This window comes from Danio rerio, chromosome 8 (assembly GCF_049306965.1).
Source record: "Danio rerio strain Tuebingen ecotype United States chromosome 8, GRCz12tu, whole genome shotgun sequence".
Classification (NCBI taxonomy): Eukaryota; Metazoa; Chordata; class Actinopteri; order Cypriniformes; family Danionidae; genus Danio; species Danio rerio.
This window is the reverse complement of record NC_133183.1, coordinates 26803401-27091758: the sequence shown is the minus strand read 5'-3', so window position 1 is coordinate 27091758 and position 288358 is coordinate 26803401. Positions and strand designations below refer to the sequence as shown.

The following is a 288358-nucleotide window of genomic DNA, read 5'->3' as shown; positions in this document are numbered from 1 at the left end:
AGACCTAAATGACCCAAATAATACAAACATTTACCTTTTAGCTTCTATTCTACCTTCTATTTTGATAAAAAACCAATTCTAAAAGAATATCAAATGAATGCATTGTTTTATTTATTGGTATGAAACTTTACAAATGTGATATAGCAGTATAACAATTTTAATATATAATACCATATGACAAAAACACTTTTTAGTACAATTATTTTGATTTACTTATATCAGTGTCAAAAATATAATAAAATATATAAGCATTCAGAGTCATGTTCATTTAACAATTTTTGTATAATCTGAAAAGGAAAATGCAATAATAATATAGTAAAATTGATATTCATATTCATAAATTTGTTATTTCTTTACATTCTTCACACGTTTTGTTAATATGATGTTCCTTATTAGATACTATATTGTCTTTGTGTAACATAAAATTATAAATGCTTCATTAAATACATTTATTTGGATTCAAATGGGCTCTCGACGCAGTAACAGTGTAGATTTTATTTTATTAAAGACACTGCATGTCATCGTCACCAACAGAAGAAGCTTATTCAAAACAGAAAAAAAAACATACTGTACATTGATGATAGAGTTGGGCGATGTTGACCAATTTGTGCCTGTGTGTGTGTATCTGTATGTATGTGTGTGGTCACGTGATGTGCGTTTTCAGCGGTAGTGTGTAAGGAGGGCTGCTCAGAAATGCTAGATGAAATATCTGAGTGGATGGGAATGTTTTCATTCTAAAATGCCATTTAAAAACTATGACCTATTAGTGTAAACAGGGCCTGAGTGTGTATTTTTCGCGAGCGGATTAGCAATGGGAGCGGGGCGGAGGATCGCGATGCCGGCTCAGCATCTGGTGTCCAACCCTAATTGATGATGTGGAATATTGGGAGTTGTCGTCTTTACATTCTACAAACTCTTGCAGAAATCATGTTCACCGATGAGCTAAAGTATTCAATACTTATTAGCATGGTAGTATGAAGAAGAGTAAGGCTGATGGATGTGGCGCAAAAGCAGCGGAACATTTATTATGCCACAGTCGACCCCTTCCGGTTCTTTAGGTTATGATCATTTGAAAAAATTACAGTTTTATCACATTAAATACAATAATAATAATTTGTACAACATATTACATGGTATTTGGTGTTTTTCTGTATCCTACTAAAAAAGTCCTGAGCATTTTTTTCAAAAAATGTTTTATTAATTCTAATAAAAAAAGAAATTTATAATTTCTATATTTCTTAAATCATCTTTTTTTATTGAAAATGTATTTGTCATTGAATCGATGGCAGAATAATTAAGAAGCTACTGTCCGACCATATGGTGATGACGCGCCTCATTAGCCTCTTACATGCGAGTGAAGTAACATAATAACAATAGCAGTACCATTTTCTTTTAGATTAGTTCAAATTAGCTGTCAGTCACTCAGTCACTGCTTTTTGCTGTCAGATGACAGGGTGCTATGATTGTGGAAAATGCAAAGGGCTAAAGAAGGGAAAATGAAAAGAAATAAAGGTTAAAGCCACATAGGTTACCAATAATGGCGCCGTCGCCGATAGTAACGATGATCTGTTTGCCAAGAGAGCATCCAGAAATCAGAAATAGTGCTCAGAAGACACATATTGGATCCTTTAAAAAAAACTCGATACATTAAAACTTACCATACGTTATTCGGAAATTACAGCTAAATGTAAAATTCAATATTGCATAAACCATTGCCAAATAAACTCACATTTACAAAGTTAAAAGTCAGATTGCAGCTCATGAAAACTATATTGTGCAAGTCCGTGGTGGCCTATATGAATATTAATTGTCCATTTAATTACTGATGACTTTGCAGCTTATAATTTTTTAGAATCATTACATTATATTTGGTTTGTTGTGTAGCAAAAACTTTGTTTATTAAATTGACAAGAATATAAAAACAATAGTGCTAAAAGTGCGTTTTATACTGCAATGCTTAATTTTAGTGCTGTCAAATGATTAATCACGATTAATCAAATCTGAAATAAAAGTATATATTTGTGTGTACTCTGTGTATATTCATATATGTATGACTATATTGTATAAAATATTTGTAAACATATATATTTATAAATATTAATATATCATATAAATTATATATAAATATATTTATTTTCTATATTTTTGCATATTATTTGATGTACAGTTTGTGTGTGTATTTATACATATCCACAAAAATAATACAGTACTCACATATATATCATGTAAACAGAATTTTATCTTGGATGCGATTAATCAATTAATTTTTGACAGCATTACTTGGCATGGTTGGAAAACTATTTTGAAGGTATAATACAGTGGTTTCGAAAAGTCAAGGCGCTAAAACCACCAACATTTTCTGTCATACCAATCCTAAAGTATATAAGAATATACTTTTTGGTTATTTTAGGACAACAGTACAGTATCTCCATCAAAACAAAATCTCCAAAGATACTATTTTAAATTGTAAAGAAATCTGTGTTTTTAAAACTAATGAAGACAGCAGAAGTCAATTACTTATTTTAACTATTTAGCCTGACATGTTTACTGCTCCAAAATATTTTAAATGTTTCCCAAATTAAAATATATCATGTTCAAGGGGGAAACAGTTTTAGTTTTTTTACCCAGACATTTAAAAATAATATATTTTAGAGCAGTAATTACAACACCATGAAACTGTGTTAATTTTATCCAAAGATATCATAGTCATAATCTTATACCGGTCCATGTCTAGCACTACTTAATTTTAGTTTCAATTAAAATCATCATTTATTTTTCCTAATGGAACAGTTCAACTCTTTGTAGCAGAATGTTTTTTATTAATATGTGCCAGCACACTCAGAGCAGCAAGATGGAGAGGAACTTTATTTATTATTATTAGTACTATTATTTATTGGAGATTTAATTTGCAATTATTGCATCAATAACAACAAGTAATTGCAGAATTAGTTAAAATGTTGTTTCTGGATTTTTGTTAGTCCTCATTAGTGTTGTTTTCAAACACACTTAATCCATTAATACATGATTTGTAGTAGTGGTACTCATTCATTTTTGGTGGGTTATTAAAAAAGCTCATTTGGAGCCCTGTTTACATTTGGCATGTCCTGAGAATACAACGTTCATCAACCAGATGCTTGTCAAGTTAGTAATAAAGAGAATGTTATTCAGTCATGTTATCATACTTTTTCAAATGACTAATTACACACAGACCAAAAAATAATTGTGAATTGGTTAAAATTTAGAAGAAAAAAAGAGAGATTTTAATTTATTGTCATATTGCCCAGCCTTACTAATCCAAACCGGAAATCGAGGGTATGACATCATAAGCGTGGTGACAGTACACACACTGTTTTACTGATTAAAATGACTTTGGATTTTTAACATTATTTTTGGATATTTGAATGAACATAATCTTACATATTGTGCCTTTAAATGGAACAAAAATACCCTAGATTTCTATTGTTTTGTCTGTTGTTTGCACTGTCTACACAGCAAGTCAGCCAAGCAGTCATTACCTGTTTATGCCTCTAAAATCAGTATCAATAAAGGATTCAAAAACAGACAGACAAAACAGCAGTAATGACCCGAAACAGCCATTATCTTCTGCATTCCATCACGCTTTGATAGCTGGAATCCTGCCACAATCACCCCATTACTCTCCTCTATTTTCCTCATTCACGCTGCTGTGAATCCCGGCTGTGTGTGAGTGCGAGCGTGTGGGTTTGCTCTTCATGTCACACAGAGCAAAGCAAATGCTGTAGGTTAAATATGGTAATAAAATGTGATGCTCGCTGGATGTTATGGGACACTGGGGGAGGATTAGCGCGGGGAAACATGTTTTGACAGCACACTGAGCCAAGACTAGTGCAAACACAACACATTCCCAATCCGCTGCCATTAGTCTGACAGGTCTGAGGTAATATTCAACAAGTTGGAGAGCTTTGTTTTCCCTCAGTAAGACATCTCAACCCATTACGGCAGGAAGTTTAATTGCTGCCTTAAAATTTCACTTCACTTTCTGCATTAATGAAGACAAGTGAGTTGAATACGCATCCAAGGAGCATTATGACTGAAATAAAGATCTCCGTTCACAACATTGCATGCATTATGGAGAATTAAATGAAGAAAGTCTATGCCTCATACCGAGCAGCAGGAGTTTGACCTCTCTGGATGCTTTCTCTCCGTCCTCTCGCAGGGTCCGGTCAATCATCTTACTCTTCTCCATCGCGGCTTTATCTTCAGTGCTTAACGTGCAACCCATTTTTCCAAATGTTTATGAATCGAGTGATGAAAACCTTTGAAACTGAACGTTGTATTTTTCTCGCTTAAAGAATAACACAGAGAGAAAAGGCGTTGGCAGGTTCGCACGCGGTGATGCTGCCAGTGTCTAATAACGGACACTTTAAAACATTAAAACGGCGGTTCCGACAACATCAACGTAACTACGGAAAGAGCGCAATGGGTCCAATGCTAGAACCCCGATAATAACGTTTCCTTGACTGAAAAGTTTCCACCGTTGAGGGTTTGCGGAATGAATGCCAGTTTAAGTTTTTCTCTCAAAAACGATATCCAAGACTTTACGTAAAACATGTAGATAAAGGTCTCGAAGTGGACTTGCGCTGTTAACGATTCGGTGTTTTTGAACAAATCTTTTAGATGAACGAGTCGTTCTCGTTCACTTCCATGCGCGCACTCACATGTTTGGTTCGATGAAGTCTCTCCCCTTTGAAGCGCGTGACCGCTTTTCTGCCTTCAAAGACTGAAGCGCAAACCAACAGGGGTTGACTACGGCTTGTTGGGGAGCAATATTATTGGTTGGACCTACTGAGGGAACGCGCCCACGTTACTAAACGAGTCAGTTTTAAATCTGAACGAGAATCGGAGCTGCAATAATAGTGGATGATTTTGTTTGTGAACAAATGGCATCTAAAATACCCCAGCCCGTTGAAATAATACAACAACAACAAAAATGCAGCGTCTAAACAAAAAAAGTATATATATATATATATATATATATATATATATATATATATATATATATATATATATATATATATATATATATATATATATATATATATATATATATATATATATATAACCAGGCCACTGTCATTGTTTGGATATAGAGCCCAATTCTGCACTGCAGTGATTATAAACATCAAGTTCCACACAACATCCTGCTAATTCAACAGTTTTTTAGCATCAAAATGAAATAAAATGGCTATATCAGGAAAACAGACACATGATTATCATTTTTTTTTTTTTACATTCACACAGGTGAGTGGGCTTAACACCTGTAGAAAAAAACAGTAACCCCTTACTCTGACATTTAATTGAGCACTAACAGTTACTATATAATTAACACTTCTTGTGTGTACTGCCTCTTATTGAATTGCTGAAAGTTTCCTCAATTGTAAGTCACTTTGCACAAAAGCGTGTGCTAAATAACTACATGTAAATGTACAGCCACTAGGGGGGCATTCAAAACATTAAGGCACATTTGGGATATATGCAGATGTGAACTTTTTCTTACACTTCATTAAGTTACAATTTCTAAATTGGTAATTCCGACATGGCATTCTTTTGCACAGGAATCTCCTTGTTTTCGAATGTTTACATGCCCTTGCTCCTTCCTACATCTCTGATCTGTTACCCAATCATCCAATAAGAGCTCTTATGTTTGCCAACCATAGTCTGTTGATTCAAAATTGAGTCAAAATTAAAATGAAGCTGATCTTGCTTTTGCCACAGCTGTAGGGGTGTAGCAACCAGGGGGATGGGGGGACATGTCCCCCTAACTTTTAGAAAGAGGTGATTCTGTTTCCCAACTCCCCCACACCTTTTTTTTTTTACCAAACTCTAATATTTCCACCCGTGTTCTCCAACATTTATCATTTTCATGCCACCTCATAAATATTTTTCAAGATTTGCCCCTGTCGGGTTCTGCTGTATTTTGTTGCCCAAGTATACTTCATCAAATTTTATTCTTTTAATTTATTACTGTTGTGTCCTAACAGGTAGAATTTGTATAAAAAAGGAAACTGACTGTTTTAAGGCAATGTTTTGGAACTGATTGCCAATATTTAAAGGAACTATACATTGATATCTTCAAAAGCAAAATGGTTATGCGTAACATTCGGGTCACATACAGCTGTCTCCCCACTTTTAAAATGACTATTACGCCCCTGGCTGTAACTTTGGTTAGTAAAAAACATTTCTTTTCACTATTTCATATGTATTGGGAAGTCATTTGTTGATTTTATGGTGTACACTGAAAAAAATTCAAAGATGATTCCTTGGATTTACAAAATTTTTATAAAGTTATTATGATAATGCTATAATGCTATAATATAATATAGTTATTAAAGTTAAGTGGTTGTAAACAGTTTACTTGGGCTGAATTTAAACAAACAAATTAAGTTGAACATTAATAACTTTCATTTGTTTGTTTAAACTCAACAAAAATATTGCTTGCAACAATTTTGCAGACAATTTTTTTAGATTTTTTATATTTATATATTTTATAAGTTAGTATTTTATATCATTTATTATATTTACATTTTTAAAATATTTTTTTTATATTTTTAACTGTTTTAGAACATTTTACAGCACATTTGTCAACTTTATATGACAAAAATGCACCTTAAAATAGGGTTAAAATTCTATAAAATGTGCAGACTGTTTAGGATAGAATTAAGCAAAACTGGCATTTAGTTATCCTTGTTTGTTTACTCTCTTTCAAATGTGCTGTGCGTTATAAGTTGAGTCAAGAAGTTATCAAGAATGTGTATTCAGCAGCTGCCGGAATTTAAAATATTTTCTAGCTTTAGACTCCAATCGATTTAAAATGCAGCTTTGCAGGGAAAAAAGATTTATTCAGCGAATATTCCACATAATTGTGCTTTATTTAGGCAAAATAATTCAATTTATTGGAAATTGTGTAGTACAATTTGTTTTGTTATTGCTTTTAAAACTAGACTGAACTCACCAGACCAGTTTTAGTATGAGTTTTCTTTTTAAATTTCCCCTACTTTTAAATACAGCTCAGTGCATGTTTACAGACAAACAAAATAAAAATAAAAAATTGCTGTGTAAAGTGATGCAGCAGGTTATGACGAAAAGGGTCTTTTGCTCATAAACGTACTCCCTTAGCCAGAGAAATGTCACTGAGGATAAGTTGTCATGGAAACACCAAGTCCCACAGTGGTGCAGAATAAAGCCTGTGTTCCGCCACTGAATCACAGTTGAGCTGAGTCGGGATTTGTTTAGTCTCACTGTGGATCTCGGACTTAAGAGCAGGAATGTCCGTGTACCTGCCGGCAAAGCCAGTGTACTGATACTTCCAAAATGTTTACCTACAGAAACACTTGTTTAAGAACTGGGAACTCTGTTATATATTAAACCATTATACCGCTTTCTAAAATCACATGAAATCAGACTACTGATGATTTATTCATCTGTTCATTTAATATGTGATGCCACCTGCGGGATTTATCCCTAATTTACCAGGTATTAATAATGTATACAGCTTTCAACATGACTCATATTATTAACTAATTAGAAGGATAGTTCACTTTAAAAAAATTTTGCTGTCAATATACTCCAGCTCAGGACATCCAAGTATATGAAAGTGATTCGTTTTTTCTTCAGTCGAACATTAAAGAAGATTTTTTTGCTGAAAATGTGATCCTTGCTAATTAATATGATTTATATAAGAATTAAAATGATCGTTTTTCTGGGTTGAGCTTGTAATTTATGGTTGAAATGAGTATCCAGTACTTTTTTGTGATTTACCATTATTTCTATACTAAGAGTTCAGAGTGCCAAGTGCTATCTGAAATTCTTTTCCTCAATCTCTTATGTTTGTATTCAGTAAAGTTTTATAACCTTTTAAAAGCCATAAAAGTGAAATAACTGAACCTACACACAGGAGCCAGAGAAAAATGCTAATTTTAAAAGATTATTTCAGGAATTTACAGGATTTTGCACTTGAACTCTTCCTACATAGATTCAAATTTCAAAGTTATTATCAGTGGTTTGTGTTTTGTAAAAAAAAAATTGTTTCAAATTTGTCAAACTAATGATAATGTCTTCAAATTTTCAGTTAGGAATTTAAAAAATAATAATAATAAGTATGTGTATGCATGTATTTGCAAGAAATAAGTGTTTATATATATTTTTAAAAGTGTTAAATAATAACAATATGTTTTCAGACCTTTTACACTCACCGGCCACTTTATTAGGTACACCTGTCCAACTGCTCGTTAATGCAAATTTCTAATTAGCCAATCACATGGCAAGCAACTCAATGCATTTAGGCAAGTATACATGGTCAAGATGATCTGCTGCAGTTCTAACCAAGCATCAGAATGGGGAAGGAAGGTGATTTAAGTGACTTTGAACGTGGCATGGCTGTTGGTGCCAGACGGGCTGGTCTAAGTATTTCAGAAACTGCTGGGATTTTCTACTGGGATTTTCATGCACAACCATCTCTAGGGTTTACAGAGAATGGTCAGAAAAAGAGAAAGTATCCATAGAACTGCAGTTCTGTGGGCGCAAATGCCTTGTTGATGGCAGAGGTCAGAGGAGAATGGCCAGACTGGTTCCAGCTGATAGAAAAGCAGCAGTAACTCAAATAACCACTTGTTACAACCGAGGTATGCAGAAGAGCATCTCTGAACACACAGCACGTCCAACCTTGAGGCGGATAGGCTACAGCAGCAGAAGACCACACTGGGTGCCACTCATGGCAGCTAAGAGAAGGAAACTGAGACAACAATTCGCACAGGCTCACCAAAATTGGACAATAGAAGATTGGAAAACCGTTGCCTGGTCTGATGAGTCTCGATTTCTGCTGCGACATTCATCCGTTTATGACCACAGTGTACCCATCTTCTGATCTCAAAAGCAAATCATCTCAGACTGGTTTCTTGAAAATGACAATAAGTTCACTACACTCAAATGGCCTCCACAGTCACCAGTTTTCAATCCAAAAGAGCACCTTTAGGATGTGGTGGAACGGGAGATTCACATCATGGATTTGCTTCCGACAAATCTGCAGCAACTCATGATGCTATCATATCAATATGGACCCAAATCTCTGTTAAATATTTCCAGTATTTCCAGGTCGATTAATTCAGTTCTGAAGGCAAAATGGGGTCCAACCCGGTACTAGTAAGGCGTACCTTATAAAGTGGCTGGTGAGTGTATATTGGAGTAGATATGATATACATAGTTTATTTATGAATTAAAACACAAATGAAAAGTTTACTCAAAACATAGACCTAATAATAGCACGTCCAGGGATCTGCTCATTATATTCATAAAGTGGCCTCAATTATTGTGAGCATCAAAAGTAGTCATAGCGGAGAACACTTTCCCATAACTTTCCACATTAAATGTTCGTTTACTGTATGTATATTAATATGTATAGCCTATTAGTAAGTGTAGGAATATATTTGTATAAATTTGTAAAAGACTCTCAAATTTTTTGACTCATATTCGTTTCATATTAGTTTAAGCTAAAAATCATGTTTAATGCTGTATACAGTAACCTACATTGGGGATGGTAAAAGATATTTAAATCAACAGCAAATGTACATTTTTCACAAAACCATCCTTTTTCAGGTATACAGTTTGATATCACACCAGTTAAAGACCCTTTAGTAAATCACAGCACTGAATTTTCAACTCAGTACAATGCGACTGGAATAAAGTCGTCGTCTTTTCAAGCCTAAAATCCAATGCAGCCATAGCAGAGTGTCTGGGTGGTGCACTTTATGACAGAAAGCACAAACTGATCTCTAATCAGCCGCAAGGAGAAACCTCCCCCAGTGCTGCAAATGACTTCACAAAGCTCTCAAACACCTTCATCTCTCAGCTGAGCTAAAAGGTCAGCGGTTTGAACTGCACCACTAGGGGCCTCCCTCTTACTTAACAAACATCAAAGCACAACCATATGTGTTTGTGCCCGTGAGTGAGTGCGTGTGTCTGCTGCTGTTTGTGTGTAAATGTGAGTAAATACATGTAAATATATATATATATATATATATATATATATATATATATATATATATATATATATATATATATATATATATATATATATATATATATATATATATACACGTATATGTGTAGGGTAGAGAATGGAAATGATGGAACGTCAATTGATCGAACAATGTAATGTTAAAAGTGAATGTTGTCGTCTTGCAGCACTGTATATCATGATTCTGGCCTTTGGCTTTTTAAAAATAATGACGGTTTATTATCTTGAGTCATTTATACTGTCGAGAGTTATTTCCAGTCTCCTCCAAAGGCAGTTATTAATAGGGAAAAAGCATTAACATGTGATCTTGATTGTATCTTTCTCTTTTGTGCAAGGCAAAAGTATATAGACGGTCAAAAATGACACAATTACTAAAGTAAGTTAAGCAATTTAAATGAAGATGTATTTAAATAAAAAATAACATTTTCCAGTTTTAAAAAAAGCATTTTTGTTCAGTATTTTAAATTTTTTTTATTTGCAACTCTGGTGATGACTTGACATTTTTTAATGAAAAAAATATATTCATATATATATATATATATATATATTATAATGAACAAATTTTTATATTATTTAAAAAACTATAAATGTATTTACTATTTTTTCTCAACCATTTAATCTTTTGCAATATATAAACCAATTTTTTACACATTATTTAAAAGAAGTTATATTATTTTTTCATTAAAATAAGTACTATATTTTCATATATATATATATATATATATATATATATATATATAGATAGATAGATAGATAGATAGATAGATAGATAGATAGATAGATAGATAGATAGATAGATAGATAGATAGATAGATAGATATAGATAGATGATTATGAAGAAATAGTCACTGTGCAGTAAAAACAATCTAATTGAATCAAATTGAAAATGAATAGAAAACTATTTATAACATTATCATGTAACAGGAATTGTGAGACTCTGCAAAGACTAAAGCAATAAATCAAGACTAAATGTTCTTTTTAAATTTGAAATAGATCTTTTTAATTGTTAGTTTTCAGTTGGCTTTTTTAGTCCCTTGACTTTAGACTTTGATACAGTGCCTAATCAAAAAAAAAAAAAAAACATCCGCTGAAAATGTACACTTAAAAAGAACTATCTCAAATAAAATAAAAAATTTGTATTGATATATTGCTTGAATTTTTCTTATGTTTCAAGCTTCAGATTTTATTAAAGAGTAAAGTGTGCTTCAGAAACATTATTTTCTTAAAAAGAGACCAAACAAATCTGTACCCAACAGTTCATAAATGTACTGCTTAAATATCATTTATACAACATGAAACATTACATAAAGCTACATCACCTAATTATTTATTCAATTTCTTTTTTGGGTTAGTCTCTTTAATAATCTGGAATCTTCACAGCGAAATGAACCGCCAACTTATCCAGCATATGTTTTTACGCATCGGATGCCCTTCCAGCCGCAACGCAACACCGGGAAACACCCATACACACTCTTGTACACACATACACTACAACCAATTTAGTTCACCTGTACTGCATGTGTTTGGACTGTGGGAGAAACTTGAGCACCCGGAGGAAACCCACATGAACACATGGAGAACATGCGAACTCCACACAGAAATGCCAACTGACCCAGCCGGGACTCAAACCAGAAACCTTCTTGCTGTGAGGCGATCGTGCTACCCACTGCACCACATGAAGTCCCATTACCTAATTACCTAATTATTAAAATATGATCAATTCAAGTCATTTAAATAAAAAATGACATTTTTCAGACAAACCTAAACTATTTAATAAAAATATAGAATTTATATTACAATTGAAATTAGCTGTTTTGTATTTTAATAAACATAAAAATAAAAATTTTAATAATGAAATAACTGTATTTTCAGCTTCTTCACTCAATCTTCAGTGTTGCATATTCTTTCAGAAATCATGCTGATATGCTGCACATTAAAAATTTCTTATTATTAGTATTAAATTGAGTTGGAGTTTTTAATATCTGTATGGAAACCCTCAAACATTCTTTGATGAACAGAAAGTTTAAAAGAACAACATTAATCTGGAAGACACAACTCTTTGTATAACTAAAATGTAAATAATATTATCTACTATATACAAAATTAGTGGCACAGTGGCTCAGTGGTTAGAACTGTCACCTCACAGCAAGAAGGTCAATGGTTGGAGTCCCGATTGAGCCAGTTGGCATTTCTTTGTGGAGTTTGCATGTTCTCCCCATGTTTGCATGGATTTTCTCTGGGTGCTCCAGTTTCCCCCTACAGTTCAAAGAGATGCACTTTAAGTGAACTGAATAAACAAAATTGGCCATAGTGAATGAGCGCATGTGTAAATGTGAAAGTGTAGGGTGTTTCACAGTATTGGGTTGTGGCTGGAAGGGCATCCGCTGCGTAAAACATATGCCAGAATAGTTGGCGGTTCATTCCACGGTGGAGACCTCTGATAAATCAAAGACTAAAAGGAGGGAAAGGAAGGAAAACGATTGAATGTATATATAATTGAAATCGTGCTTGTTTTTCTCTCTTTTTAGTTTATTTTAATTTATTTTTTTGACTATTTAATCAAAACAACAACAGGCGCTGATGTCATTACAAGAAATAATTAGAAATCACACGTCTTTACTGTCTTTTGCTTCAGAATAGCTTAAAATAGCCATCGGCAAAGTTGGATATATGGACATTAAAATTACGATTTAATGCTGAGGCCATAATCAGCTCATTCTGCTTATGGCAAAACAGAGGAGCAGCAGCTCAAACACTGCTCTGACACAGGAGCAAATGCTGGTTTACACACAAACAAAAGCCCATTGACAGTGAGACATCACAAGAACAACTGAGAAACAGCACAGCTTCTGTTGATAATGCAGGAGATTGTTAAGAATTGCATTCTGCGGCAGAAATCAAATCTTAGACAAACTTCATGTTACAAAAAAGGCTTTCAAACTCGTAGCTTAAAAATATCATGTGTCCTGTTCAAGTTTTAATGACTATCAAACATTTTTACATATACAATATCTTTATTGTACTAAATCTTTTTATTTTGCACTAAAATATCTTCCAATGTAAGTTTGTTTACCAAAAAAATAAATAAAAAAATCTTGTCAGGCATGTTTAGGACAAGAGTCATCTGATGACGAATTAAAGACACATGGAATCAGGACTACTTTGGCAAACCTTTGCAAGTACCACAATAGTTATTTACTTCCACAAATGCCCGTTAAAACTGTACTGTGCAAAAAGGAAGCCCTATGTTAACAGTGTCCAGAAGCACCGTCAACTAGTCTGGGCTGTATCCTCGGGATACAGGTACTTGACTGGCCTGCCTTAAGTCTTGACCTGTCTCCAATAGAGCATTTATGACACGTACTGTTGCCTAACTTAAGACTTGTTTGCAGGAAGAATGGGCCAAAATTACACCTTAAATGTCTTTTAAGTGTTGTGAAAAGGAATGGCAACATTATAAAGTGGTAAATGATTTACTGTTCCAATTTTTTTTAAATGTGTTGCAAGAACCAAAATTGAAATATGTGTTTATTAAAAAAAATAAAAGTAAAAAATATTTAACACATTAAATGTTTATTGTATTGTCTGCAATAAAATACAAGTCAAATCAAATTATGAAATAACTACTTTCTTATTTTATTTGCGTTTTCCATACTGTCCTAACTTTCTGATTTGTGTGTATTTATTATTTACTTATTTTGCTGAAGATTAAAAAGATTTTATTTAGATAATGATTACAAAATCACCTTTAAATTACAATTACACTTTAATGTAGTAAAATAGTATGTAAAAAAAAATAGAAAACATTTACCTCTTATCAGACGTTTAAAAGTCACCTTCAAAAATGCATTGAAGAGCAGTTTATACACTAATGTGACTATTTTTTATTTTATTTGAATTTGTACTTTTTTACACTTTAATAAGTTTGTTTTTTTTTTTTGTTGGAAGATCAAGCAGTATGACTATAACGCTGACCAAGTCAAACATAAAGCAACCATGAAATTGTAGGTTAAACTGACTGGGGCTGCATGATATTGCAAAACTCTGACATTGTGATATTTTATTTTTCTGCTAAATATACTGCAATTTACTGTATCCACAATTTCACCAAAAGATTGAATAGCATCTGGAAATAATTTATAGTCACGCTTCATTTTAACATTCACTTATTGCTGATAGCAAACCATAAATTATGACTTTTGGATCAATATACTCAAATCCCAACTCCTAAACTCCTAGGTATTGGGTTAGGGATGTAGAATAAGATCATGCAGAATATTTAGTTTTTAAATACTAATATGCAGCCAATATCTCAACAACATGTTTGCTAATAAGAAATTATTAATTAGTGACCATTGGTCCCTAAAGTGTGTTCGAATGTATTATTTTAGATTGATTGGGATGATCCTGTAAGGAAGTGAATCATGCCTAAAATGTAATAACATAACTACAAATGTGGTTTTGGAAATATGAATGTAAAAATTACACTGCAAAGTATTTATTGTATAAATAATGCAATAAATGTATGTATGTGCCTGAATACTTCAATCTCTCTCAGGCCTTAAAAACATGCAACATGCGGATGTAAACATTGCAATAAAAAACAAAATAGTGTGCAGCCCTAAAACTGAACCACAGACATCATAACCAATAAAAAATTATACACATTTCACAAACCATCCAAATGTTGTTCTAAATGAGAATTTATCCCACAACACTGAAAACACTGAAAGGTTAAAGTATTTAGCATATGCGTTGCAGGTACTATCGCAGTATCGCAATACTATGGCTCCGAAATACTGGCGATGCCACTGTAGTTTGTAAACGGTAGTATTATCATTAATGGTTTATCTACAATAGATAATGTTGCATGTGAAAAAAGTCACTAAAATGCTCACACGTTTGTGCAACAATAAACCATTTTATTTGAATAGTCTGTGGAGCCTTTTATGGTTGCAAAACTGCGTAGAATTTGCACCTTTTATTGTAGCCCATTGCATGTTTTCTAGCGATTGAGTTCGACGCACATGTAAATTGGTTCATTTCTGTTCCTGTCAATATGATTTATTAGAGACCGCAACAATCTCTTTAAAAGAGCGACTCACAAAGTGAAAATTTGAGTTACTTTGGATTGTTACCTGATAAGACCGGAGGAAAAAAATAGATGAAAAACCCAAAATAGCACCAGGAAGCATTGAAACAATTTTTGAGCATTTCATAAAGCCTTATTTAGTTGGAAAAATGCTCTTTTGTAACCAATTTAATTCGGTATCTTTATTTTAAAGTATTTTTGTTGGTCAGCTATCTACAAAATAAACAAAAAGTATGAATACATTTTAGGTGAAGTGGGGTGCAAATAATACTTTTTAGTCCTAAGGGGATTATGAATTACATTCCAGTAGGCCTATTATAATATACAACATATTATTTCTGACCATTTTCTTTGTAATTTAAGTTATGACTTACAGTATATAATACTACTTGTTATCATGATACTTCAGCTGGTATAGTATCGTAAGATTAATTATGGATATCACAACAATAGCATTCTGTTTTTGATTCTCACAACTCTTGCAGTGTGGAGAGATAAAGGTTTCATTACCTTCTAGCAATTACTATCAAAGCTGAGCTGACGACTCAGAAGCCGGTAAATAAGTGAGATACCGCAGGTGTAGATCTATCCTCATCACTACTAAGAAAAACCATTAACAACAGCAGTATTGCCATCTTATCCGAGTGGATGGAGAAATAAAGTCTCAGAGGACATCGGTAGTGGCACATGTTTTTCAGCTGACCCGATTGTTAACCTTTTGTCAGAGACTATCTGATTGTCCTCCGCCATTTTGTGGATCAGGTGCTCGAGCAAAGCAGAGGCCTGGAGGTGGAAACCGCCATCTTCATGTCACAAGGTGTGGAAAATGTGACTGAATAAACCGAGGCAGTTTTTACTTTCTGTAAACACACTTCACTTTCTTTTTTGGGATGAGATTGTATCTCCATGGCTGATTAGAGAAGCTCGCCGTGTGAATGTACATCTTGATGAACTCTCAGATCATTTCTAATTTGGGAGTTTATCTTGTTCTTGTTGCAAATGACCAGAATACGCTTACGGGTTAGAACGGGTTTCTTATAAATGCTCTCTGTCATATTATTTTGTCTGAATATACTGTTTTGTTCAAAAACTTGGGGTTAGTGAGATATTTTAAAAAATAAATTGCTAGTGCATCACTAAATTGATCAAAACAGCTAAGACATTTATGTTACAAAAGGTTTCTATTTCAAATAAATGCTATATTGAAATTTCGGGTCAAAGCAACACATTACAATTTAAGAATAAATTAAATTGCCTGTAACACTTAACCAGCAATTTTTAAAGCTTACATTTCCCAAATTATCACATGGATAAAGCTTTTGTACACCACCACAGACTGTGTGTGTTTTCAATGGTTTTTTTATTCATTTGTAAGGAAAAAACATAATTTCTTTCAAAATATGACATTGTGGAAAGCCATAGTTTTACGCAAAGAGTAAGAATCTACCCACCACACAAACAATCTTTTTTTTTTTCAATATTAGTGCATGCTCCAGATTTGGTTGTTACAATAACACTGAGTATTAACCAATTGTATTCTCATTTATTTTCTGAATTAACATTAGGAGCCTTAAAATTTGTTTACATTGATCACATTTGGTTTAAAACGCTTTTTTGAATACAGATTTCACACCACAATGTTGCTTCCATGTTTGTTGCTTCCACAAATGTCGCTGAATCTATGTAAATAAGTTTCTATCTAGTGGTAATATGCTGGAATGAGGCCATCTTATCAACCCAACATTTCTCCTGAAAAAGAAAAAGAATGTGACAGAAAACTACCAACCAAAACCTTAAAACAAGCTACAGTATGTACAAATTTTTGAGCAGAGTATAAAAAGTTACAATGTTAAAACATAGCAACAATATATGATACATTAAATATAGATTTCACATTTGAAAATATCAACCTTGCAGTTCGACTTTAGTCTTGATACAATTGTCTGATACGTTAAGATCATTCATCTGTTGGTGCTCTATGAACTCCGAGGTCTCCTCCATGATTTGACCCGGAATGTGAAAGTCGACAGATGGCCTGTGGAGTTCGGTGGAGAGAGGATTTTCCTCCTCCTGCTGCGGGATGGAGATGCTTTGGGAATTCCTCGGCCGCATATTGCAGCCGGTGCCCTGAAGAAATTGGAGAAAGTTCTCCTCGATAGAAGCCTCTCGACTGGGCAGCTGATCCTCCTCACCGGGACGACCCCACTTGAACACGAAGGCCAAGTTTCTGGCCAGCTCCTCCCTGATCTGCCGATTCAGACAGCCGTAGAAAAAGGGGTTGGAGGTGAAGCAGAAGTAGCCAATCCAGGTGAACACGTCCTCCAGCTGCGCCATGTGTGCGAGAGATTCCAGAGAGGATCTCATGACGGCGCAGTACAGGTGGAAGGAGAAATAAGGCAGCCAGCAACCTAGGAATTGACCTCCAACGGCGACCAGCACCACTGCGGCTTTGCCGCCGCTGAAAGTCCTCTGTGGGGTGGTGCGAGCTCCACTGAGGCTGCCTGCCATGCTCGACCGGCTGCTCAGAGATTCAGAGCGAGGCCTAGGAGTCTCCATCCATGTGGGAACCGGGCCCTGCTGCATGGCAGCCACTCGGGCCACCTTAAACATGTTGCAGTACACCACTAAAATGATAAGGACCGGACAAAGGAAGTACATAAGGGTAAAAAGAACCATGAATACCAGCCGTTGGGGACCTCCATCCACCCAGTGGAGTGAGCAGCACTTTGGTTCAAGCGTGAATGCTTTCTCGTCTCCTTCAAGTGTCCAGCCGAGTAAAGGAAACGCGGACATGAGGATGGCTTTGATCCATATTCCAATCAAAACCGAAACCACCAGCCCCACCGTCATTTTGACCTCGTAGCGCATGGGATGAACAACATAGTAGTATCTCTCGACGTTGATGGCGGAGATGGTGAGGATAGCAGCACTGATCAGTCCTACGCTCAGACACAGGTAACCCTGACACAGAGCCTTGTTAAAAAAACCCTGACCTGACAGCATCCCCAAAGGCATTAACACCAAAGCCGCGATGAGATCCACCAGGCAGAGATGGAAGACAAACACGAATTTACGGAGCCGCGGCGTCCTGGCAATAACAGTCATGATGGCCAAGTTGCCCACAATGGCCAGTATGTCCATCAGGAGCATGGTGCACAGGGCCAGCGTCTGGAGGAGGTGTCCATCTCGGGGCTCGCTCAGTCCTGAGGCGTTAGGCTGGGTGGTGCTGGGACGCCAGGTGGTGGTGTGGGTGACGTTCCACGGTGGGTTGTAGGCGGTTGTATGCTCCATGAGAGGATGGAATGAGGATTGTGGGCGGAGGTGATTCTCATGGGACCATCACCCATCCTTCCCTGGTGAAGAGTGGGATCCAGCAATACTGTTGAATCTGTTGGCGTTACGGCATGCTGGTAGAGGTTGAACTCTGAAGTCGGGGGAGATTAAAGTTGGAGAGTCCAGTTTCATCTTCAAATATTCCCCTCTGTAGTCACCTTCACGACATCGCACTCAAAGTCCAAAGCAGACATGATGAGTCTGTGAGAAGAGAAAACAATGTAATGTTACATGGCTGGGTAAAATACAAAGACTTTTATCTATGTTTATGTGAACAAACATCCATAATTTAAGATTGTTACAACTAAATATATATATATTTTTGATAAGAGTTCAGAACTGAATAAAGGATAAAAAGGATGCATGGTTTCCGCTACATTCATTCTTCCATGTTAGAGCGCCACAAAAAAATTAATTCCTGCCACAGCTACATTACAGCTCCTCATTCAAAACCTTGTTGTTGTTTTTTTTAATAGCGGGTTATAATCGCACCAAAAAATATTAAAAGGTAAGTAAATTATAACAGAGCAAACTTTTCTGAAATCGTAGTAGTGCTGTGCGTTATTTATTTAACCCTTTAAGGCAGGGGTCACCAATCTCAGTCCTAGAGGGCAGGTGTCCCTGCAGGGTTTAGCTCCAACTTGCCTCAACACACCTGCCTGGATGTTTCAAGTATACCTAGCAAGATCTTGATTAGCTTGTTCAGGTGTGTTTGATTAGGGTTGGAGCTAAAATCTGCAGGACACCGGCCCTTCAGGAACAAGTTTGGTGACCCCTGTTTTAAGGTGTCATACTGACTGACTGACAGGGCTGCGTGATGCGCAAGGCCAGCAAACATGGCGTAGCTTTCAGTTATGACGGTCAAGGTTTCCATAATTATACGTTATCGATAAAGGTCTGTGGCTCTGCATACAATGGCTTTATCTTGCTGGAGTTTATAGTCGTTTCACTTTATTTCAGGATGCATCAATGCCATTCTGTAGTTCTATTGAAGACATTAATAAATACTCCTAAATCGCACTTCAGCAGCACTTATTTAAGCAAAGTGAATCGCATGCTCGTATTACATGGATGCAATCTTGACTTGTATAACTGTGTCACGACATTTGTCATTGAAATAATGCCATACTGTAGGTAGTTGGAAGATTTGTGTAAAGGGCCTGCCGCCACAGCTGGAAAAAATCCTAGAGGACACACTGTGAATGTGTCAGGGTTCTCATTTGATTACAGACATCATTTTCTAGGACTTTTCCAAGGCATTTCAAATTCCATTATCATTAAAACAAAATCCCAGTGCTGGAATAAAATATTCTCTAAAGTTTTTAAACAAATGTACTGTAACAAGAAAAGAAACGAAAGGCACTAAATTACAATTTACAAAAACCTGTCAACCAAGAACTGGGCTCTGCAAACATTTCTTTTTTCAGACTAAGTGTCTTCAATTCTTCTGTTCTGAACTGTTCTTCAATTAACAAAAACATTTTAAAATAATGATTATTTTCAATAAAATAAATGTTTACATTTTCTCTTGTCTTTTGTGTGATATTCAGAAATTTTTCTGTACATGAGGAAACCCTAAGAGAACTGAAAATAATCTGAAATAATAACACAACCCAATTCACAAACAAATGACTTAGCTTGAGTCTGTAAAACAAACATATACAGCACAATCAGCCAAGGCCAATTAACAATCGTTTCAATTATGAATTGTTCACAAATAATTACAAAACAGAATTACTGTTTTATAGTGCAACAACAGACAACCCCTTTCTGGTTCTTTTAATGAACTACATGTGAAAACACCAAAAGAGCTCACTGAATCCATCAGTGCAGTTACTGAATCAATAAGCTATCATTGTGTTAATATGCAATCATATGTAAACAAAGCAGTAATATTGTCTACATGAATCAGAATCAATTGAAATTCATTTATGATGAAGACATCTTATGAATCTCAGTGAAAGTCAATTAAATTTGTATCGACACCCAGCCCTAAATGTACTTCATGTCATGAAAACACATATACAGTGCTCAGCATATATATTTACACCCCTCACAAATCTCTCTTTTAAATTCATATAATTTTTTAATAGGAATCTAATATTATCTTTGTGCATATAAATTAGATTAGACAGTACTGAAGCCAAATCTGGAGCTTATTTAACAAAATAACTTATGATAACGGTTCAAAAACTAGTACAGCCAAATTTATATGTTATAGAAAAATATTAAATGAAAAAAATTTAAAAAGAGGAAAAATCAAGAGAAGCAAAAAAATTTGAAAAATGTTGTATTTTGCAATTTTTTTTTTTGCAATATTTAGCTTGAATTTAATTGTATTATTTTTTCAATTTCTAAATATGTTTGATAACTAAAACATTATTTTAACAAATATGTCTGTTTAAAAAATCTATTTTGTTTAAATGCACCAAAACACATCGCCTATATTCACTGAGAAATGGATAAAAAAAATTTCATATTAAAAATTGGGTGTACTCAATAATGCTGAGCACTATACATTAAGTGTGCGTTTCAATATCCACTAAACGGTTGCCAAGTATGTGGTCTGTGTTTATAATCGCAACCTCACCTTGCACACTACCTCACATGCATCATTTCTCAAACTTCACTTCAACAATACTTTACTATTCTTTTAAAAACACTGGACCAGCTTTGTTTCTCCTCGGCATCAATCCATGTAGTTTTTCTCTGAGGGCAGAAACTTTCCCTTGTGACACAATGTGGTCAGTATTGTCACAAGAGTTTAAAAGTATCTTTAATTCAGCTATAAACTGTTGTTTTAGGACATGTCTGCCAGCACAGAGACTGTTTTTTGCCCTAGGCTTGTGACCACATCGATCTCATGCTTAACTGATTGTGTTAAAGAAGGGAAGGGGCTGTTCTGTACCTGGAAGGTATCGCAACTGTGGTTTAACCAAACAAAAAGCAGTTAGAGCTAAAGTTGCATGATTATCCACATGACTATGAGGAGCTCGATTTTGGTGATAATAGTGATAACATTTTAGCCCTTGCTGCTTCTTCTTATACTTTTTTCAATAGAGCATTTAGAGTACAAGAGGTTCTATCAACATTAGGAACACTAAAGAATTCTTTAACTGTAATCTTCATTAATTTGCCTTCGGCTTAGTCCCTTGTTTTTCAGAGGTCACCACAGCGGAATGAACCGCAAACTATTCCAGCATATGTTTTACACAGCGAATGCTTTTCCAGCAGCAACCTAATACTGGGCAACACCCATACACTCACACACACTCATACACTATGGCCAATTTAGTTTATTCAATTAATCTATAGCGCATTGGACTGTGGAGGAAACCAGAGCACCCGAAGGAAAGGTGTTGTTTTAGGAAGAACAACACTAAATGTCATTCATTATCACAGGCTATTTTCTAAAGAATACTTCAGAAATACAAACTCGCCAAACAAAGTCTGAGAGGAAGAGATTTAATGACAGTTTTCCAGAACTGAACCTGTTACAATAGGCCAGAAACAGTACAAAACCACTTCGATGGAATTCTAGTTTTCTGAAGTTCTGTAGTCTAAACTATCCAGACGTTATTACCTTAAAGGCGAAGTGTGCATATTGTCTTAAAATACTTTCTTGTATCACAGTTAAATGTGTTGAAAAAAATGTAAGTAATTTCATTGAAAAGTGTAAACATTGTTACTCTGGCTTTTTCACGACAGACGAGGGTTATTTGATTAGATGCTTTTGTGGGACAGATAATCAAATGAAAACTTTGCGGTGGGGGTTGTCCTGATTTATTTTCAGTGATCCTTTTGACTGTGAAATGCATGTAAAAAGCATCTTAAATAACAGTAGCGTTTAAAAAAAACACCTACTTTAAAGGATTAATTAAAATTTTCTTTCCATGTTGAGCTGGAAAATTGAAATTACATTAATATATTAAATAATTTTATTATTTCCATAGTTAAAAAAAAAAAAAAATATATATATATATATATATATATATATATATATATATATTTAAAAAAAATGTATGTATAAAAATACCATAAGGGCGACATGGTGTCAAAGTAGGTAGTGCTGTCGCCTCACAGCAAGAAGGTCGCTGGTTCGAGGCTTGGCTGGGTCAGTTGGCATTTCTGTGTGGAGTTTGCATGTTTTCCTCGTGTTTTTGTGGGTTTCCTCTGGGTGCTCAGGTTTCTCCCACAGTCCAAAGACATGCGGTACAGGTAAATTGGGTAAGCTAAAATTGTCCGTGCAGTATGTGTGTGAGTGTATGGATGTTTCCCAAAGATGGGTTGCAGTTGGAAGGGCATCCTCTGTGTAAAACATATGCTGGATGAGTTGGCGGTTGGCGCTGTGGCGACACCTGAAGTGCTAGTTTTTTTTAAGCATATGAACATTTATATGTATTTATCAATGTACTATGCGAGGTGTTTCTAATGCAGTGTTTATGGGGCTGAGAGTAAATTTGACGTTATTCTCTTCTCTGGCTGCCGTCACAATTTTTTTCCCTTTTTCTGAAAGTCTCAATAACATCATTGTGGCATTTTTCTTTTATTATTTCAGCAAATAAGATTTTAAAAATAATTATTTGTTGTACTCTTCCATTCACTGCACTCTAAATTTACCCAACCATGACGCCGCTACTGAGAAACCCAGAAATGTAAAAAGGGGCTATAGAGTTCTAAAATTCTGACATGTTGATGACACAATGTTTCTCCTGTTGTGATTGGATGTCGCAGGCAGGCTGTTTAAAATGCATATTCTAAATGTACCTGTGTTGTGTTAAGCACAAAGTATAATTAATTTTTTACCTGTATGCTCATCATATGCATACAGCCAAGCAGAGAGAAAATAAGTATTCTCCAGGTTCATGTATATTCTACTTGACAATGTGTGCAAGCACAGGCAGTCTAGGCACATGCATTACAAAGTGTAATCTTCATCCAACGTCTGAGCTGTTTCTCACCAGAAGTTATGATAGTCCGGCCAGGCCAGTGTTGCCATCTTGTTTTAAGCCATAGTGTGTTTTATAACTCTGTGTTTTGGGCCTGCGAGCCTAAAATTTATTAATTCTGACATGTTTACATTGGGGCGACAAGGTGGTAAGCACTGTTGCCTCACAGCAAGAAAGTCGCTTGTTCAAGCCCCAGCCGGGTCAGTTGGCATTTCTGAGTGGAGTTTGCTCCGGGTGCTCTGGTTTCCCCCACAGTCCAAATACATGCAGTACAGGTGAACTGAAAAAACTAAATTGGCCTTGGTGTATGTGTGTAAATGATTGTGTATGGATGTTTCCCAGTACTGGGTTGCTGTGCTGTGGGCATTCGCTGTGCAGAAAAACACATGTTGAATAGGTTGGCGGTTCATTTTGCAGTAGCCACCCCTGATGAATAAAGGGACTAAGCTGAAGGAAACTGAATGAAGGAATGAATGAATGAATGAATGAATGTTTACATAGTGAGTTATAATTGAGCTACAGCGTGATTTCAAGCTCATCCTCATTTATCTGAAAGAATACAGTTCAGTACACAAAGACGTGATTACAACTTTTAAAGATTAGCACATATGAAGCATCACATCTGTCTTGTGAGAAAGCGTACAAAGCAAATGATAACTTTAGACATTAATGTATTTACTAGCAGAATTTTATCTAATCATTACAAATAAAAGGCGAGTGGCTCAGTGGTTAGCACTGTCACTTCATAGCAAGAAGGTCGCTGGTTCGAGTGCAGACTGGGCTAATTGGCTTTTCTGTTGCATGTTCTCCCCTTGTTACCATGGGTTTCCTCCAGGGGCTCAAGTTTCCCCCACAGTCCAAAGACATGAGCTATAAGTGAATTGAATAAACTAAAGGGCCATAGTGTAAGTGTATGAATGAGTGTGTATGGATGTTTCCCAGTACTAGGGACTAATCAGAAGGAAAACTAATGTTATGAATAGAAATGCTCACCAAGACGGAATTTGTTTAACAATTTGTTAACATTTCAAAGCGAAAAATACTTGTGCTACTTAATTGTTTTTACAGATTCTTTGACTAATGTAATATTGAAGACAAGCGTCTGACCAAAACAAAACTTTGAAACTAAATATAAACAAATTTCTCCGTCAAACCAGCTGGACAAACTCAGACTGACTTAACCAATCTCGTGTGTTTAGAGCAGGAGAATAGAAATGGGGAAAAGGATGAAAACAGCCATTCATTTGACACTCTTCATTTAGTACAGAATAGCAGTGCACACTTCACCTTTATAGAGCCATCTCTCCCTTAAAAATCTCACTTAAAATGAAATTTTGTTGGTATTAAATATAATAAGTAATAAGAAAACCAATTAATTTAAATGTCATCACCTTAAGAATAATTATAGACTATCTGACAAGTTTCGCTTTTAGTTTACAGTTATTACAGCTTCATAACAAGCATTACAGACAAAACTGTCAAGATCTGAGATCTAGAAACCTAAAATATCTATTACCATGTCATGGCGTACTGTAAATAATCAACATGAAAAACACATTTCTATGATGCCATCATCAGCCAGTAATGAGACAAATATTTATGTGCACAATGACAAACAAAGTTGTCATTTGATAGTTCGGTTGTTGGTGAATATGGGTCATAAAGCCCTGAAGCACCTGTGCTTCAAGAAAGAGTTCAGGTTAGCATTTATGCTCTTAAATGCATCTCCAGGGCTGAGATAAAGCCTTAGGACCCACAGATGTATTCTGAAAGTGGTCAGTTTTCTCCAAACCCTCCTGCACTTTAGTGAGACAAGAATCTGCCAGCAACTAACAATCTCAGGGGCTGCCAACTGAGAAACATATGACCCCGTAATATGCACATGACTCAGTATTTACTGCGATGAAAACCGGCTCTGTTGTCTAAAAAAACCTTGTGTTTTCCCTTCCTCCCTCCCTTCTTTTGCCTCTTCTTCTTCTTGTTCTTCTTTCCAACCCTCAGGGTAACCAAAGCTGACACTTAACAACTAACAGCCCACACTTACAAACATGATGTCCGCTGTCATCACCTAAATAATCCACTATCACGCCCAACATGTGCCAAGCTCATTGTCTGCAGCCAAATAGTTCCCATAATCCCCTGAGGTGAGCTGATTCAGTGCTACATTACACATATGTCATGTATGTCAACACTTTCATTCAAGGCCACCGCTGGTTCAGATTCCTGAGAAACGATACAAACACCGATTCGACTGGAGATGAAGCTCACAAAGCAAGAGCAGAGAAACGTCTAACTGCAAGGCTGAGGTCTTGAAAAACACTTGCAACTCAAGCGTCTACAAACACTAGAGCGTATGCATGTCATCCGGGATGCACAAGTTAAAGCAGGCATTGGTGTGTGTGTGTGTGTGTGTGTGTGTGTGTGAGTGGAGGTGCAGAGTTAAAGGAACCATGAGGTGTAGATGAGGAGAAGGTACCTGTAGTGGAGAAGTCCAGCGGTGAGGATCTCCTCTTCAGCTTCCAGGGTTAGTGTCGCGCGACAGTGAGAGAGGGATAAAAAGAGGGGGAGAGAGAGAGCGAGAAAGCTGGAGTGAGAGGTACCCAACACCCCTCCTCACCTGGCCCTTTCATCTCTCCGCCCCTCACCCTTTCACCCGCCCACACGCATGCACACACACACACACACATACACACACACGGAGAGAGAGAGAGAGAGAGATCTCGCCCCCTCCCCCGTCAGCGATGCTTCAGGCAGGCGGCTGGTCCAGGTGGTCAGGCTGATGTTCACGCTGCCGAGAAGATAACAAAAAGCGCCGTCTCTTTAGGCGGAGCCGTCCGAGAGCCTCTCTCGCCCGTTTTCTGACACACACACATCCACACAAACACACATAAACATGTGCTCTGCCTCACACGGGCACAGGGCAACTGCAGAGCAGAATGGAGAGGAGACAGGGATGCAGGCAGGCAGGCAACCCTTCTCGCGTCTCACCAGGTCCTAGTGCCCTCCTGTTCCCAGCGCGTCTGTCTGTCCGCAGGCTCACAGGCACATACGTTCGCACACATGGGCTGCAGTACGAGGTCATGTCAGGTTCTCTAGATCTATGGGGGTGTCGCAAGGAAAGTGCATGCTCCCCCCGCTCCACCATCCAATCTCTTGCAGTTAGGCCTGGGTTGATCTCTATGTCCAATCCGTTAAAAGCTCTCTCATGAGACCCTGATTATTGTTTGTTTGTGGTTGCAAAGGCTGCCAAGGCACAAAGGGACTACAAGGCAAGATCAGCGCTTGTGTCGTTTTGGTGATGCCAAGAACACACACTAAAATAATTATTAAACATAAATGTTAGAGGATATAAGGTGTTTGCACATGGCAAAAAATTAAGTAAATATGTAAAGATTTACTGGTTAAATTTAAAACTAAATATATTTAGTTTATTATGGATATCTTGATCTGTCAAATATGTGGGACCTTTCTTTCATTAAGCAACCAAAAATTTTAAAAGATAAATAATACTTTACTTAAAAAGTAATTAAATCTGTAATTTGGAAATGTTAAGTTAGCTTAATTTTTAAACTTTAATTTTTATTTTAAGCCAACTAATCACTTTAAAAGCAGTGGGTTTACTCCCATTTTATGTAGTCAAATGATCCTTTTTTACAGTATGAAATAATACTTATTTTCTTCTTCCCAGAAAAACAATCCTTAAAACAAAGCATGTAGAATAGAGTTTTACAGCCTGCAAGACATATTAGAATTTGGGTGGTTTTGAGGGTTTGAAAATTTACTTTCATAGTGTTTTTGAAAACCACACCATTACTGTATATGTTTTCAACATGTCTCTTGTCTACAGACATGTGTAAACACTTGACAGCCAAAACAACCACATCAGACTACAGCACAGTATGTGCACAGCTACATAGCCTTTCCAATCATACATAATACTGCATTTTTAGTCACTTGGCAGATTTGATTTCACAGATCGTGTTGACACATTGTCGTCTTTAGTTTGAAGTAGGGCTGCACGATTTTGGCTAAAATAAGAATCACAATTTTTTGTTTATTTTTTGCTTAAAATCAAGATCACGATTTTCTCACGATTCTGTAGATGCAAAATAAAGGTTAATAAGAGAAAGTTATAATTATTTTTATCATTAAATATTTGGTAAAACAACAATAATATTAGGCAAATGTGTAGGTCTGCTGTTGTACTTTGAATGATGGACTTGAACAGACTTTAAATTTGTCCTGGTTGTTAAAAAAACAGTAAAGTGATGACATCAGAATACAACTATAAATAATTCTAAGGTTAAATTATTGTGTTTGAGACATATGCTTGTCATTTGTCATTAACAACATCATTAGACCATTTTTTTCACTGATAAATATAGACATTTGTCATTATCAGATTCCCTCTTGCATTATATTCAACATTATATTGGCTAGAGTAGTTATACTAACACTGTTAAACAATATTTGTTATTAACACTTTGTGTTCGCTATTAAAGAAAAAAACATATCAAATGCTTGTTTTAATCATACCTCTAAAATGCGATATGATCATTAAAATAATGTTTTTGGTCACTTTGAAAAAAAAAAACATACATGCAAATCACTTTTCCCATGCAGCTCCCAAACCATCACTCTGTGCAACAAGCTAAACATCATTTACAACTTTACCTGTTATTCACAGCCTATGCAGGCTCAAGTACTAAAGTAGACATCAATGGCGTGCGCAACAACATCCTCTTGGTAGCAAACAAACAGTGCGTCAGCTCACATGTGATTTCATAGCCGCGATTACATTATTACATTTTTTGAAGTTCTCAAAAGAGCAACGAAAAAACTTTTCTTTTTTGCACATCATTGACATGTAAACACCCGTCTTTGTTGTCTTCAAGTCGTCTTCACTCCCTCACTATAAATTACTTTGTGGCTAACTTACAGTTAGTTTGCAGCAAATTTATGGCAAGCAAATTTGCCTAAATACTGTTTTTCTGCAAGTGATACAGTTTGAACTAAATCAATACTGCTCGGCTTTGCATCTTTTTAGGATGTAAGATACTGTATAAAAATGATGAATAGCACCTTTAAAGCCATGAGTGCAAAAGTGAGAGCAGGCACTCAACTGTCACCTCCACCTCAGAGAATCACATCGACACTGAGCCATCTCACAGAAAGAATGACTCATTTATTTATTTGAGTAAACCGGACAAACAGATGAGCCAAATAAACAAATTCGTGATGCATCACTTTCCTCTTAGTTATTAGCATCAGATCAACAATGCCTAATTGCTAGCATATGCTCAATGGATAAAAAAAAACACAATTATGCAATGAGATGGAACTCTCACTGAAGTTCTTGATAAGCTGATTTAGTGCACTATGATCTGCTTCTGATTTAAAGCATTTCTTGCGTTTTAAAAAAATGTAGGTGCATTAGTGACAATGTTTCATTTTAAGTGGCAAAAAGATCTATTGTCAATAATGTAGCCATGTGTCAGTCACTTTTAATACAAGCAGTTTTGCTGCTGGTTGATGCAGCAAATGTGTAGTAAATCCACTGTGAGAAATGATATATTACGTGGACTCCACTAACTGAATTACTTGATTTTTAACACAAATCAGGTTCAAATACTTGCGTTTGTCTCTTTCTTTATTTACCTACTGCACCGTGAATCAGTGGGCAGAGTTAAACAGTTGAGCCACTCAATTACAAGATACACAATACGCTGTTGTTTTAGAACAACAAGAAAGAAGAACAGAGTTCTATAACTTTCATTCACTCATTCATTCATTTTCCTTTGGTTTAGTCTTTATTTCAGAGGACGCCACAGCAGAATAAAACTGCTAACTAGGGCTGCACGATATTTGAAAACTCTGATATTGCGATTTTTATTTTTCTGCAATAAATATTGCAATGTAAATACAGTTACACAAGATAGTTGGATAGCACTATGGAATGTTTTCTGGGGAGCCTAACTGTATTCGAGTATAAAAAAATGAATAATCAAATGCAAAAAACAATATTAAATCGAAAATTTATGTCAATAACAGTGATAAGTTCTGGACTTTTTTACTCTATTATGATCTAAGAGCCAATCACATGGCAGAAAGGTGCAACAAAGGGAATCTAAAAATGTGTTGATATTAGAGATGTATCAAATTTTCAGCCTTTGCAAATTTATCAGACAATATGTTATGCCATTTAATGGACCCTCAAATTTTTGTGGCTTCAGTCATTGTTGAGGTACACTTTTAAATCTGGAAGCGTTAAAAACCTATAGTGAAATATATATCGTCATTGTTCAATGTGGAAAATAATTTTACAGATTGCATTTTTGGCATATCACCCAGCCCTACTTTCCTTTGTCCCATTTCTAGCCCAAATATCTTAACAAAATCTTCAATCAGGTGAAATAGGGGGAAATTTGGAGTTTATATAATAAGTGAAATAATCTTGTTTTTACTTTGAAATGTAGATATTTGGACTAGAAACAAAGACAAAAATTCTAAGTAAGAAAAACATTTGTTTTTATTGTTGCGTAATTCATACAAATACAGTGATTAAACATAATTCTGTAGCTCCTGTTGAACTATAATCCAGACTTAACATGTGACTACTGTAGGCAAAGGGACGATAACCATTTTTAAGATATGCCACGGTTTGGAAAAGTCAAGATTTTAAAACCATCAAAATGTCCTGCTATACTGTTCCTAAGTTAAGTATAAGATTGTTTATTTAAATTTTTCTTTTTTTAGGACAACAGTAACTCCAGCAGAAAAGTTATCCAAAGATGCCACTTTAAATTGAAAAAAAATAAAATAAAATCTGTGTTTTTGAAACTAATGAAGACAGAAGAAACGATTAACGATTTATTTGAATTGTTTATCCTGACATGTTTACTGCTCCAAAATATTGTAAATGGTTCTCAAAATAAAACAAATGGTATTTAAAGGGGAAAAAAATTCTTGTTTTTTAACCAGACATTTAAAAAGGATATATTTTAGAGCATTAATTACAATATCATCAAACCATGATATTTTTTCCAAGGTTATTATACTGTCAGAATCTTGTATCGGCCAATGTCTAGACTATTGCGGATGTGCACATTGCAATATCGATGCTGAAATTATATATTGTGCTACCGCCAACTATTCCAGCATATGGAAGCCCTTCCAGCTGCAACCCAGTAGGGAAACACCCATACACACTCATTCACACACATACACGACAGACAATTTAGTTAACTCAGTTCACCTAAAACACATGTCTTTGGACTGTTGGGAAAACCGAAGCACCTGGAGGAAACTGTAAACGTGAACATGGGGAGAACATGCAAACTTCAAACTGAAATGCCATATGGCCCAGCAGGAACTCGAACCAGCAACCAGTGAAGCCACCCGGCTATCATTTTGAAACTTACAGAATGTTATTAAAGTACAATGTACTTTAATGTGCCCATAGATCAGGGGAATTTTCATATCAATCTAAATGTTGTGCATCACAGAATGGACTTCTGTTTCAAGCCTGCAGTATGACTGTGGGTAAATTGCATTCTACAAAAAAAATGAACATTGAAAAAAACATGAAAGCCATCAAGAAAATCAAGAGACGCTCACCTTACCTTTACCCAAAAATAAAAAAATGTTAATCCAAAAAACCCATTGGAAATCCCCAAGGGAACCCACATCTAATTCTCTTATGGGGTTTAGGGTTGCAAACTGCACTGCTCTATGTATTACTGAACCCTCTTATCTGCGAGAGTAAAACTCACCCAGAGAAGAAATAATAATAAAACCCTTATGAATAATTAATAGAACAATGAACAGGACTGCAGGACTCGCAATAAGACAATTTTATTTGACTCCCAGTCCTTTCAGCGCAAGAAACCACACACGTTTAGCTATCACAACACAAATGCTGTGAATTCTTATAAACAAACAATAAAAAAGACGACTTTAATTGGAGTTTACAGCATGGATTGTGTTAGTGCAACTGCTGTTTTGCCTCTATGTAAGCACGGCACATTGGGAGACCAACTCTGAGACACTGGGGGGGTTGCAAGGCAACGTACTGAGACACTCGAGACCCCTTTCGTTTGAGATCTTGCAACTTTTCGCTCAAGAGAAAACACAGCCACAGGGGCATGGAGATGTTGTTGGCTGATCACGGCAAAACATGACTTGATCTCCTTCTTCGCTTCACTGCCATCCCTTTGTTTGCAGACAAGCAGTACAGCAGCTTACATGAGATCGCGGCATCAATTAATCAATAGATCAATAGCGAGCCGCACGGGAAAGATGCTTGGTGGGCTGGCTGTCGTTGGAGGGATTAATGGAATGGGGAAAGACAACAATAGAAGCGAAACAAGAACACTTGTGTGCGAGCGAGGAGGCAGAGAAAAACAGCAGGCTGAAGGTGTTGAAAAAAAGACAGAAATAGCATATACTTGCTCAACCCGGCAGCACCAATCACGGCAGAGGCAAAATACAATGGTCTCCATGACAACTCAGGAGACCATAGACTCTAGGCTGCCTCTGAGCAATAACAGTCCAAGCATCTCCCTGCGCGACAGCCAGTTATAACGCACTATATTTTTAGCACGCCGCTCCAAAAATAAACACACACACACACACACACGTACATACACGCCCTGTCACTGAGGTATGACTCATCCTCAATATCTTTATCACCAATTATTAGTGTCTGACGGCGATTTTGATGCAATTATAAAAATTCTTCAGATGAAAACACTCAATTATCGATGCATTTCTTTGCAAAAAGCCTGTCTGATAGCAGCAGATGCTTTTATTAAAGCTATTTTATGCATTGGGTTTGGGTAAAATGGCACCTATATTAATGCACCAAATTGATAAAGAATTATAAATATATAAAGAGTAAAGGAATAAAGAGGATATACATTTTAAAACACCAAATAATATTCTGTGAATAGTCTACACATGCTTATTTTTGCACAATAATCTTGTCTGCAGGGGGCACTCTTAGATTAGAGAAATTGGGAAACAGAAGTGAAGGATTGCTACTGGTTTAAAGATGAACATTTTAAAATTATTATTATTATTATTATTATTATTATTATTATTTCTACATGTACATTATAAATGAATATCAGTGAAAAATGCAAAGATTTTAAGTATCAAATCAATAAAAGTGAAGCATTCATTTTTTTGTTTATACTTTAGGTGTTTTGTTTAATTTTTTTCTGATGAAAAAAGACTTTCAGCCATGTATGTAGATACATATTTAGAACAAAAATCAATTTAGCAATATATTTATCATTTATCCAAGTGTGATACTTAAAAACAAATGAAGTAGGGAAATAACTAAATGCCATAAGACTTAAGAAATCTGCAGATTTTTAGCTCTATCATACACCCGACACAATAAGGCGCAAGATGTGTTTGCCACAATGTGTTGTTATTTTCAGACCAGCTCAACCCTTATTTTTCCATTTTCTGCCACATTATTTAAACAGCAAACTCATTTGCGCCTTAAGAGGTGTGTTAAGGCGCATTGTTGCTAATTTGAGGAACTAAAATAGACTGTGCAATAGACCAGCTAAATGCAGGTCAAAGTTGAGCGCAGAGTGCGTTAGTTCTGCACCTCGCTTACACATTGCTTAAAACATGCAGGATGTACAGCAATATGTAAATATATTAACAAATGAAAAAGAATAAAAGGATTAAAATATTACAAAAAATTTTATTTTCTAGCCTACATAAATATAAAAACCATACTTTCATGCCTTCTTCATCTCAGGGGGCTTTTTCAGTTTATTCACAACAACTTGCTTTTGTATAATGTTATTTTTAATAGTAGTATTATTTATAATATGCATATTTATATGTGATTAATTAAAAACTAGTTAGATTTTTCCACCTGTCAGGTTTTGGACCATATGGAGCACGTGTGTAAGAATGGCACGTGTGCTTGGATTTTTTTTGCCACACTTATTATTATTTATTGTTATTATTGTTAATTTATTTGTTTGCTGGAAACTAGAACTGAATTTAGAAATAGTTTTGAAACAAATCTTTGCGCTTAACACACAAAATTAATTGTGTAGGCCAACGGATGTCTTCAGTGGAGTGTACAACACCGTTATCCATGAAAAAGAGAAAGAGAAAGTAAATGCCAATTGGAGGACGCTCGTTCTTTATCCTCGTGCAGCAGATGATTTGTTTAACTGTTTGCTCATAGTAAAGCGTTTCGTTTTTCCACTTACAAAGTCTGCAATGTAAATAGCAAATGCCTCATGGCGTGACGCAACTGACTCTTAAAGGGAATGGGAGATGAGACTTATTGAACTTATTAAGATAATAAGCACAACCTTGTTAGTCCATGCGCTGCGCAAAAGTGGATTCGACAAGCCCTTAATGGGTTTGCGCCTTGCGCTTTAGAGTTTGCGCCTAGATCGTTAAAATAGAGCCCTATGTATTTACTTGTGTAAATGTGTTTGAATTTAAATTTATTCAGTTTTTAAAATAATATCACTAATATTATTGTGGTATAATTATAGTAATATTAAAATATTCATTTGATTTATGTACAAGACAGTTTGTAAAGTAATATTTTTGTCTTTCAGTAGATATATTACATGAGAGACTTGCTTTGTTTACCAAATAAGTGGATCTAATAAGATTTGCCTTGTAAACATTAAATAAAAGTTAAAAATGTATTATATTTTATTTCATATATTAACTTTTTTGTTATGATACTCCTAAAATCATTCCATATAAATCTGCAAATGTTTTACAAAATTCTCCACAGAAATAGTAAAAAATGTCCGCAGATTCAGTCTGGCCCTAATCATGCGTAATTACCAGCCTTTTTACAGTTTCTTGATTTTCCTTAAGATTTGCAATTTGCACATTCGGGAAGAAAATAACACGTATAACACTGTTAAACACTGTTATAACAATGTAAAACAATATTAAAAGTTGATAGTGTGTTCATCTGAGTATTTTAGAAATCATTAAATGGCAATGTTAAATTGGTAGTTCATCCAAAAATGAAAATTCTGACATCAGTTAGTCATTTACAAAAGCTAATCATTTGGAGAATGTTGGAAACCTGTAACCATTGACATCTATAGGAAAAACAACTACTATGAAAGTCAATGTTGATTATAGGTTTTAACATTCTTGGGTGAGGATGCTTCTGATTTGATTAGATGTCATTTGCATCCTGTTATGCCAGTGCACCACTGCAGTAAACACATCTTCCATTATTTAGGCTAACTATTCACTGATTGACTGATCAATCGATTGACTGATTGGTCATTTACAAGACAATCAATCATGGAATTTGTTCCATGAATCTAGTTCAGAGATACTAAACATGAATTCGAGCTAGAAGCTTCTTATTTTTCTTTGATTTATGAGAAATTTACCAACAGTAATATCCTGAGATCCAAACTGCTCTGAAGCTTGCGTAATTACGTTATTAATTAATTCATGAATTGTTTTTTGTGAGAAACTCGTGTACAAATATGAAATAATAATCAATCTAATTATTATAGTTAATGAGACGTGTTGTGCTGTTGTGTGTTTTCTTCATATTGCACATTCAGTCTTGTTGATGTTTTAAAATACAAACATTAGTTAAAAATACCTGCCAGCAAAAAATGCCCTTTTAATGATCTTTTTTTTATTTATTTATTTATTTCCCATTAAAATACTCTTCCCACTTTCCTATACCTTCAAATAAATAGTCAGTTTTCATCCTGGACTCTCACATGGAGGAATAGCAGTGGGGCAGTAATTAGACTCCAGGATGTGGTTAGTGATGGCTTTAAGACGACTCATAGCGGTGAAGAGAACAGCTCCTCTCTTGTTCTGACCTACTTACTGTTTCTTGAGAGCAGGAAAGTGCACCATATTTCAACATATACGAACACAGAGGAACACACACACACACACACAATCCCCTGCTGGTCAGATGGACTTTTACACATTCTCCCATCTTTCTAGCATGCACTCAGATACTGTGCGTCCTCTTCCCTCAAAGGGACATCATGCACTTTATTTTTTGAAAAGTCATCCTGACCCACTAGGTGTGATAAAACTACCTAGTTTGATCACTATACTTTTGTATAAACAAGTGTAAAATATAAATTGTACTCTTATTTAGGTTAAAAACTTTACTATATATATATATATATATATATATATATATATATATATATATATATATATATATATATATATATATATATATATATATATATATATATAATTAAAGAGCCCCCAATGCATTAAAAAGAGCCATATTTTGGTTTTGGATGTCTCCAATGACAGATTGATATGCATGCAAAATCAAAAAAACACTTTCATTGTCTTATAATATGAATTTATTTTTACCTAATTATCTTAACGACTCCTATATGATTTGATCAGCAATTCTTTGGTTCCCAAACCCCTCTGTAGCGCAATGTTAATCTGCGCTGGGATACAATGACCCAGTCTGTTGGGTCGACTGTGTTCAGCGCAGGACATCAACATTATTAAAGTAGTCTGAGTGCAGAGTATATATGTGAGCCCAATGCATATTCTTAACCATGACACACATTTAGTATTAATCCACACAGTGGATTTTGAAACTTGACTGCAGCACGTGTGTTTAAATCCACAAAAAAAGCATCACGCGTCTCATTTTCAACAGACGCGATATAAAAATACAAAAAAAGTCAACCAGATAAACTACAAGCCACGCTCAGAAGAAACTGATCCATGAACTGTTTACTGTAAAGTTCCTGTCAAGCTTCCCATACAAGGTCCCATACATCAACAGGGTATATGCAGGAATCCTAAAGATAATTTCAATACCTTTTAAAAGACCTTCTCAGAATATTTTAAAGCATCATCGCCACTTAAAGTTCTAATCAGTATCAAACCTTTAACCTTTAACCTTTAACCTAACCTTTAACCAATCGCATGGATCGAGTATGCCACTGTTAATATTAGGAGAAAAATAATTATATTTATGCTTGTTTGGAGTCAAGCACTTTGGACAACTCTTGAACAAATTTAAGACCTCACTGGACACTGCATGGAGGGCCATTTTCAAAAACCCATAATAGGGGCTCTTTAATTACAGTACTACACCAATGTATCAATCCACAATATTTATTTATTTATTTAAAATATCAGCAAAACAGCTATCGATTGCATAAAATATGTTTTTGAAACATCATCAACATTATAACAAATTCCAGTGACAATATATATGTGTATATATGCATGTAATGTTATATATAGTGACTATAAATACAGAAGAAGAATGATGCTTCTGTTTGCAAGTTGCATGGTTTAGCAGAGGGCAAATGTCATTCAACAAAACAGTTTTCAGCATTATATATAATGCCACTAATAAGTGTTAAAAGGGCACATTTTCAGTCTGCATGGGAGTCGGTGTAATTATTTTAATTGGTTTTTATAGAGCAGGCAGTGCTTCCATTGGCAACATTTAAAGCCCAGGGGAGGCTGTGTGAAGTCCGCAGGATTGCACTCACTGCATTAAAGCCTGAGCAACACAGAGAAACTGTAATTATACAAAACTGGGAAAAGACAAGGCCTGGGGTCTGCACTCCTGTCACAGAGATAATAACCATTATTAATAAATAAGATCAGCAGTCTGTAGCACTGGATTATTCAGCTTCGACATGCACACTAGAGAAAGACTCTAGGGAATATGTTGCATTTCAATTAATCAATCATCTGCTCCAGATTAAAAATGATATAGAGTTTCCTCAAATCTGTTCTAAGTTTTTGTTTTTAATTTAGGAATTGGTTTGGATGAAACAAAAAATATTTAGGGCTATAACTGAAACTTAAAATTGCTCAAGAATTTCAAAATACAGACAGCAGGTGGCGCTCAAGGCTAGATTTTAACACAAATGCTTACGATGAAAATTTGACAAAGTTGTGTAAGTTGGTCTTTCTGTCACAAGATCAACACAGGTCTGTCAATAATTTTAATAAAGCAATTAAAATAAATTGTTTTATAATTAATAAAACAATTAGAAATCAGAAATAAGTAATTACTAGAGGTGTGAACCTTACACTGGTCTCACGGTTCGATTCGCTCTTCACCGATGATGACACAGATAAATGGCAGGGGCAATCGAACCCAGAAAGAGAGAGAGAGAGAGAAAGAAATGGAGTTTACTTTCATTTTCTCAATCGCGGTGAAACAGCGCTTCTGCTGTACTTTAGTGTCAGTGAAAGACTGTCCATCAAACAATCACACAGTGAATTGTGCAGAGTTTCTGTGTTTTTAAGCAGTTACAGTGTTTTAATTACTCGAGTTCGCCTCCCTCACCATAGTAAGCTACTGTGACATAGCGCATATGAGATAAATGACATCAGTACGTAAAAACCAGTTGTGATCTATTACTGAACCAATACTAAATTGTCCGCCTCTGCATCGCAGTGCACAGAGGAAACAATTCATTTTGACACCGTTAGTAACAGACATGCTATATGTTATGCTAAATAAATTATTAAAAATTATAGTTCGACAAACTTTATTAAATAAAAAAACTAATTAACATACTTTCAACAACAGTCACACATTTCACTTAATGAAGAATTAAAATAAAATAAATGATTTCCCGTATATAGAATAAAATAAGTTGTAATAGACTAATGAAAACAAGATAACAAGCAATAGTGAAGCTTTTCTTGCTTATTGTTTTCTTTAAGATGAGCTATTATGACGTTCACTCATGGGTGATTCATATTCATTTACCATATTATGGGGGTTGCCAAGGTTGTTCATCAAAAAAAGGAACAAAACAAAGCAGCATTTAGTACCATTAATTGTTGATCAACACCCGAATAATGCACATCATATGTAAATATTTGAGAAATGTAGCAAAAGTATATTTGGCCTCTATGTGTTCCTTTTTGACTTGATTTGTTTACTTACTATGTCAAACTTATTCATTGCTAAATAACCAGTCACAGCAATCGGAAGACACCTCGAAACCGATTCGACTGGCTGAATCAGGCCAAAGCAATCCACTGTTAACCAGACGAGATGTGACTCACCATATATATATATATATATATATATATATATATATATATATATATATATATATATATATATATATATATATATATATGGTGAGTCACATCTCGTCTGGTTAACAGTGGATTGCTTTGGCCTGATTCAGTATATATATATATATATATATATACAGGGTTCGAAATTAACTTTTTTACTTGGTAGCACCGGTGCTCCCAACTTCAAATATTTAGGAGCACCAAAAAATTTTTAGGAGCGTCAGAGAAAATTTAGGAGCACCCACCAAAAATGAATGAGCACAGCTGCAAATTGTTTTTTAAGAGATTTATTGTATTTTAAAACAACATTAATAGGACTGACAAAAACCAGAAACAACTATCTAACTAATGCTGCGAAGACATTGATATTTGTGTGCAATTATTCCAAAATGAATTCCTATTAGGCTATAGAATATAAATGATGATAAAAAATGACAATAATAGTAACAATGAATTATATTTCTCATTATGATACTGCCTTGAATGTGCATGAATGTAGGTTATCTGCTATAAAAAGTCTGTTACTTTATGAAAAATAATTGTTTAGTTAGCATCAAACAAAAATGAAGCATTGCAGTAAGAAATATTTATTTTGTACTGCTGTTTTTATATGCATGTCAATTTAATAAATAATATTTCTGCTACAAAACAAACAAAAGATTATAATAAATCATTCAATTCAATGATGAAAGCTGCAAAGCAGTCATCAGTAAATAAATAAAAAATAATATACACCTCAAAAAAAGAATAGACAAAAGAAAGTAAGTAAAGTCTCACTTCTATTACTCTTTAAAAGTTTTGGTTTCAGTTTGTGTCAATTTAAAGGTTCAGTCTGAGCTGATCTTCATTTTTCTGTGTTTGTGGAAAAGCTGGAGAGTCAGCCGACCCAATTTATGAGCACGCAGAGCAGGATTCTTGCGCTAACCATTGGCGCAATACCGGTCTTTGCTATGAGCCGCAGTTTCAGTGTAAACTTAGTAAAGGCGAGCTTCTTTGGCGATGATATGTACAGTATTAGATTTGACTTTTAGCGGACATTTGCGCTGAACACCCAGTGAATGCAAAGCATGGAGATTCGGGCACCTTCTCCAAGAAGCGCGTACTCGATTGATCTGTGACGTGACGTGTCATGATCGCTTTCATCTGCGCCTCAACTTTAGGTGGGGTTTGCAAACCTGTGTGCTTTAAGTTTTTACTCTTCAGCCGTTTGCATTTCCCGTGGTCATAAAAGCTCCTTCCCTGTCATCTGACAGCGGAATACCTTGAGTGAATGACAGCTAATATGAACCAATATAGCTGCAGGGAAGAGCGATTCAGCACGTTTTTACAAAAAATCAAAACAGGTCGCACTACAACCATTATCTGCAGTCGCACTAATGCACCCAAATATATTATGAGGTCGCATAGATTAATTTTCGGGCGCATATGCGACCAAAATGGTCGCAATTTTGAGCCCTGATATATATATGTATATATATATATATATATATATATATATATATATATATATATATATATATATATATATATATATATATATGTATATATACATATATATATATATATATATATATATATATATATATGTATATATATATATATATATATATATATATATATATATATATATATATATATATATATATATATATGTATGTATATATATATATATGTATGTATATATATATATATATATATATATATATATATATATATATATATATATATATATATATATATATATATTCACCATCATCTACAAAATCCATAAACCAAATCCACACATTAGCAGAATTTCCATGTAGTCAATCTACAGTGACTGAATCTATCGGCGAGTGTTGTAGAGAAGTGACTCAATCGTTTGGAGTGGACAGGTGAACAGTAACAACTGTATCAACAAGTATGTCAAGCTTTTTTTAATGAGACAATGCTCTCAGAAAGAACTGAATTGAGAGGCCAGAGAATACCATATGACCAAAGAGTGGAAGATCAATCCACCTGAATAGCGGAGACACCTTAAGATGAATCTAAAGAGTTTCTCATTGAATTCCCTCTCAAAGAATCAGATCCTCAGAGCATTATAATTATCTGAGGCACTTCACTTCTCACATGAGTGACTCCATACATTGCGTGTAAACACTAAGGCAGTCATCAGGAGATTCTCAACAATCCTCATATTTATTTATGAGTCCATGTTAAGCTCTGCACAATTCTGCATCACATTACCTCCCCTAAAAACAGGATATTATGGAGTGCTAAAATTCAATATGTTAAATTGTTCTCTGATATCTATATAGTAGGTATGTGGCTTAGCTAAGTTCCAAATCTTTTAATTCCTGTGGTTATAAGCAGGGCTTTACATTAACACCCGTCAACCCGCCTGACTGACAAAAATAACTGTGTTCACGCGAACAAAACAGCAAAAAGGAAAGTAAATACCCAACGAGAGCATGATCACTCGCACGCACAGGTGATGTGATGCGTGCTACTGTTAAAAAGCGAGCGTGCACCCGTTTGCTAACGTGAAGCAACCGAGGAAGCGCAACTGGTGCAATTGGTTCCCTCTAAAATAGACTGGACAAAGAGCCATGATCATGCACCCACAATCCTGCTGCTTTCAAGAGCTCAAGATTTAAAAAAAATACACATATTATTTTGTAAGCAGCAGAAGTCACAGCTTTCATTTTAATTATTCCTCGAACAGATTATTAACAGGCCTATATTTACCGTGTGCACATGATCATCCTTTCATTATCAAACACGGTATGTTTCACCAGCTTTCTTTTGCTTACATTTATTTTTGTTAATATGGTTAAATTATATTTTTTTCACAATAACATTGCTTTAATGGGAGATTACTCCCCGTTTATGTGTAGTTCACTGGTGATCTGGGACTTTAAGCCAGGACCGTTTACTGTGCATATTTTAGATACATGACATTAATTCCTTTTTTAATGTAATGTTTTTTGATGAAATGTTTTGCTGAATTAAAAATTGCACCTGCAAAGCTATATTTTCCTTGTTTTGACACAAACAAATTGTGGCGAAGAAATACTTATTTCAGTATAAATAAGGTCAGAGATAAATTTGGTAAATCCTTGATTTTGAGCTCTGAAAAGTCATGCAAAATAAAAACTGATTGCATTGCGACAATCCGTTTGCTCATGCACACTGAGCAAGCTAATACACAATGCACACAAGGTTAAATTTCACAATATACATGATGAACTAACAAAAGATGCGGTTAATCAGATTGTATGCCTCTTCAGGGTGGTGCTAAATAAATGTGTAATCTGTAAATCCACCATTTTGCGTTCTATCAAGCTGTGGACTCTCTGTAGTCATGCATAAAACTGCCCCTTTTAAGTCTCCCTGCCTCTCCTCTTTAAAATAAAAGACCTACATACATAGTACATTTAATATAAGCTTAGATAAACTACAAGGAAAAAATAATCATTGTTGTAATCTCATTAAGAAACGTTGTGGTCAATCCAACACAGTCTGAAGCATGCATATTAATGATCCCTTGGTTTTCACCAATATTTTACACTCATGGGATCCACATGAGATTATAGAAACAATGATGTTTGAGGATCATGTTAATACAATGTACTTTCCATTAGGGCTGCACCATTAATTGAAAAAAGATCACAATCTTGATTCGACTTCCCACATGATCTTAATCCAGCATCTCTATGATTTAGCCAATTAAATTTTCAAGTTCGGCAGAAGCATAAATGAGGTTGCACAAGTCTTCACATTGTTTTAATTACATTGCTCAGCAACATGGACACTTCCAAAAGGCTTTGAAAGACTTACATATTATAATTCATGCAAATATGTCATTTCTGTCTAATTGTAATAAAGTATTCGCGGCCGCGAGATCACACATAAGCTGACGCACTGTTTGTTTACTACTGAGAGGATGCACATATGCCTGTGAATGATGTCTACTTTAGTGAACAGAACCTGCATAGGCTGTAAAAAACAGATAAAGTTGTAAATAATGTTCCATTTGTTGCAGAGTGATCATTTAAGAGCCAAGCGGGAAGTGTAATTTACATGTATGTTTTTTTTCTTCGCAAAGTGAAGACAGCCATGACATGAGCACACTCGCCAGTGAAAGTGAACCTGAAAGTGTACTTATCATTTTATTGATCATATCGCATTTGTATGACAAGCATTTGATATGTTTTATCTTTCATAGCAAACACAAAGTGCAGTGCATGAAAATTAATGTTTAACAGTGTCAGTATAACTAATCTGGCCTATATAATGTTGAATATAATGCAAGAGAGAATCCGATAATGACAAGTGTGAAAAATAAATTGTCTAATGATGTTGTCAATAACTACAAGCATTGCATGTGTAAATAAGTAAAGTCTATGTGTGGGAAGCACTGGATCTACTGCTGCAATGATTTCCAATTAAATATTTCATCAATACATAGACGCCCATACAAGTATTTTATATTTCTGTATAAAATTAATTTCTATATAAAAATGTTGTGATTATTTTGAAATAGCCAGCTGTGATCATGTTTTAAAACTGTGGCAAACCAAAATCAACAACAGTAATACTGTGAAATATTATTATAATTCTAAAATATCTTAACAATTTTAAAAATTTTATATTTTAAAAAATATGATTACTTTGGTCTTCGGCATCACACATTATCCTTCAGGAATCCTTTTCTAATTTACTAACCCTTGGTAGTGGTGGCATGAGATCACAGTCTTTTCTGTAGAGCTAAATTTGAGGCACCGAAATGAATACAGAAAATAAATAAATAGCCAAAAAACAAGATATTCCAGTGGCGTAAATTTGAGCACTGCAGAAAGAAAAGAGCTCATCTCACATTCTGACTGTAATGGAGAGAAAATGAGCACTAACATCATTAGCCATTGTGTTTATTGGGACTGCGTTTCAATGCTTTTAGCCTCTATCCAAAGGCCTGTAAGATGAGTACGATGGGAAATGTTTGCTGAGACTTTGGCCAGAGATGACAAACAGAGCTACAGTATATGCTCTGTTTAATACTGTGATGACTATTCCACCTGGCTTGTGTCCTCTTAAATCCCTACCTGAGGGTATGATCAGGTTACCAGAATGACTGAATTTAGTTTAGTGCTACACAGGGATGTGATCTAACAAACTGAATGTCTTGGATGACTGTGCACTTCTAAATCTGCCTGCACTACTTAACTGTTCTCCAGAGGGCGCCAATGTTTACATCATGCTAAAGATTGCAGATACTGCATTAAATCCTGAAAAACCCCCAGCAACTAAGAGCAACTGTGCTTCAAATGATTGAAGTAATGAGAAAATGCATACATGCCTGTAATTTTAACATTTTCTTAAAGGGATAGTTTACCTAAAATTTAAATTTGCTGTTCATTTATTCACACTGTGGATATGTAGGTGATTTATAACATATAATATAACTTATTATATTTTATTAATTTACATTATTTATAATTAAAACTGATATTAAGCAAAAGACACAAGGTATGTTTCATATTTTTTAATGAAATAAAAGGATGCAGTTATGTTGTAGGCTCTGTAGGCTCTGTATGTTAAATATACAGTAAAGATGACGGTCATGTAAATATGTAGATACACAACGCCTTAACATTTCTAGTGTCTGTAAAGTTGTTATTATCAAAATGAACAGAGACAATTCCTTAAATCATGCTTTCATTTTACTGTTAAGATAGTAAATCAACAAAGCCAGGGTGCATGACGTTATAAAGTACACCGTTTACTTTGAAGATTTAACCGACATGTCCTCAGGAGTTTGTTTTCCATATCAAACTTGCGAAGTTTGAACTTACAAGGAAGGATGCAAGACTGAACTTTGTATTCTTAATATTGAGAAAAAGCCACAATCAGATGTAAATGTCTGCAGCCACGCCTCCGTTTTTAGATGTCTCCATTTTAAATTGGAGCGGTTTGGACCAATTGGAGCGGTTTTGAGATCGGCCGCAACTTGACGTAGAAGTGCGGTCCCCCTACCACCAATATTGATTGACAGGTGCGCATTACCATATCCTCAATTTGTTGTTTCACGTCCGCCATTTTCAACATGTGAGTCAAAGCAATGTCACCAAAGGAACACCCTTGCTCTATTTTTAGATGTAAGGCTCATTGGGCTCAACACAAGATCAACATTCACCACATGATTGCTGTCATCGGCGCCATTGTTTGAAAGTTTAGGTGGGTTTGCAAACAGGTGTACTTTTCATTGCGTCTTCCTTAAACTTTAGCCGTTTGCATTTCCTGCAATCACACAAGCTCTGTCATCTTAACTAGGTGCAGTTGGAAAGTGCAAGCTCTTTGCCTTACGTGCGCGTCCTTCCATTGGAAATAATGAACTTGCCTTAAGCAGGTCGCACACCAGAAGCACCGCTCGGCAACATGCAGCACCATGCATTTTAGGATTCTATACATAGGTTTCTTTCAGGGTACACACAATGGCGCTGCAAATCGGCGTCTGTCCGCGGCGCCCAGCCACGACTCAGGACACTGTACATATTTCTGCCGCGCCACAGAGCGCCATCTGATTAGTTTCATTTTATATAACATGCGAATGTGCACTTCTGGTGATCTGTGTTGTGGCTCTGAGCGGCGCATCCGGTGTGTGATGACCTTTAGTTATAGCCTCAGTCAAAGTTAATTCGGTGTGTGTGGTAATTAGTCTTGGTGTACAAGCTCGGAACTTTAAACTAGCACACAGTTGGCTGCAAAACTATAAAGACACAAATGATTTTGTACTCTCTGCTTGGTCTGTGTCCGAGTTGTACATGCTGAATGCTGGTCCTCTCACTCATGTTGCTTCTCCCTGTCTGCCTGTCTGTTGCCATACACAAAGCGGGGGAGCTCTTGGCTCCACCCCCTTGTTAAGTTGGGCCGGAAGTCAAAACTAATTTTCATGTGAAGCAACACACCCCTAAAACAACGACCTGTATACACGCTACCAAAGAGACACTTTTTAACACGTTATAATAAAAAAATCTGAATTACTCGGAAGTCTTAAAAAAAAGAAGAAAATCTTTAAAAAAGGGGTAAACTAGGTGCTCTTTAAATCTGAAAAGGCCTCTTTAGCGTTTCCAAAACGCTCCAATTTTAAGGCTCGAAAACTTGAGGGTATTGTGGACGGAAGCTGTAACCGTATCTAAACTTATGCATTTTAAAACTAAAACTTTTTTGTCTAAACAGCCTTAGGTCTTAGCTCATCTGCATGTTTATCGTCCTCATCAGGGTCTCAACCTGACTGCAGTTCATCATCATACCTCACTTAAGTGGGCAAATGCTCACATTCACTGACGTCTGGCACTTAGAAGAGGTGTTTTCTTCACAGATGAATCCTGGTATTTACTGTGCAAGGCAGATGGCAGACAGTGTGTATGACGTTGTTTGGATGAGTGGTTTGCTGATGTCAAAGTTGTGGCCCATGGTGGCATTAGGGTTATGGTATTGACAGGCGTAAGTTATGAACAACAAACACAGCTGATTGTTATTGATGGCATTTTAAATGCACAGTGATACCGCAACAAGATCCTTAGTCACATTGTTGTGCCATTCATTCACAAAAACCGCCTCATGTTGCAGCATGGCGGCTCTACGTAGGATGAGAACACAATGCCTTGAAGCTTAAAATATCACAGGTTCTTTCATGGCCAGCAAACTCACCAGACATGTCACCCATTAAGTGACTTTGGGATGTGCTGAATTGCTCTGAATCTGAATTTATGACAGCATGTTCCAGTTTCTGCCAATATCCAGCAACTTCACACAGCCATTGACGAGGACCAACATAGTCCAGAGGCCACAATCAAAACCTGACTGACTCTATGTCAAGAAGATGTGTTGCACTGCATGAGGTAAATCACACCAGATACTGACTGGTTTCTGCCTTAAATTTACATTTATTAATTTACCAGAGGCTTTATTCAAAGGCAAATTACAAATGAGAAGAAAAGAAGCACTTGAAACAAACTATTGCAAAATCTTGAATGACTACAAATTAAGTAAATTAAGTTAATTAATTAAGTAAAACACTCTCAAAGCACAGTCATTTTTCTATAATTATGTAAGCAGGAGGTATTACTTTAGCAATAAGCAGCAGGAGCACTAAATGTGTCTTTTCAACCTGTACTTGTGTTTAATATGACTGCAGTGTCCTTGGTTGAGAGTTACAGCATCCCGAGTGATTTAACTGCGCACTGCAGCAGGGCACGACCCCATCCTAAATTCTGCATGGTGTTTCATCCTGTTCGTTTATTGGCTTCTTTTGACTAATGAGCTGTTAAAAAACAGGCCTATTCTCAAAATGCCATCAATGCCTGGAAGCATCAAGATCACCACAGGGCACTAAAGGGGATAAGTTTGACCTACATTTGGTGACAACCTTGCAAACTGCCAGATAGTTATTTATAAGCACTACAATAAGGAGGAGAAAACTTCCAAATATGCATTATTATTATAAATTAGCTGTGTGTGCGGCTTAATGTTTTTATGAAAACACTGATTATTTCTTCAATTAATAGAAAGAAAAGCATTAAATAAATACCAAATATTTTGTTGATAATCAATTTTAAATGTATTTAGTCACAATTGTACAATATACTGTCTTTGTTGAATGAAAGTATTAACCCAATTTGGTATTGTTCGATGTCTAATATGAAACATTGTGATGGAAGATGGCATCATTGTCGTAGGCGGCAATAAGTTAATAATTTATGATTAATTAATTAATTCAAAGTGAATTAATTATTTGTAGACTACTATTTCAACTACCTGACCTGCATGGCCTTTGTTTACCCATAAACAAATCATAAATAAATAAAGATCGGTTACACACAAATCACCACCAGACAGTCAATTACTTTTTCCGCAGAACTCAGGGATGAATAGAGGCAGAGTGATCTGTGTCTTTATAATGGCATCAACAAACATGGTTGGTAAAAAAGTTGAACAACCAACAGTATCTGAGGTTTTCACTTAAATTACTAAGTACTAGCGGGAATGCAAAAGATTGAAGCAGAGTACTGACGTGGTGACACGTTACCTGATAGATTCAAAAGATGGAAGAGTCGTTAGATAAAGACAAAATGATTTAAATATCACATTTAACAATTATAGTGAGACGCGATCTAGTGGTACATCCTTGATAAACTGTCCGACATACACTGCTCTCCGGGGTTTTATGCTCAAAGCACCTGTTAACTGCTGGAGCTCAGACATGCGCAAATGCTGCAGCGCATGGCAGAGTGTGTGTGTGTGTGGTAATATTTTCAGAAATGCTAGATGAAATGCCAGTGTAAACGTGGACTGTTTTAGTTTTAAAATGCTATTTTAAAACTAAGACGTATAAGTGTAAACAGGGCCTAAGTGTGTATTTTTCACGAGCGGGTTGCTGCTGCGATGGGGGGAGGGCAGAGGATTGCAAAGCCGACTCAGCGTCGTGATGTCTATCGGCTATCGTCGATGGACGATGGCAACGTCTATCAACCCAACCCTACAGTACATACCAGTAAAAACATACTTGACATTTGTTTTTGCTTCAAATGTAATGACTTTTCCTAATTTAATGTGGATAACTCTGTTGACAAAATTAACATGGACATTTTTTTCAATGTCCTGTCATTTTATAATCAGGGTGTTCGTAGCAGTCATTTAGTGAGATTTTATGGTGATTTGCCAATTTGTCAATGGGTAATATAGATAAGGGGCAGGGAGTGGGGGAGGCAGGATTGGGTTATTACTAGGGCTATTTAAGAAGTCAACTATGACATAAATTACTTTGCACAAGTCTTTTAATTAAAAATAAATAAAGATTTGGCCCCAAAGGTTTAAATGTGTTACAGAATTATGGGTTAATAGGAGAGTTAATTCCTTTCACAAAATAAAACATCTAAACATAACCTTGTAAAGACTGTAAAATAAACTAACTATATGGAAAAAAACTTGAATAAATAAATAGCATTATTTTCTAAAGATGGACAATATTGCTATTCAAAATTCTCAGAAAAGGCAAGAAATATTAAACATTTCTTTTTATAAATGCAACCAATTAAAACACAATGAAACAGTTTGTCATATCTATCATATTATGATGCAGCTATTTTCTTCCAGGGATCAAAAATTTTGTATTATGACAAAAAACAAAGTTTGATATTTAACACCATGTAAAAAAAAAAAAAAAAACATGTTTTTGATACTACAAAGGATGATTTTAGCTAGCAGGAGTTAAGTTATTCTGTTGCATTGAAGTCAGGGTTAAATCGACTGCAGGCTTGATGAACAGATCTTTCAGCACAAAGACCCAAGGTTATTGGCAGCCTGCTACATTTTATTACCTGAATCGTGAGGTTGTTGTGTAGTAGTAATGATTACAGTTCCACCTTGCAGGCATATTTTTTTATTATTATCTGCAGTAAACATGTTTAATCTTAATGCGGAATGTATGTTATTTTATGAATACCAACCATCAATACAACTACATACAGCAATGAAAGGGAAGGGGGAGAACACATCAATTACAAAACAATTAATAACAAGGCACATAATGCAATAGAAATCTGAAATCTATAGCATATTTGTTTATGTGTGTGTGTGTGTGTGTGTGTGTGTGTGTGTGTGTGTGTAAGAGAGAGGAGAGAGACAGCTAGTCTAGAGGAGTGTGGAAGTTCTCACTTTAGATAGATGTTGGCTGCTTATTATAAACACTATGCCAGCATGCAGGAGAACACCAGCTGTTTTCTCTCAAACCTACCAGTCACATCCAGTCATCTGGCCTAAGTGAGTTTGATAACCTAACTGTAGAATGGCCCTGGGGCAAATATCTTAAAACGAACAATGACAAAGACTTACAAATTTGGGCAAAACAGCAGCCTACGGATTGTAAAGTAAACTGAACAAATAGAAAATGCTGTCGTTTGACGTTACTCACCCTGACCTTGCTCCAAACGATGACATTACATGAATGGCGTTTCTCGCTGTTCAAACGCACTAAAAAGTAGTGCATGTGTTGTCCTGTAAGTTATCCAAAGCTTCCGAAGTTGTACAATAAAATATGTGGATAAAAGACCGAGATTTTAATTTGTAATATGTAACGTTATCTACAATTAAAAATCGCGTGTGTGATTGATTGTGGCGCGATTCAAACTGACAATTTTTTCAGGGTTGCCAGGTCCTGGAGAAATGTTCACCAAAAACGCTTTACCATTCTGTTTGGATGATTTCAGTTAACCATATTTTAAACATTTTGTGTATGCAGTATGCCCATGACATGGTATAATTATTATTTAATTTGTTTATTTTATATTCATTTAAAACAATCATTTGAATTATCATTTCGTTCTTTTTTACATTTGTCTTAGATAAGCATGTTCAAATATCGTTCTAGTAGGCTCATACGATACGTGAAAAAGATTTTCTCAAACACAAAAAATTTAGCAATGTTAATAAATGTGATTTTTTATTGATCCGGCCCGGCTGCATTTTAAGTGTAAAACGTACACTACAGTGCAGTACCACTTACTGCTTACCTCTGTATGGACTGCTTTATGTTTGGCGTGATTGCTCAGTAGCAGTTCCAGAAACCAGGTAAAACTAACCCCATAAAAGCAGTGTGAGATCACAATAAAAGCACTTCGGAAGGACTTTGGTTGTTTTCCTAAACTAATCAGAAATGGATTACTAAAAAATAAATACAAATCTGAACAAATATCTTAGCTTTAATAAGGGATTTAAGATTATTTCAAGAATGTTATTTCCAACAATTTAAATCCTCTTAAATGCTGTTTTTTAAGTAATAGAGGAATGAAAATTATATAAACATTTTAAAGATGATTTTATGGGAATACAAACTATTTTTCCAAATTATTCTTCTTTTTTCAAGTTAGACAATGTTTTGAACAAAAGTTAATTCATTAACGTCATTAATTGACTAATGCTGCATTCAAGTCAATGCAAAGACACGAATAGACATCCTGTAGAGTGATAAGGGCGAATGAGGCAGCGCGAATGATGAAATTCACACAAATAAAGCAGCACGGGTTGAGCTTTCATGCAAATTGGAAAATCTGAACTTCAGCGGACATTCTCTCCACGTTAATCAATCAGGAGCTTTATATTGTAGGGGCATGATTATGACGTTGTGCCGGTTGTTGGTGTCCCGAGTGAAAATTCTTTTGCCAGCACTGGACAACAGTTCATCAAACTTGGCTCGACTCAGTCTGAAGTACCGCTGAAAATCTCCATCATCCAGGTATGGTTTCTAAAGTAATTGATGAACTCACAGAGCTGGGTGCACCTCTGTGAGGATCTGTTTTTCAGCCTTCCTAAAGCACATAAACCCAGCTATTCTCTTAATAAAATCTCTGTTAGCCATTTAACAACAAAGCTAGAGTCACAGAGCAGACAGAAGCCCTACCCATGATGCGAATATGCATTGGGAGATGAATTTAATGTGTTTAAAGCGAATTTGATGTGGTCAGCATGATTTATCCGCACGTGCTGCGTCTGGTGTGAACAAAGCTTTAATGATTTGTGGATCCAGCCCTGTTATTTCAGTGATACTTGGGTTGCCAGTTGGTGTCAGAATACTGTTAATGTTATACTTATTAACAGTATGATAATATACAGATTCAAAATACCTAGTGCAAATTTATTTTAGCAATTGGCTAGCTGCGTGTATTTCATACGTTATTTAAAGATAAATTAACACTTTTGTTTTTTAGATTTTTTTTTACTCATTAAAAATCATATAAAAAACAACAGAACATTTTCAATATTTAGTTATTTTGGTTACAGTATTATGTACACCTATGGTCAAGATAAAACAAGAATATATAGGAAGCGCACATTCCTATAATGAATAAGGCTACAATCAATAAAGGCACTAGCATTCGCAAGTGTTATCTGTCTCTAAAAATCTGCTTCTGCTGTATTAGGTGGCTGTACAGCACAGAATGACAAAGATTAATGTGGGGGAAAGAATGTCTCTAAAGCCCTTAAATCTCACCACAAGGCTGTGTGACTGAGCACAAGATTACTACAGCTGAATAAGAGCTTTACTTAACACCATGAAACAAATCAGTGTAATATAACTGAGGCAGGCTGACAGGGAGAATCATGCTTTCTTTCTTTTCATTCTCCATGAAGATAAACAGAGAAATTCAAGCTTTGTTCATGCTAGAGGCAGCAGATTCGCCAGAGTGCAACAATCTTCCTGACTATTATCCATCCTCGTGTCAACATTTTAATATTGTTTTGCAAACAATATTCATACGCATACTTGAGAGCAAGAGAAAGAGAGAGGGATAGAGAGATAGAGAGAGAGAGAGAGATTTCAATTATAAGTGGAAATCAATAATGTTCAGCTTAAGCATATGCTGGCCAAATCTTCAACTCTAGCTGAACGATTAGGAGGTATTGCAACTGAATAAATACATTACAGCACAGTCTGTGTTCTGATTACATAAGCTCAGAACTGTCAGGGCCTTCAGGGACACATTGTGTCTATCACATCACACCGAGCTCTGGAAGGACTCTTAAGTTAAGATCTCTATGCGTTTTTATACCAAAATTATGCATTTGTCATTCAAGTGAGCTTTCTGTATTATTATATTATATTATATTATATTATATTATATTATATTATATTATATTATATTATATTATATTATATTATATTATATTATATTATATTATATTATATTATATTATATTATATGCAACGCAGTGGCTCAGTAGGTAGGAGAACATGCAAACTCCACACAGAAACGCCAACTGCAGCCAAGGCTCGAACCAGCGACCTTCTTGCTGTGAGGCGACAGCACTACCTACTGCGCCACTGTGTCACCAATGAATATTCTATTATATTATATTATACTTCCGGGGTGTTAAATGCCTGATTTCATTGAGTGATTACAGTTCATATTGCTTTCCCAAATGATAACTTCTAAGGTCCTTACAGTGTATAACAGCAAAAAAAAAGACAAAAAAAACTACAACATTGACAAATGAATAAATAAAACATGTCCGACTTGACACTGCCCTGCAAACTCTCCAACCAAATAGATGCATGAGCTTTCTCAAATGCATTTGGTAGTTTTTAAAGCAGGTGAACTTATAAGTTATCATAAGTTGAGATTTTGCTGCCAATTGCTGGGTCACTCCAAAAGCTAAATTAAGTATTCAGGCAAGTAGATTACCTACCAGGAATACAACTGCAAAGATATAGAAAAATTCCTCCATGGGATAAGAATGACGTATGATGTGCAACACATTTTCCACAACTTCGCTTAAGGTATAAAGCATCCTTCAAGATTGGCACCTTGCTATCGCACCTGTCAACCCTCCTGTTTTTCCCAGTATTCTCTCTGAATTTTTAAAATTTTATCCTGCTATCATCTGGTAAAGTTATTTTCCAGTATTTTTTCTGATATTTTTACTCTTTCTGTACAGGGTGGCAAAAAGCATCAAAGACTCGATCCTCCCTTTGCACAACCCATACCTCCAAACCACCATTGCCCTTAAATGTAATTCTGTTTCGTGCGATTTTTGGTGCTATTTTTATTTAGACATGAAAACACTTTGAAATAAATATAAAAACGTTGCCGTTGCAGTTGCCCCTCCAATGCAATTCTCAAAACGGTCTGTTCATGTAGCGGTGCATGCTTTTTACAGTCATTGTTGCTGTCAGACGCATTCCATATTGACAAATCGATGCTGTTTCCCAAATGGATTCTGCCATTTGAAGCGAAGTAAAAGTGGACACTCTGGGTTTTTTGAACAGACATGTACGCATAATAATAATAATAATAATAATAATAATAATAATAATAATAATAACAATAATAATAACCTAAACACGTCGATCTTGTTGCCTTTTTTTTTTTTTACAACAAATGTTGTCGTAAATAAGCATAAAAAGTTAGGAAAGCAATCAAATGTTTTTATTATAGATCTGGGGAGTATGCCTTATTTTCACATGCCAATGTTGACAGGCATGTATTATAGTCTGCTGTCAGTCACACAAGCCTCTATTATAGCTCTAAAATAAGCCTTCTATCTGACCCATAAAATACAGAATTCTCTTGTATTTAAAGTTTAAAAGACAAGCCCCATATTAAATTAGTATGGAAAGCAAAATGTCTTATATTTCAGGCTGATACACAGACATAAACACTGCTGATTGCCTGAGGAACACTTTTAGACACAATCATTTTCAACTAAATGCAAAACTGAAGTAGTTCCAGGCACACTGTTAAACCCAAAAGGTTATGGTAACTCAAACCATTTAAGTTCAAAAACTAATCCAAATGAGTACTGTGAACTTAATCCAATTGAGACGGAGCAATTTAAGCACAAATTTTAAAGCCCTAAGATGAACTCTAACCAACTGACTACTGTATAACTCGATATGTTAAGTCAACTCAAACCATTTGAGGGAGCCGATGGCAACAAACCATTTAAGTAAAAAAACTAATCTATATGAGTTCTGTGAACTTGCTCCGTGGTAATGAGGTATTTAATTAACTCATTACCTTCAACACTGAGTTCAAAACTCATTTCAAATGAGTAGAATTAACTTTCAGTCAATTTTGATTTAACTATTCTCATTTCATTTGATAAAGTTGACTGTTGGGTTTCACAGTGCAGTTCTTGAAACTGCATTACAGTTTACACCAAGCCAAGGTTTCAGATATTTCAGTTAACAGCCTAAAACAAAATGGATGCAAGGGCAATTTGTCATTGTAAGGGAGCTGATGAAGTTAGAGATAAAGAGGGTTGTGGGGGAGAGAGTTAGAGATGAAGGGGAGCCTGAGTAGAATTGCCCTAGCGATGCACATGGTATAAACATTGTAGCAACATTACCACTTTAAGTGTACATGGATTTTTCAATAATTCTATAGCCTGTAATCAATTATTGCTTAATTTTTTATCCTCTATTTCCACGTGAGGATACTCATCTCAAGACCTCTAGAGATTATGCAGCACCATTGATGTGATCCAAGACCTGTGAAGAAATGATGCCAAGGTATCTATAATCCTGGACGAGACCGTATCCTGAGCTGATTCTGTGGTGGTTATGGAGGAGTGGAGAGCATGAGACTGATTCCTAAAAAAGACCACAAAAACAGACGAGTCTTCACATTGATTCTGTGGGCCAGCCTGAACACCCCCGGTAACCTACAGAAACCTGCAGTGCTCCACGATGGATGTCCAGCGTTCTTAGTGTCCGACGTCTAGACTGTAGCTCTGCACAAAAAGTGTAGCCAGAGCTGAAATGGTCATGCCCAACAGGGTCTGATTTATCTTAAGGTATTTTTTCCTTCACTTTTGTCAATTGGTGAAGTTTTTTTCTCGCTGTTATCGCCACTGTCTTTAAGACTGGTTGAGACTTGTGGAGCTACACATCGATGGATTTGCTCTTTAGTGTTTGGACTTTCCGCAGTGAAAATTAAACCACACTGAAAACAAACTAAACTGAACTTCAACTCTGAAAACTGGACTGACAAAGTTTCAATTTACTAGAACTTTGTGTAGCTGCTTTGACACAATCTTGTAAAAGCGCTATCTTAGGATAATTCACCACCAATCAGAATCAAGTATTCAGCAGCTACATATTAGATAATTAGAATATTCACCAACCAATTAAAATAAAGCATTTACAGTAAACATATGTGTGCAGTTATTTTTCAGCAAGCGCACAGGTAATGCAGTTCCAGGCAAGTTTTGACCACATTACAGTTCCATATCATTACGCCAAACACAGAAACATCAGTGATAGCAGAAACAAAGCTTTCCATAGCTTCAAATCAACTGATCCAGCTGTTTCACAAGTGATTTACTGTTTCGACATCACCATCGCAGGTAAAATCATTTATTAATAATTCAATAGCGAATGATCAAATATTTATTGTACGTTACTTACATTTTTTTTAAACAATTGAGACAAAATAATATGTGAAATGAGTTATACAGGATATATAAACACTGTCAAAATAAAAGCTTTTATAGTACAACCTTGTCATTTTTAACTGATGTCAAAATAAATCTAAGGGCTGTTGATGAGAAACTTCATTGTTGGGTTTCTCTCAGCAGTGTCGCGCCTTTGTTAATGACACATAAGTTCTGCATCTGCACAATAGGCTCCATTAATCCTGCAATTAGCGGGATAATTATCTTGTAAATCCACAGGAATCTGAGCCATCAGTGAGAACACTTGGTGCTTTATTGCGCAATAATCAATAGCATGTTGGTTGTGATCCTCAGTCGTCACACACTTGCAGTTAGCTAATATCATGCTTGAGAGTGATGCATGCTGGGAAGAACAGACAAATAAGGGCTTCGTTCTCTACATATGCAGATGCACACATTAACATATACTGGCTTGCTCAGAGTAACAGTTTTCCCTTTGGCGTTAGTGGACACAGTCATTGCATAATGGAACTGGTGATTATGTGAAGGAGCTGAGCCTAAAGTCACGCATCAAAACAGGAGGGCTGCTCTTAAGAACATGTGGATGTTGGCAACTTTTAGCAGACGACCATCTGTTACTGTCAGCAGGATGAAAGGTCAGGATGAAAATTAAAACGTAGACAGGGATATGAGCTATTTTGGGAGGATTGAATAAACCTAAATCCAACAAAAATCTTTTGGAGGTTAAATTTCTTCAGATGCCGCATGATTGACTCATTCAGTGTGGTCAAATATCTTGTTTCAGACTTGATGGAAATTATTATTATTATTATTATTATTATTATTATTATTATCATTATTATTATTATTATTATTATTATTATTATTATTATTAATAATAATAATAATAATAATAATAATAATAATAATAATAATATTCATTCATACATTTTCATGTCGGCTTAGTCCCTTTTTTAATCTGGGGTCACCACAACGGAATAAACCGTCAACTTATCCAGCACGTTTTTACGCAGTGGATGCCCTTCCAGCCGCAACCCATCTCTGGCAAACATAATATTTTTATTATTATTATTATTATTATTATTATTATTATTATTATTATTATTATCATCATCATCATCATCATCATCATTATTATTATTATTATTATTATTATTATCATCATTAATATTATCAATATTATTATTATTACTATTATCACTATTATTATTATCATTATTTATTTTTATTATTATTATTATTATTATTATTATTATTATTATTATTATTATTATTATTATGCCCTTCCAGCCGCAACCCATCTCTGGAAAAATCATAATTTGAATTATTATTAGTAGTAGTAGTAGTAGTAGTAGTAGTATTAATATTATTACTATTATTTTTGTTATTGTTATTATTATCTTTTATTTTTGTCAATAAATTGTAATGCAAAATGAAATTACGTAAAAAAAAAACATCAAATCCTATAAAAACCTAACAAAATGAATGAGCTTTTATAATTTCATAAATATATAAAAATATAGTTATATAAAATATAACCCAATTTAGAAAAATCACAGAAGGGATAAATTAATTTTTAAATAACTATTGCACGGTTTGTTATATTACTTAAAATATAAAAAATTTGTGCTAGTTTAACTGTTTATTAATGTTTTTATTACATGCTAGCTATTAATAGTGTTTAAGATACGGTATTATTTAAAAGTCTTATAATGACAGGATAAAAACTATAACGAATCTGCACTGATTTGCTCCTCAGGCTTCTGTACCGCCTGTCTGACGGCATGATTGTGTGCAGACTTTGCTATTTGCCCTAGACAGACAACGTTGTTGATACAGTTCCTCAATAGATGTCATTTTGACACCAACGAACCTTTCAGCTGACTTCATTATCTTTTTAATGGTATTCTCATACCAAAGGCAGATGCCATTAGTAAGAACACTCTTAACAGCTCCTCTGTAAAAAGTTGTGAGGATTGATGGGCTGAGGTGTGCTCTTCTTACATAGTGTATGCAGTCAAGTAAAATCGCCTTGTAGTTTAGAAATATACTGTAGTAGACTTCTCATATGACTCCTTTATTCATAGAGCAAACATAACTGCAAGAAAACATACAACTTAAAACAAATGACATGAAATTAATAATAATAATAATAATAATAATAATAATAATTATTATTATTATTATTAGACACAAGTTTAGATTTTTTGTAAAGTTTTTTAGTTAAGTGGAAAAAGGTTATTTAAAAGTCATTAATAATCATGTGATGCCACATGATCCTTCAGAAATCATGACATTTCTAAATTGCTCATCATTGCAGGTGTTCAGTTGTTAATTATGTTTTAATATGTTTAAATAATAAATTTTTAGGATTCTCTGATGGATGAAAATATAAATATACATCCTCTAAAACATTTTAAATGTATAAGATTCATGTTAAAGAATGATTTCATTCTAAATAAAGTGTTCACTTAACATTTTTTCCCTTTATCAAACATATTTGCCATACTTTTTTTAAAAACGATAGTTTCCACAACATATGAATATGCAATATGCTTCATATAATGTGGCACGGTGGCACAGTGGATAGTGCCGTCGCCTCACAGCAAGAAGGTCCCTGATTTGAGCTGGGTCAGTTGGCATTTCTGTGTGGGGGTTAAATGTACTCCCCGTGTTGGCGTGGGTTTGTTTAAGGTGCTGTGGTTTCCCCCACAGTCCAAAGCTAAATTGTAGGTAGTGTTTGTGTGTGGATGAGAGGGTGTGGGTGTCATCCCAGTGATGGGTTGCAGCTGGAAGGGCATCCGCTGTGTAAAACATAGGCTGGATAAGTTGGCTGTGGTGACCCCTGATTAATAAGGGGACTAAGCCGAAAAGAAAATAGACGAATAAATGAATGAATGGATGAATATGCTTCATATTTTTGTTGCTGATAACCATCAGAAATGTTATTACGTTTCAACTCACCAAATTAAAGTGATTTCAGCAGATCACGTAACATTTATGACAGGATTGTAAAAATTCAGCATTGCCATTCATCACAGGAATAAATATACATTAACATTTTTTATCAATATATACATTTTAAGGTATTATTTTAAATGATAATAATATTTTTTCATAGTATTACTAAATAATAAATGGGCGGTTCATTCCGCTGTGGTTACCCTCGATGAATAAAGGGACTACGCAGAAGAAAAATTCAAAAATTTTCTGATGGACACATAACAATGTTGGTAAACACAGTTGCTCATAACCATTCTCTTTCACAGTGGAGACAAAAAAAAAGATGGAAGTCAATATATATTAACCAACATCTTTTAAAAATCATCTTCACTATTGAAGAAATAAAGTTTGAATAAGCTGAACAAATTTGGAGAAAATGAAGGTGGACTAAGGATCATTTCTAATATGGCTATAGGATGTAGGATCTGTGAATGACACTAAGACCTGACTGTTCACTCATTCTGTCGCTATAAAGCCCATGTGAGGCTAAAGGATGGATGTCATGTGCTTTTAGACACTCCCTGCTGTTTCATGTTCCATGAGCGCCTTTGCTGCAGTGACTTCCTTCCCACCTATTTTTCATTATTCAAGCTTGGTGCTAAATAAATAAAGACAGCGGTCTAAGAAAGACCCAGCCAGGAAACAAGACATTTGATCCTGCAATGAACTAAAGCACCAGGACACAGTATCACTGTTATCTGTTTGTACCTCCGTTAAATAAGACACCTGTGCCCTCACAGACAGGTTACATAAACCCAGCTCTGACACATCTGCATATCAAATTTCACATTACGTGGCCATTTTTTCTATTAATAATAACCCCAGAATATTAATAGAGTTATTAATATTATATATTGATATTATAACTGCCATAAAAAAAACTGGGATCCTCTATTTTTAATATTTTATGTGTGCATGTCTGTTTTCACGTATTTTTTTTTTAATTAATGATTTATTTACTCATATACGTATAAAAATACAATACATAAATGGCATTATGAAGGTTATTATTGTTTGGAGGATCTGATTTGATCAAAGGTAGTCCTTGTCCTAAACAGATATGTTCAACATTTTTTTCTCAATTTTGTGTCTTGTCAAGACTATGAAAGCTGCAGCTGGCATTTGAGGTTAGATGGCTAGGTTATTACATTAACATGATTGGATGCTGCTGTACTGGAGGGAAATTATGTTGTTTTGTGGCCTGAGATGGCTTATGCAGCTTCTGCCATGAGCAAATGTACTTCTCCCCCTGTAATATCTCACTACCCAAGGCGATTCTGTTTTTATAATCACAATATTTGAACCCTTTGATAAACAGCAGCGGTTTTTGCTGGCTGCAAGCTGCAAATCTTGCCTAGTCTCATCCTAATCAGTGAACCAATCTAAAGAAACAGGAGGTGGGGTAAGGTCAATAGCCATATTTCAAGTAGCTATATCTGTGTATTGATGGTTGTCAGATAAAGATTGAAGGGCAGTGTTGCCAAGTCTGCACTTTTCCTGCAGAAGTGGTCTACTCTAAACAAAAGCCCCAGAAAGCGTGATTGGGGATGTTTTGTTGAGGAATTGAGCAGATTTCACTATGAGGACCTTTCAACACTGATACAGAGATATTTTGGTTGGCCCAAATTTTGACAGAATTTAGCATTTGAGCACTTCCAGTTCCATTGTTAGCTATTGTTTATAGGGTCCAACACTCTTTTTAAAATAAAGACTAATCTACTCTCAAGAGTTTCCTCTCCCATAAAATGACCAAATGAATTGTTTGTGTGAATAACTTTTTGTGGGAATAAGTTTTTTTACCATAATCTATGTTTTCTTTGTCAAAGGTGATTAAATTTTTCAACTACAATATGGACAAACCAACGCGTCAAGTTAAAATGTATTTGATCTTTCTAAAATTTAACCCAACATTTCGGTTTGTCCATATTTTAACTAAATTTATATATACCCTCACTGGCCACTATTAGGTACACCTTACTCGTACCAGGTTATACCTCCTTTTGCTTTCAGAAATGCCTTAATCCTTTGTGGCATAGATTCAACAAGGTAATAGAAATATTCCTCAGAGGTTTTGCTCCATATTGACATGATAACATCATGCAGTTGCTGCAGATTTGTCGGCTGCACATCCATGACGCGAATCTCACAACCCACCACATCCAAAAGGTTCTCAATTGGATTGAGATCTGCTGACTGTGGAGGCCATTTGAGTACATAAACTCATTGTCATGTTAAAAAAACAGTATGAGATGATTCTTGCTTTATGACATGGATTGTTACCCTGCTGGAAGTAGCCATCAGAAGATGGGTACACTGTGGTCATAAAAACCTGGTCAGCAACAATACTCAGGTAGAATGTGACACAATGCTTAATTGGAGTCTATTGGATTGACTTCTGGTGTCTGTGGAGGTCATTTGAGTACAGTGAACTCATTGTCATGTTCAAGAAACCATTCTGGGATGATTCACGCTTTATGACATGGCATATATCCTGCTGGAAGTAACCATCAGAAGATGGGTACACTATGGTCATGAAGGGATGGACATGGTCAGCAACAATACTCAGGTAGGCTGTGGAATTGACAGATCAGTTTTAGGTCAATATAATTAGCCCCCTTAATTATATTTTTTTACCACTGTTATTCAACAACTTGCAACAACTTGCCTAATTAAGTTGTCATTATTATAAACATATAGCTAATCCTTTCATTTGCACTTTAAAATGAAAAATAGTCTCTACAGACAAAAAGTTATTAGAAAATAGTTACTAACAATATATTGTTGAATGAAATGGGTTGAAAAAATCTTCTCAATGTTAAACAGCACATGGAAATTTTTGAAAAATAAAAAAAATGTCACAGAAGCTAGGAAGGCTGAATATTTTACATGTCAATTGTCTGAATTATGTACAGAATTAATTTCAAACATTTGATTAAAAACCCTATTAAAAAACAAAAAAAACAAAATGCTAATTCATTTCCAGGTTTTTAACTCTACAAAACCCTGCTACCAACATTGGTGAAAATTATTATTTTTCATATAAACAACCACTTATTGTACCCAAAAAATCCAACATCCTACTGTCTGCCAACTTGCATTTCCCATAAAAACAACAGTTTTGGCTCATAAACATGCACTCCACACTGACCTAGAGAGCGTTAGCCTGAGACTCATTAAGGCAAATGTTTATTTGCACATATGCTCGCAGTGCAACTACTGACTGAACTAGAGATGAGTGGGAGAGCGAACTAAGTCTAGCAGTACAAATCTTTTGGCAGTGTGTGTTTTGAATCAGCCTACTCAGGCAGAGGGACATTCTCTTACCACTGAAAACAAAAAGCAGGTGCAAAATCTCTCCAGCTGCTTGAACAAATCTTAGTTATTAGCTGAGGATGGGGGCGACTTCCTGTCTGTGCTCAGTGTGACTAATGAGCCCTCATAGTGCTGCTCATCCAGAAAACAAGAGATATCATCTGCGTAGCCTTCTGGTTAAACGGTTAGTCACCCCAAAATGACAGTTCTGTTATCTTTTACTCACCCTGTTTTAAACGCAATGTAATAAACTTGCTCACTTTTAGAATGTTAATGAGGATATGTTTAATCAAATCAGAGTAATGTAATGTGAAAAAAAAATTACTTGACTCTACTTGAATAGAACTGAAAAAAAGAGCTTTATATAATGAACAAATTTATTTCACACTTCATATTTGAGAAACAAGAAATATGTACCAGGAGTTACGGCTTTAACAATTTTTTTTCACAAATCTAGTGTATGCTGTATACAATTTTTAAGAATAAAAATAACTCCTTACATTTGTATAGAGTTTTTCTGGACAATCAAAGTGCTTTACACATTGAGAGAATCTCCTCATCCACCAGCATCCGCCTGGATTGACGTGATGGCAATCTTTTTCTGGATTGCTGTTGGTTGGGTTTAGAAAAGTGGGTGGGTGGGCAAGTCAGTCGGTGCTTTTAAAAACACTATTGGTTGGGTCTAGAGAAGGAGGAAGGTGGGTCAGTTGATTGGTCAATCAGTCAGTCATTAAATCGATCAGTCAACAGCGGCCCCTGGTGGATTTACGTCAGAACAGCAGGCCCAATTTGAGATCTCAAAAAGTGTATAATGCAGCCTCGCGATTCGGGAAAACAAAAAATGCAAAAAAAGCTCCTGGGACATATTTGGTGTTCTCCAGAAATGTATATAACGGTACGTTTTCAGAATGAGCCTAGGTTGATTCATTCACAGAAACACAGTCATGCTTGCTTGAAACGAGAGAACGAATAAGATTAATTTTTACATGTCATATAAGCACGTTTGAGCTGTTGCAAAAACCAGTGAAAGGGGAGGAGCTACTCTATGTCCCAATCTTCAAGTTTCATGTTTCAGTTCAGTTTAATCTTCATGTTTCACTTCACACATTGAGCAAAAATGCTAATTTCAAAACAAGAAGTACTTAAGTTAATCTGATCTTTTGTTCTTCTTCAGTGAAGAAGTGGATGCTAAGGATGATGATGAGAAAGTGCTATAATATTTAAATGCACAAAAGCTATTAAGCAGCTGTTGTTTCTCTTCTTAAGTGCACTTTGAACCACCATGAAGCCACACAGATTTCAGATATCTCATGTAAGACTGGCCCCGAGTGAGATCTCTTGGAGGAGTTGTAAAGCCACAAGCATGAAAGAGTGTAAATCCATCAATCCAGTAAGAAAGACAAAATCCCTGCAGACGTGATAGCTCGGGATGATTTAGCTGCTTATTGACTGAGCTCTTCCACTTGGAAGCTGCAAGCAAATATACAGCAGAAGGGGAAATGCCCCATGAATAAAACACCTGCTCCTCTATTGTCACTCTCGTCAGTCTAATTATGTTAAAAATAACCAGCATTTGTCTGGTGTATTTAGGAATTATGGCTTATTCACAATGCATTGACTGCTGTTACTGCGCCTTGAATGCTTCTAGAAAGTTTCAAGCTGTGATGCGTCACAATGTGCATTACTAGGAATTTAATGGACCAGATTTAATTATTTCAGTCCTCAATTTGCCAATGTTGATTTTAGTTTCTTTTGTACTCAAATTAAATCTTTCTTTTTGTTTGTTTGTTTTCTCATTGATTTGTTGATTGTGTACATCTATGTCTAGTTACTTTACTACCTTCAATAGCATTTATAATGTGACTCAATATTTATTTAATTATTATTATTATAACAAAATTACAGCTTTGTATTAATTAAAATTATGAAAATATATATGCCATTTTCTGCAAAATAAAATATTAAGCAGAAAACCAAATCAGCATAGACTCCAAAAATGATTTGTGCTGCTTGTTCAATCTACTTATATAAAATGAGCTGAATCAATACAATTTGTGAGTTTAGTTTTTTTATGGGATGGGGGGGGATGCGGGGGAGAGCTTAATTGTTTTATGTGCAATCGACTTATAAAAAAATTAAGTTACCAATGAATTTGTGTTAGGACAACATAAAGGAATTGTGAGGAACCCAGCATTCTTTACCGTGTATTAGAAAAAGTATTAAAGGGCACCTATTTTATCCCTTTTTCAAGATTTAAGATACATCTCCAGAATGTGTCTAGTTTCAGCTCAAAATACTCATCAGATTACTTATTTTGCTTTTCAGAAGTTTGGAATTTCCAACTTTGAGCATCTTCTAGCTGTTTTTGTTGCCTGTGCTTTTATTGCTGGTTTTCCCTAACCACCGTTCCCACATGCCTGTCAGAGTGTGCTTTAATCTCTACTTTGGCTGCATCAAATAAACAGCACAGTGACAGACACGAAGGAAGAAGATCTCACCTAAAATTTTTGAGAAAAATACAGTAAAAACTTTCCCAATGATTATTTGATGTATCTGTTGTAGAGTTAATTCAAGCCTATCTGCAATGATGAGTCACACACAATGTCAATAGAAAGATTACGCACCCACAGACATACACACACACAGAGCAGACACACACACACAGCATGCAAGTTTAACTTTGTACTGTTTTTGCACTGCAAATGTGACAGGATACATGTTAATATCCACTACTGTATGGATATCTGTTGTGTTAAATGTACAAAATAAACCTGATTTAACGTCCACAAACCGGGATTGAATTGTCTTCTTTTATAATTGTATCGACACGCGGCAGTGGTGATAAAGTAAAAACAGTGAAATTGCTGTAATTCAATACCAAAATATGTACTGTTTTAAAAACATTTTAAACTTGTAAAACGATTTCTTGATCACATTTGATGATGATGGATCATCTCAAAGAGCTGAACAGATCTTTTAATCCCAGTTGCTTTGAGCACTTCCTGTCTTGTTGATATGATTATACACGTTACTACGGAGACATGTAGATAAGCAGCTGACAATCAATTCAGTGGGCAGGGAAGCCACACTCCTACGTGACGCTGCAATGGGCCTCAAAATGGGAAGGATTTGGATCCTATTTTAACATTATAAAAATAATGTTAATAAATGTTAAAATAATGAATAAAAAAAGAGACTAATTGTCTTTATATCACACCAATATGACTGTGAACACATTATACCTATACACAGTTCTGTCCAAACACCTTAAAAAAGATTATTTTTATCATAGTTGCCCCTTAATGTTAAAAATCCGACTTCACCATCAGATGAATTAAATTACAATTTAAAACATTTTAAAACAGTTATTTAAAAAACGAATCTTCCTCAATGTTTCATTTTTTTCTTAATGAAATTTATGCAGCAAAGATTTGCACAACAGACTCTCTGTGATTGGTTTTGTACACAGAAAATGTTTCTTAATCTGCATTTTGTTACAGTAATTCATGTTTTGAGCTTAAAACAAAAAAACACTGCAAGCAGATTGAGAAATCGTGATGCCAATTGAAATGATTTTAATTAGTCAACATCTTACCCTGCAAACGGTATTGTGTTTTATAGACATCTAAAAAAACTTCATAATGTAGACAGCTTCACTAAAACAAGGTTAATTTTAAGCTGTCAGTGAAAATCTAATAGACGCCTAAGAATATCCCAAAACTAGACTAGTCATCAAATAAATAGATTAGACAGACTTTATATGTACAGTCATTCATTTCTGTTTATTTGATGACTAGTCTAGTTTTGGTCTATTCTTAGACGTCTATTAGATTTTCACTGACAGCTCAAATCTAGCCTTGTTTTAGCCAAGACGACTAAGTTTAGACAATTAGAAGGATAAATATTAAATCGATACAATAAAAAGTAAAGCATTAACTTTAATTTTCTATTTGAAAAGCATTCTGGGAAACCTCTAATTTAAAAATAAACATATATATTTTATTTTTACAAATATAGATCACCTGTGCTGCTCCTCATTGTTATTTTAAGCAGAATTCTCATGATATCATTGTAGGTAACCTAAAAAATTTCCCACCAACATATTTTTATAATTATTTAATTTTTGTACTGGGATATAAATCAGTTTATAGTCATCTCCCACATATAACTCTCACTTAAATATATCTCGGATACTTTCACCTTCAAGTCTGGCTGTTTTAATATGGCAACTGATCTCAAACGCACCTGCCGAAGAATAAAGAATGTGTTTACCATCTGCGTGTGTTTGCCAGGTGGAGCACAGACAATGACTACAGCTCTGTTTACCACTGTGGAGACAACCCGGGGATCCATTTGTCTATTTAGCATTGCAGGCTATTGTTAGAAGCATGAGTAATTGTTGGAAAGCAAGAACAGAAAAGGAAAGACCATCTCTCTCAGTTGTCAGTTCAATATTTATCAGTGCAGATTTTTAATCAATTGGTTAGCTCTAACTTGTAAATGTCAAGGGGGTTTTATTTCACCATGTATTTTTGCCTCTGTCTCTTTATATTTGTTATATTCCTTCCTGGTAAACCCCGGTATACTGAGCTGGCATCCCAAAAACAATCAGAGGGTGGGCAACCCAATGCCACGGCTCATGTAAAACCACAACAGTTGCCAGGCAACACTGTTCCCTCCACAGCAGGAGCAGGAGTCCAATAGAACATTAATGATTCTGAGCACAAAGCCGCCGGACTGCCAGGCATTTTACTATATGGTTAATTACGCAAGAAAGTGAGTGCAAAAACACAGAACTCATCAGTTTATCTGGGCTAATGAAAAGGCTTTGTCTTATTCCACATTGGAAACCTGTTGAAAACAGGAATTTGTATGTACACTCTTAAATTGGTGAAAAATAGAGCAATTTGGTCAAATGGTTCAATGCAGTGTTGGGTAAGTTACTTCAAATACGTAAACAGATATGTTATATGATTCAAATGATATAATAATTCATTAAGTAATTCAGTTACTTGACTTGAAGTTCACCCATGATGAACATCATCTTTTTTTAAGTTCTTTCGACAGAACTGTGTGTAGCTATAGTGTGTTCACAGTCATATTGGAGTGACAGAAACATAATAAGTCTATTTTTTTTTTATTTCCTGACGTTAAAATTGGGCCCAAATCCCTCACATTTTGAGGCAGATCACAAAAAGCAAAGCAACTGGGATTAAAAAATCTGTTCAGCTCTCTGTGATCATCAATCATCATCAAATGTGATCAAGAATTTGTTTTTAAAGATTGCATATTTGTTATGAATTAAAGTAATTTTACCATCTTTATCACCACAGCCGCATGTCAGTAAAAAGAAGGCGATTCAGTCCTGGTTTATGGATGTTAAATCAGATTTATTTTGTACATTAACATAACAGATATAAATACAACAGTGGATATTAACATATATTCTGTCACATTTGCTGTTCAAAAACAGTGTTAAGTTAAACGAGCACACTGTCTGTGTACGTGAACTTTGTAACAACATTGTGTGTGACTCATTGCAGATAGGCTTAAATTAACTCCACAACAAATACATAAAATAATAATTGGGAAAATTCTTACTGCAGTATTTCTCACAAGCGATACGTGAGATCTGCTTCCTTCATGTCTGTCACTGTGCTGTCACTGTGCTGGCACACTCTGACAGGCGTGTTGGAATGGTGGATGGGGAGAACCAGCATTAAAGGCACAGGCAACAAAAACGGCTACTCTGTGTTCAGAGCAGAAAATCCCAATAACCTGAAAGTTATAATTAATAATCTAATGGGTGTTTTTGAGCTGAAACTTTACAGACACATTCTGGAGACACAAAAGACCTAAAGACTTAATCTTAAATCTTGAAAAATGGGTAAATTAGGTGCCTTTTAATACGGCATCTTAATCTGTATAGATCTCAACACATGAATGATAGAAACTAAATGTAAAATTTGAGTTAAACGTGGTCTTTTACCTTTATTTAATAACACATCAGAAAAAGATAAACATTATATGTATCAAAACCAGCACCGTCCAGCACCGTCGCTGTCTATACGCAGAGTATGCAGGTTTTGTAGGACACCAACTCCGGAGGGGCGCACCATATATATATATATATATATGTGTATATATATTATAGTAATATAAACAAAAACTGAGTAGAAATAAAATATGTTGATAAATATTTTTTTTTAAATGCATTTTATGGCGAACACAAAAAACATATTACGTATTTTTTTGTGCACATGCGCCTTGACCCACTATGTTTGCTACTGCATATGATTATGACTGGTGTAACACTATGCCTGGGAAAAGACAACAGCAGTCTGGTGCTGAGACGAGGTGCAAAAGCACAAGATGAATCCCCTGCAATCTCAACTGTGCTAAGTGAGAGCGCTTCCTTTTTGTTAAACTGAACAGTCGCATCATTCATGACGTAAGCGTGCTCCGGCTTGGAAGACAAAATGCAGTGCGAGTGCAGGTCATCAGGGAAGAGGGGAGGGGGTACAAGGCAACTGTAACTATAGCATTTGTTTTGCTGTAAACTGGAATTTACTACAACGGCAAAGGCTGTTTTTAATAACTGTTAATAGGTTTTTAATAACCTTGGGCCAATGTGAATGGGAGACACATTATTTTAAGATATAATTAATGTATCTTAATGTTGTTTAATTCTGTCTTCAACTAAACTAAGTGGGAGTTTAAAGATCTAAACAATATTATCTTTAAGACTGTGGTTCTAACTAACTAAAGAATCACTAAAGAACTTCTGAAGAAATTGCTCTTAACCAGTTCTTATTTGGCAGTATTGACGAAACCACAATCCTCCCAAAACTCCACAGAGGAACTATTTTTTTGTGTGTAATATCTGCTTCACATATCTAACTGGTTTAATTTTATTTTGAGTACTTAAGTGGCCTCGATCTGCCTGTGACCATGTATGGTTTTTGTTTGACTTCCTAATTTATCTTGCTGGTTGTTCACACTTGAGGAGTGATCATAATTTAGGATGTGTCCCGCTGGCAGTTTTCCTTTCATTCCTTACTCTGGTCTTAAAGAGACAGTTCAAGAAAATTCTGTCTTTAACACTAGAACTAGAGAGAACTTTTTGAATTTTGTTGTTTAAAACTAGAGTCACCTGACTTTTCCTAAAAGTGTGCATATTTCATTCTATTGACATTTTATTAAAATAACACACATACCAATAAAATAACATTTTATTAAAATAATTTATACAAAACACAAAGAATTCTGAGAAATGTCCTACCTTAAATGGCCATAATGGTCAAACTGGCAGAGGGATTTTAAGTTTCATTTTTCACTCTGAACTTTTAGCTACCAACATTGTCACACCAGTGAGAAAAACTTAGGTACTATACCACTTATAGTTTAATAACTCATACAAAATTATAGGCTATATTACAAAAAATATTATAAAAAAAGAGTGCATTTTTTATATTATCTGGTTCGAGCCTCAGCTGTGTCAGTTCTGTGTGGAGTTTGCATGTTCTCCCTGTGTTCATCTGAGTTTCCTCTGGGAGCTCCGGTTTCCCCCACAGTCCAAAAACATGAGGTACAGGTAAATTGCATAAGCTAAATTGTCTGTGGTGTATGATAGGAGTGGCACCCGGTGTGGTCTTCTGCTGCTGTAGTCCATTCGCATCAAGGTTCAACGTGTTGTGCTTTCAGAGATGCTCTTTTGCATACCTAAGTTTTAACAAGTGGTTATTTGAGTTACCATTGCCTTTCTATTAGCCTTAACCAGTCTGGCCATTCTCCTCTGACCTCATCAACAAGGCATTTGCGCCCACAGAACTGCACTTCACTGAATGTTTTCTCTTTTTCTGACCATTCTCTGTAAACTCGAGAGATGGTTTTGTGTGAAAATCCAAGTAGATCAGAAGTTTCTGAAATACTAAATACCAACCGGTCTTGCACCAACAACCACGCCACATTCAAAGTCACTTAAATCACCTTTTTTCCCCATTCTGATGCTCGGTTTGAACTGCAGCAGATCGTCTTGACCATGTCTACATGCCTAATGGCACTGAGTTGCTGCCATGTGAATGGCTGATTAGAAAAAAAAAATAAGATGAATCATGATGACATTTTCTTTAGAGTTTTTTAGTTAGTTATTTTTTTAGAGACAGAATATTACATTTCTGTTACACTTGACCATCAATTAAAGTTGATTTAAAAAAAAAAAAAACATTTGTTTAACAGAATCAGGAAACAATAAAATCTTGGTGTCAACAAAAATATTAAGCAGCAATTGTTTTCAACATTGATAATTTTGAGAAATATTTTTTGAGCATCAAACAATCATAGACTGGTTTCTGAAGGATTGCATGACACTGAAGGCTGGAGTAATGAAGGTGAAAATCCAGCTTTAATTTCACCGAAGTAAACTTATATCTTAAAATATGACTAAAGAAAACTTACTCCTATGTCATCCTAAAAAAATTTGATAATTAACAATATTATTGGACCCCACTGGCTTTAAATGCATTAGTCTGTAAATTAAAAATATATTAAATAAAAAGAAGGAGATTTTTCAAAAAGTCAAATAAAAATGGTCTTACAGGCAATTTTAATTAGCATTTGTTGTGAGGTTTTTTTTTTTTTTAACGCAGACCTGTCAACCCTGATTATAAGCATAAAGCCTGCAATCCTTTAAAGAGAAGAATAATCTTGGTATTAATAAATGTGCTTTTGGGATGGTTCAGATAATGGTAGATTAATTTATTGAGGATTATGTGGATTCATCCTTCAGTGCTGCTGCATCTTCAGCCCACATGCTGTGATCACCTTTGTTCTCCAGCTCACAGATTCATGGAGCGGTTCAAAAGCTCCCGCTGGAGAGAGAAACGAGTGACAGAAACAGAGTCTGATGCTGTTGCAGGTCTTCAGTGTCAATGCTTATTGCAAGAACATGAATTTGGTGAACACACTCTCATCCAAACAGACACAATCAACCAAAGTTCTGCTTTGAACTAAAAACAAACTAAAAGGCCTACAGAACTCGTCACTTGTGTTTTGAGCTGTTGATGCATACTGAGACTTTTATATGAGAAAAGGGACATTCTTTAAGAGACAAAAGGAGAAAGGCAGTTAATTAAAGACGGGACTAATGCAATTACGTATGCGAGAGTGCAATTACAAACCTGCAGGAGCGTCAGCGTCAGCCTGAGTCCCCTGGGTTTTCATGGAAGTCAGTTATGTTTACTGTCTTAGATTATTGCTTGATGCTTGTTGCATGTGTCAGATTTCTTTTATGTAAGCACTGTAATTAGAGACATTTCATATTTCAGTTTCTGGTTTATAAATTTAATTAGAAGTACAATTAGACCTTGTTTATTGTTTCTGGCTTTGCAGGAAAATTCAAAAGTTCTGGGCCTTGATTAACCAAGAAATTAATGGTATCCTATTAATATTAGTTGTGACCCAAAGCATATGCTGCCTGGGATATACGATAAAATTAATGTGAACAAACTTAAAAAAAAAAAACTTTTTGCAAGTTCCTGACATTATGTGCAAGAAAATGTATTCTCCTGAACTGGATAACGGACAAAACTCCTATACAAAGTCTTTATGGCACAGGGCACTGCTTGAATATGTACCACTGGACTACTTGACTTGTGAATTACATGGCAAAGATGTTTTAATTCATGAGAGGTGGGATCCGTTTTTGCTTTGTTTAATTTACCTATTATTATTATTATTATTATTATTATTATTATTACAACTTTTCTTTCCCCTTGTTCTGTTCATTTGTCACTAATATTGTTATTAAAAGATATCATAATTGTTGTTGTAAATGTATTGCCTGAAAATTTAGTAAAACAAAATTCAAAAAAGTACCGTTAAATAAAAAATAAACATATGAAGTAATTATTTATTCTTTCTTCATCATTCCCTTTTTCCACAATTGCTATAGTGTCTGTTAAAGAGCCCATATTATACATGAAAAAGGGTCATATTTCGGTTATATGGGTCTCCAACAACATACTGATATGCATGCAAGGGCAAAAAACACTTTCATGGTCTTATAATATGCATTTATTTTTACCCAATTATCCCAGCGACTCCCATATGAATTGTTCAATGATTCATTTGTTCCCAAACCCCTCCTTAGTGCGAAGCTAATCTGTTTTGAAGCAGGTTTTTAAATTTTCCCGGGTTTGCGCTCATAACAACTATGTTTCGTAGTCACGTCACGCCGAAACGGCTAAAGACTCATTCATTCTAACCACTATGAGTCGACTCTTTTTTTTTTAGATTAATCAATAGTTTTAAAAACGGTCCACTTTCAGATTTAAGCCTAGCTGGATATTTCACTTCACTTAGATCTATGTTACACACTACATGGAAGCTCATTTTCGAAAACCCACAATAGGGGCTCTTTAAAAAATGTATTTTAAAGTTCTGTTTTAAAACAATGTGGCTTTTAATTTTATCATTGAGATACTCATTCATTCATTTATTTTATTTTCGGCTTAGTCCCCTTATTAATCTGGGGATGCCACAGCAGTATGAACCGCCAACTTATCCAGCACATTAGTTTGCACGTTTTTTTTTTTGTTTTTTTTTGCAATACCACATTTGAAATTAAATGTGTTATATTTCTACTCCTAAAGATGTTAGGTGACCAAACTCTAATTTTGATGAATAGAACTGTTTAATAAACCTGTTTTGTTTAAATGGACCAATAAATATTGTCTATATTCACTGAGAAATGATTAACAATGTTAGGGGGTGTGCTCAGCTTTTATGTTTGCAGCTTTTATGTTTGTCAGCCTTAAATGCATGCTTTCATAACTTTTTAGTAATATTATTAGCATTATTATTATCCCTTCAACTGCCCCACCAAAAATAATTGGATTGCATTCACAATGTTGTATTATAGAAGGTACAAACCCTTGTCACTGGGGCAGTACCTTTTTATGGAACAGAATTGTACCTTAAGACAAAGAAACAAATTCGTACCATTGCAGTTTGTACCTTTAAGGACTTAATTTGTACCATTGGAAACTACAGTGTATCTTTGGTTTTTAAAATCTGCAGATACAAAATTGTTCCTTCACCAAAGGTGCAAACGTGATCCATGAAGGTACCACCACAGTGACAAGACACTTTGCACATTAACAGTATCAAATGTGTTCCCTTAAAAGCAATTTAAAGGTATCTAAAATGTGTTAATTTATTTTCAGTAAATACTTATTTATTTGTTCATTTTCTTGTCAGCTTAGTCCCTTTATCAATCTGGGGTTGCCACAGCAGAACGAACTGCCAACTTATCCAGCACGTTTTTACACAGCGGATGCCCTTCTGGGAAACATCCACACACACACGCACACACTCATACACTATGGACAATTTAGCCTACCCAATTCACCTGTACTGCATGTCTTTAGACTGTGGGGGAAACCGGAGCACCCGGAGGAAACCCACGCAAACGCAGGGAGAACATGCAAACTCCTCACAGAAACGCCATCTAAGCCGAGGTTCAAGAATGCTTTAAATTATGCTGTGAGGCGACAGCACTGCCTACTGCGCCACTGCGTCACCCTTCAGTAAATATAAAACATCAAATACATTTTTAAACAATGTTTTTTTTTAAGTTTCTTTTAGTGTAAATGCGCCTTTTCCATTTACAATAAAGAATAGAAAATATTTTAACATAAATCAAAGACCTGTTTTTTGCTAAACATATCACAACACTTTTTACAAAAATGTTACAGAAATACATTCTCCCTTGTACAATATAAAACTTTTTTTTCTGTAATTTTCTCTCAATACCTTTGTAATCACTTCAAAGTTAATTTAATTTAATTGATTTTAAAATAGAAATAGAATTATGCAAAAGTATTGTAACGAGATATGCACAATGTTTGATTAGTTTTACAGTACTAAAATGTCTGCATGGACACTTTGCATATGCAGGACTTTTGCCAGCTCATGTGTGTAGTGGAAAGCAAACGCTAAAAGGTGCGGATATTAATAATGAAACTGTATTCATCAGAAAATGCTTACCAAATGTTTATTTAAAAATGCCTTAAATGTTTAGTTTACAAAACCTATAGTTTTGTTTTACCAGTTGTTGTTTTTTATTATAGAGGTTAATAATTAATGTTAATGACTTTCTTTACGCATATGTTTTAAATTATGATTCATTTTTTGATATGGAAATTATTTATAAAATCACTTTTTCCAGTCATTTTTATTTTCATACTGTAATAAAGGAGTTGTCCAACACTTTTTATGAGAACAATTGTTTACCTTCGTTTCAGTTGTAATATAAAATGTACAGAGCAGTATCAGAAGAGGTTTTTTTCTGTACCATATAAAGTACAACCTTTACATAGGAACAAAACTGTTCCTTAAGGAACATTATTACCACCATGTACCTTTTTTCTGAGAGTGTAAAGTCGCTTGTTAGCACACTCAATGCCTTTTGTTTTAACACATTCTATAATTTCTAAAATATCAACCTATACCAAGTGATGTTGGTTTATGGTAAAAGTACTGAAATTAATACAAATACTATGACAATCCGAAAATACGAAGTGTTAGACCAATTTATTTAAAAATGTAATCAAAATAAAACATAAATCATCTTTATTTATTAAAGTGTGCCATAAAATATTTCAGATTCTCATTTAACTTGTTTTCTTGTTTTACAATAAAACCAAAATCAAGTGTAGTAGTAGTGCAACAGGATTGTTTTTTTGTTTGTAAACCAACAATACTGTGTGTGTAAACCAATTTTTAAATCAGCCTTTAAATGACTTTATTTAAAACAGTTTGTTAAACATTTGGTAGAGCAGGCAGTTAAACTGTTATTATTATTGTTATTAATTTTGAAAAGGCATATGTGCTCAGCAAGCTGACAAGAAGCAATTAAATGAGGTGTAAATGCAGCAGAAAGCAGACTGTCAGTTGAGGCTGAAAGATGCAGCTCTTCACGGATGCTTTGCCTATGCGGACACAGACTCAAGTGCTCCAGCAGAGTGTGTGTTTGCGGTGTGTATATGTGTGTGTGTGTGTGTGTGGGTCTGCTCATGCGCTCATGAAGAGATGCTGCTGCTGCTGCTGAGAGGTGTGTGCGCTGCGGCGGGCGCTTATTTACACCCGTTCAGTCACACTGCTGCTAGAGAAAAGCTCGGGCGCTCCTTAGGACATGGACTTTCTAAAGGGATTCATGTGTCTCTGCGCTGATACATCTCAAGGTTAGTACTGAGACATGGCGTTCTCCGAGTCTGTTTCTTTACGTAATCTTATTCTTACCGTGTTACGCTGTTTCTGGTGTGTCTGCCATCATTTTTCGCTCTGCGCTCGATCTGGAAACGTTTTATTTTCAGTCTCTGAAGACTGCGCGTCCACTGCTCTCCTTGGCGCTTCCGTTTCTCTTCGCTTTAAATGGGAAAGACGTGTCACTCTGCTGTGATGAAATGGATTAAAGAGAATATTTCATTTTTGAAATGACATTTTTAGGAAAATTAGCATGCAGGTAAAATATTTGCGCGTTTTTCGTAATCTTGTTATCTTTATGTTTTATTAAAACCACAGATGACTTTATGCATACGGTAAATGGTGCAGTGCTACACCATGATTAGTCCGTAGAGGCCACATCACAGAGATCTTAACATTTACAGTGAGTTATAGCTCCTGTCAAATTTGCGTTTTTAATGACATTGGAAGTGCAGTCAAATAAGTGAAAATATGTATATAAATAAATAAGACATATTGATGTACAGATCCCGCCATGTGCGCCATACTCTTATCTGAATGAACAGGTCAGAGCTTGTTTGTAAACCTATGCGCATGCATTAGTTGCGCGCGCTTGTTCTAACTATTGTGTTCACATTCATTCACGTTACATTAACCCGTTCAGATCCGTATCATGTTCCAGTGAGTTTCCCTGCTTTATTTGCACTTAAAAACCCTTGGAGGAGAATCTATTGTGGTTCCTGTGCGTTGGTCATGGCTGGCGCATGCTAGCTCGCGGGCCAGTTACCTTGTAATAAGGTTGTTTGATCACCTCATGATGTTTGCTGCTTTCTTGCTGGTCCAAGACGCTCTGCAGTCAGCTTGGAGCAGCTAAAGACCAGCTTTTACCAGTTTAGCTGTTCTTATAAATGCAGCCAAAGAGCAAAATGTGATATAGACATCTGACACTTACTTTGACGTTTGAACATTGTAAATGAAAACCTATCTTGGTGTTTTGTTGATACATAGTTTGTGTTTTTAAAGATGATCTTAAGGTTTAGAGATAATCTATCTATCTATCTATCTATCTATCTATCTATCTATCTATCTATCTATCTATCTATCTATCTATCTATCTATCTATCTATCTGTCTGTCAGTCTGTTTGTCTGTCTGAATAGAATGATAGGTAGAAAGATGTAGGCTGTCATTATATTTAATAATGTTTATGTAATAATACTACTTTTAAAATACAAACATAATACTTAGAGTAGCCGATATGACCATTTTCTACTGTTATACAGCATGATAATTTAATTTAGCTTTTGACTAATGATTACAAATTAACAATTTAGCAACCTATCAACTAAATATTTTGTGATTCAATTACTGAATTACTGAAACGTACATCAGATGTAAACAGGTTAACATTTGAGCAGTTTCATTTTTGTTTTTAAAAGGTAAATAAAACACTCTTGTTTCTTTTTTGTCTTGTAGCTCTGCGTTTGCCTCATAAGTCCCACAAGCTGTTTCTCCAAACAGTGTGGAAAGGATTTAAACAGCTTCACTACTGAACAAGGAGTTTATGACTTGTGCTACAACCACATTTTAACTGCGTGTCAGAAATGCCCCCTTCCATTAATTGGTGCATTAGGTGGGCTGTCTGCTTGTCCTGTATTCTTGCACTGATCCCCAAGATCAGAGGGTCGACGCTGAATTGTCACAAAATGTGCATATGCGCCAGCAACATTGTCAGCTGTTCTAAGATGAACCTGACGATGATCCCGTCTGACCTGCCGAACTACACAGCCGTGCTTGACATTAGTTTTAATGAGATAACCGGACTACGCGCACAATGGACCAAGCACAAACTGCCCAATCTCCACAATCTCTTACTCAGTCACAATGGTTTGTCATTCATCTCTTCCGAGGCGTTCATATTCGTAAAGCAACTGCGCTACTTGGATCTTTCATCAAATGTTTTGCGACAGCTGGACGAGTTCATTTTCGAGCCACTGATACATTTGGAGGTTCTTCTGCTCTACAACAACCACATCTCGCAGATAGACCGCACAGCCTTCTTGGGCCTCGGTAGCCTGCAGAAGCTCTACCTGAGCCAGAACTTGGTATCTCGCTTCCCTTTGGAGCTCGTCAAGGACAAGAACCGACTGGACAAGCTGAGCCTGTTGGACTTGTCTTCCAATCGGATCAAAGTTCTCCCCATTCAAGACCTGCAGGCGCTTCCGGCCTACATCAAGAATGGACTTTACTTCCATAACAACACCCTCATCTGCGACTGCGAGTTGTACAGTTTGATGGCACATTGGAACATCAGGCGACTCAATTCGGCTTTGGACTTTAAGGACGACCATACCTGTGTTCACCCTGGACCGGATAAACGGGTACTGCGTTTGTACGAACTCAACATTCATATGAACTGCAGTACGTTTAAAGAAACAGACAGAGAGGCTTATTTGGAGCAGACGCTCATCCTTGACTGTGATACCCGACATCGGGAGATGTCAAAGACTTGGATGTTACCTGGAAATGTAGTGGTTTCTCCTGGCAATAACCTGAGCGCTGTGGTTCTCCCAGACGGTGATCTTGAATTAAAAACAATACGACCTGAGGACTCGGGTGTGTACACTTGCTTCGCCGTGAGTGAATACCTCAACGAAACACTCTATGTAGTGGTCAAAGTCCACAATTTTACCCTCAACGGCAATGGCGATACCCTCAACACTGCTTACACCACTTTGGTGGGTTGCTTGGCAAGCGTGGTCCTAGTTCTTATCTATCTATATCTAACACCCTGCCGCTGCTTCTGCTGTCCTGACAAGTCAAAGAACCATCATGAAGACAGCATCCACTCCTCTATGCTCAGTGTCACTCCAACGCATGAGGACATGGCCACCAAAGCAGAGCTCAACAGGCACGTGGCCTTCATTGACCCCAAGGACCTGCAGGGACAGAATGGAAAGGTGAATCCGAACGGAGATGAGGAGGTGGATGAGGAGGCCATGCAAGGAAAGGGAAAGAGGAAGAAATCGGTGGCAGACTCAATCAGTTCAGTCTTTTCTGACACTCCCATAGTAGTCTGAGGGAGGATGTGTATCTTTTGACCGGAGACAGTTCATTGTTGTGGCTTTCTCGGACAAAGAGACTTTACACAGTTTGCCATCCTCAGTGTTTGGCTGTTTCTGCAAAACCTTTCCAGCATTTTAATCTGTAGCACTTAAGTATATACTGTGAAAAGGTCTTGCCATATTAGTGGAATCTAAACTTGGAGTGTTTAGATGTTCCTGTGAGTTTCAAGCCCACTAAGTGTGACTAGAGGTAGTCTGGGTAAACGTCACATGCAATCTGCGATTTCTCGGTGATCCAGCTAGAAAGCTAGGTTGAGAAACATTCGAACATTAGCACATCCACTATATAATCACGTCATAAGCATGAGCTTTGCAGACTGCTAATGTACAGAAGAATATAGCATAGAATGAAGCCCTTGTAGCTTATCATATTTACCACCTTTATTGCTAAATGACCAACCGTACCACTTTATGAAAAGCCATATGCAGTTGGTCACTGCATGGGGAAAGCAAAGCACTACTGCATTTTAGAGAAAACCATGACAAGAAAATGACGGAAAACTGTGTTTCTATGGAATATTATATGTGTGTTCTAAATGAAGGAGTCAAACAGCGAACCGAGGATTAATGGTCACTTTCCTATGAGATGTGTGTAAAAGGTAAAACCCATGTGATGATGATTTCACGTCTATTAATAAATGAAGAGTTTAGATGCAAAACCTCTAAATGCCTTTTGAAATTTTCCTCCAAAATTAGCACTTTTATCAGGCTACTGTGTGTTTGTTTAGTAATGTCACTGTTATGGCAAAGAATAAGTCCTTTTCCTGGTCTTTAAAGGTAAATATCTCAACTTAAATAAAGGAGGCTGAGAAAAACGTTCGTTTTCGATGGAAATTTCAGACGGCACTTAGATGTTTTTGCATCTGAACTCTTCAAACATACAAATCAAATTATTGTGAAACTGGATTGGCTGGTTAAATCTAGACTTTTTTAAACAAGCTAGCACATAATTGTGCTAAGACCACAGACAAAAGGGATAGTTCAGCCAAAAAAGTTGAATTATGTTGTAATTTTTCACCGTCTACTTCTTACAAACCTGTTTTAATTCTTTAATCTCTCAAAATATAATATTTAGTTTCCTACTATGGATGTCAAATGCTACCTATTTCCAACATTCTTCAAAATATCTTCTTTTGCATTCAACAGAAAAAAGAAACTCATAAAAGTTTGGAACCACTTGAGGGTGAGTACACGTTTTCAAAGATTTGAGTGAGCGATCACCTTAATAAATGTGTATAATCAAATGTGTACATTTATTAGCAAAAAAAACACTAATTACTAAAATCCTGTGTTCATTCTCAGCCGCTTGAGCTCATCTATCATGACAACCAGAAAGTGACATATAATGCTAATGCAATCTTTAAATAGAATGACGTGTCCCATCTGCTTGCTATCTCATCTCTAAGGCTATGATGATGTGAGCCTGGATTCAACAGCCAAAACAGTTTCAGACACTCAGACCTCTTCTCACTCTGCATTCATTTGCACTTGTGGTGGTTGGAGTCAGTGCTGACTCATCCATTGTCGGAATGGATGTGTTTTTTTTTTCTTTCTTCCAGCCCTTGAAGCACAGATGTAATCTTCATCAGCCAAAAGCTAAGGAATTTGTATTATTAGTTTTAACTCAAAACATTCTAATTCAAATACATTTTAAGAATGAAGTCAAATCAAGCTTGAGCTCAGGTCAAAAAATATGGTGATTAGTCGATACCCATGATATTCTAAATGATTACTACAGGCGAACAGCAGCGATCTCTCAAAGAGCGATGCTATATTTACATAAACCATGGCATAGGAAACTAGGCTATGAATCATAATGTAATGCGTAAAGCTTGCTGGCTGTGCTCAAGGAAGATGTGACTATATCCATTTCAACCTGATACCGACAATTTGCATTTCCATTACAACATTATTATCCTTGTGGATTCAAAAGCCTTGATAGGGATGTTCTAGAACATCATGTAAGGATCATAATAAGGAAATTAGGATTTTAGAACCCTTTAATAAAATAATTCACCCAAAAATGAAAATGCTGTGATGGTTTTTTCATCCTCAACTTGTTTTCTGTTGAACAAAAAGGAAGATATACTCAAGAATGTTGCAAAAAGAAGCAGACAGTGATTTCTATAGTATATTTGTTCTACTATGGATGTCAAATGGCTGCTTTCCCACCCAGCATCCTTCATAATATCTTGTTTTGTGTTCAACAGAAGAAAGAAAGTCATAAAATATTCATAAGCACTTGACTGTGAGGGTAAATGTTAAGAGATTTTTCATTTTTGGGTGAACTATTCCTCTAATAGTTAGTTAAACACTAAATTAATTTCTGTCATTAAGCAGTGCTAATTTTTGTAACATAATTTAGGATCGTTTGACTAAGAGATATTTGTCCCTCCTCTGAAAGTCAAAACAAATGCTTCAAAACATTCATAGAGAGCAAAAAACAATTCCATATAAACTGAGCCGATCTAAATCTTTTAAAGAGACATTTATAAAGTGCATATTCTCAGCAAAATGTTCCTCTCTTTTCTTATTTTAAGCCCCGCCCCCTAATCAATATTCTGTTTCAATTGGAAATACATCAACATGCTGAAATAAACTAAAACAGCCAAAATACAGGACTGTCCTGGGAAATCCTAAACATCTGGTCACCCAACATATAAACAGTTATCAGTAAACAATGTATTTCCCAATCAAATTTGGTCACGGAAGCTCAATCCTGCTTGCTTGATTTGCGAGAACCAATGAGGTTCATTCTTACATGTCACATAGAACATCCGAGTAGGCATGGGCTGGGATAACATTCCGACGGTATGATAACCTTGGATAAAAATATCATGTTTTCACTGCTTTTTTACTGCTCTACAATATATTCTTTTTATATATCTGGGTAAAAAAACAAACACATTTCTCTCTGTTGAACACAATATATTTTTTAGGAAGCATTTAAAATATTTTGGAACAGTAAACATGTCTAAACAAATGAATCATTGACTTCTGCTCTCTTCATTAGTTTCAAAAACACAGTCATCTTTACAATTTAAAACAGCATCTTTGGATAAATTTTCTGCTGAAGATACTGTTGTCCTAAAAAAAACATAAACAAAAAAATCTTACATATATCACAGGAACAGCACAGCAGAAAATGTTGGCGGTTTTTAAAACCCTTTCCAAACCACGATATACCTTGAAAACGGTTATCGTCCCATACCTACATCCAAGTTTCTCCATGAACCAATAATATTTGTTCTGGCATGTCAAGAAGATAACGTTGAGCTTCCCTTTATGTTCATAGATTAATGTTTACACTCAGATCAATGTTTACATAATAATAAAAGCCACAAATTTAAATCTGGTCATCAAACGTAGTGGTCATGTATCTGTAAAAGATATGGATTAACCCACTTGATTTGTGTAGATTTACTTTAACGTTATCATTACAGTTTCAAAGCATTTGAGAGAACAGTTATGTTAATAAAAGCCAAAATTTTTAATCTGGCCATCATATGAAGTGATCATGTTTCTTTAAAGGATATGGATTATTTTAATGTTATTGTTGCAGTTTCAAAGCAATTGAGTGAACAGATATGTTAATTAAAGACACAAATTTAAATCTGGTCATCATACGTAGTGGTCGTGTATCTCTAAAGAATATGGATTAATCTACTTGATTCATGTAGACTTATTTTAAAGTTATCTTTACAATTTCAAAGCATCTGAGTAAACAAATATGTTAATAAAAGCCATAGGTTTAAATCTGGTCATCATACGTAGTGGTCGTGTATCTCTCAAAGATTTGGGTTAATCTAATTGATTCGTGTAGATTTACTTTAACGTTATCTTTACAATTTCAAAGCATTTGAGATAACAGTTATGTTAATAAAAGCCACAAATTTTTTTTCATTTACTTGATTCCTGTAGATTTACAACAATGTTATCGTTACAATTTCAAAGCATTTGAGTGAATCGATTTTCAATGGAATATTAAACAGAGCAGAATTCATTAATGAAAATCTTCAATTGAGCTCTGAAAGTCTTATGAGGCTGACTAAACAATTTAGGGACGAACGAACCCTTAAATTCTGGGAACACTACTTCCATTCTTCTGTTCCTGGAAAGAAATCAGACCCATGTCGCATGTTAACCATAACTGCATATTTATAACGGGGTCTGGATGGGTTCAGCATGAGCAATCTTGGTTTTGGTCCGACCTCTTTCCTTAGTAACATCGTAATTGCATCCTGTTTTTGCGAGCGAGGGAGTGGGTGAAGCTATTAAATGTTTGATAGGTGGATGAACTGGCAAACAGTATTATCTCAGGGAGAGAGAATGACAGATAATAGCAGCTATGGCAGACTGCAGTCATGGGCAGTTCGCTCTCTTACATGTCCCTCCAGCTGCAATCCAAAATTAGTGTGGAGGAAAGAGAAAGGCCTTACCATTACGAGTGCTGTGGGAGGAGGCCTGAGATCTAGCAGTCCGTTTGCAAAGACACCGAAAAGCCAAACCCCCCCCCTAAAACCACAGTTTTTTGGCCCCTGTCACGTGTGTGTGTGTGTGTGTGTTCTTCTAAAGTGTTTGTCCTTGGCTATTCCGCTACCAGTTCTTGTGAACGGCCACTGTTCATTACTCAACATCTAACAGTACATCTGTGCTCAGTGTTTGTTTTTACAGTGTTTATGAGATGGTGTCATTTTAGGTAGCTTTTCTCCCCCCCTCGAGGTTCCAAAGAGACTGAATTCCTTGTTCTTGCGTGTTGTTGTTGCTGTTGTTGTTTCCTGTACAGTTGTCTAGATTCCACTTGTGACTATAGCATATTGGTAAACCTATTTTAATGACACGGACTGTAAAGGTTTTTCTCTGTCATGTATTTTGAATTCCGACCGCACATTCGTGTCTATCGTGTGTTGTTATTTAGGCACATCAATTGAGATTTTTTTAAAAGATGTCATTAAATTAAATCTCAAGAAGCATCAAAGAGCTAATTCTGTTGTTTTACTCTTTTACTCTACCATTTTACTCTTGTAATCAGATGATTTTCTAAGTGGAATGTGATATTTAACACGCACACAAATAAAACCCTTTTAGGCTGGGAAATAGTTTGGGGAACTTAATACAAAAAATGGATAATTTTTTTGGCTAATGGTTCGATAATCAATATGATACAAGATGAAAATTATTTGGTTATTTTACTTTGAAGGGATAGTTCACCCAAAAATGAAAATCCTAGCTCTTCACTTACCTGTTCAACACTTGTTCCAACCACTGTAAGGTTTTTTTTTTTTTACTTCTGTTGAACAGAACACCAATTAAAATGTATTATCTTGTATAGAGCTGAAAAACCTGTAACCAATGACTTTCATATTTGTTTTTCCTACAATGGAAGTCAGTAGCCCTTTTCACACAGTGATACCGTTAAATATCCAAAAATTTTCATCCGAAAAACGACTTTCCCGGTAAATTCAAAAAAGTGCCGTTCACACAGGCAAGGACGTTCTGGAATTTTTCTGGAAAAGGCCATTCACACATCCATTCCAAAATACCGGTAAATTCTGACATCATTTACCAGAAATTTAATAAATTCAATTATTATCTTTTTATTATCTAAATTAAATTCTTAACATTTCTAAAAAAATTACAAGTGATGTGAAAAGAAAAAAACTAATTTATAAAAAACAATTTTTGTCATGAGGATAGTACATAAACTTTTATTCGTTATTTTGCAAGATACTAATGTTCAGTTCAGTAAAGTGCTATTTAAAGGTTTAACTAGGATAATTAGGATTAACTAGGCAGGTTAGGTTCATTAGGTAAGTCATTGGACAATAATGGTTGCCAATCTGAAATAAATAAATCTGGATAATATTATTGACCTTTGCAGTTTTTACATTATTATTGTTTTTTATTCCAGCCAGACTAAAATAAACAAGACTTTTTTTCATAAGAGAGATTGGGAAAATACACAACCTGACAAAAGTTGTCGCCTATCCTAGTTTTTGGAAAAACAAATAATAACTTGATTTCTGGTTGATAATATGGTATCAGATGTGGCTTCTATGAGGGCAAAGGCTTCTAGATTACGCTTATTTTATCAAACTAAAATATGATCATGCCTTGATTTTTAACCATTTAATTAGGACAATAAGGTCTTGACTTTGATTAGACTAAAGTCATGTCACTTAACAGAAATAATATATAACTTACTAAATATACTAAATAATGTAATAACATTAATAAAGTCATCTGGAGGCAAAGAAAGTGTTCTTGCAGGACTCCCAGAGTTCATCAAGATTCTTTGAATTCATCGTCAATGCCTCCTCCTCCATCTTACACTTAGACATGCTCAATATTGTTCATGTCTGGTGACTGGGCTGGCCAATTCTGGAGCAATTCTTGCTTTCAAAAACTTTGATGTGGAGGCTGACGTATGAAGAGCGCTATCTTGCTGAAGAATTTGCCCTCTCCTGTGGTTTGTAATGTAATGGGCAGCACAAATGTCTTGATCCCTCAGGCTGTTGATATTGCCATACACTCTGCAGATCTCTCGCACACCCCATACTGAATGCAACTTCAAACCATGATTTTTCCTTTACCAAACTTGACTGATTTCTATGAGAATCTTGGGTCCATGCAGGTTCCAATAGGTAACTCAATTTAAGTCAATTTATTATATTTTACTCTTACAACTGGGATCGACAAAAAGACTTTTGTCATGTAGTATATATAAAAACACTGTAACTGTCCTTGCTCTTAAACATTTTGGAAATTTAAAAAAAATAATAAAACATTTCCTAGGAAGGCTAATAATAACTGTTTATCATCAGCATTAGTTTTATAACTAGTAAGATTTGAGAACATATAAGAGATAAAAACAGCGCCTATTGGAATCACAGCAATGAACATGTGTCTATCAATTCCTAGAAAACAAGCATTCTGATATGTTTAGATATCGCTAATAAACAGTTTGAATCTTTTTGGTTGATATGTAAAGTCTCTGCCATCATATAGCCTCAGAGAGAGAGAGGGAGCAATAATGGAAACATTGTCAGGTCCAGTTTTAGAGCTAGCTGTAAAAGTTTATTTAGTCTGAATGTCAAAAACAAGACTGATGAGTGCTGTGTGCCGCATATTCCTCTGCGAGACTGAGAAGGACACCATATGGATTGTGCAGAAACTGATTCTGGATCAGCAGTCCTCACACATGGAAGCTTACATGTGAGAAGTATCATTTATCAATAATGTGAATAAAATATTAAACTGACCATTTTTGTCTTTTATTTGCCCCAACGATTATGGTCCAAGATGCACAGATAGGAGAATGTTTACATTCAGCACTATTTAATTTTTGTTTTGTCATCTAGTTTGACCAGTATATACACATTATTAGCCATCCTCTGATTTTTCTTTCTTTTTTAAGTATTTCCCAAATGATGTTTAACAGAGCAAGGAATTTTTTACAGTATTTCCTATAATTTTTTCTTCTAGAGAAAGTCTTATTTGCTTTATTTTGGCTAGAATAAAATCAATTTTTTAAACCATTTTAAGGTCAATATAGTTAGCACCCTTAGACTCAATATTTTTTTGATTATCAACAAAACAAGCCATCATATTAAAATGATTTTATCACGCCTATTTACCTATTCACTTCAACTTGCTTAATTAAAGCCTTTAAATTGCACTTGAAGCTGAATACTTATATCTTAAAATATTAAGTGAAATATTATTTACTGTCATCATGGCAAAGATAAAAGAAATCAGTTTTTAGAAATGAGATATTAAAACTATTATGTTTAGAAATGTGTTTAAAAAAAAAGATTTTCATTAAACAGAAATTGGGGAAATAATATACAGGGGGGCTAATAATTCAGCTGTATATACACACACAAACGTAAACAAATTTGTTGGTACTCTTTTATCGAAGAAACCAAAACTACAGTTGTCACTGAAATAACTCAAAATTGAAAAAAAGTAATGATTAATCAAAAATGACAGAAAATAAATTAATAAAAAAATCTAATTGTGTTTCAGGAAGCATTAAAAAGGAAAAGTAATAAAGCTGGCATTGATAAAATTGAAGGGTACCAAAAATTTTGTCCATGTCTGTATATGTCTACACGATTGTGGAAGCTAATATATCCAGTGTTAAAGGGACAGTTCACCCAAAATATTTATCAAGACTTAATCACACTAACTTCAATAATATTCATTTTTTCCTTCAATGGAAGTCAGAGGCTATCAGAAACTTCATTGATTTTTTTTCTTTGTGTTCAACAGAAGAAAGAAACAGTGAGTAAATAATGAGAGAATGTTTTGGATTTTTTTCCCCCTGTAATAACACTGGATATATTACAGTAGCTTCCAAAATGGATACACAGGTCAAAAGCTAGATGTGATACTTTGGTGTTAAAATTGTTGCTAAAATATGGGTGGAATAATGTTCCATTATCATTCAGTGTGACAGATACATTTATGCAAAAACTAAACATGTTTATTCTGACTTAAAATACACGGAATATTGTTCTAAATGTTATTATATTTTAAATTATTACCCATTTCTTGCTGAAATATATGTAAAACCTAGGTGATTTGAAGGATAGTGACAAAGTATCCAAAATTAAAAAGAACATTGTTTAGTAATTTGGTGTTTAAGCCTTAAATAAACTGCTTAACAGGGTTTCAACAGGTTTCTCCATTATGAATGAAATTTCAGATAACACTAAGGATTATTTCTAAAAGGCAACTTAGACCAGCGGGAAAGTTTTTTATTTACCTCATCAAAACAATTTAAATAAGTTATTTTTAGCCACATATTTTAAATCCGTCAAAACAGGCAAACTCTAGTTGTTCACATACACAATTATTTTTTTTCTTTTCTATTAAAAGTTGGACAAGCTTTAAAAACTATAATAAACTAACAGTATACACATCTGTCCAAGTCAGTGTCCTCCACACACATGGTCAATACTTTTGTAATTGTAAGGAAGATCATTAAACCATATTGGTAAAAAGAGTTATAAATAGAGGATTAAAGATTCACAGATTCATTGATATGGACTGTTGGTGATTGGACAGGGTGTTGGAAAGCTGTACATACAGATACGAAAATTAAGACCAATTTTATATGAAGTAAGACCCGCATGTCCTCCCCGTGTTTGCGATTGGTTTTTTCCAGGTGTTGTGGGGTGACTGTGTCCCCCACAGTCCAAAGACATCCGCTATAGGTGAATTGGGTAAACTAAATTGGCCATATGTATGAGTGTGAATGGGTGTTTCCCAGTACTGGATTGCGGCTAGAAAGGCATTCACTGCGTAAAACATATGCCGGAATAGTTGGCGGTTCATTCCACTGTGGCAACCACTGAAAAAGTGACTAAACCAAAGGAAAATGATTGAATAAAAACATTTTAAGGCCTAAAACTTAGTTTTTTTTTAAATTTAAGACATTTTAAGACCCTGTAGACGCCCTGTTTAATGTGCCTGACTTTACGGTTATTTATATTTATATATATATATATATATATATATATATATATATATATATATATATATATATATATATATAAATATAAATATAAATATGTATATATATATATATATATATATATATATATATATATATATATATATATATATATATATATACATACTGTTACACTGAATAATATTTTAGTGTGTAAAAATGTATCATAATCATAAAGAATCAAAGCTGTGCAAAGCTTTCAATGTTTTCCTGTTTGAAAACATTTGTTTGTTCCTTCTTTATACAGAATCTTTGAACTGAGTACTTTGATAGGCGATCAGCTATTGACATACATAACATTTATTACATGTATGGTGTTCTGTCAATTTGTTCTACCTCTCATTCAAAAGCAGGTAGCACGTTTTGATGACACAATATGCTACCCCTCAGATTTTGCAACCAGTGTAAATTGTAATGTGGATTAGTGTAATATGAAGCCGAAAATATCACTCTAACCTACCTAATCCCTAACCCCAACCTCAGAACCATTCAAATACAGTGTTGGTAGCATAACCTGATGGGTAGGATAAAATGTCAGGACACTGGATGCAAAAATAATCTATTCGTAATTCAATATTTGCTCGTAGGGATGAGATTTAAATCATTTCCCAAGTCAAACTTGCAGCACGCCACAAATACCAATTTTTATTTACACTAAAAGAAAGAGACCCTTTCGTTTATGTAAAGCAGATTTATCCAACTGTTTAGTGTCATCTAGTGGTGAAATGATGTACTCCAACTAATTAAGAGCAAGACAAAAGAAACGTGTTGGCTTGTTTATTTCTGAGTCCATTATCTGACAGTCTGTTTAGCAGCATAGGAAGGTCTTGAGGTATTTTCTAATATTCATTTGCAGGTCATTCAGCGAAACACTCACTCACATAGAAATTCATAATACAAACCAAACATCCATCCATCCTTACATACAAACATACATACAGATCCGTCCTCAGACAGTGAGCTTCAGACGTTTTCACCATCCTGTGCATAAAGTCTATGGCAAATACATGGCAGTGAGCCTGTGCTTCTGGAGGAGTTTAAGGCAGACTCCCTCAGTGAAGAAGCTTTGGCTGAAGGGAGAAAAAAAAGAAAGAAGAGCAGATGGTCAGGAAAAGGATCTAAACTGAGAGCTGAGACTCAACCACTGTGCTGAAATGAAACCTTGATGATTCATCCTCAACAGAATATCAATCTGTGACTTCCTAGACTTGTTGTTTCTCTCCGGCATGGTGTATTTTTATCCTTGAAGTGTTTAAAAAGTAAAGCTGTGCCGGTTTTCTTTTCAGTAACTTCAATGTGAGATGCTTGAACAACACTTGAAAACTCACACTACAACCTCTGAAATGTGCAACAACTTTGAATCATAAGTGTATTTTAATAAAAGCAGCTACATTTTGGGTAGTTAATCAATGGATTCAAGTAATAATAGTAACATCTGTGTCTGATTTTGTAAAGGACGTAGTTTTAATCTGTCACCTTTTTATTTCTTTTGCCACAAAGTTGCATTGTATTTATTAAAGGGCACCTATGATGAAAATCAATTTGTGTAAGCTGTTTGGACAGAACTGTGTGTAAGTATAGTGTATTCTCAGTCATATTGGAGTAATAGAAACCCAACAAGTCACTTTTTTTTTTAATTTCCTGACATTAAAATTGGACCCAAATCCCAGTGATTTTGAGACCCAGAGTAACGTGACGTATGAGTGCGGTTTTCCCAGCCCACCGAATTGATTGACAGACACCATTTTTCTATAATAACATGTATACACGTGTCCACAGAACTTTTTTTGCAAATAAACTAGGATTAAATTATTTGTTACATACATTTTTAATTATGTTCATAAGGTTTGTAATTAAGACATTAAAACAAAGTAAAATTGCTAATTATTAACCGCTGTAATCATCACAGCCGCATGGTGTCAGTAAACGCTAATATGCGTGTGTGTGGGTGTGTGTACTGCAAAAGGCATTTGTGTGAGACTCATCATTTCAGAAATGCTTGAATAAACTTACCTGGTATTTTTGACTAATGAGCTGTATTTCAGCTTCATCCATGTCTGTCTCTATCACTGACTGCTGTTTATCTAATGTAACACAGGAGAAGAAGACACGCAGAAGGGAGTGGTGGGTGGGGGAAGCAGCTCATTTCCATTTAAAGCCACAGGCTACAAAAACAGCTACCCTGTACTCAGATACCAAAATGGGTAGATTCTGGAGGCTATAATAAATAATCTGATGGGTGTTTTGGGCTGAAACTTTACAGACACATTCTGGAGACACCCAAGGCTTGTAAAAGATGTAAAATATGTGCCCTTTAAATATTTATAAACATTTAAATATTTTAAATAATGTATTATAAAATGTTACCTTAAGTATATTTAAAATAATGTATATAAAAGTTGGTTGGCAACTCTTGACTTATAACAAAACAAAATTTCAGTTGTAACATAAGTCCATTGGCCCTCATTAATTCAAAAGTCTAACAAAAGAAACACTAGAACGATGCAACGATGAGTCACACATAATGTTAATACAAAGTTCACGAGCACACGCAGACACACATACATACTGCACGCATTTAACTTTGCACTGTTTTTGCAGGCAAATGTGACAGAATACACGTTAATATCTACTGCTGTATGGATATTTGTTATGTTAATGTACAAAACAAGCCTGATTTAACGTCCAATTCAGGATTGAAGCGTCTTCTTTTAGAATTTTACTGACATGCAGCTGTAGTGATAAAGACACTTTTAAAACATGCACTGTTTTAAAAACGTTTTAAACTTGTAAAACTCATTTTTGATCACATTTAATGTTGATTGATGATCACAGAGAGCTGAACAGACCTTTAATCTCGGTTGCTTTGCGCAGGTCTTGTTGATATGATTATACGCATTACTACGGAGACATGTTATTACATGGCTGTCAATCAATTTGGTGGGTGGGGAAACCGCACTCCTACGTCATGTTGCGGTGGGCATCAAAATAGATTTGGATCCCATTTTAACATCAAGAAATTTACAAAAGACTTATTGTGTTTATATCACCCTAATATGACAGTGAACACACTATACCTACACACAGTTTTGTCCAAACAGCTTACAAAAGATGATTTTCATCATAGGTGCCCTTTAAAGTGTCATGAGACATAACAGAACAATGGTATAAACGACAGATAACTATTTTTGATTTCAACATAAAAGCTATGAACTATTAAAAAGCGACTTTCCCCAAAACTGAATGATAAAATTAAAACATTCTGAGAAAGTTGATCATTTATAACCAGTCAAATTCCAACATAACATCGGTCACTGAAATAAACATTAAAAAATGACCTTTAATGAAACATCTGAGTGTCAGAAATGACCAGAAACTGTGATTAACATACCTTCTGTGCAGCCAGTTTCTTCGTCAGACTGTGGGAGGTTGATCCGGGTCTGCCATCCCCACCCCAGGACACCAGGCCTGAGTGAGTTTGGGAGAGGGGTGAGAGGATGTTGGCTTTAGGAGCACATGAAGTGTTTTTGGGTGGAGAGGCACCGCTGGTCTTGCGCTTTCTGCCTTTAAGCTCAAACCCATCACTCCTATGGCTGAGCCCTGAGGAACCTCCCCTTTCACACTCAGGAGAGGGAGAGGAGATGGAGATGAGGGCGGGGCTTTGCTTAACACGCCCCTTTGTTTCAGGTGGGCGTGTCTTGCTGCTGGATGGATGTGTCCCATTAAACAGTCCGTGCGGTGGAGAAATCAAGGAGGACTGGTGGTCCCTTTGGTGTGGGACGAATAGCATTTTGGACTGTCCAGATGAGTCCTTGTCCTCTTTGGGAGATTTCCTCCGCTTGCTGGCTGTTGGACTGTCCTGGAGCTCCCTGAAACCGGTCTGTAAACTGGCCTGTTTGCTGGTCTGACGTGGCCGAACAGGGCCTGAGGCTGACTGGGCTTTTGTTGGTCGTTTGGAGGAGGCTTTTAGGTTTGAGGGCTCTGATTGTCCTGAGGTGCTTGTCCTGAGAGTAGAGGTGATGTGGATGGGCGCTGAGCTGCGCGTGGCATCATGGGAATTGTAGGTGATCTGTTGTTGATTAGAGCATAGTTCTGACACCTGAGGGAGTTTCCTGCAGATAGAAGATAAAAGAAATGAATACATTCCTACATGCACATATCTAAAAGCTTCCAGTTTTGAAATTAAGACTGTACGAATTATATTACGATTATATAAACTATATTAATACAAATACACTACCTGACAAAAATCTTGACGCCTATCCAAGTTTTAGAAACAACAAATAATAACTTGACTTTTAGTTGATCATTTGGTATCAGAAGTGGATTATATGAAAGGCAAAGGCCTCTAGATTACGCTCATTTTACCAAATTAAAATATGATCATGCCTTGATTTTTGATTATTTAATTAGGACAGTAAGGTCTGACTTTGATTAGACAAAAGTTTTGTCTAACAGATTGAATGTAGAGTACAAAATATAAAGTCATGCTGCAGTGAAAAAATAATTAATATTGTGACTCCCACGAGCTTGGAGGTCTGCATCCATACATCTCTGCAATGAGTCAAATACCTTATTAATAAAGTCATCTGGAATGGCAAAAAAAGTGTTTTTGCAGGACTCCCAGAGTTCATCAAGATTATTTGGATTCATCTCAATACCTCCTCCATCTTACCACAGACATGCTAAATAATGTTCATTTCTGGTGACTGGGCTGGCCAAACCTGGAGCACCTTTACCTTCTTTGCTTTCAGGAACTTTGATATGGAGGCTGAAATATGATAAGGAGTGCTATCCTGCTGAAGAATTTGCCCTCTCCTGGGGTTTGTAATGCAATGGACAGCACAAACGTCTGGATATCTCAGGCTGTTGATATTGCCATTCACTCTGCAGATCTCTCGCACACCCCCATACTGAATGTAACCCCAAACCATGATTTTTCCTTCACCAAACTTGACTGATTTCTGTAAGAATCTTGGGTCTTCTGCAGTATTTGCTCGATTGGGATGCAGTTCAACAGATGATAAATATATTATTATTATTATTATTATTTTTACAAAAGTAAAACATGTTAGTCTGTGTATATGGAAAATACACCAGTATACTATATTTAAATTACACCCGAATAAGATGTTATAATGTTTCATTTGATTTGTATCTAATATATGCCCTGCATCAAAAAAGAGCCTTATTTCAAATAAATTCTTTAGATATAAAAGATGAATAAAAGTGACCTTTTTTAGTATTACTATCATTTATTTATTATAATTATTATTAATTTAATCTAAAAGAGTATGTAATAAGTATGTCCTGTTGTGTCTTGTTTTGTGCTTGACAGAGTGTTGTTATCAAAAAGCAAAATATTAAAATACTATAAAAATCTGAACTTTCACTATACATTTTTTTTTACTTAATCCCATTAATATAACATGCTGATAAAAAAACAAAATATTAGTATTATCGTATACTTTTATAAAATTCAACCAAATTCAAAATATGTATTTATTTGTTATATGTTTTTCTTTATAAACGATGCTGATAATACATTAATAACTAAACATGTTTTGCTTTAAATAATGTTACAACAAAGATAGATGTTTGTTTATTAATATTTGATGTTTGGACTGCTTTCCATTTGTATAGTTGGATAAATGTTGAAAAGACGCAAAACACATGTTATAAATGTCACAAAGTCACCAGTCTGATGTTGTAAATCCTCTTACTTCCACAGATAAGTGCTTAGGTGCTGCTCCATCATGACACTGAAAGCTGACCGCAGGTGGAGCAACCGTCGGTCAAACGCCAACACGCTGCGACCAAGAACACGGGCCCCGAACGTGCAAAGCTGGGTAGGATGTAAAAAAACAAAACAAACATGGTTTCATCTTTCCCCAAATGTTATTTTAATAGGCAAATGTAATTTCTAATACTTTTGTTGTCATCTTACGTTAATGAATTATAAAACACCATTTCAAAATTTTAAAACTCACGCCTAGAGGTTTGGGGTGCAAGGTGCTTGCTGGGAGATGAGCAAATTCCTCACGGTTTTCCCCATCACTCTCTTCACTGGAAAGAGCCGCTGAGAGAGACTCTGCCTGCGTCTCCTCTGAGCGCATCACTTCCTCCTTCACCTCCACAACACCCTCTGATGGATTAACTGACCTGTAAACACACATTTAGAGAAATGTCTTTCATGTCATCGCATGCAAGAATGAAAGATTTGGTGTCCATTCATTGTAATTCACATTTCGTGTGTGCACAAGTGTGAGAACAACCAGTTAAAGGTCCTATAAAGTGCATTTTTAAACAATGTTTTACGTAATCTCAACTGAAAAATGAAGAAAGGGCAGGACAAAGTAGTTCCTCCTCGTTTAAAAAAACAACCAATAGTCTATCAGTCTTATCCCACCTCTTCCAGTGAGAGTGGTTGAGATAAAGCGCATCAAATGAGAATCGTCTTGAAGGGGGTGGGGCAGATACTACAGAGCATTTGATTGGTCAAGATTTGATAAGGTAAGGTGAAAAAAATTGTTGATCCATTTAGGAAGTGACAAACTGCAAGCTTTAGATGTTTATAACAGTTATACATTTTTCTAAATGTGAATTTTGTCACTGTTTTGCAGATATCCTCAAAACCAACAGAAACTACCATCTAAAAATATTTATTTAAATTTCCTGGGACCTTTAAAGAGCCCCAATTGTGGGTTTTTGAAAAGGACCTTCCACGTAGTGTGTAACACAGCTCTAAGTGAAGTGAAATATCCAGCTAAGGCTTATATCTGAAAGTGGACAGTTTTCAAAACTATTGATTCATCTAAAAAAATGAGTCCACACATAGTGGTTAGAATGAATCGTGTTCATATTGAGTCTACGAAACATAAGCCCCGCCCAATTGTTGTGCGCGCAAACCCAGGAAAATTTAAACCTGCAGCCCCGCCCACTAACACAGTAGCAAATACAAACAGATGCTGAAGTCAGCATGAGTCATGAAGACGCTGTGCTTACCTGGATATTATTGGAAGTGTGAGGGAAAGGAGTGCTTTAGCAATTTACATGCTTAAAATGAGCGATTCATTCGTTTGTTAAAGGAAAGATCAGAAAAGACTACTGATGTATGAGACTTGAGAGATGGATGGACAGACAATACACCAGGGGTGCGTGCAAAATAAGGCCAGTTTATTAGGCACAAAGGCAGCCTGCTGCACCCTGAGGAACCGCGCTGATGAGAGCTACAACCCACTAGCTGGGGATGTGATTGTTGAGCAAAGCAGAGTACAGGTAAGCCCTGAGAACATATAACACTTCACGCAAGAGGTGCCAAAGCAATGATTGCAAATAGAAACGATCTACAGATGAGAAGGGAGAAAAGCTCCAAAATCAAAGATAATTAATGAAATCAGACCTGGCCCGTGACACATTTCATAAGTGTAAGTGAATGGCTGTCTCCTTGTTTTCTCTAGCTTGCAAATGGTGTATTTAATTGTGTTTTATTACTTTTAACCGTTTGTACTGTATCAAGTTAACTTTATATTCTTGTATCGGGTCTAATGCCACGTTGAGAACACGATGCATGCCGCTTTGTCTACGGATTTAAATGCATTTGTGAGCTCATGTTCCACTGCCGTTTGTTTTGGCTCTGGCCACCGTCAGCTGTTCCTACACACGTCCAGCCGGCGAGGTTCAGAATAGTTTAGCTTTTGCTGCTGTGTGGATTAATACTGTATGTGTGTCATATTTAAGAACGAAGCAATATGCTGGTGTTTAACTACACTGCTTTAGGGGGTAAGGTGTCTGAATAACACTGTTGAGTACAGTGTGTTTGGGGCGTCCGCTGTGATCGGATCCTATACCAATGTTGGGGACCCGGCGTCTTGACAAACCGCAAGGGGCATTACACTGTCTTGCGCTCGCAATCACAACAGGCTGTATCTTCGCGCTGAGAAGGAGTTTGGGAAGAAGAAGGTTTGGGAACAAATTAATCACTGAATGATTCATATGGGAGTCGCTGGGATAATTAGGTAAAAATAAATTCATATTATAAGACCATGAAAGTGTTTTTTGACCTTGCATGCATATCAGTATGTTGTTGGAGACCCATATAACCGAAATATGGGAAATTATTTTTTATATATAATAAGGGCTCTTTAAGCCCCGTTCAGAAGATACCATTGGAAAGGTATGTTTATTGATGGGCAATTTGCTTCATTCCAACAAGTAAAAGTTAAGTTTCAAATTCCAAATTCTCACTTCTTTAGATACGTCCAGCTGCGAAGTTTTGTGTCCTCCTCAATGAGTAACTATCCATCACTGCCTCCCCCCTCCCTGCTTGACTCTATTATGGAGCTAAGCCCATACTCAAAGGGACTTATTGGCAAAATATATTCTATAATTAATTCCCACAATCTGGAACCCCTAGTACAATTAAAAAGAAAATGGGAGGTGGAGCTAGAGATAGAACTATCAGAAGATATGTGGCAATCCGTTTTAGACAATATCCACTCATCTTCAATTTGTTTAAAACATAGAGTTATACAATTTAAAGTAGTACATAGATTACATTGGTCCAAAGTGAAACTAGCCAAATTTAAACCAAATATAGACCCTAACTGTGACCGATGTAACATTGAGCCAGCTACTTTATCTCATATGTTTTGGGCTTGTTCAAAAATAAAGAAATTCTGGCAGCTAATATTTAAATTCCTCTCGGACGCATTAAATACCTATGTAGAACCTGAGGCTATAATTTCAATTTTTGGGATCACACCACAGTCCTTATGTTTTAACAAAAGCAAGATAAATGTGATTGCCTTTACTACGCTTTTAGCTAGAAGATTAATATTGATGAAATGGAAGGAAAAACGTCCTCCAACCTTATGCAATGGCTTATGGAACTTCTACACCACCTGACCTTAGAAAAAATACGATACACTCTAGGAGGCCGTACTGATGTTTTTTTCTCATCTGGCAACCTGTTTTAGATCACGTAAAAAAGATTGACCCCTCAGTCACTTTAGAAGAGTTTTCTCTTTCCTCCTTTCCTTGTTTGTTTGTTGTTGTTGTTTTTTTTTTTTTCTATTTTTTGTATTTTCTTCTTTTTTTTCCCTTATATATGAGAGTAACATATGCTTTACTTATTATAACTATTTATTTGTATTTTTTCTTAATATTATTTATATATTTTTTTCTAGAACCTAAATGTATATATGTGCGACAGGTTTTGTTTGTTTGTTGTGTAAGAAAAAAAAGAAAAAGTGAAAAGCTATTTGTAATGTATGCTTCATATCTAATATGTTCAATAAAAATACTTTTGAAGAAAAAAAAAGAAGACACCATTAGTTCCTGATTTTACCATGATTTGCTTGACTTAGTGTGTCATTATGATTCAAGATTTCATTGCTTTGTCTCATGCAAACAACCAAACACTCACCGCAACTTCAAATCAGACCAATAGGTGTGTTGACCAAAAAAATTCCACAAAGAGAAATAACAAAAGAAAAGTGTGCACACTCTCAAACATCTAAAATCCAAAACACAAGCAAAATAAAGTGACAAGCTATTTACTGAAGTAAAAAAGGTGAGCGTTTCGGTCAAATGTTGATAATTTACTTCAGTACATTGCTTCTCGCTTTATCTCCCTTGTGTCTTGATTTTTGATGTCTCGTGTAGTTTGTCAATCAGTTAACAACTGATGCCATTCTAACCAATGCTTCATGTTTTCAGAATTGGTCAATTTGCTTGTAAAAAAAAAAAGAAATGGCAATCAGAATCACACATGAATAATCATGATCAGTGCAAGACTACTCCACATACAGTCTTTTGTAACAGATAAACTTGAATATTTTTAAATCACAGAAAGCAGTAGATCTACAGACCTGAGAATAGAAGAGTTAGTGATTTGGCATTTGTAGTGCAGAGGCCCAGTCTGTGGCGCAGGGGTCTCGTGGTTGACAGACCCTCCGTCGGAAATCTCTCTGGGCAGAGGCGGTCGCTCTCGAGGCTTTGAGCTCATCTTCAGCTCCATTACAAGCTGGTCAAAGGGTTTACGCCTCCCTACAACCTGCCGCCGCTGATGGATGGAATGAATCTAAGGTGACGGAGATGCATGGAAAAAACTGATTAAAGTTTAAAGCTCGTGTTCAACAGCACTCCAACATGTATGCAAGCCTTTGATTCAGTATATTGACTATATGCTCACATTACAGGTCAGCAGTCTGGTGCACACTTTCTTTCTCTCAGGATCCATCACCCCGCAGTGCTTGTTCACGTCACATTCTTTCTCTAAAATGACAATTTAAAAAATGGTTTCAACTAGAAGAAACAAAGAAGAATATTCCCATTTTGCTTATGAAGAAAGTAAAATACTACTTGTAAATATTTACGCTATTTCTGTAGGTTTACACAATATTAATGTTTGTTTTTATTCGACGCATAAATATATCAATACACATTAATAAAAAATACATTAAAAAAGGTTTTTTTTTTAACTATTCATTAAAGACTCATGAAAAAGAAGATGTGGTTTCCACAAAAGTAGCACAATGGATAATATTAATAATAATAATATTAATAATAATAAATGTTTCATAACAAGACAATTATTCAAATAAATAAATAACATTTAAATAAAATAAGATAGAAAAAATGAGACAGAAAGTAGTTACTTTGGCTAGTTTTCACATTATTTAATAACAATGCTGTTTTTATTACATTTAAGTCTTGCTGAGCCTTTAAAGACTTTCAAAAACAATGAAAAACATTGACAATTTTGTTTTTAATATGTTTTTTTAAAAGTCTCAACAGCAGTCAATGATTAAAAATAACTAAACTAATAATTAAATTAAATCAGTTGAAATTAAAACAACATTAATTTATTTCCATTACTTCTCGGATAAGGAAATGCAAAAGCAATCAAATGCTCTTAATGGTCAAAATAAAAGTTAAATAAAATAAACCGCAATATTTAGAATGTTTACTAGGGCTGCAAGATGTTGTAAAATATTACCATATTGTAATTCTTTGATATGAATATAATTTCACAATATGACTAAAGTAACTGTTTGGAAAGTTTTGAGATTGATTGGGATGATCGTGTAGGTAAGAGAATCTGCATAAAATATACAAAAATATATAAAATTAAGAAAACAATTTAAAGCACAGATAAAACAACAGAACGAAGATAAAAACTAAATAAGCCATCCGGTGGAATCTAACAATATTGAGGTATAGAAATTCAATTATCATATCGGAAATAACACTGTATAGTAGGAATGTAACGATTCACCCAACTCACGATTCGATAGGATTCACGATACTAATATCACAATACAATTTAGTCACGATTTGTAAACTAAATTATTCAAAACAAATTTAAGGCGAAACGCCCTTTCTTTTTTTTCTTAAATGCCGCAAAATAATATTTTCAAAATAATTATTTTTGCTAAATAATATATTTTCTGCCATAACCAAATTGCTGTTTTAAAACCCATTCCAAAAGAAGTAAATAAATAAATAACAATACAAACTAAAAGTAGACTCATTAATATAAACAAACTAAAGCTGTGACTGTGCTGGAATTTTAGATTTTTTTTTTAAATATCAGCATATACTTTGCACTGAGATGGCTGGTGTGGAGAGGGAAGCCTTTCCTAAACCAGTGAGCAGTTAGTGTGTACAGAGGTAATCAAAAGGCCCTCTTACCGATGGGACGGACCACTGGCATAAAAAAATTATTATAAAATTACCAATTACATAGTAGGATTGTGATAGGAGTTGAACATGATTATGAGGGTGAATAATTAATATTACTTGTATAATTAATTAGTGTAAGTATCAGTGCGACGCACTTAAGAGATAATCCTGAACATTTTGAAATATTTTATTATAATAAGCAAATTATTAAAATATGCATAAACTATTTTGAAAGGGAGAGAGTAAAAATAAACTAATATCTGGTTCTGTAACAGAACAACTTTCCCTTTTAGTCTGAAAAACATCTTCCCACTTTCACTATGAAAGCACTGATGCACCGCATGATCTCTGTAGCACTCATCGGAGCAAGAAAACTGCAAATCATCCGGTCCGAGTGGTTTGCATTATTGATAGTTTATTGCGTATAGATGTTTGTGACCGTAGTTTTTAACTGTGTTGACGGATTATGTGCATCATATTCATTGTTCTGTTAGTGCAAGTAAACATCTTTTTGCAGTATTTGCACACAGTTTGTGTTTTGTTTCACGCACTACACCGCTGTCATTTTACTCTGCAGCCTCACCTCTTGCTCGCCACTGATGTGCAGGTAAAGCGAGTTTGCACCTGTAAACACAGCGCCCCCTCTGTTCAAACATGTATTGCGATTCATTCAACATCTTTACCGGTTCGTCACAGATTTTAATCAATTTTCAACTGGCTCACAGAGAATCGTTACATCCCTACCTAATAATTTTCATTTTATTAATAATTAAACAAAATGAATCTTTGTTAAAGCGGCAAACTTGATCATTTCTTGTGCTCAAATGATTTTAATTTGCTTTAAATCTTACAGTCGCGGGCCCTAAAAACACATCCAAGCAAAAGTCTCAGAGATTATGGTTAAAATTCAGTGACTCCACAAAATGTGTAGTCAACTGTGGTTCCTGGTTAATTATAACGCCAGCTTGACTATTGTGGATGTGCACATTGCGATATCAGTGCTGAAACAACATAATGTGCAGCCTTGATGTTTACTAACTTTTCTTCAGCAAAACCATGACATACTTATAGGCACAAGATGATAGGGTGTTATAATCTGCATCATAGACTTACTAAGAACTTTCTTGAAGGTTCTGCTGTATGTTCTTGGCCCATGTGAATCCAAACCCTTCTGTATTATTGGCTTTTCAGCAGACGGAAGTGCTTTTTTTGGTGGGGTGGGCAAATCTGAAGGTGATGGAGGCTTTACGTGGGGAACTTTATCCAGCGGCTGAAGACTGAAATGTAAACAAGACAACAATAGAATAAACACTGGATGCTCAAAATCGAGCGGAAATCAACTGTTTTTCGTTCTTTCTCACCTGGGTGCTTCCCTCTGTGGTTTGGGCCGTCCCTGGTGTGGAGGATGAGGTGGTGGGACTCGTGGAGGTCCAGCCCCCTGGTGCCTGCCATCTTGACCCTCACAGAGGCTGACATGCTGAGAGGATGGAGGTCTCCCCTGTTGGGGTCGGTCTGGAGAACAGTTGGATGGTGTGCCGTAGAGTTTGCTGAAAGGTCCATGTCGACGCTCACAATGCTTCTCAAACGCCTGAGGCTTCACCACCTGCCCACAGTGGCTGCAGACCACCAGGAAGAAGTTGTCGTGTGCTGGGCAGTGGCCATATATCGACATGTCTGTGAGTGGAACACAAGGCGTTTACTTGTAAAGTCATGATCCTATTGTTTTGTCATCTGTCAATCACAAGCCTACGTCAAAGTCTTCCTCACCCTCTTTCTTGAGAGTCATGGTTTCCATCCGTTTCTTCACATTTTTGCTGCACTCTTCCAGAGGGGGCCCTGAACAGCAGTGAAATAAACAGATCTTCAAAACAGGAAATGAAACACAATTTGGATGTTTGTTTTTAGATCAGCATTTCTCTGTAATTGAGACACTATGAGCGTGTTCACCCTTTGAGGGAGAAAACTACACAGTTCTTTTGAAAAACGTGGAACTAAAATGTAAATGATACCGTTTTAACAAAGTGCAGTAGGGTATTGGAACATATAGTCATAAAGATAAATTTACAACCTTACAATTTAAAATTTTCACTGCAGAAAACTCGCAAAGAGCTCATAAAATGATTTAAGGAATCAAAACATTTACAGAAATTCCTCTGATGTACATTTTGTGACATCATATCCTGTTGTTTAGTTTAGAGGCCTTTCAGTCGAACTCTTTGAGGGTCGACCCATATATTAAAGCAAATAAAGCAAACAATTAATAGCGATTTAAAAGTCATGTAAATTTGAAAATTCAAGATATTTTATTGGTTGGTTGAGAGAATAAATTCAGAAATTCTAAAATGTTTTGGCTGTAATGGTTCGGTGTTAGAATTCTTGACTTATAATTGCAGTTAGTGGACTTCTTAAAAAAATAGCTATAATTAATAAATAAATAAAAGCTAATATCAAACAGAATATACTGTAGATATTAGGGATGCTCTGATCAGGATTTTTGCAGTCGATACGGAGTAAACTGTCATTGTGAGATTCCTTGTCATTGTGATCAACCGATACCAAGTACCGATTCTGATGCTTCAAACTTTATATAACTTTGCCATTGCTTTAGCACATTTTCCCTCTATGTACGAGATCTCTCCTTACTTAAGAGAATAAATTAAGGATTTTGCATACATGTAATGGTCAGAATCAGCTTCACCAAAAAATAATATATAAAACAGATAGAAAAAAAAGTTGTAAAACAAATTACTGACAATGCAATTTAGAAACACATTGCTCATGTATTGTAGCACTGTGGATTTTTAACCTGGCATGTAAACTCATAAACAAACACTTGTGATCGGTTTATGATATCAGCCAGATTGTGGAGTACCAATCGAATCGTGAAATGTGATTATCAGTTGATACTGATCTACGGATGATCAATTGGAGCATCCCTAGTTTATATAAAGTTACAATTTTTGAAATCATGAAACATTTTTATATTACATATTTACTAAAATGTAATCCAAATAAATATAAAAATAATCTTTATAATAAAATCACTATACATTTTATTATTTGATTTAAAAAAATAACACAAAGATTCAATTTATTGCTGGCAGTGCAGAGGATGAATGTATGGTGTGTAGGGGTTTTCGAAGTCAGATAACAATGATGAAAGAAAGAAGGTGTGAAATGAAACTTGTGAGTAAAATGGAAAAAGATATTTGGCAAAGAGATGAACACTGCGGTGGAAAACGTGAAGGTTTAGTGATGAATTTCAACCCACGAATGTGGTGCTGGTTTGCATGCTGCTGGCCTACACTTTTCCCATCGGTTTTTCACAAGACGACTAGCTCATGGCCGGGTCTTTCCTTCAGACCCTGGACCTGAGGTCTTCAAAGTTTGCAGAGTGCAGAAAATCCAGCAATCAAATGTCAGAGCAACAGTACTGAATGTTCCCATTTCTAATGGCCACAGCTCAATGCGTTCATTAATGTGGGTCATTTCCTGAATTACATAAACCATACACATGAAAACACCATGTTTTATTCAAAATCAGTTCCTCAGATGAACAGAGGGAAAGAGGCCATTTCAGTGTGCTATATATTTATGTAATATTTAAAGAAAAGTGAGAGCCGACGTTAGTTTGATGTGAAGATGCACATAGAGGCAGCGTTCATAGAGACTGCGAAATAAAACATCAGTCCAGCGTTTCAAACGGTCAAATAATGAGATTTTCGGCTCATAAACTGAACAATCATTAAACTGGGAGTCTGTAAATGTGTTGAGAGGTTTATTTCTGTTGATAGTTCTCTGGCCAGAGACTCGTCTCCACCTTCACTTCCCGTCGCGCTGACTGTCAGATCACCAACTCAGCCGCATCTTCTGCATTTAAGCCTCCAACAAGCACGACAACATTTATGACCAATTCAGTCACATCATCAAACCGTTTTCGAGACTGTACTTTTTTTAAGAAAGGGAATATTTATCGGCTTAACTGAGCGCTAGGACCTGGGAGATTTTCCAAAAGTCGAGCGTGTGGGACTGCAACCCATACGGCGCTAGGACCCGGCGGGGCCTTTGTTTGGGTCTTGGTGTCCGGGGTTTGCTCTTTTCAAACAAATCCATTTCCTGTGCCCACTCGACGCGATTGAAAATTGAAGTATCGAGAGCTCGATGGTATTTTACTTACCGTCCGGCGTGGATACGTTAGCTTTGTCGATCCAAGCGGCCCAGCTTTGCCCTACATAGTCAAGGATGGAAATCCGCCGATCCAGGGCAGCCATTACCGTTTTAGCGCGTGCACGATCCGCCACCATCACGACGGGAGCGCATCAAGACGTCATCTTGCGCGCTCACGGCGGATTACCTTCTAGCGACTAGGAGTCCGACTCATTTCTAAGAGTCGGTTCATTTTATATGTTCGATTTAAAGAATCGATTCACACAAACTTGTTCAGTGATTATTTTAAGTAGCAAACAATAGTGGCACATATTGTTTATATTTCTCTGTTTTAAACTTTACCATTTTGGATGTGCTCAAGTCATTTACAGTCCTTCCATTGAGGAAAAATAAATATGACAAAAGAAGAGTGTAAATTCGACTAGTTTGATTTTGTTTTTGCCATTAAAAGTGTCCCCAATGTTTTTTCCAATTTCACTGTAACGGTCAGATGTCACAGTTCTTCATCTTCAGTAAAATCACAGCAAAGCAATTAATCACAATAAAATGTTATGTTTACATGTACAAATCAAAGAAAAGTATAGATGCTAATAGAAACTCGAGCGATTTGACTTGTTACCGAAGCAAACAAAAAAAGCACAAAATCTGTCTGTAAAAATAAACAAATGTGATAAAAAATGTTTTGAATTGACAAGTGAGTTTAAAAAGCTACAATTGTTTACTCAAGATCTGTTTACTCAATTCAGTTCAATTCGATTCATGAACAAATCGTTCAAACAGGTTTATAAGTGATTCATTGAAAAGATCCGATTCAAAAGAGCAGTTCATCACAATGTTCGTGTCTGTACACATGAACTGCTGGAAATACCCATATAGGAAATACCCAATTTTCAGTTTATTACCTCATAAACACTGCATATAGAGTCATTTAAAACATCCTCATAAACCATTGGCATCAACAGTTTATTATAAATATATAGTGAACTATATTTTGTACATTCATAATTTTATAGAAATAGATGTTTCCCCTTATACGCAGTTTGCATGATTCAAATATAATTAGAAAATAATTTCCATTATGTAATTAGGAAATATATGCACACATGAGCCACAAATAAAACAATCCCTAATAATATCAAATGAAATTCTTTTTTATTAAAAAAAAAAAAAGCCTCCATCTTTGTTGAACACCTACACACACACACAAAACATTTTGGCAGATTTGATGTAAACATTTGTAAATATAAACTAAGTTATAAGGCACACACGTTTTAAAAAGGAAATTTTAATACAATGTGAAAGTAAACTGAGATGATATCTTATAAGGCAAACTACATGTACTAGGCCTGTCACAATAATCAATATATCGACTTATCGCACAACACATGGACATGACCTCAATCATTTTTGGTGATGCAATATATATCGGCCATACATAAAAAAACAATTCTAGCAGCATTTCAGCTGATTGTGCAACATCTCTTCTATATTAGAGGTGTCAGTGTGGTTTAAAAAGTATTTACTGTTAACTTCTTAGTAGACTTTCATAAACTGAAAATAGATCTGGTAGCAATTTATTTATTTATTTTATTTTTTTAGAATAAACATTTTCACATTCTGATTCCAAAGCCGATTTATTAAACTGTTAAAATGACTACAATTAAATTAAATCTTCATAAGAAAATAATATGATGTGTTCTTTGAAAGAGTGTACTTACATTGTGATGATATTATACTGTCATTCTGGCATTGCATAATGAGTGTCATAAAATAGTCTTAAAATGACGATAATATCGTTTATAACAATATGTTTTGGCGCAACATATTGTACAACAAACAGTAAATATCATGACAGGCCTACAAACTGCAATCAACTAAACACAACAGCAATGAGTATTGTGCAACCTAAACCGTTATAAAAAGGTGTATTATATCAACAGCAATTTCAAGTTAAATATCCAATTCAAAATATAATTCAGCAAACAATAGTCAAAAACATTTCATGTAACAAGTTGAAATGGAATCTGAAACATGACATTCATATAATACTGTAATGATGTTAATATCGTACAAAAAGATTTGGCTAGGCCTTGTACCTTCTGTAAATATGCAGCTTTGCTTTAATGTGGAACATCGAAATATCTGATGGTAATGGAAATATTCTAGGCGAAGACCTTTGGAACGTTTGTGACATCACATCAGGTAGACACTTCAGTGGACTGGGTGCAATGTAGCACACCACTTAAATACTGCAACAACACCTGCCTGATGAATGTGGATGTGACCTGCTGCTTCATTATTGCTGTCCTGCTCCTTCTTGTTGATTGGTTGTCCTGTGTAACGGTGTTTCCTTGTAAAGGAACCAGCAGTTTCCTCCCCACAGGATAAGGTTGAGGAATCCAAAGATCTAAACAGATATACACTTGTTATGTGCATCATTATTAACATCACTTGATTCATTTTGAATTAATCTGATCATTAAAAAAAACAAGTATTGGAAAAAAAAGTGTTGGTGCCATACATTGTATAATGGCATTTGGCCACTAGGTGACAGAATGGTACCATATATATGTGGCTTCACTGCATTGAGGAAGAGCGTTGGTAGAAGGCTGGCCCGGATTGGCTAACCGGGAGGACTGGGAGAATTCCCTGTGGGCTGGTCCATTTTTTGGCCGCGAGGACAGGTGTCCCTAGCTGCTTGCAATCTCAGCAGTCGCACTTTTTTCATTTGTTTATTTGTTTGACCATAGCCTCACTCTTTTTATTCATTATTTTGCTGCAGCTCCGCTCTTTTTATTTATTTTCTCGCAGCCCCATGAGCAAAATGCAACCTGCAGGTTAATGATGACGTAACTATCATTCAACCCCAAACAGCAGCACCTTAGTGAATATAAGAATTTGAATAATTAATATTAATGAATATTACACCTGCTCAATGAAAATCAGATGATTCACTACATTAATAAACCTGACATATCTTGATCAGCAATCTAAAAAGGCGAGAAAAAATTTGAGCCATCAATAGAAAGTAATACTGTGGTTAAGATTACAGTGCAATACTTATATTTTATTCCAAATGCACCGACATAACAGCGCCACTGTGGTTAATTTTTAGTCTTTAGACATATAATACTGTTTGGGTTACTTATATAGGTGTACATATTTTATTTATGTTTTTTTGTGTGACCACTGTTACAAAGGACTGGATATCTATAAAGAATTTTGCACAGAATATATATTCACATATTGCAGGAAAGCACATTGTGATGTTTTAAAGAATGTACGTCGGAGACTTAGCTATCCTTTAATGTTCTCATATTTATGAAAAACATTTGAAATTCTAAAGCAGCTGTTTCCTTGAAAAAGACGTGATAGTGTCATTAGTAACTGAATTGGAAATTGCGTTTTTTTAATATAGTCAGTAGTAAACTGAGGTAGGCCGGGTTGAAACTCCAGGGCTGAAATTGAGTCCCACTCCGGCCCTGGTAGGAGGCACAGATATTTGCAATTCACATATTATCCATCCTAAAAAAGTATTCAAAAATAGAATTAGTATGTCCCAAAGAATAGTATGTTGAAAAGGATATGCCAACGGTTTCCGGATGATTACTTTTTCCAGTAAAAACTTGAAGTGCTAACTGCAAATATTGCCCACAATACATAGCACATTGGACATGAATTTGATCAGAACTACTAACTTGAGTAAAAAAGTGTATATAAACTACAAACGTCAAGTAGAGAGGCTTCGTGAAGTTGTTTGAATGACTATTAATCAATACCTAGCCAACTGGAAAATATTTAAATAGCATTTTTCGTGTTATATTTGATCTGCAACAACAATGTGAACTTATATCAAGACATGTTTTACCCTAGGGGGCGCCCCTGGCAAGCAGCTGCTTTGTTTTTTATTTATTTATTTAAAAAGCGCATTAAAGCTGAGATACAACCTGAAAGTCAACAATAAAACACTTACTATCCCAATTATCAGCACTTTAAATAATTAAAATTATTTTACAGATTTATAATATGCTGTTGTTCTATTGTAATCATACCTGTCAACCCTCCCGTTTTTCCAGGGATTCCCGCGTATTTTACAATTCTATCCTGCTATCATCCTGTAAAGGTATTTTCCCATATTTTTCCTGTATTTTCAGTCTTTCTCTGAATGGTGGCAAATAAACAATAAAGAGCCGAGCCTCCCTATGCACAACCCATACAGCCGAACCACCAGGGGCCGCCCCTCGCTCTTAAATGTGAGTCTGTTCTGTACTTTCGCTGTGTTTAGGCAGGAAAACACTTTGAAAGAAATATAAAAACAGCGTGATTTCCTCTCCTTTTCATTACAGGTGCCGTCTCCTCTTCATATGCAATCCTCAAAATGCATGACTGTCAGCTGACGCGCTCCATATTGATAGATGCTGTTTCATAAAACGCATTCTGTACACGCGATGTGAAGCGGAGTGAAAGTCTGGGTTTTGGGTGCCTGTTTAAACAGACATATACACATAATTAATAACAGTAATATCTAAGGATGTCGATCTTGGTGGGTTTTTTATTTTTCAAACACAACTAATTTCGTCCTAAATGAGCATAAAAAGTTAGGAAAGCAATCAAATGTTTGCATTATAACGTTATATGTGTACACCTGTTATTTAATGTAATCAAAAAAATAATAATTTTTTTTTCTTTATTCCCTTATTATGGTGGGCATATCCTTTATTTTCACATTCCAATGTTGACAGGTTTGATTAGAATTTTCATTCCAAAATGGCCACCACGTGACACTAGCGGCATCTAGTGGCTGTTTCCCAAATCGCATTAGAGCGTCGCCTCTTGGTGATTCTATGCTCTTTGCCCAAAGCTTGCATACACTTCTATTAAACACTCAAAAGTAAGTATACTTTTCTTTTACAAAAAAGTACATACTTTTAGGACCTAGTACTGTATAAGTATGCGAATTGGAACGCAGCTACAGTTTTTGACCTTACGTGCCAAAGAGTAGCTTGCAATCAGGGCCGGAGTGGGACTCTTTTTCAGCCCTGGAGTTTCAAGCCTCAGACCGGCCCACCTCAGTTCACGAATGACTATATTAAAATAAGGACATTTCCAATTCAGTTTCTAATTACACTATCACATCTTTTTTTTTTTTTTTGAGAAAACAGCTGCTTTAGAACTTTAAATGTTCAACAACCCTAACTGTATTATATGTCTTAACAATAAAAATGATAAAAATAAAAAATAAATAACATACTCAGACAAGGATCAAACCCGGGTCAGCGGGGTCGCAATCTAACATGCTAAACACTAAACCACAATAGTTGATTTATACAAGGTGACTCATCTGAGTAATATCATCATTAACCTGCAGGCTGGTTATATATGAAAAGAGCAGAGCTGCTGTAAAATAATGAATAAAAAGACTGTGGTAAATAAATAAATAAATAAATAAATAAATTTAAAAAGTGTGACTGCCGAGAGCAACAGATTCTGGAGCTAGGGACACCTGCCCTCGCAGCCAAAAAATGGACCGGCCCACCGGGAAATCTCCCGGTCCTCCCGATTAGCCAATCCGGGCCTGCTTGCAATACAGATGATTGAATCCTGTTGTTTAGGAAATTAAATAAAGATGTTTTATTTACATCTATTTTGCCTACGGCCCAATCCCAATTCTATTTTTGTAACACTTAAAAGTGTATTTTGGATCTTTTCTTTCTATTATACTGGAAAAGCTTTTTGCCTGCATTGTCTTGCTCTAAAATGAATCAGTATAATATCCACTCAATCACAGCCAGAACATATATATTGAGGAGAATGATAAAAAAACATCTGGCAAACCAGGATGAATCAAATCAATCAGTCAATTCAATCCTCTGTGCGCTTCACAAGTTGAATATATTGCTCATTATAATCCTCTTACCACTGAGGAATTGAGGCGGCCCATCAGCGGCGTGTGTCCTGCAGTGCACTTGTTCAATTCTTGCCTACACACTTCATTTAGGGACACAAGTGAATTTGGACTGGTTGCCCATTTGACATCAGTGAGGCCTTTTCCCCAGGCAGAGGAACAAACCAGCCAGATGAATGTGAAGATCGCAGTTACCAGTAGATCCTAAAAAAATGTACACCATTAAATACAGAGATATATGTACAGATAGATACATATTTAATTTAATTGACCAGGTTCTTTTATCCATGCACTAATGTTTTATATTAAGAACTGGCATGTGCTTATATTAACCTCAGGGCACTTCAAACTTTAACAGACTTTAACAGTTGCAGCTGTTGTCAGAAAAACCCAGCCCTCTGTTTCCTCATTTACACACAAGTGAAACTCTTCACACTCCCACACGGTTCAAAAACAGCTCACAAATGATCATCCAGCAAACAAGTAATGCTGAAATCCAGCATAATACTGAAAAGGCTATTGTTAAAATAGGCCAGGAAGACATCAGTATCAATTAACTTAACTTATTACAGTATTTATTATTGAATGAAGGGGTTGACTTTTGTTTGTTTTTTCTTCTGTTCAAATTAATATCTTAAGTTATTTGAAGAGAAACATATTTTTCTAAAAGATATTTTTTAAATATTAAATATATAAAAAATGCTTTTCTTCAGAATCCATATAATTCATATTATTCAGACTTTTAAAAGATATAAATAGCCCCCTTTGATTTTTTTTCATGAATGAATGAATGAATTAACATTTCCCAAATGATGTTTAACAGAGCAGAGAATTTTTCACACTATGTCTGATAATATTTTTTCTTCTGGAGAAAGTCTTAATTGATTTATCTTGGTTAGAATAAAAGCAGTTTTAATTTTTTTTTTAAAAGTCATTTTAAGGTCAAAATTATTCGCCCCAGAACAACAGAACAAGCCATATACAATGATTTAAATTGATTATTGATTACACAATGATTTTAACTGATTATTGAATTACCCTAACATGCCTAGTTAACCTAATTAACCTAGTTAAGCCTTTAAATTGCCCTTTAAGCTGAATACTAGTATCTTTAGAAATATCTAGAAAAATATTATTTACTGTCATCATGGCAAAGATAAAAACAAATATTTTCTTTTATTTAATTTGAAATTAGTTAATAAAATTATTATGTATAGAAACGTGTTGAATGTTTTTTTCCCCAGTGTATATATATATATATATATATATATATATATATATATATATATATATATATATATATATATATATATATATATATATAAATTCATTTTCGTTTTGGCTTAGTCCCTATATTAATCTGGGGGCACCACAGCGAAATGAACCGCCGACTTATCCAGCACATGTTTTACGCAGCATATGCCCTTCCAGCTGCAACCCATCTCTGGGAAACTATTGTAAAACATTTGTAAAACTTGCTATATTTATGTCTACTTTCTCCCATATCTAAAACACTTTTGGGATGAATAAGTTTACATAGTCACAAACCATGAAACACTGATCCCTTGGTTGAAAGTTTTGCAAATGTAAAATTGATAAATATGTAAAAAAAAATTTAAAAAATGCAATAACATTATAGTTTTTGTGTTGGTTATGATTAATTTTACATTTCAAATATTTTCTTAACCTTTAACAAAGGTATAAACCAGCCAAGGGTGGCACAGTGGCTCAGCGGTTTGCACTGTTGCCTCACAGCAAGAAGGTCGCTGGTTTGATTCCTGGCTGGGTTGTGCCTAGTTCCGACTGCATGATTTTATCCCCAATTTTGACTTAGCTACAGGTTTTGAGATATCGCTAACAAATGCCCAAAATCGCAGGCAAATCCGCGCCCGTTCATATGAGTAACAATCACACAGTATGAACAATAAAAGATGCAGTCTGCGAGAATCACCAATGAGTCACCAACGCCCATGAGATATTGGATATACCTGCAGGCCAGTGGAAGGTTGGGAGAGAAGTTAAAAGCGCTCATTTATGGTCTACTTTGACCCAAACAAATGGAGGAAAAACTAGTGGAAATTTAATAATTGGCATTTCTTTGTGGAGTTTGCATGTTCTCCACGTGTTCGTGTGGGTTTCCTCCGAGTGCTCCGGTTTCCCCCCCAGTCCAAAGACATGCGGTACAGTTGAATTGAACAAACTAAATAGGCTGTAGTGTATGTGTGTAAATGAGAGAGTGTATGGGTGTTTCCCAGTACTGGGTTGCAGCTGGAAGAGCTGTGTAAAACATATGCTGGATAAGTTGGCAGTTCATTCCGCTGTAGCGACCCCTGATGAATAAAGGCACTAAGCCGAAGGAAAATGAATGAATGAATAAACCAGTAAAACACTGTAACATTTAAAAAAATCTAATTCTAATTTTCTGATTGATACAATCTGGTTGTAGTTTACAAAAATTAGGTTATGACTGTTTCATAAAGCAATGATAATTCGGGTTTAAACAGATCTGAAATGTGAAATTAGTACACAGATTTAAAAAGCATTATGAGCATTAAAAGGATGCAAGAACATAGAGGCGGTTACAACACTTAAAATAGCTACAGTGTGAACTTTATCCTAAACACTCACAATGTAGGGACCTCGAGGAGATTGACGGTAGAGGTGCTGGTAACCCAGGTACAACACAAGAGTAGCTGTGCTGTACAGGAAGGCCAAAACTCCGACAGCAACAAAGAACTCAGCTGATGATGAATGGTCTCCGGTCAGCTGTCTGGTTCGAAAGGTTGTTGAATTGGCTTCGCAGGTTGGGACTTTGTAACTCTGCGTATTGAGCCTTTTAAACAAAAAAAATTAAGGGGAATAAGAGAAGGCATAAAATAATAAATACAATGTAAAATAATATAAATACTATAGAATTTATCTTATATAAATAATATCAATTTAATCAAATATCTGAAAAACTCATTGTAATATGTATAATTCAGAATCATTTGCTTTTAGTGACCTGCAGCCTGCAATTTATTGCTCATGTTCACACTTTGCGTGATTCAAAGCCCTGATTCATTCACAGGAAAGTTTTTCATTGTTTTATTGAAAGTAAAACGAATCTAGATGCATATATATATATATACCCCATTACAAGTAATGCAAGTTACATAACAATATTACTTTTCTACATAAGTAATAAAATGCTTTTAAAAGATAAGTAATAATATTTGAGTTCCTTTTTTTAATGTAATGTGACTTCATTTTTATTTTAATTAACTATTTTTGAAAAAATTAAATTGCTGAATTAAAATTAACGTTGTCACATTGAATCCTATACTTAATAAGAGAATGAGCTTCCATGGGGAACAGATAGAAACAAAGATGGCAGGCTAGAGCATTACATTTCTGAGATGGAAGTATTCTTGTTATTTTAAACTCATCTAAGAAAGGGAAAAGTAAATTGTCTTATTGGACAGTGATTTTACTTCACTAATATGACAAAAAGTACAAAAGTAGCAAACACGTTGCTTTAAACTTAAGCTGTACATATGGTTTACACCTATAGAGTCGTCGGGTCATGGTACTTTTGCCATTGTTTGAAGACTGTGTAATGCATTTGTTTCACATGTCTGAGAGAAGCCCACAAACATCACATCCTTTTGATTGTCCTAAAAAAATTATCCAGAGTACTTTACATAAAAATCAGTCTACTCATGACCTAGGAAGTCATTCAAGATCTTTCTTTTTTAATTACATTACAGGCTGTCCACACAATGGCAGTGAAAACATAGAATTTTGAAAATTCTTATTAGAGACTCTTTAATGAGGTTTACCTAAAAGGGTAGCTGAAGGATGCATTTATTTCTTGGGTGACACTGCTGCCCTTGCAGACAATGTTGAAACTAGTAGAGCCAGAATAACCCCCAGTTGTGGCAAAAGCAAAAATGGCAAATATCTGAAAAACAGTGAAAGTGACAGATTGGAATGAATGAATTCAGTGAAAGAATACTGTATAAATGGTAAGCAAATAAAGCATGCATTAGGGCTGTGCATTCTAAAGCTCTCTAAACTTTTGTCAGATTTCATGGACTGAACCCCCTGAATGTTATGTACTTTCTTTTGTATTATTCATTCATTCATTTTCTTTTCGACTTAGTCCCTTTATTATTCCGGGGTCGCCACAGTGGAATGAACCACCAACTTATCCAGCATGTTTTTATGCAGCGGATGCCCTTCCAGCCGCAACCCATCTCTGGGAAACATCCACACACACTCATTCACTCTCATATACTACGGACAATTTTGCTACCCAATTCACCTGTACCGCATGTCTTTGGACAGCGGGGCAAACCGGAGCACCTGGAGGAAACCCACACGAACGCACGGAGAGAACATGCATGCTCCACACAGAAACGCCTACTGACCCAGCTGAGGCTCGAACCAGCGACCTTCTTGCTGTGAGGCGACAGCACTACCTACTGCGCCACCCTCTTTTGTATTATTTAAGGTTTATTTATGTTATTATTATTATTATTATTATTATTATGTACTATTTTGTTTATTACATGCTGCTTGGATATAATGCTATATATGTTTAACAATGGAAGTTGAAAACGCCTGTTTGTTATTGTCTTGGAAACATACATATGCAGATTGTACATGAGGGCGCCCTATAGTATCTAGTATGAATGAAACAGAAATAACATTTCAAACTCTGCCTGCCCACTGTCCTGTTTATGTCTAACCTTCTGCAGCACATCTGCTTATGCATTTTATTTGATTCAAATGTTATTGCTTAAAAATGGTGTAACAATAAAATTGTTGAGGATCAACGTTTTCAGATGCCCGATGATTATAAAAGAAAATTAATTTCTGAAGTATGTGCAAAACTAAACCAGATTAGCTTGTTTTCCTCCAAAATAAATATCTGAACATCAGAGTGTGTAGAGGACACATACAAGTCCAGTCATGTGATCATGTGTTCGGAGGCAGTTATGGCTGATGTTTGTTGTATAATTATTTCTGCAAACTCATTTTAATAATGCATTTAAACTCCATATATTTTGTAAATGTAGTGGATTCCTGTTTTATGTGAATTTTGGCGTTTTCATTAAATATTTTTTTCTTACACTATATCTTAAAATGGTTATGAAAACAAGGGAGTGGAGAAAGACCCCTCCTCCCGCCAAACACTGCAACGCCTGAGGTGGTGGAGGCCCTTACCACAAAAATAGTTCAGGTTTGCCACTGTAACAGCAATAGCATGCATACTTATATAGTACTAAGCCGGTTATATAAAAATACAGCTAACTTTATAGTAGTAAGTTGTTTGTTCCAAAGGTATCTGAATGAACATCAAAAGCCTAATTGCTTTCTGCTTCCTTTTATTTGATGCCATTCATTTTAGAGAGGAAATGGTGTGTTTCAAACAACCTCAGAGGCGGTATTATGGTAATAACATCTGATGCTTATCTTGTAAATAAGGAACATGATGTTGACATTGTGAACATTTTGTATTAAATTACGTCATTATATGGTTATTAACTTAATAAGTAGTAAATGAATGAGCTACAATTCAAACATAGGCCAAACAGTACTGAAAGGAATTTACAACGTACAGTATTTGTTTATGGAAATTTTATCTTGAACTTTATTCATTTTTAAGAACAAACTATAAACACTTAAACTTTGACTTCAAGTCAAATATTTAACACCATTAGCAACAATAATAATGTGTGATTAATATTTTTTTATATCATGTGATGATGTAACTTTAGGCTAAACAAATGCTATTAATTGAACAGCACGTACCCATTCCAGCACACGTATAAATCCCAGTGGTTCTTTCAAAGGGCTCAGGTCCAGTTGAAACCCGTTCATTGTGTTCTGGAAATAAAGCATCAACAAACCGTTACAACTGTAGAAAACGCGGAAACACTAAAGCACTAAACACCCGGAAATATGTGAAATGCGGCTCAATTTATATCGGATTTCTTTTCTTTTCTTTTCACAAGTTTATCAAGTCTGTAGAAAATGCAGCATTTATCTTGAGCGAAATCAAGTATGTAAAGCAGAAAGCGAGCCGTGTTATGTTGTATTACAGTAAAATAAGTCAAATTCAGAAAGCTTACCTTGTGTAGTCACCAGACAAATACCAAAAAGTTGTCAAAGTTCCTCTCCCCTTTCTTGTTTCAGCTTTAGACATGGTTTTGAGCACGTGATTGGTGACGTGATTCGTCCGGGGCTCAGACAAACCGGGGCTTATGATGATGAGCTCACGATGCAGTTCTAGATGGATGGTAGCTAAATGATTACATTTAACCTTAAAGAAACGATTTGGATCAGACTTTGATACAGAATGCTCCTTTTTGTCAGAATAACGCTGAAACTCTTTCTCACTTATTTTAATCATGCAACTACGTGTTCCAATTTTGGCAAGATGTTAATTTATTTATCTGAATTCTCAAATATTACTCACAGAATTTTTCTGACTCCAAAAGTAATATTTTTCATATAAACATTTTAATGTCTGATTTACAATTAATCTTTTTCATTTTATGCAGATTTTTCATTAATTAATGCAAATGTTCAAGTTGCAAGATTTTATTTATAGCATTTATATAAGATTAAAAATTGCTTACAATTCCAGAGTCACTTAACAAGAAAGTACTTCTTCACTTCCAATTTTTTCTAGGTTATCTGATCTGAGGATAGATATATAATAGATTCTATATATATATATATATATATATATATATATATATATATATATATATATATATATATATATATATATATATATATATATATATATATATATATATATATATACTCAGATCAGATAACCTATTGATATTTCTTTGTTTTTAGTTTGATTTCTGTTGTTTTTTCTGCCTTTCTGTTATACAACAAATGGTAAAAAAAAAAAAAGGAAAATAAAAAGATTACATTTAACCTGGATAATGTACAACTTGAAATTAGATGATATCACATTTTAAAATGCTTAAATTATACAAATATACTATTGACACAATGACCGTAAATAATTTCTTTTGAAGATTTTACTCTCTAAGATGTTTACGTGTGTCAAGGCAAATTATTATAGAACATTGATGATTTAAATTACCTTTTACATCTTGTGTTTTGAGTTAGTAAGCTTTTGTATTGAAAAGAATGCATGTTTTGTCAAAGGTAATCTATAAATGTATGCAAAAGCAGAGTCGATGAATACATATTATTATACTTATGTTTATTATCATTATTATTAAACTAGGCTATTAATATTACATATTATATACACTCTAAAAAATTTTAAGTCAGTACAACAACAAAAAACAATCCTTATTTGCTTATTATATATATATATATATATATATATATATATATATATATATATATATATATATATATATATATATATATATATATATATATATATATATATATATATATAATAAAATTTCTGTTTATCATTTTTGGAGTTAAAAATTATGTATAATGAATAAATGTTTATATGTTTTTGTACAAACTTACGCATACATGATGCCAGCTTTTAGTGACATTTCTGCGATAATTTCAAAAAGACACATGTAAAATACAAAAATACTATATAAGAATACAAATTTTAAAATGATTGACAGCATTCAACGTTGTTGTAGTATGGCCATAAGAGGACGCTATTATCAAAGTTTTTAATAATAAAAAAATAATCAGCAATCTTTTGTAAATGCTCAATTATTTTTCTTGTCTTTTATCAACGTTTATTTATCTTCCTTGCCAGATGCCAGTAGCAAGTATGCAAATTTTAAGCAAAGAAAATGAAAAAAAAAAAGTACAACTTGTATGTTTGGTTTGTTATGGCACCACACAATTAAATGTGTTTCCTTTGCATTGTGTAAACATCATTAACATACAGAGAATGGTGCAAAAGTAACACGTTCACATATATAAAGTTCCTTATTTAGCCTTAAAATCACAGCTGAGGGTAAAAAAGAACAGTCTGCCACCTGGAGAATCTAGAACGATCCACAAAGAGTGATAAAAGCTTTTTTTGTTTCCCACTTGCTCTCAATGGACAGGAGGAGCCCAAACATTATACAGTCACTTCTGAGGAATTCAGGTCACATCTTCTTTACTTGTATGACAGGTTTTCCCATGCATAATTTTCATGCATTGCAGAGTTAGTGAAATGCTTCACCGCAGACTCACTGGCCTGATATTAAGAATTATAATCTTGCTTGCAAAAGCAATGACGTCCATGCTGTGGTTTGCTTCTTTTGCAAATATTATCCATGGAGCGGACAGGATGAGAATCAATGGGAAGCATGTGGCTCCCGGCCAGCAGTGCAGATCTAGAATAAGCATGATGGCAGATCATAATTATAGGGCAATGATGGAAGTCACAATAAGCCTTTTTTTCTGTGTCACATGGTTTGTGATCATGGGATAGGCTATGCTAAACCATTCCAAAAATACACAAACACACACACAATATGCAGTAACAATAATGCAATTCACATAAAATAAACACAATGAAAAAAGAGTAAATGTCTAACTATACATTTAAACCGTTCAAAAGATCAAACATGTTTAAGAAAAAGAAACTAAGAAACTGACCTTTCACTTTGTTTCCAGAGTCATCTTATATAAGAATAAAATGGATTGAATCTGTGGGAAGATGCACTAAAATTGTTCATTATAATATGAGTCAGAGACACAGATAATACACAGTTATGATGTAGGCTGAACTGTGAAGTGCATCAGCAGATGCTTCTTTCTTCCATGATGCACTTTGGAAAGCTCCACCATCTTTTTACTATGATCTGACTGAGTCATGCATTGATATTTAGGCATATTAAATCATTAAGCTGTAAAGACACAAGCAGAAAGTATGTGCATTTGAAGTCGCTTATTCATCTTATAAAATGAAGAAGATCATGCATGGCTTCGGTCACATCATTTGAGACCTTCATTCATGCTTTAGTAAACTAAACTACACAGTTGTATCTTTCATTTCAACTAGATTAACCATAATGTCATGGGATGAAGAACATCACCTACACTCACTGGCCACTTTATTAGGTACTGTCCTTTCCAACCTAACCATCTCTAGGGTTTACAGAGAATGGTCAGAAAAAGAAAAATTATCCAGTCAGCAGCGGTTCTGTGGGTTCAAATGCCTTTTTGATGCCAGAGGTTGAAGGAAAATGGTCAGACTGGTTCCAGCTGATAGAAAGGCAACAGTAACTCAAATAGCCACTCATTACAACCAAAGTATGCAGAAGAGCATCTCTGAAAGCACAACACATAGAATCTCGAGGCAGATGGGCTTCAGCAGCAGAAGACCACACTGGGTGCCACTCCTGTCAGTAAGAACAGTAAAACTAAGGCTAAAATTCGCACAGGCTCACCAAAATTGGACAACAGAAGATTGAAAAAACATTGCCTGGTCTGATGAGTCTCGATTTCTGCTGCGACATTCGAATAGTAGGGTCAAAATTTGGTTTTAACAACATGAAAGCATTGATCCATCATGCCTTGTATCAGTGGTTCAGGCTGGTGGTGGTGGTGTAATGCTGTGGGGGATATTTTCTTAGGCACACTTTGGGCCCATTAGTACCAACTGAGCATTGTGTCAATGCCACAGTCTACCTGAGTATTGTTGCTACCCATGTCCAGCCCTTTATGACCACAGTGTACCCATCTTATGATGGCTACTTCCAGCAGGATAACGTACCATGTTATAAAGCACGAATCCTCTTAGACTGGTTTTTTGAACATGACAATGAGTTCACTTTACTCAAATGGCCTCCACAGTCACCAGTTCTCAATCCAAAAATTTGCAGCAGCTGCATGATTTTATCATGTCAATATGGACCAAAATCTCTGAGAAATATTTTCTGTAACTTGTTGAATCTATGCCACAAAGGATTAAGACAGTTCTGAAGGCAAATGGGGGTCCAACCCGGTACTAGTAAAGTGTATCTAATAAAGTGGTCGTGAGTGTATAACAAACCTTCTCATATTCCTTGTCACTCTGGCTCTCCATCCAGATACAGCCATCAACAAATTTCCTGAGTAGTTCAGTCATTAATTCAGGTAATCTTTTTTGACCAACTGACCTACCACATTGTAAGATAGCATGGCCATGCAACTATAAAACATAATAAAGACCAGGCCTTTACCCGTGGATATTCACTTTCCAGAAACTTTTCCTTGCTTGACCAAACATGATGATGAGATTCTTGAGAAATTACATAGAGAGCTCAAAACAGGCAGGCTACATCTAAATAAGTGGCTGTCAAATTATGGTACATGTTCCACTAGTGGTACGCGGGCTTCCTTCTGGTGGTACGCAGAGAAATTAAATATGTTATGTACATGCTACATATACTTCAAAATGTATGTATAGATGAACATGCCATACATGACATGTAGCCAGAGGTGTCCAAACTCTGTCCTGGAGGGCCGGTGTCCGGCTGAGTTTAACTCCAACTTGCTTTAACACACCTGCCAGGAAGTTTCTAGTATATCTAGTAAAGAGCTTGATGAGCTGGTTCAGCTGTGCTTGATTAGGGTTGGAACGAAACTCTCCAGGACACCGGCCCTCCAGGAGCAAGTTTGGACAACCCTGCACATAGTCTATATTTCTGAGGTAATCTGTCACATTTTTTTTAACTGTGCAGAGCTGTAGCTGCTTTACTGGGCCTACTACGCTACTGTATTTCAATACTGCTCATTTTGGTGCTAATTGGAGAGACAATTTTTTTTCTGAGGTGGTACTTAATGAAAAAAGTTTGAGAATCTCTGATCTAAACCAATCAATCAAAATCAATCAATCAATCCCTTTTAACATACTTCCCTAAATAATGTCTGAAACTTTGCATTGCTAGCACTTCTGGTGACTATTTACCCCTTTATAAGCAATCACTTGTATTCCTTACTTTGCTTTGAAAAAAAAGCATCTGATCCAGCCCATGAAACAACATGCACATTTTTAGCGTCTCATAAAGCTTTGTGAATTTTGGGGTTATTAAATTCTGAGTTTATTGCCGTATTGATTATTAATTTTAATTCATTTTCAATATGAAACGCACAATGCTGTCCGCTGAAGTGTGACGTGTCACACTAACTTGTCCACAAGGACTGAGGGAATCACAGAAACATGAATCCGCCTCCACTGACCAATCAGAAAAACGCCCCAGCCGCAGCAGCCAATCATGCAGGCTCTGCAAGGTGCATTCTATTCATCGTTATTTTTTTCGGGTTGCATGTATTTGAAGTGTTTTACACGAAAAACAGTCAAGGATACAATCCATTAGAGCAACTTGTCTGGTCTATGATTTTTCTGCTATTTTTGGAAATTGTCTAGATGAAGTAAAAAGGGCGTTGATTGTGCTCTCTGAGGAGGCAGCACTAATAATATAAGCAGCAGGGACCTTTCGCTGTCACAGGCAGTCTGTTTATGTTGAGAACGTCAGCAACCGCTCAGGAGCGAGACACTGAGGAATTAATGCGCATTTAACCAGCAACACAGTCCTGTTGGAAATATTCCGAAGACGAAAAATGAGAGGCCTAGGACACTTTATTGCACTTTTATTTTTTCCAATGGCATTTGGTGTGGATTTCCATGTGGATCCCGGATCCTCTAACGCGCACCCGCTGTATGCGAAGTCTCCGGTATCCGTCAGAAGTCTGCTCGGGACGGGATCGGATGCAGATTTTTCTCGGGTTCACCATCGCATCCATAAAAGAAGCACCGACCGTGGCTCAGACTCATGTAATGGGTTAACGTTAGAAGGATATGAGAGCAAGTTAACTAGCAATACGCACAACGTAAGTTCACTTGCACCAATGAGCGCAACCCTAAAACCTAGAGGGTCTTTCTCTAACTTAGACAGCACCCTAACTTGACATTTTTGCGAGATAACTGATAAATCTATATATGCATTCCTTGAAAATAGAACAAGTTATTTGATTTACGAACGGCTATTAACTCTAAACAGTAAACACTTATAGTGAGTAATTCAATATTGACAAGCTAGATTGTATAAATAGCATACAATCAATCACTATACTGGGCTGTATTAACTTCCTAATAAAGAAATAACAAAACAGAGCTTGCTATTGTTTTAGGAAGACGTGTTTAAATGTCTTTAAAACCTATTTAGATGTTGAAAAACTCATTTGTTTAGCTCAAACGCATTCACATTTCTTGCATTTTTGTGATGAATAGAAATATAAATAATGTGAAGTGTTTTAAAATGAGCCTTTCATTTTAAAAGGATGGTTTGATAAAAAAAAAAAAAAAAAAAAAAAAACTGGTTTAAGACGTGTAAGGTTAATTTTTTTTCGTGCCTTCTGTCTTGACCTCAGAATACGTTTCGTTTTTCATTATTATAATCACTTTAAAATGTTTATGGTTGTGTTTCATTGTGTACTTGACCAGTAGGTGCAGTCTGACTTGCAGCAGTTGTAGAACCAGTTAAACTGGTACAACCTGTTTAATTTTTTGTTCCTATGTATGCATCTTTATAATGCATTTAAATTTCTACCAAACCACTTTTCAAATCAAGCAAGTATAACTATTATTTTAAAATGGAACAGAACACATTTTGACATTATAGTCATTGTGATGACTTCCTTTTCTCGGAAATATCTTGTCATTGACCAAACATATTAAAGCGGTGTTTGAGGGCTGGTTCACACCTCACCTCTTTGAAACATCAGTTTGTTTTTACCTCACCAACTCTGTCTCTGACCAACTTCCTCTCCTTTTTAGTCACTTATGTGTCAACCTAGCTTCTGGGTTTCTGTAGAAAGCTATCTTAAATTTAAAAGAGGTGACATAAACAAAGCTGTGTTAATACACTGTAATTACACTGACCTTTTGGTCTTTATATAGTGTTTGGGTGTATGTTCAATTGTAGACTGACTTCAGAATCACTAGATGGGATTATAAGATTTAACTGTTATTTAAAGGGTCACAGACAGAGCGGTGCAAGAAAGTGGAAGTATTTTAGTCAGCATTCAGTTCAGATGCACTTTGGAAATCAAAAAGGAAAGTGCTTTGAATGAGAGTTTACAATTGACTTTTTAAGCAGAGTAATGGCACATTTGATTACACAAATGAGTTATCATGCTTAAATAACCTCTTTTGTTTAGGGAGGAGGGTTTTTTATGTAAAAAGTTTGAGAGCCACTCAACTAAAGGAAGAGGATTAAAAATAAAACACTGTTTTGATATGTCATCTTCAATTTCACATTTCCTTCCTATTTTTTCATTTGTATGATTTGCAGTATAGGGTAATGTTACTTTTATTTATATATTTATATTTTATATTTTTATATTATATATAATATAAAATATATATATATATATATATATATATATATATATATACATACATACATACATACATACATACAGACATATATATATATATATATATATATATATTTTTTTTTTTTTTTTTTTTTTTTTTTTACATTTTTCAAAACAGTTCAGAACAAACAAACAAAACAACAACAACAACAAAAATTCAAATGAACATGGAAATAAAAAAGACACAATACAAGTGTCAAAGGTCACCAGATACAATCTTATTTGCAGTCGTATTTATGGTTAATAAAATGTTGCTATATAAAGTTTTTTAAGCGTTACGTATCAAAGATCAACTGGCTCCAGTAAATTCCCAGGTACATAGTTTTAAAATTACATTCCAGATTCAATCCCATTATTGCATTTTTCCCTTTATTCAAATCTTGCTAATACACTCAGAAATATACATTTTTGCTCGTTCAAACTACTTATTTAAAATGAGCTGAAATAACACAATTCTTGAGATTTCATTACGACAACCAATTGTTTTTATGTTCAATCCACATAAATTTGTTAAAAGTGTCAAGTTAACTTAATCAATTTGTGTTGGGACAACATGAATTAATTGTGTGAAACCCTGCATGTGTGTATAATAATACAATCCCAAAATATGTGGAAATTATCAGTCAATACATTTCCACATTTTCTCCAGCATTCACCATTTTTTTCATCTCTAGTTTGAAAGTATTTTATTTTAGGTGTCATAAAGAACCTGATTACATTTTTCCAAATAAATTCCCTCCTTGAATCTGTATTAATTGTGATCATCTGTGTTTCCCAAATGGTTAACCATTCTTCATTCGTTATAATTATATTGGCTTTCTTTGCCCATTTTTGTTTTATATTGTTGAGTGTTTCTTTGTTAGTGTCAGACAGGAATAAATTCTTGATACTAGTTTCTTATTAACCTTTTTTTGTAAGTATTTATAAATACCTGTACTACTGTTGTTTATTTGTCTTCCGAATCTCTTATGTTTTTATTGAAATAGTCTCTAACTTGGGTAATGTTACTTTTAAAATCTTAAACCTCTAAATCTTAATCTTTCAATAAAGCAAAAATAACATATTACCACATACTTTCACATTACTTTCTTTTAAATGAAACTAACACATTTAGTTACTTTTTCTAGAAATGACTTAAGATTAGGGCTGGGCGATATGGCAAAAATGCAATCTCAATAATTATTTTCCATATTGAACGATATATATATATATATAAGTTGTTAACAGTTCTAGACTTAAAAGAGTACCCCAACAATTACTGAGGCCACAAAAATTTGAGGGTTCATGGCATTACATATTTTTAGCCGATGAATTTTCGGTGGCCAAAAGTTTAGTGCATCTCTAACACCAACAAACTTCTGGATTTCCAGTGTTGCAAATTTATGCTATATAATTGACTCATAGATCAATATAGAGTAAAAAAAAAAAGTCCAGAGCTTATCATTGTTATTGACATAAATAATATTGCGATTCAATAAAATTATTGTTTATCGGTCCAGCCCTGCTTAAGATTGTAATATATTACTTTTAAAAGTAACGTTACCCAACACTGATGATCTGTCATATCTCATTTCAGTTTAATGGTAATAGTTGCTAAGCTTCTGATTTAGATTCAAGGATAACATGTGTTTTGCATGACAGTGTCCTTCTAGGAAATACTGAGCTTTTAAAATCCTTGTATTTTTCCATGATGTTGTTCCTTGTAGTTTTGGACACTTCCTGTCTTTGCTTTTGTATAATATTATTTAAAAATATGTTTTTTTCAGTGGACATTTCAAGATATTAGTGGATCTGTGTCTTTGGCCTGGGTTGGGGATGGAACTGGGGTAAGTTTCACTTTTATTTTTAAACTACTTTTATTGTTTCAGAACAAAATGTGATACACACATACTGTATGAGTAGTAACCAAATACTTATTTTATTAATAATTATAAAAAGGACAATTTTGTAAAAATAAAATGAAATTAAGACAATGACAGTTCAACACATATACAGTTGAAGTCAGAATTATTAGCCCCCCTTTGAGTTTTATATATATATATATATATATATATATATATATATATATATATATATATATATATATATATATATATATATATATATATATATATATATTCTAAATTATGTTAACAGAGCAAGGAAATTTTCACAGTATGTCTGATAATTTATTTTTTTCTTCTGGAGAAAGTATTATTTGCTTTATTTTGTATAGAATAAAAGCAGTTATTAATTTTTTTAAATCCATTTTAAGGACAAATTTATTAGCCCCTTAAAGCTTTTTTTCAATAATCTACAGAGCAAACCATCATTATACAAAACCTTGCCTAATTACCCTAACCTGTCTAGTAAACCTAATTAACCTAGTTAAGTGTTAAATGTCACTTTAAGCTGTATAGAAGTGTCTTGAAAAATATCTGGTAAAATATTATGTTCTGTCATCATGGCAAAGATGAAATAACTAACTTATTAGAAATGAGTTATTAAAACTATTGTTTAGAAATGTGTTGAAAAAAATATCTGTTAAACAGAAATTGTGAGAATAAACAGGGGGGCTAATAAAAATTTAGGGAGACCAATAATTCTGACTTCAACTGTACATTTCATTCAAAGTGAATAAATATAATAAAGTAAGTCAAAACAAATACAGTGCACACATTAACACAGTCAATTATAGTTAAATACTTACACAGTATGATCACATTGTTTGGGGTTACTAAACAGTCAGTCAATTCTTATCTAAAAAATGAAGGAAGAAGTCCCAAATCTTGTAAAATATGTGCATTTTGTGTTTGATTAAGTCAGTCTATCCATTCCTTTTCAAGAAGAAATTTCCTTAATCCAGAGTAACAAAGATGAATGAATACTTTTCCAAGTTTCACCTTTGATTTGTTTTATGGATACAGACTTATTATGGATTTGCCTTTCTGAGATAAAGTCTCTGAGAGAATTGCATTAATAATTCCATTCAAGGTTAGATAGGGACTTTTTTGGCTTTAGGTTTAAATTTAGATTGTCTAGAGTAATCTTGCAGAGCTCTCATGCTGTTTGCAGGGCTTACAAAGAAAAATAAACATGATTATCAATATAGCAAATGCAATCTCATGATCGGTTTGACCTCTCTCATGCCCCAGTGCACATTCAAGGTCATGTTAGATCATCTTTATTTTTACTTTGTTCTTGGCTGGTATCCTATACTGTTATGAAAACATTTTTTTTTTGTTTACAAATCTGATTAAATAGCAATTATTCTCCAGTCTTCAGTGTCACATGATCCCTCAAAAATTATTGTAATTATCAAAACATTGCTACTATTTGTTTTATTTATTTTTTTTCTAGATTTTTTACATTGATCTGACCTTTATGTGACATTTTGTTAATGCAGTGCATCCGGAAAGAATTGATAGCGCTTCACTTTTTCCATTTTTTTATGTTACAACCCTTTTCTTGAATAGATTAAATTCATTTATTTTCTCAAAATTCTACACACAATAACCCATAATGACAATGTGAAAAAAAATTGTTGCAAAAAATAATTTAAATCCTGAAAAATCACATATACATATGTATATATAAGTATATATTTTATTTTGAGAAACATTTTAAATATTTTGGAGCAGCAAACATATCAGGCTAAATAATTAAAATAAATCATTGACTTCTGCTGTCTTCAATAGTTTGAAAAACACAGATTTCTTTACAATTTGGAAATCTTTTCTGCTGGAGATACTGTTGTCCTAAAAAGAAAAAAAAAGAAAAAAAAACATTAATATAAAAATCTTACACATACTTTAGGAACAGTACTACAGAAAAATTTGGTGGTTTTAAAACCTTGACTTTTCCAAACCATGGTGTACCTTGAAAATGGTTATCGTCCCATGCTTACTTGGGAAGCGATGATGTACAGCCATTTTTAAATCTCTCCAGAGATGTTCAATAGGATTTAGTTCTGGGCTTTGGCTGGGCCACTCAAGGACATTCAAAGTTGTTGTGAAACCACTACATAGATTTTTTGGCGTTGTGCTGTGGGTCATTGTCCTGCTGGAAGATAAACTGTCTGAGGTCAAGAGCACTCTGAAGCAGGTTTTCATTCAGGATGTCTCTGTACATTGCTGCATTCGTCTTTCCCTCTATCCTGACTAGTCTTCCAGTTCCTGCTGCTGAAAAACATCTCCACAGCATGATGCTGCCACCAACATGCTTCACTTTAGGGATGATATTAGCCTAGAATTTTACAGGAAATAAATTAATTTAATCCATTTTAGAATAAGGCTGTAACATAAAAAATGTGGAAAAAGTTAAGCGCTATAAATACTTTCTGGATGCACTGTATATGGTATTGCAATCATTTTGCAATCATTTTAATGCAGCCTTGCTGAAAAGTATTACTGACACTAGACTTTTGAACTGCAAGTAGCAGGGCTTCCCGTACAGGCAGTTTTCCAATAATATATTGTGAGGATTTTTGTCTCAAGGTTAATAACCATCTCTTATGTGTCAATTCTAGGTAGTCCTGGCTTTGACAACATTTCAGATGCCATTAGTCTTTCTGCGATTTGGACAGTCCAAACTGTACAGGAGGTGAGTGCTAGTTTGAGCTTTTTCAAGTGCTCTTATTATTTTGTTTTAAATGCTACTTTTCCTCTAGTGTGTAGTAATATAGCTGTTTGCAGATGTAAAAAACCAAAGTGCAACACAAATAGAGCATCAGATTCTAAACTGCCTAAAACAAGACAATCAGTAATTTTGGTCTTGTTTCTCTTAGATTTGTACAGTTGTATATTGCTATTCAATGCTCTTCATTGGCGGGCCGCATACAATGTCTTCTCTTAAACACTGTAGTTGTAGCTAAGGCTTGGAAAATTCATTGTTGTTTAGCTGTGCTACAAAATTGAATCCATTTTACATGCAGTCCTAAGAATTGAGGACTTATAAATTGATGCAGTAAAACTTTCACTATTGTTAGTGTAGATATCACTCTGTTTACAAGTACTTATATATAGACACACACTAGACCAATCACAACACACTGGGCCATCTTAAAGTTCCTTTTAAGGAATGTCCATTCATTTGATCATATTTAAAAACCTTCTAAGAGCAAAGTCCTATCTAAATGAATAGAGAAATCCTGAAACCTCAAAAACTGCTTTCTGTCATTGTAGGTGAATTACACATTTCAAATCAGTAACAAAATCTAAACTAAAATATGTTTTGATAATGCTGGAGGACAAAAACGAAATTATGTTTAGTATTAATGACGATCATTTCTAGTTTGCTCCAGCTGCAGTTTTTGCGCAATGATTGGCAAGACACCAATCTCCTTTATGGCTTTTTCAATGGTAACCATTACAAACACTGGAATAATAGACACAGAACATGAGGCCGGATGACACTAGAGGAACACAAGATGGTGTGATAGTGTGATGATGTCTTTTCTCATGTTAAAATCAACACAAGCACAAAGCAGTCGCCAAACAACAGCGGTTACCCTAATGATCAAGCAAATCTGAACAAAATCAAGCTGTTTTCCCCAAAAACCTTGTTGCTATAATAAATGATGATTTGCTATTTTGACCAGAGGGCGGGAGTTCCTTCGATGTGGCGAGTTAGTTTGACGTTTGACGTTCATTAGACATTCGGTTTCAAACCAATTAAATTCTTTGCTGCTGTTATAGTTTGAGCCAAAAATGTGTCAGAAAGACACAAAAGTGTGCCGTTTATGTTGCACAAGGCTTAATTTCTTGATAAAATGTTTTTCCAATCGAATGAATTAAACAATTAAATCATATGAAATTATATGATAAAACTTTTCTCGAAAGAAAACTGGATACTTTTCAGCATTCATAGTAATACGAGACATTTCTATGTCTTTGTATATCTATAGTCTTTAGCCATCTAACCAATCAGAACTGGCTAGGGTCTCAGATAGGAGAGGTTTAGAGCTGTGTTTCTCTACCATGTTCCTGGAGGACCATCAGCTCTGCACATTTTCCATGTCTCCTTAACTAAACACACTTGATTCAGATCATCAGCTCATTAGCAGAGACTGAAAGACCTGAGTGTGTCAGACAAAACATGCAGTGTTGGTGCTCCTCCAGGAACATGGTTGAGAAATACTGATGTAATGAGATCAAATTCTTGATTGAACTATTTTGGACATTGTAAAAAAGCCTATATTATGTGTATTGTCACAGTAGTTATGTTTTATTTTGTAACTTTGGATTTACTTTCATAAAGTAGCATATTTTGAGGACTTTACCTAACTAGAAGTCTTTGTTTTCTTGTGACAGTGAAAACTATGGCAAGTCATTTGAGGATGTCTCAGAACTCATCAATAACACCTTCATCAATACTGACTTTGGGATTGCTATTGGTCCGGAAAACTCTGGCAAGGTGAGCAAAAATGCAAACAAACATTTGAGTAAGCTCCTCCATTGAAGCACACGTGGGCTGATGAGCTGAATCAGATCACATTAAAGGTGTTTCTCGAGTTGCTGAATTGGCCTGTAGACTCTTAAATGCTCCATGTCAATCACAGTGAGAAAAGACAAGCTGAACCTTCAGTTATTTTCTGATCTCAACTGTGCAAAAGCTCTTTAAAGCATCTCTGATTTTCTTCCCTTCAGGTGATTCTCACGGGAGATGCTTCGGGAGGCAGTGGTGCCAGAATTTTCCGTTCAAGAGACTTTGGCAAGAGTTTCGTCCACACAGAGCTGCCCTTTCACCCACTAATGCAGATAATGTACAACCCTCAAACTACTGATGTGCTTGCGGCTATCAGCACCAAGGTGAGAGGCTATATAATATTCGATAGCAGTTTATTTTACTGTCCTGATCCATATGTACATATTATGTCACAGTTATGCTATCAACTTCTTTACATCCTCCACTTGTTCCGAACATGTTTAAGTTCTTTTCTTCTGTTGAACACAAATTGAAAAGTCTGAAGAATGTTGGAGAAAAAAAAAACAGCCATTGACCTTCCATTGACTTCTCCATTGAGCCATTGACTTTCATGGTATTTTTTCTACTATTAATAAGTAGCTGACTTTGGGATTGCTAAATTGACTTTGGGATCTACCATGAATACTAATGGCTGTTTTTTTCACCCAACAGTGTTCAGAATAACTTGTTTTGTGTTCAGCAGAAGAAAATAATTCATAAAAGTTTAAACTCACTTCAGGCTCAATCCCAATTCTATTTTTGTACCCTTACCCCTTCTCCTTGGCCCAACAACCGAGAGTTAAGTAGAAGGGCTTCAAATTTTACTCCTAAGAATTGGGACAGCACTACAGCACCTGCACACATCATCAGATGTCATCGCCATCTCTTGCTTCAAATGAGATCAGACGATCGCGACTACTGTAGTGTTTCTACTTGTGTTATTTTTTAATATTTATCTTTAGGAGATCACTGAAGGCATTCTGTATATCATGTTATCATAATGATCTAATGTGGCAATAAGATCGTAACTGTACTGTGCATTTACACAGTGGCCATATTCATCATGTAAACACAGCAAAAACAACATTAACATCATAGCAGACACTGTAAACAGCTCATTCTCAGCCACTAAACTTTTCCGACAGTGTATTTCAGTGTCATCGAGTGTCAGAATGTTGTGGGACTGCTGTACAGGAGTTATTATTGGGGATTATAGACGGTGAATAGATCGTGAAATTTAGCAGTTTTTATTTCAGTGTTTTTTTAAAAAGCATGATGGTAAAACATAAACTTGGTTATGAATATATTAAAACGTGTTTGTTTGTTGTAAAAATTCATAATAATGACAAAAAGTCATTTCGAATGTGGTCCTGAAAAATCTTCGTTTGAAGGGATGTATACCCCTTACCCTTAGCCCTATGCCTTCAAGCTAAAGAGAATTGGGACACCACTACCCCTTTAAAACGGGGTAGGGCTGGATTTACACGAGAACAGCAAGCGAGTGAGTGAAATTAGAGATTGGGGGTCAAAAAATGTACACAGTGGCCTCTGGTGGATTCACGAAAAAAAAATGTGAAAAAAAAAAAAAACATACATCCTGGGACGTATTTGGCTCTCTCCAGAAATATATATAGTGGTACATTTTCAGGATGAGCCTGGGTTGGGAAATGTTAATTTTTTGTGAGAACTATCTCTTTAACCATATAGTAACTAGGTGCTAACCCTCTAAACCCAATCAAATCCACTGTAATTATCTTATTTTATCCAGTACTTTCTTCGGTAAGTGCTCTGTAACTTCATGTAAATAAATAATAGCATAAAATAAAATACAACCCTTTTTTCTGCTAATACTTTGGAGAACTAAACTTTAACGGAAGTCCACTACTTAAAATTTGATAATTTTTTTTAATTTAATTAAAGTGTACATCCTGGTTGTGTGATCTTTTCAAGGGATTCCAAAGGGTCTTAAAAAGTCTTAAAATGTCTTAAATTTCAAAAACAAAATTTTAGGCCTTAAAAAAGCTCTTTTTTATTTTTAAAGGGTCTTTATTTTCATTTGTTTATGCAAAGCTACCCAATCGATCCAACACACATCCAATAACCAACAATAAATATCAATAAAACCTTTAGCAAAACTACTTAGAACTAATATTGTAACAGTCTGATGTGCATACATTTAGTTTATTAAAATTGTATAAGACTTTTTGTTAATTATGTTGAAAAACTAGGGTTTGCTTGATTTGACTCTTCCCTGCAGGCACAGGACGTCAACTTGAAGTCATATTGACAGTGTACCATACCGTCGTGGGGACATTGGATTTTGTTTGGAAATGAAAATCGGGTTGACGTTAGAACCCAACGTCAGGCCAATGTCCAACCTAAAATCAACCAAAATATCAACGTCTTATCATGTTACACCTTGACGTTGTGTGGACGCTACCACTATGGTATCTATCAAAAGTTTGATTTTGGTCACTTTCAAACACATCCTAAAATCAACCAAATATAAATGTAATTTGATGTCGGTATTGGACATAATAATAATGTTGTCCTGTCAGCGCCGGTAGCCTAGTGGTACTGTGCACTGACATATAGCACCATTGTGCTCGTGGCGACCCGGGTTCGATTCCCGTCTTGAGGTCCTTTGCCGATCCTTTCCCTCTCTCTGCTCCCAGTGCTTTCCTGTCTGAATTCTCTACTGTCCTATCAAATAAATGTGAAAAAACCCTAAAATATAATAAAAAAAAAATTATGTTGTTCTCAAACGCTGGCTAGGTCACCTAACGTCTTGATCTAAATCTAACCTAAAATTAACGTCTTATGATGTTATGTGCCTGCTGGGTTGATGTGACACAAAAATGTGGCCAAGAAATAACTAATTAAAATTAGTTTCTTGATGGTAAATTATTTATTTTTCTGCTGGGGCATTATAGCGTTTAGCCCTGTTTAAGTCTGAAAATTTAATTCTCGATGGTTTTAAAAGGTCTTTAAAAGTCTTACATTTGACTTGGTGAAGCCCTGCTTTTACATTTTTACATATACATAAAAATACAATATTATTATGCATTTCAACTGGTGCATTTCTGCTTTTGAACATTTGCATAATTTCTAATTTTACTGCCGTTTCAGCATGACCTCTGGATCTCGAAAGACTTTGGCACAACATGGACAAAAATTCATGAGATGGTGTGCGTGGTGAAATGGTAAGATCTTTCAATGATTGTCAAAATACCTAGAAGTGAGCGAGTTAGTTATTTAGGAGCTTTGTGTTTGTGAAGACACAGGGTGGAGCACAGCCTCTTTTCTTTTTACATTTGACCAGCCTGTTTGGGAAGTTCTGGCTTGTCTTGTCACGGGTGTATATCCAGGACACAACAACACAAACATGCAAATATGGCCACCATGGCAGCAACACGAGACATTCTCTGCTGAGTCATCCTGTTTTTCCACAAGGCTCAGCTTTCAATGTCCGAAGACGCTCAGCTGCCCCAGATAAACGCCTGCATCAAACTTCACTTTAAATCTACTGTTAAAGTCTTGTGTTTTTACACTTCAACACAAAAGTAGTTATCTTTAAAAGCAAATTCATCCAGACTATCCATTTACAGGTTTAATGTTTAACCAAGAAAGCAAGATCTGTTTAAACACTCTAGTTTTTGTTTTGTTTTGTTTTGTTTATATTCATTATAAACCATACTATTCCATTAATTCCTCCTTTGAGCTTTCCTAACGGTAGGCAAGGTTCATCCTCAGGCGTCCCTGCAGCCCTCTGAATAACCTAGTTTTAAAAAAAGAACAGTATTCCACCTTTTTGGAAAGGGGATCAAAACGGCAGTCAGAAATTGGGTCGGATCAGTAAGACATCTTGAGAGCGTGAATCTACAACATACAACAGGAAGTTCTCACCCACAACCGCATCATATAAAGTTTGCACATGAATTTACAAGCCACACCAAAAACCTTGATCATTTCTCCTCTAATTCAATGTGTTTTAATGGAATGTCTTTATTAGATTCAAAGTACAAAACAAGCAGACGTAGAGAATGCAGTATGAGGAAGTATTAAAACCATATTTTCAGACATGCCCACCATTAAATATCAATTCAATTCATCTTTATTTCTAGCACTTTTACAATGTAGATTGTGTCAAAGCAGCTTAACATAGAAGTCTGAGTAAATTGAAATTGAAGGTTTGTCAGTGCAGTTATCAAGACACATCAAGGCACTTTTATTGTGTTTAAATTTATTACATGTAATAATTGCATATTTTCCAAGCACCAGATGCATTACGCTAAATATTTTAGATTTTTTAAACATGATGCTAAAGCAATGTTCGTGCTGTTGTTTTCCTTCCACAAATTGTACCACTTCCTGGAGAAGGGTGTCATTACAAGTTTATCAGCATAAAATGAAACCGTGAAAGCAGAGGAAGAAAACCAACATTTAGTTCAGAGTAGTTTTTTGTTCTTTCACTTTTATATTAAGTAACAACCAGAAACATGTTCAAAAATGTCAACAGCTGCTCAAAACCCTGATATGGTGACATAAAAAAAGTTAAAGTACACATGAAATTAAAACTAACCGTATTGATTTTGTTAGCTCACATTGCTAGTTTTGTGGTGAACAATTCATCTGTGCATATAATTAAGGGTGCTTTCACACTAGCATTTTTGGTCCGCACCCGAGTTTGTTTGACGTCAGAGCACGGTACGTTTAGCTAGTGTGAACATGCCTTCTGAACTCATGTGCGCACCCGTGAAGCGTACCTGAGTCTGCCTGAAATGGTGGTCTGGGATACGGTTTGTGGGAACTCTGGTACGGTTTACTTCTGATATGAATGCAATCGTACCAAATAACAGAAGTGAACCGCCAACTGTACAACAAACGTTAGTTTTCATAATGTTCATTTGTGTGTGTGTGTATGTTCGTGCATCAACTAGCTGGGTGGTAAACGGGACTGACCCAGTGCAAACACAGTGATAATGTCTGCTTGTCTCCACCAAAAACGACTTCTGCAGACATTGCGTGATGTTTTGAACATTTTTAATGTTTTGTTTTGTTTTTTTTGCGGCAGATAGACGCAAGTGGCTCTCTGTATTTTGGTTTTGGTAATAAGATTCAGTAAAAGCATAATGACCGTGAAATGCAGATGTCTCTGTTTTGGAACTTTTCTTTCGTGGCCATCACCTTGCAACAGCTGTACACAAAACAGCAGCTTGATGACGCAAGCGTATAAAAAAATAGCTGAGAAGGTGGCAAGGGGGGAATAATCGAACTTGGGTTCGGTCCAGGCAATTGAACCAAATGTGAAAGCACCCTAAGAAGAAAAAAAGAATGTTTGCTCCTGTAATCTAAAATTGAAATCTGAAATGAGCTTCGTGTTTGTTTTCAGTTCAATTCTTAGATCATGTCTTTGCTAGCCATTGGGCGTGGCTAACTTACTTAACCACGCCCCTTCAACTGTCAGTTTTGAGAACAGAAATGGGGTAAACTCTAGATTGGATATAGCTGCGGATACGCACATTTTGTGACACTGTATAATAATAATTCATATTTTTACAGTCCTGTGACGGTTGGGTTTGCGGTTGGGGTGGGGGTAGATGTTAAAAATATACAATTTATTTGGTAATTTAATAAATAACATTAATAATACTCGGTACTACTACTGATTTTACATTACTGTGACGGTTAGATTTAGGGTTAGGGTAGGGGTAGAAGTTAATAAAATACAAATAATAGGAAATGTATTAAATAATATAAATAATTCTCTTTAACTTTTGACCACAAATGTATCTGATCTAGCAACAACCCAGAAATGGTGAGGAGGAGGTGTCTATTTGGTTGTAATAACTCTCCTGAAGCCCTTTTCCAGATTTTTCTGAATGAAATATCTACTTTACTACATCCAATCAGCTTGCAGTAGGAAAAACAAGCCACGTCCACTGTTTCCGCATTTAATATTTTGTCTCTTTTTTATTATTTGAACTTTTTATAGATTTTTCCTATTTGCAAATAATGTAGAAGAATTTCAAATACAGCATTATCAGAAAAGCAAAGCAATACAAAATAAATAAATAACATTTATATGAATATTGAGAAAATAAACCAAACCAAACAAAAAGGGTTGCTAATATCAGTCTTAATTAATATTTTGTCTCGTTACATGTTTGCTAGCGTTGTGGGTCACAGAATTTTAGAAATGTTTCCCATTTATCAAAATAAATTTCAACCCTTCCATGTAAACTTTAGGAAAGTTTTTCACAAGCTGCAACTCGTTTTAACTGTGAGATCTACTTGAACAGGATCGTCGCAAGCTTAACTTGCGATCTTGAAATATTGTTAATACACAGACTGGTTCGCCCTCACAGTGTTCAGGGTGTCGTAGTGCACACAAGGGGGATTGTATGGTTTTGTGGGTCGCAGATGAAGCAAGATGACGCCATAGGCGATCGCCCATATTGGACCTGCCTCTGCACTCGAAGATTGGCGGTCTACTGGAAGATTTGAATTTCACCCATCTGCAATATTTCATTTTTCTAGGAACTGTGTCACAATATGAAAAAAAATGGTTGAAGCTTTCGATTCATGCAGATTTTAAAGGAAATATAGTATCCTTTTTAACAAATTTTAAGTTTAATATCATCTAATATATAAAGTTTAAAAAAAAAATGCCGTCTTGAAATTGCTCAGTGACTTTTAAAAAACAAATAGTTCTCCCAAAAATGAAACATCATTTACTCACTATCCACCTTTTTTAGAAGGTAATTTTGAAGAATGAATGGTTGCCATTGACCAACTATTGAAACTCAATGCTACCATTCTTCAACATTCTAAGAAATATCTCATTTGTGTTCAACAGAAGAAAAACATTTTTGGGGGGGTTAGCAATCCTTTAAATGTTTGAATCTGTTTAGAATGATTTTGTAACCTGAAATCTCCTCAGCCTGAGTCACTCTCTTGAGTCTCGTCTTAACAGTGCGTCATATGATCTGTGACAGTCTTAAATATCCCGTTACGACAACGACACCGATGTAATAGGGGATCAATCGCTATCCGGCCAGTTTCTTGTTTATATGAATAATAAATATGTCATTCATTATGCAAAAATATGGTTTGTTTAGGGATCATCATAAACTACATGCTACTTGCTTGAGATTTTAGCATGCTGTATGTTCGCACTTGTTATGCTGCCAACAAAGTGACCCGATCTGACTGCTGTTGTTTTATGAGGTCTCAGGAGTGTAATCTCACGGATCAATTCTCTCTTCTACTTTTCAACAGGGGAATAGATGCTCTGTTCTTCTCAACCAACCTTAACGGATCTTGTTGTGAGTAACATTTATTGCTCTGTTGATCTAAGGTGTGATGACACAAATGTGTGCCAGTATTGTGTGTGTATAAATCATACGTGTATTCCTGCGTTTATATCCTTGTCCTCCTGTCCAACAGGAAACTCTGCAATGAAAGATGAGAGTTGGATTGGGAACAAAATAAAATCAATAGTTTGACATGCTGGTACATTAAATGGTTATTATTACCAGTGCCATTTGTGTTAATGAATAAAAAAGCATATATTTGTTTATAATACATAATGCATACATACATATAATACATATTTGTTAGTATTGCATTTCAATGTTATTTATTAATTAATATAAATCAATCACAGATAAACAGGCTTTGCAAAACATATTTAATATTAATATTTTTTTAAATATCAAAATAGCACAAAGTTATAAGTAATCTAAAAAAATATATATAGAACAAAATTATATTTACAGCAATAAAATACGGAAAATTCTCATCCAGAACGCTGCTGCTAGGATTCTGACCACACTGGCTCCCAGTTACATTCAGAATAGATTTTAAAGTATTATTACTTGTTTATAAATCATTAAATGGCCTAGGACCACAATGCATTACAGATATGCTCACTGATTACAAGCATAACAGATCACTTAGATCTTTAAGATCATGTAAACTAGAAATTCCAAGGGTTCAGTCAAAGCAGGGTGAATCTGTCTTCTATTATGCTCTATTACGCTCTGTCCATCTATTACGCTCCAATCTGTGCTGCAATCGGCTTTCAGAAATGATCAGATGTGCTCCAACATTAGGCACATTCAAATCCAGACTGAAAACACATCTGTTTAGCTGTGCCTTTACTGAATAAGCAGTGTGCTACGTCCCACAGATCACACTATTTGGTCTTTCTTTTCTTTTTCATCCTTTTATTACCTGTTTTAACATTTTATTCTGTTTTTATCTTTTTTATTCACTGTTTTATTTGTTTTTATTATCATATACACTTATCTCTTTTATTCCTGTTTATGTAAAGCACTTTGAATTGCCACTGTGTATGAAATGTGCTATATAAATGAACTTGCCTTGCCTTGTCTATTGTAGATATAAATAGCATTTTATTTGATATATATATATATATATATATATATATTATATATAATTTTTTTTTATTCTAGCTCATTTCCTCTGCTTTGATAGCATATTTGAGGGTGTATAGTAAGGTTTTAAAAATAATAATAATAAAATTAGGGGAATGTTTTAATCTTTTTAATTTTTGTGGGAGTTTCTACTTCAGTGTTTAATGCATTTATGTGACCTTTAAATTAACTGTGTATTCACAATATTTTAAGTTAAAGTTGGCCGTCTGGATACTTGTTAGATCATTAAACTTTTCTGCGGATTTATCTCTCATGCACTCTAGCCTTGATCACTACAGCCCTGACAAAATGTCTAAACCAGTAAATGGCAATAACATTTTCTGAAATATGCTTCTATGAAAGCAATATTAAAACCAATAATTAACTGACATATATACTGTATATATATTGTTTTATTGAAGAAAATATTTATGTTCATAAACCTTTTTTTTTTTATGGAATTAAAACAAAATGTCATATAAGAAAAATATACATAATATTGAAGCTGTGCCGTTTCCCAGTGATGGGTTGCTGAAGGAAGGGCATCCTCTGCGTAAAACATATGCTGGATAAGTTGGCGGTTCATTCTGCTGTGGCGACCCCTGATTAATAAAGGTACTAAGCCGAAAAGAAAATGAATGAATGAATGAAGCTGTGCCATTTTAAATGATATTTCCACAACTATCACAAGATTATTAATTAAATTATACATATTAAAATGAAGCCAAAAAAGTTATGAATAAAAGCACAATTTTGAAAGTCAAGTCATTTCAGTTTTTATAGCGTCTTGTACAGTCCAAATTGCATCAAAGCTGCTACAGAAATAGTTCTTACAGTTCTGTCAACTGATCCAAAACTCTCTTGCACTGGCCAGTAAAAGCTGTCCTCATACTGAACCCAACAGAATGAAATTTTAAGCTTCCTTTTCAAGATGTTTGGCAATGTTTATGAGTGCTTTTGCACCAGTGTCAGAGGGGATGAAGCAGCACCCTGTGACTGGTGTTGCTCAAGAGCTCATTAAAAGCTGTCAGATGAAACGTTCGAATATTTTAGCATTATAATTAAACACCCCACAGCGGATTTGAGTCAGCAAACCTTGTGTTATTGCTGAAAAAACACAAACTGCGGCCCGAGCAGCTCATAAAACCAGGGACATCATTCTAAACCCGTATTAATACTTCACCGTTTGTTGTTTTGTGTTTTTCAGTTGATAAAGGGATGCTGGTGCTGAGAAAGTCAGTTGACCTTGGCGCTAATATAAAGACGGTTGCAGAGAGGATCTACTCCTTCGGGATTGGTGGACGTTTTCTGTTTGCTTCAGTTATGGCAGCATCAGGAAACATAATACCGTCGGCATCAGAGGTGTGTGTTATGATACACGAGTGTGTGTATATATGCATGAATACAGTGTGTTAACTTTATTCATGTTTTTCAGGAAATCATGCGTGCGATACATGTGTCAGTAGACCTTGGTGAGACATGGAACATGGCACAACTTCCTCCTGTCAGTCACGAGCAGTTTTACTCAATACTGGCAGCCAATGATGACATGGTCTTTATGCATGTGGATGAACCAGGAGGTTGGTGGTTTCTCTTGCTTTATTTACTTTATTACATATGCTTACATCTAGTGTTCTTCACAGCGTTTTTCATTTTTGAATAGTTTTGCATATGCACAAATGAATCTGTGAAAAAAGTACTGAAAATGCTGTGTTGTGCATGTCAGATCAGTAGGTGGCGACTGCACAATTATTGTCCAAACAATCCAACATAAACTCATTCTGCAGCCCTATTTACATTTCTGGAGAACGCAAATTATGTAGCCAGACAAAGAAGCTGCAGCTTTAGAATGCTAAAGCTTTAAATAAAAGTGAAATCAGCAACAGAAGCCCGACCCCTTCTGCGCTGCTGTTTAGAGCTCATTTTTGGTTAATGATGTCAAAATATACCAGCATTTTGCAATGGATGTGTAAATGGTCTTTTCCTGAAACATTCTGGAACGTACAGTCATTCCGGTAATTTTCAGAATATTTACCTGTATCAATGTCACTGAATTTTTCATATCAATGAAAGGGGTTAATGTCACATTTGCAATCAACACTATGTGTCACTATATCCATACAGCATTGGATATTAACAGTGCAAAGTTAAATGCATGTGCTGTTTGTGAGTGTGTTTGTGTGAACTTTGTGATGACGTTGTGTGTGACTCATCGTTGCAGAAAGGCTTGAATTAACTCCACTACAAATACATCAAATAATCATTGGGAAAGTTCTTACTGTAGTATTTCTCACAAATGTTAAATGTGATCTGCTTCCTTCTTGTCTGTCAATATGCTGTTTATCTGTCGCAGCCGAGGCGGAGATTGAGGCACACTCTGACAGGCATGTGGGAACCGTGGGCGAGAAGAACTAGCATTAAAGGCACAAGCAGTGTTGGGCAGTAGCATCGCTTCAAGTAGTGACGCTACTAGCTTAACTACATTTCTCAGTTGTGTGGCGTTTGCTACTTTCTAAATTAAATAGCTTTTCAGTTACAAAGCTATTTTATTAGCCAGGTAGCGCAGTAGCGTCCACACAAGCTACATTTACAGATCGTGGATCAATAAGTGATGGCACCCACATTCACGGAGATGTGAGGCCGGTGTCTAGCAGATGAAAGTAAATCCATATGATGGCGAGAGTGACGATTTCTTCTTCAGATGTTCGACAACAAAGTTTTTGGTGCATTACTGCCACCTCTGGTTGGCGATGTCGCAAACCTAAACTTGCTTGATGGAAAGATGACTGAGGGAGAGGAGTTATTTCTGAAGCAGTATATTTCTCGTGACCATACCTCAAGAAGTACATGTTAAGGTGTAAAAACTTAATTTCTGATGCTATGCTCAAAAAATACTTTAGTATATATATATAGATTTTTTTTTGTTTTAGCTGTTATATACTATAATTTGTTTCTGTTCAGTACAGCATATTATTTACAGTAAATAACTGAACTGAACTATTATGTGTCATATATTTCATTGACAGTTTTATTGATCACTAAGATATGATTGACTTGGATTTCAGTTGCTTCGATTTAAAAATGAAATTTGTAAAAATAGCTTAGAAGTTGCTAAGCTACTTTTCCCATGTAGCTTTTAGCTTAGCTTTTAGTGTAGTTAAGCTACATTTTAAGTAGAGTAGCTAATAGCTTAGCTCACTACATTTTTTAAAGTAGCTTGCCCAAAACTGGGCTCAGGCCACAAAAACAGCTGCAATGTTTTCATAGCAAAAAAATTCCAATATTCTGAAAGGTACAACAAATAATCTGATGGGTGTTTTGAGCTGAAACGTTACAGATAAATTCTGGGGACACAAAAGACTAATAAAACTTGAATCTTGAAAAAAGGGTAAAATATGTGCCCTTTAATACTAATGCTGTGTTCACACCTAATGCGGTAAGCAAGGATAAATAGACGCGTTAACATTTTGAGTTTACTCAATTCTTTTGCGCCTCAAATACGCTTTATTCGCGTGTTAAGCTTTGTTGCTAAATGGCTAACATGGATTTTATTGAGAGAATAGCTGTGCTTATGTGCTTTAGGAATACTGAAAAACAGCATCAATTCGTTTGGAGCCGTGTCCACTAGATCCATTCTGAGGTGCATCCACCTCTGTGAGCCCATAAACTCCTACAGAAACTAGACCTGGATGATGAAAGCTTTTAGCGGTGCTTCTGACTGAGCCAAGCCCAGTTTGATGAACTGTTGTCAGTGTTGGCAGGAGGATTTTCCCGTCTGGACACCAACAACAGGCGCTACGTCATAATTACCCCCCCACAAGAGCAATTGTCTATTTGCGTCTTTGCATTGACTTAACATGTTAATCACTCATGCTTGATGCTTCTTCCGCATCTGGTGTGAACACCTTATATTATACACCTTTCAGCCAATCAGAATCTAGACTTGCAAGACTATGGAAAAAAGAAAACGCATACAAGGATGTTTTCTTGCTTTCATAACTATAATTTAAGATTCATTCTGACTGTATTCCAATAGGCTTTGTCACAAAGTGAATGCTTTTGGGCTCTCAAGTTGCTTGGGGTTTTCACAAAGCGAGTGACATACTTAATAATGTTATCTTGCACCTCTGTAAAGTGAGAATTTCACACAAACCCCCCATTTTTCACTAGCGTTTTCCTGTTTTATACAACATCTTGAAATCAGCCACACTGGTATATAGATGCATTGTTTTTAATATGAAAATCTTGTACTGGTCAACCACAGGCATTTAGCAATACAAAAGAGTGGAACTGCCCAAAGAAACAACTGTTATTTTTTAATAAACTTGATAGACCTTCTACTGTGTCTTTTTTAACTGCCTTCTGCCTTTGTTTATTTTCCAGACACAGGCATTGGCACCATCTATGTGTCAGATGACAGAGGCACAGTCTATTCCAAGTCTCTAGAACGCCATCTGTACACTGGAGGAGAGACAGACTTCACCAACGTCACTTCCCTCAGAGGAGTCTACACTACTAGTGTGCTAGCTGAGGGTAGGGTATATTCTAGAAAACATGCACATATATTTAACGTATGTGTGTTTGTGTCAGATTTAAATTGTATGCTTTAAATCAGGGGTGTCAAACTCAGTTCCTGGAGGGCTGCGGTCCTACACAGCTTAGCTCCAACCCTGCTTCAACACACTTACATGTAGGTTTCAAATTGCCCGTTTCCACTGAGTGGTACAGTACAGTACGGTACAGGTCGGTACGGGTCACCTTTATAAGAATTGCATTTCCACTGCCAAAAGGGCACCAATAGTACCCTCTTGATGGGTGTGGTGTACGACAGAAAGTTTCAGTTGACGTCATTCTCGCTCAAGGAAATGTCAAAGTAAAGCTGTAGCGGTCATTCACAAATCATACATGAAGCATGTTCCGAACTAAACCGTACCGTACCGTACTGCTCAGTGGAAAGGGACCAAAACTGTGCAAAACTGTGGCCCACCACGAACTGAGTTTGACACCTGGTCTTTAAATGAACATGGATAAAAGCAGTTTCTATTGGAAGGCCTGCTGTTTATGTTTTAAATGTACATTTAGATTTGATATTTAACATTGTTTAAGCACTGTTCAAAAGTTTGGGTACAGTACTTTTTTGATAATTTTAAAATAGATGATGTGTCTTTCCAAGGTTGCATTTATTTAACCAGTAATATTGTATAAAATTCTTTCAATTTAGAAGAACTATCAATCTAATAACATGAGATTAATTCCCGCAATGGCATAACTGTTGTTTTAAAAATGTTTTTATGGTATTATATTTAGATTATAAAAGCTGACTTTTTTTACTCCTTGATGTTACATGATACTTATAAGTTGCAGACAGTATTCTGATATGCTCATTTGGTGTTCAAGAAAACATTTTATTCTGTTTAAATACTTTGTTGTGCTTTTTAATTTAATGCATCATTTTAAATGGAAAATATTACATAAACAAGCACACGCACATACATTAGTTGACATGACCAAAGATGCCCTTATTAAAGATAATTATAGAATGGTAGTGTAATTATTTTTTATTTCTGCTAAAGATAACTCTGTACAGACAGTAATAACGTTTGACCAGGGAGGAGAGTGGGTTCCTTTGAAGAAACCAGAAAACACCAAGTGTGATTCCACAGCCAAAGATGCAGAAATGGTAAGAACCTTGTAAGCAAAGGTGTGATGATTGGACAGATTGGACAGAAGTTTTTGTTGTTTAGTGTGTTTACTTACTAGTGTTGTCTTTCTTTTGTACAGTGTAGTCTGCATATTCATGCTTCATACAGTACCTCCATGAAGGTCAACGTACCCATGCCACCTCTCAGTGAACCCAATGCTGTTGGACTTATCTTGGCTCATGGTAATAATGCAAACACACTATTAAGACCAGTGCACTGTACTTGTTTTGTTTTGTTATGGTTTGTTTTATTTCATTTTATTTTATCTGTAGTAACCTGTAATGACCTTACTCTTTTACGTGCAGGGGGACTTATTGACTCACAAATCCTAAAACAATCACAGAAAATAGGTTCTTATAGACGAATTGAAGAAAATACAAACATATATATAAATAATTAAAGTCCCCTTAAAATCAGAATTAAAGTTTTGTTGGATATTAGTGACTTTATTAGTTTAACTGCTTCAAAACAAAGACATTTAGAAAAATAAGTAATTAAATTTTGTTTCTCAATGGATCAACAATTTTTATGAAATCAAGGAACACTTCAGCTTCTTATCAGATCTTCTGACCAATCAAAAGCTCTCTTGTATCGCAATTGTCCTGATTCTTACCTACTAGTTAAGGCTGAAATCGTTTACTTATTGGACATTTGCATAAATAAGAAAATAATAAATGGTAGCCGACACATCTGAAATTCTGCATGTTTATTAGTTGGAACAATGTGGGGAGGAAAATATTCAAATGAAAATGGAAACTTTCCATTGAGGTGAATGAAGTCTAGTTGTGAGTTAAAGAGAGTGATAGATTGTATGGCTGGTTTTATGTGCAAACAAGTATCTGCATCTGAAAAGGTATGAACCAAATGCCCTACAGGAACTCAAGAGTTGTGACCCAACCAAACCAGCTGGGTAATAATCTTCTTTGCTGTGAAGTACTGTCTCACAGACAGTACTTTGGGCTAAGTTACTTGAAGGCCGACAAGTTAACATTGATGCTGAGGAACTGTACTAAACAATGTCTTTAATAAAGCCATCTCCCCTTAAGAATTTTGGTCAGCTTACTTATTTTATTATATTCCAAGAATGGTTAAGCCAAATACAGTAAAATCTAACATGAGTTAACATAGATAGTCTGCTCTGGTCCAGAAACACATAGACCACAAAGGTATCAGACACATTTGAATTTGACTAAATGCTGTAATTTAAAGTGGAGAAACAGTCAGACGGACTCAGCATTGCTATCAAAGACTGTGGTTGTCAATAGTCAGATTCGCTTTATCTCTCTGACTCTTATTGGCAGAGCTATATAAACAATACGCTATTGACTTTTCTTTTTTTAAATGGGGCAGATATTCCCCACCCTGACTTCATGTTTAATTTGGATTTACTTCACACATCGAACAAAGCTGTGCATTTCAAGGCAATTCAGAAGGAACACTTTATAGTAAATGGAAATAATGGGAATACCAATAAAGAAAATGAATCGAAACATTGACTGTTGCACTCCCCCTTTTCCAGGCAGCGTAGGGGACGCCATCTCCATGCAGACGCCTGATGTGTATGTGTCTGATGATGGAGGCTACACCTGGCTGCAGGCTCTAAAGGGGCCACATCACTATGCCATCCTGGATTCTGGAGGCCTGCTGGTGGCCGTGGAGCACAACCAGGCCAAACCCATCTCCGAGATTAAGTAAGCACTGAGATAGTGTTATGATTATATTCATATTTTTGTTACACTTTAGTTTAGGTTACAATTCACACTTTTACTTAACCATTAACTAACACTACTAGCTTAAAAAATACTAATTAGCTGATTAATAGTTTGTTTGGTTGAAGTTTGGTTTAGGTTTTGGGTAGGATTAAGGATGCAGAATAAGAGCATACTTTATTACTACTAATGAACAGTTAACATCTTAATAATAGGCAGGTGATAAGTCAGTAGTTATTAGCATGAATTTTGACCTAAACTTAAGTGTTACTGTTTTTTTTTTTTTTTTTTACTTTTTAAATATTCAATTACAATTAAATTTTTGTCTGTGTAGATCTCATGAAAAGTCAGTCCAAGGAGATCTCAGGTGTAATATTAACTGAAAATAAACACATAAACCAAAAAGAGAACAACTCGCCTGTAAATGCAGTAACTCATGAACTAAACATGGAGCAGGTGGGCGAAAACAAAACTCAGAAAACAAAAATATTTAACAGGAAAATTAAACAAAACATGATGCTATGACTGGTAACCCTAAATAAAACTAAACATAACAAACTAAACAAACATAAACAACTTTTTAGGTCCATCAAACAGAAAATATTACATTATTTATTTATTAATTGACTGCATGTTTTGGTGGCTTAAAATTAATATAAGTATTGAATGTGCGTTTTTGTATCATAGAAACTGTTGACATCCGTCAAACAAATGCAAAAAACAAACAAACATACGAACAAATATCAATCTCTTACAATTATACTGATGCTAGAAGACCAGCATTTGCAATTAAAGAAAAGTCAGTTTTAAAAAAATCTTTGAAAGTTGTGATTTCCACACATTAGTTTTAAGAATGCATTATATTTACACCAAAAAGATCCTAAAATTGTTGAAAAAAATGTACTTAAGTAAGTATTTCACTATATTCATGAATAAATAACAAGCTGTGTCATATGTACCCTGTGAATGATCAAATGTAATTATTTCTAGGCAAACAGTCCATTCTGACTGCGGAAATTTATAATATGAAAACATTAGTTTTGCTTTTCTAAGACACATCAATAATTTGGTTGAGCATGTTTTTGAAAAGTTATTACAAACATACTAAATATTATTCATGGTACCAAGTAACTAAACTTTGTAAAGCTACGGCTCTCAGAGGATAATTTGTCAAAAGAAAAATGCCTACCTAGCATGTCAGGAGTGATTTCCTTGTTTTTTCTTGAAGCAATGTTGTGATGAGTGCTGTTGATCAAGTTAGTGACGACTAGTGGATTTTATTGGCCAAACATACTTCAACCAGACGGTAGAGATGGCTCCATCAGGTTTAGTTAAGTTAGGTAATCCTCTCAATAAAATATAGTCAGTCAAAATATGGTCAACCATTGGGTCGAGCAGAAAGTTAAAGGGTTAAAATGAAATTTAAAAAAATAGAACATCAACTGACAGTAATTTAGTTTATTTGAACATTATTTTATTCCAAATAAAAGAAAATTGTTATCTATGATTTCAGTTAGTATCTGGCTACCATGTAATGTAATGTATTTTTTATTTAATGCCATGTCAGCAACCAAGGCTATCTTCATGGCAGGAATCTTTCAACAATAAATATACAATTTAAAAATCAGCAAACAAAATAAAACATAAATTAAATAAGTTTTTTTGTGTTAATACATGATAAAAATTCTAAAACCTTTTCTGGTTTCACTTTGTCAAAAGTGTCCTGAAAAGAGTTAATTTCATAAAAAGTCCTTCTGGAATCAGTAAAAGCAGGACAGTCCAGTAAAATATGTTTTATAGTAAGAGGAGTTTTGCAGCACAAACACTGAGTAGGGTTTTCACCTTGGAGCAAAAAACCATGTGTGTATCTGGCTACCATAACTGGCTTTTAGATACCAGTTTTCTTTGTAATTCTTAAAAAATGAAGCTAATTTTCTTCAATGCATAATGTCTGTACATCCCACACAACTCATTGTTTATGTGCCGCACAGGTTCTCCACCGATGAGGGCCAATGCTGGCATGTTCACACGTTCACCCAGACGCCGATGTACTTCACAGGCTTGGCCTCTGAGCCTGGTGCCCGCTCAGTGAACGTCAGTCTCTGGGGTTATGAAGACGCTATGATCAGCCACTGGGTCACCTACACTATTGACTTTAAAGACCTGCTAAAACGAAATTGTAAGTGACCAGTTCAGTTTCAACCACATCTTGTTGCACTTTATAGTTTAGTTGACACAAACCATTTTTTGTTTGGTTTTCAGGCGAGAGTGATGATTATGTTCAATGGCTGGCACACTCTGATGACATCAGCGACCCAGAAGACGGTTGCATGCTGGGCTACAAAGAGCGTTTCCTGCGGGTGAGGAAGGACTCTGTTTGCTGGATTGGACGGGAATATGTAGTTAACAAACAGCCCACGCCGTGTGTCTGCACACTTGATGACTTCCTGTGGTGAGTGGAAAACTAATCCTTAAAAAATTAAAATATCAAACAAAAACGCAGTATCAGGTGAAAAAGACATACATTTTTTGAAAACTTTGGCCAGGTGTGGTTGTGTGGCCATTAAACTGCATTTTTTGCCTCATAGTGTTGATTTGCGTGCTTTTTTCTTGTTTCTAATTGGCCAACGTGCCTTTATTGTAAGGCTTTTATGCATCATAGGCTCATTCTGAAAACGTAGCGAAATATACATTTCTGGAGATCCTGAACTATGCAGGTTTAGGGAAATGGGTTTTTGGGTCAATCAGTGCTATTGAAAACACTATTGGTTGGGTTTAGGGAAAGGGGGAAGGTGGGGGAATTGGTCAGTCGACATCGGCCTCTGGTGGATTAACGTGAGAACAGCAGATGCAAATGGCACTCGCAAGAGAAATTTCAGATCTCAAAAATTATACACAGTGGATTCGCGAAAACAAAAACTGCATAAAACATAACTCCTGGGATGTATTCGGTGCTCTCCAGAAATGTATATAGCGGTACGTATTTAGAATGAGCCTGGGTTGCTTTTATCATCACCTATTAATTCCGCATGCCATCGACAGTTCATCTTCATATGGATAGAAGGCAGAAAAAAAAAATACCCATGTATGTGTGGACATGGCCTAAGAGCACCTGAACTCTGGTGAATAAAACCAAGACCCCTCATTTCTTCCCCACCTCACCACACACCAACCTAAAATACTATAAATTCTGACTGTGCCTCACACAGGTGAGTGGGCTTAACAAACCACCTGTAGAAACACTTTCTTTCTCTCTCAAAAAAACAAAACAACAACTCTAGCATTCTCTGAGCTCAAATAAGTTACTTTGTAAAACTAGCATCTCTTGTGTGTAATAAATTCCTCCTGAATTGTTTGGACAAAAGCGTCAGCTAAATCAGAGGTTCTCAACCACCAGGCCGTGGACTGGTACCAGTCCATGGATCAGTTGGTATCAGGCCGCACAAGAAGTTATTATTATTTCCATTGTATTTGTTATCTGAGTCGGAACGATTACTGTATTAGCGACACGGTGGCGCAGTAGGAAGTCCTGTCGCCTTACAGCAAGAAGGACGCTGGTTCGGGCCTTGGCTTTATCAGTTGGTATTTCTGTATGAAGTTTGCATGTTCTCCCCGCGTTTGCGTGGGTTTCTTCCGGGTGTTCCGGTTTCCCCCACAGTCCAAAGACATGTGGTACAGGTGAATTGGGTAGGCTATAGTGTTTGAATGTATGAGTGTGTATGGATGAAACCTTCAGCCAAGGAATGGATCCGCAACCCATTTGTCAACAAATCAGAAAACTGGAGAAAGCAAATTACGGCGACCTTATAGGGGCCGTTCGCATTTTGCATCTTTTGTAGAGTTCGCGCAAATTCGTTATTTCCAAAGTGACGTGCTCACCCCTTCCAGATGCACCCAGTTGAATAAATGCTGCGAGTCACGTGACAAGAAGTGACCGCCCCAGTTTGGATGGAATATACACATTTCGGTTGACATTATCTTACACAAACACAGTACACCCAAACACTGCAGTGCTTTGTCATTTTCTACATACATAAAACTTGTATCCGAGTGACAGCTTGTCATTCTCTGAGAAAAGTGGTTGATGGTCACCTAGCAACCTACAAAACTCCGACCCCTCCCGGTCCACAGTAAAATTGTCAAGCGTTGACTAGTCCGCGGTGATAAAAAGGTTGAGGACCACTGTGCTAAATGAATAAATGTAAATGTAAAGAAAAGAGACAAATATTCTCTGCCTTCCTTTTCAGTGACTTTGGATACTACCGTAAAGAAAAGAGCTCTGAGTGTATAGAACAGGCTGAACTCAAAGGCCATGATCTGGAGATCTGCATTCATGGGAAGAAAGAGCAGCTCCAGACCAGTGGGTAATGCCATCTCTGCTTTATTCTCTTGAGGACTGACTCTTATTTTTCTCTGATTCTTAAATTGGTTGTTCACTCAGAAATTACATTTCTATAATCATTTACTCTCCTTCAAATGGAAAAAAAAGATTCATGAGTATATTTAATCTCTTAAAACACAAAATAAGATATTTTGAAGAATGTTGGACACAGCTAGCCACTGATGTCCATAGTAGAGAAAAAATACCATGGAAGTCAATGGCAAGTGTTTTCCAACGTACTTCAAAATATTGTGTGTTCAGCAGAAGAACAGAACAGGTTTTGAATCACTTGAGGGTGAGTAAATGATGAAAGGTTTTTAATTTGTGTGAACTGTCGCTTTAAGAAACATATTAATTATTTATTAGTGGTTCATTCCGCTGTGGTGACCACTGATAAATAAGAGACTAAGCTGAAGGAAAATGAATGAATAGTTATTTTGAATTTGGCAGATACCGAAAGATTCCAGGTGATAAGTGTGAAGGAGGGAAACAACCAGAAAGAAAGGTGATCGACCTGAGCAAGAGATGCGTCAGTGACCTGCTTGACCCCCAGCCGCTGGTGAGACTGCATTTATATATCACAGTTCTGCATTTCTGTATTTATAAAAACATCAGTCACATGTACTGTAGGCTTGTTTTATGTACATAAGTGTTGAATGAACAGTTCACTCTACTATCTTTAAAAAGTGTACATTTTTAAAAGAATGCAGAAATGTGGTTGACCATAAGTGCGTTACAAAGTGACATCACCATCTACTGGCCTGATCTAGGTGAATGGGGGATCTTTTTAACAGTAGCGTTTAAACCTCATACTCACGCAGCTGTTTATCTTCTATCAGAATAATCCACAGTCAGAGCAATCCACCTCTCACACGGCTCCTATCATTGCCATGGTCATCGCCATCCTGCTGACCGGTCTAGTGTTTGGGGCACTGTTCGTAAAGAAATACGTCTGCGGTGGAAGGTCAGTCTGTTCCCCAAACATTTTAAGGTTTATATATTAAATACATATCGTTTTTTTTAAATACAAAAAGATAGTTCTGTCGGTAAACTGTCCTGCCCTCTATTTTGCAGGTTCCTGGTCCACAGATACTCAGTCTTACAACACAATGTGGAAGCCAATGGTGTTGATGAACCGCTGGAGACAGATGTGGTTGGAGCACCGAAGAATGACTTCCATGATGATTCAGATGAGGTACAGATTCACACTCATAAATAACTACACTTAAGCTCCGTATCCATCTGGTTTTAAGATTAAGTTTAATGCATTGGATCTCAAAAGGGTGATGTTAAATATGGGTGTAAAAGGGGTCTAAAATGTTTTGAGGTTATCCACATTTTAGCATTACCAGAGGGAGCTCAAAACACTGTGCTTACATAGTGTAAAAACTCATGGTCAGTTGTGTTCTAACAGCCACTAATAACTACCAACTCTCTGCCTGCTGACCTCCTTTTTTTACAGTTACAGTTGATAATGTTACATTTGATTTAAAGGTTAAAAAAAAATTTCTAATGCCGGGTTCATTCACCATATTGACCCATTTAAAAGTATACAGGTGACATGTCTTGTGTATTCTATAGTCTTTAGTAATATGTTCAGCAGATACTTTTACTCAGGCTACATTTTTGGGTAAGTAATGGTACTTGAGTGTGAATTTTCAGTAGTCCTTCCACCGCTAGAAAATGATGACAGAATTTAAATTTTTGAATGAACTGTCTCTTTAACGCCTGGATGTAAACAGATCCTTTGAAAACAATCTAATCTAATCCATTTTCAATTACCTCTGGAAGTGGTCGAAAGTCACAATGTTTTTGATTGTATTTGATAATGGTGCTCAAGTTTGACCGACAAAAAAGCATCTTAACACCAGGTATAAACATGGCCATAAAAGTCTGTTTCCCTTCTAGCTGTTGTTATAAATGAGCCTTAAAATCCAAGTATTCTTATGTGACATTTTTCGATCACAAAAAATTCCATTAAAGAAGTCATTGTACTGATCTTGCTAAATGTCTGTGTCATTGTCAGGACCTGCTGGAGTAAAGCTGAGCAGAAGGAGCTCCATTTGCTGTCATCCAGGCATTACTGCTGCTGTCTCTCTTCTTAAAGCACAAGCCAGCTGTCAGTCAGCTTTTTCAAACCTTACCTACCAGCTAATGTTATGCACTTCCTGCTTCTCCATCAATCCGAGTGGACACGGTTGCTTCTCCACCAATAGGAGGTGCTGTTCTCACAACTAAAGACTCTCTTGAATGTAGCTTTGCTGAAGAAGCGTTTAAAATGCGGTTAATGGTGTTTTAATTCTATCTTCGGGCGTTTTAAGGACTGTTGATGGGATACTTTGTAAAATACTTGTTTTTCTTTTCATGTACAGATTCCTTTATGTCAAAACTGGACGTTTAGTTGATCAATTTTGAAATGGATTAAGCATACGTTTGATTTAGCAACAGGAGGCATGATATCAATCATATCAAAGAGGTTTATTTAAAATACTGTGCTACTGAACCCATCAGTAAAATGTGATCTGCTTTCAAAGCTTTACTAACATTCACTGATATGAATATAGCAATAAACGGCAACAGATTTGGCTTCAGAACAAACAAAATGGAGGAGTGTTCATCGTTTAAGATTTCCGAACATTATTTACATCAGTGTTTCTCAATCACTTTCCTGGAGGATCACCAGCTCTGCACATTTTCCATGTCTCCTTAACCAAACACACCCGATTCAGATCATCAGCTCATTAGCAGAGACTGAAAGACCTGAAATGGGTGTGACAAACAAAGGAGACATCCAAATCATGCAGTGTTGGTGGTCCTCCAGGAACGTGGTTGGGAAACACTGCTTTACATGATACTGTGTAGCTGTTTTTGATACAAAAATCTGTATCTAATATTATCGACATTATACACCTTGTGATAATTTGTAAATAAGTCACACTTCAAGCCATTTCTGCGAGGGTTAGGTCAAATTTTGTAACGATAACTATTTTTATGAACTAAGCAATGACGCAGATGCATGTAAAATAGGACTAGAGTTGTAGTTTGTGTACAACCTTGCACATTTTGCCCAAATCAAATTTTGTAGTTTTCTTGGCTCTCGACGTTTGTGCTGTTTTTGTGGTTCTTGACTGCAGGAAAGTCCCATGTCATTAAGCAGAAAAGGTGTGACTTTTTTTTTTCTTTTTTAAACCGCCTGACACTTGACTAGGTGTTTGCGTGACAAACCATTAGTCGCAATAATTTAGCATGTGTTCATTATTTCCAAACATCAGTGAGAACAGACCCAGTGGTCGGAACTCTTTGACCATGCCATTTAACAAGATTCAAATGCAATAGAAAGCAGTTTAGCACCTTTCCGCTTGTACTTCCTGTTTAACGTCTGATGCAGTGAGTTTTCTTTTAAGTATCTACACTTCATTTCTAGCCAAATTTCTAGCAGTTGTTTACTTATCTATACCAATCCTAATGGAAAGTCTCATATTTTCATAGAGGAAGACAATCTCCTTTGCAAATACTCATATGATGTTTAAGAGGTATAAAAATTCTAGTTTGTGTTTTGATTCAAGTGCCTAGCATGAAGGCATAGCTTGTGCCTTTCAATAAAATGTAAATCTCATCATCTATAATTCTAAAACAAGAGGAAAGAAGTACCACAGTTCAAAAACATGAGTTCATATTTCAGTACTTTTACTTTTTATAAAACAGAATAATAGTAAATGAGCCTCTAATATTGTATTCCTCCCATTTAATTGCAAATTGGACAGTTTAGGTTGTTCTCCATGCTTAATAAAAATAAAAATAATCTGGATATGACAAGTAGACGCAATGCAAATGAAGTTAATTCTATTGTGACACTGATGTTATTTATGAGAGGTGGAACACTTCTTCAATGTACATAGTAGTTGTGAAGCTCTGTACATATATAGCAATTCCCACTTTGTATCTGTTATTTTCTTTGCTCTGTATATTTGGAAAAGAACTGTTAGTTTGAGAAATAAATTGATTTGTCCTGTTGATTTTGTGTGGTCAAAATTTATACTTATTTGTCAGTTTTTTAATTCCATTCTTCTGCAGTTAGGAAAAAATAAAGCAATTTATATAAGAAAATGAATTAAATATGAGCGTAATAAACTTGCAATATATAAAACATCAACTCTGTGAGGAAAAAAAGGTTTTAGAAGATGCAAACACTTTCTCTCACAAACCTGAGTTTATATTACACAAATAAACTTATTTCCAAGAAATAAAAAATAAATACTGTATACATTTTTATGATAAGAGTATATACTGTATAAATTTTTTTTAAAAGTGTAAAAAATTGTCTCAATTATGAAAAATAAACGCAATTACCTGTAAAACAAATTGTATTTCCTTTGGCAGCTCCATATAAATGTGACAGAGATGCAAAGTATTCAGTTTTCACCATGTTACCAATCATTTCTTTACTACGAAAAGGATAGTTCACTAAAAAATGAAAATAATAATAATTTCTCCATCCTTCAAACCTGTTGGGAGTTTATATTATTGTTTTTATTTTTATTTTATAAAGCAGTATCCATTGACTTTGATCGTATTTTTGTTTTTACTCTGGGTGTCGATGTCTGCTGGTTTCCAGCATTCTCCAGGATGTCTTGTGTTAAACAAAACGAAATTCATTAAAGGGCACCTATTTTACCCCTTTAACATCATGTAAGACGAGCCTTTGTTGTCTCCAGAATGTGTCTGTGAAGTTTCAGCCCAAAATACCCATCAGATTATTTATTATAGCCTGTAGAACCTGCCTATTTTGGTGGCTGAGTACAGTGTAGCTGTTTTAGTAGCCTGTGGCTTTAAATGCAAATGAGCTGCTTCTCCCCACCCACCGTTTCGACATGTGTGTCTGCTTCTCATGGGTTAAATCAGATAAACAGCAGTTAGTGATGGATGAAGCTGAAAAAACGTCACAAGTCAAAAACACCCAAGAAAGTTTATTTGATGTATTTGTGGTGGAATTTATTCAAGCATTTCTGAAATGATGAGTCTCACACAAATGCCATTTGCATTACACACACATTAAAGTTTACTGACACCATGTGGCCGTGTTGATTATAGCGGTTAAGAATGAATGATTTAACTGTCTTTATTACAAACTCTGTTTTAAATTTTTTTTAAACGTATATAACTTATGAAAATCACAGAGATATTTTAATCCAAGTTTATTTGCAAAAAAATGTTCTGTGGACGTGTATAAACATTATTGTAGAAACATGATGCCTGTCAATCAATCGGTGGTCAGGGAAAACCACACCCACGTTGCAGTGGGCCTCAAAATCACTGTGATATGGGTCCTATTTTATTGTCAGGATATTTTTTAAAAAGAGACTTGCGTTTCTATCACTCTAATATGACTGTGGACACAATATACCTACATACAGCTCTGTCCAAACAGCTTACTAATGTTAATCATAGGTGTCCTTTCAAGTTTACGTAAATGGTGAAGAAATGTTTATTTTTGGTTGAATTATGCCTTTAGATATATTTTTATTTAACAAACATTTTCTAAACATAAACTCCAAGTGTCTCAAACTCTATACAGGAAGTTACCTTCACTATCAAAAAAGTCTCTTCCTCTCTGCTCCACTGGACTGGGCTTCTCATGAAGTGTTTGTGTGATTTTCTCCAGCTCTTCGTCAGTCAGAATCACTCCATCCCACTCCTCCTCAAACTCTACATCATCATTCACATCCATCTCACCTTTAGACTCAAGCCTGTCCTGGTATTCGGGTGCCACATTCAGTACAGCTGTCTGTTTTGATAATGTTATGTGTCCAGCAGAGGGCGTCAGTCCAGTCTGCTTGGTGTCCAGTGTTTTGAGGGCAGAATGAGATGTGTTTGCAGAGGGGAGCAGTACTGATGGAGTCAAGCTCTTCTGAAGTCTGGATTGTTCAGCTTTGCCGTCTTTGAGATACTGTGGTCCACTGCTGGGGGAGACTTTAGCATCCTGCTTTAGCTTCCGGGCTGCTGGTGGGGTGAACGTGCTGCGCAAGACTCTGGAAATGACATCAGGGCTGACAGAGAAACCCTCTGCTAGTCTCTGGAGCGTCCATTCCTCTGGAGACTCCTGCTTTAGGTACCTGTGAAATCATATGGCAGATGACTGGCCGGTAAAAAACTACAACATTTCTGGCAAGACATGAGATTGGTATGATTTATTGAGAAATCAACGTTCAAACATTCATTGATTTTACTTATTTTTCTTTGGCTTAGGGCCTGATTTACAAGGAGCTGCATATGAAAGTTTTTGTTTGTTTTTTTGCCATGAAATACTTGCAATTAAGAATCATCTATTCTAAAAAAAAGTATTACATTAAATTGTGAACTACTATTTTAATTAAAAAGACATAAAATCATAGCAACCCCTTCCCTTTAAATGATACTCTGAGGAAAAAATAGGATTTATTCATATTTTCATATAAATAAAATGAGATTCCCATAAACAGGGGCTGACTTGGTGATTTTGGGGCCCAAAGCAATTCCAGGTATGGGGCCCTAGCAATTAAAAAAAAAAAAAACTGCATGTTAAAAAGCATATTTTGTATATTTTAATATTTAAATGAACCATTCTCTTTCTAATGTAAAATTAAAAGCAAACAAAAAAAAAACAAGTTCACAAACTATGTACAGCAGGGGTGTCCAAACTCAGTCCTGGAGGGCCGGTGTCCTGCAGATTTTAGCTCCAACTTGTCTCGACACACCAGCACAGATGTTGAGTCAGCTTGATTAGCTAGCTCAGATGTGTCTGATCAGGGTTGGAACTAACCTACAGGACTGAGTTTAGGCACCCCGATGTACAGTTAATTGGCTATTGTTGTGATTAGATTTTAATAGTAATAATAGTAAACTAACATTTAAACAAGTGGAATTTACAATTCATCAAACTAAACTTTGCACCCGTTATCATATGAACTGAATAATTGCTGTTTTTGAATCGGTGGCCGTTTCACTGGAGAATGTGATGTGAACAGGCCCTCTTTCTTAAGCTCACAACACTCATCATCTGAGCTGTTTTGGCCAGACAGCAGGATCGTGGAGGAAGTTGTCGTATTTATACTTTTTTCCCCAAATGTTCTCAATATTCTCACTCTTGAACACTCTGTCTGCCTCTTCTCTAATCGCTAGCAAACTGGTGTCACTAAAATCTCTGTGATTGTGAACAACTACAAGATAATAATAAGCAGTCAATTTAAATGATTACATGTAAAACAGTGGAGAAGCAGATGGGTTTAACTGTACCAGGGAAATACCTCACGTTTCTACTGCTAAAATATTAGCCGTCGGCATGCAGATGAATGATCTGCTCTCAATGCTGCAGGTGTGAGAGATGGCTGTGTGGCACCGTGCCGCCTTTGAGTGCTCTAAAGCGGTGGAGAGGCCGACAGCATCACCCTCAGCACGTTGTGAAGAGTGATGTTAGGAACGGTACAGAACATAAGACTCTCTAAAAATCTCCAGTAACACCTAAAAACATTAGCTAGTCACTTTTTGGAAAATTTGCCGCTTAGGGGGGTCTGAAAAGTCGCTAAGTTGGCAACACTGTCTATGATCAAAGCACTCACACTTCGTGCATGTGCAGTACGGAAGGAACGTTCCACTATTCATGGGGGCCTTGGTTTTGAAAATATTTAAAATCGATTTTACAACATATGACTGAAGTGAAGTTTATGTATAAACTAATTTCAAGAGGATCACGTGATTATGATTGAACACGGCTGGTTCTGCATTAGCATTTAAAATTATAAATAGCCATTATAAAGAGCCAGGGTTTCTCACTACAGTCATCTTCGATTTGAAGAATCCCCCCTTCCACCCCTACCTCTTCAACTTTCCCTCCATAGGGCGGCATGGTGGCCCAGTGGTTAGCACTGTCGCCTCACAGCAAGATTGTCACCGGTTCTAGTCCTTTAACAGGTTGGATTTCATTTCTGTGCGTAGTTTGCATTGGTTGGAGGTCCCTAATTCCCCAAGCCCCTAAGCGGCTGCTTATCTCACTTATTGGTTAAGTCCACACCTGGCCAAGGGGTATGAATAATTTCAGCTTGACTGTATATTATAAATACACACACAAGCTAAATAAACTGAACATATACACACATTTTATCTCATTTTATTTAATCTCCTAATTAATTATTTAATATGTTTACATTTTAAATCAAAGTTTGGGCTCACAAACCATTCAAATAAGTATGACATATGATATAAAAATATAATAATAATAATTTAGTCCACACATGCACGTGACAATAGAAAATGATGGCTTATAATCACAACAAATTTTGAATGCTCAATGTTGTGACTGATTAAACAGAATTTCAGAGACCTTTGTAATAGACACAGGATGCGAATTACAGGGGGGTTTGGGGGGACTGACGCCCTAACTAACACTTGATCCCTCCCTGAAGGACATCAAAACAAGATGTATGGAGGGTCAACCCTGTGATAATAAAAATAGCTTTCTCTGATTCATATCTTTAATATTAATAATTAAAAATGTATAATATAAATATACATTTGATCCCCCTACAACGGCTTATAACATTGAGAATGCATAATTGCGCCAATCAATGCTAGGAAAAATATCATTCAACAGTCCTAAACTGGCAGTTCTAGAGCACAGATAGACAACTTAAGTATTCACAAAACAAGTTTCTTGTAAAATAGATGTTTTTATCTGCATGTAGGCTTAAAAATGAAAAATTATACACATAATTTGTATAGTTTGACCTACAGTACAGTAACCTCTAAAATAGTCATCAATATCCTTCAAAACCCTAAGCATACATTTTATTAATATATGATATGCAGTTTAAATAAATTCATAAATTTGATTCACTGAAGCATGTATTACCCAACTACTATTGAAAAAAAATTGCCCCAAGCCCCCAACAACCCCCTGGCAATCTTTGCACACAGAATAGACAGCAATTTGCACACTGAACAGACAGACATACTGACTTTGTTACCTTATCTGTTCAATGGCATCCCAGCTGAGCTTTCTGTGTGGAGCTCCAGGAGTGTTCATTTTCCTCTTGATTATATGAAACTTTGCTGCTTTCTGTCTTCTCCTCTCTTCACTGTACAGAAGCGTTAACATTAATGCATGAAGACAGAAGCTTTTGTCCTTCTCTAGAAGAACTCACCAAATAATAGAGTCCAGTTTGACTTCCACTGCATCCATGTCATGGTCATCCTCAAACACGGCACCCTGTTGTTTCTGTTTGGGATTCTTTGACATCCACCCGAATGAGCCTCGACTGGCATGGCGACGGGCCTGGCAGACAGCAGGTCCTGGGACAGGGGCCAGTTTGGTGGCCAGCATGAGGACTCTTCTCCAGGGGGACACCATTCTAAATGGTCAGAGATACAAAGACAGTGATATCCGAAACTTCAACTGGATCCAACATGAAAATGACTATTCAACTAATTGTAATGGACCCTTTTCACAAGCCTGTTATGACAAGTTTAATGGTCATCAACATCTTAAATCCAACAAAAAAGTTTTAAATATTTTAATAAAAAAAAAAACGTATGAATATTTATATGTATTAATGCATGAATTATATCATCTTTGTTTTAAATTACAAAACATGAATTACCGCTTGTGAACGGGTTTCTAATGCAGCGTCTATAGGACAGGACAGTAAATTAATTTGAAGTTATTCTCTCCTCTGGCTGGCATTATCAGTCTCACACAATTTTGTTTCTTTTTCTGAAAGTCTTTATAACATCATCATTGATTTTTTCTTTTTTTATTTCAGCAAATATGATTGTAAAAAATTATTTGTTGTATTCTCTCATTCATTGCATAAGTTTTCCCAACTATGACGACTTTCTCTACTGAGGAACCCAGAAGTGTGAAACGGGTCTATTAGCCATGAAACAGTAAGAGGACACATTACATTAAAATCTCAGTTATTTTAAGCCATTATTCACCCAAAAATAAAATATGCTGTTATTTTCATCCTCAGGACATCCATGATAAAGAATACTTTTTTCAGCATTTTAGATTTTTTTTCAACTGAAATCGTAGTCCTTTGCGAATCAGAACTTTGAGAGCAGAAAAACAAATACAGGCCAAACTTATGGCATAACAGTGAATCCATTAAAGAAGAAAGTGCCCTATTTCTTGGATGGCCTGAATGTGAGTAAATAGCAAATGTTATTATTTGGATTAACTATTCCTTTAGAGTCAAACAGTTCAGTTTATTTTAAATAAAATACTAAATTGTAAGATGTTGAGTTTTTTGCTTCTATAACGTTGTAGGTGAGTAGAAATGAAACATCCAAATACATGTGTGTGTGTGTGTGTGTGTGTGTGTGTATTATTTTACAATTGAGGTAAAGTTGGTTTTATATTTACACATTCCTTCAGTGACAGCTTGTGACATGCTCCCTGTATTCTTTACCATGGTACTTTAAATGTTCTGTTTAAAAATCACATGCAAGTATGTCTTCAAGACAACATTAGCACTATTTATTTGACTATGAACAATGTTGTACTTTGATAGTCATTGGCTACTAATATGATTTCCCTATTTGTAATAGGCAAAGAATACTTTTCTGAAATATATTAAGAAGGGAAAATTCTTTAAGGGGAAAACTTTACCTCATTTTTTTACACAGATCTACAGATGTACTGATTCCATTTACAATGCATATCTTAATGTTGATTTCTCTGGAGAAGTTGTTCCCATTTATAGAGCTGGAAATTAAATTATTTTATGCTCTTCTATATTACAACTAACTAATAAAAACAGTTTGTAAAAGCAATTTTACTTACTTTTTTTCCTCTGATTTGTGAAGTGAAAATATAAAGACATTTCTCTTTAAAAAAAACTTCGATATATGATAAAACAACATGCCAAGTATGACGAAGAATGTTAATTAAAATGTGTATCATATTCACATGATACAAATCAATATATGAAGCTGCACAATAACAGAAAATAACATTTATTTAACATTCTGCGTTATTTCTACGTAAGCGAATTGTTCAAACTCAACATTTTATTTCAGTTGTATACAACAATTCATCTCACAGCCCAAATTGTGGCAATATACAAGCTCATAACGTCGGATGCGATACGTAAACAATACAAGCAAAGCACTCACATGTTCCCCTCGCTCTTCCTTCACGGTGACATTATTCCGGAAACCGTGAGTTTAACCAGGTACGCATGCGCTGCAGTGGTTCGATTGTACTCGGGCAAACTCGGCTCCGTTCGCCGATCACATGCGCCAAGCCTGCCCCCTTTCTTCTCTGTGTGGCTCATTTTACGCCATTTTGTCCGCACCACTGTGTTGATTGGGTTTTTGAGATCTGTAGTGGAGCCAATCAGAAGGGAACCGGACAGCCGGAGAAACGGTAAAGGGTTGCGCTTGCTCTAAGGGAAATGGTAGCTGACAACACGGATTGGTTTGTCAGTGACCAACCAAATGACTAATTCCGAAAAATGCAGAAATCAAATCAGTTAATGCGAGAGGGGAGAAAGCGCGAGACAGATGATATGCGCGCTCAGGAGCGGACGCTAAACATGAATGAGACTTTTAATAAAGCGCTTCAAAACAAAGACAGACCTGCTAATGTTTGTCAAATAAGAGCTTTTTATATTAATTACACAGCATGCTGAATTGTAGTACATTTGTTGCAGCTTAGTTTATAACAATGATCAACTGATGTTTACCAAACAAACCTTATGAGGTGGATGAAATGGCACAAATTTGTGAATCATTAAGACTTTCATGATAATCTTTTACAATCTTAAACGTGTATGTGCATCTAAAACCATCAAAGTCAGTGGGTAATATAACATTAAGTTCATAATGTTAAGCACTTTCTTCAAGGAAACATTTAGGCTCAAATACACTTGGCTTGAGGCCCAAACCTGCAGCTATTAACATATTTCTCAGAAAACTTTTAATAGAAATTTACTAGAGTTATTTATAGTCAATAATAACCTTGTGATTCTTTTATATGTGTATTTTATTACAAATTAGGTGAGGAAGAAAAGATGGAGCAATATACAGCTACAGCCAGTGGGGATCAGATAGTGGTTCAGGCTGCCAATGGGCAAATCCAACAGCAGGTAAGAGCCAATGTAAACATGTTACTGTTTAATCAGTGACTTTTACTATGGAAAATGGGGCACAATGAGTGTGTGCCCGATATGTTTTCCATTTTTATTGTATCTAATTTTAGCTTTATGCAGATGTGTATCAGGTGCAGTGGTATTTTTAAAAAGCACAAGCGGTACTTCAGGAAGTGATTTCCAATTCAAGGAAAGGACTGGGTAAATAGTGTTTGAACTAGCTTGCAAAGTCTCTCTATTTAAATGAGCATTCTCTGTTTTGAAAAAAACGCAAGGTTTAGGTGACCCAAACACACCCAGTGCATTTTGCAACACTGTGAGTCAGAAAGACAATATTTATATGTACACTATCAGTCAATTAATATCTTCAATGAAGCTCTTCTGCTCTCCAAGTCTACATTTATTTGATCAAAAATACAATAAAAACTGTAATATTATGATTGTAAATACATAGAAAGATTTAATTTATTCCCATGATTCGATAAGCCTCATTATTAGTCTTGAGTGTGATATGATCATTAAAATATATTTTTAGAACTTTACATTTATTTTTATTTAGGTTAATATAGAATTATACTAATTGATATATATTTATACTAATTTATATTAGATATATTTATACACACACAAAAAACAATATCTAATTTATGCTGCATATTGTAAACATCCGTAGTACATAGGTTACGCATTCATACTATACGAATCGGAGTGCATATCATTATACAAAAGGAGTATTTAAAATCAAAAAAGTCCCCAGTCCATTCTAAGAGCACTTTTTTTTTCGACATACAGTTCAAGTTAGAATCATTAGCCCCAATTATTATTTTTTCCCCAATTTTTGTTTAACAGAGAGATTTTCTCAGAACATTTATAAACATAACAGTTTTAGTAATTTTTCTCGTAATGCTTCTGACTGTGCACACTGTCTTTAGCAAACCCGTTGCATGGAGAGTTGTTTGCGTATGATATTGGGGTTTTAAAAATAAGGAACTCTCTCTATGTTTTTTGATATCCACATCTTGTTTGTGGTAATTCAGTCTTTAAATTTTTTTTTTATCCCATTTCATTTTTGTATATAATGTCAAGCAGTGAGGAGTGATTGTGAAGGGAGTGGGGTTTGAGGGAGAAGATGCAAAGGCACTTTAATTTTGAGAAGGAACTTTTTCTGCAAGAGAAAAAAAGGGCTGGTGCTCAAGCATCAGAAGCCCCCCTCTGCATGTACCTGTCGAGGAGTATTTGTAACTAATCAACAATTAAATTAATCTGGGTAGTGTTTATTTCTCTGTATCCATTATAATTTAGGGGGTGGATATCATTTAATCGCATTTTTATTTTTGTTGTGGATATCTCTAAATTGTACCCCAGAAATCATTTTAAAGGATGTGATGTTTATGCCGCTCCTGAGTGTCTTTTTTTCTGTTCCAAGATACATGAAACAAATGCCATATCAATATAAACTGTAGTGTCATACAACCACATCTACGTAGTCTATGTTGATTTGTGAATATATACATGTGTAATTTTGTGTACTTTATCTGCTGACATGGTGCAGGTAAATTTGCAGTACTTGGGGCTGAGCAAAAAGTTGCAGGCTGCAGTTCACCTAACAGCCACTGGTATCACTAAACAAAAGTTTTAGATTAAAAAAAAAAATGTTTTGGTTTACTCGAAAATGAGAATTCTGTTATTAATTACTCAACCTCATTTTTTTAATGCCCCAAGACATTTGTTCATTTTTGGAACACAAATTAAGATGTTTTAGATTAAATCGGAGAGCTCTCTCAGCCTCCATAGAAAGCAACTGTCCTCAGACATTACAGAAAAGGAACCGAAAACTTGGTCAAAGCTTTCCATGTGACTTTAGTGGTTTAATTATTTTCGTATGAAGCTTCAAAAACATTTTTTGTGTGCCAAATTTTTTTTGCATTTTATTAACTATAAGCAGTTTAATGCTTGTGTCTTGCCCTGCTGACTCTAATGACAATACGTTGTAGGAAGTAAATGTACACTTTGACCTGATTTGGCAGATAAGATATAGGACTGAACTAAGCTGAACTTCAACTGTGAAAACTAGACTGAAGGAGTTTGAATTTAGTAGAATTTCATCTAAGTTAAGCTGCTTTGACACAATATACATTGAAATTAAGATGAATTAAAATGTAGAAATGTTTTGACAAGGTTTTTGGTTTTCTTTGTTGACGTTTTGTGTTTTGTGAGAGTAAAAGTAGTCTTGTTTTTGTATAAAATATCTTGATTTGTGTTCTGAATATGAATATAGTCCTCAAGGGGATTAAAACCAAATGGGTGTGAGAAACTTATTACTTAAATTTTTATTTTTGGGTGAACTAACCCTTTAAGAAGCGTTTCTGAATTCTACATAGCCCCTTTACACTGTGGATATAGGAATTACAGAATCAGAGTACAATCAAATATACCTTCGTGTTAGACAATATGCGGATCAAAGTGTGATGTGGGATTGTCCACAGGCTCAGGGCACTGTAACTGCAGTACAGCTGCAAACAGAAGCACCCGTGGCTACTGCTACAGGCCAGCAAGTGCAGACGCTCCAGGTAGTTGTGTGAACTCCGACTTTCAGGCCTGTGATGTTGCATGCGTCATCATGTCACACTCTTTGTGAGATATAAGCTCATCCTAGCATGCCTTGATTTTACTTGCACTATTCTACCATGCTCATTGTTAAATGTGGCATTGAAATATCAGTGCAGGACTCGTCATGTGGAGTAACTGTGGAAATCCTAACATAAGATCACCTGCATGTTGGAACCAATTCATATCCGAGTATATCACTCTATTAGGGGTGTGAGATTAAAGCTAAAAATAATCAACTTTATTTTTGACAATGTTTGTGTTTTTGTTCTGGTACTTTGTCTGAGTTCAACCGGTCATGGATAAATACGTTGTAGCAAGTTCCCATCTTAAAGATCCTGTGAGGTACTTTGAAATGTGCAGTGTTTTAAATTCGATGTTTGACGTAATCTCAACTAAAAAGTAAAGAAAAGGCGGGACATATAATAGCTCCTCCCCTTAAAAAAACAGCCAGTTCTTGTTTTGTTTTTATCACAGCTCTGTCAGTGAGAGTGATTGACAGTTATGACACTAGCTAATAGATATCCTTAAGACTAACAGACTGAAACTAATTAATTTCATGGGATCTTTAAAGAGCGTGTCATTTAATCATTTATTCAAATGAGTCATCCTAATCACTGAGAAACAAAGCAAGTAAACTATCTTTGTTGATTGGTGAGTCATTGACTCACTCGATTGACTCAACAGCATATTGGCAAAAAGCACCTGGCAGTGTTGACAAAATCAACTCTTAATTTTTGTTGGACTATTATTAAATTAATATCATTTATTGGCTGATATTTGGGAAAACATCTCTTGATTGTGTGATGTTACTTAGCGATATCATATCTCACAAAAATAAAAACCTAAAAATTTTTTTTTTTTTCATTTCTCGAATTAAAGGGTCATATTATAACCTTATTTCCTTCGGTTTTATCTGGAAATTAATGCTTTTTGATTCTCTAAGTGTTTGTTTTTTTATTTGCCCAATGTAGTGACGTACTCTAACGTCATGTCACTCAGTGTTAAAACAGCAATTACATTGTATTGTAGATCACAAATATTGCACACCTCTAAACTGTATAGATCTGAATTAAATGCATGATTGATTGTCTTCACAGGATTCTCATTATGATCATGTTCATTTTAGAATACAAACGTGGAAATACACTGACTGGCCACTTTATTAGGTACACCTTACTAGGCTAGACCCCCCTTTGCTTTAAAAACTGCCTTTATCCATAGTGGCATAGATTCAACAAGGTACTGGAAATATTCCTCAAAGATTTTGGTCCATATTGACTTGATAGCATCACGCAATAGCTGCAGATTTGTCGGCTGCACATCCATGATGTGAATCTTGCGTTCCACCACATCCCAAAGGTGCTTTATTGAATTGAGACCTGGTGACTGTGGAGACCATTTGAGTACAGTGAACTCATTGTCATGTTCAAGAAACCAGTCTGAGATGATTCACGCTTTATGAAATGGTGCGTCATCCTGCTGGAAATAGCCAACAGAAGATGGGTACACTGTGGTCATAAAGGGATGGACATGGTCAGCAACAATACTCAGGTAGGCTGTGGTGTTGACACGAGGCTCAATTGGTACTGATGGGCCTAAAGTGTGCCAAGAAAATATTCCCCACAGCATTACACCACCAGCAGCCTGAACCATTGATACAAGACAGGACGGATCTATGCTTTCATGTTGTTAAAGCGAAATTCTGACCTGACCATCCGAATGTCACAGCAGAAATCGAGACTCGTCAGAACAGGCAACATTTTTCCGATCTTCTATTGTGCAATTTTGGTGAGCCTGTGGGAATTGTAACCTCAGTTTCTTGTTCTTAGCTCACTGGAGTGGCACCTGGTGTGGTAACTGCTGCTGTAACCCATCTGCCTCAAGGTTCAACCTGTTGTGCATTCAAAGAATGCCTAAATGCATTGAGTTGCAGCCATGTGATTTTCTGATGAGAAATTTGCATTAATGAGCAGTTGGATGGGTTTACCTAATAAAGTGGCCGGTGAGTGTATAGCTACCTCATTACCACCAGCCTGGTAACTTTCAACTATTATAGGGCCCTAAATTGAAATAATATAAGTAACTCTACAAGCTTAGCAATTAAAATGGATTTTTTTTCATATTTCAGAATGGTCCCATATTGTCTTATATTGTCTCTATTTTGCGGGTGTAAAATATCTATCACCCGTTGACTTTAAGTGTGTGTTCAGGTGCAGGGTCAGCCACTGATGGTGCAAGTGAGTGGTGGTCAACTGATCACGTCGTCAGGTCAGCCCATCATGGTGCAGGCCATGTCTGGAGCTCAGGGTCAGACCATCATGCAAGTGCCTGTATCTGGAGCTCAAGGTCTTCAGCAGGTCAGTTGTCAACACTCCTCAGTGTAAGGAAATATGCTTAACTTGATCTAAGGTCAAATCACGTCCTATGTGTTATTTAGAACTTTTTTAAAGCAGCTTTGCAAAAGAGACATGTTAATAAATGCCCATTTTATGCCTTTTGGACAAAAATCTTTCATGTTATGTACAGTAATCCAGTTGTTTGTGTATGTATGAAGTCTGCAAACATCAAAAGCGGATTACAGACATAGTCTTTGTCTGCCACAAAATATTTTAAACAGGCCTGTTATGCCTTTAATTTGACAATAATGAACAAAGCTATTACAGTAATCACAGTCACCCATCTGCTCTTTTTTGTATTTAATTGGTTTTCTTTCATTAATGTATTTGGGTGTTTTTTTCTGCATTACAGCTGTCAGTGTAGTTATATTTTAAAGGATGTGTATGTCAAAATTGTAGTACTGTATTGCATGTTGTGATCCAAATTAAAGTATATGTGAATAAATAAATAGAGGCACTTAAAAGCCTCATGTCTTTATAGCTGCATTCATCAGGGCAGAGCTGTATTTATTGACTGTTCTATTATACTTGATGGTAAAATGATCAAAAAAAAAAAAGTGATGTTATTATAAGATTATTCTCTTCATTGTTATGACATTTCATGAAACCTCTAAGATGATAATTGGTCTAGGTTTAAATGTTCTTAATATCCCTTTGGTAGTGTCATTATTAATGCACAGGTTTTTTTTAAACATTGGTGTTATTTATATTGGGTGATTGATCTCTTTGTATATGTAGATCCAGTTGGTTCAGCCTGGTCAGATTCAGTTGCAGGGTGGCCAGACGCTGCAGCTGCAGGGTCAGCAGGGTCAAGCTCAACAGATCATCATCCAGCAGCCACAGACTGCCATCACCGCCGGCCAAAACCAGGTCTCTGATAAACTATAATAAATCCTTTTTCTACTAGATTTGTTTTTAAGCGTTTTATGGATGGTTACAATTCCATTTGTAAAAAAATCCAAATAAAAATTATAAAATGAATAACACTCGTGCCGTTTTGACATTTTGCTTAACAGTTTGCACCATGCCACTGATTAACTATAAGGCAAGGCAAGTTTATTTATATAGCAGATTTCATGCACACACAGTGGCAATTCAAAGTGCTTTACATAAACAGGAATAAAAGAGACAAGTATAAGAAAATAAGACAAACAATAAAAATAATTAAAAACAGATTAAATGTGTTAAAACAGGTTATAAAAGGTGCGATCTGTCGGACGTAGCACATTGCTCTTTATTATAAAGAATTGGTTTAACTGGTATACCCCAAATTATTATATATTATGTAGTACTTTATTCAACATTTGTTATACTATAAATGTGAAGCTATTAATAATTTTATTCACAGGTGTGTTTAATTTATCTACAAATGAATCGCATTATACTTGTTTGTCTATTATTAAGCTTTTATATGTTCATGATCAGGCCCGAGCAGAGACCGTCCAAAGTGCATGTGATGTGCAGGATAAATTTTTGGAAAAGCGGGGGGGGCACGTGCCTGTTCATGATCATTCATTCAATAACTTTTTGACGGCTTAGTTCCTTTATTATTCTGGGGTCGCCACAACACAATGAACCGCCACCTTATCCAGCATATTTTGTAGGCAGCGGATGCCCTTCCTGCTGCAACCCATCACTGGGAAACATGTATACGTGCATTTACACACACTCATACACTATAGACAATTTTAGCATACCCAATTCGCCTGTACCGCATGTCTTTGGACTGTGGGGGAAACCGGAGCACCCGGAGGAACCCACACAAAAACAGGGAGAACATTACAACTCCACACAGAAATGCCAACTGGCCCAGCCGAGGCTCAAACCAGTGACCGTCTTGCTCTAAGGGGAACGTGCTACCCACTGTTCCACCTACGTTTTTTTTTTTTCTCCATTCATTCTGAGAGTGCTATGAAAATAGTACTTATGCCGGCATGGTGTTGCCAGCATCTAACATAAATCAGTAAATCAGTAAGAATGTGTGATGCATTTTGCAGGGGCAGCAGATCACAGTACAGGGACAACAGGTTGCACAAACAGCTGAAGGACAGACAATTGTGTACCAGCCTGTGAACGCTGATGGCACAGTGCTGCAGCAGGGTATTTAAATGCACACCTACACCCTCTTTACTCTCATTATACTGTAGTAAACCAGAATGAACAACACCTGAATGATCAGTAATATTTCATTTGACTAGTTCCACTCATGTTTATTCAGGTTACTTAATAGTCCTGTCACCTCCACAGGCGTGATCACCATCCCAGCAGGCACCCTGGCAGGCACTCAGATTGTCCAGGCAGCAGGAGCAGCTAACACCTCCACAACCAACAGCGGGCAGGGCACAGTCACTGTTACCCTGCCCGTATCTGGAAACATGGTGAACGCTGGGGGAATGGTCATGGTAAGACCTCCTGATGAGGTATCTAACAGTCTTAAACCGTCCCCTTCATTGGTCATCACAAGGGTGGTGGGTGCATGCTGTTAAATACAATATCACCTCAAAATCTCGCCATTTTCACATGCAGATCCAGCCTACTGAAAATAAAAGACGATGATTTAATGATTTTCTTTAGTTTTTGAGATATTTTAGGGCGTACTTACACTGTGCTATCCGAACCATGCCCAGGCCCAAGTGTTAGTGCTCTGAATTGGGCTCAGGCACGATTCAGTTTGCCGGCCTTGACCTGGTTGGGCTCAGGCGTGGTACGCTTCCTCCTACTTCCCGCAGTATGAGGACTTTATGGTTGTTTATGAGCGTCAAAAGTGGCCGATCTGTATGGCGAAATATTTGACTGCCTGGCACCACATCCCAAACGACTAAAACAATTTAACTAAAGAAATCTCCACTGTGCTGAGGGAAAGCGTTTGCTGAACACCGCATCATTGATGATGTAAGCATGCTCAGGCCCGAATCTAATGTGTGTGCGGGCCGTCGGAGGAGACGGAAGGAAGGACAAGCATGTTTCGGCCGGGTTCAAGGCAACTGTACATAGTGTGAGTACGCCCTTAGTATGATTTATTTATCGGAGTGTCTAGTTTCAAAGTGAGAAGTATCATATAAACAGTGACATTTCAGTAATTTATGGCTGTAGTACATAGTGGGTTTTAGAACTTCTGCATAAAGATGGTAAACTTCTGGTGAAATGTAATTTGATATGTCAGTTGATCAGTACTTTCAGGTTACTAGGCAGCACCAGGGCAGCACCTTTAAAAAGAGATAAAGTTAGATAAAAAAATGTGTAAAAAATAATAAAATGACAATTAGTTGAGTTTAAAGGCATTTAAATTCCTGTGAAATGCCATCTGATGCTTTATCAGCATCAATAAATTTTGTTTACAATCAGTTAAATAGTCAAAACTAGTTTTTTTTACACTTCAAAGTTAAATGGAGTTAAAGTTGATAGGTTATTTTAACTACACTGAAAGGGATAGTTCACATAAAAATGTCTCAACCAAAAATGGAACCACTCGCCCTTATGTGGTTCCAAAATTGTGCGAGTTTCGGTTCTTCTGATGAGCACAAAAGAAGATATTTTGAAGAAAGCTGAACACCTATAAAGAAATACTATGGAGGTCAGTAGTCGATTTTCAGCTTTCTTCAAAATATCTTCATTTGTGTTTAACTGAAGAAAGAAACTCGTAAAGCTTTGAAACAAGTAAAAGATGTCAGAATTTTCATTTTTGGGTTACTAATTTATTCAACTTTGCACCGTGTCGCATTGAGTTCAAAACAAAAACATAATACAGGTGTCTGATGTAAAATTACAACTTTTCATATTTTTTTTCCATGAAAGAGCAAATCTCATCTCAACAACACAAGGGTGTAAATAATGGCTATAAGTGTATGCGTAAGTATTTTAGGTCAACTATTTATTTCGTATCAAAGCATTCAGTGTAGAAAACAACAGAATGTGAGGAATCTTCCTGGAATTTGACGATTTTCTCAGAAGCATGTGGAAAGTGGCGACCTCCGTCCTCTGTGTGTTAATCTTTAGCGCTGATTCAAGTATAAGGCTGAAATCTGCCCATCGTCTTGTCCACTAATGATCCACTCGGCTATTCTGTGGGTGTCCTTCTCTCACACTAGTGTCATCATATTTCAGTCCATGTTATGTTAACTGTTACCTGACCAATCACGGGGTTGATAATTAATTTGATTTTAATGGTTGACTGAAGTTGCAAATACAGGCCATGTCCACATGTGCACAAGTATTTTAATAAATGCTTTTGTTTTTTTAAAAACCTCCGCCCATATAAGAACACAAAAATGGACCCTGATGCATGTAATAACATTTTTTTATGCTGCTATACCAAACAGGGAATTTAGAGTAAAATCAATGCAAACATGAGAACAGAGGTAGATTACTGTCCCGCGGTCGAAGAATGCGGGATACACAATGTGTTTGCTGTGAATGTTTGAAACTTGCGTCATTCGTGTCTTCAGCTGTGGTCACACTGGATTTTACGCCCCATAGACTTCCATTCATACGCATGCAAATGCAGCAGACCATAAACGCAAGATTGTGTGAAAAGTTTCGCATATTGCTGCATTGCAAAGTAGGACTGGGTGATATTGCAAAAAAAAATTACGATACCATGTTTAACAATATCATGTTTCATATTATTCGATTTCGATAATTATTGACTATTTTTAACAATACATTTACGAATATTTTTTTTTTTATTTAACCACTTTATTTTAATTAACCAACAGTACTAAGGCAAATACTTTTAATAGTCAAAAACAAAAATATTTAAACAAAATATCTGATCTTGTAATAATAAAATAAACATAATTGTTAAAGAGACTCTTGATGTTACTCTGTTAATGTTACAAAGTGTGCAGTGGTAAAGGTAGATCAACATCTGTAAGGTGTCAGTTATAATGATACAGTAAACCTCAAACTCTGTCAACAAAACAAATTAACATAATCAAATCAGAGCTTTCAAGTGAAGGAACCAACCATCATTGTTCCAATAATATGTACTGCAACATTACAAATTGTGAAGTTGAATGTCTACATTACCCCATGCTAAAAATATCTTTCAGATTGGGAGCTAGTGGCTGAAATGCACTAGAAAAGAAACCAAAAAGCCACTCTGACTACATATTTTTTATTTACAATCTCGTGTTTTTATTCTGACCTGAAGTAACAAGCATGAGTGTGTGGATTCCTTGATCATTTGCAAAAACATAAAACCCAAAACCGAAACTCCTTACCAAATTTTTTTTAATCAATTTTGACAGGTGTTCAGTCAGTAAATACCGATTTTATCGCCCAGCCCTATTGCAAAGTTCAAACTTAGTGAACTCTGACCTGCGAAATTACATTACGTGATCGCGTGAGACCAATTAAAACATGACCTCTCTGTAGAGACATTCAAAATACGGAGCAATTACTCGCTTTTTTATTGTCTAATCATCTTTTTTAGTTGTACCACTTTTTCGTGTGAACCCAGCCGTGTTGGCCAATCAGAAAGGAGAAAACAGCGAGCACACTGACGTCATGAGGCAAAAGTTCCTGTTGTAGTGTCCACGCCAACACAAAGTTTTGGAAAATCTTCACCCAGGTCGGAGTTTTCAGAAAGTTTCGGTTTCAGTCACGCGTTGCACAATTTTCGTGTGGTCAAGCAGCAAAACTGCATAGAAAAAAATGTTGTGTGATTTTTGAATACATGTGGACAGGGCCACATTTTGTGTTGCATTTCGACTGTATTAACACCATGTTCCCCTTCTTTCCCTTTCAACTTAGATGGTACCAGGCAGTGGTGCAGTGCCAGCCATCCAGCGAATCCCTCTGCCAGGTGCTGAAATGCTTGAAGAGGAGCCGCTGTATGTTAATGCCAAGCAATATCATCGCATCCTAAAGAGGCGCCAAGCTCGGGCAAAACTGGAGGCAGAGGGAAAAATCCCTAAAGAGCGAAAGGTGAGTCTTACATCTTACATCTTCCGAATGCTGTCATATGCGCATCTTGAAATAAATGATCCAGACTGACCCCACACTCCATCCTACAGAAATACCTTCATGAGTCACGACACAAACATGCCATGCAGAGGAAGCGCGGCGATGGGGGCCGGTTCTTCTCCCCGAAAGAGAAGGAAGAAATGGCCTTGGCGATGCAGGTGAGAGCGCAGGCCCGTATCAAGCAGGAAGACTTCCACAATGCCACCGAATTGGCAAATGCACATTGGCTGCCCGAACACACACCGTCCCTTGCATAAGACACTCATTGAACTCCTTAGCAGATCATTCTCATTCCTCCTCTGGTGTGACATGCTGTTCTTGGCTGCTCTTGCACGAATCACTTCCCGATTCTCTCCCTGTGCTCGTTGGCTGCTTGAGTCTGTCCCATCATGTCTCATTGCTACAACAGACTGCATGATCTGCATAATCTGCTTTTTCATGGCCTGTCTGTCTGAGTGTGGATGTCCATTTTTAAAAAGAAAAAAAGATCATCTCATCATCAGTCAGGATGAAAACACTGATATTATTGGCACGCAGCTCTTCAGGATGAAGGATTGCTAATGCCATGTGATTGGCTTAATCATGTGACTGTCAGATCTAAACATCATTATTATTAAACAGCATGGAGGTTAAAGAAAGCATGAAATTTTCAATCATGAAATCACTGAAATAGGATTTTTTTTTTACTGTTATTTTTGAGGGATCGGTTTGTAAAAGAAACGTGGTTTGTTTGAATGTATATATTTTTATTTCTTTTGTAGAACCTCTTTTGTTGTGTTGTTTGTGGATGGGTCCTGCTGCTGTGCTTTTTCTTGGTTTTCATACAGTGTCTGCACTGTTCATTTTTTGTCACATGTTGTGATTTTTATACTGAATAAACATTCTGACAAGATTCAGAGGAAAAAACTAAATTTATTACCAAAATCAACTATCATGTTTGGTGTCTGAGATTTGTTAATATATATATATATATATATATATATATATATATATATATATATGGGTCAGTGACAAAACAGGTTTGGCAAGATGGGAAATTTAAAAATCTTTTACAAAGTTGATTTAAAAGCATCCGTCAGATATTTTAAAATGTACAGATTGTATTCATGTTGATTTTATGTAATTAAAAATAACATTTACACCATTTTTTACAGACATTAAGACTGAATGCAACTGAAAATGTCAAATGGTGTAACTGCCAAAAATTGTGAAATATTAAATAATTTACTCCTCCTAGATGATATGCAAGTGTACACACTGAAATAAATACTTCATTTTAAAATACCACAATAACATTTATTGTATTCGCATTATCTCTAAATGTACATTTTAATGAGTTTTTGCAATATTCGGCCAGACACATGCTAAAAACACTTCTGGTTTCTAAATAATCTTTGACAAATTATGTAAAAAATGTTAAAAACTATTTTATTACACTAAACTAAGTGTTTTAATTTTAATTTCACATTATTTCCATGTACATAATTATATTTTTATGTAAAATACTGGTTACACCAATTGACAAAAACCAGTTACACCACCTGACAGTGTTGCTTCTACAGCCAAAGATTTTGAAATTGACAATTAAAATCAATTCAAATTAAGAATGATAGTCAACAATTTCAGTGGGATTGTCATTGACAAATGTGTTTAGAACAATGAAACCAGGTTGCTGAACGTTAATACACCAAGTAATAACATCCTTTACATTAAATGTGTGGCCCTCATCAATAGAATATTAACTAACTAAAGAAACATGTTTAACATTTAACACCTTTTCCATCACTGTTTCTTTTCAGTTGGCTTAATTAAAATAAAAATAAGTAGATGATATTAGAAAAAAATCCACTATTTTACTTTTAAGCTATTTAGAAACAATTTGCCAAACACTGTACGTAAATCACTAGTACGTAAGAACTGCTGCTTACTCGTTGTTGCCTTGGTGCTGGGATTAAAGGCCAATTTTTGTAAGCGTACACGACTGACTGACAACAAATAATTTCATGAGTGTATCCACAACTTATCCACAAACTATTTATTTTATACAGTTAACTTCAGAATTATTATTAGTCCCCCTGAGCTATTAGCTCCCCTGTTATTTTTTCCCCAATTTCGGTTTAACAGAGAGAAGATTTTTTCAACACATTTTCAACACATAATAGTTTTAATAACTCATCTCTAATAACTGATTTATTTTCTCTTTGCCATGATGACAGTAAATAATATTAGACTAGATATTCTTCAAGACACTTCTATACAGCTTAAAGTAGCATTTAAAGGCTTAATTAGGTTAACTAGGCAGGTTAGAGTAATTAGATAAGTTATTGTATATCCATGGTTTGTTCTGTAGACTATCGCGGGGAAAAAGCTTAAAAGGGCCAATAATTTTTACCTCAAAATGGCTTTTAAAAATTGCTTTTATTCTAGCCTAAATAAAACAAATAAGACTTTCTCCAGAAGAAAATTTTTTATCAGACATGCTGTAAAAAACCCCAAACAAAACTGATTTCAACTGCAATTCATTTGTTTAGCAACTTCTGACTTGTTCTTCACAACTTTTCATCATTAAAGTTCCTCCGAGTCACCTCCAGTTGTTAATAATAATAGTACAACAGCAAGCGCATCAAGTATGAAAACCTCCAAAACTTAAGGCTGTGTGCACTCAGTCTATAGAGGCTTGTCAACCTTGTTTCATTTCCCATGTTAATTTTTTCTTTTATTTAAAAAAGAAATTCCCAAGTGCTCTTTAACAGAGAGAATATTATTGTCAACACATTTCTAAACAAAATAGTTTAAATGACTAAATTCTAATAACTGATTTCTTCCGTAATCTTTGCCATGATGACAGCACATAATATTTGACTAGATAATTTGTAAGACATTAGTATTCAGCCTAAAGTGACATTTAAAAATGTAATTAGGTTAATTAGGCAAGTAAGATCTATTGGCCAAGTCATTGGGTAACTGTGGTTTGTTCTGTATTTAAGAAGGCTAACAATATTGACCTTAAAAACTGCTTAAACATTTTAAAAACTGCTTTTATTCTATCCAAACTAAAAGAAATAAGACTTTCTCAAGAAGAAAAAAAATACTTACAACATTTCAAAGGAGGGTGATACAGTGGCTAATGTGGTTAGCACAGTTGTCTCACAGCAAGAAGGTTGCTGGTTTGAGTCCAAGATGGACCAGGATGGCTTACTGTGTGGTGTTGACATGGGTTTCCTCTGGGAGCTCCAGTTTCCCCCACAGTCCAAAGACTTGCGGTATAGGTGAATTAGAAAAACTAAATTGACTGTGTATGAATGTGTGTGTTAATGAGAGAGTGTGTACATTATATTGTGTGAATATAAACATGGATTAACATAAACAAAAAAAAAACATTCATGTTGTGCAGTAAAATAATTTTATCCTATGTTTACAGAGCTTTAATAGTAAGGTTGTGGATTAAGCACCTATTTCTCAAACAAAAATAAATAAATAATCTACACTATGAACACAAATAGTAGTTTAATTTATGTCGCATTTTTGATCAGCATCATGAACTAATGATATTTGACTAAATTGACCCCTGACAGAAAGACTCCTGCTATACGAGTCAAATGGTGTAACCAGTTACACCCCTTGACATTTCAACTTAAAATGAAATTTGACAGGCATTATCAATAACATCTATGTAAGCACATGGGCTTGGTGGGAATATTTCAAATTTAACTTTTAAATATAATACTTATTTTTATAATTATGAACAATTATCAGTGCATTTCTGGGGTCTTACCATTTGACATGCATATCTAAGAATAGCTGACCATACCTTAAAAAGGTCAAAGTATCTCACATTTTAAAAAGAGTTACTAACCTTTGCATGCAGCAATTAGTCTTATCAAGAGTTCTTCTCTGTGATTCAATTTCCTGTCTAACTGTCTTGTGCACAATATTAACAAAATGGCTCAATAAATGGTGGTTACACCATCTTGACATTTCAGAAATTTGAGGTGACAGAAAAAATTCCCCAAATGAATTATAATATTTAAAACAATTGTGCTATATTTACCTTTATTTACTATTAAATATGTCTAATGTAAAATTATGCCAGACTAGCCGATACAATGTTTCATTGAGGCTTTCACATTTTTTAAACAAGGTAAACTATTTGGTACCAATTTTTTTTGGTTACACCACATTGACATTCTTGCAATAATCCCCTAAAAATTTTCTTAAAATGGATTAAAACCAAAAAATTAAACTTGGTCCTCAAAATAGAGAATGTATGCAAGTAATTTGCTTATTTATTTTGAAACTGTAACCTACTTGAATTTATTTAAAAGACATGGACACAAAAAAATGAGCGTCACGTCATTGACCCATATATATATATATATATATATATATATATATATATATATATATATACATATATATATATATATATATTGCTGTAGGATACATTAGATCAGGGGTTCCCAAACTTTTTAGCCCGTGACCCCCTAAAATATCAATGCCAGTTACTCGTGACCCCCAAATTCCTTGGAGGGGGTTATAAATATACAAACGTTGCACACATATTAATAAGCTTATATAAACATGGGCATGTTGACAACACAAAAAAGTGCACGTCATTTGTTTATTTAACTCAACTAAAGAGACTGGTGGACACAATGTTTTCAGTACAAGTCTATTCTTGGTTTAATTTTGGAGAGCGCCAGTCAGAGATCATTCTCAATGTTCAGATGTGGCCTGTATTCATTTTTTAATGTATTTGATTGCCATAAAGATGTTAAAGTTTAACCTGGTGCTATAAAATCAACCTGCTGCATCTGACGCTATTGCGGTGCTGTTAAGCTAACATAAACAAACCAATTCTGTCAGTGCAATAGCCTTGTGGTTAGCATGCCAACATATGGTACTGTAGCATGTCAGGGCGTCCCGAGTTCAAATCCTGGCTTAAGGACATTTCCCTACCGTACCCCCCTCTCTCTCTCTCTCTCTCTCTCTCTCTCCAACTTCGCTTCCTGTCTTAATACTGTCCTGTCTAATAAAGCCAAAGAGGCCAAAAATAAATCTTTAAAAAAAAAAACTAATAAAAAAAACAAACTAATCCTATGAAAAAATAGTTAAAAGGCTGATGACTTTTCATTTGCATGTTGTTTTTTTTACTAGTATTAAATACTTCTGTTTTTATTTTCTGTGGGTTATGGTTAAAATATGGTATTTCTAATAGTTTAATAAAATTTATTTGACTTTTGGAATCACCAAACGATCCCCACTTTGGGAACCATTGCATTAGTTCAGGGACGGCCTACCCTGTTCCTGGAGATCTACCTTCTTGCAGATTTCAATTGAACCCATATCAAACACACCTGCCTGTAATTATCAAGTGTTATCCTAGTTAATTTGGTTCAGGTGTGTTTGATCAGGGTTGGAGCTAAACTCTGCAGGAAGGTAGATCTCCAGGAACAGGGTTGAGTATACTTCTGTTGAGATTATCAGAAGTGACAATAAAGACTTTTACATCGTTACAAATTCCATTTAACTTTATTAAAATCACAAGTAACACACTCAAAATGTGGTTTTGAAACATTTTCATGTCGATAAAAAGTGGTCACTTTTTGCAAAACCATTTCATGTATATCATATATCCTGCACATATGGTTTTAACATCTGATTGCAAGTTTTTTTTTTTAAAATAGACAAGCGGTATTCTTTCGAACTGCATATTTCAGAATCCATATATATATTCAAGTATATTTATTTATATATTTATACAATGTAAAACATCTAATGACAAAAAGTCGAGACAACAAATATTCTTATGTTGCATTAACTTTTTTACTTTTACTTTTTGAAATTATACATTATGCATAAAAAAATTAGGGCAGCAAGATTTTTTTACAGGATGCAGTTGTGCTGCTGCTACTGCTCCAAGAGTGAGGAAAGGTATTGACAAAACCTGCATACAACAGAGATAATGAAACATGCTTTAAGAAGGAACTTCTTAGCAAAGAACCAGAAAACCCCTCTTGCAGGTCTAGACAAGAGGTGCTGGGGAAGGAGGGCTTAGGAATATCCCTAGGGTGGATAGCGCTAAGTTGAGTCACAATGGAGATGAATAGGATGAGATTTGTGAGGCCAATGACTAGAGCCAGACACAATCTGCGGACATTTTTGGCTTTTTCTGTGCAATATTTTGTAAAATAATCTGCAGATTTATGCCGAAAGATTTTGGGAATGTCATAGCTAACAATGCAATATATTAAATGTAATATATTTTTCTTTTTTACTTTTATTTAATGTTTACAATGCAAATCCAATTAGATCCACTTATTTGGTAAAAAAAAGCAAATCTCTCATTTGGTAAACAAAGTCATATCTCATAACATTTTCATATTAGTAAATATTATTACTAAAATTAATTTAAAAAATGAATAAAAATAAATTTACACATATTTACACAAGTAAATAAACACACTCAGTGATGGGCTAAAAATCAATGGATTTCAGATTCCGTTATTTCCTTCCAATGACTTATATAGAATCAATCAGCTGTAAAGAATATATATATATAAAAGTATACACACACACACACACACACACACACATACATACAGTTGAAGTCAGAATCCCTTCGGGGTTTTTTTGTCTTTTTTTCAAATATTTCCAAATGATGTTTAACAGAGCAAGGAATTTTTCACAGTATGTCTGATAATATTTTTTCTTCTGGAGAAAGTCTTATTTGTTTTATTTCATCTAGAATAAAAGCAGTTTTTAATTTTTTTAAACCCCATTTTAGGGACAAAATTATTAGCATCTTTAAGCGATATTTATTCTCAATCTACAGAACAAACCACTGTTATACAATAACTTGCCTAATTACCCTGACCTGTCTAGTTAACCTAATTAACCTAGTTAAGCCTTTAAATGTCACTTTGAGCTGTACAGAAGTGTTTTATAAAATATCTAGTAAAATATAATTTACTGTCATCATGGCCAAGATAAAATAAATCCATTATTAGAAATGAGTTATTAAAACTATTATGTTTAGAAATGTGTTGAAAAAAATCTTCCCTCCGTTAAACAGAAATTGGGGAAAAAATAAACAAGCAGTCTAATAATTCAGGGGGGCTAATAATTCTGACTTTAATTGTATGTGTGTGTGTATATATATGTATATATATATATATAGAGAGAGAGAGAGAGAGAGAGAAGAGAAAGAGACTTTTTTCAAACATGAAACCTTACTGACATCAAATTTTGAACAATATTATAAATGCCTCTCATATTATGATGCAGCTTCAGTTGTTTCTGTTACCGTATAAATGTTTTGGAATTAAAATATTTTTTCCAGAGACTCAATGGATGAAAACAGAGAGACTAACATTAAACATTTCTAAATAACACAAGTCCAAATAGCTGGCATTTCCCTGAAATCCCTGATGTGACAGCTTGGTAAACATAAACCTTTGGCTGGTTTTCTTGGTTATTCAGTGTTTTTCTTTATGGTGCCTCAACTCTCGTGTGCGTGGAAGGTGCTGAGTGAAGCATATGTGAAATCAGCACTGAGGGTAATGATTGACCTTTTTCCTCTTCACTTTCTTCAGCAGGAGCAACAGGACCAGAACCAGACAGGAGATGAGGCCGTGGCCCAGATGATCCGGGTCTCATAGCATTAAAACCACTACTGAGTTTGTACAACAAAGTGACTCAAACACAGCACTAACAGACAAACAGTAATTCGGCCTGGCCTGTTTCTCATGTCTTCCAGTGAAAGGAGGATCTCATTTGTTTTTGTGTCTTCTAATGGTCTGATATTCCTCCAGAGGACGCACATAGAAGGAGCCATTACTGTTAATGTACAGCATAATGAATTCAGCTCGCGTTTTAAAAAGCAATTAAATAGCAAAAGCGTGAATTGACCCTCAGAGAGATGTCGGATTCGTTGTTAGTAATAAGGACTCATTTACTGTGATGTTCCATAATGGTGGCAGTAGAACACATTTTGCCAATGTACTGCATGAAGACCGAGGCGGTCTGTTTGATTTTTTTACTGTTTTGGGAATTCTTGTCAGGTCTATGAACTCATAAGTGAGACGTTACTTGGAAATAATGTAGGTGTTTTCTGTAAATATACATTGTTGTGTTGTTCAGTGAATTTGTACATGTTTGGTGTGTGTGAGCACCGGGGATACAATTAAGGCAAAAGGGCAACATTTTTCAGAAATCAGCCCTGGTCTCCAAGGAAACACAGGGAACATGGGGTGTTCTTGCTTCCCAAGCTTCTGCACAGTACATGTTTCTTTCTAACATGAACTAATTTTACATTAGTGTTTTCATAAAATGATTGTTTGTATTTTGAGTGAATATTTCTGGCTCATTTATAGTTTCTTCTTATGTTCGACATTTTAGTCGTCTAATTGTATTTTGATAAAAAAGTGTGTGCTGAAAACATTGCCACAGATCTTGTTTTGAGAACTTGTCTTTATTATTGTAACCTGTGTGAAGGCAAGAAGGCTAAAAATGATCCTAATTCAAACAGTTTAATCCACTTTGCTACGATTGAAATAAGATATTTTAAGGTAGTGCTCCTAACCTGGGGTCTAGGGTTCAAGAAGATAACTATTTATATAAATGTTATTGCATTTACCTATATATATATATATATATATATATATATATATATATATATATATATATATATATATATATATATATAATATTTTTTTTCTCAGTGAATATAGGCAATGTATTTTGGTGCATTAAGCAAAACAGATATATTTATTTAAATAATATTTTGGCCACCAGACATATTTAGAAATTGAAAGATAATACAATTAAATACAAGCAAAATATTGGAAAAAATTACAACCATTTTTTTGCTTCTCATGAATTTTCCTCTTTGTAAAATTTGCATTTAATATTTTTATATAACATTTAAATTTGGTTGTACTTGTTTTTGGACCATTATAATAAGTGATTTTTTTTAGATAAGCTCCACATTTGACTTCAGTGCTGACTAATCTTATTTATATGCACAAATATAGTATTGCATAGCTTCCTATTAAAAATATACATTTTAAAAGAGAGATTTGTGAGGGGTGGACACTAAAAAATGGATTATGGCTTTAGTTGGTCCAAGGAATGTAACTATATTTAAATTAAACAAAACCAAAAGAGTTGTGTTGGAAAAAAAAGAAAAAGTAAACTTTCACAATTAAACAGCTTGCTTAATTAAAATGAATGAAAGGGAGTTGTGTTGCTTGTGCAGTACTGCATGTTGGTCAATAGTGAACTTAAGTTAGTTCCGTAAAGATAATGTAAGGTTGTTTAGTTCAGTCAACATAACATTCATAATTTAGCTTTAATCTATTTAGTTATGAACTTAAATATCTTTATAAATTAAAGCTGAATTGTGAATGTTATGTTTACTGAACTAAACAACCTTACATTACCTTGATGTAACTAACTTAAGTTCACTAAAATACATATTCTTTCTTTAAGGTAATTGGTGGCACGGTGCCTCAGTGGTTAGCAGTCGCCTCACAGCAAGAAGGTCACTGGTTAGAGTGCCGGCTAAGCCAGTTGAAATTTCTGTGTGGAGTTTGCATGGGTTTTGTTGGATTTAATTTGTTAGATTGGCTGGAATTGTTGGTGGTTCATTCTGCCGAGGCGACCCCTGATAAATAATAGAATTCATACTTTTTCTTCTCAGAATTGCTTATTATTCATTCATTCATTCGTTTTACGCAGCAGATGCCCTTCCAACTGCAACCCATCACTGGGAAAACCATACAAACTCATTCACACACATACATACACTATACAGACAATTTAGCTTACCAAATTCACCTGTACCGCATGTCTTTGGACTGTGGGGGAAACCAGAGCACCCAGAGGAAAACCACGTGAACACAGGGAGAACATGCAAACTCCACACAGAAACGCCAACTGACCTAGCCGAGTTTCAAATCGGCAACCTTCTTGCTGTGAGGCAACAGCACTACCTTCTGCGCCACTGCGTCGCCCCTTGCTTATTATTATGAATAATATAAATATTTTTATTATAAAAGTCATTTACTTTTTTCAGTTTAGCTATTTTTCCTCAGCATTGCAAATTTAGAATAATTCTATGAAAGACAGAAATGTGAGATACAATTAATAGTTACCTTCTTTATTTTGTGGAACAAATCTATACTTTTATCTGCAAACTAAAACATATATACTTTTAAAGTACAGGATAAATGGGGAAATGAAAATCAACTTATTTCCAAAACTGTTTTTCCCCCAATATTTTTTCATACACAAAACCAAAAATACAGATTCATTTTTTTTAGATTTGATTCCATAAAACAAAAACACAAAGCTTCCATCGATCAAATTTGGACTCAATAGGCAAAGGTTGTATGAAACTATAATATAGAAATTTCACAGTTTACTGATATTTATGTGGTTTCGCTTTTTTTAGTAGATGTTATGACAAGCTCAGTCACCATTGGCTTTCAATTTGGAAAAGATGCTACATGAAACGTTTGAGTCTTGCAGTATAAGCAGGTTTGGAACAACATAAGAGTGAATAAAATTTGAGATATGTTTGCTGTGGACATCATGGTGGCGCAATAGGTAGCACGATCGCCTCACAGCTAGAAGGTTGCTGGTTCAAGCCTCAGCTGGATCAGTTCGTGTTTTTGTGTGGAGTTTGCATGTTCTCCCAGTGTTCGTGTGAGTTTCCTCTGGGTGCTCCGGTTTCCCTCACAGTCCAAAGACATGCGCTATAGGGGAAACTGAATAAAACTAAATTGGCCATAGTGTGTGTCTGTGAAAAAGTGTGTATGAGTGTTTCCCAGTGTTGGGTTACGACTGGAAGGGCATCCGCCATGTTAAACATATGCTGGATAGTTGTCGGTTAATTCTGCTGTGGTGACCCCTGATTAATAAAGGAATAAGCTAAAAAGTAAATGAATGAATTTGTGTGTTGTCAGGTTTATGACACATATGTGTATAATAACATGCATATTACATGGGCTACACTGTAAACATGGTTTGAGGACATTCCACATGTCATCATGAGTCAAAAGGCAAAAAAAAAAGTTAAAGTTTAGGAATTTTTTTAAGTTTTCTGTGGCGATTTTATATCTAGGATTAGGGGAAAGGAGACAGAATGTACAGTTTGTAAGCTTACAAATTATTATGTCTATAAAAAGTCCAAACCAACTCCAAAAACAAACGTGTGTGTAAATCAGCTGTCAAGTTTTGTTTTGCTTTATTTTTGAGCTGCTTTTTGACAGGTAAACCTTATGTTCCTCAAGATACATGCTAATATTATTCCTTTAAAATTTTTCACGAGGTCAACACGATATGAAACGTGTTTTTCGTAATAAATGTTTAATGTCTCTACGCTGCTGCTAAACCAGGCTGCTCGTGCAACTTCCTCTGCGCGCAGGTGCTCGAGGCCCCGCCCACCGCTGATGCTGCTGCTGCTGCTGGCCGTCAACCGGACACTCACATACAATAATCTGCGGTCCACTGCGGCTCGGGCTGAAATTACCTTCTCATAAACTCGCATACGCTCGCGTGCGTTTGCCCTCCTCATTCGACAGCTTGTTCTCCTTCCACACGCTTTTTGCGCAATCAGCTCTTCCGCATTTGAGACAGTCGGAGCTTTTAAAGCGCAACATAAGGACGAATCGAAAGGTTACAGTAACAGAGCTGAAGGACTACCGCGAAAACCGCCCGGCGACCGCGCACACTTACAACTGCCATGACAGACTGTGGCGAGGATGCCAAGCTGGAGGCGACGAAACAGGCCAGCAAAGAGTTTAAAGAGAGCGAGAACGTAGCCGAGAAATACTCCGCGATGACAGCCACGAAGCACAGCGACGTGAACATGAACGTCGGAGAGCTGTCCGCCGCGTTCACTGCGGTCCCGACCCACAAATCCGTCAAAAAGGTAAGCGCGCTCGTTAAGAGCCCAAACACGCCTCAGTCTGTGCACCAAAAACACCGCAGTTAAGTTCGGGACGTGTGTTGCTCACTTTACCGGATCATTAGGAAAGATTATCCCTGACAGGAGTTGAACTAGAGGTGTGCTGGAGCCTATTAGAGTCACGTGACGCGCATTTCCAGGCTTTCCACAGTTCTGTTCTCGCCGCATCCAGTAGTACATTTACCGGCTCTGCTCCGGTCGTCATGTTTGGAGAAACCGCTGACCTTTGTGTATTCTCAGATATCACGTAAGCTAAAGGAAATGTAGGGAATTTTATTATTATTATTTTTTTATTGTATCTAAAATTAATCTCTGATTTCTAACACCTGGGATGGTAGTAGCTATCTAGGACAATGTCACAGAGATCAAAGAGTGAAGATACTCAGCAAAGATAGATAGATAGATAGATAGATAGATAGATAGATAGATAGATAGATAGATAGATAGATAGATAGATAGATAGATAGATAGATAGATAGATAGATCATTTACAGTGCAAATGAAATATGATCTTTCTAAGATTGTGTAAATGTTTTCAGGGTGGCCCTCTGGAGTGTGTGTGAGGGGGTGGTAAAGGAGGCACATACTACTCTGCCCACTCGCTCATCGAGTTGTCAGCTGGTTATACAACAGAGCCAAGGGCTGTTCTGCTGCTTCTCTTCAGCTGCATTACACTCAGCGCCAAATCAAATTCACTGCTGATGTTTGCAGAACTCTTTAGTATTAAAAAATCCAATTTAAATAATTATGCAGTGTGCATGTACAGTTATAATACGTAAGTTCTGTACTAAAAAATAGTGTATTAACTGTTAAGGTGCTGTTTGAATGGCAGTCAAAAATGACAATTTCTATTTCATTGACATACATGTAATATATGCTAGTTTAGTTACGTTTGTTATTACATTTTTTGGATCTAGAAGACTCTGGTACTAAATTATATTTAAACAGTTGTTATAATACATTTATGACATATTTATAGCGTTCTAAGCATCTAACTGAAGAAGCATTTCCAGTTTGACTCAAATCTTTAATAATTTAGGCTCATTTTAAATAATAAGATACGCATTAGATAATAGGGCTGCACAATATATTATTTTAGCATCTTTATCGCAATGTGTGTATCCACAATAGTCACTTTGCAAAGATCTGCAATATTGAATTGGGATTATGTTTGGCCAGGAGCCACAGTTCAGAACATAGTTCAGAGTCATTGGAGATTTTAACCATAATGGAGCAAATGTTTATAATTTACATGTTTTTAAGGCATGTGACTAGGGCTGGGCGATATGGCAAAAATGCAACCTCAGTTAAGTATTTTCCATATTAAACGAAAACGATATATATTTCGAGATCAGCTTCCAGATTTAAAAGAGTATCCCAACAATGACTGATGCCACAAAAACTAGAGAGTCCATTAAATAACCTATTATTGGTGGGTGATAATATTTGACAGCCAAAAATTTGGTGCATTAATATCAACACACTTCTTGATTCCCATTGTTCCACATTTCTGCTGTGTGGTTGGCTCTTAGATCAATTTAGAGTAAAAAAAAAGTCCAGAGCTTATCCAGAGCTTATCATCATAAATTTTATTGCGATTCGATATAATATCGTTTATTAGCCCAGCCCTACATGACTGTATGAGCATATCAAGAATGTTCGTTTCAAAGCATTCAGGCACTAAGAATTGTACCGTTTAAAACTTTAATAAAAATATTTTATTGAATTATTTATACAATTAAGATGCTATGTAGTGCTATTTTTGATGATTCTATATCTGTGCTTAAATTCTTACCAAATAGAAAGATTTAAGTCGTTTGGTGAAATTGTATTCATATCGCAATTTATATCGCAGAAAAACAAAACATCGCAATGTCTGATTTTTTCCAATATCATGCAGCCCTATTAGATAATCATAAGTAGGGATGTCCTGATCAGGATTTTTTGCCGTCAGAGTCCGAGTCATTTAATTTTGAGTATCTACCAAAACCGACACCCGCGTCACAAATGGCACACTATCCACTATGCACTCATGCACTATGTACTTATGCACTTACACACTCAACAGCATAGTAAATGTATGTAGTGTCGTCCCAAATGGCACGCTAATGTTTTTTTACTAAGTGGAAATTCAAACAGTTTCCCTGATGACGTTTGACGGTTGCCAAATCAGTATCAAATAAATTAAATAAACGACCGAATTATCAAATAATACCTGCCGTGAGTATAACTGCATTCACCATCGGGAGGCGCTATAATCACTCTCGTAGGAGAATTTACTTTCACTATCCAAAATAAATAAAGTTATCCAACATGTGCGCCGATAGCTCCGCCCCTTCCGCTACGTAAGCAAACCTGCGGTCGTTGAGTGCGTGAAGTGTCCATCATTACACACTTCATTTTAGCAGCTGAATGAGTGCATCATCCGGGTAATTAAAGTGCACTTATTATTTTTAGAGTTTTCAGGGTGAACACACTACTTACACTATTTATGCTACAAAATGGCGTAGAATAGTGCATAAGTATGCGATTTGGAGACGCAGCTATACTCGCGCTTTCCACTTCAAGCTGCTTCCGTGTTCTACTTTGCCGACGTTTAACCAATAGCGTCTCTGCAACAAGTGATGTCATGCTGCAAACGTTGCTGTTTCTGTGTAAGTCAAGAAAGGTCTAACTCTGTGCCACCGCATAACTATAGATGTGTTAAAAAAAGAGAATATATAATATACATATATATTGGAGTCCTAATGGGAGTTTATCCCATTCCGATCTAGTCTGAAACCGCGTGATCGGGCCCGATTTCCAATCATGTGATCGGATCTGGACATCCCTAATTATAAGTAATAATAATCAAAGCCATAAGTCTAAACAAACAAACTTTGTTCCAAATTCTTTATAGGCTAAGGATATCTTTCGCAAGTTTTCACTAACAAATGTTTTATGTTAGATGCATTTAACAACACCAGAATGAGTTTTTAAAAGGACCATTTAACACTTTTACCCATTATTCTTTGTGTCACACGGCATATGCTAAAATGTATACTGAGTTTGGTACCATTCCAATGAAGTCAACTAAATAAATAATCACCAGAGGATTAATCATTTTGCAAACAAATAGTGAAGTTTTCAGAAGACGAGTAATCTGAATATGTTGTGTACGTGTGTACAGATGCTGTGGTTCCACACAATCGATTTGTATTGGAAAGGAATTAGGCTAACTTCTTAATTTTTACAAATGTAGGTGGATTGAACATAAAGCATTTAAGTTATTGCAAACAAAAAAATCTGAAGAATTGTGTTGTTTCAGCTCATTTTACATAAGTAGTTTGATCAAACAGCAAACGTCATTTTTTTGAGTATACACTGTAAAAATGCAGGGTTCCACACAATTCCTTTATGTTGTCCCCGCACAAATCAGTTAGGTTAATTGTTTTTACAAATTTAAGTATATTGAACATTAAACAATTAAGTTGTCCCAAAAAACTCCATTAAAATAACTAGTTTGAACAAACATCTAGCCTCATTTTTTGATTTTGCATAGCACTTTTATATGTAGAATTTGGCTGAATTTCACAAATTATTTTTTACATAAAATAACCTTAATAGTAATTTATTGTTAAACACTCTCCAATATTCAAAAAGTAATACTACCTGGACTCAGAGTTATCTGATGTAATTAATACAGGGTTTTTCATAATAACATGTTAATACAAAGAACAGTTGATCTCTTAGAAACATTATGTGCTTGTCTTTTAGCACACAAATTACCTTGTAACAGCCAATGTCTCTTTTGAGGAAAGCTCAAAGGTTTGAAAATCGCAGACATTCATCTGTCTTCCCCTCTGATCATGCATATTCCCTCTTTTGTGTGTGTACTGGCACTGCTTTCCACTAGTCATCACGATTATTTTTTTTTCTGAAACCGTATCCTCTTTTCCTCTCAGTTTGAGGAGGGTGTGAGAAAGTTTCTCTCTCGGTACCTCTGCTAGCCCTTTCCCTCGCTGAGCAGGAGGCTCTGATAACATTGTGAGAGAAAATTGCTCAGACTGGAGAAATATGACACCTGTTTAGGAACATTTTCTCTGGTTTCTCTGGCCAAATCTTGGCATGGGGCCTTGATCAACCCCTACCTGCTATAAGAGCCCTGCAGTGACCTTGGGTTTTTCTCATTGTGTATATTCAGCCTGTCAAATGGGAAATATGGAGAGCTTTCATTGCATCCAGACCTCTCTTAATGCTCCGTTACATTCATTTCAATTAAATGACTCTTTCTGCTTCCTTACTGATTCTTTGCTTGTTCTACTTGATACACATAGTTTTAAAGATTAGATCAAATTTCAGCCAATTATCAGGGAAGTTATGGGTTTGGATGTCTAGTTCTGCTGAATGGATGCATTGTGGGTTTAAAGCGATGGTGTTGCTTCAGTGCTTGAGCTGATATTCGGGTCTCTTTACACCGAGCAGTCATCTGAGAGAGCTTAGATCGCGTTTCATTTATTCACGATAGACCATCGGCACTTCAGAGCTCAATTATTTCATTTACTCAAGAACATGATTGCTTTTGACTTGGCTGAGCCGGATGCTGAAATGTCTTTAAACAGAGTTTAAGATGTTTCATATTCTCAGCCAAATCCTGTTAAGGCAATTTAGTTACGTCAACATGACTTGGGGGGAAAAAACTGGGTTGAGAACTAAACAGCTTCATCAGCTGTTTAGTAAATGGCCTTTGTTAATGGTAAAACTCTGTCACAGGCTGGTCATTGTTAGACTTTATTACTGTGAGTTGAGTATTACATCGGCATAGTATGTAAACGACCTCAGGGTAAAAATAAAGTCAAAATATACAAATATAGTTGTTACAAAATGTGTATGAAAAGTATAAAGATACAATAAAGAACAGACGTTACTGAGGGCAAAATGTATGCAATTGTTCTAGAATATGCTAATTTGTATGATTTTAACATTGATAATGGTGTCCGCGGGGTCTAAAAAAGTATTAAAAGTTGACAAATAAATATAAAGAAATTTAAGACCCTTAAGAGTATTAAAATGTTTTAAATGCTGAGTGGCAAAGTATTAAATATTGTATTATTTTAGATTATACTGTGCATATGTATAGTTGTATGCTAGCATTTAATCTGCGAATAGTGGGATGCTACATAGTTTATGAAATCGATAAAATCCTGCTAGATTTGTCATCATGCTGCTTTGTTTACTGCAGTAACCAAGGCAACACTGTTATTTTATGCTGTTCTAAGGGCACCGCCTGCTGCATTTTTATTCAATATATGAATAATGTTTTATTTTAGGATTAGTTACTTACAATCAGCATTTAGTCAGTATTAGCCAATTTAAAATGTATGAATAGAGTTTTAAAATGTATTAAATTTCACTCTCTGATTCCTGTATATATCCTGATTTAAGATCTTTTTTTGGCATTTTTGTAGGAAAAAGAGAGGGACAGGATCATGAAAGGTCCACGTGTTATGATTTGAAGTTGGGACGCCTGAAGCACTGTTGCGCTGTGACTAGGCTATTGCTCCGACATTATGTTTAGTTTTGAAATTAAACCTAGTTTAGACAGTAATACACCTGACCTTTTTACTAGATTTACTTCACAGACATCTGACAGTCATGATGCAAAATTATTTTTAGCAATAAAAATCACACATCTTAAAATCATTAGTTATGAGATTTAAAGTGCTGTTTTTAAGAGTGCACATTTGAGTACCTACTCTAGTATCAAAGTGGAACTGCAAGATGACATAAAAGCAAATTAACTGAGAGCAAAGCAGAAGCATTGCTCGTGATTTGTAGTATTACTCCATCAATTGTGACAACAGTTTGCACTAGGGGTGTACCGATACACACATATATATATTCATTCATTAATTTTCTTGTCGGCTTAGTCCCTTTAATAATCCGGGGTCGCCACAGCGGAATAAACCGCCAACTTATCCAGTACGTTTTTTACGCAGCAGATGCCCTTACAGCTGCAACCCATCTCTGGGAAACATTCACACACACTCATACTCATACACTACGGACAATTTAGCCTACCCAATTCACCTGTACCGCATGTCTTTGGACTGTGGGGAAACCGGAGCACCCGCAGGAAACCCACGCGAATGCAGGGAGAACATGCAAACTCCACACAGAAATGCCAACTGAGCCGAGGATCGAACCAGCGAACCAGTGACCTTCTTGCTGTGAGGCAACAGCACTACCTACTGCGCCACTGCTTCACACACACACACACACACACACACACACACACACACACACACACACACACACACACACACACACACACACACACACACACACACACACACACATATTGAACTGTTATGAGGCTCTCAGTTTTGTGTGCATTACAAACTGAATGATTCATCGCTGTTATTTGTGAAATAAAGAGTTTGTGAAATATAACATCTGCAAAATAAAAAGTATGTGAAATATTATGTTCTCAGTGCCACTGCGCTCGACAAGACAGACAGCACTGTAAAAGGCAATGTGTGGTCTACCCCTCCCACCCTCAAAGAAAAACACATTACACCAGTAATGGCACATGAAAAATGAGCTCATTACAATATTGCTAATAACATTATTGCAATGATCAGAATCAGGCCCGTGCAGAGACGGTCCAAAGGGCATGTGCAGGATACATTTTTTGAAGGGGGGCGCGTACTGAAGAGCGGTGTTGTCGCGCGTGTTCTAATCAGCTGTGTTGTCGCGCGCATAATGTAAAGTGGGGGAGGGGGGGGGGGGTTGAGCGCGCATACTCAAGATCAGTGTTGTCGCGCGCCTACTGAAGGGCGGGACGGAGGGTGTGTCGCGTCGCGGGGGCACTTTTGATCATTTTGGAAGGGCACTTTCTATCCAAGACTAAAAAGGGCATGTGCACTGCACAGGTTGAGCCCTATGTGTGCACGTGCCTGATCAGAATATAAGAACTATCTTACTGCACGTGTCCGGCAAAACAAAAACTCTGTACCTGAGAGCGCTTTTGCAACACTTAGTTTATTCCTTTCTCCAACTATTGTGATTTATTGGGATTAAACATAAAAACATTAAGTTGTCCCGATAAAATCTCAAGAATTGTGTTGTTTCAGCTTATTTTAATTAAGTAGTTTGAATGAGCAAAAAAAATACTATTTTTTGAGTGTTTCAGATAAGTATTCTTAATTAAAAGTTTATGAAATCAGTCTTCAAAGAAAAATAAAATTGCATGACTTTTTCCATTGTTTATAATATTAAGAAATATATTTTGACCTAAAAAAATTGTTCTTTTGCAAAAAATCGGCATATTACAATAAAGGTAGTGGTTTTACTTATTTTCAAAAATTGACTTCAACTCCTTGTTCAAACTATGTATTTAAAATGAATTGAAGCAACACAATTCTTATGTTTTGACAACTTAATTATTTTGTGTTCAATCCACTTAAATTAGTAAAAACTATTACGTTAACTTGAGCGGTTTGTGTTGAAACAAGATGAATGAATTGTGTAGAACCCAGCATTTTTCACAGTGTGTATATTTCATATAATGTATATGTGTTTTTGTTTATGTATATAAAACGTCAATTACATCGATGTGGCCGTTGATGGCTTTTTGTTCAGCGTGAAAAAAACAATATATTGATTGACCCCTAAATTCCAAACCCACTGTTATAACATATTTAAACTAACCCCTATAATGCAATCTCTTCCATTTATGGGCTAACAGTCGGAAACTATACATAATCATTATATTAATAATTCACTTACATTTCACAATCAACTGACAACCCTGCTTTTTAAAGCACTAAATCAAAAGCCCTAGCACTGCATCTGAGCTTGTTGTTTTTGTTGACAATCATGCGGAGTGTACACTGCATGACCTCAGCCTAGGATTAGCGACTGTGGCCGAGCGCCAGGCTGGTAACATTAGGACTTCAGCAGGTATTGGCAGAGTCACGGTAAACGGCTCAAGCGTCTGCTGGCCTTGTCCTGCCTGTCTGTTTCCACCACTATGGATCATTTTGAGCTTTAAAGCGGAACAGTCGATAAACTGCAATGGATTTCTTTTTCAGCTATTTTTAGTCAGATCTCGGAATAGAGTTGACCGGCATGACCTACTGTGGATGCTTTTGGGGTTTGCAGAAACATGCTTTAATTCCCGCCAGATTCCTGTTTTATGAGCCGCTCCGCATAAACTCTGCAGGAGAGTCTGTTTCCGATGGCACTAGGAGAACCAGTCGGATTAAAACACTCCAGGGCAACAAATACACCCTTCCTTTGGTATTCCTGAACACAAACGCTGGCTGCAAGGGAACGGCGGATTACAGAAGGAGAGCAGAAAGTAGGCAGGTCGGGTTTGCGAGTGCTTGATTTATTGGTTCCCTTGTCACCTCCCCATAGCCTCATGTCCGCTGTAAGACGTTGAAACCTCCCCCTGTAAAAGTACAGTAGTCAAACAGCAGTTTGTAATAATACACAGGCAAGAGCTCAGGCCAGACACACACACACACACAGGGAACATGAACCATGGCTATGACTTTCCCAGGGTAAGTGACACATTATGCTAACTACTTCATCATACAGCACGACACAGAGAAAATGGGGTTTATATACATTGAGGAATAATACAGTATAGCTGTGTGGGGGAAAAATCTATATATTAATAAAAACTTTGGAAAAAATGAAATTAGGTATCTTTACATACTGTGTGCATTGTAAGATGTATGACAGATTGTGTGTGTGTTTAGGTTTTTGCTTAGAATTAAAATGTAATATTGAAAATATTTTAATAATTATTTTTAGGGATTTTCACCTCTGTTGATAAATATGAATGTTTCATTATATTCTGATATATATATATATATATATATATATATATATATATATATATATATATATATATATATATATATATATATATATATATTAACTGGCTATATATTTATAATATTTTTATTTATTTTATTTATATATTTTTATTTATTTATGATGGTCTAATTACACGGTCTAATTATAAAGTTTTGTCAGTGTTAATAAAAATGCTAAAAAAATGAAGTTATTCATTTTTTTTTTACCTTTATTTATATTCTTTAAAATTTTTAATTCTTCATTAATGGTATTGCAAATTATTTTATTATATTATAGAACTAAATTAATATAAAAGTCCTTCTGAACTTTAATTGTGAACAATCAAATAAAAAATGTTAAAAAAATAATAATAAAGTGATGATTTTTTTCTACTAGTAAAATGAGTAAACAGAGGAACTAATAATTTGTAATTATTAAGCTAATAATTTAATTGTTTCATTTATCAGCAATCTTTCAACCATTAAACTATTTCAAAATCAGCATATTAACCCATGTGTAAAATCAGCATATGAAAAAAAAATAAAATAAAAAATAAAAAAGATATTTCATTTTAATATTACATGATAAACTTGTTTTAAAAAATTGTATGTGCATAATCAGGTTAATATACTATCTTATCAGGGTAATCACATATTTAGAAATATAATTTTTATACATGTTTGTGTATAGCATTCCAGTACCCATCAGCAAGCATTTTTTGCTTTTAAAAGATGTCTAATAGATGTCTAATGGACGTCTAAACAGTAGTCTTGGCAACAACAAGGCTAAATTTGGGCTGTCAGTGAAAATCTAATAGATTCTTAAAAAAAGGCCAAAACTAGACTAGTCATCAAATAAACACAATTGAATGACTTCACAAATACAGTCTGTTTAATCTGTCTATTTGATGACTAGTCTAGTTTTGGGCCATTCTTAGATGTCTATTAGATTTTCACTGACAGCCCAAGTTTAGTCTTGTTATAGCCAAGCTGTCTACGTTTAGATCTCTATTACACGTCTATTAAGCACGAAATTGTTTGCTGGGTTATATCTTCCTCAATAAACCTTGTAAATGGTACTTGTCTGTAATCATCTATTGTTTTATAAGATACAACACCTCAAATCTGATTTAAATCTGGCCTTGTTGAGGTCTTATAATGCAGGAATCACCTCTGCCTTTTCCCTCATAAAAAACATGTGGAGACATTATGCTATAGATCATAGGTCCTGAACTCAATTCCTGGTACAATTTTAATCATTTAACTGACAGTGTAATCAGTGAGATGAGCTCAAAGTGACATTAACGCTTATGAGGCTTCATCATGGTTCATAGCTTTCTATTGGTCTCCGTCTGTTAGTCTTTCACCTGCAGATGTATATCTCTGCTATTCTCTGATCGGTACTGTCTGGTTATTTCAAGCACTTTGAGTTCCAAGCTCTACCCGGGGGTCACAATATCATCTCTCAATGGCATTTTTATTATCACTTCAATTTCCTTGAATCGCCAGCTGTGTGTTTTGTCAACTTCAATGGCATGTCATGCAGTTTTGTGTCCAAACACAACTAAACTCAGGATTTATGTGCTGTCTGTCAGATCACATGTTAGATAACAAATAAACCTATTTATGATATTCTTAAAGCAACACTACTGGGGGAACTGAACATTTTCTGGGATTGTGAATGTTTTGAGTAAAGAGAAATTGGTGTACTGTGTCGTTGCATATCAAACTAAAATCTGAAGTCATGTTAAGTGTAGGGAAGAGTTGGAGGAAAACAGATCTATGGAAAATAATAATAATAATAATAACTTTTATTCTTAGCGCACTTTTCTCAGACCCAAAGCACTACAAGGCAGACAGAACAAAGCAAAACAATAAAACAGTAAAAAGACCACAATAAAACAATAAAATTTGAACGATGTGATTACATTAACAAAAATAATCAATCTAAGTTAAAAGCAACGGCAAAAAGGTGAGTCTTAAGAAATTTCTTAAAACAGTCCAGAGAAGCAACATTCCTGATGCTGATGGGTAGACCATTCCATAGCTTAGGCGCACTGTACAAAAAAGCTCTACCACCCATAGTCTTTAGTTTACAGAGTGGCTTATACAGCAAAAGTCCAGATGAAGAACGAATAAGATGGAAAAGAGCTGAAAAAGTGATTCTTTTTTTCTCCTATATGTGTATTGAGTAGCAACTAAGCATATTAGTATGATGGATCTTGTGACACTGAAGAATTGTAACGATGCTGAAAATTCAGCTTGTCATTAAAGGAATAAACTGCAATTTAGGAAGTAAATATTTATTTTTTTATATAGAAGACTTGTTTCAAAAACAGTTAAAATGACTGACAGAATATTTTTTGTTTGTATTTTAGTTCAGTGATGTTTTTTTAAGGGGATTATATGGTATTGCATTATTGACCTTATTCTAAAATGCGGAAGTGCGCCTGTTTTTGCGATTGTCTTAGAACTTCCGATTCAGTCGCCTATGGGAGAAATGACTAGGAATAATAAACGGCAGAAAATGGCCAAACTACTTGCTCTACAAACAAATGTTTGCATGACTACACAGACCAAGTAGAATAATATAATAATAAAATATCAAATTGCAACATCAAGCAGCGTAACGAGCAGTTTTTAACGTCAAAAAATGAATGGAAGTGAATGTGACCGGAAGTCGCGAGACAAAAAGATTCAAATGGCAGTGCCCACTCGTCGGCGGAGAATAAGGTGAATATCCATGAAAAAGTTAAAATCCATTATGACCTGCTAACTAGTTTTTCAATGATTGAATAAAACAAAAATTATAAAATATAAAATTATTGTTAAGACAAAGTTTGATCATTAATAAACTGCAAAAGTTTAAGATTTATAAATTAATTGGCCATTTATTACCACACAAAAAAAGAAATTTTCATGTTTTCTACCATTCATTAAGTGATTAATGAAAAACAAAAAAGATCTGTCAAAGATGACTAGTGACTAAACTTTTATTACCCAAAAAGTCCTTTGAGCTATTTGGTATTGTTTCTATCCAATAACAACTTTCCTCTGCATCTCCATATTGGCTGTAGTTCACAGTAGGAAATGTGTTGGCAGCTGTGTTTTGTAAGGGTGAGGGGATCTGCTGTTTTTTAGCTTGTAAAAAGCTATTGAAATGAACCCTTTTGCAAGGAATGCAGTCTTCTGACTCTCATCGGTTGCATTAGACTAAATCTTATGTTTGCACATAATACACAGACTGAGGTTCTGCCATCTCTATCTGTCTCTGGCTGCACTTGGACAGTAAATATATTGGATGGTCAGATTATTTGACTGATTAAAATTGCACACAAACACATGATCAGACAGATGTCACTGGTTAAGGTCACAGATTGAAGGTTACTTTAGCCTCAAGCCTCCTGCCCACTTATTTTTGATCGCTAACTGACAGTTGGACCAATCCAATGTGACTAGATTAAAACTGAAAATCTATTTTTGTATTATACTGTTCCAGATGCTGAAAATGCTGAGCTTTTGGGGTATTTAATGGTCTGCTGGAATTTTTTGTTAATGACTGTGTTTTTTTTTTTTTTTGTCTTTGTGACAGTCTCTTTAATGCAAGTCCTATCACTCAGTGACCATCTTTGAAATCCCTGACAAGGAGTGCAGCTCCTAACTCTTTGAATGGGGAAATTTGTCAAAATTTTGAACCTTGACCAAAAAAAATACGACACCATACTACTTAATTTTTGTTTCTGATGGACATAATCAAATCTCACCCTCTCAAACAAACTACATAACTACCAAAAGAATCAAGTGTTACTCCTTAACATCTTCTCAATACTGCCGGATCCGTATCCAAGCTGGTCTTCTAAGTTAATTTCCTAGTTATTCCTGATGACAAATTTCCTCCCAAAATGATCTTTGTTTACAAGTATGTGGGTAATTTAAAAATAAAATAAAAATAAAAATTGAACTTTAACTCTGAAAACTGGACTGACACAGTTTCAATTTCAATTTACTAGAACTTCTATGTTAAGTTGCTTTGACACAATCTACATTGTAAAAGCGCTATAGAAATAAACATAAAATGAATTTAATTAAATAATTGCCGTCAGTTGGGAAATCATTCAAAATAATGAGGTTGGACAGGAAAGACTGTACCTTGTGTTTATTTCATACAGATACGTTTTACGATACAGTTTTTAAGTGTAGTTGGTTTATTTACAAAAAGTGTAGATTTAAAGCTTTACGTACTGTAGATGTATTTCTTATGCCTGTGAGCAAAGTATTTACCAAGATTAGTGCGTTAGTTGGTCGAAAAAGGAAGCTGCAGAAACTGTCATAAAAACACGTCTGGAACAAGCTTCTTCTCCAGACAAATGTCTGTTTATAGCGTCGATATATCTAGATATCAATGATTGGCCCCTTTACTAGAAGGCAGGGCTTTTTTTCCTAGACCATCCAAATTAACTGTTGCATTTTTTCCCATTTAAATCTATGTCATGTGTTTTTTTTTTGTCTTTAACAGTGGTCACACTGAACTTTTTGCACCACTGACTTCCATTCATATGCAGACAGACCGGAAAAACTTGCTCATGAAACTAGATTTGCAAGTCACTGCATTCCAAAGCTCAAATTTGGTGAACTCTGACCTGCAATTTCTCATCATGTAAATGCAGGAGGCCAGTAGATGATCGAAACTTGACCCCTCTGAACAGAAAATTTAAATATGGAGCAACCGTGTTGCATCATATTGTTTTATCCCACTACTTTTTGCAGCACTGTCCAACAGAATTTCGCATACTCAAACATTAATGTGACGGCAGCTTAAAACCAATTCTTCGTTACCAGACTTTCAAATATTAAGAGGTGTTAGTATCTGATTCTGTAATCATTTTGAAATGAACAATTAAATGAGATGTTGTTTTAGCAATTCATCAATGGCAGTTTTGGCTTTTTTGGGGTTTGAGTCGTAAATGTGCATTACCTCTGGTTACATATCAAACCAGTTGATTCTGTGATAATAAAATCTGTTTCCTAAAGCACAGTCATATTCATAGTTTTTTGTTTTGTTTTGCTGTAAATCTAAGTCTGCGGATGCTTTGAAGCTGAGCTGCTGGAGATCCGTGTCTGTAGAAGAGACATCTGTGCATGAAAGAAACATAAATCAGGTCTAAAAAAGGAGCACAGGCAGAACCAGAGCTCAGCTTCTGTGATTTACCTGCGCATTACTGTGTAAATCTAATAGCCTGCCATGAATCCCAGTCCAGAACCCTCGGCCCCTTCCACCCTCCCTTCTTTTTCAGACATATGATCAGGCCTACATGTACATGCAGTTTAATGGGGAACACTGATTGTTCTGTCTTCATGACTGGTTTTGTACTTTGTGAGAAGGCTTCTGTCAGCTTCTTTGCACTGTGACATTTTCAGATTGTATTACATTCAGATTATATTACCTTGCTTAATCATTTTAATTACCCAAAACCTAATTGACTTTTAGTCGTTGTGTTAGCTTTAGGCTATATGCTAATGCTATATGCTAATGTACTCCTAAATGTTTTTGTATTTTTGTGATTGTTACGTGAAATCAACCAAATAATATTGCAGACTCAGGGCGCATTTTAATCAGCAACACTTGTTCAGTAGTCGGAGCATTGATCAGGGCATCAGCCATTTTAAGTGACACTTTTAAGTGCACTGAAATTGTTTGCGCCCTAAAGAGTCCCACAATGCACAGTGAAAATTATAGCACATCAATATGTACTATGTGCCCGGAATGGAAGTTTGGAAAGGTGAAATATGAATCAATTGAGGCAAATCATCAAACATAATGACAAATGGGATGCATTTTTCTTAGAAAAGTCTTTATTTATTCATTTTTAACATGAATGAACCTAGCTAGATATGTAAGAAAAAAATCTAGCAAACAGTCATAATTGTTTAATGGTTTAACTGTTGCTGGTAAATGAAATAATCAAATTATTCAGCTGGAATGTAATTTTATAAACTTAGTAAAATAATTAAATGAAAATTATTAGATCTGCTATTGTTACATGCTACTCATGTCTCAAATTATCAGTGTGTCCCAATATATTGTGAACCAAGCTCATCAGGGGCCCTACCAAGGCCTGAATCCATGCTCACGACCTACTGATAAACCACCTCAGGTATTAGGGAGCTGATCGAGATGCAATCTCGGACAGAATAGCATATGGCATTCTCTTTTCCTGAAGGTCACACGTGATAAAGTCTGAAAAAGCTGCCTGTATCATTTTTTGGATGAGCTATTTTTTAATTGGCATATACTCATAATCCATTGCAAATGGAAAATGAACACAGTTAATATAAAAATAGATGTTTAAAATAACTTACAGAAATATTTTTTCAGCATGTGAGTCATTTTAGCCACCAAACATTTTTAAGTCATATCAAAGATCTCATCGATTTGTTCTGGATCGTTAAACTTGATTTTGTTTATCCTTTGAAATCTTGGTCCATTCATACATAAAGCACTGATTGTAAAGTCCCTGAATGACATGGCAGTCTAAACTTAATGCTTTTGGCTAAATAAGATAACACAGGAAAGAAAATTGCAATCGTTCGAAAGCTCAATCATAGAGTTTACTGCAGAGAATAACAGTCTAGCAGCAGTTTGCTTTGCGATTGTCTCAAAGCATCTTGATGCACAAGGTATAATTTAGCAGTCAGGTTCCTCTGCATTCTCCAGCTTTGGAAACAGCAGAACACAGACTTCATCATCTGACTCTAAGCACATATGCAATAAATATTTCAAGGTCTGCATTATTTAAGTGACCGAAACAGAACTGAAATCCCTTGATGGGACTCATTCTTCACATCTGTTATGTAATTGTACAATATTGCTATTTATAGTCTCTTTTTGGGCTATATTAAGACAGAACATGTTTAAACCGTGCTGATCCTCAGCGCTTTTCAGTATATTTAAGGATCAGTGGTTAGGGTTTAAAGCTATATCTTTGTTTGTATGATTCATTTTGAACTACTTGAAATTAGTCTAACCTAACATGCTGAAATGTGTTGATGTTATGTTTATTAGTAAGACTCATGACATGCAGTGAGGTATACAGTAATGATTGCTATATACTTGCTTTATACTTGTTAGTGAATGTCAGTGAAACAGAACCGCCTGAAACATGTCGTCAGTCTTATTTCCTGCACAATTGCCAGTCTATAGTTCTGATTGGCTGCTCACAAACACTATTGTTGTATCTGAATGGCCTGGAAACGTTTGATAGTTGTCTAGAAGAGGCTGTTTTCTGTGTTGTGTAAGAAATGTCAGTTACAAAACACGTGGCTAATCACTGTCTCGGGTTCAAGGGGGATCACTTCCATTTCCTTCATTGTACCTGGCGATCTGTTTGTTTATTTGTTGGAATGGGCGAGTAGAGGGCCAATTTTCTGTTGACCATATGTATTGCAATGGTATGATGTGCATTGTCTTTATATGATACATTCAAAATAAATCAAAGCAAATAAGAACTTGTGGAGACCTTCCTTTCTCTCCTATAATTGGCAAATGGATGCAGCTATAGTTCATATTACTGAGATTACAGGTGCAGAGACAGATTAGACCAATCATCTAACCAATTGAAGCAGAGCAGGTGTTTAGAGAGACCAAAGCCATTTTATACAAAAAGCAGTGAAGCTGCATTGTGTATTATGAGAATCATAATGTGTTTTTTTGTACTTTGATTAATGAATATATCGTAGGAGTCTTACAAAGCAAAATATGGTACTGGAATGCTTTAACTACATTCATTTTCTTGCTCTCTCCCCATCCTCTCTTTTTCTTCAGATTCAGTTTGCCAACCAGGAGGACAAACAGGAGTTTAGCAAGTTCCCTACAAAAACAGGCCGCCGCTCCCTGTCTCGCTCCATCTCTCAGTCATCTACGGACAGCTACAGCTCAGGTTAGTCCATCATCACTGCAATACAACATTCATGCTAATACAGTGCTAAAGTTCAGAAGAGCAGCAAATACATTGATCTATAGTAGAGGTGAGAAGGCCAAGTTCACACTGGATATCAAGATGCATTTTGGATCGAGGAGACACATTAGCGTTCACATTTTTCTCTTTTGCTAGCATAATGTCTATACTATACACAAAAATTTTTATTAAAGGGACCAGATCGATTAAAAATGCCTTATGATTGAGCAATTTTATTCATTGATGATGAAATTATAGATAACCGATTTCTTTTACTTCTTGTACTAACTACACTCTTCTGTTTTACAGTTTTAACATGTACTTATGCTTGTATTTTTGTTAAATTCATTGAACAAATATTATAGAACATTGAAAGTAATTACATTTAGTGTCTTTGAATCGTCAGGCGAAGGAACTGACCTTGTGTAAGATTTTAAGATTTTGATTTTATAGAATAAAATTGTTAATAGCAGATCAAAGACGTTACCCATTAAATAACACATTCACAGAGCTTTGTCTCAAGAGAAAACAGCAGTTCACTGGCCCTGCATGATAAGAGCTGCTGTTTGAAGAGAATGAAGCAGCCATAGCCTTCAAATATACTACAAATATGTTTATTTTTGCCAAAAAAACATTATCAGGACTGGTAAGGGAACATTTAGCCACTCTACAAGGGCACGGTGGTTGAATGTGTTCTTAACATTCTCTGGATGGGGCCAAAAGTGGACAATCTATAAAAGTTTTGCATCTTGTTTACACCTGTATTGTCCACTTGTGTTTTTATCGACAAAAATGCATCTTTATTCCAGGTGTGAACAGCACCTACATTTTAAGCGTTTGTAATTTAGGTTGAACAACTTTTTTGAATGTTGATGGCCACAGCCTTATCCCCCTGCAGCCCAAGACTGGTTATACACTGAAGCTAAGCAGGATGAGCACCTGGATGAGAGACCACATGAGAAAACCAGGTTGCTGTTGGAAGTGCTGTTAGTGAGGCCAGCAGGGGGCGCTCAGTCTGGGGTCTGCATGAGTCCTAATACCCCGGTAAAGTGAAGAGGATGCTATACTGTCAGTGAGGGCCGTCTTTCAGATGAGACGTTTAACTGAGGCCCAGACTCTCTGGGGTCATTAAAAATCCCATGGAACTCATCGTAAAGAGTAGGGGTGTAACTGAGGTGTCCTGGCCAAATTCCCTCCTTCTGCCCTTACCTATCATGGTTCTCCCAATATCCCCATTCGCTGAATTGGCTCTATTCTCACTCTAATAGTACACTGGCGCCGTTGTCTTGTGGCTGCCGTCGCATCATCCAAATGGATGCTGCACACTGGTGATGTGGAGAGACCCCCCTCATGACTGTGAAGTGCTTTGGGTGTATGAAGAATATACAATAAATGCGTTATATAATTACACATTTCATAACATTACATTATAGGTAAAACATGTTGTTTTTGTGCTACGATTGCAACTAGGGGAAATTAAAAAATAAAGCCTATCCTACCGACAGTATCAGACGGCATGGGCTTAAATACACAATACACAATGGAGGTATCAACAATCAGTGTTTTACACCAGATGACATAAAACAGCAAGTTACTAAACCCTAAAAAAACACTAGCAATGATACAACAATGTAAATTCAACTGGAAGTAATTGCTAAATACCCCAGTGCCAAGTGGCTTTATTTCCCTTTATACCTTTGATATTTCATCAAAGATTCATTGTAAACATAAACTATCCTTGGTGTAATATACCTAAAAGTTCAATCTGTAATTTCTGAACTAAATTATTTAATGCAGAAATTACATTGATTTTTTGTAGTCACCACAGAATCATTTTATCATATTTTCTGTATTAGTGGCATATTTATCGTAGTTCATAAACAATAAAAATGGGTTATGACAATTTATTTTGATTTACAATCTTCTTAGCAAGCATTTTTGTTTTTAAAAGATGTCTAATAGACGTCTAATCAGCCGTCTTGGCTTAAACTAGGCTACATTTGGGCTGTCAGTGAAAATCTAATAAGTGCCTAAGAATAGGCCAAAACTAGACTAGTCATCAAATAGACACAAATGAATGACTACACATATACAGTCTGCCTAATCTGTCTATTTGAAGACTAGTCTAGTTTTGGTCCATTCTTAGACGTCTATTAGATTTTCAGTGACAGCCCAAGTTTAGTCTTGTTTTAGCCAAGCTACGTTTAGATATCTATTAGACGTTTGCCGGGTTAATTCAAATTTAATGTCCATTGCAGAAATACTCTATCATTTGTAGCTAAAATAACAATTGATGGAGAAAGTTTGGGTCAGTGTGTTCTACAAACTTGCTTAAACCTGCTCATTACTTGTCCATGCTAGTATTGTGTGTTGTGTAATATAATCCCAGGCCAGCTTAGAGCAAGAACTACAGACTTTTGCTAGCATTGGCCCTGGATCAGACAAATTCACATTCCTAAATCGCTCATAATACCAACAAAAGTGAAGGATAAACATTCCTACATGTTTGTGACTGCAGATTGACCCCCCGTCCACCTCCAAAAAAGCAATCTGTTTAAACTACACGACTGAAGCAATTTAAAAGAAAGTTGTGCTTTTATCATTTCATTGCAAAAAATCAATGAATGCATCCATAATCCTACTAAAATGCTCCTCTGTGCTTTTACAGCGGCCTCGTACACTGACAGCTCAGATGATGAGACGTCTCCTCGTGAGAAGAGCCAGGTCAACTCAAAGGGCAGCAGCGACTTCTGTGTCAAGAACATCAAGCAGGCCGAGTTTGGCCGGCGGGAGATCGAGATCGCAGAACAAGGTCAGAAGACAATTTACACAAAAACAGCTTTCAACTTTGGCAAATTTATAAATGAATGTCAGTGGTTCTGTGAAGCACCGTTAATTCAGGACATCTGTTATACCTGTTAACTCAAATATAGGTGTGTTTAAGTGCTGTCAAGTGAACAAGGTTTGATAACATCTGCTGATGTTGGGAAAAGCCATTGTCCACCGTTGACTTTGTCTTTTTTTATAATAACTGGGTCAGCATCTAATGGCAGCAGTGCAGTCCATAGATATTGATGGGATTAATCTGTTAATCGCCCTCTAGGGGTTTCAAATCTATATAATTGTTTTACTGTTAGAAACTGTTAGAGACTGTTAGAAACGCAACACAGGCTCATTGTCGATATGTACCCCTGTCTACATTACTGGAGAGTGTAAATTATGTAGCCAGAGGTATGTCTGGCTGCCTTTTGTCTTTTAAATGAGTGCTACAGGGTGGTATGACACTGCCCACGGCTCCTATTCATTTTAGCGCTACTAGCTGACCGCTTATATCCAGACGGGCGGCGTTTCCTATGTTTTCCCAGTGGCTCTCCACATACATTGGCAGACTTGGGATGTGGAGCAGAGGTGATCACGAAGATGGGGTTCGAGTCCATAGAAGAACGGTTTTAGAAACCAAGTAAAACAAAAGCAAAAAATAAATAAAAACATAAATAAACAAGAGGATGAAAACGTGGTGAAATCACTCATCGGCTTTTCATTTTCTAGAATACTTTTGAAAACACAATCAGTTGTGTTTGGGGAAGGGGGCAGGTGATTCATTCATGGACAGCAAGCTGGTCAGCTGAAGTGTTTATTGCACACTCTGGCGGATTTACATGAAAAGAGGATGCGCTAGAGAAGTTTGTGATCATCAATAAACATACACAGCAGCCTCTGGTGAATTTGCTAAAATAAAAAACTGTGAGCAGAAGTACCTCCAGTTACGTATTTTGCTGTCTCCAGAAATGTAGAACTGGGTACGTATACACCTGAGTTGTAGAAACCGATTGACATCTGTTGTGGGAAATAAATATTTAATATTTTGTATAATAACATGAACTCCGGTTTGGAACAAGTGGAAGCAGAGTAAATGATGACTAAAAAAATGGGTGAATAATTTTCACCAGGGTAAGGAAATGATGACTCATTTCTCTCTATTTCTGATTGTCTGATAAATATTCTGTTACACAATATTTTTAGAGAAGCACACGCTAGAGTGGTTCCAGGCCAGTCTTCACTGCATTACTGTTTCATACAGTGAATGATTTCAGCCTACAACTGTCAAATATTAAATCAAACAAAACAGTAGACTTTGGATGAGATGAGTAAGCAGCTAATCCTACGCACACAAACTGTTTGAGGACAAAAACCTGACAAATTTCTTGAAATACAACATCTGAACTGTGACTTTAGGTGTGGTAACCGTAGTATAAGCAGATTAATTGCTACGAGTTCATGGAATTATTACAGAAGAATACTGTACATTACTCTCAGAACACTGTAAAAAATATCTCTGTAAATTAGCAGTTTTGTGTATTTGAATTGCATTATGGAGTCTTGATCTTTCTTCCAACAACTTTTAACCTTTAAAAGTTTGAAAAGGTGACTTTCATCAACATTTTTAATAGTTGAAAGTGATATTTTGTCTGGGTTGGTGTTGAATATTAAGGTACAAAAACCGTAAAATAAACTGCCAGTTCATTTCCTGTTTTTTACAGATCTATTTCTCTCTCTCTATATATATAATCTCTTATTTCAAACTACTAAAATGCTAATAAAAGTCACTTTGTTAAACTGTAGAGTTGAATTTTCAACATCAAAAGTCGACAGAGCAGTGATCAAGGTCCCATAAAGCAGTGATCAAGGTCCCAGTTGCTCCAGGTTTGGTTTCTGTGCCACCTTTGCTGTGTAAAGATGCCTTAATAATTCAATCAATTAGTCCTTACTTCACACTACTACTTTAAATTTAGAGAATGAATCAGAAAAATGCAGAAAAAAATGTCAAAATGTAACATTTACACAGAGGAATGAAAAGTTCAACTGAGCTGAACAGAATAATAACCATTTTAACCAGTTTTAACCATTCCTTATTCCAGGCATATTCAGATTTTTAGTCCTCATTTTCCAGGGCTTGGTTTGACCTCTGATTCTCTAGATTGTAGCTGTGTTAATAAAGCTGATCTCAGGCCAGCTGGTCTGACCTCAGAACTGTTGTCCACAGATATGTCTGCGCTGATTTCCCTGCGGAAGAGAGCTCAGGGAGAGAAACCCCTCGCCGGGGCCAAAGTGGCCGGATGCACACACATCACTGCTCAGACTGCTGTAGGTTCTGCTCAGGGTCACACGATTCAAACACACACTTCTTCCGGAAAGAGATTTTGACAAAACATTTACATTTTTGGTCAGAGTGGAACATTTTTGGCGACATGAGTTTAAATCTAGGCTTTGGGAACTTTCCTGATCCTTTTCACCAGCTTCTTTATTTTGCTTTCTATCTATTATATACAGTCATATTTAGTAAACAAGAAAATAACAGAGTGAAATATATTCATTTACCACAGTACACAAGTGATTGTTTTAATGTTTTTAGTACAAGCAGGAGGAAACTATAAATAAAATAACTTTTTATTTATTTAAACAATGGATTAGTAAACGAATTTTCGTTTCATTTCTATTAAATAAAACTACACTAACAGTTTGTTTAGGGAAAGATAAATCTGTGTCGGCCAATACTATAAACTACAGTAGTCAAAATTTGAAGTGGATCCTCACCAGCACCCATTCATGTCCTAGGACAATTTTGAAAAATGTTTTGGATTCACTTCGAATGATGACTACTATATAGTGTCCATTCACTAAAAGTAAAACTAAAAGTAAATGTTTATGAAATAAGTAAACAACAAATGTTTTTCGATTGACATTACCTAAAAGTAAAATGAATAAAATAAAGAATCAACAAACAACTAAAATAAAACAGGGTAGAATTTATTAATAAAATTACTAAAACTTAACATGGAGCATATTTTTAAAAATGCCGAAAAAAATTGCAGATGAAGTCGCAAAGGGAAAAAAAATCACACATACAGTAAAGTGCTCAGCATATGAGTATACCCCATTTTGAAAATGAATATTTTCATCCATTTTTTAGTGTATTTTTGGTGCATTTAACCAAAACAGATTTATTAAACAGATATATTTATTAAAATAATCTTTTAGTAAACATATCCAAACATTTAGAAATTGAAAGATAATGCAATTAAATTCAAGCTAAATATTGCACAAAAAAATGACAACCTACAAAATTTCAACTAAATTTTTCAATTTTTTTGCTTTTCTTGATTTTAATATTTAGTATTTTTCTCAAACATATAAATTTGGTTGTGCTAGTTTTTGGACCGTAATTGTAAGTTATTTTGTTAGATAAGCTCCAGATTTGGCTTCGGTACTGACTAATCTAATGTATATGCACAAATATAATATTGTATAGCTTCCTAATTAAAAATATGAATTTAAAAGAGCGATTTGTGAGGGGTGTACTTATATATGCTGAGCACTTTAAGTCAGACTGGTTTGTAATTAGTTTGGTCTTAGCAAATTTATTTAAAGAAAAACTCAAAAAGCTTTAATGTTAAAAATGTTATTTATTATTCTAATTAATGCACACTTTGCAAATGATTTGCTTGCAGTTTCATTAAACATACAATCGTATAATCAAATCAAAACCAAAGTGCTTACAATGTAAATTTGCACACATTGTTGTTTGTGAGTGTTTTAATGTGTTTGATTTGCTATGCTGGTTTCTTTCAGGTGCTGATCGAGACTCTAGTGGCCCTGGGTGCTCAGTGTCGCTGGACTGCCTGTAACATTTACTCCACCCAGAATGAAGTGGCAGCAGCTTTGGCGGAGAGTGGTAAACTCCCTCTAAACAAATAATACTGCTGTCTGAACTAACAGTTCCAGTCTGGAGATTATGGACTCACTTTTTTTTTGCTGTCTTTCCTGTGAAGGTGTGTCAGTTTTTGCCTGGAAGGGAGAATCGGAAGACGACTTCTGGTGGTGCATCGACCGCTGTGTCAACATGGATGGCTGGCAGGCAAACATGGTATAAAGTTCTGCCCTTTATAGGATAGTTCAGCCTAAATTCAAATTCACCCACCATTTACTGATCCTCAAGTGGTTCCAAACCTTCTTGTGTTTGTTTTATTTCTGATATTTGAAGAATGTCCTTGCCTTTGATATCCCTATAGTTGAAAAAAATAGTAAACACTTGTAATAAGAAGTAGAATGCTGACAAAAGAGTGTGGATCCAAACGCAGGTTTATTAAGAATAGTCAGGCAAGCAATGGTCGTGGTCGATAAACAGGCAGATGGTCAGTACAGGCAGGCAGCAGACAACATAAACAAAAAAACGAGGATCAAGGCAAGGCGTCGTAATGTTCACAATACTGATTAACAAGACTCAGCAACTAATGTGTGTGTCTGTGCTGCTTTTAAAGTCCATGTCATCAGTTCTGAACACCTTCGGTTGTGTGTGTTAGCAATCAGCTAGAATTTGGAACCGGTGCGTGTGTGTGTGTGTAGAGCATGACTGGGCCTTGTAGTCCATATAATGGCAGATTTGTAGTTATATGCGCTCTGTGTGTTTACCAGTGATCTGCCAGGATTAGATCACTGGTGATTGTGACAATACTGTTAAAATAAAAGGCTGATGCTATCCTCAATTAGTTCCAAACCTTCTTTGTGTGTGTTGTTTTGTTGTTGTTGACCGCTAAAGAAGATATTTTGAAGAATGTTATAGCCATTGATATCTACAGTAGAAAAAAAAAAAAATATGATTAAAATCAATTGCTGATGCTTTCCAACATTTTTCAAAGTATCTTCTTTTGTGTTTAACAGATGAAATAAACTCAAACAGATTTTGAACAAGTGGAGGGTGAGGAAGTGATGGCAGAAAAGCACAAACAATCAATGTTGTTGGCAGTTATTTTAGTAACTTCACTTATCATTTAGCCTTTTTGCGAATAACATTTCACTATTTGTAATATGATGTGTAGCCAAAATGCTAATGTTGTTGCTGTTTATGCTGCTTGTTATCATATCCACCACTATTTACACTATTTAACACAATGATTCTATTACTGTTTATAAACCGCTGTCAAATCAGTATTTACTGTTCAAAACTTTTAGCATGGTGTTTGTGTTTGCAGATGAGTAATAAAGATACTTTCTTTTACAGATTCTAGATGACGGAGGGGATTTGACCCACTGGGTGTATAAGAAATATCCCAGTGTCTTTAAAAAAGTTCGTGGAATCGTGGAGGAGAGTGTTACTGGTGTACACAGGTACGGGAGGGCTGTACTAAAGTCATAGTAAATGCATAAAGAAAATGCATAAACAGGAGCAAATGCTATTTCTTGAATGCATTTTAAGTCATTTTGGGCAAAAGCTTTTATCAAATGCATAAACAATTCAAGAAAATACATAAAATTAACCAAAAAAAACCTATATCGAAATTTTATTTAAAGTCACTTTGGATAAAGGAATATGCGAAATATATAAATATTCAATTAGATATATTTAATTTATTTTTTATTTAATTTTATTTTATTTCATTCTAGACTTAGTCCCTTATTTATTAGGAATTGCCACAGCAGAATTAACCCCCACACTATTTCAGCATATGTTTTACACATTTTATTTTGTTTTTAAACAATAATTTCATTTATTTATTTTAATTTAATTATAATTAAATTTAATTAAAATTTTAATTTTAATTTTCATTCATTCTTTCATTTTCCTTCATTTCCTTTAAGGTTTAGTCAGTTATTTTTCAGGAGTTGCCACAGTAGAATAAACCACCAACTATTCTGGCATATTAATAATTCATTCAATCATCCATTCATCCATTCATCCATTCGTTCGTTCATTCATTCATTCATTCATTCATTCATTCATTCATTCATTCATTCATTCATTTATTCAGTAATTTTCTTTTCGGCTCAGTCCTTTTAATAATCTGGGGTCATCTTATCCAGGATATGTTTTCGCTGTGGATGCCCTTTCAGCTGCAACCCATCACTCGAAAACACCCATACACTCTCATTCACTCACACACACTGCGGCCAATTTTAGTTTACCAAATTCACCCACAGAACATGGTTTTTGGACTTGTAAGGGAAACCGGAGCACCCGGAGGAAACCCACACGAACACAGGGAGAACATGCAAACTCCAAACAGAAATGCCAACTGACTTTTACAAACATTCATGTTTTATTTATTTATTTGTCTCTTTTTATTGATTCTGTCAGGCTGTATCAACTCTCCAAAGCTGGCAAGCTTTGCGTCCCTGCCATGAATGTCAATGATTCTGTCACCAAGCAGAAGTTTGATAATCTGTACTGCTGCAGGGAGTCCATCCTCGACGGGTAAAGACATCTGCAATGCTGATATATGCTTTTCTGACTTTTCTTTCAACACATCTTCCTCTAAACCTCTAACCAAGTTTGACTAAAACTTGTGTAAGAAAAAATATCATCTTAGCTGTCTTCCTCTTTCTCCTCAGTCTGAAGAGAACCACAGATGTGATGTTTGGTGGGAAACAGGTGGTGGTTTGCGGTTATGGAGAGGTCAGTACAAACATTTGGCAAAAATAAAATAGGGCGGTCGGATAATCTACATTATGCAAATAAAATGCAAGACACTGCAGGTGAAATGGGCAAAATCAAAAAAATTCCATAAATTAACCAATTTTATTTCTGTTGCAATCACCAGCGATCTAATCCTGGAAGATCCCTGGTAAACATACAGATCACATAGAACTACATATTCGTCATTATATGGACTACAAGATCCTGTCATGCACTGCACACACACCCCAGTTCCTAATTCTGGCTGATTTGTAGTCTGTTAGCGATCTGCACAGGTTGGATCGCTGGTGATTGTGTCAACTTCTGTACTTCCCCAGCTGATTCATTACATTTTTATAACAAGTTTTATTAAGTTTAAGTGCTTAAATGTGCACTTGTTATATAACAATGGTTTATTTAAATAAATGTGTCCATATATGCATACATTTCTAGCTTAAATTTTTAACATTAAATGATGTCCAGTTCAAAACTCAGGTTTAATGTTTTTGACAAATGAGAGTCTAAGGTTATAGGATTTTAGTAATCTTTCTCTATCAATCCTTTCACTCATGTCTTTGTCGAATGAAAGGTTATAACAATCAGATTTTAAAAAATGCAAAAAATATTTTAGTCCATGCTAGTTAATGGTACAACTGTCAGTAACTAATGGATTTTTATCTTGTAGAATAAAATGTTCTAATAATCAGGTAGTTTATGTATAAACATATCCATCTGTAAAAACATTTGGAGTACTGGATACAGATGATTACAATTGTGAAGTTTGTTGTGTGTACTGCAAATTGCGCTGAAGTTGAGATTGATGGCTCAGTGGAGGAGAATAAAATAATTCTGAGAAAAAGTCTTTACGGAAATATATTGTAATTGACATCCACAGACACATTTTTAAGTGTGATAAAAAAAATTTTAATCACATATTTTGAGTGTTTTCTTTAAATTAGACAAAAAAAAAACCTGTAGTGTCTGTACTGTAGCTGTAATTTCTCAAAACAGACAGACATTATTTTCTAAAAGCACAGAGAATGGAATGACGTTTCTGTGTTTGGCTGTGTTTCTGTGTTGACCGTGGTATAGGTGGGGAAAGGTTGTTGTTCAGCTCTGAAAGCACTTGGAGCAATAGTGTGTGTGACGGAGATCGATCCGATCTGTGCTCTTCAAGCCTGGTAAGACCAATAGACCCTCAAGAATGAGTGAAATCTACATTTAAACACAAGTGCGGTGTTATTGAAATTAGTAGTCATGCGATATTTTTTTTTCTGAAGGTCAATATTGGAAAGCAGGGTGGCTGATATTTAGCCAATATAATTTATTTTAATTAATAATTAAATACAAAAGGTACACAATTTTAAATAATTAAAAAATGCAGATGGCAAGCTCAATAGTGTCATTTGCCTTTATTACTAATTAATGCAATCATAATTATGTGTACACATTTTAAATACTTTGTTTAAACAGTTAATCTAATCTAATAATCTATAGCCTATTATTTTCTCTTTGTATTCGAAACAACTCCAAGTCAATTCAATTCAATTCTAGTTTATTTGTATGGTGCTTTTCAGAATAATTATTGTTTCAAAGCAGCTTTACAAAAGGTGCACATTATTCCATTACAATCTAATTCGGTAAAGTTAAGGTTATTAGTTACTAGTTATTAGTTAGTTGCAAATATGTTCTTGTTTTATACAACAGTTTAACAAACAAGACAGTAATACTGCATGAGTTACATTTCAGACACAGTCTCAAACAAATCTGAAGCGAACATTTGTGTCTCACAGCAACATTGCAAGGGTTTGTTCCTAAATGAAATTAGGAATGAATAATTTGAGTCAGTGATTCAGTGATAAAGGTGATAATTATTAGTTAATATACTTTATTCAGTTTACCCTGTAACACATAACAATTTTGTATCAAATAACTTGTGTAAACTGGTCTCTCTTAGTATCTACCACAAATAATATCAGCATATCAGCAAACCAAATAGGAACTCAAAATCTTCTTTGCACAGCAATATCTAAACACATCTGCTAATTTTTATTTGTTTTTTTATTTCCTTTATAGTATGGACGGCTTTAGAGTGGTGAAGCTGAATGAAGTGGTTCGTCAAATGGACATGGTCATCACCTGCACGGGTACGTCTGCTTGCTGTTGGCTAGCTTCCACTTTCACATCCATTTCCTCTATTAAATGCAGCTCTTATCAGCACAAACGATTCCTCCCTGAGCTGCTGTCAAACGGTTGGGCCTTTGACAGCTACGACTGATCTCTTAAGTGGTCTGGGGAAAAATCATGTTTGCCAAGTTGTGAGTCTCTGCTAGTCATAAAGAGAGAACTGAACTCCTGCTTCTTTAATTGGTTGAAGGGTAAAACAGCATTTTGGTAACATTAAGTGAGTTAACATGATTGACAAACAGGACTTCTTCTCTATTTTTTATTATATTATACTATAATAAACCATTTATTAATTGTTATTGTCACTGTCAGCATTTAACAATACATTATTCAAATAAAAAATGCTATGTTCATTTATTTTTAACATAAACAAAAAATGTACAGTTATTTATTCATTCATTAATTTTCTTTTCGGCTTAGTCCCTTTATTTATCTGGGGCCACCACAGCGGAATGAACCGCCAACTTATTCAGCACATTTTTACGCAGCGGATGCCCTTCCAGCCGCAACCCATCACTGGGAAAATTAATAGTTATATTTGTATTAATTAATGGATTAATATATAATTTAAAGCTTTATTAATTCCTTTGGGGCAATTTATTCGGACATAGTGGTGCCTCACATAACAAGATTGACACCTTTAACACAATAAACACCAACACTTAACATCAAGTACACAAACAAAAACTGAAAAAAAAAAAAAAAATATATATATATATATATATATATAAATAATAATTTATAATAAAAAAGAAGGATACAAGGATATTTTGAATATCTTAAAAAATATTTTAAATTCTATAAGTTAATCATTATATAATAAGCCACAAGTCAAAATATTATCATAATTATCATACATTTAAACAAATAAATAATAAATAAAGTAAAAAAAAAAACATCAAATAATCATTGCTCATAATAAGTGGACTTTGGTAACATTTGAACTCTTCTCAGGGTGTCTGTGGGGTCTTAAAATGTCCTAAATCTTAGCAACTAAATTTTAGGCCTTAAAAAGTCTTAAATCTACTGAAATGTTGTGTTGTAGGTCTTAACAGGTCTTAATTTTCTTTTGTTCATTTATGTTTGTTCACCAACAATCAATCTCAATAAAACTTTTTTTTATTTATCATTTTATTTGTTACTTTTATTTTTTAATTATTTTCCTCACCATAAAATTTGCTTAAAAGTTATCCCTATATTTACAGCTGAGGATACTGACCTGGCCTTTATTTTTATTTTTAAATTGTAATTTTTATTATTAATGTATGATTTAATGTATAAAATTAAAATAATTTTTTTGATAGGGCAAGTGAAAATCTTTTCCAACTGGCTTATTCGAAAAAAAAATTCCTTAGCATTTAGCCCTGTAAAAGTGAAAAAACTCAATCATAATGGTCTTTAAAATGTCTTTAAAAGCCTTACAACCTGCTGAAACTCTTTTCACACCAGTGTTTTTTTTTTTTTAAAGTTGCCATCCACTGTCAACATTTTTGATGATTTGTTTCTAAATTTGACAAATATTTTCTACTATGAATATGTTCATATTATATATATATATAAACATAAAGAACCGAGCCTGTTTTAACTTTGTAAATGTGCGTGTGTGTGTGTGTGTGTGTGTGTGTGTAAAACAAAAACAAGACAAGTACTGGACATTCTAAACACTGTAAAAAAATGATGCAAAATTTGCAATAACACTGGCAATTTGGTTGCCAGTAATATTGTAAAAGTAACTAAATAAGTAATGTGTATTTATATAGTGCATTTATTGTGTATGGCCATACACCCAAAGCGCAATACAATCATGGGTGGAGGGTCTCTACCACACTACTAGTGTGCAGCCTCCACTTGGATGATGCGACGGCAGCCACAGGACATTGACGCTAGTGCAATCCCCACTTACCAGCCATAGGTGGAATGGAGAGACAGTGATAGAGCCAATTTGGTGGATGGGGATGATTGGGAGGCCAGTAAGAGCCAATGCAAGGAACTTGGCCAGGACACCAGGGTTACACTCTTTACGAAAAATGCCATGGGATTTTTAATGATCACAGAGCCTTGGTTAACATCTCATCCGAAAGACGGCACCCACTGACAGTAAATTGCCCCCTTTACTTTCCTGGGGCATTAGGACACATACAGACCGCAGGTTGAGCGCCCCCTGCTGGCCTCACTAACACAACTTCCAACAACAACTTAGCTTTTCCATGTGGTCTCCCATCCAGGTACTGACCAAGCTCAGCCCTGCATAGCTTCAGTGAGTAACCAGTCTTGGGCTGCAGAGTGATATGCCTGTACAATTTACAAGTATACTGTAAATTACCAAAACAATTGTGCTGCAGCTTTACAGCACAATTTTAATGATTAATTTACAGTGTGCTTGAAAATATTAGTTTCACTGGCAATTTTTACAGTATTACTGGCATAAATCACAAGCGCACTGTAAATAATCAATCAGAACCGGGCTGTAGTTTTACATCACAATTGTAATAGTTTATTTACAGTGCACTTGTACATTTCACAGTATTACTTGCATTCAAAATTGCCAGTACTTGTAAATTTTACAGCAATTTTTTTTACAGTGTAGGTCTTGCCTTACCATAGTACACCTAGAATACAGATGCTGTCTGTCAATTGACAAGATAACTTTCAAATATAAACGTTCACAGTTTCGCGGGTGAGATGTGTTCCATACATCCACAGAATGACAATTTAGGGGATCCACTAAGATAAAATCAGTATTATTACTCACAGATAATGTATATCAAGGTTATATGAAGAATTGTTTGTTTCTACAGGGAACAAAAATGTGGTGACGAGGGAGCACTTGGACAGAATGAAGAATGGCTGTATCGTGTGTAACATGGGCCATTCCAACACTGAGATCGATGTGGTGAGCATTTCTCAGCTCTGTAAAAACATAGTTTGGTTTATTCATAATGAGGCTCCATTTGCTGTGGCTGTAGCGGGCAAATACTATACCAATGTGAATGTTGCCGTCAACAGCTGTAGGTCCTCTCTGAGCAGCAGGGTCACTTAATCAACCCAAAATCCTCTTAGCTGCATGTTTGCCACAACAGAGTGAACTGAATGAGTGTGTGTGTGTTGGGTATAGTGGTGCGAGTTTTAAGTGTGTGTATTTATGTATGTTTCAGGCAAGTCTGCGGACTCCAGAGCTCACCTGGGAGAGAGTCCGCTCACAGGTTGATCACGTCATCTGGCCTGATGGGAAACGAGTCATTTTACTGGCAGAGGTCTGTACTTGTTGTCTTTTTTCATAAATAAGTGCCAGTCGGAAAGGTTGTTTTATGTTGTGTTGGAAAAATGAGAACTCAATCCAGGATACTCATTACAAGCAGAATTATCTATTGAGACGTGTTGGTTGTTCTGCAGTCAAACACCATCTTCAAGAAATAAATGAGCCTAACAAAAGTCTGAAACAAGTCTAGATGAGTCTGACATGGACAGAGTTGTTCTGTCTGTTATATTGTTTAGAGGATGGGGCAGTAGCTAAAGGTGGAGATGGCTAACACAGCATGCAAATGAAGTAGATACCGTTTCAATCAGAATTAATAAACTGTAACATTTTATTTTCTTTTTTAAATATTTCCCAAATAATGTTTAAAAGATTCAGAAAATTTTCACAATTTGTCTGATAATATTTTTTCTTCTGGAAAAAGTCTTATTTGTTTTATTTCAGCTAGAATAAAAGCAGTTTTTATTTTTTTTTAAAATATATTTTTTAAAATTACCCTAACCTGCCTAGTTAACCTAGTTAAGCCTTTAAATGTCACTTTAAGCTGTATAGAAGTGTCTTGAAAAATATCTAGTCAAATCTTATTTACTTACATCATGACAAAGATAAAAGAAATCAGTTATTAGAAATGAGTTATTAAAACTATTATGGTTAAAAATGTGTTGAAAAAATCTTCTCTCTGTTAAACTGAAATTGGGGGAAAAATGGGGGGAAATAATTCAGGGAGTTTAATAATTCTGACTGCAACTGTAGGTGAAAGAACCTGCCGAGACACTGACCACACAAGTTTATCAACGAAAGAGCTTCTTTCACCTGAATGGATCCACAAAGACAAAAGTCATAGTCATTGAGACCCAGCCCATAGCTTTTGCAGCACTTTGGTCAGCCAGTGCTCTGGAAGCAAAGGGTTTAATGGCACTTACACCATGTCTGCTAGAGTTTTGAATGAAATTAGATAATAAAAAAACCAAAGAATTTAACTTTTCAGTTATTTATACATCACTGTTAATTTGAAACTAGATTATATAAATAGCTATTTCCACAGTTGCATACAGTAGCAGTCAGAAGTTTAGAAACATTTACTTCCCACAAAACAATTTTTTCTGACCATTTAGTGCTAGGGTTGTCCAAACTCAGTCCTGAAGGGCCGGTGTCCTGCAAAGTTTAGTTCCAACTCCAATTCACCTGGGCTAGCTAATCAAGCTCTAACTAGGCTTTCTAGAAACTTTCATGCAGCTGTGTTGAGGCAAGTTTGAACTAAAATCTGCAGGACACCAGCCCTCCATTACCGAGTTTGGATACCCCTGATTTAGTTACTCTCGGGTGTTCTAACCCTTTAGGAATATCTTTTATGAATATATTTTTATGAACGTGGAAAATCTGTAACAACCATTGACAAACATACCAGGAAAAAATATACTACGCATGTCAATGGCTTCTCGTCCTCAGCATTTTTCAAGATGTCTTCTTTTTTGTTCAATAGAAGAAACTCAAACGGGTGACTATTTGATTCATGACTGAAGTTCTGAAATTTCTAAATTCTGAAAACCCTGTCTTGTCACCACAGAAATATATTTTATTTTTAAAAAGTATTTGAAATTTTATTTTTAATTAATTTTATAAATAATTTGAGATAATAATATTTTTCTTGATGCTTTTTCAACTTAAGTTTTGGCTTTAAACATTTTTTTCTGATAAATATTTATTTGTACAAACTGCTGTTTTTAGTCATCTTCAGATATCATGTTTTTGCTGTTCATTAAAGACTACAATTGCAAAAACATGATTTATATACACACACACACACACATATATATATATATATATATATATATATATATATATATATATACAGTATATATATATATATATATATATATATATATATATATATATATATATATATATATATATATATATATATATATATACATACAACATTATTCAAAAACATTATTAGTCTGTCATTTTAGTCTATCATTTTCACAATTTCTGGATTATTAAAAATCTGACTTTCCACACAGGTATTTGCCATCAAATCTTTTTTTTAATTTATTTATTTATTTTTTCACTAATTTCATATTTTCTATGAAAAATGCTTGTCACAACGTATGATATGTACTATGCCATATACCATGACATATATTTTGGTCCACAGAATTTTCCCAAAGCCCCAGTTTTCTCTACTCAATCTGTGAATGTGCCCACCATGATAAATTTCTTTCCTCTATATGTGATTTTCTGCTGGATCACAGTCAATCTCAGTCATTTGTGTTGTGTTTTTCAGGGCCGACTCCTGAACCTGAGCTGCTCAACAGTCCCCTCATTTGTGCTATCAATCACAGCCACAACCCAGGTAATTTAACCTGCCGCCGCTTTGGGTTTTAGCTGCGTCTGTACCGCTGACATTTTATCCATTTATGCCAGAGCTCCTAAGTGCTCCTGCACAGCTGTATGACTATTACGGCTGATTTAACATCTCTAATCGCAGGCTGTTGTGCTCTTTTTTTGTATTAATCTTAGGCTTTGGCCCTGATAGAGCTGTATAATGCACCAGAAGGTCGCTATAAACAGGACGTCTACTTGCTGCCCAAGAAAATGGGTAAGATTATCTGAATTTGTCTCCACCAACAGCTTCAGTACTTTGTGCATTAACTGTGATAAATTGTGTGTTCTTCAGATGAATATGTGGCCAGCTTGCACCTACCCAACTTTGATGCTCATCTTACAGAGCTGTCTGATGAACAGGCCAAATATATGGGCCTCAATAAGAATGGACCCTTTAAACCGAATTACTACAGGTACAACCCCCCCCCCCATATTTCTGTTTAACGGAGAAGGTTAACTGGGCTTGTTAGGGTAATTACGCAAGTTGTTGTATAATAATAGCTTGTTCTGTAGTCTATCAAAAAATGTAGCTGAAGGGGCTAATAATTTTAAACCTACATTTTTTTTAAGTAAAAACTGCTTTTATTCTAGCCTCAATAAAACAAATCGAAAAAAAAAAACTAAAAAAATTATCAGACATACTGTAAAAATGTCCTTGCTCTGTTAAACATTATTTGGGAAATATTTAAAAAAATAAAAAAAAATAAAAAAGGGGCTAATAATTCTGACTTCAACTGTAGTTTTACTACAGTTTAAGCTTTTTTTCTTTTTGTTTAATACAAAAACAGTACAAAGGAAATACACTGGCATAAACATAGTAGCTCCAGCATTAAATCAGAAAACAAAAATAAATGAATTAAAGTGAATAAACAACAAACAAATGGGAGTATTTGTTAATTAAAGCAATCATAATGTTCAAATATAATTATCAGAGTACGATCAGTTGTTTCAAAAAATCATTGGCATAGCACTAATCAGTTCTGAGGAAATTCACAAAAGGTTGCCATACAGTTTGAAATTGGTGTTGAGATTTTGGTTCCGAGGAGTGTATCCTCTCAAGCCAAATGACTTGATACAATTCAACCATCCACTCTTTTTAAAACATGTAGGGTTAGAAGTTTTTCAGTTTAAAAGTTTTTTCACAAGAGTTAGGCCTATCAAAAGGAGATGTTGCTAGGACTTTGGAAAAGTGTCTATTGTCTCAGAATATCCAAGAATTGCAAGACAATGGTCTGGCTTAACCTTCTTTTGAAAAACTTTGGGAAAAAAAAAAATCTAAAATATATTTCCAGAAGGCGAGGCAGTGGCGCAGTAGGTAGTGCTGTCACCTCACTGTAAGAAGGTCGCTGGTTTGAACCTCGGCTAAGTTGGCATTTCTGTGTGGAGTTTGCATGTTCTCCCTGCCTTCTCCGGGTGCTCCGGTTTCCCTCACAGTCCAAAGACATGTGGTACAGGTGAATTGGGTAAGCTAAATTGTCCGTAGCGTATGTGTATGAGTGTGTGTGTGGATGTTTCCCCAACATGGGTTGCGGCTGGAAGGGCATCCGCTGCGTAAAAACTTGCTGGATAAGTTGGCGGTTCATTCCGCTGCGGCGACCCCAGATTAATAAAGGGACTAAGCCGACAAGAAAATGAATGAATGAATATTTCCAGAAATTAAAGAGTTTATTGGTCAATATGTGTTAATATGTGGGATAAACAACCAACTTCTATTTTACATACATAATTGTTTTAATAACTAATTTCTTTTGTCTTTGCCATGACGATGTGACATTATTTTACTATTTATTTTTATTAGTATTCAGCCTAAAGTGCCATTTAAAGGCTTAACTGGGTTAATTAGGGTAATTAGGCAAGTCATTAAAGAACAGTGGTTTGTTCTTTACCTAGTTGAAAAAAATATTTCTTAAATTAGCTAATAATATTGACCTTAAGAATTGTTTTTAACAAAATTAAAAAGTGCTTTTATTCTAGCCAAACTAAAATTAAATAAGAAATAAGACTTTCTCCAGAAAAAAAAGACAGGAAATACTGTGAAAAATTTCCTTGCTCTGTAAAACAATTCAATTTTTTTTTTATATTTCAGAAGAGGGTTAATAATTTTACCTTCAACTATGTCTAAAATATGTAAAATATTATAAAGATGGTTCAAAATATTGCAAAAATTGACACTTTTTTTCAATTGTTGGAATTATAATATATATATATATATATATATATAAGAAAGACTATACAAGCACTTTAACATAACAATATTCTGTACGATATTGTGCAAAGGGGCTTTTTAAGGTTGAAGAAAACAAGTTGGTGGTACATTCACAAGTAAACATTCTTTTCCTTACTGTGTTCTTGTAAGATGAAGTTTAAGTCTGGTGCATACGGAGAGAGGAGTGTTCCTACAGGTGGTTTGTCAAGCCCACTCACCTGTGGGAAGTGCACTTAAGGAATGCACAATGTTTTTTAGAGACATAAACTGTTTTAATAGAGATTTGTAACTGTTTATTATCACTTACTGCCCTCTGCTGGTTTTCAATAAATCGACTATTTATAATTAGAGCTTTTCAGCATAACATTTACTTTTGTTTAAAAGCTTGGGGTTGGTAAGATTTTTATGTTAGCATTTTACATTTTGTGTGTGTGCACAAAATTTGATTTGATATAAAATACAGGAAAACACTTTAAATATTATAATTTAATCACTGTTTTCTCTATTAAAATATTTCAAAATGTAATATTTTACTTCAGGCTTCAGTGCCATGTGATCCTTTAGAAATCATTATTATTTCTTATTATTAATGTTGAGTAATGACTGCTGCTTTTTTGTGTAGAAACTGATATTTTTCTTCAATATTAATGAATAAATAAAAAAACAACAACAGCATTTATTTGATATCAGAGTATTTGTAGCATTATCCATGTCTTTATTGTAACCATGGATCAATTTAATACATCTCTGAATAAAACCTATCATTTCCTAATCCTACTGACCCCAAGTAATCAACAACAACAACAACATACCAAACTGAACGAAAATAACATTTCCTGTTGTTCTGCTTACAGATATTAGTCTGACTGGATGGATTCAGCCTTCATCAAAGATGGAGAGATCTGTAATAACCAGTGAAGCAAGAGATTTATTTTATATTAATATACATTTCTTAAAGCAAAACTTGATTTTACCGAATGTTATTCTTATTTAATAGTGTTACTAATGTCCTGTGACAAAATATATACATTCATGTCACTTTTAGTGCGTTGTTAGAAGTGATGTATTATAGCATATGTTGTAAAATTATCTTTTAACCTAAGAAAGGAAGCGGACCACTGTCTATGGCTCTAAAAAAGTGCCAAATATTGGTTAGAGTTACTGATCTCATAGGACGACTGATAATCATTACCATGCTTTATTTTTTACACATTGATTCCATTGACGTGAAGTTACACTACACTTAAGATTTCATGACCAAAAAAAAGGATGTCTCTGTGGCTTTTTTAATATGAACCTGTTAGTCTTCACATAATATTCCTCTTACATAAGAAAGTATAATAGCTTTTTTTTAAATTATTAAATGAATGTACTGTGTATTACGGCTAAATGCTAGAATGTTCTGGCAATATGATACACACCACTGTGTGCAGAAACTTCTGTGACCCGGCAGCACCTGCTGCTACATATATACCCCGCTTGGGGGGATTTTATGAATAACGTCACCAACTGGGATTTTTCCCGTTCACATTCTGGCACACTTCCATCATCTCTGTGGCCTTTCATGAAACCCTATATTAAGATAACGTTGTTGACCATTATATGTCATGTAGGCCGAACGTAGATGAGAATATATGTAGAGCTGCATGATTAATCGTTAAAACTCGCAATCTTTCTTTTAAACGATTTGCGATATGTATGTTTATTAAAGCTTTAACCATCACAGTGAACGTTTAAATCGGATTCAGACAGAGCAGTTGTTGTGTTAAAGTTATGAAACTGCTTCAGTCTTTTAATCCAGTGTTATTTTTTCGGTGTTACAAACATTAAACTGTCATAGAAGTACTGGGAGGACATTTGGGACTTACTGTATCGATCAAAATCACCTTTTAAAAGTAACTTAAAGGCTGCAGCTATTCAAATTCATGTCGCAGAATAATTTATTCAAGATAAACTTTAAAAAGGTCTTTATGAGTAAGTTATTGAGTCATTCGTTCAAACTGAGACTGAAAAAAATATTTAATAATAATAATATTAATTAAAAAAGGTAGAAAGCAACCGATTTTGTCAGCACCTCTAATTATTAACTTTATTTGTAATTTCTTTAACTTGTCTATTCAGAATCCAATCCTGATTTTTGTATTTAAACAAATAAAACCAAAATGTGATTTTCAGTTTATCTAGAGTCGTGCAGCTCTAAACTGCAGCTGAAATAAGATTTTGAGGCGTTTATGGTTTGCTGAACCTATTGCCCTCAACGTACCTTGGCTAGACTCACAGTAAGCCCACATATCTGGATGGCCATCTGTAAGGGACTGCATATGTCTTAAGTAAATATCACTGTGAATCTGCCATCTAAATATATTTGCCTCATCTGCACTTTGTGATTTACCTTTCACTGCATCATTTGTCAAATGTGCTTCCTCTGCCTTGACGTCATCCAATCCCTGCATTAAAGATCTTGCTCTCACTAAATATGTTTTTGTTTTTATTTATGATATTAATGTTAGAAGCATTTCTGTGTTTACTGTTTTTGATATATGACAAATTTACATTGCAATAACTTCACAGATGTGCTTTTGAATGGGCATTTTATGTGGTCTTTACACACAGTTTTTGACTCTGTTTAAAGGGGCTGTGAAAATAATTTTTCCATATTTAATATTATTTCAGTATTATTAGAAGTGTATTTTATTTTTGATGCAGTAATGTCTTTCTTCTTTTTTAAACAAAAAATGCGTTACCTGGGTCAAAAATATGAATACATTACACCTTTGTAACTTTCATAGACAAAAAGGCAATCCATAGTCCTGGTTAAATTTAGTCGAAATATGATTCGTAGACTATAATTTAAACATAAATTAGTGTTTCTAAATGGTCATAAAAAGCCTTGATTTACGTTACTAGTCAAAAATTAAAGGCATTATACACTTACAAAATCCGACAAAAATACTATTGGTAGTAAATCATGCTTGTAAAAACATCTTCCTCAGACTCAGTATCGTTTTAGCGTACAAAAATCTGCAAAACTCTGACACATTATGGCAGACTTAAGCGATTTTATCCTTATAATCGATCCTAGAAAACCCGAAATATATAATAACCGTGTCAGATATTTGTTCTTATTAACGGCGCATCTTTTCTCACCTCAGATACTTCGATTGGCCCATCCTGGTAATCGCTGAGAAAAGTAACAAATAGCATGTGACAAAACAGCTCGGCGTTTTAATGGCACGTCTTACATAAATAATATGCCCTTAATAAAGTAATAATGAAATAAAAATAACGTCATTTGTAATATAATAATGAGTTAGAAATATGTGACGGAAAAATCAGCGACAAATCTAGTAGTACCCAACACTTGTTGCACAGAAAAGAAATAGAATTCCAGCTTGTTCCGTTTCTATGTTTGGAGCTCTGACGTGTCTTTGAAGCACGCAGGAGACCCCCATTCCGCGTCTAGAAGCTTCAGGGCTTGTCAGACTCTAAAGTTACGGCCAGAGTCAAGAGAAATCTGGGCTTTCTAGAAGGAGGATGACTGCTATAAAGTGCGCAGAAACGCTCGGGCCGAGCAGACGAGAAAACACGACTCGAGCAACCCGAAACAGAGCTGAAATCCGCTCTCTAAAGCGACTGAAGAAACTCACAAGACCTGTAAGTGAGACTTAACATTTGAAAATTTGTTTTGTTGTTGTTGCTATAGTATTCTATAGTTTAAAATAATATTATATACTCACACTTTTTAGGAATTCTTATAAAATATATTTATAATTAATTTTTTTTTAAAGTAGAAGTAGAGTGTATTAATTTAGACATGCAAGTCAGCGACATTTCATTGATGTCAACGTAATATTTTTTTAGATGTTATTATAATATAATGTTATAAATTATACATATTTAATATAATTGTCATCGTTTATATAAGATTGTTTTTTAATTAAACAGATGTTGTCATTGTCTTATGTCTAATTTTTACAGATAAATCAGTAATATTTACATATTTTTTATATTTAAATTTATTCATTAATTTTCTTTTCGGCTTAGTCCCTTTATTAATCTGGGGTCACTACAGCGGAATGAACCGCCAAGTTATCCAGCATATCTTTTACGCAGCGGATGCCCTTCTAGCTGCAACCCATCTCTTGGAAAATATAATATAATATATATTTTATATATATACATTTTTTTAAAAACATTTAATTTTTTGTTTTGCTTTTTTATTACTATAATTTTGTAAAAATTGATTAATTATTTTAAATAATCCCATAAATAGCTTTTACATTATTAAATAAAAATAATGTTTTTTTTTTTTTTTTTAATATTGCAGGTGATTTTAACAATCAAAGATGGCTAAAGGTTTGTCTATTGGCATTGATCTGGGAACCACTTACTCCTGTGTTGGAGTGTTCCAGCATGGCAAAGTGGAGATCATCGCTAACGATCAAGGAAACCGAACCACTCCAAGCTATGTGGCTTTTACAGACACAGAAAGACTCATCGGAGATGCTGCCAAAAACCAAGTCGCCATGAACCCCAACAACACCATCTTTGACGCCAAACGACTGATTGGCAGAAAGTTTGATGATCAGGTTGTCCAGTCTGACATGAAGCTTTGGCCATTTAAGGTCATCAGTGAAGATGGCAAACCAAAAGTTCAAGTCGAGTACAAAGGGGAAAACAAGACATTCTACCCTGAGGAGATCTCATCTATGGTCCTGGTCAAAATGAGAGAGATTGCCGAAGCCTACCTGGGTCATAGAGTCAATAATGCTGTCATCACAGTCCCAGCGTACTTCAACGATTCACAGAGGCAAGCGACCAAAGACGCAGGGGTCATTGCCGGATTGAACGTGCTGCGAATTATCAATGAGCCCACAGCAGCTGCCATCGCCTACGGCCTGGACAAGGGCAGGAAGGGAGAGAGGAATGTCCTGATCTTCGACCTCGGCGGAGGCACCTTTGATGTCTCCATCCTGACGATTGAGGATGGGATCTTTGAAGTGAAAGCCACAGCAGGGGACACTCATCTGGGTGGAGAGGACTTCGACAATCGCATGGTGAAGCACTTTGTTGAAGAGTTTAAGAGGAAGCACAAGAAGGACATCAGTCAGAATAAGAGAGCAGTAAGACGGCTGCGCACGGCCTGCGAGAGAGCTAAAAGGACCCTCTCATCTAGCTCTCAGGCTAGCATCGAGATCGATTCCCTCTTTGAAGGCATCGATTTCTACACTTCCATCACTAGGGCTCGCTTTGAAGAGCTTAACGCGGAGCTCTTTAGAGGCACGCTGGATCCAGTGGAAAAGGCTTTGAGAGATGCCAAAATGGACAAGTCTCAGATCCAAGATATTGTTCTGGTTGGCGGCTCCACCAGGATCCCCAAGATACAGAAGCTCCTGCAGGACTTCTTCAATGGAAGGGATCTCAACAAAAGCATCAACCCAGATGAGGCAGTGGCGTATGGAGCGGCGGTGCAGGCTGCCATCCTGATGGGTGATACCTCGGAAAATGTCCAGGACTTGTTGCTTCTGGATGTGGCTCCGTTGTCCCTGGGAATCGAGACGGCTGGAGGAGTCATGACTGCACTCATCAAACGTAACACCACCATCCCCACCAAGCAGACGCAGATCTTCTCCACATATTCCGATAACCAGCCGGGAGTCCTGATCCAGGTGTTTGAAGGAGAGAGGGCTATGACCAAAGATAACAATTTGCTTGGCAAGTTTGACCTTACTGGGATCCCACCAGCACCACGTGGTGTACCTCAAATAGAGGTGACCTTCGACATTGATGCCAATGGAATTCTTAACGTATCCGCTGCCGACAAGAGCACGGGAAAAGAGAACAAAATCACTATAACCAATGACAAAGGTCGACTGAGCAAGGAGGATATCGAGCGTATGGTGCAAGATGCGGAAAAGTACAAAGCCGAGGATGAAGTGCAGAGAGAGAAGATCGCAGCAAAGAACGCTCTGGAGTCTTACGCCTTCAGTATGAAGAACACTGTTGAAGATGAGAACCTGAGGGGAAAGATCAGCGAACAGGATAAGAAGAAGATCATTGATAAGTGTACAGAGGTCGTTTCTTGGTTGGAGAACAATCAGCTGGCTGAAAAGGAAGAGTATGAGCATCATCAGAAGGAACTGGAAAGTGTGTGCAATCCAATCATCTCGCGGCTGTATCAGGGAGGAGCTCCTCCTGCAGGTGGATGTGGATTCCAAGCCCAGCCTGAATCATCACAGGGCCCCACCATTGAAGAGGTGGACTAGAGATAGTAAAGTGTGCATACACATGGAGTTCTATTAATTACTGATTTAAATAAGACATATGTCTAGTTTATTGTGCTAAATTATTTTTATATCTTGTTTGTCAAATGTTTTTTAATGCTCTAAGGCAAGGGTGTCCAAACTCCAAGCACGGTTCTGGAATGCCGGTTTCTTGCACAGTTTAGCTTCAAATTCCTTTAACACGCCTGCCTGAAAGTTTCTAGTATACCTAGAAAGAGCTTGATTAGCTGGCTCAGGTGTATTTGATTGGGGTTGGAACTAAAACACGCAGGAAACCTGAGTTTGGCCATCCCTGCAAATTGTCTTTCAGTAATGTTTTATTGTATTTTATTTGGTATTTATCATTTTCGACAATTAAAAAAATGCCAATTTAAACCAAGAAATCCTTCGAAATCTGTCTTTATTTTTCTGTTTAAAAAAGCAGGGTGGAAAAAAATGACATGTAAATTTTGTTTGTATACCTCAAAAGGAATAACACTCAGTAAATGTTTTGGATCGTGGTATGTGAACACACAAAAATAGTGACACTTGTGTTGCTCTAAATATTTGCAAATTCAAATGTGAAACACAACTTTTGATTTAGGGCTTTTATTTTTTTTTGCAGATCTAAAGTAAAGCATTTTATTTTTTGTTGCAAAAAACAGTTGACATGTTTACATCGATATTTGTGTACAACAATAATGTGAATTACATTGTCCATGAAAAATGTACAAGAGAGAAAGAAATTAAAAAAAATAATAAAGAACATGAAATAAACTTGAGGGTAAGCCATTTAAGAACCAATTACAGTATATGAATTAAAGCCAGTGACGCAGTGGGGCAGTAAGTAGTGCTGTCGCCTCACAGCAAGAAGCTCACTGGTTCGAGCTGGGTCAGTTGGTGTTTCTGTGTGGAGTTTGCATGTTCTCCCTGCATTCGCATGGGTCTCCTCTGGGTGCTCCGGTTTCCCCCACAGTCCAAAGACATGCAGTACAGGTGATTTGGGTAGGCTAAATTGTCCGTAGTGTTTATGTGTGTGTGTGGATGTTTCCCAGAGATGGGATGCGGCTGGAAGGGCATTCGCTGCGTAAAACACATGCTGGATAAGTCGCTGGTTAAGCTGTAACAACCAAATACATAAATTTGTATTTATGTATTTTGGTATGTAATACATAAACCAAATACATACATTTTCAAATAAATTCATTTATTTAATTTCATTCAATAAATGAATGAAATTAAAGCCATAAAAATAAAATTGTACTGTTTGCTTTCCCATTTTCAGATAAAGAAATTATATTTAAAAAAATGATTTAATTCTTGCAAAAAAAAAAAAAACCAAAAAATAAATCAGGAAATATATAGTTTGGTTTTTAAGTAAATTTGCATTTGCTGATATGGAATTTACTAAGAAAATAAATTTATAGCAAAACAAGCATTTCTTTTAGTAGAGGCAGATTCATAATGATTAAAAATAATATCTTTAAAACAGAAACATCTTGTGTATTATCCTTAATAAATTATCCAAAATGTTTCCAAAATTGTACAACATAATTACAATCCCACAATAAATGAAACGTAAAACTTGACAAATTGACATCTGTATATTGTTCATCTTTTTCATAACAATTAACTTCAATTACTATAGCTCTTTACTACCAATAAATAAATCAACAGACAGACAAACAAACAGATAAATAAATAAAGGGGGTTAAACCTGCTTTACCTAATTTTGTACACTAGGTGACGTTGTAGGCCAAACTGCTCAACTCTTACAGAACACTCAACATGATAGAAGACTTGGACCCAATTTACATTATATCTGATGTCAAGTTTCTCACATGTACTTATTTAATTAAGCATTCATATCTTGAATATTAAATGTTTATTTAATTGTAATATTTTTAATTCCCGTACAGGTTACTTTTTCGAAACAACATTCTTTTTTGAAACAACATTGCCATGCATGTAGTCTACATAAAACAGAATTAAATACAATTATACAACTTTTCTAGACTTAAGGACATTTTATATGGATTGGCAGGATAATCAAACACAAATACAGTGTTAAATATATGCATAAAAGGTAATTAAAATCTAAAAATATAAATATAAACAGTCAGATTTACGATGCTAATTAGTGCGGAAATGCGTCATCATATTCCTTGAAATATCGCCAATAATCGAATAAACAAAAGCTTTCCTCTTCACTAATCAAATTGAGCTCACATTCATACGTATGCAGCGCTGTAAGGGTTACCGAGACACTGGAGCATCATCATCATCCTCATCATCCTCCCATGGGCAGTGTCGCCTGACTGTCACTACATGCAACAGATCTTTCTCAACAAACTGATCCCGTCTCACCCTTCGACAACAGACGCTTTATCCTCATACAGATGTACAATCAAACTTACCCTTATTAACTCAATGTTGTGTCAGGAATAATGCGCGCGCACGTGACAACAGGCTGGAATTCACTAATGCAGCGACAAAGAGACGAGAGTTTAGTAAGAGACTCGTTTTTAGACAAACATTTGAGCTATTTTTAAATGTTTTTTGTTTACTATCGTGCCAAAGTGCCCATACACGAGGAACAGCACCAGCAGCAACCTGTAGACAGAAAGAAAAAACCGAGGAGTTTCTCCGGTAACAGGTGGTTCTTCCCGCGTCTCACGGTCATGTTGACGGCGGAAACTCTCTACAGTTGTGCGACTTTTGTAACTGACAGCAGCTGCGCTGGTTTAGAAAGCCAAGAGAGTCACTAAATAAAAGCCTCTCCATCGAAATCTATGATCAGCTCGGTGTGTGTTTCGTCGTACCGCGGGCGCAAGTCAGGCAACAAACCTCCTTCCAAATCATGTCTGAAGGAAGAGATGGCCAGATGCGAAGACTCGGACAAAATCATCATCAACGTCGGCGGAACGCGCCACGAAACCTACAGGAGCACCCTGAGGACCATACCGGGCTCCAGACTCGCCTGGCTCGCGGACACGGACAGCCAGGTGAACCCGGACGCAGACACCGGGCAGACGCACCCGAACAGCGAGTTCTTTTTTGACCGACACCCTGGCATATTCGCCTATGTGCTGAACTACTACAGAACTGGCAAGCTCCACTGCCCGGCGGATGTGTGCGGCCCTCTGTTCGAGGAGGAGTTGGCGTTTTGGGGCATCGACGAGACGGACGTGGAGCCCTGCTGCTGGATGACCTACCGCCAGCACAGGGACGCAGAGGAGGCGCTGGACATATTCGAGCCGCCGGATCCTGAGGACGCGGAGGATGACCAGGACATGCCCAGACGCTTTGGCATTGAGGACAGCCCCGACCGCTCCAGGGGATGCTGTGAAGTTTGGCAACCAAAAATATGGGCGCTCTTTGAAGATCCCTATTCTTCGCGTGCAGCCAGGGTAAGAGATCTGATTCCAAATAACATGGGTTAAGGGGAAAATATGACCATATCACAAAGAGATATATAACTTTTGTCTTACAGTGAAACTTAAAATAATTATATATTCGTATTTATAGTGTGATTAAAAGCAGGTAAACATACTTAATATAACTAAAGCATACTTATATGTAGTTTATAGTTTGAATATATAGTTACTTTGATAAACAAAATGTACATTTTTCATTTTTCCTCACTATGCAAGTCAATGAGTCCTATATCAACCAGCATTCTTCAAAATAGTGTTCAACAGAAAAAACTCAAAAATATTTAAAACCACATGAAAGAGAGAGAGAGAGAGTAAATGATGAAGTAATTTTCATTTTTTAATGAACTAACCCTTTAAATGGAGGATGTGTATACATTTGGTATGTCTGGATTATTAAAATCAACTCTGGTGCAATTGCAGGTAATTTGAGTAAGTGTGAATGCTGCTATTTGAACCTTGTGTGCACTAAACAAGCTAAAACTGTATTTTTGTTCTCATTTAAACAAACTCTTTAGTTTGACTATAAAACAATGACGACACAAATCAGTCCCTTCAATCAAACCAAAAACAAGACACAATGAATTTCACAAGTTGCGACCATAAAAAGGTCCAATGCTCAGGCAAACTGTACCTTTTGCGTTTTCGTTGTAGTTAGGAGTTTAATACATCATTAGAATTAGAGCTGCACGACATCTTTTAATTTACTGTGGTAAATGTTGCGATATAAACAGTTTCATCATTCATTCATTTTCTTTTCGGCTTTGTCCCTTTATTAATGTGGGGTCGCCACAGCAGAATGAACCACCAACTTATCCAGCATATGTTTTACGCAGTTGATGCCCTTCCAGCTGCAACCCATCACTGGGAAACACCCATACACTCTCATTCACACTCATACACTACGGACAATTTAGGCTACTCAATTTACCTGTACCACATGACTTTGGACAGTGGGGGAAACCGGAGCACCTGGAGGAAACCCATGCGAATGCAGGGAGAGCATGCAAACTCTATACAGAAATGCCAACTGACCCAGCCGGTGCTTAAACCACCAACCTGCTTGCTTTAAGGCAGGGGTCACCAATCCTGGTCCTGGAGGGCCGGTGTCCCTGCAGGGTTTAGCTCCAACTTGCCTCAACACACCTGCTTGGATGTTTCAAGTATACCAAGTAAGACCTTGATTAGCTTGTTCTGGTGTGTTTGATTAGGGTTGGAGCTAAAATCTGCAGGACACCGGCCCTCCAGGAACAAGTTTGGTGACCACTGCTTTAAGGCGACAGCACTACCTAATGCGTCACCGCGTCGCCTGGAATAGTTTCATCAGATGCATTGAATAACTCTATCTGGATAGTGTTCAATAATTCACATCAGGGGACTGAATCATGCATAAAATGTTAAACAAATTACAAGCAGTGTTGCCTTATGGTTTTGTCAAACATTATTCAGATACAGAAATTGAAAAACAATGTAAAACAACACTGCATCATCTTCATTGTATAAATAATCAAATTAAATGTATCTTTATTAAAGTGCTGCACTGTACTCTTGTTTGCTGCACACTTGTAGCTTGATTCTCTTTATTGGTTTTGCTTGGAAATGAAAATGACACATTGGGTGTGCAGCATATGGCTTAGATTGTAGTTTCTGCTCTACTAACAAAAGAATTGTACCAAAAAGAACATGCCAAGGGGTCACACGGTGCGCAGCACAGCAAGAAGTTCGCTGGTTCAAGCTGAGCCACTATATAATTTCTGTGTCGAGTTTGGATGTTCTCCACGTGTTCACGTGGGTTTCCTCCGGGTCCTCAGGTTTCTCCCACAATCCATTTTAGCCATAGTGTGTGTGAATGTGATAGTATATGGATGTTTCCCAGTACTGGGTTGCAGCTAAAAGGGGACCTATTTTGTAAAACATATGCTGGATTAGTTGGTGATTCATTCCGCTGTGTCGACCCTTGATGAATAAGGTGACTACGCCGAGGGAAAGTGTATGAATGAATAAACTTGCCAAGTATAAAAAGCAAAGAAACAATTAAAGAAACTTTGTTTCAGGGTCCGAATTATACACATATATTTTTATGTAATTTTGCCAGTTTTTAAGGATGTTTTTGTATGGTAAATGATAACAGAAGATGAGAGATACTGTACAGCTTAATTAATGATACATGGCATTTACCATTATTGATCATTTTAAAAGTTTAATACAGTAATAAATGAAATATCTCTTTAATGTATTATGTAAAGAAAACATTATATGATTTTACGTTGTTGTATATAGTTGCAAATGGGCAAGATGTCTGAGGTGTGACAGACATAGTGTATCACACATTAAAAAATACAGTAAAACTAAGATCATAATAGATTGATTTTACTTTAGATAATATTTGTTTGTAATGTATGCATCTAATGGCTCAAACTGTGTGATTAGTAATGTTCTAAAATGTAAAAGGACACCAACGCGCACAATAAACATGAAACGAGCCATAACCTAACATGCTCTAACTAATCCATGACTTGCACATTTGAATTAGACACTTTAATATGAGTGGCATTGACTTGCATCTTGCAATATATAGTAATTACACACTTCTCTAGAGCTTTATGTACATAAACGTTATAATCACTGATCATCCTGAAGCTGCGGTCACACTGGGCTTTTCCTCCCATAGACTTCCATTCATACGCACGCAAATGCTTCAGACCGGAAACGCAGGGTCATGCGTCAAGTTTCGCAAGATGATGCGGTTCAAAGTTCAAGCTTGGTGAACACTGACCTGCGAAATCGCATCACTTGACTGCGTGAGACCAATCGAGGATCAAAACATGAAATCTCTGGACAGAAATTTAAAACATGGAGCAATTGCTAGCTTTTAAAAATGTCTAATAAGCTTGTTTAATCCCGCCCCTTTTCGCAGAGCTGTACGACAGAATTTCGTAAACTTAAACTCTGGTGTGACCGCAGCTTTACTCTGCGGTTACCAATGGAAACACAATCAGCACTAACTGTCTGTTAAACTGCACCTGTCTCACTCTGTAGCGCACACACATTCACACAGATGCCACCTGCCCTAGTGTTAGTGTGTCACACGCTGATGTCAGAAGTGTAAAATCCTCTCTTGCTGTGATGGATGAATGACACTTGCAGTTTCTGTGATGCTACAGAGACAAAATGATTTGTGTTACCATAAATCAACAATCTGATATGCCCTTTTCTCTCCTTTATCGCGATAGGTTTGTAAACTGATAGTATATAAATGCACAAAATCATCTCTAAACAAAAGAATGTTTATTATGTAATGAGGTGTAATGAGATGTATTGAGGTCATTTTTATTTTGTGTGGCCCTGAATAACAAAACCTTACAGTATGTTCTTTTATGTTTAAGTAAATTATTTGGCAATAATTAAAAATACACTGTATGAGTCAAAATAAAATACTTTTATGCTAAAATATCTTTTAAATATTGTGAATATCTTGTTCCATAAAGCTGTTTTAACATTTCATGCTGTAAATATATAAAAACTATATAGAAAATATATATATATATATATAATATCTATATATAATAATTATTATATATAATTATTGTGATTTTTTTCAATATTTACATTTGGAAATTAGATTGCAGATTTTCAAATATATTTATCTTGAATAAATATTGTTTTATCATAACAAGCCATATATCAATGGAAGGCTTATTTATTCAGTTACAGTTTTAAAGAATTGACATTTATGGCATTTATTGTGGTCCAGGGTCACATTTGAATATTATTTATATTGTCAAGATTCAATCTGGGTGAGAATAAAAGAAAAATGAAACAAGAGGGATTAAGAAAACCTGATTATAGCACTTTTAAAATGTCTAAATGTCAAGTCCGTAATGATGACGGGCAGAATTGACTCTCAGCAGGTATTACCATGATGCAATTAGAGCAAAGTGTTTTTAAAGTGGTTTGATTTATTTGTGTTGTAATGTGTCTGCCCTTGCTCACATTAGACCGTCATGAAAAGAGCTCAGCAATGCTACAGTATGTTTATTTGATGAAAAGTATGAAAAAGACATCAAAATTCTAAATAATCCTAATAAAATCCTATCTAATCCATAAAAATATTATGGCTGTATTGTTTAACAGATTTGTGGAATACTCCATATTTTTCAACATAGGCTCATTGTACCCCGGTATACATTTATGGAGAGTGTGAATTACAGCATGTATCAGCCAGAGCTATGTACTGCATGGCTGCATTTAGCCTTTATAGCGAACGTTACGATGTGGTATGACTTCGCAGATGGCTTCTGTTTCTTTTTGTGCTACCAGCTGACAACTTACTTTTAGTTGGATGTATCTTTTGCTATTACCAGTTTGCCCAGTAGCTCACTATGTACGTCTGTGGACTTGAAACGCAAAGAGGAGTTGGTCGTGATGATATGGTTTGAAGTCTGGCAAAGAATGGCTCAAGACAGCAAATAAAACAAAAACAAAAGACAAAAAAATAAATAAACAAGTAAATAACAGGGTGAGAATGTGGATCAAAAATTGTGGTAAAAATCGGTTGGGTTTAGGGAAGCAGGTGGGCACTGGTCAGTCTGTGCTTTTAAAACACTACTGGTTGGGTTTAGGGGAGGAGGAGGGGGTTATTGGTCTGTCGGTTATTCAACAGCAGCCTCTTGTGGATTTACGTGAGAAGATCTGGTGCTAATGGCACTCGGGAGAGAAATTAGAGATCTGAAAATGTGTACACAGCAGCCTCTGGTGGATTTGCGAAAACAAAAACTGCAAAAAAAAAAAAGTACCTCCTGTGACGTATGTATCCATAATGAGCCTGGGTTTATACAGGAACTGAAAATTCTAAGAATGTTTTAGGTTTCATAATAATTTCTACAGTCACTTTTGATCAATTTAGTGTGTCATTGCTGAAGGAAAATAAAATAAAGTATTAATTGCTTTCTCAGCCTAAGCTATCCCAAAGGATGCATATGCGAGTTCTTATGTTCATATCTGAGTGTTTTGAGGCAAATTTCAAGGTTGGATTCAGTTATAATCACATCACCAGCAAGAGTACTGCTGGCAGAGCGTATAGTCTCTGCTGTAATGAGCTGTTTAAATCAGTAATGTGAAAGCTTTTTATTGTAAGGCTAAATCTCTGTTACAGTATTGAACTCTGGACCTTATGGCTCTTTTATTTTCACAGAAAAATCAATTTCTTCCCTTAGAGAACTTTAGAAGTAATTAATTGCTTTAGTTGTTCGGCACAGAGGTCACTTTTAAAAAAACAAAACAGTATCATACAGTATGTGTCTTTTCTTCAGGCTACAAAACAGACAGGTTTCATTGATAAGCATTGTGTTTGTCACCTCTGAGATGCTTTTATTGTTAGCCTCTACACACAGCTGAGCCGCTGCCTTGAGGTCCAACACTTCTTCATCATTACTATGTTTGTTTGTTCCTAATTAATTTAGATTTTTCCAGCACACAAGCCTGACAGACTATTAAACCTCTTGGAAAAGCAGTAATAAGGAAGAAACAGAGCAGGTACACCTTGCACGGAATAAACCACTCTGAGCAAACAATAGATCATTATATTCCAATCGCCTAGAAATGACAAGGAGCAAAAAAAGGTTGGGTTTCTTGGACTCTGCTCCTTTTCGGCCATCTCAATTATCTCTGCCTTGAGAGCATTATGGGCTGCAGGGCTCATGTTACCATGTTACTGGTGGCTGCTCAGGCCAGCTAATACAGTTAGAAAGAGAAAAATCCATCTCTGAAGGCTTTTATTAATCACAGCGTACAAACAGCAGAGGAGAAATAGAAAGTAAAATGTAATTTTTAATTGCTTTTCTGTAAAAAAAAATATCAAAACGTCATTCAAGATAAAAATATCTGACCTTTATAAATGTAAAAATGTATTTTTGCTACACAAGTCATTCAAGCCAAATGTAGTCTAACTTAGTCCTGGTGCGATTATTAAATGAGATTTATTTATAAACTAATTTCGAGAGGATTCCATGCTTATGATTGCACAGCTGGTCCTATATTATCCAATTCATGATTCACCAATCAGAGGATTCCCAAGTCACCATAAATAACCTAAGTTCCATATCACAGCCATCTTCCTTTTGAAGAATCCCCTCTTTCACCTCTACTCCTCCTTTCCTAGATGGGTGGCACAGTGGCCCAGTGGTTAGCACTGTTGCCTCAAAGCAAGAACATCACTGGTTCTAGTCCTTATGTTCTTCCCGTACTTGCATGGATTTCCCCTCGGTTTCTTCCACAATACAAAAACATGCAACTGAAGTTTATTGACTCATCCAAATCGGAACTATAGAAGTGCTCCTAGTAAGTAGTTATTTCTATTTTATATCTATTTTATGTATTGTCAGAAATGTGGCTAATTTGTATGCATTCATACAACTACCCCTCTATGAAAACATAACATTTTTTTAAGGAGTCCCCAAACTCCACCTCTACCCGTTTTTGAGGAAAAGCAAAGTGTACTAAAATCTATAAATGAGTTTGAACAAATTTATAAGATTTAGCCACTAAATTCAAAAGTTACAAATTGACATGAGATTGCGTTTGTTTTCAGATACCTCAGGAAGTTGTCAAAATTTTTAGACCCATTTACACCTGTATTTTGTGTCATTCAGCTGTGATCGGATTCACAAAAATGCATATTAATATCAGATTTAAATTCAGCCTTAGTTTATCGAAAGGCAGGCATTGTTGTTTTGGGTTATTTTGCAGTTGTCCCAGCAAAGAATCATACAACAACGATTTCAACTGTATTTATTTTATCAATTTCTTTTCACTCAGCTGGAACTGAAATGGTCCCAGTGCTGGGTTATGGCTGAAAGGGCATGTGCCGCATAAAACATTTGCAACTTATAAACATATGAGTAATTGGTGGTTCAATCTACTGTGATGACTCCTGATAGTTAGTGAGTCAGTGAGTGAGGAACCGAAAATGGTTTAGCTACCAACATTCTTAAAAAATTCTTGAGAATAAATGGGAGTGAGTGAATTTTTAGGTGGACTATCCCTTTAAACTGTTAAAAGGATGGAAATTTTGTTGTATATGTGTTGATAGTTTTTGTTGCTTTTGTTAAATGTAAGCTGTACCTTATAATTACTACATTATGTTCTCACCGCCATGGTAATTAATCACTCACAGGGTAATTGACCCAGTGGCAAAGACTGTCTGGATGTGTGCCGTGCATTTTGGTAGTAAATGCAGTGTTCTCAATTGTTGTGTGCTATTAAAAAGCTTTCCAATAAGTTTGTCCCTATTATACTATTATAATGACTCCTAATTTTGTTTTGGAGGTGTCCAATAGGCTTACATCCTTCTAAAGTCAAAACAGCTTTGCATTTTTTCACTATTTATACTGAAGCATCTTTTCTTTTCAAGGATCTGGTCTTCCAAGTGCCTGCTTGTGCTCTGGTTGGTCAGATGACCCAGTCTGTTGTGATTGATTGACAGCTTGTGCTCATATCAGAAACCCAAGGCTATTATTATATATGAATGTCTGTTCTAGAGGCTTCCTCAGTAATCATAAACACAGTGATCAAAGATCAACAATGGCACTAGTAATTAAACAAAAATTCTTCATGTGATATGAGATTTCAGAAAGCTAAATGGAAAAGTTTGATGAAGCTAAGGGTTATTTATGGAACAACCAATGCCAATGAAAAACCTTTTCTTTCAGAATGTCGAGGTAAATAAACGAAACATCAGTTTTTTGGTGATAGAGTCTCAAGAATAAACTCTGTGGCCTTCTTTAAAGCTCTTTTCAGTTGTTTTGCCCCATTATGAAGCAAAACAGATTAAAATGTAAGCTACTTAATTTTAACATTACAGTTTAAGAAAGCGACTTTTATTGACATTGTTAGTACTTTGAAACAATATACTGCATAAGAAATAATATATAGAAATACATCTGCAAAGTAACAGTAAAGATACAGACAGCTAAATACCTGGTTTTTATACAGTACTTTAAACTTCTTGTCGTGTTCTGGTCAAATCTGACCAATTTACAACTTAAAACACTCTTAAATATTGTGTTTCACATCTGATTGCCTCAAGGCCTTATGATATCCTCCACACTATGCTTGAACATATCGTGATGATCACTCTTTTCATTAAATTTTGAGTGTTTTAATCAACCTTGTTACACCTGTGGTTAAAAGTGACCACCCTAGGAAATAAATGGATATCCAGACTATATTCATCCATCAGACAGAAAACATCCCTATATACTGTAAACCACCCCAACTCACTCTCTCAGTCACTCACATTTCAGACTCAACTATGTCTTTTGCAGACACATTTCTTTTCCGCACTTATGTGCTGATCCTCCAGCCACGAAGAAAAGTAACTATTTTATGTATTGTTAGTTTAGTTTGAAAAATAAACGAATGAAAATGTAAGAATTTAAAAAGGAATAGTGGCACCCAACCCTACCCCTAAACCCAACCATCATTGGGGGATAAGCAAATCGTACTAAATTGTACGAATGAGATCATATGAAATAGTTGCTAAATCAAAAAGTTATGAATTGCCTTGAGAGTGTCGGATCCTCCCGTGTGATCCTCCCATCTGTGTGTGTGGTCTTCTCTTTTTTTCTTTCTTTCTTCCAGCCAATCTCCGTGTCTAGCAGGAGCACTTTTACCTTAACTTAGCATCAATAATTTTATTGGATAAGACCATTAGAAACTCAGTCAAAATGACCAAAGTAAAACTAGTGCTAGTTCTTTGTCCATACTCACCGTCTGTAACAAGACGTCTGTGTCCAAACTCAGTCATGGAGGGCCGGTGTCCTGCAGATTTTATCTCAAACTTGCCTCAACACACCTGCATGGTTGTTTGTAGACTACCTAGTAAGAGCTTGATTAGCTAGGCCAGCTGTTTCTGATTAGGGTTGAAACTAAACTTTGCAGGACACCAGCCCTCCAGGACCGAGTTTGGACACCCCTGGTCTATACCCTCAGTCACTATTCCTTATATTAGTACACTAATATAGTCCATTTGATGGACTGAATGAAAATTCGAGCACTCAGTACACAGGGAAAGATACTGTTTTGTTTATGTTTGCTGGTTGATAAATCATTCAGATGGATTAAAAATTCAATTCCTTTGGTCAGACCCTGTGATAATTTGTTTAATAAATTGTCTATTGGTAATGAAACAAAGTATTTTGATATATGTCACCTATTGTTCATTTTGTAAACATTCTCAGTGCCTATTTGTATTTTCACTGCAGTTATTTTATGTCTAATTATATAAATTCATGTTAAAGACTACTTTGAGACATTGTTCACAGCTAAAGAATGTTGAATTAAAATTTGGTTGTGTAAAATGTTTTTTGTGCTAATATAAAAGCAGTCAAAAACAAACCTGTCAATATTGACCAGGGACACTGTTTAAGTAAGGGGTGGAATGTGAACACGACAGGACAGTTATTTTACATGTCCAACTCAAACTATATTACTGCAAATTCCTATACATGTCAACAAAATCCTTCTTCAATGTCCCATAATGCATTGTAAATGTATACACATGCATTAATAATAAAACACCAGATACTATAATCAACAGATACTGATAACAGTATTGTTTAAATTGGATTTTTATCTGCTGCCTATATGAAAACATTTAAAAGATGCAACTGCATATGTATTCATGCCACATTCTGTTGAAGAACTAAATTTACACAGGCGTAAACAATTGCTTCTAACAAAAAGTGAATCATTGCAATTACTGTTTTATTTTCTGAATATCATAACGCTGTAGATATGATTGAACTGCTCTAGACTGTGAGCACTTTCACACATCAGTAAGTTTGAGAAATGACTGGGAATAAAATGTGCGCAAATGAAGCGTTTACTTCTCAATTGGACAGCTATTCTGTTGTGATTTGATCCATTTTACATGTCTCTCTGTCACACACACACGGACACACAGTGAAAAAGGGATATTTCTTTGTCTGATAGTAGTGAGCCCTGTGGGTTGGCAATATGGCCTAAAATTATTTGACATTAAACATTGTCTCATTAATGGAAATACATGAAAATTATGTAACTTTCAGGTGATTTGAAGTGCTATTATGCGAGTTTACTTTGCATAAAAGACAAATTAATATATGTAACTAACTTTTGTACTAGATTTTTTTAGACCTAGACGTTCTTAACAGGCTAAAAATATTAAATACTAACTAACTAACTAACTAACTAACTAACTAACTAACTAACTAACTAACTAACTAACTAACTAACTAACTAACTAACTAAGATTATTATTTAGCTTTTTTAAATGTTAATTTCATATTTATTTTCCTTAATGCAATTGACAAACAAATGCAAATCCTACATACAAGGAACCAAAGCCACATAAATTATTGTTATTATAGAGGCTGACAGCCAGATTAACAAATAGTGATTAGAGTACAAATGTAACGAGTTAAAAGTGAGATATAAGCAAATGAAAGCTTTTTGAGCCATAAAGGGACTTTTTTTTAATTCTGTGGAATCTCAATATCATGTAAACTACATCTTCTATAAATAAATCTAGTCATAAGAGAGGTCGTAAATATGAACAGATGCTATGAACACTTAAACAGAAGAGCCATCACATGCTCGGTGTTTCGCTCTAATAAAACTCAAGCAGAATTTATACCTGCAGAAGCTGGTCCAGGTATGCGGCGGCCTGCAGTCTCAGCCTTATATGAGCACAATGACAGTGTGTAAATAATAGACTTATGCTTCTAGCAGTTTCATAGTTCTGCTCCACAGAGTTTGAACAGGTTGGCTTTGTCTGTTTAGAAGCAGGGTAAACCGTTTGGCATTTAGATAAACCAAAATGTAGATATCCTTCACAGGCTTACAGGCCAATACTTACTGTTCACTGCAATGTAGTGTTGGAGAGAAAAGGAGGCAAGAAGAACCATGGAAATGAATGTTTATTATTTGTAAAAAAAAAAAAAATAACATTTTCAAAGAGCTTCAACTTTAAACACAGTAGTAAGGTTTCCAATCCATTTTATTTCCATTGTGTGTGGTATTTCTGAGTAAAATAGCATATTAAAGAAGAAAAAAGTTACTGATTGTTGAAATTGTTCTTATCTTTTCTTATCTATAAAGCAAAATAAAAAACTGATTTTAAATATATGCTTTTTTTAAGTATTCACAAAGTATCATGGTTTTCATAAAACTTATTAATAATCATATTGATGTCGGCGACAGTGGTGTAGTGGTTAGTGCATCGACACATGTACTCTAGTGCTTGCGGCGATCTGAGTTCGATTCCGCCTTGTGGTCCTATGCTGATCCTTCCCTTCTGTCTGCTCCCATGCTTTCCTGTCAATTCCCTACTGTCCTATCAAATAAAGGTCAAACCCCCCAAAAAATAATTATACAAAAAAAAAAAATAATCATATTGTTCACATGCGCTGTTATTCAGAAAAAACACTCTTGCTTGGGCAATGTTAATGAACTATATCAGGTTTAGAAACCCATACGTAGATAATATATTTATTTTTGCTTTTATAACTTGAATTATAGGGTCATCCAAACTGTATTCATACTGGCTTCATCATGTATTAAATGCTTTTGCCAAAAAAATCAATAGCGTTAGACCGCACTTTAGTAAAACAAGAATTACAGCAGGGGTCTCAAACTCAAATTGGCTAGGGGCCATATCAGTGACTGACAATTCATAGACGGGCTGTTTTAACATTTAAGCACAAGAAAAAAGTGGAAACCTGATGTAATTGATGCACTAAGACATTATTCCCCAGAGAATCATAGCTCTTTCTTTTTGTTTCTTGTTGTACATATTGAAGTTGTAGTTTAAATTGCTATGAAAATACTACAATATAATAATAGGCATAATAATAATAGTAATAATATTTATGTCCCTATTAATTGTTGCTTAAGCAAAAGTTCAACAGATAGTGTAAGACAGCAGAAAAGAGTTTGGGTACTCTTTACAATTTACTGGCAATTGTTCTTTTCAATATCTTTCTTTTTTTGTAAAACTACAACAAAGAGGGGGAAAGTATGTATATATTCACATTTACTTAAACATGTTCAATTCAGCCAGCAGTCAAATTTTACTAATGCACATTTTTTATACAAATCGTAACATGTATATTAGAATAGTTTATTAATTAGACCATTTGAATCGATTATTAGCAAAATGATCATATTTACACCACCAGCATAACATGTAAGTCATGAAGAGGTGTTTGTACAACAAAATACAGTCGGTATAAAACTGATTATAATCAAATAATCCTTGAATATTTACAAAAATAAAGCTTTAGTAAAAATAGAGAACCTATGGACACATATTTCAGCGATTCAATCAACCCCAGAAATAATCTGCATGTGTGTTACTTTCGACCGCACACTGAGAGAAACCGAAAGTATCCTGAATATACTGTACAGTACTTTACATGTCCAGTAGGTGGGTGGTCAAAACCACAAGTGGCTAAACGTGACTGCACAACAATGATTTTAATATATGTTTTGTTGGGCCAAATCTCATCTTGAGAAGGAGGAAGTGGGGCTGCAAATGGCCTGCGGGAAGTATTGTAGAATTATAGTATTATCATCAGCTATAAATATTGCACATCCCTATTCAGAAATTAAATTTTATTTTAGTTTTAAATGTCAGGTTTGCGGTTTATATCTGATCTGAAACATTTGAAGTTAAATACTACCAAATAGAAAAACGAACCCACCAGACACACAACGGCATAAGATATTAATATTAGGTTACATTTAGGTCGCCAGCATCTAAGGACAATGTTATTGTGACGTCCGATTGCGCTGTGAAATGACATTGATATTTTGTTGATTTTAGGTTGTGTTTGAAAGTGATTAAAATCCAACATCGAGCCAATATCTTAAACCGACATCATATTGACGTCAAATGCTAACATTTAATCATCATATTGTAACATCCACACAACATCAAGCTATAACATCATTAGACGTTGATATTTTGTTGTTTTTAGTTTGTGTTGGAAAGTGACTAAAATGGAACATTGACGTTAGGTTTTGACATAAACCCAATTTTTTTTCCAAACCAAATGCACCGTTCCATCATGTTGGCAGAAAAATCAACCAGAAACTTTTGCAAGCTCTTACACAATACATATTAATCTTTGTTGCAGATTATTTTCAGAAATATTCTGTTTGGATGTACAAACAGTATTTGCACTACAAACTTTGCCCACCTCCTTATCGTTCTCTTACTTAAAAATAAAATATTCAATTTAGAATAAAGACTTATATGCAAGACCAACTATAAAAGAGTAGCCTATTTTATTTTATTATTTTATTTTTTTGCTGTTAATGCAAAAACATTTATTGTTTCACTTAAATAAATTTTATCAAGTCAATAAGCCAAGACAGACTTTCCAAAAGCCAGTGCACATGTCAGATGGGTAATACAGACATTGTACAGAAAAACGCTTCAAGAAATGGACGTTATGCCAATTTTTAAAGGTGAAATGCTTGTTGGATACTTTCACAACCTTTTTATGGGTAGTTTAAATGTAAAAAACATGATTTCATTGTATTCATGTTTGTAAAATGTAACATTTTTTAGTAGTCATTTTTTCATAGTTATATTTTAGGGTTTTTCATCTGGGATGAACTTGAGTCGCTGTGACCTCTTCGGTTCCTTATGTCATTGCACTTAGCCACTGGTTGTTGGTACCAACACTGGCACACTCATATGTGAATATTTGATTATGCAGTGAGGGCCTCGCCTTCACTCTTGCGGAGGGCCCTATGCAGTTTACACTACACTGCCTGCACAGTGACAGATTTTTATACACTCAAGAAACACAAGCTCAAGGTCAAGGTGGCCGAGTGCAGAACAGCTTGATTCACAATCTAATTTATTTACCACTTTCATTCCTGGGCCAAAGTGCATTTTGCCCTGACATGTTACTTCTGTGACAGTTTGCAATAAAAACTACCCTGACTTTTTTATGTTTGTTCTCTATTTGTGAACTGAAAACAAAATCCATTGTAGTGAAATGTCCAAATGCACAAACGCTGTTGTTCATGCAGGGAAAAGACAGTCCATTGAGTGTCCCTGGAGAAGAGCTTGGCAGTGCAGCTCATGAGCTTCTGGCTCTGGACTCGCAGTTATACGACAGACAAAATAATAGTGGCTTAATTCATCCCTTGTGTACAGTATGCGATTGCTTTCAGTCCCTATAGCCTGCAGCTTAGCAAGACTACAATAAGTGGAGGTAATTTCACTCCTGTCACACTGTAAAACCAAACAGTCTAAATGAATCAATTAAGGTAATTTCACGTAAATATAAGTGACAGTTCATTGTAATTAATGCATAAAGGATGAACTCAAAATATGACTGTATTAAGCTGGACTTTAAATGAGCAAGCTGAGGCAGATTTATAGTTACCAGCATGCTTGGTGTGAAACCGTATAAGAGGAATGTGTATAAGAGTGTGTGCTTATAATTAGCCACAAAGTGCAAATTAAGATGATGTTTATGCAAACAGCTTGATAAACTTGTACAATAATATAATCTTAACTTGATTTCGCACATTATGGTTCTAAAATAGCATGCGGTCCATTGGTATTTTTACTTCACTACTACTAATTATCAAGTTAGGTACACTGTAAAAATGGGGGTTCCACACAATTCTTTCATGTTGTCGCAACACAAGTGATTAGGTTAAATGAATTGTTTTTACAAATTTTAGTGGATTGAACATAAAACAATTAAGTTTTCCGCCTAAAAACTCAAGAATTGTGTTGATTTAGCTCATTTTAAATAAGTAGTCTGAGCAAGGAGCAAAAATAACGTTGAGTGCAAGTTTGACTTTACTTCTTTTCAAAACTAAATATTGTAATTTTTATCCCAACATTGTAATTATTATTACAGTAGTGGGATAAAAATATTGTGAAATATTGTAATTATTTCCTAAATGTTGCTGCTGAGTAAAAAATAAAAAGGGAGTTATCACCACAAGCTCAGATATGCGATACTATTTTTTTGGTGAACAAGCTGAATTTTTTGGTTAACCTGTTAAATCAGTTCACAATCTGAACTGAACAATTCATTTGTTGATTGGACTGATATGAACACATCTGTACTCAGTTAAACAACTCACTGATTCTAATGATCTAGTTCAGAAGTAAATGATTTACTTAATGTACAAACAAAAATGAATGTGATAGCTTTTATTTGAAAACAAAACATAATGCTAAATTAACGTAAATTAATGATCATGCATTTATTCTGCAGTAGCATTTAATAAATACAAACTAAAATAATTATACAAGTCTTTTAAAGTGCTACATTTTTTTAAATGTTATTTCTTTTAATATTGTTTATATTTGTAAGCACAGATTTACAGACTTTTTTGACAATTTCTGGTAAGACAATTTTCTTTTTCTTGACAAATAAACATTCATCAGTAAGTATATTTAATACTTTAGTACATTACAAATCAAGTACATTTGACCTTTGACTAAAATTGAAAAAGAGGACTTTATACTTTTTACTGGGGTAATATTTTATTATTTTATTATCCTCGGCTCAGTTGGCGTTTCTGTGTGGAGTTTGCATGTTCTCCCTGCGTTCGCGTGGGTTTCCTCCGGGTGCTCCAGTTTCCCCCACAGTCCAAAGATATGCGGTACAGGTGAATTGGGTAGGCTAAATTGTCCGTAGTGTGTGAATGGATGTGTGGATGTTTCCCAGAGATGGGTTGCGGCTGGAAGGGCATCCACTGCGTAAAAACTTGCTGGATAAGTTGGCGGTTCATTCCACTGTGGCGAGCCCAGATTAATAAAGGGACTAAGCTGACAAGAAAATTAATGAATGAATATTTTATTAGGGTAGATGTACTTTTACTCAAGTGACTGATTTGATATCGTAAACTTATATTTATAATCATCACTACGGATTTTATGTTTTAAAAAATCAACTATTTAACTTTGGTTGTCTCTTTATGTATTAGTGTTGTTAACATTTGTATTACACAGGCTTATACATTATGTTTTACTAATTCAGTCAGGGTTTGCAAATTTGTTCTACACTTGTTCTACAATAGGTATTTCTTGTGCTGTTTTTTTTTAAGGGTACAGGATATTTAGTCACTATGTTTTGGTCAAATATATAATACATATTTTATGATGTCATGGATACAGTATATAATAAAGACTTATAGGCGAAGCTATTCTCTGTGTGGTTTATTAACCAGTATTAGCACATCTGCCCTGAGGACCTGATTGCCAGAGAGTTTATATGTATCCTTTATGCTATATTTTGAGTCTTCCTGCTTTATTCTGACGTTGTTTTTTCTTGTCTGACAGTTATGGGAAGCTTGAATTGTTTTCCATGGAAAATTAATTGTGAAACAATAGGGTTTGCTCATACAGGTGGACTGGAATGTGACAGCTGCACTATGGGTAAATGTCTTTGTGAGCTGTGACTAAACGCTAAATGAGCTGGAGGCTGCAGTAGAGAACAGCTGGTACAGACGCTCACAGACACGGCTGACACGTTCACTTTCTATTAAACCAGCCCTCTCTTTTTTTTCTCCCTCTTTTCTTTTATTAAGAAATGGCACAGTTGATTGACTTATTCATGTATTGAAATCTTTAAATGAACCCTGAAAATGCATCAGTTTCCACAAAAAAATCAGGAAGAGAGTATAAAGTAATTGTATCTGATGGATTATTAATGTGACACTGACGTCAGGAGTAATTAAGCTGCAAATTTAGCTTCGAATTACAGAAATTATTTGCAATTACAATGCTAATATTATGTAATTATTACACATTCACGTTTTAAAATCTATAAAATCTGTTATATAAAATATGTATATAATTTAAATTGTTGTAAATTGTCATATTTATTTTGCAATATTACACTATGCATGTTATTAAATGTTTTATATATCAAGAAAAAGCATAAAAATATCTGACTATGCATTTGTTTTGATCTATTAGTCACCTGTGATGCATTCCAGAAAGCAAGGTTTAATTTATCAGCTGCTAAACCCATAAACTAAGATTAGATTTACTCCAAATCTGCTTCCTGTTAGTTCCAGAAACCCTAAGTTCTGTCAACTCAGAGTTTCTTAACCCTGAATACATAAGACATTTAAAGCTTATTCAGAACAAAAGTTGCTTTGATAACTTACTATGAAAGTTACCTCAATTTAAGAAACTTATATGTGAAAGGGTTTACAAAGTACAATTTCAAGATGTAAATAACTGTTTTAGTAAAAAAAAAAAAAAAAAGGAAATCAAGTGTTGATGTTCTCAGACAGATTTCAATGAATCAGTGGTTTCTGCTGAACATCTAAATGAGCAGTCCCACATAGCAATCATTGTTTATTTTTATGGTGAATAATAGACAACAGCCATCTGGCCTCCATGTTAATACAATTTTAGCACAGTTCACCAAAAGAAAACCTGCCTCCACTTATTACTAAGGCCCTTTCTTGCCAAGGATGATAACTATAAAAAGCTACAATAGCTACTGTAGCATCCAAATATTGTTCTGTTTATTGAAAGCATGTGCTACAGTGTTGCCATCTGCTACTGTTAATGCATTTTTTTCTTTTTGGTTGTTTGTATTACACCTTTATTTTGCTAGAACACCAGAGAGCGAATATAAAAAAAGCATATAAGCAGAGAAATAGGGCTGAATGGTATGTGAACCAATTAAGTTAATTACATTTCATTTACGAATTGCATTGCATTGAATTTTATTTGTGTGCTAAAAAAGTGAGCTTTTATCTACAGTAGTTGCTCACTTTTGCACAGAATCTGAAATGAAATGAAAGTGGTCAAGATAGGGGATTTTTGCTTTACTTTTTACAATGGAAAGAAATAGATACCTACTGTATAATCTGTCTGTGAATGGGCTCACATAGAAGGTTGTGTTAGGGAAATACTTTGAGCGCACAAAATAGTTGAGTTTAATACACAACTATGCTGTTTGTTTGAATGTTTAGTCTCAATGAACTGTTGGAATACAATGTGTTTTGTTATGTGATATAATGCTGGGTAAACGTGTGTAATGACCCATCTGTCCAGCAATTTACTACTCCACTTAAATTGTTTGTATTCAGTGCTCTAGAAGGTTGTGTTAATGTTGCACAATAGCACTCTGCAGGGTTTGAGAGCAGCTTGACTCCATTATTTTCCCATTTCTTCATTAGAAAACTAACGTATTAAGGTAAAACTCAACTATAGGAACAACACATAACATTACTGACAATATGATGTCCGTTTTTTATTTTAAAGCATGCCATATGAAGGTGTTAGTGGAAGTCAAACAATCAGCAGATTCATTTCAAATAAAAATGTGACTAAACTTTAATGATGCTATTTTTTTTCTCAAGTGAATGCAAAATTTTACAATACACTGTACAAATTGCAGGGTTCCACACAATTAATTTATGTTGTCACAACACAAATTGATTAAGGTAGCTTAACAAATTTTAAGTTGTCCCTAAAAAAATATCAAGAAATGTGTTGATTCAGCTTATTTTAAATAATTAGTTTGAACAAGCAGCAGAAATCATGTTGTGAGTGTGGGTTAAGTTTTGTTTTGACATGTCACAGTATTAAAAAAATCTCCTGTAAATTTCAGAACTTTGCCATATTTCATCTCAGTATGATGTTGTAAGACAATTTTTATGCTTCATTTTTACTGTAAATTAATTTTTAAACAAGACAGTTCAACTCGTGCTTTTCATAAACAATGAAAAAAAATATTCAGAGCCAATTTTATTGGATGCAACACACAATTGTGAATAGCATTTTTTATATATACTGTATTTACACATTGCTTTCAGAGTACATTAGAAGATGCTATTTATTATTAGTTTTTATGCAGAACTGTTACCCTATCATAACAGTGGGTGTATTTTGGCTCAGATGTGGCAATCCTTTTTAAAATAGTGTGTTTAAAATAGAGGGTCAAAATATGGGAAAAATATTTTTTTTTTATTAAAAAAAACTTTTTTATGTTGAAAAGCAAATGGAGCAGAGTGATTATGGCGTCTTCCACACCTCTGTTAGGCCTGTATGCAAACTGCATTAGGTCAAGAAATTGTTCTGTACTTTTAAAAATGTCTGTGCTAATATTTTTTTCAAACGTCATCATAGGGATTTTGCCATTAATTGTATCTAATTTTCTCTAGTTAAATGAACTGGAATATGTCATACATCACATTTCTTATTATTTCTAAATGATATTTTTTCATGTAAAAATTGGGGTTATGAAATGAGGACCTTCCAACACAGTGCAGTTCCCCTACACAATGTTGTAGAGTTTATATATATATATATATATATATATATATATATATATATATATATATATATATATATATATATATATATATATATATATTCAATATTAATACATTTAGTTTATTGAATTGTTAAAAATCTTGAATGATGTTAAAACTCTTCAGCTGAATAGGTTTATTGTTATAGCTAGAAAGATTTCCAGAAGAAGTGGCTTTAAACACAGACGCCCACGCTTGCTCTGCCCACATACATGTTCTCATTTAATTGCCACATTTGCATTTCAGCTGCTGGAAAAGAAAGAAAGAAAAAAATGATTCATGTTGTGCTGAATAGGAGTGAAACTGTCGCTGGTCGGAATCAGAGGGCTCTTCCCTTGTTGTGACCACTTGGCTATTGATTAAAGCTGATTAAAGTACTCAGTACAGCACTTTAATCAAGAGTGAAACAAAAGGGCTGCTGGAACGATCACAATACTACTCATTGCTGTCTTTTATTTATTTGCACAAGTGCACAATGCAATAAGACTCTTTGCAAAAATGTGTCTCTCAGCTGTAAACTTCCAAAATTCATATGTACATAAAATACACTGCAGTGCAGTCCTGGTTAAAAGACTATTAGGGACAGTAAAATAACTTTCTATACTTTTTAAATAAGTTAAGATTACAACGGAAGAAAGCTTATGTGACACATCTTCTTCTGTAAATACTCAAAAGAAAAAGAAATTTGTCATGTGGTCTCTTATTTTTTCCATAGCTAAGTGCTAATTGTTAATTTAGGTTATGAATGTAAAAACTCATAATTAAAAATAGTTATATTCATAATGGGTATGAATAGAACCTGCACCTCAAATAGACCGAATATTTCTGCTCTTAAGGGAACACTCCACATTATTGAAAATAGGCTCATTTTACTACTCCCCTTAGCATTTTTCTTTTCATTCAGCCTATCCCAAGGGCTGGTGAGAGCACTTTCCGCCCAGCTTAGCATAAATAATTGAATCAGATTAGACCATTAGCATCTAAAGCAAATGATCACAAAGTTTTATGATTTTCCAATTGAAAGCTTGACTCTTCTGTAGTTAGATCATGTACTAAAAATGTCGTAAAATGAAAACTTGCTATCTTCTAGGTCGATATGGCCAGGAACTATACTCTCATTGTGGTGTAAGGAACTTTGGTGCTGTACCATAGCTGAAGCAAGCGCAATGATATTACGCAGTGTCTGAAAATAGTCCCTAGCACCAAGCCTTACAGTTGCACCAGCAGTTAGAATCTGCATAATATCATTGCGCCTGCTGAAGCCACAATGTAACTACATAATAGTTCAGCTTTAAATCGGAAAACTATTAGAACTCTTTATTTTTTAACTGTTTGAGTGAGATGGTAAGGGTCTAATCTGATTTAATGATTTATGCTAGGTTAAAAGCGCTCCCCCCAGACCCATAGATCGACTGAATGAGTTCAAAATAGTAAAACTCAACTGTTTAACTCAAGGGGAGTTGTAATAAAGTAGAGCTTTCCATTAAATATCTCTGATGGATCTGTAATAGAAAACTGATGATTATTAGTGTTTCTAGCACAGTTTTCATACAATACTTCCTGCTCCTCTGAGGATGTGTGTGTGTGTATATAAATAAAATTGATCTGTGAGTGCTATCATTCTGCCCATGGGCTTGTGTCTCCCTCAGCGTGACAACAAGTCTCCAACTGTGCCATGCTGGTGTGACATGGTTGGCATGGTTACCCCTCCCCCCAACCACACTCACCTGATTTTCTGTTCTTATGCTTTCTCTATATTTATTACATATATCTACATTAAAAACACAGATAAAACACACATCTTGACAGTTTCGCACATCTGATTTACTGTATCTAAGCTGCTGCTGCTGGATTACGCTGAACTCTGCATGGCATCGTTGTGAGAGATAATTTAGAGCTAATTTGGGCTAATTTAATTGTGTCTTGCTAATGAAAGAATAATGAATGGCCTCCACTGGTGGTAAATTTGGAGATAATATTGTATGTTAATAAGGAAGTAAGTAACTAATAGGGCTCAGCAAAAAATGATGGCTGTGGCCTGAGGACTGTGTGAGTGTTTTCTTTCCTTTTGAACTCATGAACAGCCCAGTATTGTGCAGCTCTTTTAAATATACGAAGGAGGAAAACATTGACGTTGTTTATGACATGTAATACAAGTTTATTTATCTCAGATATGACTGACAGTTCATTGTACTTAATAGAATAAAATAATGTGAGCTAAAGACTAATATTCACACAGGTACTGTGAATTAATGTTTATTTTGGATTAAAAGGTATAAAGATGCCATACATAAAAGAACAAGCAATAATGACACGTGGTTAAAACATTGTTACTCTTGTTTGTTTTTGCATTGCCGTCGGTTCCTGTCAGAGTTGGCACCATATTATCTTTTATTTTTAGTCTCTGAAAAGCATGAGTCAAACTGTGTCTTGTTTAAAAATAAATCTGTAGTAAAATGAAGAGAACAAAAGAACAATGTCTTACTGACGCCATCTGTAACACTTAATCATAATGTTATTCTTTTTTGCACCAAAGAATAATGTCTATCACATCTCCATCATTATAATATATATTTTTTATATTTCCGCATTTTAACAACCTGGTCTGTTTCTAGACTTTTTGGCACCCTATAGGCAAGATTACTATTGTTCACCCTCCACCCCAGGAGTCACCCATCTGAGAGCTGTCCCCAAATATGATTGAGAAGCCAACCTGTGTATTGTAAAAACAATGTTTTTTTGTTTAAGTAATTGCATACATAATTAAGCAACAGAAATGCAAATGGGGGAAATGTGTTAAAAGTTTAAAAACAATAAAACAATGATGTTGATTTATGTTTTATTTTGAGAACACAGTCAGTTGTGGAAGTAAGTTTGCTAGCAAGGCTATTTCGTTCACTTAAACATTAAAGTGATTATTTTTCTCTTTAATTCAGATGATGCCAGTGTATTTTTAGATGAGACCACGATGACAGCACTAAAAACATTACCTATGACATATTCTAACTACAGAACTATTGTGGCAGTAAACCTCTAAAGCACCATCCTTCCATACTAGACTTGCCGTTGCAAGCCCTGCACTGGCGTGCTGGTGTTAAATGGGAAGAAGAATTACACGTAGATGTACAATTTTGCTTGAATTATTTGTTAGTTTGAGTAGTGCTCTTTTAAAGCTCCTTTTAAACTTCAATTCATTACCTCCAAAATTACAATGCCAGTGACTTGTGACTCTAAATATCCTCCGAGGTGGTTATAAATATCGTCAACTTAGAATTATAAAGTTCTGTCTGACATTTTTTGTCAAAATTGAGTTATTGACATATTCTTATTAAATAACTTATTTACATTATGTAATTTTTTTATAAGTTTTTTACATTTTAAGACTTTTTATTTAAAAAGACAAAAAAGGTTTTATCTAAAAAGTCGAACTCTAGCTTGGCTGTATAAGGTTCTTTCTGTGAGCCAATCAGCAATTTAAATGTACGCACGAGGACCAATCAGAATCAGCTTTGTTTTTCATTTCACCGGACAGCTCCATTAACAGCGGGAAAGACCAGAAACACCAAATCAGAGTCGAATAAATAATGCTGCACCACATAAAGTTTAGAAGAAACCTGAAACTGAAAAGATGCGAGCAACTGTGAGGATTTAGAAGCATTTTTTGACGTTGAAATCAAATGTTAAAGTTTACATTGTTGAAAAAGAAACAGTTATTAAAATATGTAATATATTAAATGTGAAATATTTTGATTTGTGTATATATAGTCAGTGAAACATTTTGTTCATTAAACTTTTGTTCGTTTTCTTTTAGTCTTTAAATTTAAGCCTTTAAGGGCAAATACTTAATTTAAATCTTGGGGCATATAATTCCATAAATTTCATTCATTCATTCATTTTCTTGTCAGCTTAGTCCCTAAGTTACTAATCCGTGGTCGCCACAGCGGAATGAACCGCCAACTTATCCAGCAAGTTTTTACGCAGCGGATGCCCTTCCAGCCGCAACCCATCTCTGGGAAATTCAATAAATTTAATATAATAGTTTATATGAAGCATATAATTCAATAAATATTATCATATTGATTACATAAAATTAACATCTGTGCTGGACAAAATATTTAGCACAGTCTTGTAAGCTTAATTTGTTTAATTTGCTTAATTTTGTTAAAGTATAAAAAAATAATCATCCTAAAACATTACCTAAATGTTATAGAAAGCAACAATGTTACTTTATCAAACATCAACATATTGTTACAACACCAAATTCTATTTTTTCTATTAAATTAATAAGCAGATTGATTGTATTTCTTGAAAATTAATGCTTCAATTAATGATCTGCCAGACAGAACCTTATAATTCCAAGCAGAAAATGACTTTTTACTATTAGAAGGTTCTCTCTGCATTTGTAATTCCAAGGTGACGATATATAAAGCTTGCACACAACGGTGCACACATATTCTATTCATCGTTTAAATTTAAAGAATGCAGCTCAGAGATCATCCTCTATGTTTAGTTTTGGCCTGTTTTTATTTTTAATATACATGAGTGCTGTAAAGGTGTCAGAGTGCCATAAAATCAATCTGCTACATTTGCTGCTGCAAATCACCCCAGGGGTCACAAAATATTGGAAGGCTGATGTTTTTTTATTTGCTTTTTTATTGAACTACTTTTTTCTTCTGTAGGTTAATTCTACTAGTTTAATAAAATGAATTAGATTTTTGGAAATCACTAAGTGACCCCAGCTCATTGTCCCCCCTGAGGGTCTCGACACCCACTTTGGGAACCACTGCCCTAGATCGCTTAGCTTTCAAATGCCTAAAAAAGTCCTAACAAAGTTCAGACATGAGACTGATGTTGAGATGTATATTTCTGGTCTCATTTGCTTACCAATTCTTTTATCTGTTTCAGGTAATAGCCTTCGTCTCTCTGTTTTTCATCTTGGTGTCCATCACTAACTTCTGCCTAGAGACCCACGAGGCCTTTTTTGAGTTTCACAATCACACCGATACAAAATCAGCCACCAACAGCACCACCATCATCCAGGTTATGGATACCAAACCAGTGCTCACAGTGGTGGAGGGAATCTGCGTGGTGTGGTTTACCTTTGAGTTCCTGGTCCGCATCATATGTTGCCCAAACAAGCTCCTGTTCATTAAGAACCAGCTGAACATCATAGACTTTGTTGCCATTCTGCCCTTCTATCTGGAGAGGAGTTTGATTGGAAACACCTCCAAAGCTGCCAAGGATGTCCTGGGGTTTCTGCGCGTGGTCCGTTTTGTCCGAATCTTACGGATCTTTAAGCTCACGCGACACTTTGTGGGTCTCAGGGTTCTCGGGCACACCTTGAGAGCGAGCGTCAATGAGTTTTGCTTGCTCATCATCTTTCTTGCTCTCGGGGTGCTCATCTTCGCCACCATGATCTACTACGCCGAGCGTATCAGCGCAGATCCGGACGATCCTAGTGGCTGCAACCACACGCATTTCAAGAACATTCCCATCGGCTTCTGGTGGGCAGTGGTCACCATGACGACACTTGGTTATGGGGACATGGTTCCTAAGACGTGGCTCGGCATGATAGTGGGTGCGTTATGTGCTATAGCGGGCGTGCTTACTATCGCCATGCCGGTGCCTGTTATCGTTAACAATTTTGGTATGTACTACTCGCTGGCTATGGCCAAGCAAAAGCTGCCCAAGAAGAAGAAGAAGCACAACCCAAACCCAGGTATGGTGTTGGACTCTGGCTCATTTGGGAAGTCTGAAAGCAACTCGCCACGGAACAGCACACAGAGCGACACATGCCCACTCGCTGCGGAGGAAAACATCACAAGAAACCGCTCAGGTAAAACATGACGATTACAAGACAAGGGGGTTTCTCAGAGGCAAAAATCTATGAAATGATACTGTATAGTTGCCAGGATTATGAGGCCTGTTTTTCTCCTCTGAAAAACTACATACCATGTTAAATTGATGTGCAAAGTTCAACTGAGTCCTGTCTACAAAGTTTAAAGTAACTCTAAACTAGTGTTGAAATGAATGGAACATCTTCAGAAGGCCTAAGAGATCATTAACATAGAATCAGATTTAGTTTTATTGGAAGTGCTTCATTTGAAGTCACCATTAAGATCGGTTTGTCACGATAAGAAAACCCTGGAGGAAATATGAGAGTGGTACTGGCTAATTGTAACAACAACAACAACTAAATCATCCTACAGTGTAGTAGCCACTGACTGGGTTGTGATGTGAATGCTTTTGTTTAGAGTAGACCTTTATTCTACAGCATGAAATCCAGACGTGGTGTGACATCAGGAACGATTTTACAGACATGTTCAAATATTTAGAAGATTCAACAGTGCAAAAAAGATTTTCTTGCTTAGCATTTTTGTCTTGTTTCTAGTCCAAATATGTAGAAAAAAAGTTTTTTTTTCTTATAAAGTATTTTAAGATCATTTTGCTAACCCCCATGGCAGATTATTTAGCTTATTTTAAGGTAAAAAAATGATTAAAAAAAAATAAAAATTATTTTTTGATATTTGGACTAAGAAAAAAACAAAATATAATATGCATTATACTTTATTTATGTATGTCATCTACATCCTCTGCATTTATCTAAGGTTGTTGTGTTTGGTATTTTTTTGTTTCAGTTTCACTTCCTAGTTTCATTTTTCTTGTTAATAGCAGGTGCTCATCATTAATGCTCAGTTATTAATTAATTATTAATAATTATTTGCATGAACACTGCTTTAGTGTTCGTTCAATTCTACTCTAGTAAATTCTACTCAGTAGAATGGACTGAGATGTGGACTAAACTATTTGACACATTTTTCTTTCACCACTACTGAATTTTACCCAATTATGGTGACTTCTGATATCAATCAACATTATATTTATTGCAAACAGTGAAATTTGTTCTCTTTTGATGACTAACATTGTCATAATTACTGATGTTTTTCTTTTTTGCCTTTTGTTAGATTCAAAGCAGAATGGCGACGCTACCGTAACTCTTTCAGAAGAGGAGGGCTGCAGTCTGACCCAACCGCTCTCTCCTGGCGAGAGGTGGACCCTCCGATGTTCACGCAACAGAGACAAGACCATGAAGGATGCAACCTGCTTTCTTCTGAATTCTGGGGACTTTTCTTGTGGAGCTGAACCCACAATCCACACAGGTAAAGGTGAACTGTTGACTGCCGATGCTACTGATGGTAGTACATTTCCTATTACAAATGAAACCTTTTACATGATTATGTAAAAATGAAGGGAGAAATAAGTATTCAACATGTCACCCTTTTTCTTAGAAAACATATTTCTAAAGGTGCCATTGGCTTGAAATTTTTACCAGATGTTGGTAACAACCAAAGAAATCCATATATGTGAAGAAAACAAATCTAATTAGTTTACAAATTAGGTTATGCATAATAAATTGAAATGGTGAAGGGAAAAAGTATTGAACACACAGGCGTATAAAGGCAGTGAAAGCCCAGACTGCAGCTGACTGCATCTCTCAGTAGTTATTGAGTAATCCTCTGCCCTTCTTCATTATAAATTGTTGTTAGCTGCTTCAGTTCAACATTTACATTAGCAGGATGATGAAGATGAACCCAGAGTGGACATTTCAGCAAGACAATGATCCAAAACACAGTCATGGAAACTCTCAAACGCTTTCAGAGAAAGAAAATCAAACTGTAGAATGGCCCAGCCAATCACCTGACTCGAATCCAATAGATAATACAATATAAAGATCAGTTTGGATAGAACTCACAGAAGCCTCATGATTTTTACACTCTGTTGAAGTCTGTGAAAAGAATCATTCCCATTTTCTGCAGGCACTTTAAAAACACACTGAAGTATATTTAATAGGGGTAGGAAACTGCTGACTTTATAATTTAACAGACACTAGTTCACATCACAGTTGCATATGGTACCACAATGGTCGTAATCTTTATTTATTTATTTATTTGATCTTAAACAATTTATGATTCTGTCCATTTAAAAAAAATATTTTTAAACATTTTGTTTTCAGATTATTTTGATTGCGTGCTTTGCTAAAGCAGTGGCACAAAGCCTTTAAAATCTTTTGTGTTATTATGAGAGGATTAAAATATTTGGTGCTTTATGAAACTGTGGCAGTACCATATTGCATAATCAATTATGAGGTCTTGTAATTATTTGGATTAAACCTGCAAAATGACAGCTAATTGTACATTATCACACTTATTACCCAGGTTGTTACCAATAAAAATAAATAAATGTTTATGAAATGTGGATTTTAATCAAAATAATGTTATTGTAGAGTGCAATGTGGGAAATTAAGCTAGCAAAGGCTCTATGGAAGATCAATCCCTATTTTAAAGATGATTAAAAATAATTGACCACAAACCACAAGCGCCACGATAAACCAGAATTCTACAAAGTGCAGGCATTTTTCTCCAACTCATTATTCTGTAGCTGGCATTTCAAAAAACAGGCAAAACAGGATGATATCATTGCATAAAACAAGAAGTGCATCACGACAGACAAGGCATTTGACAAAGCCGACATCCTTCATTACTGGCTGCTGTCGAGACAGACTTCGTCTCAGCCTCACTGACTTCTGTCTCGGCCCCCCAAAATCCCCAAGGCTCTGACAGGTTGTCGGCGGTCTATTTTTGGAGATAATCGCTTGATCACGCGTTGCTTGAGCAAACATTCCACCTTTTTACCTCTGCCGTCTTCAGATGAAAGAGCAGGAGTCTTTTTTACCAGTGCTGCTAATGTAAAACACAAGCTTATTAGCACCTGTTGCTGAAGCGAGACTACTGATAGGTGCGACATTCATAACAGAACATTGAACTAGGATCAATTTGTTATATCATTCGATTTTGTGAGTTAGCATTCATTTGGGCTCAAAGAAGGAATATTTCCATAAATGCATAACTAAAAGTCTAAAGCCCTTTTCCCCTTTTGATGAGACATTCGGTTAACATGCATGTTTGTTTTGAGGATTCAGACTGAGGTTGTTGAAGTCTTACAGACATTCTGTGATGTTAATTTTTTCATTTGTGTAAAAGATTGTACACTTTCCATTGCTGATGCGGAGACTGATGCTCTCTGTGAATCAATGAGGGGCTGAGCGATAGCAGCTGTGGTCCTGTCAGAAAACACACACTGATTACGGTCAACAATTCTCTCACTAGACATAGCAAAGATGCTCCATCCTTGGAAATGTCATTGCTGATGTTAAAAATAAACGTGTGCGAATGGTCTGTAGGCCAGATACTCGTGCGTTTCTTCTGTTTGTTTGTTTGTTTATTGATGGTGTGAGATGAGTTTTTAGTGCCAGTCTCATAAGATAAAGGAAAGGAATTAAAAAAAATACAAAAAATTTACAAAAAATTACATTTCTAATAATATTTAGATAATTTAAATGTATTTTAAAAATAATTAAGATTTAATTTAAATTGAATTCATCATGATATATTTTTATTGAAAACAAGACCCCAAAATGTACATTTTCTGTATTAATTAATATTTGAATATCCAATCCTCAGCATATTTAGATACGTTTACTGTAAAATGTAATTTTGCCATGAAGACATACAGTCTCCTTGACTACTGGCTTTCCTCATGCAGTGCTGTGTCTTCCAAGCTGACTTCTTTCTTGATTTGTGTGTAATTATGTGGCAGGCCTGTCATCCAGCACTGAAAGGCATCATCTACATCAGTGCTGATGCTAGTTATGGATGTGCTTCTGGTCCCGAAAGGCAACTCTTTGTAATTGCTGCTAATAGGCTTCCATTAGCAGCATGGTGAGGCCTTACAGCTTTCCCAGAGCCTCTGAACTCATCATAGGGAATTGTAGAGCATTTTCAGCTTTACAAAGCCCTTTTTTTGGCTGTCATATGTCAGTTCAAGTCAAATACACTTATATTTCTTTAATTTATAAACTCAGTTATGATGGCTGTTCAAATAAGAGTAACATCAGATATAAAAGTATTTAATAGGCTTACATAGTAATAAAAAGGGGCAAAGTTGTTATTTTAGTTTTATTCCAGTAAAAAACATAAAAATATACTTAAAATAATGTAAACATCATTACATATTAGGCGTCAAATAAACATATTATCGGAATAAATATAATAATATTAAATATTAATAAAATGATCATATACACTTACCGGCCACTTTATTGGGTACACCACATATTTCTAATCAGCCAATCACATGGCAGCAACTCAAATGCATTTAGACATGTAGACATGGTCAAGGCGATCTGCTGCAGTTCAAACCGAGCATCAGAATGGGTATTTCAGGGTCTGAGTATTCCAGAAACTGCTGATCTACAAGGGGTTTCATACATAACCATCTCTAGGGTCTACAGAGAATGGTCAGAAAAAGAGAAAATATCCAGTGACTGGCAGTTCTGTGGACGCAAATGCCTTGATGATGCCAGAGGTCTTAGGAGAATGGCCTGACTGGTTCCAGCTGATAGAAAGGCAACAGTAACTCAAATAACCACTCGCTACAATCGAGGTATGCAGAAGAACATCTCTGAGCGCACAACAGGTTGAACCTTGAGGCGGATGGGTTACAGCAGCAAAAGACCACACTGGGTGCCACTCCTGTGAGCTAAGAACAGGAAACTAAGGCGACAATTCATACAGGCTCACCAAAATTGGACAATAGAAGATTGAAAAAAATGTTGCCTGGTCTGATGAGTCTCCATTTCTGCTGCAGCATTCGGATAGTAGGGTCCAAATTTGGCATCAACAACATGAAAGCATGGATCCATCCTGCCCTGTATCAACGGTTTAGGCTGGTGGTGTAATTTTTTTTGGCACACCTTGAGCCCATTAGTACCAATTAAGCATCGTGTCAACACCACAGCCTACATGAGTATTCTTGCTGACCATGTCCATCCCTTTATGACCCCAGTGTACCTATCTTCTGATGGCTAAGATAAGATAACGCATCATGTTATAAAGCGCAAATCATCTCAGACTTGAACATCTCAGTTCCCCTTCGGGGGGAACTTCAGCACTATAAGTGGATTTGATTGTAAAATCCACGCATTGGGAGGTTCGGTTCAGAAGCTACTCGTCTGAAAGAGTATTGAACGGGCCAATTAAGAATGAATTGGCAGCGCAAGCCTGCGCAGGTGAGCGGCATAAGCAATCAACTGAGTATATAAGCTCACCTGGCGCCAGCAGACGCTATCCTTTTCGCTTCAGAGACTTTCTGATCGAGTCGATGAGGGTTCCTCCTGCTGTGACCAGCGATTCTGAGCGAACGAGAGCATTCTCCCGGTCCAGAGTGTGTACACGCAGTGGCAGACGGTCGAGCTGGGTTTCTCCCTTGCCTGGCGTTCTTTGGGTCCGGTCCTCCAGAGCGGTGCGTATAAAGTTGCAAACTTCACAGAAAGAGCAACACAGTCGTGCAGCACGTCCTTATCAGGACGGCGCTCCGACTGTGCGTTTCTGGATGCGGTGGTTTCCTGTCCTCGGATGATGGGCGCGGGCACTGCGTTGCATGTCTGGGGGTCCAGCATGTTAATGCGCTGCTCGCGGGCAGTTCATGTCGTCATTGCGATGCCATGACTGTTGCGCAAGATCGCGGTTAGCCTTTGCAAAAGGGCGAACCACCCCAGTTGTCCCCTGCTCTGCAGCGGGCACTCGGGCAGATCTGAGGGTTTCAGCGAGAGATAATCCGTCGCCCACGGGCCCGCGGACCTCCCGCTCCTCTAAGCGCTCCATCCAAGCTTCGGGCGGGGGAAGCGATCCGTCTAACAGATGGTAGCCCTTACGCCCGATGACACCGGAGACCAGATGTCCACCGCGGCATCGGAGGGTGGGCTTTCATTGTCCGATGATGATCCAGACCCGCTCGCCCCCTTCGGGCTGGTGAGCGCTGTCACTACGGATCCTGAAACGGACATGTTAGCCGTGCTTTCCCGGGCTGCTTCGGCCGTGGGTTGGAGATGGTTTATCCCCCAGCTCCGCGGCCGGACCGACTAGAGGGGCGTTCCCTTCTTCCCGGAGGTTGCACAGTAGGCTCACGCGGTCTTGTAAAGCACTTTTTTCTGCTCGTGCTGCGTGTTCCTCCACCCTAACCACTCTTGACGGTGAAACAGCCAGGGGGTATGTGGCGATTCCTCAGGTTGAGTGCGCGATGGCGGTAAATCCGCGCGGCGCCTCTTCTTGGCGGAGTCCGCCTCGTCTCCCATCCAAAGCCTGTAAGTTATCTACCTCCCTCGGAGCTAGAGCTTACATAGCTGCGGGCCAGGCTGCTTCCGCCTTGCATGCGATAGCCACCTACCAGCGCTACCAAGCGCAGGCGCTGGCCGAGCTGCACGAGGGTGGGTCCAACCCAGGCTTACGAGCTTCGCACCGCCGCCGACTTAGCTCTTCGGACTACTGAGTCCGCTGCGTGTGCGTTGGGGAGGACGATGTCCACATTAGTGGTCCAGGAGCGCCACCCCTGGCTGATATGCGCAAAGTCGACAAAGTCCGCTTTCTTGACTTCCCCATATCCCCAGCCAGGTTCGGCGACACTGTCTGTGAATTCACCCAGGAATTCAAGGCGGTGAGAGAGCAGTTGGTGGGTGATGTCTTATCGGCGGTCCGTAGCCCGCTCCGCCCGCCGTGCCATTCATACCTGCTCCTCGCCGAAGGCGCCCGCCTACGAGAGCTGCTCCGCCCCCGCACACGCCTCTGGCGAAGCGAGCGCGTCGGGCGTTTTGAACCGCTGCCTGCACAAGCTGCCGTTCAGAATGCTCACGCAGAAGCGCATCCTCCGGTGCGTTCGTCCTCTGGGTTGGTCTGCAGCATTAGACCTGAAGGACGCGTATTTCCATGTCTCCACTCTTCCTCGCCACCGACAGTTCTGCGGTTTGCGTTTGAAGGTCGAGCTTGGCAATACAAAGCCCTCCCCTCCGGGCTCTCTCTGTCTCCGCGGGTCCTCACCAAGCCCGCGGAGGGTGCCTCAGCGCCCCTTCGGCTCGCGGGCATCTGCATACTCAATTTCTTTACGACTGGCTGAATTTTGCCCTCTCTTGATTATGCACAGAGTTGATTATGCACAGAGACAAAGTGCTCTGGCACTTCCACCTGTGGGGGTTTCAGGTCAACCGAGAAAAGAGCAAACTCGCCCCCGTGCAGAGGATCTCTTCTCTCGGGCTGGAGCTGGACTCGGTCACCATGGCAGCGCGCCTCTCCGGAGAGCGCGCTCAGCTGATGCTGTACTGTCTGAGAGAGCTCGACAGTAAAATAGTGGTCCCACTGAAACTATTTCAGAGGCTCCTGGGGCATATGGCATCCGCAGCCGCTTCATGCCGCTCGGATTATTCTATATGAGACCACTTCAGCACTGGCTTCACGATCGAGTCCCCAGACGCGCATGGCACGCGCGCGCACACCGAGTCTCTGTTACTGCGCTGTGTCGCCGCGCCCTCAGCCCTTGGAGCGACCCCTCGTTCCTACAGACCTGGGTGTCTCTAGAACAGGCGTCCAGTCTTGTTGTCGTTTCAGCAGACGCTTCCAACACGGGCTGGGGGGCTGTGCGTTGCGGGCATGCGGCTGCGGACCTGTGGAAAGGTACCCAGTTGCATTGGCATATCGCCTGGAGCTGTTGGCAGTGTTCCTCGCTCTCCACCGTTTTTTTCCGGTGTTGGAGCGGCAACACGTGCTGGTCAGGACGGACAGTACGGCGGCGGTGGCGTATATCAGCCGTATAGGGGGTATGCGCTCTCGCCGCATGTCTCAGCTCGCCCGCCGTCTGCTCCTCTGGAGTCATCCGCGGCTGAAATCGCTGCACGCCATTCATATTCAGGCAAGCTCAACCGTGCAGCCGATGCGCTCTCACGGCAGCCTTGCGTCCTGGAGAATGGAGACTCCACCCCGAGTCTGTTCAGCTGATATGGGCGCGATTCGGGGAAGCCCAGATCGATCTGTTGCTTCCCCCGAGATCGCTCATTGCCAGTTGTTCTTTCCCTGACCGAGTGCTCTCGGCACGGATGCACTGGCTTACAGCTGGCCTCGGGGCACGCGCAATACGCGTTTCCCCCAGTGAGCCTGCTCGCGCAGTTACTGTGCAAGGTCAGGGAGGACGAGGAACAGTTTGCTGGTTGCGCCCCTCTGGCTCAACCGGACCTGGATGTCAGAGCTCTCCCTCGCGATAGCCCTCCCCTGGCAGTCCCTTCGAGAGAGCACCTACTCTCTCAGGGACAGGGCACCACCTGGCACCCTCGCCGATCTTTGAAGAGATTTTTAGACGCGAGGAAGACTTAGGTAACCTCCGATTGCGGTGGCTAATACCGTCACTCGGGCTAGAGCCCCCTCCCCGAGCGCGCCTATGCCCTGACGTGAAGTCTATTCACTGAATGGTGTGTCTCTCGCTGAGAAGACCCCCGTAATTTGCCAGATCAGCGTTGTGCTTTCTTTACGCCGAGAGAAGTTGGAGAGCAGGCTGTCGCCCTCCACACTCAAGGTTACGTGGCTGCCATCTCCGCTCTTATAACGCGGTGGCTGGCAGCACCGTGGGAACGCATAACCTCATCATCCGGTTCCTCAGGGGCGTTAAGCGAATTAATCCACCCCGCCCCCTCTCATGCCCTCTTAGGATCTCGCCCTCGCTACACAAGCCGCGTCAGATCCCTTCGATCCTCGGCTCAGTATTTTTCTGTCCCTGAAGACAGTTCTGCTGGTCGCGTTGATATCGATTAGAGGGTCGGGGACCCGGAGGCATTTTTCGGTCAGTGACTCGTGCCTGTAATTGGGCTGGCTTCTCTCACGTCCTGAGACCCCGCCCGCGATATGTGCCCAAGGTTCCTACCACTCCGTTTTAATACGAGGTAGTGAGCCTGCAAGCGCTGCCCTCGGAGGAGGCAGACCCAGCCCTTCTTATTGTCCAGTTCGCGTTTTGCGTATTATCCGGACCGCACTCAGAGTTTAGATCATCTGAGCAGCTCTTCGTCTGTTATAGCGGTCGGCAGCAGGGAAGTGCCGTACCGAAATAAGTTCCCACTAGATTGTGGATGCCTTTCTTTCACTATCAGAGCCGAGATGAGCCGCGTCCCCAGAGAGCGCGTGCGCACTCCACTCGAAGCTTCGCATCCTCTCGAGCGCGCGCACGCGGCGCCCCTCTAACAGACATCTGTAGAGCTGCGGGCTGGGTAACACCCAACACATTTGCAAGGTTTTACAATCTGCGAGTGGAGCCGGTTTCCTCAAGGGTATTAGGTAACCCTTGGTGATTGAGGAAACAATTCGGTAGGGTGTTGAAACACGCTTGCTGCGCCATTTTCCCTAACACGGAGATACGTGCGCCTTTTTATCTGTCAGTAAAGTTCCCCGTCAGGTGAGCCCTGCAGATTCCTCCGTGGCCCCCAGCACTGACTCAGCGGAGGAGTCACTTGCTGGCCCACTACGTTGTAGGTCTGCCCGCTGGTCAGCCCGCGTTTTGGGTAAAGGTGCCTGCTATGCGTGGTCCCCACTAGGCGATCCCATATGCTTATTCAGCCACGGTTAAGTCCCCCCCCCCTGGGCGGACCCGTGTCTTCCCTCCCCGCTAACCACTCTTTTGCTATGCGTACTCCCCCTTTTTAGGGCTAGTCCATATGTAAATTCTGCCATCTATCCCCCCTTGGGTAACGGATGGCCTCCGCAGCGTCCTCCCTATCGGGATTGCACGCTTCCCAACGTACTGTCGTATTTTCCTAGAATTATCTAGATGCTCACGACTTCCCAAAAAATATATATAAATCCGTAAAACTTCTGTTGAAGTAGGATAAATTAGGGCCAGGGACACGTTGGAGGACCGCGCCCCCCATGATGTGGGTGCGTCACGCTTGCTTGACTATCTCCTCATCGGGGGTGTTGGTAAGGTGCAGTCATTGTGGCGCTTTCAATGGGCTCCCAATGCGTGGATTTTACAATCAAATCCACTTATAGTGCTGAAGTTCCCCCCGAAGGGGAACGTTCGAGGTTACTAAAGTAACCCTTCGTTCCCCGAGGAGGGGAACGGAAGCACTATACTCCGTCGCCATAATGACTGTCCCTTAGCTGTTGAAAGTCTCTTCAGCTTAAAAAGGATAGCGTCTGCTGGCGCCAGGTGAGCTTATATACTCAGTTGATTGCTTATGCCGCTCACCTGCGCAGGCTTGCGCTGCCAATTCATTCTTAATTGGCCCGTTCAATACTCTTTCAGACGAGTAGCTTCTGAACCGAACCTCCCAATGCGTGGATTTTACAATCAAATCCACTTATAGTGCTTCCGTTCCCCTCCTCGGGGAACGAAGGGTTACTTTAGTAACCTCGAACGTTTCTTGAACATGACAATGAGTTCACTGTACTCAAATGGTCTCCACAGTCACCAGATCTCAGTTAAATAAAGCACCTTTCAAAGCAAAAATGGGTTCAACCCGGTACTAGTAAGGTGTACCTAATAAAATGGCCAGTGAGTGTATTTATATTAGGTATTAATATTGGGCTATTTTTTGTCCATCAGTAATTGATTAGTTGAGTAGTAAACGCATTGTCAGAAAAAAAAAATTAAATAGGGAGAAGAAATAATTTTGTTTAAACATTCCCATCGCCACAAATCATTTAGAAAATGAGTGAAAAATCAGACTGTATTTACTGTAAGTATGGTCTATTTATTTGGTTCACAGGATTTCTTCCTCTGTGTTCTGTATGTTTCAGAGAGCTGTAAAGATGCGCTCACTTCTCCAGCAAACTACACTCAAGCAGAAGTGACCACGCTGACCTGAGACCGTTTGTGCTGATAGTGACTCGTCTGAGGTTCATTTCACCAATCATTCATTTTCCCATCACTCATGCATCACCTGTCACGGTCAACAATGCAGAACATTTCTAGTCAAACCATCACGCTCTTCTCTTCTGTCCATTTTCAAGCTGCCAGGCATGTATTTGCATGCTAGAGTGTAAGAACTTTTGGTCAAAAATGAACTGTAATGTATTTCTAAATGCAATCCTAGTAACTGTCAAAACAGCTATATTTAGTTTTTTGAACGAACAAACTTACTGTAATTAAGATAACTGTGGTATCTTTATTTTCTATCACTAAGCCAGCAACCTTTCTGTTTTTATATACAATATTCTCAAATAAACTGATAGGATTGTTTATCCAAATGTGTGACTGATACAAATTCTAGATATTCTAATATTTGGGGTTGGGAAGATTTTAAAAAATGTATTTTAAAGAAAGTCTGTTATACTCACTGAGACAAATAAATAGTAATATTATTAGAATTCAAACAAACTGTTTTCTGTTGAAGGGACATTCTACCAGAAACATACATTATCTGTCCCTAAAATAAAACATTAATACAGTGAATAAAAAATATTTCATCTCACAAAGTTTCTAAAATGGACTGATGGCTGATTTCTGTGAGTTGTTCTGTAAAGGAGCATGTCATTCATTTGGTTCTTAGATTTTGTTCTGTATTAAATACATTACAAATGTACAAACTCTGTCATTGACCTTGTTCTCAGCACAAATAAACCTAGAGCTTTATTAGTTTTGTTACGCTAAAAACTATTATTTAGAAAAAACCTTCAGAAATAGCAAGTTTAAGTTGTTATCATTCACATCAATTAATTAAAAACATGAAATTATAAATCAACTCTACAAATAAATACTACAAATATATTATTTAAATAAATGTACAATTGTCCACATATTACTGTCTGTCCTGGCACATTTGCATTAATTTTAACATAAAAAATGAATGCAATACACCGTTAAGAGGAGAAGCTGACAATGATCAAGGATGTGCTCTTTCATGGAATGGTATTATTTTATGTAGGGCTGGGTGATAAGGCAAAAATGCAATCTCAATAATTATTTTCCTTATTGAATGATAACAATATATATATATTTCAAGTTTTTAATGCTTCCAGATTTAAAAGAGTAACTTAAGGTACAAAAATTAGAGGGTCCATTAAACGGCATAGCATATTTTCGGCCGTTAAATTTTTGGTAGCCGAAAATTCGGTACATGGCTAATATTCACATTGTTGCACATTTCTGCTGGGTAAGTGGCTCTTATATCAGTGTACAGTAAAAATGTCCAGAGCTAATCATTTTTATTGACATAAAGTTTTATCACGATTCAATATAATATCGTTTATTGGCCCAGCCCTAATTTTATGCATGTTTTTGTATGATTTCTTGAGGACGACAAGCCTGCCCATATCAGGCCCTGTTGCATTTTTTTTGAAAATGTACGTTTCTGGTTGAATGTGCCTTTAAATCATTTTTGTTACGTACTAATTGTCGAACATCATGATTCACAAATGATTCTAATATGTTGATTTAAACAAATGGAAACCGTTGATACATTTTTCAGGATTCTTTTAAAAAATTAATTTTGTTTCAATATTTAATTAAATTAAAACTATTCAAATTTCATCACATCTGATCAACTAATAATGAATTATTGATGAATAAATCTATAAATTTCTTGCTGACCCCAAACTTTGAAGAGGTTTGCAGATAAAGATCTATAAAACATTTCTCCCCTCAGCTTGACTTTATTTGGACAAACGCAGAAAGCAGTCTGTGCCTGTACAGTATCTTTCCAGAGATCACAGGCCAACTATCACAACTGAAGGAATGGCCTATTTATCATTTTACAAAGAACGCATGAGCAACAATCTACAAAAATAGTTTCACCAAGGTATTTTAACTGAATCAAACAAGTAAAGAAATCCCCATAGTGGCAGCTGCATGCTTTCCCAACCATTGTTTTCTGTTATGCAAATTGCACCAAGTCCTGCATCTGACATCATCAGCCATTAAAACCCATAACATCGCTGGTTGAGATGGGACCAAATTGAGAAAGCTTTCTATGTGTGTTAGTTGACTGTATTCTAACCTTCTTTTGCGAGTACTTGCTGTATAGCCTGTCCAAGTTGTGCCTACTGTCTTGTATTACTACTAAGTATAAATAACAACACTTGAGGCTGATATTGTTGAGAAGTCAATCATGTTTGCACAGACAAACAAAAAAATCTTTTTTGTGTAAGACTTTTTCTGGTATGTTGTCTGCCATAGTTGCCTTATGTTCATACCAGTGCAACGCCATGCTCTTTAGACAAGAAAATGCATCATGTAAATATCAATACTACTGTATGTAGCGGAGTATCACTACTGTATTTAGCAAGACGATGCATTCACTGTCTAGTTATACAGATCGTTTTCATAATGATTCAACAGTATCTGCCTTTAGCCAGTAATTGTAAGTTTGTCTGTGTGTTTCAGGGGTGATGTAACATGCTAAATAAAGAGGCTTCTATATCAAAGCCCAAAGTATACTGCGTATTTTAGTGTACAACAGTCTTTCAACATATTCATCAACACACATCATGCTTAATAGAAAGATTTGTCGATGTCTAATGTCTACACTCAGAATTAACATGCTGCAATTTAAGAAAACGGCTGCAAATTATTATAAGATCTTCAGTGGTTTGACAGCAAATGTTGCAAATTCTCACAAAGCAAACAAATTATGAAAATGTGCTGCGAATTCTCTCAACACAAGCAAATTAATAAAACATGGTGCATATTCTCACAACACATGCAGACAGCACGAAACACTACGAAAATGTTTCAAGGGGACAAAACAAAATTGCTGCCTCAACACAGTCAGGCTGAGCATGTTGCCATGATAAAATGTCATCATTTAAAGACTTTTACCCTGATTGCCTTCCAAACTAGAACATTTTGACTGAGTGTGTCTTGCACTGTACACATACCATAGTGCACGTAAAAACCAAAGCATACTTTGGGCTTTACTAAGGCCCAATCCCAATTCTATTTTTGTATTCCTTCCCCTTCTCATACTTCATATGACATCAGACGATGGCGACTGCTGTAGTTATTCCAGTTGTGTTATTTTTTGGTATTTATCTTCAGGAAATCACTGAAGGCATATATTATGTTATCATAACGATCTAATGTGGCAATAAGATCGTAACTGTACTCTGTATTTACACAGTGGCCATATTCATCTATGTAAATACACAAAAACAACACTAAAGCCTCCTTTCTACTGCACAATACAAACGACATGCGACAGACTTCAGGACATTCATTTCCAATGGAGAGCAGTCCGGGAGCTGCGTTGAGTTCCGATCATCTACGCATGCGGAAAATTCAGATCTGAATTGAGCTGCTGATCCGTTTAAATATTTGAACTCCTGCGACTAGAGCGTATGCGACCTGTCGACCGGATATCATGTATTCCAGTGTTGTCCGTGCACTCAAGATGAGAAATAGGAGTTTATTTGGTTATTTTTTGAATTATAAAAAGTCTATATTAAAAATATATATATGTATAATAATTGATATAATAAAAATATAATAACATAAATGTAAGTAAGAAAGTAATAAAAAATATATATTTTTAATGTTGTCTCCATATTCCCTCCAATATTTTAGCGGTCTATGAGTTTCTAGTATTCATTCATCCATTAAACTATGTAAACGCACAGAGAATAAAGGCTCTTGCTTTTGCCCTCCTTTATTTCGGACACCGTGAGAATCAGCTTCTCCCCCGTGGTGCACGACAACACTGAAAATACTGTGCGGCTGCCACAAGGGGGCATATTCCGACAGTCGTGTCCAAATGTCGTGTGCATTGGAAAGGCGACTTTACATTATAGCAGACACGGTAAAAAGCTCATTCTCAGCCACTAGACTTTTCTGACAGGGTATTCGAGTGTAGAGTGGCGGTAAAATACAAGCGCGGTTATGAATATATTAAAACATGTTTGTTTGTCATAAAAATTCAGAATAATGACAAAAAAATACTAATTTGTGGATCTCCTTCTGGGTTCAGCAATACTGCCGTTGTGGCTGGTGTATTCTGGGAAATTTTCTTACCCCTTGGTTTTGAGTGTAGTTCTGAAAAAATCTTTGTTCGAAGGGCTATTCACCCCTTCCCCTTAGCCCTACGCCTTTAAGCTAAAGAGAAATGGGACACCCCTACCCCTTGTTGTGAATGCGCAAAACGAGGGGTAGGGTTAAGGGCTAAGGGGTAGAATTGGGATTGGGCCTAAATGATATGGTACAGCACTGTAATTTTAAGAATGAACATGTACAGTGTTATGTGTCTAAAGAAACAGCTGTTCATAATTTGTATTATGTAGGCATGTGTGTCTATGCATTTCTGCAGGAGTACAAATAAAGTCTAAATATTAAACTGAGGATTGTGTAGGCATTTGCCTAAGGTGCAGATGTAGGTTTCGGAGCACATTGATTCTTGTGTGTTTGATTCGAAGCCTGGCACATCTGTCTGACTGCAGAACTGAGCTTGTGCTGCTTCACTTCTACAGTTTTAAACAGAGCTCAAAACACATCCATCTCCAAGGCGACTGTGAGAGATAAGCCCCATTAATTATTGTGTAGCTCCTTCATTCTCTATGCATCTGTCTTTCTTTTTCTCTCCTCTTTCTGACTTTCTCTCATTCCACATGTACTGTATTGCTTATTGTTTATGTTAGTAAATACATTAACTAGCATTAATACAATCTTATTGTAAGTATTACAGACTCAGTAAAGAACCCCAGACTTTCCTCTCTCCAGACACATCCTCCAGCTCCTCTGGAAGGATTCCAGGGCATTCCCAGCCAAGCAGAGAGTCGAAGTGCCTCCAGTGTGTCCTGGGCCTCCCTGTGATCTCCTCCTAGTGGGATATGTCTGGAACACCTCCCTAGGTAGATGTCCAGGAGACTTTTTAAAGAAATGCCCGAGCCACCTCAACTGACTTTTCTCTACTTTAAGCTCCTCTAGACAGAGCAAAGTATTCTGTCTACCGTCGAAGTCAACAGCTCTCCACCTTTACTGTAAACAGTGTTGGTGTAGAACTGCTGCCCTCTTCTGAGGCACCAGACAGTTTGCCAGAACCTCTTTGGCCTTCCTGAGCTCTTCACAGGCTAGAGTTTTTGCTTTTACAACTACCCGGGCTACAGAAGGCTTATCATGTCAGTACCCATCAGCTGCCTCGGAAATCCCACAAGCAAAACACACCTGGTAGGATTTCTTCTTCAGCTTGACGGCATCCCTTACTTCTGGTTTCTGCCACCGGGTTTGTGGATTGCTGCCAAAACAGGCACCACAGGTCTTGCATTCACATCTTCTCACAGCCACGTAAAATGGAGAACACAGACCACTCTGCCTCAATGCCTCCAGTCTCCCTCGGGATCTGGTCAAAGCTCTTCCGAAGGTGTATGTAATGTAATGTGTATTTATTTAGCGCATTTATTGTGTATGGCCATACACCCAAAGCGCTTCACAATCAGAGAGACAGTGATAGAGCCAATTCGGTGGAAGGGGATGATTGGGAGGCCATGATCATAAGGGCTGATCATGGCCGGGGTTACACCCCTGCTCTTTCACGAGAAGTGCCATGGGATTTTTTATGACCACAGAGAGTCAGGACCTCGGTTTAAAGTCTCATCTGAAAGACGGCGCCCACTGACAGTATAGTGTCCCCTTCACTTTTACTGGGGCATTAGGACTCACACAGACCACAGGTTGATCACCCCCTGCTGGCCTCACTAACACCACTTCCAACAGCAACCTAGTGTTCCCTAGCGGTCTCCCATCCAGGTACTGACCAGGCTCAGCCCTGCTTAGCTTCTGTGAGTAACCGGTCTTGGGCTGCAGGGTGACATGGCTGTGACACATGACTGTGAAGGTGGGAGTTAAAAATCCCTCTGACTTGGGGTTCAGCCAGACGTTCCCAGATGACCCTGATAATACATTTGAGCTTGCCAGGTCTGTCCGGCCATGTGAAGTGGTGTACACCCTTGAACATGGAGTTTAGTACAGAAGTCCGGATTTAGATTGGACCAATTGTATTTAGATCACGGATTTAGATCCTCCCAATCCTGCCTCTCCAGGCATCACTGTCGTTAGCCACGTGTGCGTTATGGTCCCCTAGTAGAACATCAGAGTCCCTAGTCAGAGTCTCTAGTTTACAACTCTCCTCCCAAGGACTCCAAGTGGCCGGTTACTCTGCACTGGTGTTTGGTCTATAAGCAGAAGCTACAGTGAGAGACCTATCCCTGATCCGAAGGTGCAGGAAGGCAACCCTCTCAGTCACCAGGGAAAACTCCAACACATATCGGCTAAGTTGGTGGGCTGCAATCCACTCCACACCAGCCCACCACCTTTCACCATGGCCAACTCTAGAGTAGAAGATTCCAGCCATTCTCAATGAGGTTGAGACTCAAGAGCTCAAACTGTGTATGGAGGTGAAACCAAGCTCAGGCTCTTGCCCTCCCAGTTTCTGTGTCTGAGAATTGCGTCATTGTGGTCCTGACCTTTGACCACCACCCGTTCCAAATTGGATCGACCCCTGAGGGATCCTGCAGAAGGATACTCCCACATCACTCTTTCAGACTGAGCACAGCCGGATAGCATGGGATAAAACATGGCCACTAGGCGCTCACATACGAGCCCCAACCCCAGGCTTGGGTCCAGGGTGGGGCCCCAGCTGTGCCATTCTGGGCAATAACATGGTCCTTGATTTCATTAGATTCATAAAAGGTTTTTTGAACCACACTTAATCTGACCTGTCACTATTGTTATACCATAAAGCATATTTTCAGTTTATGTAATCCATATTTTATATTGATGTTTAACAGTGCAAATGTCGGTATCTCCTTAAAAAGCAACTTTTATTTGTGTAAATACTGAGGATACTTCCATCATTAACTAATATTTTCAATTTTATTAAAGCAGGATATTCCAGTGGTACCACAAAAAACACAATTTGGATCTTTTGACAACAAAAATGGTTTATATACAAACCTTTTCTCAACATTTCTGAGATTACAGTCTGAATCTAACTAACAGGTATAGAAACATGTAATCCCTGTACACTTGTTGATTAAAAATTGCACTAAATATGTTCCAGCACCTGTATTTCCACACAGCTGTTATATTCACAAAAGAGATCCACAATATCTCTAATTCTTCTGCAGAAGCCATTAGCTGAAAGGGGAATCAGGAGCACAGGAAGCCGCAGTGAATGATTTAACAGTCTGGCATGCAAAAAAAAAAATCCTCACAGTGTCTGAGTTTTGGAGAAAGTGACACACATAAGCTTTCATGCAGGGAAACGGATGGCAGCATTTCATGCTTTCTGTCATCCACTCGCTCGCCAATTAATTGCATTGTTTTCCTTTTGCGTTTGTTGTTGTTGTTGTTGTTTTTTTCGCCCCATAAAATGAGTTGTCATGGCAATACGGTAACCATGGAGAGCTGCTCAAACACCACTTGAGCTGGGTCGCAGAAGTGGCCAGTTGAAAAAAAAAGGGAAAATGCATAAGTGGCCAGTTGGTTTCTGGCTTGTTATTTGGCTGGGCCTGATTGAGCATTTGGGTTCCTTGGTAACAAATGTTTGTTATCGAGAGTAACAGCTGTGACAGACATTCTGCTCTGAGGACTTGTGACCCACAGAAATGTTCAATCTCTTCTTAAACACCTCGACAACAGAATGTTTTCAGTCTAGATGTTTGACATTATATCGCACACTTGATCAAATGAGTCTGTTTTTTCCCTGAAACTGTAGGCATAAAATAAAACATATTGAATTATGTTTCAGAGTATCAGATGTATAAAAATAGGATCTTAATATGTTTGCTGAAGGTTACTTTGGAAATTTAATAGGTTACAGATTACAAGTCACCCTATTTCAATTGTAAGTAGTGTAACTATTTTACTTAACCATATACATGGGAGGTATAGTGGAGCCAGCTGGAAAGCTTCCGGAAAACTTTTTTTTACTTTGAGGTTAAATATAGACTTAGTTCATCTCCATTTCTAAGGGCCCTTCAATCTGGCTAGATTTGAGCACTTCGATATGGAACCACACTTCAATATGGTGACCATGATTTTTGTGTTCACATCAAAGTGCCCTATGTAGGGCGATTTATCCCATTTGGAATGTATGGCGTGTCTTTAATTGTTTAAATTTCTTTAAAGGCATTTATCGTGTAATACTTATTATATAATCTGATTATTATATTATATACCCACTGCATAAAACATATGCCGGAATAGTTAGCGATTCATTCCGCTGTGGCGACGAGAGTTGAGGGAAAATAAATGAATATAATCAGAGAGTCAGTTAAATAGACCTTATTATATTTATTTACCTATAGTAAAACTAGCACCTCATGTACATCTACTGAAAAAAAAAACTGTGGTCCTATTTTAAAGATGGCAGCACAACACAATGCAATTTTATGCAGTGCTTTTTCCTATGTGTGCAACTCTTACTCTTCAAATCAGGCAGTTTAGAAATAAAACCTGGTGTTGAGTTAGCCATTTTTGGTGTACAAGACGACAAAATATCATTGACAAACAAGGAAAAAAAATATCTCCTTCGCTACTTTGTTAGCAAGGAGAAGAATACTACTTGAGTGGAAATCAGCAGCTTCACCTAAAGCTTCTGTTTAGATGTGTGATCTAATTTTATATTCGAAATTAGAGAAAGTTAGATATTTAATAAAGGGATCTCTCCAAACATTTTATGAGACATGGCAACCTATGATTGCATATTTATAAAAAAGCAAAACTCTCTCTTTTAACTGATTTATATAAAGAAATCTGTGTAAACAGGTTTAATTGTGATCACCAAAATGGTTTGGTTTCATATTTGAAATTCTGAAAATTGCAGTTATATAAAAAAACACAGAAACAAACATATAAAGCATAGGAGTGTTTCTAACAAAATGTCTGGTGCATTAAGACAGGAGGAGTGTGTCCTACAAGTGGTTTATCAAGCCCACTCACCTGCATTGAGCACACTTATTCATCATGCTGTTATGTTCTGCATTGAGTGTATGCTTAACTTAAAAGATAGGTCTTTAACCTAGTTTTAAACTGAGAGAGTGTGTCTGAGCCTCGGACATTATCAGGAAGGTTTAGGAGCCATAAATGAGAAAGCTCAACCTCCTTTAGTAGACTTTGGAATTCTGGGTACAACCAGAAGCCCTGGTCTTAAAGAGTAGGTTGGATTGTAGCGAGACAGAGGATTGGTTAGATAAACAAGAGCTAGATTCCATAAAGCTTTATAGGTTAAAAGCAATATTGTATAATCAATACAAAACTTAAAAGGCAGCCAGTGTAAGGAGGACAACTGAAACTAAATATTAAGTAGGGACGGGGCTTTCTTTTTCCACATCATTCTCTCATAGCAAATTAACGATAAGAGGGGCATGGTTAAGAATATTATGACTAAAGCCATTAAACTGATGCAAATGGTAAGACTTTGATTGAAGATTACCAAAGCAAACTTTTTTTTTCAGTGGATTAACCTGCATGGATTAATTGTTCAACTAATCAGTAACAATGAGCGCTAGCAAAATAAACATTGTACATTTTGATTTCAGATGGAATTTAGTTACATCTGACAAAAAAAAAATGTAAAAGGAAAGTAAAAGCAAATGCTTTTGACACTGGACAGGCTAAATGGTTTCATCATGGATCCGTTATATGCCTGCTATGACCAGCTCACGCTCACAGACTGATATATGCTCACCCACTTTGTTTTACCCCCAGCTCTGGTGATGAAAGAGGTGCCATGATGGAGTTGTCATGGTTACAGCGCTCTCGGGTGTCTCTGCCCCTCCCCGTTCGTCATCTCTCAACGTTGGAGCAGGCGAGACAGGTTTTGGGTCATTATCCCTAAGATTCATGCTGTCTACGGACACGTCCTGCTATTTCTTCCAACGGCCCATTTGTCTTCTCCGCGCTTCCTTTTTGGTTCAGACTTGACGTGATTCATTTTCGGAGACTGAGAAAGGTCACTATGATTATGTCTCTAATTTAAGCTGAACGTATCTTTTGGGAGAGTGAGAAATGTGTTAAAATGTGTATATTCTGCAGAGTGCAGATCAAAGTTTTTTTTTTTAATAATTTACTTTTCACTGTTTAAAAATTGTAAGATTTTTATTGGGATTGTTCTCCAGAAAATTTAATTTTGTGATGTTTAAGTTTCCTCTGCTGAAACATGAAAAAAGATATTGTAAAAAAATTCTGAAACTGGAAACGGTTTACTTCTATATTTGTTTCCCTACTTTCGAAATCAGTGGTTACTTGTTTCCAACAAACTTTTTTTCTGTTTTAGTTTTAAAGGCATCCATTTTAGAATGGAATTGTAATGTGAAGTGGATGCTGACAAGGGAATGCAGATCCAAACGCAGGTTTATTAAACAGAGAGGTCAAGCAAGCAACGGTCAACACAAGGGCAAACAATTGTGTACAGGGAATTCAGAGATGTGGTCAAAACACAGGCAAATAGTCATTATAGGAAGTGAGCAGGCAACGTAAACAAACAAAACAACAAAGCAGAGGTCTAACACGGAAAGGCAATTGCATCGTAATGTTTACAACAGTATAACAAGACTCCGCATTGATGTGTGTGTGTGTGTGTGTGCGCGCTGTTTAAATAGTCCTGTAATTAGTCCATGAGCACTTTCAGCTGTGTGAGTTAGCAATCAGACAGGATTAGGAACCAGTGTGTGTGTGCAGTGCATGACTGGATCTTGTAGTCCATATACTGGCGGATTTGTAGCTCTTTAGACAAGTGCATGTTTACGAGCGATATACAAGGATTAGAATGACAGAAATGCTCCTTGTCCAGACTGATTTTTTCTGCATTTTTATAAATGTCTCCAACCACACTATATAGCTTAAAATGCAATACGTGACCTAGGTATGCGCATATTTTGCCATAGCTGTACTTGCCACTAACAGGTTGCAGAATGTATCATATAAGAGGAGCTGAAAATTTTGTAAATGATACGCAACAGTCCACTCAAGAGATTGATTGTAAATAGTTGTGCCTCCAATTCAAAAGTTTGCATTTCAATCCATCTATACTAAAATAAAACACCAGCTTTTTCAATATAAAACTGACTCTTTAGCATTTTCAGTACAGACACCTGTGGTTTTTACTAGTTACCATAAAATTTAATTATGCATAATAAAAACTGTAATTTAAGTAAACTTTACTAGCATCATTCCTCATAGTCAGGGGTGGATTTAACTTATAAGCAAGGTAAGCGACCGCTTTTGGCCAAAGGAAACCTGAGGGCCCCCAAATACCTAGAAGAATAAATTGTATCTATGAATTATATATAACATTATTTTCTACCATATTTTGTATGATTAGGGATTAAAAAAATAAGTTTAAAGTTTATTACAACGCAAATGTGTCCCCTACCCTCAGTCATGGAGCAGTCCAGTAGTCAAATTTGGTAAAGATTTAGTTTTAAAAAGAAATAGTTTACAGCATTGATGAATCATTTTTTGTTGTGAAATTATTTTTAGAAAACAAATAATTTAAAACATTTTGCAAGATGCTTCACATATTGTTACTATTATTTTGCATTAAGAAAAAAGAAAAGGAGATTGAGTGATATAAGAATATAACAGAAAAATAAATCAATAAAAAATAAATTATAGTACAAAAAGTGCATTTTAGAACTTTCGAGCCAGAATTGGACCCCCAAATCCCTAAATCCACCCCTGCTCAGAATACAGCTTCAGGTGAGTTAATATAACTTAATTGAGCTAAGTAAATGTGACTTAATATGAGCGACAATTACTTTTACTACATTAGTAAATAATACTTGATATAAAGTTAAGATGACTTAATTTACCTAAGTACATGTGACTTAGTGTAAGTAAGAATGACTTTTTCTACTTTAGTAAATAGTACTTAATGCAATAAAGTTACGATTAATTAAATTAAGTTACGATTAAAACCCTAGCACCCAGAGGAAACCTATGCGAACACGGGGAGAACATGCAAACTCCACACAGAAATGCCAACTGGACACCTTCTTGCTGTGAGGCGACAGTGCTAACCACTGAAACACCATGCTGCCCCCCTAAACAACGTTTTAAAAGAAAAACGCAATTGTGTAAATGGCACCTTTTCCCCTTTGGTTTGCGTTCTTTTTATGCATCTGCTTTATGTTGTTATACCGTGCTTCAGTATTTGTTACTCATGAAATATGCTGCTCTTTTGGAAAAAGTATATTGACTTTGAAACAGTAAGTTATTTTCTCATTTTGATCTCTAATGTCATATTGAGATTTAACATGGTAATTGAATGGAAACCACAATTTAAAGGATGCTAAATTGAGTTCTGTTTTTCAAGTATAAACATCTAGGAAGAATTAGAAACAATCTTTCCTGGAAAACACACTGTTCTTGACTGTTTCCTGTTCACCTTTGTGTGTCTTTCCTGTCTGTTAGAGGCCCAGTGGAAGTGTGTGATCAACCTTTATCTTTACAAAGCGGCAATGTTCCAGTTTTGCCTGATTCTATCAGATGTTCACCTTTACTATAATGAGACACAACATGAGCAAACAAAAGTGTTTACAAATCTCAATCAACGGTCAGCAAAAAAATACATAAATAAACCCCTGAAATTCTGTAGATCAAGTCAGATTCAACTTGTTGCAATAATACATCTATATTGCAGCAAGCCAAGAGGTATTTTGTTTAAATTCATTTATTTTAGTTGCCTGGGCATATACAATAGCTTACATTACAGAGACATTTAAACCATAATTTTAATAAACCAAATTTTTAACTAAAATCAGTTCTTGTTTTAGCTGTTCATTTAAATTTGAAAGCTTTCTTTCAAAAATCACCCACCTCAAATGTTATCACTCGATTGAGTTGGCATTATCAGTGGTTATCAGCTGATAGATTTGAGCCAGTATGATATGGTTAATCAGCTATACTAATAAAGAGACTGCAGATCCAGATCTGTTTTTACATTACTGTGACGGTTGGGTTTGGGGTAGAAGTTAATAAAATACTATTAATGGGAAATTTAATAAATAATTTAAATAATACTCGGTACACTGTTTTTATATTACTGTGACGGTTGGGTTTATAGGGTTGAGGTATAGGGGTAGATGTTAATATAATACAATTAATTGGAAATTTAATAGAAATTATAAACAATTCTCATTTACTTCCGGCCGCAGCCGTATGTGATCTATAGCTGATTAACCATGTGGATAGATGATAACAGCCTTCTGACCCTACCAGTAGACGCAAAAGACCCCTACTGGTCCAAATCTATAAGCTAATAACCACTGATAACGCCCATTCAATCGAGTGATAACATTCGAATAGGCTGCAAAAATGTAACTCTTTGAGATGTTGTTTAACAAAACATAATACTAATGTAAGATACTAGGAATTAAATATATTTCAAATAATGTTTAGACCCATTTAAAATGCATATTTTGAAGTATAAACTGGATCTTTCTATATGGATGCCTTTTACTTTTTATTATTTCATTCTTGCAAGAACAAAAAACTTACATATTAAATGAATGATTAAAATTCTGTCAAAACATTTTGGACTTTGCACACAATAATTTTATGGATCCTGAACATTTCATCAATACAGACATTTGGTAAAGTGCTATTGCCCTTCAGAGTTTTGTTTTTTCACAGGCAGGCCTTTAGTCCTGTTCTGCCCTATGTATATTTAACATTTCAGAAATGAAAAGGTCAGATTAAACCTTTGCCAACAGGGACTTCAGCTGCTAGTTATATTTATTTAATTATTTACATGCTGAACCCATATTCAAGAAAGCAAATACCTGTTGGCAATTATCACAAATCGGTCAATTGTAACAACATTTCTAATGCTGAGATTATATTTTTCATATTTTGCTGCTTGACAGTTGTGCAAATACCAGGATCAATATTGATACAGAAACTCACCAGGCATCTGATAACCAGTTAACTTGTGTCTTTGAAGACGAAGATAAATGCCGTTAGACCAAATGGCCATTAATCTGTTCAGGAGTCAAAAGCTTCTGCATTTGAGAGGCTTTTATCACCATGAAGTGGACAGATATGAAGCCATTAGTATGGACACATCTGACGTGCACCATCACTTACGTACTGTGCGCTCGATCTGGTTGGGGTTTTACTGGCAGTGAACCAATAGAAACAAAGAACCATTACTATGAATTCCAAATGTCCACTCTCACAAATGCATGGTCTCAACGCATTAATATTAATCTCGTTTTCAGTAATGCACGCATTAACCCTCTATTTCTAGCAATATTCTGAGTGTGTAATCAGTAGAGTTGCACTGGATGGTTGAGGTGGTTGCCTTTTGAAAGTATGATTCCAAGCGTTCAGAGTTTCCTGACATAATGTATGTTAAAGATGAGCGAAAAAGCTACTGCTCTTAAAATCAATGGGAAAGTGGTTAAGACAGTGTTACTGTAATTATCCAATCAGTGGGCACTTCAATCCACAGCCCATTAGCACAGGCACATACGGTATGAGAGTGCAGCAGAAGAGGATTCACTTTGATAATGTGTGCTGCTGAAACTGACACACACATGTGGGCTCACACACTCTTACAGACTCCTACATTTGCACAAAAACATAAAAGTTTCTATTCAAATCTCTATAGTTTGACTGCAGACTTGATTGGAAATGCAAATGTGAGCAATCTGAGACATTTATTTTCAAAATTTCAAGGTGATAAATATCAGGTTAGGAGCCTGAAAAGCAGGATGTTTCCTTTTAAAAGTTTGAATTTACTGACCGACTGCTGTCTTCCGATATAGGAAAATGAAACGTGGAAATATACATGCAAATTATGTATTTGACATAAAAGTTTATATTTGGATTTTACATATATTAAATATGTCATATTGGAATTACAAATATGTCAGTAAATACATGCTGAAATATGTTAGATGTAATTATAGATATAAATTAAATATATTAAAAATACATGTATTAAATATGTATTATACATAGGCAATGTTCATATATAATATGATAGCCACTGATATGATTTATTTATCACAAAAGACCACAGTTTCTAAACCAATAGGTTTTCCACGTAAAAGGTTGTCTTTTTTTAGAATGCTCAGATTTTAAAACCACATGCACAATATTGTGGCATCTTAGATGTTTATTGTTGCAGTATAGTGATTTTTCAATAGATTTGGCCCCATATGGAAACCAGATATTGCCAGAACATAAATACTCTGTTGAAAAAAACAACAACATATGCTCCTCATGTTTGAATACCTGATTTATGCTGGTTCTTGCTGATAGGAAATACACAATTAAAATTAATGCTAATATTTAACAGTTTTTGAGTGTCAATGAATGTTTGCAGCAACATAGTGAGTAAATGATAAGAAGTGAAAGTGCATAGGAAAAGTATTTGAAATTATATTTAATTACCACACTACCCAGATAGCAAAATACACTCGGGCCAGTTCCGGCTAGATTGTCGCCTTCCGAAGACTTACCCCTCGGCCCAACTCCGGCTGCTGGACTCGGGCCGGATGCCTGTGGACTCACTGCCCGATTCCGGCCCGAATCAAGCGGGCCAGATGCGGCGGCCGTAAGCGAGCCGACGCTGCGCATCCGCGCCGGAATCGGCGCGAGGGTAATGTGCGCTGCGGCCCGGAGCTGGCGCGACTCCGTATTTATACACCTTATAAAACCTTTTGGTATTACATTGGTACTTAATATATGGTATTACAACCATTTGAATTTATATAACAGCAAACACAGGCTATAATGTAAACACAAAGTGTAAGCACTGCGTTTAACCTTTGAATAAAGTGCAAACTGCATACATATTCTGTAACGAAAATAATCAGACAAATGACAAAATAAATAAATGTTAAACGTTTATTAATTGCAAGAAAAAAATTGTACAAAAATTTTATAAATAATTTTGTAGTGCACAAGAATATCAATATAAAAACAACAATAAAACAACACATTAAAGACACACAGAAAGATTTAAACAAAAAATCTAAAAATTACACACAAACACAGATGTTTTTAAAACAACCCTGTTTTCCCAATAGACTTGAATTAAAAATTTGTACAAACAGCTAAATTTTATATAAACCTAAATATAGAAACCAATTTAAGATATAGCAAGAAACATCTTAAAAATACCAATGACAATCCGTAAAATATCCAAGTCAAACTTGTAAAAAGTACTGCAGAATTCTGAAGAAACATCTTGAAACATTTTTTAATAAAACATTAAAATAATAATAATAAACAAACAAATATATATATATATATATATATATATATATATATATATATATATATATATATATATATATATATATATATATATATATATATATATATATTAATATAAATAATTGCAGAAGTATAAAGTCAAACTTATTTTTAAATAAACTTGAACAAAATCAATTGCACAAACAGCAAGACATGAGTGAGATGATTATACATTTCATATATATATACACGTCTTGTGCAATTTTATATTTATAATTTTATTTGTATTACGTTTTTTAAAAATGTATCAAGATGTTTCTTCAGAATTTGGCGCACACACATACATACCTACATACCATACATATATACACACACACATACACACATATATATACATAAACATATATATATATATATATATATATATATATATAAATGCAAATGAAAGAAACAAATTGTTCAAGTATACATGTATATATATATATATACATATATATATATATATATATATATATATATATATATATATATATATATATATATATATATAAATGCAGTTGAAGTCAGAATTGTTAGCCCCCCTAAATTATTAGCCACCGTTTATTTTTTCCCCAATTTCTGTTTAACGGAGAGTTAAACATTTTTTCCCACACATGTCTAAACATATTAGTTTTAGTAACTCATCTCTAATAACTGATTTATTTTATCTTTGCCATGATGACAGTAAATAATATTTGACTAGATATTTTTAAGACACTTCTATACAGCTTAAAGTGACATTTAAAGGCTTAACTAGGTTAATCAAGTTAACTAGTCAAGGTAATTAGGCAAGTTATTTTATAACAATGGTTTGTTATGTGTTTGGACACGCCTGGTGTACTGGAATGTACAGTATCTGTGCATCTTCATGGTGGTCTTAAGATTTCTGCCATAGTTATTGATGGTGATGGTACTTGTGGTGCTGCATTGATTTCTGAAATCTTCATACCTGCCTTTTATCCAGCCTCTTTGTTCCAAGTAATTTTTCTTCATCACGGTATAGATGTGTCTATACTGTCCCTTGATCAGATACATTTACAAAACAAAACATCACTTTAGTATAGTGCCAGGGCAAAACTCACAGGTTGTAATAGATCAATGACAATGTTGACAGTATGTGTTTAAAATAATTGCAAACAAACCTGTTCTGTCTTGAGATGTATGACAGGCGATCATCATCCTCATCTGTCTACCAGTCAGAAATCACAGTTGCGTGTGGATGTTTTAGTCAAACTTCCTCATATGCATCTATAATAAAACATCACATTGTTGTTAACCTCCCGTAAAGAAAAGTTCAAATCCTGAAATACTATCAAAGTTAATTAATGCATATAATACCTATAGTGTAAATAATCAGTACACAGAAGGTTGCACAAGATTTATTCGGAGATTCATGCAGAGTGACAGCCTTATGAATCTGAGACATAGATTTGTAAGATGGTCAAGCACATGCATTATTCTGTACCCATGAAGATTAACCTACCATTGTGAAAAATGTTTGATGATGATAGCCAATAACAATAAACCATTTCAGCTGTTTGTGAAACAATTAGTAATGTAATGTCTGAAAAGCTCAATCTATGTTGAAAATGTATCAGCAGTTTACAGCTTATAATGGACTTTTAGCACACAACTATAACATGCCTATTCACATTCAAAAGAGTGTGCCATTGACTTCTTTGGTCGTGATGTGCTGCAAAATGATCTCTCTAACCTTTGTTAAACAAGAACAATAAGACTTAACCAACAAATATTGTTACCCATTCATTTAAATCAGAATTTATCACTGTCAATAACATAAAAAAAACATCAAAATCTGCTTTAAGACGTTCAGTTTTACATTAACTGACCATTACAGCTTGAACAAAAGATATAATTGATTCACATAGGCTAAAACATATGAATTAAAGTGCATAGTAATATATTTCTCTTGGATAATTTAAAGAGAATAGTAAACAGTCGAGTTTCGATCATTTTTCGTGACTAACTGCATAAACAAGATAAACAATATTTTATTAATCCAAAACGATTAGTTTTTATTTACACAATCACAGAATTAATACTGTTGGATAAGTATACGCCTGTACAATGATTTTTTCAACATCCAAGGTACTTTATAATGTTAAATCAGGAAAAAACACGTTTTGCCATGTTAATTAATGGATTCGTCTACAGAAACTTTCTTTAACGCAAAGTTAGCATACACACAAATTCGTTTCATGTTTCTTTAAAATAATTAAAATAGTTTTCAGTTACTACACACGTTACAATCTAACATTGTGTAAAAGGAAAATGAACTTTCAGACGTGTTTGTAACTGTTAGCGTTAGCATACATTAGCTCCAGTCGTGTTTCTTAAAGCAAGTTACATTTCGTATCAAACTGTTTTAAAGTACTAAACGCTGTTACAACCAAACACCGTGGACATGTTTTAAGCTTTAAATTCGCTAATTATACAGTACACAAGCAGTAAAAAGCTTACCTTTCTGACCGGAATCCACATGGAATCTTTGAAAAATCAAACTTTTTCTTCTTGTGATCTTCGTGCCATGGTGGTTGACAACCAGCTTTTTGGAGCATTACCGCCACCGTCTGGATTGGAGTTTGGATCATGAGTTTAGTCACGCATGTGTTTATTATGAAACCAACTTCTGCTTAAAAAAAAACAGTCAGCACAGGAGCGTGCTATCTCAAAAATAAGCGAATTTTACAGTTTTTCTCTAGATGACATGTATAATCTATTTATAAATAATATTGTTTTGTTTGCGTCTAAACATTGCGACCATCCACACTAAATATTCTTTTTTTTTTTTGCTATCGTACCATGAATATTTTCTCAAATTATCATTAAACGTGGAGCTAACAGATTACTTGATAAAATAAGAACTTAATCGGTTGCCATCAGCCGAGTCCTTGCCAGAAGCGGCCAGGACTCTACAGACAGACTCGGGCCGGATATGGTTGACCGGAATCGGGCCAGTGCTCTACAGCCGCATCACAACCGCATGTGCGCGAGCGAGCTGCGGGCCGCACTCGGCCCGGATAACACTCGCCGATGCCGAGTCGGAGCCGGAGGCGCCGGAGGGCAGCCGAGCTCGGGCCGATTACTGCCTGCTATCTGGGTAAGGCCAAATTGATATTGTTAGATACAAACAACCCAAATTTTAATTGATTTTCAAAGAATTTTAGGTATCATTGAAAGACGTAAATGTTTGCATATACACGGAAAACGTCCACTAAAAATAACCGGAAGTAGAGAGGTAAGCACGCGGATATTTTCATTACCGCGTAACGTAAAAATGCCGTTACTGTTCGCGAAAAATATACAGACCTTTTTCAGACAGTGTTACTTTACGTGCTTATAGAAAATAACTTCTACACACGAGGTAAGAAAGTCAAATCCTCAATATTTTGCTATTGTTTTTGAAGAACTGTTTTGCTTTAATAACGTGTGGATTTACTAGAAAACATTGCATTATTTAAGAAAGTTCTTATGAAAATGATTCATAATTTTAGCATGGTTTGATTTGTCCCTCACTGTTACACCTTTTTAGAATCTACACAGGAAAACATTTAAAAGACATTCGGCTGGAAACGTTTGGAGCTCAGGTGAGTCTTTTCCCTCGTTGTTTATTGATGACATCTTGATGTCACCTTGGCCTTATTGCTGTGGTTTTAGGGGTTAAAGGATTCATGGTACAGAAGAAACATTCAGGGATGAACTTTAATCAAGACGCCTTCAGTCAGAACTGCCTTAAAGGCACAATTTGTAGGATTATTTTATAACAAAATCCACAAAACAATCACTGTTTAAAAGAATGTTAAAATCCAGAGAAAAAAAGCAATTTTAACAAATGACACAGAAAGTGTAGTGGGTTGCTGTGCTAATGATGCCACACACACTTAATAGAAAACGCAAAAACCAAAGATGCTGCAATACAGTTTGATGTTTTATTAGACTGTGTAGAGCAGCATTACAACATATACCAAAAAATGTTTTAGTATGATAAAACAGTGCTGCCTCTCCCTATGTTATTGTGAACAGAAGAACTGTAACCGGTCTTCTGTTTTTGTGCTGTGTTGCACTCATCTTTCATAAGCAATTTGCTTCATACTACATGATAATACGTTTTGAATATGTTAGCGTATCTATAAACATGATGTCTGCAAGAGTCCTAGGATGTGATGAAGACAGCAACTCCCATGATTCCACCTCATGGCAGTTTTGGATTAAGTCTTTGGCTGTTTCTCAATTCTAAGAACTCAGAGAACGGACTTGCGTTCTTGTGGAGACCGGTCTTGCAAGATCACCTCCAGAGACTAAGAACACAGAACGCGTCCTCTGAGAAATGAGATGCTGCGTTCTTCCTGATGTTCACATGACCATATATATATATATATATATATATATATATATATATATATATATATATATATATATATATATATATATATATATATATATATATATGTGTGTGTGTGTGTGTGTGTGTGTGTGTGTGTGTGTGTGTGTGTGTGTGTGTGTGTGTGTGTGTGTGTGTGTACGTGTACATTTGAAGTCAGCTTTATTAGCCCATTGTTTCTTTTTTTCCCCCAATTTCTGTTTAATGGAGTTTTTTTCCACACAATTCTAAACATAATGTATAATTTTAATAACTAATTTCTACTGATTTATTTTATCTTTGCCATGATGACAACAAATAATATTTGACTTGATATATTTCAAGACACTTCTAAACAGCCTAAAGTGACATTTAAAGGCTAAACTAGAGTAATTAAGTTAACTAGGCAGGTTAGGGTAATTAGGCAAGTTATTGCATAACGATGGTTTGTTCTGTAGACTATTGAAAAAAATATTTAGCCTAAAGAGGCTAATAATTTGGTCCTTTAAACTGCTTTTATTCTAGCTGAAATAAAACAAATTAGTCTTTCTCCAGAGGAAAAATATTATCACATATACTGTGAAACTTTCCTTGCGCTGTTAAACATCATTTGGGAAATATTTAAAAAGAAAAATAAATTCAAAGGGGGCTAATAATTCTGACTTCAACTGTAAAACATGCACAATAACTTACAAATATAATTTGCACAATACAAATAAAACTGATTTCAATATGAATTTCAGTAAATAAACATCCTTAATGCGTTTATGTCTTTATTAAGACTTTTATGTTAATGTTTACTTTTATCGTCTCATTTAGTAAATTCCTGAGAGAAATATGTTATATCTTAAACTTTGATAATAAATCCATATAAAATGCTGCTCTTACCACCTCTTGTTTTTAGTCGCAATGACTTCTGGGACTTCTAGAGCAAGTTCGGTGCTCAAGTCTGCATCTGTGCATCCTTGA

At 35.9% G+C, this 288358-nt stretch overlaps 11 protein-coding genes and 1 long non-coding RNA gene across 27 annotated transcripts in view; 6 read left to right on the top strand and 6 right to left on the bottom strand.

Annotated features, from left to right (window-relative positions):
- The window catches only part of gnai3 (guanine nucleotide binding protein (G protein), alpha inhibiting activity polypeptide 3), an 80200-nt gene extending 30486 nt beyond the window's left edge, over nucleotides 1-49714 (bottom strand). Inside the window, exon 1 of one of the 2 annotated variants that reach the window (XM_073908994.1) lies at nucleotides 49470-49714. Coding sequence is in view for 1 of the 2 variants with exons in the window: in NM_001111250.1 (NP_001104720.1) it covers nucleotides 4144-4261 (118 nt within the window). In the remaining variant the exon portion in view is untranslated. Of the gene's footprint in view, nucleotides 1-4143; nucleotides 4720-49469 lie in introns of those variants that run through there. The other variant, NM_001111250.1, reaches the window with a different exon arrangement.
- Nucleotides 16487-49714, bottom strand: gpr61 (G protein-coupled receptor 61). 2 transcript variants are annotated; one of them, XM_073910418.1, is made up of 2 exons: nucleotides 49470-49714; nucleotides 16487-18677 (listed from the first exon to the last, which is right to left on the bottom strand). In XM_073910418.1, exon 2 carries the CDS (start codon nucleotides 18432-18434, stop codon nucleotides 17049-17051), a length of 1386 nt encoding a protein of 461 aa, XP_073766519.1. In that variant the 5' UTR covers nucleotides 18435-18677; nucleotides 49470-49714; the 3' UTR covers nucleotides 16487-17048. The 2 variants fall into 2 exon arrangements, with proteins under 2 accessions (XP_073766519.1, XP_005167170.1); XM_005167113.6 differs by lacking the exon at nucleotides 49470-49714 and adding an exon at nucleotides 25902-26353.
- A 25239-nt stretch (nucleotides 49715-74953) lies between these two features.
- Nucleotides 74954-83140, top strand: amigo1 (adhesion molecule with Ig-like domain 1). Of its 2 annotated transcripts, XR_012384360.1 has the most exons (3): nucleotides 74954-75030; nucleotides 76507-78754; nucleotides 79302-83140. XR_012384360.1 is itself a non-coding variant. In XM_001923988.9 (2 exons), the coding sequence occupies exon 2, from the start codon at nucleotides 76635-76637 to the stop codon at nucleotides 78108-78110; it is 1476 nt and encodes a 491-aa protein (XP_001924023.1). In that variant the 5' UTR covers nucleotides 74954-75030; nucleotides 76507-76634; the 3' UTR covers nucleotides 78111-83140. The 2 variants fall into 2 exon arrangements, 1 of the variants encoding a protein (XP_001924023.1); XM_001923988.9 differs by having other exon boundaries at nucleotides 76507-83140.
- Nucleotides 83141-88436: 5296 nt separating this feature from the next.
- Nucleotides 88437-103739, bottom strand: atxn7l2b (ataxin 7-like 2b). 2 transcript variants are annotated; one of them, XR_011016483.2, is made up of 11 exons: nucleotides 103541-103692; nucleotides 101131-101199; nucleotides 100725-101037; nucleotides 100477-100640; nucleotides 97871-97953; nucleotides 97548-97759; nucleotides 93666-93837; nucleotides 93399-93520; nucleotides 91067-91787; nucleotides 89689-89759; nucleotides 88437-88745 (listed from the first exon to the last, which is right to left on the bottom strand). XR_011016483.2 is itself a non-coding variant. In NM_001002655.2 (10 exons), the coding sequence occupies exons 1-10, from the start codon at nucleotides 103665-103667 to the stop codon at nucleotides 88728-88730; spliced, it is 2001 nt and encodes a 666-aa protein (NP_001002655.2). In that variant the 5' UTR covers nucleotides 103668-103739; the 3' UTR covers nucleotides 88437-88727. The 2 variants fall into 2 exon arrangements, 1 of the variants encoding a protein (NP_001002655.2); NM_001002655.2 differs by lacking the exon at nucleotides 89689-89759 and having other exon boundaries at nucleotides 103541-103739.
- Nucleotides 103740-104665: 926 nt separating this feature from the next.
- On the bottom strand, nucleotides 104666-115611 carry sypl2b (synaptophysin-like 2b). Of its 2 annotated transcripts, NM_212669.1 has the most exon segments (6): nucleotides 104666-105937; nucleotides 109448-109639; nucleotides 112064-112268; nucleotides 113257-113378; nucleotides 115235-115309; nucleotides 115555-115611. In NM_212669.1, coding segments are annotated over 5 exon segments (699 nt in total). In that variant the 5' UTR covers nucleotides 115304-115309; nucleotides 115555-115611; the 3' UTR covers nucleotides 104666-105826.
- Nucleotides 115612-120893: 5282 nt separating this feature from the next.
- Nucleotides 120894-153499, top strand: sort1b (sortilin 1b). The gene is made up of 20 exons (NM_001126465.1): nucleotides 120894-121258; nucleotides 124573-124632; nucleotides 127314-127387; nucleotides 129097-129199; nucleotides 129433-129594; nucleotides 132380-132453; nucleotides 136532-136578; nucleotides 138899-139053; nucleotides 139127-139271; nucleotides 142075-142224; nucleotides 143265-143371; nucleotides 143473-143575; nucleotides 144913-145084; nucleotides 147094-147281; nucleotides 147365-147554; nucleotides 149350-149466; nucleotides 149934-150042; nucleotides 150323-150447; nucleotides 150558-150678; nucleotides 151510-153499. The coding sequence occupies exons 1-20, from the start codon at nucleotides 120989-120991 to the stop codon at nucleotides 151522-151524; spliced, it is 2487 nt and encodes an 828-aa protein (NP_001119937.1). The 5' UTR covers nucleotides 120894-120988; the 3' UTR covers nucleotides 151525-153499.
- A 954-nt stretch (nucleotides 153500-154453) lies between these two features.
- Nucleotides 154454-160661, bottom strand: ngrn (neugrin, neurite outgrowth associated). The gene is given in 4 exon segments (NM_001045253.1): nucleotides 154454-155596; nucleotides 158483-158593; nucleotides 158660-158866; nucleotides 160632-160661. Coding segments are annotated over 3 exon segments (870 nt in total). The 5' UTR covers nucleotide 158866; nucleotides 160632-160661; the 3' UTR covers nucleotides 154454-155043.
- A 139-nt stretch (nucleotides 160662-160800) lies between these two features.
- On the top strand, nucleotides 160801-181031 carry nfyal (nuclear transcription factor Y, alpha, like). 8 transcript variants are annotated; one of them, XM_068223017.2, is made up of 10 exons: nucleotides 160820-160884; nucleotides 161517-161605; nucleotides 164095-164181; nucleotides 166429-166575; nucleotides 167353-167484; nucleotides 168612-168714; nucleotides 168862-169016; nucleotides 172369-172542; nucleotides 172632-172739; nucleotides 180177-181031. In XM_068223017.2, exons 2-10 carry the CDS (start codon nucleotides 161531-161533, stop codon nucleotides 180240-180242), a joined length of 1047 nt encoding a protein of 348 aa, XP_068079118.1. In that variant the 5' UTR covers nucleotides 160820-160884; nucleotides 161517-161530; the 3' UTR covers nucleotides 180243-181031.
- A 3010-nt stretch (nucleotides 181032-184041) lies between these two features.
- Nucleotides 184042-223322, top strand: ahcyl1 (adenosylhomocysteinase-like 1). Of its 2 annotated transcripts, none has more exons than NM_201293.2 (17): nucleotides 184042-184519; nucleotides 201227-201341; nucleotides 204028-204171; nucleotides 206404-206504; nucleotides 207990-208092; nucleotides 208190-208284; nucleotides 209419-209525; nucleotides 210493-210609; nucleotides 210747-210810; nucleotides 211903-211991; nucleotides 212887-212957; nucleotides 215796-215890; nucleotides 216153-216251; nucleotides 218541-218609; nucleotides 218777-218855; nucleotides 218934-219054; nucleotides 221702-223322. In NM_201293.2, exons 1-17 carry the CDS (start codon nucleotides 184331-184333, stop codon nucleotides 221706-221708), a joined length of 1665 nt encoding a protein of 554 aa, NP_958450.2. In that variant the 5' UTR covers nucleotides 184042-184330; the 3' UTR covers nucleotides 221709-223322. The 2 variants fall into 2 exon arrangements, with proteins under 2 accessions (NP_958450.2, NP_001417990.1); NM_001431061.1 differs by lacking the exon at nucleotides 184042-184519 and adding an exon at nucleotides 193032-193104.
- A 1098-nt stretch (nucleotides 223323-224420) lies between these two features.
- hspa1b (heat shock protein family A (Hsp70) member 1B) lies at nucleotides 224421-227113 on the top strand. The gene is made up of 2 exons (NM_001100062.1): nucleotides 224421-224501; nucleotides 225175-227113. The coding sequence occupies exon 2, from the start codon at nucleotides 225194-225196 to the stop codon at nucleotides 227111-227113; it is 1920 nt and encodes a 639-aa protein (NP_001093532.1). The 5' UTR covers nucleotides 224421-224501; nucleotides 225175-225193.
- A 2346-nt stretch (nucleotides 227114-229459) lies between these two features.
- On the top strand, nucleotides 229460-276955 carry kcnc4 (potassium voltage-gated channel, Shaw-related subfamily, member 4). 3 transcript variants are annotated; one of them, XM_073909918.1, is made up of 5 exons: nucleotides 229460-230520; nucleotides 254809-255739; nucleotides 256869-257063; nucleotides 266571-266669; nucleotides 276469-276955. In XM_073909918.1, exons 1-4 carry the CDS (start codon nucleotides 229903-229905, stop codon nucleotides 266636-266638), a joined length of 1812 nt encoding a protein of 603 aa, XP_073766019.1. In that variant the 5' UTR covers nucleotides 229460-229902; the 3' UTR covers nucleotides 266639-266669; nucleotides 276469-276955. The 3 variants fall into 3 exon arrangements, with proteins under 3 accessions (XP_073766019.1, XP_073766018.1, NP_001182125.1); XM_073909917.1 differs by lacking the exon at nucleotides 276469-276955 and adding an exon at nucleotides 271480-275266; NM_001195196.1 differs by lacking the exon at nucleotides 276469-276955 and having other exon boundaries at nucleotides 229903-230520; nucleotides 266571-266638.
- Nucleotides 276956-283578: 6623 nt separating this feature from the next.
- LOC141375631 (uncharacterized) lies at nucleotides 283579-285544 on the bottom strand. The gene is made up of 3 exons (XR_012384359.1): nucleotides 285490-285544; nucleotides 284151-284256; nucleotides 283579-284028 (listed from the first exon to the last, which is right to left on the bottom strand). It is a non-coding gene; the product is annotated as an uncharacterized lncRNA (long non-coding RNA).
- Nucleotides 285545-288358: the final 2814 nt, after the last annotated feature.

Excerpts from the sequence above, each read along its gene's own strand:
- sypl2b (XM_017357386.2), bottom strand. The coding sequence starts at position 115,324 with ATGCTTTATTTCCAGAACACAATGAACGGGTTTCAACTGGACCTGAGC. Across the intron at positions 112,269-113,256 it reads TCCTTCAGCTACCCTTTTAG|GCTCAATACGCAGAGTTACA; the intron begins GTAAACCTCATT and ends TTTGTTTAAAAG. Across the intron at positions 105,938-109,447 it reads GCCGCCTCAATTCCTCAGTG|ATCTTTGGATTCCTCAACCT; the intron begins GTAAGAGGATTA and ends ATATCTGTTTAG.
- hspa1b (NM_001100062.1), top strand. The coding sequence starts at position 225,194 with ATGGCTAAAGGTTTGTCTATTGGCATTGATCTGGGAACCACTTACTCC.
- sort1b (NM_001126465.1), top strand. The coding sequence starts at position 120,989 with ATGAGAGGCCTAGGACACTTTATTGCACTTTTATTTTTTCCAATGGCA. Across the intron at positions 121,259-124,572 it reads TAACTAGCAATACGCACAAC|TGGACATTTCAAGATATTAG; the intron begins GTAAGTTCACTT and ends TGTTTTTTTCAG. Across the intron at positions 143,576-144,912 it reads TGGACTTATCTTGGCTCATG|GCAGCGTAGGGGACGCCATC; the intron begins GTAATAATGCAA and ends CCCCTTTTCCAG.
- ahcyl1 (NM_201293.2), top strand. The coding sequence starts at position 184,331 with ATGACAGACTGTGGCGAGGATGCCAAGCTGGAGGCGACGAAACAGGCC. Across the intron at positions 201,342-204,027 it reads TACGGACAGCTACAGCTCAG|CGGCCTCGTACACTGACAGC; the intron begins GTTAGTCCATCA and ends GTGCTTTTACAG. Across the intron at positions 208,285-209,418 it reads ATGGCTGGCAGGCAAACATG|ATTCTAGATGACGGAGGGGA; the intron begins GTATAAAGTTCT and ends TTTCTTTTACAG.
- atxn7l2b (NM_001002655.2), bottom strand. The coding sequence starts at position 103,667 with ATGGTGGCGGATCGTGCACGCGCTAAAACGGTAATGGCTGCCCTGGAT. Across the intron at positions 101,038-101,130 it reads CATGACTCTCAAGAAAGAGG|ACATGTCGATATATGGCCAC; the intron begins GTGAGGAAGACT and ends TTCCACTCACAG. Across the intron at positions 93,521-93,665 it reads TGCACCCCAAACCTCTAGGC|CTTTGCACGTTCGGGGCCCG; the intron begins GTGAGTTTTAAA and ends CATCCTACCCAG.
- gpr61 (XM_073910418.1), bottom strand. The coding sequence starts at position 18,434 with ATGGAGCATACAACCGCCTACAACCCACCGTGGAACGTCACCCACACC.
- nfyal (XM_021478307.2), top strand. The coding sequence starts at position 161,531 with ATGGAGCAATATACAGCTACAGCCAGTGGGGATCAGATAGTGGTTCAG. Across the intron at positions 161,606-164,094 it reads ATGGGCAAATCCAACAGCAG|GCTCAGGGCACTGTAACTGC; the intron begins GTAAGAGCCAAT and ends GATTGTCCACAG. Across the intron at positions 172,543-172,631 it reads AAATCCCTAAAGAGCGAAAG|AAATACCTTCATGAGTCACG; the intron begins GTGAGTCTTACA and ends TCCATCCTACAG.
- kcnc4 (XM_073909918.1), top strand. The coding sequence starts at position 229,903 with ATGATCAGCTCGGTGTGTGTTTCGTCGTACCGCGGGCGCAAGTCAGGC. Across the intron at positions 230,521-254,808 it reads ATTCTTCGCGTGCAGCCAGG|GTAATAGCCTTCGTCTCTCT; the intron begins GTAAGAGATCTG and ends TATCTGTTTCAG. Across the intron at positions 255,740-256,868 it reads CATCACAAGAAACCGCTCAG|ATTCAAAGCAGAATGGCGAC; the intron begins GTAAAACATGAC and ends GCCTTTTGTTAG.
- amigo1 (XM_001923988.9), top strand. The coding sequence starts at position 76,635 with ATGCCCCCTTCCATTAATTGGTGCATTAGGTGGGCTGTCTGCTTGTCC.